The sequence below is a fragment of the Lemur catta genome, chromosome 2 (genome assembly GCF_020740605.2).
Source record: "Lemur catta isolate mLemCat1 chromosome 2, mLemCat1.pri, whole genome shotgun sequence".
NCBI classification, from domain to species: Eukaryota; Metazoa; Chordata; class Mammalia; order Primates; family Lemuridae; genus Lemur; species Lemur catta.
The window spans coordinates 132,113,947-132,402,304 of NC_059129.1; the positions used below are offsets into that span (position 1 = coordinate 132,113,947).

At 41.9% G+C, this 288,358-nt stretch overlaps 1 protein-coding gene, 1 non-coding gene and 1 pseudogene across 2 annotated transcripts; 2 read left to right on the forward strand and 1 right to left on the reverse strand.

Annotated features, from left to right (window-relative positions):
- Positions 1-23,480: 23,480 nt before the first annotated feature.
- Positions 23,481-190,264, forward strand: SASH1 (SAM and SH3 domain containing 1). Its single transcript, XM_045544547.1, has 20 exons — positions 23,481-24,244; positions 61,169-61,297; positions 95,198-95,248; positions 95,376-95,425; positions 119,285-119,325; positions 121,532-121,618; positions 123,976-124,088; positions 132,223-132,324; positions 154,701-154,833; positions 159,989-160,335; positions 165,677-165,751; positions 167,261-167,404; positions 170,849-170,984; positions 171,799-171,968; positions 172,694-172,903; positions 173,651-173,801; positions 178,319-178,432; positions 182,327-183,483; positions 184,764-184,895; positions 186,910-190,264. The coding sequence occupies exons 1-20, from the start codon at positions 24,101-24,103 to the stop codon at positions 187,171-187,173; spliced, it is 3,750 nt and encodes a 1,249-aa protein (XP_045400503.1). The 5' UTR covers positions 23,481-24,100; the 3' UTR covers positions 187,174-190,264.
- Positions 190,265-205,242: 14,978 nt separating this feature from the next.
- On the forward strand, positions 205,243-206,526 carry LOC123632155 (annotated as a pseudogene).
- A 5,864-nt stretch (positions 206,527-212,390) lies between these two features.
- On the reverse strand, positions 212,391-212,494 carry LOC123633639. Its single transcript, XR_006733667.1, has one exon. It is a non-coding gene; the product is annotated as a U6 spliceosomal RNA (small nuclear RNA).
- Between the last annotated feature and the right edge of the window lie 75,864 nt (positions 212,495-288,358).

Below are 288,358 nucleotides of genomic sequence, written 5' to 3' on the forward strand. Positions count from 1 at the left end.
ACTTTTGGTAATTGTTCCAGGGTCATTTTCTCATTGATATTTCTGAACTGAGGCTTATTTTCTGAAGTCCTTTCCTTCCCTCATCTACTGCTGCCTGGTTCCAGGGAAAAGTTAGATTCTGTTTGTCCCTGAGTTTACAATCAGAAGCTCACCAAAGCTTTTGCTCACTCCACGGAAACTTGGATATTGATCCCTCTTTCAATAAGAATCCAGCGGTAAACACTGGTGGACTCAAAGGGTTTTATAAGAGTTGAATGAGGGCACTATTTAATATGCATGGGTATGGGCAGGACTAGGACTAAAGAACAAATAAGGATAGTGATGCACCAGAGACTAGTGATGTCAGGAAGCCTTTATTATCTCTAGGCCTGATGGGAAAATTAGAGGAAACCCTTGTTTAATCAAGAACCAGAGCCCTGGAAGAGGGGTTACCTCTGCTGATCCCTGGCCTTAGAGGAATGTAGCAACTGCTAAAACTCTGGCAGGTGTGGGTCCAGGTAAGGATAGACATAAATACCCTACCTACCTTTCTTTCCTTCTACTCTCTTTTCCTCTGTCATTGACTCAACCCAGAGGAAGTCAGAGAACCAGGGAATCAGGATACCATCTATAGATGTCAGCCTCCAAGGGGACAGATGGCAGACAGGGCAGAGATGAATCTGAGGGGAAGATGGAAATGAACCAGAACAATTCCTAACTTGCCAGGGTCACCTGCCTCTGAGCCTCAAGGTTCCAGCCTCTAGCTGGATCCCAGGAGGACCTGCCTTGACCGTCAAGGAACCTCACCCCTTGCCACTTCCTCTGTTGCTGATGTTGCCCTCTGCTTCCAATACTTTGTGGTCTTTTCAAAACCTGTGATTATTTCAACCCCCACCAGGTTTCTCTGGGGAGTCTTAGATCTTGCTGAAGTAGGGGAGATGAACCTACCTGCTCACTAGTCTCTACAACCCTTCCTCCTTTGATTTATCAAGGTGGCCTTTTCCTTCCATTTTTACAGCCTCCTCTACCTGGAAACACAGATGTGTTCCCTCAGGACTGAGTCAAGGTCAGGGTTACTTTTTCAGCCCTGCTTTCCCCTGAGAAAGAAGCTGTAGAACACATCACCCAACAGCCCACTCAGAACCACCCGGTCTCAGAAACCAGCAGCACCCAAGGATTGGGAGAACTTCCATCCTGCCCACAGGACTTGGTTAGTGGCCTCTAGGGACTCACTTTGCGCTATGTGCTCAAGGGTCAGATGAGCAGGCCTTGGTATTTTTAAACATATGTGGTGACAGTGCCTCTTAGTCATTGTCGAGTGCCCCAGAGAACTGGCCCTGTGCCACACCCTCAGCACAACCTTCATAAGCACCGGCGAGGAAGCTGGGGCCATGCCCTAAAAGAGCTGACAGTATAAAGAGCTGCCAAATCCATTAAGTAACGACATCTTCCTGGAACAGGATATTTATGAAGCAGGTTCCACAGCTGCCCCAGTGCCTCATGCATCCCATTGTATTTACTGTCCTTCCACCTCGTGCCACACTCAGGCTTCAGAGGTGACTTATGATTTGTCCTGAGAATCCAGCCCTACCAGGATGACATGCCATCTCCCTCCTGGTGCATGTTGAATTAGGCAGCTGCTTGTGGAATTAAGTTATTAACATTTTTGCTCAGTCTCTTAGTCAACTTGACTTTATTTTGGTGGAAAGCAAATTACTTGGTCAGTAGAATTTTGTTTAATTGGTCACTTGGCTCAGGGTGTGATAACTTTTCCAGTAATAGTTACACAACAAATATATTTTATTTAATTTTCCCCTGAAATAACTGAGCTGACTCTGATTATTCAAGATATGCAAAGCACTAAAGAGGAGTCGTGATCCTAGAGTGAGTTCTATGATAATATAAGAATAGAAAACATGGAAGGGGGACAGCCCGAACACTCAAGAGATTTACCATGGAGATAAGCAAGGTGCTTAACTGATGACAACGTTGTCACTGTTTTTTACTTCTTTCTTTGCTATATCTGGATCTATCTTTTTCTCTGAGTTTCTTTCTTTCTTTTTTTTTTTTTTCCTAGTCTCACTCTGTCAACTGGGTTAGAGTGCAGTGGTGTCAGCCTAGCTCACAGCAACTTCAAACTCTTGGGCTCAAGTGATCCTCCTGCCTCAGCCTCCCCAGTAGCTGGGACTACAGGTGTACCACACCATGCCCAGCTAATTTTTTCTATTTTTAGTTGCCTGGCTTATTTCTTTCTATTTTTTAGTAGAGATGGGGTCTCACTCTTGCTCAGGCTGCTCTTGAACTCCTGACCTCGAGTGCTCCTCCTGCCTCGGCCTCCCAGAGTGCTAGGATTACAGGCGTGAGCCACCTCGCCCAGCCCTTCTCTGCATTTCTTAATCTCTATATCCCTCTATATTTCTCTCCCTTGTGTCTCACATGTGTGTCTCACATGTGTACATGTGTGTATATATGTGTATTGTGCCTTGTAAAAAATTTAATAATGGCATTTAGCACAATAAAAAAACCTTTTTAGAAAACTCAAAATATATGATAATGGCGACTGATGTGGCATTTCTAACAACTTGGTCTGTAGTGGACCTTGGGGAAAGAAGCTTTCAGGTATCATATCAGTTGTTCATCAAAAATTTGGGAGCTTTTTAAAGTATTTTCTGCTTTTCTATCCTGTGATCCAGTTTCTCATATCTGCAAAATAGAATTGTTCCTTTTCAGTTTGTAAGATTCTCTTTCTTTAAGTGGCCCCATCAGGAATGGTTTGGTGCTTGTAGTTTATGCTGCTTGGAAAAAAGAAAGTGTGGGATTTGGGTGAGAACTGAGGATTATTATAATCTAAGAAGAGTGATGGGCTATAAATGCAATAGCCTTTGAAATGGACTTTGCAAGGTCTTCTTGACTTTTCAGTGGCAAAGGCTAAGCAATGGTGTGCTGGTCTTATCCCCCGTGAGTAACAGATAGGCCTTTGCTTATAAATCCATGGAGCTGAAAGTCGTGCCGAGGGCTTGCCTGCACTAGCATATTTATTCTAGGATCAGAATCAGGACCTCAATTAATCTCAGTTACACTAGTGTTGCATATTTCCTGCCTCCGCCTGTATCCACCCACTAGTTCTGGCTCCTGAGCTAACCCTGCCCACTTGTCAGAGCAGATTGGCAAATGATCATTCCTTAGGACAGCTAGGGCTTGTACACCACCAGGAAGGAATGTGGTCAGAAGAAAGACAATTGTCCTCACACCATTTGTAGACGGGGGCTCATGTTACCTCCTCATGAAAAAGAAAGCAAGTTCCTCTATCCTTGTATTTTAATATTAAAAGGCATAGGGTGTGGACATCAATTGTTGTAAATATTGGACAAGTGACCTTTGCCTGCCTGCTGGGTGAGTCAGAGCTCTAAACCGATATGAGGATCCCGTTCCTTTCTTGGGCAAGGGAGAACAAGGATTGGCCAGCTTTGAGTAATTATTATCTCACCCTTCATTTAAGCAGTCAACCCAGGAGTACTTATTGAGGGCATACTATGCTCAAGGCAATATGCTATGGGAGATGGAGGGAAGTCTGTCAGAGAATTCAGAATCCAGGAGAGGATTAAAAATATAAACAAGCATAGCACCAGGAAGTACGTGGTAAGAACTTAGCCTCTAAAACCAGAAAAACCCAAGTTGAAACCTCTGCTCTACCTTTTTAACAAATGGTGCTGGAAAACTTGGACATCCATATGTGGAAAAAATGAACTTCAAGCCATACATCATACCTTTTGCAAAGGTTAACTCAAAATAGATCAGAGACCTAAATGTGAAATCTTTGTGATTTTGCTAGAAGAGATTCCTTAGTTAAAACAACACAATACAATGCATAAAAGAAAAATGGATAAATTGGACTTGATAAAAATTTAAAATTCTCCTTGAAAGACACTAGAAAATGAAAAAACAACCACAGACTGAGAGAAAATATTTGCAAAGTACCTATCTGATAAAGGACTTGTAGCCAGAATATATAGTTAGATATCTCAAAACCAATAATAAGAAAACAGGCCAAGGTGGGAGGATCGCTTGAGATCAGGAGTTCAGAACCAGCCTGAGGCTGAGTGAGACCCTATCTCTACCAAAAATAGAAAAAATTAGCTGGTTGTGGTGGTGTGAGCCTCTAGTCTCAGCTGCTTGGGAGGCTGAAGCAGGAGGATCACTTGAGCCCAAGAGTTTGAGGCTGCTGCCAGCTATGATGATGCCACAGCACTCTAGCCAGGGCAACAGAGACCCTGTCTCCAAAAAAAAAAAAAAAGAAAGAAAGAAAAGAAAAAGAAAGAACAGAAAAGAAAATAGCCCAATTTTTAAATGGGCAAAAGATTTAACAGAACATATGCAAAGATATTCAACATCCTTAGTCATTAGGGAAATGCAAATTAAAAAACATGAAAATAACTATTAGAATGATGTTTTTAAAACAAAGCCTTATAATACCAATTGCTGGCAAGGATGTAGAGCAAAGGGAACTCTCTGGAATGCAAAATGGTGCAGCCACTGCCGAAAAATATTTTGGCAGTTTCTTATAAAATTGAATATGCATATACACTTACTCTATGACACACCCACCCCACTCCTAGGTGTTTACCCAAGTGAAATGAAAACGTATGTTCATTAAAAACATGTCTATGAATGTTTATAGTGGCTTTGTTCATAACCAACAAAAACTGGAAAATATGCAAACATGCTTTGACTAGTCAATGGGGAAAGTGTGACACATTCATATAGTGGAACACTACTCAGCAATGAAAAGGGACGAACTCCTGATACACTCAGCAATCTGGATGAATGCCAAAGGTTTCCTGCTAAGTGAAAGAATACAGACTTAAAACACTACATACTATCAATGAATGCCAATAATGTCAACATTGTAGAGTTATCACAGAGATTATAATTAATCTGTATAAAGACTACAGAATAGTTTCCCACATAACTGAACACATAAATATTTATAATGATTATATATTTAAAATTGGTGGATGTTATGATATGTAAATTGTATCTCAATAAAGTTGTTTAAACACACACACACACACACACACACACACACACACAAAGGCTACGTACTCGGCCGCATGCAGTGGCTCACACCTGCAATCCTACCACTCTGGGAGGCCGAGGTGGGCGGTTTGCTTGAGTTCAGAAGTTTGAGACCAGAGACCAGCCTGAGCAAGAGTCATACCCCACACCTACTAAAAATAGAAAAAATTAGCCGGGCATCATGATGCACGCCTGTAGTCCCAGCTACTCAGAAGGCTGAGGTAGGAGGATTGCTTGAGCCAAGGAGTTTGAGGTTGCAGTGAGCTACAATGATGTCACTGCACTCTACCTGGAGTGACAAAGTGAGATGCTGTCTCAAAAAAAAAAAAAGGCTACATACTATATGATTCCATGTATATGACATTTTGGAAAAGGCAGAACATTAAGTACAAAAATTAGATCAGCGTTTTCTGGAGCTTGGGGGTGGGGGCGGTGGACTGCTAAATACCATGAAGGGAGATTTGAACGGTTCTATATCTTGGTTTTCGTGCTGGTTACAGGACCGTGAAACTCATAGCACTGTGCAGTAAAAAGCGTGAATTTTATAGTGTGTATATTATACCTCCATAAATCTGATTGAGAAGAAAAAGAAGTAATACTATATAGACAGCACTTAGTCATGAAAAACCATAAAGGTGATGTTAAAATACTGCTCTGGCACTTAAAACTGAGTGAATGACCATAGGCAAGTTTCTTAACCTTTATCATATCCATTCCCTCATCTTTAAAAATGAAAAAAAAAATAGTAGTTGCACTGCATAAAATTATGTTCTGAGAGTTAAATGACATAATGCAAGAAATAAAATTAACTAACGTTTATTGACCATTTACTCTATGCCAGGCTTTAGACGTGCCTTTATATTCATTATGTAAATCATTCTAACAGCCCTAGGAGATAAGTTCTATTATTAGCATGCTGAGAGTGGTGCCTGGCATGTAGTAAGAATTCCATAAGAGTTGACTGTGATTACTACTATTCATTGGGACTCTTTTATTTCCAGGCCACTGTGCTAAGCACTAAGAATAATAGGAAAAAGCAGAAATCCTTTGTAGTTCCTGCCCTCAGACAGCTCCCAGTCTAACAGAAGAGACAAGGAGGCCAATGGACAATTAAAAATGCAATGTGATGATTGCTCTGAGCGTGGGGTTTGCAGGATACTGCCCTGGGAACATAGGGAGGCTCTTGCTGGGTGGGGAGAGACTGTCAAGAAAATCTGCCCAGGGAAAGCGCGATCTGATTGTGTCTTGAAGGACAGGTAGAAACACCAACAGAGATCCAATTGGATGTTCAGGGATTGAGCAGGAAGACTCACCCAACAATACCAGCAAAAAAAAAAAAAAAAAAAAAAACAATACTTCTCACCCAACAACAAAACAGGTCATGGGAGTTAGTAGCAGAGAAAGGAGAAACCAACTGAGGCAAACCTCCAAGTTGGGCTCAGACACTGTAGAAGGGAAACTGCATTATCGAGGCTAGGGTGGGAGCTTGTGGAAGCCAACATGATCTCCCAATGCTGACATACTATCCTAATGTCCAGATCTTTGGAAAAGAGCTTTCATAACCTCCCATATTCCCATTCCAGTGTCTTGGTATTCGCCCCGAGAAATTCACTGAGCTCAAATCCTCTTGGCTGCAGTTTTCCTTCATGTTTATTTGTGAATACAAGTGGAGGATGGTTCGCAAATAACTTAGACCTATTATTTTCTCTGCTAGTTGAGGTATATTGCATATTTTTCCATGTCCTGTGATTGCTGGGCCATGGTATTTAAATACAACTAATGCTCTCCTGGGTACAAAATACCGCTGCAAAACTATTCGAAAGATTTCTGGCAAAGAAGGGAGAACAGAGGGTGGTGGTCGAGGGAGAACATTGAATGAAGTGGCTCTTTGTTCGTATAAATACACAAACCTGTGTCGAGACTCTTTACCCTTCCACTGCCCCACAACCCCTCAACAGGTGGCACGAGCTCAGTGACATTTGTAGAGCAGATGGCATGTCATTTTAATGCTGTTTGTAATTGACAAGGGCCTTGGCGGCTGTGGCACGTGCGGCCGCATGCCGGGTGTAGGGTGGGCAATGGAATTAGAAACTGCTACCTGCTCCTTCTGGCATGAGAAGTGGGAGCTGTGATTGTGTCAACTGGCTTGAGCACATTGTGTTAACTCCTCATCAAAGGACTTATTTTGCTGGTTTTATTTCCCTTAACTTGCTAATCCTTCCCTCCCCCTTGCGAGGCTTGGAATTTTGGACAACTTCAACAAGGAAACCTTGTTCCTCTGAAAATTACCTTTAGCATAAGCTCAGTGTTTTCCTAACCAGATTTTCATAGCAACTGAGATTGCATTAAATTTTATACCAGCAACAAGCTTTTGCTTCTCAGAAATGGTCCAAAGAGGAAGCAAAAAGAATTGGGAGGTAGCCCAAGGAATCCTGGGAGCCTACCAGGTATTCTAATCAGAGCATAAACAACATGGAGTCACAAGTCCTGTCCCTGGGCAGCCATAGTTTTTGTAATTCTCATTTTATAAGCCATATGGTGAGTAGCTGTGGCCCCACTTCCTGTATCGAGCTCATGCAACTCCAAGGCCACGGCTATATACTTCCTCACTCAGCATCCATGAGGATCTGGCACATGAATGAGAATACTTTTGTTTATATAAAACAAAATGAAAAAATAGTTACTTGATCAATTTAGGAATGGTCTTTTAAACTATATCAGGTTCCTTTCAGTCATTCAGTTTCTTGGAAGAAAACAAATCCCAATTATTAATCATATCCTATTAGATCAGACTTGAAAACAGTTTATATGGTAATGAGGAATTTACTGAGCCTGCTGAGTGTATTATTTTGTGCTTGAGCCTGGGAGTTATTTCTAAGACCTGCAGGGTCATTTCCCTCTAATCGGCAGCATACGTTTTCATTTTAGGCCCTCAAACAAAAGTTTGGAAATAGATGTCCTTTCTATTTTCTTTCTCTATGCTCCACCTCACGTCATTATTGACTGTGTCTTTAGCTCGAGAGGAGGGGAAGAAAGAGAGGATGGGTTTAGAATACCTTTTGCTCTCTGAAGCTCCAAGTCTACTAATGAAATATAGCGTGAATGACTTTTTTAAAAAGCAGTTAATGATCTGCAAGCATTCAAGGATTAAGTGAGCTACTATTTACCATCATTATTAAATAGAATTAAAATGAAATTTTTTTTTTTTTTTTTTGAGACAGAGTCTCACTTTGTTTCCCGGGCTAGAGTGAGTGCCGTGGCATCAGCCTAGCTCACAGCAACCTCAAACTCCTGGACTTAAGCGATCCTACTGCCTCAGCCTCCCGAGTAGCTGGGACTACAGGCATGCACCACCATGCCCAGCTAATTTTTTTTTCTATATATATTTTTTTAGCTGTCCAGGTAATTGATTTCTATTTTTAGTAGAGATGGGGTCTCGCTCAGACTGGTCTCGAACTCCTGACCTCGAGCGATCCACCCACCTCAGCCTCCCAGAGGGCTAGGATTACAGGCGTGAGCCACCTCGCCCGGCCAAAATGAAATTTTTAAAAACCACTATGATCATTTACTGAGCGCTCCCTTTATGCCAGAAGTACTGTAATATTTTCACATAATAATAATCATTTAAAAGGTAGCTAATGTGTTCTGTTGATCATTTATATGTGCCACTCATGGTGTTAAGTTCTTTGCAAACTATCTTATTTATTGCTCATATCAACACTATGTCATAGACAGTACCATTAACCCCTATTTTGTCACTGAAGAAAGCAAACCTTAGAGAGTAACTTGCTGGGAGTCGAACTTGGTCTATCTGAAGCCAAAGCCCATATCTGGTCAACCACTACCTTAAATTCTTTGACGAATCCTTGAAAGGACAGTATTTTTTTTTTTTATGATGGTAGTAACCTCATTAATTGGTCAGTTTTATATGAATTCAAACTTTTTCAATTTTAAGAGGTTTTCTTACCTTAGTTATAGGAGCTTTCTTGCCCTGTCAAAATCTCAAAACTAAGAATAGACTGTCACACCCCTGCACGTCCGCCTTCCTGAATCCCTGTGCTGTGGACCAGCAGATTCTTTCCCCAACAACCCTGAGGATACAGTAATCCTTTTGTTCATTGATTTCCTGGAGCACCAGTGTTTTCAAAGTAGAATCACAACACAGTCCAAACATTACTTCTGCCTAACTTGATTTAAAACGCGCTATTTTTTCCAAATGAGTTACTTAAAATATAATATACCTGGAGTCAGATCACAACATTTACTAGTTAATGTCAAGTTTGACTCTTTTCTAGGTTTTCCCAGTTGGCAGCAGCTTCCACGATCTTCCCTCTGTTTCTAGTATTTGTGATGAGAGGGGCCGGGAGGAAACCCACCAGAGTCCCGTGCAGGCAGCATGGGGCAGACTGGCCTCTCTATTTTTAATGCACAGAATATGAAGGGAGCCACTTTGAAGCTGATTTCAGTCTAGACAGGATATGATGATAATAGCACAAATAAAAGTTCATGTATTCCAGCCAGGGACAAATGAAGCGGGTACAAAGCATAGATATATGTCACGCTGTTATTGACTTCGAGCAGCACACAGCCTACTTCGGGGCAGGATGCCCAGATTAATTGGTTTACCCAGAATGCATCTGTGGTTAGGAGAAAGCTCTCAGGAAATGCTAGGCAGCGTGCGTTGGACTCTCAATTCTTCTTCTCCTAGGCACTGAAAGTCAGACATTTTATTTTACAGACCAAGAGAATGAGTGGCGTTTGATACCATTGGTTTATGAGATGTGTTGCTGGTTTTCCTTCGTAGATTCTAAATACTTCCGAGAGAAATCAGTCACCATATGTTGAAATGATCCAGGTAGTATTTACGATTGCTTTACTGAGGTTCCTGAGCTTGGGCACAGTTGGGGATTTATATTAATAGAATTATGAGAAGAGGTGCGCATCTTGGGTATATATGTGCATGAAAGATCAAAGTGAGGCTCTTTGTCACAGGAGCTCCTGAAATAGAGGAAACTCTGAGATTTCTGTGCTTAAAAATACTGCCATTTGTGCCTTGAGGAACACAGTGGTGATCAGACATGGCGCCTGGCTGACTTTGCGTTCTGTTCTGAGTCCGCTGGCAAGGGAAGGAATCCGGAGAAATAGCCAACAGCACAGAGCAACTTCAAAAATAATGTCTCTTACTGGAAAATCTAGAGATGAAGAGAAAAGGAGGTAGATTCTGTACCCAAGAAAAATCAAGGGTGAAATTGCTTGTGTTACTGACCAGAGGCTAAATACTTTTCTTGGATGAAGACAAGAAATTCCAATGGCCTCTACAGAACCCTTGCATGCATAAGCCAGTGATAAAATTTGGTCCAATAAAGAGCTCTTGTTCATCCGTGACACCATGTTTATCATCAAACCTGAAAAACCAGGAAAGTTAAATGCTATGGGTGGATCAAAAGACGTGGTTCCTAAATATTTGTTATTATTAAGGAGGTTTGAGGAAATATTGAGAAAACTTTTTTTTTTAATGGGACTCCCAACAGCTCCTGCTTGTTTTTGTTGGATGCAGGCTTCATTCAGGTTCCATCCGTGAATTATTTGCCATAGCGCATTCCTGTCTTGTTGGAAATGCTATGATATGTAAACCTTTCGTAGCACATTCCATTATTTAACAGTGAGGCATTCAGGAATTATTGTAAGTCATATAAAAGGTTATTCTTTCTGAAACTGTTTAGGAAAGAACTCTTTGTCTCTTCGCTTCAGGAATTCAGTCATGCCAATTCTAACAATTATTTACATAAAGAGAATCTAAAAGTCTAGGACTTAGACTGAGTGAGTACTGAGAATTCATGCCCAGTCATCATACCAGAGACCTTGTGATCTAAGGCACTAGTATCGGGGGCCTCAGTCTCTGCCACTCTCACTCACAGAGGCATTTATTTATTCATTCATTCATTCGTTCGTTCATCAGACTCACTCTCGAGGCATTTCTGTATCTGGCTGGCATTAAATTTGGCTCCATGAATGTTTGAATCTGGAAATGGAAAAAGAGCAGGCAGGTTTTGGAAGGTGATGAATAGGAAGCATTATAAAATATTTATTATATAGGCCAGGGCCTGTACATAGTAAATACTCAATAAATATTAGTTATTAACATTTAATTGTGTTCATTATTAAACAACATAGTAACAGTATAAAAAAAGTTTCAAAAATAATTTGATTCAAAATCCCACCACCCTAATGCATCAACAGTTTTCATTTTACATTCATTTATTTGTTTGTTCAAAAAGTATCTATTGAGCTCCTGCTATGTTGCAAACGCCAGCATAAAACATGTGCAGGTTCTCTTCCCTTTGCCCATATGCACTACTAATTTCCTATAGTTAAGTTTTTCATACAGAGGATATGTCCCCATGCTGTTATATCTTTTTATACAGGATTAACATTGTAATCCATAGATATCATTCCTTCAAGACTACCATATCATCATTTATTTGACCATTCTCTGTTATGAGATATGCAGCTTCTTTTCAAAATTTCAGTATTATTTATATACAATATAGTAATGAGTCTCTTAGCACAGAGCTTCTGATTTATTTCCAGTAATTTACTAGGAAAAATTCCCAAGAATCTAAATCCTGGGTCAGAGGATGTGAAACTTTTTGTGGCTTTTGATGTATCCTGCCAAATGTCTGAGTCTTGTACCAATTTACAATTATAATTTTCCTTCCATCAGTCACATTTCATTGGCACTTCCTGAAGATACCGCTTGATTTCTAGGTGGAGAATTGAGGAATACTCTAGTCTCATCAACAATGCGTACATTTCTTATATGGCTTACCTTCCAGCTTTGCCCACTCATTATATAATTAGCTTTCACTAAATAGGAAAAGCATTTCCTTGATTCCTAGTCTGTTAGCACCTCCTTATCAATTTACTCCTTAAACCAATTACTGCACCTGAATATCCACTCATGGATTACAGAATGCTAGAAATGGAATAAACCTCAAATGTTTCTTTTAACCCTCTTCAATTTGAAGTTAAGGAAACCAAGAGCCTGGGGGCTTGTGAATTACAGTAGTGTCCATGTTATCCAAGATTTCATTTTCCGGGGTTTTAGTTACCCACAGTCAACCTTGGCTCAAAAATATTAAATGGAAAATTCCAGAAATAAGCAATTCATAAGTTCTAAAGTGCACACCATTCTGAATAGCATGATGAAATATTGCACCATCCCACTCTGTCCTGCCCAGAACATGCATCCTCTGTCCCCTGGATCCACGCTACATACACTGCCCATATGTTAGTCACTTAGTGGCCAACTCGCTTATCAGATCTACCATCAGGGTAACACAGTGCTTCGGGTCAAGTAACCCTTATTTTACTTAATAGTGGCCCCAAAGCACAAGAGTAGTGATGCTTACATATTGTTAGAATTGTTCTATTTTACTATTATTTGTTGTTAATCTCTTAACTGTGCCTAATTTATAAATTAAACTTTATTGTGGGTAGGTATGTATAGAAAAAAAATATAGTATAGGGTTCTGTACTATTTGAGGTTTTAAGCATTCATTGGGGGTCTTGGAATGTATCATGATGGCATGATGTCAAGGGAGGTGAGGGTTACAGAAAGGGGCGAGGGATCTGCAGTGTCCAATGCTGCAGTAATGTCAGAGAAGGGAGAAGTATCAATGGAATACACATTTTTGGAGTCACTGGCAACCCTACTCAGGAGTCACTGCAACTTCAGGTTAAGCGGGAGGAGTGGAAACTGGGTTGCATCAGATTGAAGAATGGGAGAAAAATGGATTAAGCAAGATGATAGGGGGAATCACAGGTTTGAAGACAGATGTTTATGAATGTGAATGGTTTGAGCAAATTTATAAATTAAGCAGAAAAGAACTAGCAGAGGAGGAGAGATTGGAGGTTTAAGAGAAGGTACTATTAGAACAAGATCCAGGAGGAGATGATTGACGCATTTTCTTATCCAATGATAACAGCAAAATCGATCAGATTTAAGTATCCTAAATAAGGATTTCATTCTAGCCACATTTCCCTGACACTAAGCCTAGAGCATCTTCACTGGATTTCAGTTCAGTGAATATTTACTGAATGTCTATTTTGTATTAAGTACTGAAATATGAAAATAATTCACAAATCCTGATTTTAACAAGCTTAATCTAGTGGGAGAGACAGACACATAAACAGGTTCTATAGGCCCAGTGCGGTGGCTCACACCTGTAATCCTAGCACTCTGGGAGGCTGAAGTGGGAGGATTGTTTGAGGTCAGGAGTTTGAGGCCAGCTTGAGCAAGAGCGAGACCCTGTCTCTACTAAAAATAGAAAAATTAGCATGGGGTGCAGTGGCATGTACCTGTAGTCCCAGCTACTCAGGAGGCTGAGGCAGGAGGATCACTTGAGCCCAAGAGTTTGAGGCTGCAGTGAGCTATGATGATACCACTGCACTCAACTCCCCTGTCCTATTAACCACCTCCTTCCTTGTCAGCTTCTAGAAGTCCTCAGATTCCCCCCCACTCCAGCTCCATGGCCGTTGCTCATGCTGTCTTCCTCCAGTTCTTAGCTGCAAAAAGAAGAATCTACTTTAGTCTGTTCTTTTAAGGAGACTTATAATATTAAGACTTATAGATCACTCAGAATTGTTGGGAAGACTGCAGAAATAGACTCTGGGCTGAGCATTCAGGAATTACTACAGCTTTATACTATGACTAAACCCAGTTAACCTGAGTGTGAGGGTTTTTCAGGATTTGGAATTTTTAGTGCTCAAACTGTGATATAGTCCTGGACAAACCAGGATGGTTGGTCACACTAAGTCTGGAAGTCTCACCCAGAACTGGGCCACCAAGAACTAACTGATCTTTCTGCCACCATCAGGCAGCCCCCAGATAAGGAAGCCAGTGCTACGGAATCATGATGATTCCACTTTCATCCTCGCCAGCCGAGCTGTGCCCCTGCTTGCTGGAAGGAAGTCAGAATGGGTGTTAGGTGAGCAAACCCACAGTATGTACCCTGGTGCTATGGTAACCTCTTGCCTGGGTTAGTAGCATGACTTTTAAAAGTTGCCTTGTCCCAAATTTCATCCTCTTCTAGGCTAGGCTCCCGATTGCCATTAATTTTAAAATGAACCTAGATCAGACGGTTAACTCTTCCCCTTCTGTAACCCTCAGCGACTCCGTATTGCTCTTCTGGCAGTAGCTGGTGAGACGGGATCAGATTTTATCACATACTTGCATTACTACTCTGCTTTACTGATTGGAAGATAAAGAGGGTGGAGTTACAGCTAAGGATGACATCAGAAAGGCAAACAGTAAAATCTTCCCTCTGAGCATGGCACCCAGGGCCACCCATCCTTACTGCCTCCTACCTCCAATGTCCTATCCCACCCTCCACGCTGGACTTTATACTCAGTTTAACACCTCCAGGCTGTTCCTTTTGCCTAGAAAGTCTTTCTTTTTATTAACACTTCCTTACCTGGCTGGTGAATTTTGCGGTCTCCAAACACTTCACAGGGATCGCATCCTTTGTGAAATCTAGTTTCCCACCAGGTTGGCCATTGTCTCCTTTGAGCACCTCTTTATTGTGTACATATTCGTATTTCTTACTTTTCCATCTCCCTTACTAGGTTAGATGATCCTGAAAACCAGGCCTGTCTACTGCCGATATCTGACATGGTGTCAGACCTAACAGGCACTCAATCAATATTTGTGGCATGGATGAATGAATGATGAACACAGTCAAAATCTCTGTAATTTGTACTGGTAGGAGAAAGACTGGTCAAAATTATGGAATATTTTCAAAGAGTATAATTTGAGAATTATACATGAAATGTTTTGTGACACTTTTAACCAGCTTTAAAGGGTTATTTTCTTATGTGGGTTAAACATCCTCCCAGTTTTCTTCCTCAAGTTTCATCCTGTTAATTTAGTTAGTAAACTCCACCCTACCTCCTTCTCATAGCACAAATGTAAATCCTGCCCAGCCTGGAATGAATCATCATGAATTATGACTAGTGGGTCTAGATTAAAGTAGATTTATTTATGGATCTACCAGTGAATAATTGATTCATCCCTTTGCTCTCATTTATCTTTACGTTATTACAGAAAGAAATAAAATTTTCCTACAAATATTTTATTATTTTTGCTTGTTTTGGTTTTTAAAGACTAGCTCTTTTTTGGAGTATCTTTATCTATACTGCCGTTGAAGAATTCTTCAGCAAATGAAGATCTGTATTTTTCATCTTTTTTTTCTTTCATGTGTGTTCCATTTAGATCAGGAAATTGACATTTCAGCCCAGAAGACTTAGGCCAGATGTTAGTTCACTGGCTGAAAGATGGATTTCCTGCCCTAATAGGTGACCTCTGAAAGCAAAATAGGCTTTTTCTTAATGGATAGACTGTCCAGATGACCTCATTTCTAGAACAAGGGCTCTTTGTTAAATGTCTCTTTGCTACTGGAATCAACATCATCTGATTTTTGAGAACATTCATTAGATAAAGGGTAGCTAGCACCTAGTAATTTCATTTATAAGGCATAGGGAAAAATATGCCTAGATGATCCATTTGTTAAAAAAAAAAAAAAAAAACTTCTGTTCATTGAGCGGGAAATGGTGCAGAAAATCTAGTGCCCACTCAACCATATTAATATTTTTTTTAGATTTCAAACCTCATTCAGGCCAGCACTAACCATAGGAGCAGAGCATGTGATGTGCTTCCTTACACAGGGAACTGTTTCACTAAGCTTGACCAAGGCACTATTTAAAGGAGCAGCCATGACCCCAGGGTCCTGTCCCTCGAAGCTTCTATCTCCGTATGTGAGAAGCTCATTGAGACATTCCCATGGCGCCACCTCTTTTCATGAGTTCTTCACAGAGTTCATCTATTTATATCTTCAATTGTATATGGCAGCTCAGAGAAACTGAGATAACCGAACCTTTGTGTGTGTGTGTGTGTGTGTGTGTGTGTGCATGCACGCGCATGCATTGTGTGTGTCACAGGAAATGCAGTTTGAAGGCGAGTATCCAGGAGAGGGAAACAGCCTTCCACAACTAGGAGGAGGAGTCCATAAGACTTCCTATACATGGAAAGGAGGGGACGTAGATGTTGTGAGAAGGAAGACATGTTTGTGAGATTCTAAAACAATAGAATTTTACAGCTGAAGGAAAAGTTGAAATTTTTTTTTTTTTTTAGGAATAGGAATGGGGGTGTCTCTGTAATAGCTGGCAGATAAGTTTTACTAGCGTAGAAATTTTGCTCCTTATGATACAAAATGTTGGCTTCTCCATGAAAGGCAGAACAGAATGGAGCAGAGCCACATGCTGAGTTGACATCAGGGCTGGGCAGCGCATCTAAGGCTCATGGGTCTTCCTCAAGTAATTTATCTAGTAAGTCTGTGATTTTAGAAAAAAGAATAGTAAAAAGGATAGCACACTTTCCTTTGTAATGACTCAACACAGATTTTTCCCAGAATGTTACACTCAGCTCAATGCCTTTTAAAATAAATGTCATTAATCATGAATGTGAATAGATAAATAAATAATGTGGTGTTGTTCAGTCGAAGTATCCTGCAATATACTTTAACTCTGGTTAAGATTGTAATAATCTGTTTACTGGGGTTAATTATTTAAGTGAGAATTTTTTGTCCTATGCATATTACATTACGGCACCTCAAAGAAGCAGAGCAAGGATTTTTTTGTTTTTGTTTTTCTTAGAGATAGGATCTCGCTCTGTTACCCAGCGTAGAGAAAAGTGATGTCATCATGGTTCACTACAACCTCAAACTCCTGGGCTCAAGCAATCCTCTGGCCTCAGCCTCCTGAGTAGCTGGGACGATAGGCAGGAACCACCCACCATTCCTGGCTAATTTTTAAATTTTTTTCAGTGATAGAGTCTCACTATGTTGCCCAGGCTAGTCTCGAACTTCTGGCCTCAAGTGATCCTCCCACCTCGGCCTCTCAAAGTGCTGGGATTATAGGCATGAGCCACCGTGCCTGGCCAGAGTGACAGTTTTAACTGTAGCTTTTAAATTTAATGGAAAAAAACTATTTTCCATAATCATGTTTAACAATAGAGACAGCCAAGTAGGCATTCTTACAGGGTAAAGTTTATAAAAAAGACAAGATAGATGAATCAATTTGGTTGGTGGATACTTCGGATACTTCCCAGCTATGCTTTTCTGTCTTTTCTTGCATAACTTGGAAATAGTTAACATAATCTCTGGTCTCTTATTAACACATTTCTTTTTTTTTTTTTTTTTGCCTCTTACATTCTCCTAAGCTACAAAGATAAATCACAGGGAGTATGATTCTACAGATCGTGCCCTCTCCACCTTTTTTTCCTCCTCCTAAATGTGCAATCCCTCTCATATAATCTCACAGCTCTCCACGGGAGAGACTGCTCTCATCTTAATTCAGAAGTCACTATAGTGAGTTGAAGTCTATTGGTTCTTTGCCTTAAACAGTATGGGATTCAATTCACACAGCACACTTTTTAAATCCTCATGGGCACCTGTAGACACCCAGAACTGTGCTTCTTGTCTGTTAATGTGTGTTACTCAAAATTCTCGTAGTTCCAAGTGCAAGTGGCTTTAGAAATCATCTAGTGTGACCCTACTGTGTAAAATGAAATACCTGTCACAGTACTATTGTGTCTGATGTTGTAATTCCCAGGCAGAACTTGGTGTTTACGTAGCGTCAACACAAATGAAAACCCAACTGGCCAGTCTCCTTGCATCGCTTGTTAGAGTAGAAGAGACTTCAAAGTATTTGTAGCCCTGCATCCTCACTTCGCTCGTTTACCTTCTCTCGCTAGCCTGTTCTGGCTGCCTTCACATTATTTTAATTTCTCTTTAGTTTTTTCTTAGCTCTTCTCATCTCTTTCACCAAACACTCCCAGAAAAAGGGGCTTTGAAACAGGTAACGCTTTAGCATGGGCTTGGCTCACCTTTAAGGCATTTGTGAAAAAAATTTGTTTGGGATTGTGATGGGGGAAAAATATTTTTGCCTACCAGTGTTTCCTTGAAGTCAGTTCCCCCAGGCACTGTGGAATGCCCCGTGTAGGAGTGCCAGAGAGGGTTGCTGAGTGTAGGCAAAAATTAAATGAGCTTGTCTATTTTCATTGCTCAATTTCAGTGGCAGGCAGCATGATAAAAAATAATTTGGACTATTTATAATCTTTCAAACTAAATCTCTGCTATAAGCAGAAAATGTGTTGTAGTTGTCTTTTTAAAATAAGAAGTATTTAGGCTGGGTGTGGTGGCCTATAATCATAGCATTCTGGAAGGCTGAGGAGGGAGGATTGCTTGAGGCCAAGAATTCGAGACCAGCCTGAGCAAGAGCAAGACCCCATCTCTACAAAAAATTGAAAAAATTAGTGGCACATGCCTGTAGCCCCAGCTACTTGGGAGGCTGAGACAGGAAAATCACTTGAACCTAGGAGTTTGAGATTGCAGTGAGCTATGATGATGCTGCTGCACTCTTGCTGAGGCTCTGTCTCAATCAATCAATCAATGAATCAATAATAAATAAAATAACAAGTATTTAAATGAAGCTGTGTTCCTAAAACATTCTATTCTTATGGAGAATACATTTTAATTTCAATATATGTTTGCCTTTTTTTTTTTTTTGAGACAGAGTCTCACTCTGTTGCCCGGACTAGACTGCCGTGGCATCAGCCTAGCTCACAGCAACCTCAAACTCCTGGGCTCAAGCGATCCTCCTGCCTCACCCTCCCGAGTAGCTGGGACTACAGGCATGTGCCACCAAGCCTGGCTAATTTTTCTATACATATTTTTAGCTGTCCGTATAATTTCTTTCTATTTTTAGTAGAGACGGGGTCTCGCTCTTGCTCAGGCTGGTTTGTTTGCCCTTTAAAACCAAATATCCCCAGGCCGACCCAAAGGTAGTGAGTTATCTCACTTGATTGTTCACAGTCAGTTACATATCTAACTCCTTGTTCTACTCTTTCCCCTCTTCTCACTACCGCACTTGACTAGTCTTAACAAAAAAAAAAAAAAAAGAATATCTCTGAATATTTGGTTTTGGGATCTCAATTTATTTATCATTTATCTCATGACAACTTCTTTTACCAGTGAATTTTAAAAAACAACCTGGTATAGCTTTTTAATATACTGTATTCTATTTTAAAAAGTCATTATTTCCTCAGCATTGTGGTCCAGTTCCTTATTTTGACATACCCATAGTTTGCAGGGCTCTCAAATTTGAGCACTGTCATTATCCACTAGGGGACTTGTTAAAACACAGATTGCTGGACCCACCCCAGAGTATCTGACTCACTAGGCTTGGGGTAGGGCCCATAAATTTGCATTTCTATCCGGTTCCTTGGTGATGCTAAGGATTGTGTGGTGGGGTCCACACTCTGAGAGACTCTACTTTAAATAAAACATTGTAAGAGAAGATGGCAGTGGGGTCTCTGACAATGGTAATGGAGATAGAGAAGTGGGTGAATTTGACCCCAAGTTAGGAAGTTGGGTCAGCAGGGTGTATCAATGGTTTAGGTGAGGGTGATGGTTAGGTGAAGAAAGGGAAGGATGTGGTTGGTAGCTTGAATAAATGAATGAATGAACTGAAATGGGAAAGAGGGGGGGAGGGAGAGTTGGATCGTGGCAGGAAATCATGAGTTCCATTTTGAGAATTTTAAAGTTTCACTGAAATATTTTTAAAATTCAAGCACAATGTCTGGCAGAGAGTAGGTTTTCAATAAATGACAATATCTATTGTTATTGCTGCCATTACTATCTTTGCTGTGAAAACTGAACTATCCTAATCATCTCACCCTGCTAGAGGTCACCTCCCTCACCCCATCACTCAGCAACCACATTCCAGGGCTAGGAATTACTACTCTGTGTGAGCCAAGAGACATAGGAATGAACAATGAAATTTTGTATTTATAGATATAGCCTCACTCAATGAGTGGTAGGGCAGGCCAGAGCAAAGGGAGGGGAAAAGGAGAAAGGTTCTAATTCATAGAGGTGCCTGCATTATCACAGGTAACCTCACAACAGCTATATTAAATGGGAGAAGTTTTTGCATTTTATAGATGGGATAAATAACTTGCCCAATGTCTTATAGAAACGAGTAAAAATTAAAACCAAGCTTTGTTTTGACTTCATTATATCTGTGCTTTCTACTGTGAAACTGTACCTTTACTGTTGTTAAAAAGGTAAATTGAGGCACAATAAAATTTTTTTTAGAAAAGTTTATATGAGCAAAGAACAATTCATGAATCAGGCTGCTCCAAACCAGAAGTGGTTCAGGAGCTCCACTGCAGGAATGCAAGGGGGAGCCTTTTACAGGACGGACACAGAAGTAAAGCAAAGCAAACACTTGATTGGTTACAATTATACAGTTGCTTTATTTGTCTATCCCCTTGGAAAGGCCCCAGTTACATAAGTTTGTTGGCCACTTCTGATTCATTGAGCTTAAGTTCTATTTTTCTCCAATGTACACATTTACAAGAAATAGCTCATTAAGTTTTGCTGATGTTTGTGAATTAAGCAAGGCTGAAGTCACTTATGAGGCTTAACTGGTTTTGTCTGCTCAGGGATTCTTTAGTCCTGTTCTCCATTTTCATTTTCTTTAATACTGCCAAGCAATAAACTAGTTATCTTTCTTATATTGGCATGATGACCTAAATAGAGTGCACCTATACCCTAAATACCCTACAACTTCTAGACTAGTGGCTTTTAAACTTTTGTAATCCTGCTCCACTGTAAGAACAACATTTACAAAGCAAGCCAGTATAAATATGCATATGTATATGTGGTGTACCTCTACATGTATAACAATATGATGGAGACTAATTTTCAATAAATAATGCTTATTGAGATCACTACATTATCAGTATTCTCACTGAATGCATTCTGATAGTTTTGTGTTCATTTGTTACAATAAATGTGTATCAGGATCCACAGAATTGATTTCTCAACAACTTTTGGGTCTCTACTAGAAATTCGGCAAATCCTCTTCTAGATCCCCTTCCTTGGAATCGACTCACCAACATCATAGCAATTCCAACCAGCTGGACAAGAGCCCTGATGGACAGGGAAGAGGGAGAACAGGATTCCTGTGTACTCATCTTTAGTGGAGTAACTACACCTGCCTACCTTGCAGAGCTTGGTGGGAATCAAATGAAGTACAATATAGATGAAAGAACTCTAAAACTAATCAGCTTGTTCTTACTTTGATTCTGCCCCATGTAGTTATGTTCACCCAGACTCTTGCTTCAGGTTCTCTGGAGCCCATTTCTTCATCTACAAAATGAAAGATTGGACCCAGATCTTCTTCAAGGCCCTTTCCTACCCTCGGGGGATAGAATTCTATTATAAAATGTTCTTGGTAAATGTTACCCTATGGAACTCTGAAGTAGTGGTGATGATGATGATGATGATGACAACGATGATGATGACGGTGAAAGGGAAACTTTGTTTAAAAACCCTGAAGGAACTTTTAGAAGAAGAGTGAAGTTAACTAAAGGAGAAAAGACTCAATCTTGGGAGCTGTAAGAAGACTCCTTTTGAGTTAATGCACAGAAGTTGATGAGTAAAGAAGTTTGGCTCCATTTTTAAAAAAATCAACAAAATTATTCATGTTCCAAAAGTACAAAAGTGACTTTAGGCAATACATCAAACACAAATTTCATATTATATGCGTACTATATTATCTCATTTCTAAGTCCATTTATTAGGGAGCACCAGAAAAAAGAGCTTAGATATCTAGGGTAGATTGATTTCTAATAGTGTCAAAATGCTGGCTAAGGTTTTATTATATTGATATGTGTGTATGTGTTGTCACTAAATTGTATTTGTCTTTAGATGCCCCTGAAACATACTGTCACCTCTGGGGAAGTGGGTGGCCATTGGTGTGGCCTCACCTCATTTTGGATGAGGAAACTGCAGCACCAAAAGATCAAATGCTTTGCCCCAGGTCATCTGATGAGTCCAGAAGAAAAAGACTCCTGGTAGGTTTTGGAGAGGCAGCCCTTATTCCAACCCCACTGCCCTGCTGGCATGACTCCTGGCTCAGTCACTTACCAGACAGTATTTATGCAGAGGACAAGCTGCCCCTTGGAAGCAGCACAGCTCCGTGCATTTTCTTGAATTTAAAAAAGTATCACATGTCTAACAAATTGAAATTCTTAAATATACCGGTAAAATCAACTGCAAAAGCTATTTACCTTTTCTCATAATTTACTTTTTTTCTTATAGAAATGACAATTTTTTTATTAAAGCCCACTTGCTTTAATGGAATTTATTGGGATTCACAGCAGCATAGAGCACAAGGGAGCCTTGGAAACCCATCTGGCCTAACTCTGGCATCAGCCCAGGAAAACACCAGGCCTGCTATATTGACTCCGAGCCCAGTGCTCTTTCTACTTCAACACAACGCCTTGATGCTATCAAGGGAAGACTTTCTCATTCTTTTTGTTTCCTTTCAAAAATATTATCATTAGGAATTGTGCTTATAAACTTTTAAAAAGTCTTAACATTTTGAACTTTCCTATAAGGACTCTTTACCCTCTGCATTGATTGGTGCTCCTGGCAATTCATGCTTTAGCAAGGGGATTTCAAGGACATGCTCTGATCCTCTTTCTTTTATGTGGGCTCAGAAGGAAAAAACAAAACAAAGCAAAACAAACAAAAAAAACCCCCAAAAAACAACAAACAGGAGAAGCCTCAGAAACAAGCAAGGGCTCTCTCCATGGGGGCATCTCTTTCTCTTTTCTTTCTTAATTTTTTTTTTTTTTTTTTTTTTAACCACACAGCTCTTTAACTTAGGGGCAGATTCCTCCTCTTGGTTTCTTAACTGTTTTGCAAAGTGATCAATCACCAAATCAAATGTGACAAGTATTGTCATCTCTCAGGGAAAATTCTCTGAGTGGTTTTTAAAGATAGACTCACAAAAGGAAAATAATCTCTACAGGGCTATTTCCCTCAGAAAATAAACCCGTCATGCATCTTCCCCTTGGAAAAACACACACAGAGCCCCAAGTGTGTGTAGGCTGAGTGGCCACAACCATTAACATTTAGTTTTGAAAACAGCCCTTCCCTGTGTTTCCGAACGTAAAGGAACCATTAGAACCCAAAGCACACTTGCCCTCATCCGCTGAAAGCCCTGGCAATGCGTGGCACTGTGGGCACTCAGGAGCCAAAATGCCCCCACTCATAAAAATGATCCAAACAATGGCTCGTGCCCAAGCTTTCACACTTGTTTTTCAGCGGAGTCTTGGCCGACAGAGGCAGGGTTGTAATTCCTTATGTCGCTTGGCTTCACGAGGGGCGAGGTGTGCATTGTAACGACGCCGACTACTCCCGAACCCTTTCGGGGGGAGTAGCTTAAAGATTAACTTTGCTGAGTTTCTGTGCACAAAACGTTTCCGTGAATAGCGCGCCTGGGCCCCTGCGCGGGCCGGGGAGCGCAGCGCCGCTGCTCTTTCAACAGGCGGTTTGTTCTCCTGTCCGCGGCTCATTTCCATGCAAAGAGCCTGACATCAGAGCACCTTTTGTTGCTAAACGCTTTCTTTAGCCTCGAGGGGAGAGTCATGTGGAGCTGGAAGAGCTCATTCTGCAGAGAGGGGTCCCGGGGAGCTCCGTCCACGTTCCAGCGGCGCCGCGGTCCCCCTGCAGGGCCCTGCCCAGACTTGCTCGAGGAGAAGGGTGGCGTGCCTTAGTTAGTTTGTCCCCGTCACAGGAAGAAATGCCTTTGCGGCGGGTTTAGTTGCTTCTGGGCTGGGAGAAGTCCCCGCCGTACCACCCGGTGGTGCGGACTTTGCCTCCTGCCACCCCGTTGCCGAGCCGAGTTGGGATGGGAAAGTTTCTGGAGTTGTCAGTGGCGCTGCCCGCGGCCACCTAGGGCCGAGGTGCGGGCTCGTGCGAGGGGCCCCCGCCGGGTGGCCGGGGCATGCGGCTCGGGGGCGCGGCTCGGTGACGCGGCGGGCGGGGACCCGGCGCCGAGGGCCGGCCGCGCGCTGTGCGGGGCGAGGGCGCCTCGGGGACCGGGACGCACGGCCGGCGCGCGGGACGCGGCCATGGAGGACGCGGGAGCAGCTGGCCCGGGGCCCGAGCCCGAGCCCGAGCCGGAGCCCGAGCCGGAGCCGGAGCCGGAGCCCGAGCCGGGCGCTGGCACGTCCGAGGCGTTCTCCCGACTCTGGAGGGACGTGATGGGCATCCTGGTGAGTTACCTGGGGAGGGGACGCGCGGGACGCGTGGCCGCAGCCGCCCCTCTGGGACCGAGCTCTCCCTTGTCGCCCACCCCCTGGGCAGCCCCACTCCTCAGATTCGTCCTTCTCTTGCTCTAGTGCTTGGGGGGTTAAATACACAAGGTATTGGATTTCAATCCCTAATTAAAAAATAACCAGCCACAGATCACATCAAAGATATTTGTTAAACAATCGGGTACGATATTCAACAGTTTAATGTGGGACACCTGCTGAGATGTTGGCGTGGAAGAGGCAAAAAAAAGAGTCCTTCAGAGAAGTAGATGTAAATAAATAGTATTTGGTGGATGTTGGATTTGGGGAAAGGATGATGTTACTGATGTTTATCTCTTCACCATTTGTTGTGTGACCATGAGAGAAAAACAACCATTTCCTTACTCCGAACCGCCAAAACGTTTGCTCACTCTGTGTGCAGTGTTTCAGCTTGTAGAACTACAGGATATTTGTTTTATATGTTTGACGCTAAAAACAATAGGACTTATTTTGCTAAATCTGTGCTGTCATGTATTTTGAAATGTCCAGTGACCAAAACCACCCATGGATTTGGCAAAGTTTCTGGAAAACAATTCTTAAATCCGTGGAGGATGAAGTTTTAACCTGCTCAGGTTTTAATACCTCGAGGAATTAGTAGATTTACTTTGGTTGACCTGTAGTTAGGCAGGTAGACCGAATTGGATGGGTGGGGGTTATTACAGTCAGACATCTTAATCCACATATAAAAGGGCAACTTTAGTTTAAAGATTTGGAATTGCCAGATGTGTAGATTATTGGAAAAGGGTCTAGATTTACTTGTACTGAGATCTTTTGTTTGTCGAATGGAAGGAGATGCCATTTTTAGAAAGAAACTCTTCTTTGGGAATGATAAACACTGTATGGTTTTTAGCATAGTGATTAAGCTCTTGGGCTTTGAAGTAAGTTACGCTGGGTCAAGCCCCAGCTTTCCAACTGACTGCGTGATCTTGGCCAAGTTATTCAACCTCTCTCATGCTCAGTTTCATCACCTGAACAATGAGGAAAAGAAGACTTGCTTCTTGCATTTTCTGAGATTTAGCTGAACTGATATGTATCAAGTGCTTAGCACACTGTTCGGCATATAGTAGGTGCTCAGTAAATGTAGCTCTTTCTATTTTTTTCCCCTGCAGATAGTCTTGTGCCTCTTCTTTCCAGACATCTTAAAGTCTCAGTTACTCTGTTTTCAGGTATCCATTGGTATTATGATTATTACTGTACAGAGAACCAGGGAAAGTTGGCTAAAGATTTTTATCTGCTCTTCTTACTCACCAGTATTTAAAGAATGTATGTACATATATATACAATGTATATTTACATACTATATATTTTGGATATAAAAGGTTGTTTTTGCATTTTTGAACTATACAGATGAATGTGGTCCTTCATTGAAATTCCAGAAAACCCAATGAACATTTTAAAGTTGTGGTGACATTGTTTTTTAATTTCATCAAGCAGGAAACTCATCTTGCTTAGATCCAGCCCTGTAAATTTTAAGTCCCAGAGGAAATTGGTTTGATAACATCCCATTACATCCCTTACTAGGATGTGGGCTGCGGGATGTGGAGGGTCGGTGGGCTGGCTGAAATGGAAGTTGTTGGGCTCTGGGTTACTTTAGGGAAAAGGGTTAGCAGGTGGCACTTTCTGAAGATTTGCTTTCTCTTGCCTGGCAGATTCCAGCACTGTTGGGTCAGTTGTAGCAAAGTGTTCTTTGGCGAAGTTAAAAAATGGGGTGGAGCCCCAGAAGTTCAAACTTGTTATCCAAAGGGCAGATGCAGGGGCAAAGAAAATATGTACTTCTTACAGAGCTAATAGTTTATCGTGAGGCTGGAAAGAACATAAAAGCTTGTCCGAAACAGGTTATGTCCCTTGTGTTTTCCCATTCTTTGTATGGAGTAAACGTGGGCATCAGGATTATTCTTTAGTAAAATTCAGAGGAAAAAGACATGGCCTAACTCTCCTTTGTACAAGCCATGTAGGGAGACACAAGGTTAAAAGGGAAGATCTCTCTGCTATTAGAAACCCTTCATCCAAGTGTTTCTAAAAACTGCATCTTTGGGGAAATATATCAAGACACAAAACTGACAGTTGACTTTCTCTATTCTTACTGAAATAAAAGCCACCATTTCCTTCATTTTTGTATTTACAATATAGGATTTTGCAGTCATCTATCTGCCTAGAGTGGTGAAGTGACTTGACCAGTGGCACAACCTTGTTAGTGCCAATGTCAGACTTGACCCCAGGTCCCTGGCCAGTACCAGTCGGGAGCCTGATGCTGTGATCCTCCATAGTTAATTATCTCAGATCAACTTAGTAGAAGTGTAATTTCCAGTATTTTCGGTACAAAGCAATTTGAAAGATTCTTTTTCCCTATTCAACTTGAAGAGGAGAGTGGAGGTAATGGGGGAAATCTGTGTCTTAACAGATTTCAGGCACAGTACTTTACTTTTTTATATTGTAAGTGTAAAGATCAAACTTCACAGCCTAGTAGGTAACGACATTTTTTATGTGAATGAGCGCAGTTCCTCTTTTCTGACAGAGCTGAGCAAGTCCCCTCGTCCTGGGATTTTGTTGGTTATAACCCAGGGAAGGGTATTGCCCCAGAGTCATGGATCTCAGTAAATACAATATGGTTGTTTGAGTTCATTAGGACACATTTTGCATGTAGATTAATTCAGTCCATGCACAGTTAAGCACCAAATAGTTGCTTTCAGATAATTGTTAACAAAGTGCTCATTTAGAGAAGAAATAATAGTATAATTTACAGCATAAAAATGTTTGAGCTGTGCTAGAATAAATAAATGCTAATAAGTGAATATATAAATAGATATAGAATTAAGAGAAAATGAGCTTACAAAAGAAATGCTAGACTGTGAGACTGTGAGTGCCTGGAGGGCAGGATCAGTATCTTACTTTTCTATCTCCAGTGCCTGTGACTTACTGGGTTCTGAGAACATAGTTTCGTTAGTTGAAAAAGGAAAAAAGTATGTACTTCTTAAATGCAGGCGTCACACCAAAACACCGTTCTGTAAAGACTTACATACCCACTACAATGGGGTGCATTTATGAAGATGTTAACAAATTCTGCTCAGGCTGAAGCTACCATTTAGGCAGTTTGATCATGCAAATTAAAATCCTGGTGCTTCCACTGGAAACAGTAATGGTAAATTGCAAAATGTGTGTAAGCCCTGGGCAATTAAACCATGGCGTTCTTGTGAAATGTACTGTTCTGTTCATGAACTACAACCTGTGGTTGGCCTGGGTTTTCAAAGCATGTCACCTTTTCCTATGACATGCTTAGACTTCTGCTGAGAAGTGCAAAATGAGTCAGAATCCTGTGGGATTTTACTGTTTTACCTTTACTCGATGGTTGCAGACACACCATTCCTCTTTTTGGTGGAGAAGGGTAGTTGTTTTTAAGAGTAGGAATTGCTAAGGTTATTAGATGCCGGTGAGATATGGTAGATCATTTTTTCAGGACTGATTATCCATTTGGTAAATTGTGATAGTTCTTTAGCTTCTGCCTCCAGAATTCGGGGGCCTTTAAAGCAGATTTAGGTCTTTAAAACTACTTGTAAACTGGGAGGGGGGTTAGTAGTGCCTATTGTTTGTAGGATCCTGCAAGATGCACCTCCCCCAACCTGAAATTTCCTCTGTTCCCTGTTCTGTTCTTACAATTTACACCCATTTCCCAGCAGGCTTAGAAAATATGCATTGTATAGAGATATTCCGAACCTTCCTCTACTCTGAGTCCTGCACGAACTGAAGAAAACTATGTCGTAAGCTTCAGTCCACGGAACTGTCACATTTACTCCGGTTCTAAATACAAACAAAATCCAAAACAAACAAAAACCCAACCCCCCCTCCTTTCCTTTGTTGTTTTAGGCCAAATGTGGGGGAGGGGAGACGTTAGTGAGATTCCCGAGGGGCCTTTTAAAATGCTAACTCCTTTGAAAGCAGTTAATTTACATATTCTCTTGGGAGGTTTCTTGAGTTAAGCCTATCAGCTAATGACTTAATTAATTGTACATATTGGAATTTGAGAGTCAGCCCGTTTCAGATATTCTGACTTCATCTTAATTTTATGTTCCTTTTAGCCAGCAGAAAGCCTCGTAGATTTTGTAAGTGGAGAAGTTGCAGGGTGATGTAGTGGAAGAGACTGAAGTGCCCTTGGAAATGAGCCCTCAACCCCCTTATTCAGAGAGGAGGGCTCCAAGGGCTCTGGGTGTAATGACTTGGTCAAGGTAACCGAGTGGGGGCCAGAACTCAGGCATTCCGATGTTCACTTCTTTGCCAAAGACGAAGTTAATGGCTTTCATAATTCTGGCTGGGGTCACTGAATCTTTTCCTGCCAAAGGTGGCCCTTGTGCTAAAGTAGCTTCTTTCAGGGTCCCCTCCTCCCACCTTTCTGCCTCCATTTGCTGTCTCTACCTTCTCTTTGTTCTTTTGCTCAGCCATACTATAATAATAATCCTCTGCTTGGATTATTACTGATGTCCTTGTTTTTCACGGTTGACTCCAACTTCTCTGATGGTAGAATGCAAGCTCTATGGGGGCTGGGAGCAGCACTTGGAAGACGGAGTTCCGCTGCTGTGCTGGGCACTTGGAGTACCTTACCTCACTTGATCCTCAGTCAGTGTGGCCAGTGGGTATTATTGTCGCCATTTTACAGTTCAGATGTAAACGTGTGTCCTAAATCATGCAGATATAAATGGAGACGCTGAGAGTTGGAACATATATTTCCCTGAAATTGATTTCTAGTTGCAGTTTTATTTCATTTATTTTTAGTTAATTAATTATTTATTTTTTGAGGCAGGGTCCCACTCTTGTGGCTCAGACTGGAGTGCAGTGGCACCGTGATGATAGCTCAATGCACCCTCAAACTCCGGAGCTCAAGTGATGCTCCCACCCTGGCCTCCCGGTGTGCTAGGACTGCAGGTGTGAGCCGCTTCGCCCCACCTGTAGTTCATTCTTTCCCACATCCATTCAGGCCTTTATTTATTGGCTGTCAGCTTTTTTGTTTAAGCTGTTGAGCTAAGTGTTAATGATACACCCCTGACTTCTACAAAAGCGGAGTTTTGTAGGAAAAGCAGTGGCAGCCCTACCCTCCCTCCCGTACCTACATAGCCTTCCCACCGAGTGGTGGGCAGAGTGCCCTGAAGTCTGCAGGATCGTTGGCCCAGGAAGCGGGGGAGGCCACTGCCCAGACATACCTTTGGATTTGGGCCCTGGTGGGTGAGTAGGAGTTTCCAGACAGGCCTTCTCAGGAGAGAGGGGTGAAGAGGAAAGGGGAAGGAAGGTCCTTCCCCGCAGAGTGAAGTGGGACGAAGGTGGGAGAGGGCTCAGAGCACCGAGGTGGGTGCCAGGTATGTGTGCAAATGTGGCTGGACGTCATTCTGTGGGCACCTGTGAGAAGCCGTTGCAGAGGTTTTTTTTTTTTTTTTTTGAGACAGAGTGTCTCTTTATTGCCCTGGCCAGAGTTTGTGCCTTGGCGTCAGCCTAGCTCACAGCAACCTCAAACTCCTGGGCTTAAGCTATCCTACTGCCTCAGCCTCCCGAGTAGCTGGGACTACAGGCATGCGCCACCATGCCTGGCTAATTTTTTCTATATATATTTTAGTTGGCCAGATAATTTCTTTCTATTTTTAGTAGAGACGGGGTCTCACCCTTGCTCAGGCTGGTCTCGAACTCCCGACCTCGAGCGATCCACCTGCCTCAGCCTCCCAGAGTGCTAGGGTTACAGACGTGAGCCACCGTACCCAGCCTTGTTGCAGAGTTTTAAGGTGGCGTGGGACATGATTGCTTTTGTGTTTCGGAAAATGAACCCCCGTGGGGGATGAGTTGGTGATGAGCTTGGGAGAAAGAGACTACTTAAGTGATCCAGGCAGAGATGGCGAGAGCCTGGACCAAATGCTTGTGAACTCAATCATCACCTGTCACCTGGCTTCCTTAGGCCCTAGGTTTTACCTGGTGTCTAAGCAAGGATTGCTCCGTGCTAGCTTTCTTTTGATAATTCTTTTACATTAGAGAGCATGCTGAGTTAATGCAAGATGTTGTAGAGATGTTGTATGTCTTGTGATTTTTTTTTCTTTCTAAAGAAAAATGTCTCTAATCACATATACGTACACATATCTGTATACCAGTCTCACTATCCTAAAGTCAATTATGTGGTTCCTTAAAAGGAGGAATTATTATTTATAATAATATGCACACCACGCTATAGATGAATGATCTTTAAATCCATCTTTTAAAAGCTAATTCTAGAGTACAGTGAAATAGTGGGAAATATGCAGTTTCACAATTTGATTGTTTAACAAATCCATAGCTCAATTTTACCGTAAGAGGGAAACCTATGGGTTTATCTAAAGTATTGTCTTTAAGAGGGCCACGGTGCTTCCTGCTTTGGACTTGGCCGTTGTGATCCCGCTGTAATAGGTGATGTACTTACCCTTGGTTTACACACATTCTTGTCATACAATAAAAAGGAAATTGATCTCAAAAGAGTGAATTTAGATAGATAGAGGCTAAGACTCTTACAACTAACTATACCATTTAATACCAGTGAGTACAGACTAAGACTGTAAGATTTAACCAAACCTTCAGACAAATTTTGAGGCAAAATATACTTTCGTCACCATATGAAATTGTCACTTTTCAAATGGGATACTCATCCACTTATTCATTCACTGTTGGTAACGAGAGCCGAAAATGGTAGGTCTGTTCCTCATTAGCTTTGCTCCTAGCCAGATGTCTAGTGTTCCTTCTTTTGTTCTGTAAAGTGTTTCCCTAGGCAGCATTAATTCTTTATGAGGAGAAATGCCTCAGAGATGAACTATCTTGTATCTCTCTGGCATGTCAAGTCATGTAACATAGACATCTCCAGCCTGGAGCCTGGGTACCCAGGCATTGTGGTAACTCTGAGACTCAGATGACAAATGCTGGATAATGGGATAGTTTTTCCTCTCTGTGATCAGTATGTTGTTCTTCTTCTCTGAAAGCCTCTCCTATGTCTTTCAACTTTCCAAGATGACTGGTGAAAACAGGAATACGCTTGTATTTGTAATGTTTGTCCTTCAGACTAAGGTTCCATGTGTCCACTGGGATACATTGTAGTCCTCCTTGGATGTCTGTGATGCAGATTCCATTCATGATTGATTTTGATGCTTCACTCACCATTTATTAGTTTCATTTTGCAGCCAGTAGTTAGTGAGAAAGGTTCGGCGTCTGTGCCTGTCACTCTGTGCCTGGTTATGGCTTCATTCTTTCTTCTAACTGCAAATAATAAGAAAGAAATCAATGCATTATAAGAATCACATGATTTTTAACCAAAAATGCCATTGTTGAGCAGAGTAAAAAATCTTGGTATTTGTCTTGAAACCTAGCTACATTTAAAATTTACTTAGGCACCTTTGACTTTACTGACTTTAATAATTTGCCTAAGTTTTGCTATTAGGCAAGATCTTTTTTTTTTTCCCACTTAGAGCTAAAAAATGCTTATATGCTTTTTTTTGTTTGTTTTTTGAGACAGAGTCTCAGCTCTGTCACCCAGGCTAGAGTGCAGTGGCATCATCATAGCTCACTGCAACCTCAAACTCCTGGGCTCAAGCGATCCTCCAATGTCAGCTTACATGAGTGTGCCACCATGCCCAGCTAATTTTTCTATCTTTTGTAAAGATGGGGTCTTACTCTTGCCTCAGGCTGTTTGGAACTCCTGGCCTCAAGTGATCCTCCTGCCTTAGCCTCCTGGAGCGCTAGGATTACTAGAGTGAGCGGCCGGCCAGCCTTTCTTTATATACTGTTTTTGGTACTTTGAAAATGTAGTGTTTCAATATTATTTGTAGAAGAAAGAAATATTCTTAGTTCAAGAATATGTATACTTGCTATAAACTTTCATCCATTTTTCAGATGGATTAAAGACCTCACTTATAAAATAAACTATGAACAATTTTGTAGACTTCCTTGCTTGAAAATGATCTGGGTTAAAAAAAAAAAAGGTTTTGAAAGAGAGAAGAATAACAACTTTAATCTGGATTAAAATATTTAAAAACAAAAAAAATAATTAAACATCTCTTAGAAAACTGAAAGGTAGTATGTATAATAAAGCAGTTAAGAGCTAAGGAACTGTTTAAAATTGAGCTCAAATCCTGGCTTCAGCCCTTAATGGACATGTAACCTGGGTGAGTTATATAACTATTTTGTGTTTCAGTTTCCTCATCTGTAAAATGATGAGGTTGATAGCCACTCACATCATCGGGTTTCATGAGGATTATTAATAAAATCACTAGAACTGTTCGTAAATGTATGTTATTATCTATTAATAAAAGTTGAACCTCTTTAGTTAGAATATGAATTAATTTCCCTTCATTTTTATCTTTCAGTGGAGGGATGATGTTCTAATTCCACACATTCCATTTAGGATTGATTTTAGCTATTGATTTAATAGTTCAAATGCCCTTTTTAATATATAGTTTTAAAATAAATGCATAAATTGTATCAAGGTATTAACCTTCAGGTTACATCTTAAGAAATATGTGTTTAAAATATTCTTCTATACTCAAGTGAGAAAATGTACGAATGCTTTTGAATAACCAAGATTTTCTGGAGGCAAGAAAATATTTGTAACAAAAATGTATTTTCTGTTTAAATGGTATCAACATTGCTATTTTTAGTTTTTTTTTGTGTGTGTGTGTCTAAGTTGCACAATAATATGAGAGCTTTTGAATAGTTGACTTATTAGAAACATGTAAAACATTAAAAGCATCCACTTAATTAATGATTTCAGTTTTTTGAATGATGGACTCATGTGAATGTACTAAATCTGGTTTCATTATCCTGATTTTTTTTTCTTTAGAATATTTTCCCTGGGTTTCATTTGCTGAGCAGCTGTTTTTGTCAGGGTTCAAATGATTCATTCTGAATCTTTGAGTTTTAATTAGGAGTCTTCAGTCTCTAATCAGGAATTTATAAAGGCATCACTTGACACATTTCAGTGTGAATACGGCAGAAAGTGGGACTCACTGTGGTTTGAGAAAGAATTGCAGTGAATAAATTTGCTGCTTACATAAATTTTTATTTTGGGTTAACTTCATTATGAATCTAAGTCTGTAAAGACCATTTATTCTGGAAAGATAAAACATTTCATTTTTAAAGTATATTTTATTGTGAATTACAGTTTTATTAAAAACTTTCTAAGAATTCTAGCATTAAGACATAGTCTACTAGGGTATGCTCATTACTGCCTTCTGCAACTTGTGGACGTAACTTACCTAACATGTGGCGCCAGGGTGGGGGTTTAATGGAAGAGCCTCATAACACTGATGCATAGTAGCAATTTGCCTTGATTAGAATATTATGAAACTGAGACTTCATTATGAGCATTAAAGTAAATAGTTGTCAAGTGATTCATAAATGATACGTAAAGGATATTGTAAAATCTATGTGATGTAACTTTTGCATTAGCAAAGAACTGTGTACCTGTTTCAAAGGAACAAAATGTCAGATAGTAACCCCACGTTAGCATTCTATATTAAGAACTCTGGCTCGTCATGTCCCTAAGTGGCTACGTATTCTGAGTTGGCATCTTTAGAAGGCAAGATGTTTCTATAGAAGTGGAGGAGCTTCCATAGAAACCAGGAGGGGAGACAAATAGAACTAATACAGTCCTTAAACCTCAAGAGAATTTAGCAGGTCACATCCTTTAAGAAGTGCTGCTCTAGAGATTAGAATGATTGCACTTACATTTGTATAACTTCTTGGAATTCATAGGGTGCCTTTACTATATACACTGACTGGTTTTTATGCCCTCAGTGCTATCAGAAACTTCCTCTTGTTGGCACCCACTATCCTTTAGCCATGTAAATAATCTAGGCTTCTTCATTTTCTTTTAAACACATCCATATTTCATTGCTCATATTTCAATGCCCGTAATTCAACAACTGCGGTTTGATTTTGGCTTGTGCAAATTTTAGCCTTCCAAATTCATTTATTTTATCTGTAAAACAGGTAAAATAATGAGCTCATGTATCTGCAGAATGTTCCCCCAAAGTAGAACAGGCCCAGATGGATATGGGCTCTGGTATTCTTTGAGCGGAGTTTGAGGGTAAAGCCAGAAAGTGACCTGCAACCTGGGTTTTCCTAGTTTCTACCCAGGTTCCCTGGTTCCTGGGGACTTGGATGTCATAGCGTGGGTCAGTATGGCAAACACTCAAGGCTTTGCTGGCCCCCCACTTGCAAGGAGTTGGAGAAAAGCACAAACACCTAGTGCCTCATTGAAAGCAGGCTGCAGCAAGCTCTAGAACAGCACCACTTCAGTCCCATGGCTTCTAGTTTGTTCTTCTAGTGCGGAAAACATAAAGGCCCACTTTCACGACATTGGGAAAGAGAGTCTTCTGTTGTCACCAAAAAGATTTTCAAGCTGGGGAGCAGTTTGGTTTCATTAAGTTTGGCTTTTAAAGAAAGAATCAAGATTTTGAGGCACATAAACCTATTGTTGGTAGCAGACAAGTTTGAGTCTGTTCTGTTTCAAGTCCTTACATATAAAGAAGAAAATCCAGGGCAAGAGTTGCTCAATGGTACTGGGTTATCTATGGTTCCTGAGGACCAGCCAAGAACCAAGTGAGCAAGCCAAGGTGGGTCGGTTTGAATCCTAACTTGCTAGTCGGGTCAAGAGAAGTAAGCACTGAGTTATGCAATGCAGTTGGCAGGGAGGACTGATGAGGCTCTGAGTGTTGTTTTGGTAGAAAAATGACTTGCCAAAATGAATAGGGGGCGGGAGTAGTGACGTTTCCTCCTGTGGTCCAGGAGGGTCCATATCAAAACAAGCTTTATTAGTGCGGAGAAAAGCAGGCCAGTGCACAGTCAGTGCAACAGTCACTGTTGTTCAGCTAGGGGTACAACCAGACTCTTAAGTATCTTTTCAAACAGGGGGTGATGAACTTTATTGTTTTCCTTTAAATTTAAATCATTCTTCCTTAGATAGTTGGTTTTTTAGTTTCTGGTTTTCTAAAGCCATGCTTAAGCATCTATGGTCCTTGGACTTTTTATGTAAAAAAAAATGTATAAGTATGTATATACAGGCATACCTTGTATCGCGCTTTGCAGATACTGTATTTTTTTTTTTTTTTTTTTACAAATTTAAGCTTTGTGAAAACCCTGTGTCTAGCAAGTCTTTTGGCACCATTTTTTTGAATAGCACATGATCACTTTGAGTCTCTGTGATACGTTTTGGTAATTCTTGCATATTTCAAGCTTTTTCGTCATTATTCTGTTATGGTGATCTATGGTCTTTGATGTTACTACTGTAATTGTTTGGGGGCACCATGAACCGTGCCCATATAAGATGGCGAACTCGATAAATGGTGTGTGTATTCTGACTGCTCCACTGACCTTTCTCCAGGGCTCCTTGTTCCTTGAGACACAACAATGTTGAAATTAGGCCAATTAATAACTCTACAATGGCCATTAAGTGTTCAAATGAAAGGAAGAGCCGTACATCTCTCACTTTAAATCGAAAGCTAGACATGATTAAGCTTAGCCTAGTGAGGAAGGCGTGTTGAAAGCTGAGATAGGCCAAGAGCTAGGCCTCTTGTGCACAGTTAGCCAAGTTGTGAATGCAAAAGAAAAGTTCTTGAGGGAAATTAAAAGTGCTACTCCAGTGAACAAGGAATGATAATAAAGCAAAACAGCTTTATTGCTGTTATGAAGAAAGGTTGAGTGGCCTCCTTTTCCTGAAAGGAAGAGTCTGTTAGATGGCAAACTTCACTGTTGTCTTATTTTTCAAAATTGCCATGGCCACCCCAACCACGGTCAATCAGCAGCCATCCACATTGAGGCGAGACCCTCCACCAGCAAAAAATTACAAATTGCTGAAGGCTCAGAGAGATGGTTGTTAGCATTTTTAGCAATAAAGTATTTTAAAATTAAAGTTGCTGCATTTTATTTTTAGACGTAATGCTGTTGCACACTTAACAGACTACAGTATAGTGTAAACATAACTTATATACACTGGGAAACCAAGAAATTCACGTGACTTGCCTTATCATGATATTCGCTTTATTGCAGAGGTCTGGACCTGAACCTGCAATATCTCTCAAATGTACGTATATTCCTTTTTGGTACTATAGGGAATATGTGGAGAGTAGAGTTGAATTTTTTTTTTTTTACAAACTGAAAGAACTTAGAAATTCAGTTGTCAGCAGATTTTTTGGAGGACTTCCTTTACTGATTCTTACACAGTTCCGCATCCCACTCGTCCTTGATGCTTCAGAGTTCAGGGGACAGATCAAGGAACATCCTACAATTTATCACCCAGTCAACCATTGTAATTATTTTTTTCCCAAGAAGTTTGATTGGAGGTTATATTTTTGTGTGACAGCTGGAATATTCTTCTTTGAAACTTCACTGCTACAAAGACTTGCTTTTAAATCCTTTTTAACAAGATGCTATGGGACAGAAAGAAGGAATGACCTAGGAAGAATAATAAGAATAATACTAATGTTAGCCACTGGTATTTATTGAGCATGTACTGTGTGTCAAACACTGTACCATGCTCTTTCCATGTGTTATCTCATTTAACTGTTCCAGTGACCCTGTGAGGTGCTGTTGTGGGTTGAATTGGGTCCCTCCAAAAAGGATACGTGGAAGCCTTAACCCCTGGTATCTTAGAGTGCGACTTTATCTGGAAATAGGTTCTTTTCAGATGTAACCAAGTTTAGATGAGGTCATCAGGGTGGGCACCCATCCAATATAACTGATGTCCTTAATTGGACACAGACACAGACACGCACAGAGGGAAGCTGAGGTAAAGACATCCAAAGAGAACACCACGTGACAACAGAAATTAGACCGATGCATCCACAAGCCGAGGAATGCCTAAGATTGCTGGCAAAGCACCAGAGCTAGGAAGTGAGTGGCAAGGACTTCTAGCCTCTAGAACCATGAGCCAATAATTTCTGTTGTTTTAAGCCACCCAGTTGTTGGTACATTGCTGTGGCAGCCATAGGAAATTAGTACGGGTGGGGACTTTGTTATTACAGGGGAGCAGCTCTGAGCTGCGGGGAGAAGGAGAAACGTATAAAGAGAGGAGAGCTTTTTCCAGTTTTAGTACCTTGCACAGTGCAGCACCTTGACCAGTAGAAAAAGAAACACGAGGAGGGAGATAAGCAGTGCGCCTCAGCAAGACCCTGGCCGTAGCAGCATAGACACGTATTCAGCAAACGTTTGCTGGACGTGGGTGGGCCCCCAAGGCTGAGGAAGACAGGTGCCTCTCCCAAGGCACTTAGTGAGTGCCAAGAGAGACAAAGAGGGAAGCACAGTTTATTTTATTTTAATTTATTTTTATTTTTTTATCTTTTTTTTCCCCCTACTTTCCTTGAGGAATGCACAGGATTTCTTGTTCGGTTGTATGAGCTGAGCGATGAAGTGGACGGGGCAGTGGGAGAAATCGCACTGTGTCCCGCCTTCCCACCCAGACACGGCCTCAGACCAATGCCTGTGGCTGTCCCCTCTTTTCTTGCTCACCATTATTTCTACTATATATCTTTTTATGAAGGTGTTGTGGGGGTAGCAGTGGTAAGGAAATGTAGGCTGGAGAATTCTTTCCGCCTTCATCTGAAGTGGTGGAGTTGAATTAAAGTCTCCCAAAGAGGAAAACACCTCTTTGCCTTTCCTCTTTCCATCTCAGCCACTACCCAGACAGAGCTGGGAGAAGGTATGGAGAGAAAATCTTAGCTCAACATGGATAAAAGTCTCATTGGTGCTAGATTTCTGACTTCTAAGGCAAGGGGGCAGATACGCTGATGTGGGGCAGGGACTCCAGCCAGGGGTTTTGGGGGAGGCACAGCTGCAAAGGAATGTTGATGGTGATGTCCGGAAGTCCAGAGCTGCCCTGAACCACCCCTTGGGCTCACCCTTCAAATTCTCTGTCCGCAGTCCTTCAAATCCAGCATCAGTAGAATCATGGTATTTTGGGAGGATGGTGTTAGGGAAAGAGCCATCGAAGTTTCTGGATGAAGTTGTTAACCTTTGCTTGAGACCCCTCCTGGTACCATTTTACTCCCCTTTGAGGTCTTTGAGGCTATGTAGAATGTGCAGGCATCTTAACTATAATACAAGATTTGGGGAGTCAGAAATCACTCCTTACTGGATTACTGAGGGTTAGGAATGAAAGTAAGAGAGGATAGGGAGAAAATGGAAACCGTTTATAGTATATTTCATTCCCTATGGACTCTATACTGGACATTTTAATTAAAATCTAATGAGATATTCATTCTGAAAAGTTCAGATCCCAGAATAAATTAATTTTAATTCTCACCATTCATTCAGAGTAAATGCTTTTAAAGAAATGTCTTCATAAAGTAATATGAAAATGGATGGTTAGAAAAATAGACTTTCCTAGCTCGTCTGTAACGCATGCTGTTAGTAAAGGACTGCTCCCTGTGGGACGTTACTGCCGATTACTTTTTCCAGCTCTAGTTCAATGACTCAAGCCCAGATCTCCATCATTTCCCTTTGGGGACTATTACACAGCCCAGCAGACATCCTATTAAGGAACTTCTGATTTGCAGAGGAAAAGGAAAGTTTTAAAGTTGAGATTAAGAAGGAACGTGATTCATGGTCCCAAAGGGAAACGGCCCCAGAAATTTTAAGAGATGATCCACAGCTGCCACCCTTTCCTTTGGGGACACTCACATTCACCAAGTAGCTGCAGAAAGTCAACGGGGCGTGTGGATAGGTGCACACTGGCTTAAGAAAATGACAGAGGAATCGGTAACTTGGAGTCAAGCTCAGCCATGGATAAAAAGGGTGTAAACTTCTAGTTATTGTAATGTGGAAGTTGAAATGCCAAAGTTGCCTGCCCTGACCACACGTAGAGTTTATGATTCAGTATTCAAGAAGAACATAAAAGTAGCAATTGCTGTAGCTGGGTTAGGAAGTGACTCAAGACCAAAAGGAAGGTTTCCATAGATGCAAAGTCAAGGTGAGAGTACGTTCTGCCACAGGAGATGGCAAGAACACAGGGATAGAGTCAGCAACGTCCCCCAAAGTTCTAACAACAGGAAACATTGCAAAATAGTAAAAATGAAATACGAAGTCAAGGGATAGCAATATTACAAAATAAAGAACATTCCATGATTAGCAAAATTTTTTCTCTCAACTATTGTACTGCGTCCCGTTATGAGCAGAGCAGGCAAGTTCCTGGCTGTCAGGCTTCACTGTCATGATTCACAACTCTGGGCTGCTTTTTTTATGGTATGGTCTCTTGACATGGCAAAATCGGTATTTTGTCTTCTCTGCGCACTCTGTAGCGCATACTGTTTGAATCATTCATTTGACATTTGCTGTCTTCAGGAGGCCTGGCTACTATTTTCTGTTTTGGTGGATCAAACTCTTTTACTGTCTTTTTATTTTTTACTGAGACATATTGGGGGGCACAGAGCCTCCTACAAAGATGCCTTCGATTCTCCTGGTAGAGGATCTGAGGAGGGGCGGCTCTGTAGTACTCCTCATCCTCCCCTATCTCAGGACTGAATTTCTCCTTAGGAATTCAAATGAGGCAGCCTCCACGATCTATAAGCGCCTTTTACATCCAAAAGCGCTCATGTAAGGGGAGCTTTGACTGCAAGATCGATGTGGGTAGGAAGGTGGAGACCATTTGTGAGGAAGGGAGGTTTCAGAAAGGAAGACGCTGTGCTGAGCAAGTTAGTTGTAAGATACAGGCACGAGAAGGTGTTGGTTACTTGGAAGGAACGAAGCATAAAATGGAACAAGAAGAACCTCATTTAATGAAGTTTTGTCTGGACCTGGTGAGGCGAGGATGGTACATTTCTAGCATCTGACTTGGAACATCTGGACCCTGGGTACAAGCTCAGCAAGTGTTTGTGTTTGTGCTTGAGTTTTGTCATTTGTAAAATTAAGAGAAAATAGGATTCCACTGAGGACACCCTTCTCCAAGTAACATCTCTTCCTTTTTTCTCATTATTTTTGGGTTCTGGTAGATTCTGAAACTCTCGGGTAGCTCCCTTAATCCTAATTCTTCTGAATATTTAGCATGTCCTATATTGCCTTACTGTTTTGTGTGTGTGTGTGTGTGTGTGTGTGTGTGTGTGTCTCCACTTTTAGATTGTGATTTTCCTGGGAGAGAACATCCCCTGCAATGGGCAGAACTACGTGTCCTTTGTAGGGGATGACCATATTAGTAGAGTTCTTTTAAACTTAGACTTTCAGGCTGGGCATGGTGGCTCACGCCTATAATCCCAGCACTTTGGGAGGGGGGAGGATCGCTTGAGGCCAGGAGTTTGAGACCAACCTGGGCAACACTGTGAAACCCTGTCTGTACAAAAAATTTAAAAAATTAGCCAGGCACGCTGGCAATAGTTTTTGAGCTAACTTTTAAATCTTAACTGCCCAGATCAGTCTGCTCTGTTTTCTTGACGTTTACTAGGGCATTTGATCAATTGGAAAACCTCTCTCTATGGTGCATGAGCAAATGTCTTCTAAAATAAGATGTCTGTTCACGTTACTCTCATTGCCCTTCGCGCTGTATGGCGTCCTTGTAAGATGTGGTCATTCTGTGGGAGTCCCCGGGGCTCACTGCCCCCCATGGACGGACTGTTTCAGCTGTTGGAGGGAAGGAGGTCCTAACACCAGGTCCTGGGTGGTGGCCCTAGAATCCACTGCATGGATGGGGGCAGCAGACCCCCTCAGTCCAAAAGATTGTTCAGCGTTTCATGGTGGCCTGAGAAACAAACATGACGGAGATAAAAAATCTGGAATGATTGTTAAATTGCAAAAGGGAAGAGTTTTTTCCTATGCTGAATCAATATCTTGAGTTGATATAAACAGTAACACGCATACAGTTTCTGGTACTTAAAAGGATGGTCCCAAATAATATTTAAATGAAGCTTTGTGTTTAAAAAGCTCACTGGGGGGGATAATTGTGTCAGACTTAATTAAATGACTCAAAAATCTCTATAACCTCTGCATTACTGTTCCTAAAAATAAAATACAGATAGAGGCATCTTAGGGCTTTGTTAAAAGACAATTAATTCTCTAATTTTGGTAGTTAATAATTAATACCAAGTTATTGCTTTCTATCTAGCCCACACTGGTTTTCACTGCACTCCAGTGTGTACTTGAATTTTTATTCCGTTAATATTTCCCTTTCCTAAGAAGAGCCGTAAACCACCGCTAGCGGGGAATGTGGCGATGGCTGTGCCGGCCAGGTGCTGGCTTGCTCTCCAGCCTGGCAGCGTCCCTTCTCCTGGGTTCTGTGCCTGGTGAGATGGGTGGATGCCCTGAGGCTGGGCACTGTGGCCAGTGCCTGTAGTCCCAGCTACTCTGGAGGCTGAGGCAGGAGGATCTCACGAGCTCAGGAGTTCAAGGCTGCAGTGAGCTAAGATCGCGGCACTGTGCTCTGGCCTGGGTGACAGAATGAAACCCTGTCTCAAAAAAAAAAAAAAAAAAAAAGAAAGGAAAAGGAATCCACTGGCCCAGAGATTTCCAAGGGCAAGCACAAACATGGGATGGGATGGATGGGGTTGGTGTGAGCGAAGGGTGGTGGTTGGTATCCTTTTTACTCATTCTCTTTATTTTCCTTTTCTGATTTTTAGGGCAGTGTTCTGGGTGTGTATGTATGTTCTTATGTGTGGGCATGGAGCGAGCTGGGAGAGATTGTCTCACTTCAGAGAGAAAAACTCTCATGTAGCAAATATTTATTGTGCATCTGCCACGTGCCAGGCACCCTGCTAAGTGTTGGAGAGACACCAGGCAGGGCACATGGCCCTGACCGTGTAGAAGTTAACCTCTAGCCAGGTGGACATTCGCCCTAGCTGGACTGGTTCTGGGCTGGAGACCATTCTGCGCTTTGGCTGGAGAACTCGCCTCCAGAGTGCTGTTTGTCTTTTCGTTATTTACCGTAATTATTCTTCCTGAAGCTGAAAGCTTAGGTGAGAACGCCTCGGTCCTTTCAGCAGTCCCCAGTGGAGTCAGACTGGGCACATTCTTGACTTGTAAATTCTAGTCATCCGAGCCATCGATCAGCTTGGCATTTTATTTGCACCACTGCCAAAAAATTGTGTAGCCAGAGGCCCTGCTCCGGTCTGCAGGGAAACAGAACAAAATACACTGCTCCTGTTTACATCCTCCGGCCCCGAGCCACCCATTTCTCTGTAGCCGGCAGGATTTCCTCAGGAAGCTTTCCTGGGGGAGGGTGGGCCAGGGCCAACCAGGATGTGATGACACACCCCCCTGCCCTCTGGAGCTGGCTGAGGTCAAGGCCAGATCTGTATCTGGACCTACCTGCTCCAGTCCGCCAGCTTCAAGCCCAGTTCTCCCGCCCAGATTGGGGTGGGGTCATTGGTGGGCACAGACCAGGCTCCGGCCCCCTTGCGCTGGACTCCTTGTCGCATTTTGCACTCTTGTATGCGGTGCTGGGGCACAGCGCCGGGTAGGGGGCAGCCCTCAGAAGTCTCTGGAGTCTGGGCAGCAGCAGCCGTGTCAGCATTTCAGAGTCACAGCTTTTCCCACGGGGCCCATGGGTGGGGTCCCTCAAGGCTGCGGGGTCAACTGTGAGCCCAGCTCCAGGAAGACATGGTGGAGCGAGGATGTCGCAATTTGTCTGGCCTGACCAAGCCCCTGACCATATGTTTCCTCCTGTGCGCGGTTTAGTGAATTATGCAGCTGTACGGCCTATGCATCTCAGGAGGATCGTTAACTCACAGTGAGTTTTATTTAAAAACATAATAGGGGCGGAGTTGCTTTCTGTGGAAGGCCTTGGTAGATGGCTTTATAATTTTTTAAATAAACAGTTAAGTTTAGCTCAAGTTTGTTATATACCCAACTGAGGTAAACCCGTACTTGTGGGGGCTGAAGCCAGATTTTGGAGTAGACAGACCTGGATTTGAAGCCTGGATCTGCACGTGAGGCTGGGTGTGTCTGCAGCCTCCCGGGTGTCTGTGACCTCAGTGGTGTCGTAAAACCTACACCAAGTCTTGTGTGTTTTAAGTGAAATAACATACAAGAATATCTGACACAGTATAGGTACACAGACGCTCAATAGATGTTAACGTTGCCCCTAACACTCCTCTCATCCACCTAAGACCTCCCCTCCCCACCACAAACACACACACACACACACACACACACACCCTCATTCTATTTTCTACCTCACATAGGTACAGAAATCCTCCTGGGCTCTGAATCCACAAGTGCAGGAAGTCAACAGAAGCCATTCAGCTTGTTTTACAGACTTGATCAAATGCAACAAAGGCAAATAATCCATATGATTCCTGAAGCTGCATGCTGTCTCTTAGTTTGGAAGGTACGGATCCACGCAGTTGTTAAGCTGTTAGTAAATGCCTGCCTTGTGTGACATGGTGGTGGCATTGCAAAGAGTTACAAAGGGAGAAGACACATGCATTGGCCTGGCAGAGCTAATCCCTGTTGGGGAGAATGCCTGGATGTGTGCTAGGAAAGGGGCAAGGACTACTTTGGAAGCTGAGTTGGTTTACCTGAGTCTCTGGGACTTCTAAGACTGTTTTTATCTGTAGTCATATCTGCTTCACACATTGAAACTGCTTCTACCTGGGCAAAGATGATTTCGTTATGGTGTAGGAAAATTTTTGAAGATAGTGTAAGAAGTCGGTCAGAATAGTCTAATAAATCATAAGCAATGATAGCAATTATTAATGGTAAGAGCAATCATTTCTTGAGTTCTGGGTGTCAGAGGCTGTACTGAGTCTTCTATATGGATTATCTCATTTATTTGGTGAATAATACCCGAGGCAGGTACCTCTCTCTCCAAGGCACAAAGAGATTTAATGTTACTTATGGTCAGAGCCTGAGATCTTAATCACTTCACTATACTGGCTCTTCTCTTTCCTTGACGAAAAAACCGTAAACCAAACAAACAAAACTAAACCACACAAAAAAAGCCCCCACAAAAATGGGTAAATAATTTGTTAATAACAAATAGCATTTTTCTCTTTTGTAAATGGCCATAGGGATAAGAAAGGGTAGAAGGATAGATCAAGCTATCTCTCCAGTGCCACCTTGTAGACAAATTGTTCTGTGTTCTCTTAAGCCTATCTGTACATGTTTTAAAAACAAAATTGTGGAGTATGAACGCAGTTCAGTGCAGCTCTAAGGAACAAGTAGGTGACTAACCGTCATTGGAGATTTAAAGATGGCTGGCAAGGTTTGGAATCAGAAGGGTATTTACACAGAAGTCATCTGTGGAAAGTTCTGAAACCTTAGTCCCAGCATTCCAGTCCTTGAGTTATCCCTCTGGGAACACACTGGGTTGAAATGACTTGATCTCAGGCCTTTTCTCTTTTTGTCTTTTAACAGCATCATCTTGGTTTTATCCTGTTAAATTCTCTCTCTGCTTTGGAGTTATTTAGGGTCTCCTGTTTTTTCAAAAATATGTTTTGACCTAATAAGCTATTGAAATATGTGTTTTGTATAAGAAGTGAAATTTTATCTTGAAAAACAATTTGGCGACATGTATTTATTCCCTGGTGCCTCGTGCTCGGTGGCTTCCTCCTGGTGATTTTCTTGGATGTTGCTGTCAGAACACCAGCGTCATGGAACTGCAAGTTTCAGGAACAGAGAATCCCCTGCTTCCTCTGTGTTTTACCTGATGTCGCTGGGCTAATGTGGAGGAGAAAATGAAGTGAGGTTGAAATTAATTGACTGATCTCTTTTTAGGCGTTTTATGAGTTATTTCTATGGAGACGCAAGTTGTCTCTTCTGTATTTTAGGCAGAGAGTCATGTCAAGACCCACGGCCTCTCTTGTCTGTAGGGAGGTGGGTGCAGACCTGACCTCGGTCTGGGGCCAGAGCCACGATGCCCCTTGGGTTGAGGGTGCTCCGAAGGAAGGGGAAGCAGCAACAGGAAGAGGGAATCTTCTGTCCAGCTTCCCAGCACACTTGCTTGCTGAGATCCGGGAGGAAGGCAAAGTACCCGCTGTTCGCAGTTAAATTTAATGGCCTTTTGAGAATCTTTTTTTTCCTGCATTTGTGACCCAGGTTTGCTCTTGCAGGTCAAAGGTCTTATTCTGGGATATTCATTAACAGAACCATTTCCCCCCCAAGTAGTTATTCACAGAACTTTTTCTCAAAATGTAAAATGAAGATATTGTCCAAATTTATCAGTCTAGATCATTTATGATGTGGATATATAGAATGCCTGGAGATAGTCCTTATTCATTTTTACAGAATGGAATCGTGCAAATACTTCTTTTCTGATTATGAGAAATTGTTTAAATTGCAATCACATAAGGAAGCACACCACCTCCTTACCCTGAATCCAGAAACACGAACATGTAAAAACCTGTTTGCACTGCCATGCTCTCTCACTTTCAGACTTACAGACTAGAGCCAGTTCTTTATAAGGCTTGTCTATGGAATAAAATAATTTTCCTTTGGTAGTGGCTAATTTGCAATATTATGCCTACTGCATTCGACTTTCTCACATATATAAAACTAATAAACTACATAAACATAGAAGTGCTAAGTGTTAGAACCGACACCTCTTAGGGGTTCATTTTTAATAAGCTTATGTAATTAACACCTTGAACTATATTCCATTTGTTTCTTTTGAAACCATACAAAGAGAACAGGATGGTACACATACATAAGGCACCAGCATAGTTAATATTGGCTTTTTAAATTATAATGAAGTCATAGGTGCTTTAGAAGTTAAAACTTGCTAGTTACTTTTAAGTTTGAGAACCAAAGAGTAGGTATGTTAGTTGGAAGAAATTTGAAGCATAAAGCAATACATGAATAGTTTATATTCATCTCCCACAGGCCTGAGCATAGTGCCTGGCACAGTGCTTGTTGATTGATCATTTTTTTTTCCCACTTTTTTGTTCATTCATTCCTTCATTCATTCAGTGCCTTTATATTGAAAGCCTGCTAGGCTCTGTCCCAAGCACTGAACAAAACTTAGGAAAATCTTTGCCTTCCTGGGCTTGACACTTTAGTTGGGGGAGGGAGATAATAAAAAAGATAAACAAGTAATAATGCAAACTATTTTACGTGGTGAAAAGTGATATGAATAATTATAAGGTAGAGAATGGGGTTAGAGATTGTGCATAAAGGGGAGGGAGGTTGCAATTTGAGATAGGATGTCCCTTGAGAGTATCTAAGTAATATCTGCAGGGGGTGAGGTCAGGCAATGGTGGGGAGAACTTGTTCCCTTCTGAACAGGCAGAGGGGGGCAAGTTCAAAGCCTGGGTCTGGAGTGCCACTGCAGGGTGGCCAGTGTGGCCGGACAGCGAGCAAGGGGGGATGCCCAGTGTGATGAGACTTTTAGGCCACTCTTGGGACTGGTCGCCTTTATTCTGAAGGAAATGGGAATCTGAGTAAGGTTGTTGAGCTGAGGGACATGATCTAACTCAGGTTCTAACAGGGTCTCTCTAATGTCTGTGTTTCGAGGGTGCTGGAGGGTGCAAGGAGGGAGCCCACTGTGTGACTTCTCAGTATAAAATTCAAATCCAGTTGGGGAATTGCTGTGCTCTGTGGTTCTTATCCCAACAGAATCAGCACTTTTTTTTTTTTTTAAGCTAGGCGTCTTGATAGTACATTTAATTTTCCTTGTAGGGTTTGCCCTAGAGTGTGGCAAACAATTAAAAGAAAAATATTTGTCCTAGCCACATCCCACAGAAGAAAGTGAAATTGCCCTTTTTTATAGGGCAATTGAGAAGCATAAAAAGTTTGGGTAGGTGGCAGGCATGTTTTAACTAGTTCATTTCTTCTTATGAAATTGTTTCGTTGGAAATTCAAGAACATGAATGGGAAAGAGGGGAGTATGTCCAAGCAATCATTGACCAGTAAAACTGTTAATCAAGATTTGACTGTTGAGTTGATAAAAATGTTAATTCTTCTGTGAAATGAATTGTTCTTTCAAAAAAGTATACATTAGACATCTAAACATTAGATGTCAATGAAAAAGCCAGTGACAATATTAGTAAATTCTCAGCTCCTGTGGTACAAAGCAAATACTCTCAACTTCCAAGATGCTTTTATTTTTTAAAATAAATGTTATTGTGTTTATTTGAGGTTTACAACTTGATGTTATGGGATACATATAGATACCTACAGACACATTTCGGTAGTGCAATAGTTCCTATAGTGAAGCAGATTAACATATCTGTTGTCTTACATGATTCCTTTTTTTGGTGCGTGACAAGAGCAGCTAAAATCTGCTTATTTCACAACAATCTAATATAATACAATTTTATTAACTTCCAAGGTGTTTTTAATCTATGAGTAAGAACAGATCCATGTGCTTGGATGCTTTTTCAGAGCACTTTCACATTATATTCTTGGCAAAAGTAAAAGTCTTCTGTGATGAAAATTGAGATCATCTTGAGGGGAAGTGATGTAGTTAGGAAAGAACTTTTCTCTCTGAAGGAACTGAAATGAAAGAATGGCTATCATGTCATATATAATATTTTATATAGTTACACGTGTAGATGGTTGTATAGATGGACAGATACATACATATAGGTGTAGATAATACTCACGTACGTGTCTGCAACAAGAACAATAATTTTGTTGGGCTGGTATTCTCTAAATCTCATTTTTCCTATATGTTACAGATCAGGATGTGATATAAGAGAAAACCAACAGATTGCCCCTCCACCTGACACTCAAAAGCAGGCCCTCGACTCCCTAAGTGGAATCCTCGGTGCAGTAATTGCTGTAGTGAGACTGGCCCAGCGACCAGGGCGTGCTCAGAAGAGCAGATGCCAGAAGCTAAATCATGAAGCAGGCGTGGGGAGGGTTAGGCGTGGAATGAAGAGTTGTTTTGGGATTGCTTGGCATTTTTCCAGGGCAATGGGTAAATTGATTTCTGACTTCGGAAAGATACCACCCAAGTGGTATCTAAAGGGCTCTAAAATAGTTTACAGTAAATAGACACAAGCAGGTTTCCCTTCAGCCTCTGGACAGGCCTTATTGTAGTCACACATTACCACAAAGGGAATGAGCATGTTTTCTGTGATCACAGCATTGCTGTTGTATATTTGTTTTCTTACAACGTCGGATCCAGTGGTGGGAACTTGTGGCACTCCAAGTGTGTCTTCCTGTGGTCTCCCTGATGGGAACGGAATGTTGAGCATTCACCACATGAGTTCCGGGATATTCAGTGCTTTTCTATACAGTCTATATTTTTTCTTTTTCTTTTTTTTCAGACAGGGTCTTGCTTTGTTGTTTGGGCTAGAGTGCACTGGTGTCATCATAGCTCACTGCAACCTCAAACTCCTGGGCTCAAGCGATCCTCCTGCCTCAGCCTCCCAAGGAGCTGGGACTACAGGTGTGCACCACCATGCCTGGCTAATTTTTAATGTTTTTTGTAGAGAAAGGGTCTTGCTGTGTTACCCCGGGTGGTCTTGAATTCCTGGTCTCAAGTGATCCTCCCACCTCAGCCTCCCAAAGTGCTAGGATTATAGGTGTGAGCCACCACACCTGGCCCTTTATAGTCTATCTTTGTTTCAAAATTGTAATTGCTTTTTTCTGTCACGATATGAGAAGACTGCGAGACTTTTGTGACTTTAATTATGCCCATTGCACCAAGGAACTTTCCTTTCATTCTTTTTGGTATAAGAAACGTCTTTGGATTCCAACAAGGTCTATGACCTGTAACATGTTTAGAATTTTCAGCAATAAGTGGAAATAATTAGAAATCAATGTTTCCTGTACTTTGATTTGGGAGGCTTGGTTTCTTGTCTTCTGAGACAACTCACTGAAAACTCCATGGTCTTCAGTTACTATTTATTCATTTTTAAAATAAAGTTACCAAAGAGGATCATATTTAGAGCCCTTCCCTGTATTGAAGTTCTAGGTCTTTGTGTTTACAAAAAATTGGAATTCTGTGCCTCTCCTGTGACATAACCTGGTTCCATCAAATAATAGAGGAAATTTTTGCCTTCCTGTTTGGAGGAGTGATGATTTCCATTTCATGGGTGCTTATTGAGTGCTGGATGATCTGCTAAGAGGTTACAGGTATCATTTTATTTAATCCTATTACTACCAGTGGGGCAGCTGTTATGTTATTGCTATTTTACAGATGAAGAAAATGAGGTTGTGCAAGGTTAAGTACCTTACTCTGGGTCACCAGCTCATAAGTGGCAGAGCAGGGTTCAGATGCAAGACTTTCTGATCCCTTGGCGGGAGCTCTCACGATTCTTCCTCACACAGGCCAGACTGACTCTGGGAAGCGTCTCTCTCCGTGTTTGATTTCGGCCAGAGCCTCTTTTAGAGGAATAATATCCCAGTGAATTTTGACCCTGTCTGCACCGTTGAAAAGCCACAGCCTTTTCTATGACAGAAGGGAGAAGGGGTCTCCTGCCGGGGATCACAGAGGCAGATACCGTGGCAGTGGTTTTCTTAGGGTCACTATATTGGTGTCAGCAGTGTTAATAATTCACAGCTGGACAGAAATATAATAAGACAGAGCTTGCCAAGGTCTGGGTGAGCTTCCTGGATGAAATCCCCGTTTGTTAGGGGGGTTTCTCGCTGGTAAGGGCCAAGGAGCTATCAATTCACAGGTGCCAACGGAGTGTTTTAAGAAGTTTTTATGTGAATTGCAAAGTTAATGAAAGCAGACCACTGCCTTCAAAATCTCTGTGGTTTGGTTGTCACTGAAGTGTACGTCAGGGAGTTTAGTGCTCTATTTAAAGCAAGGAGCTTGGGCTCTATCTCCCTGCTTAAATATCCTTCTGTGGCCATTGAATTCATGAGGAATCCCCAAATCTGGGTTCCTTCCTATCTCCCCAGTCCCCTGTCCTGCCACACCTCTGTACTTTGGCTCTTTATCCACCAGGATAGCTTTTCTTCGTGGAACAGGTTAGGCTATCTCCTGACTCCAGGATTACATTTGTTGTCCCTGCTGCCTGAAGCCATACCTCCCACCCCTATCTCCCGGTTCTTCATTTGTTATTGTTTCTAAGGACATACTTTGTGTTTCAGGGTCTCACTTATTTGGCTATATTACTGTTAGTGGGGACAGGAACGGTGAGTAAGAGCTCATCAGTATATGTAAAAATGCTATTTTAATGGGCAGTCTGTCTATTCATAGTTGCTGAATGAATTTTAGGGCACTCTCAGGAAGGCAGAGATCAGCTCCAATGCCTTCCATCCATCCATCCATCCATCCATCTAACCATCCATTCATCCAACCTTCCATCCATCCATCCATCCATCCATCCATCCTTCCTTCCTTCCACCCATCCATCTAACCATCCATTCATCCAACCTTCCTTCCATCCATCCATCCAACCATCCATTCATCCAACCTTCCATCCATCCATCCATCCATCCATCCATCCATCCATCCATCCATCCTTCCTTCCTTCCTTCCATCCATCCATCCAACCATCCATTCATCCAACCTTCCATCCATCCATCCATCCATCCATCTAACCATCCATTCATCCAGCCTTCCATCCATCCATCCATCCATCCATCCATCCATCCATCCATCCTTCCTTCCTTCCATCCATCCATCTAACCATCCATTCATCCAACCTTCCTTCCATCCATCCATCCTTCCTTCCATCCATCCAACCTTCCTTCCATCCATCCATCCTTCCATCCATCCATCCATCCATCCATCTAACCATCCATTCATCCAACCTTCCTTCCATCCATCCTTTCATCCATCCATCCATCTAACCACCCATTCATCCAACCTTCCTTGCATCCATCCATCCTTCCATCCATCCATCCATACATCCATCCATCCATCCTCCTATCCATCCATCGATCTGTCCATCCATCTATCCATTTGTTTGATGGATATTTCTTAGGTAACTGCTAAGTGTCTGGAGTTGCGATGATGGTAGGTACTGAGGTTGCAGAAATGAATAAGACCCAGCACTGGCTTTCAAAGACTCTGTCTCCTGGTGACAACAAACACATAAACAAATAAGCTACCTTTTATAATAAAATTTTATAATGAGAAATTTTCATTGTGTACAAAGGTAGAGAGAATATGTTCAAGAGTTCCTCTATTTTGTCAGCCGCTGCAGTTTTCCATCACTGCTGATCTTGTTTCATCTCTGTCTGCACTCATTACCCCCCCATTCAGGTTTTTCAAGGAAATCCCAAGCGTCATGTCAAGTCATTTGTATGTGAGATGGGAAATGTGTGATTTACATCAATGCAGAAGGGCACATGCCATGCAAAGACCATTTTTTTAGATATTACCTGTCAGTTCTTAAAATGTGGAATTTTGGCAATGGTTACTAAGAAACTGTTTAATCAACTTTGTGAATGGTTACAGCTGGTGCCTACTGTCAGTCCATCTGGACTTCCGTGTCTCACTTAAAGGAAATCAGAGTTAAGTTCAGTCTGACTCCATGTATGGGTCACACCTTGTGGTTCTCTGCTCAAGCTATGGCAGAATTTAATTCTCATAAAACACAACACACTGCAATATTATACATCATCTAACCAAGTTGCTAGAAATTTTAGGATTGTTCTGAGATTAATATATTCATTTCCAAAATTCTAGTAATATCACTGTCAGATTTTGATTGGTCAAATGCTTGAAAATGCCCACATCCTCAGGTTTGTGTGCCAAAGGCAACTAGAGAAAACTCAAAGTGTGATTCATACTCATCAAAATCTGTGAATCTGTTCTAAAATTGTGACTTCATTCCCACCCAATTAGCTCTGCTATTCTTTCCAAATCTGATTCTATTAAGCTCAGGGCAGTTTAGAAATGGAAAATGAGTTCAGTCTAAAAATTGCCATCTGCTAAATCCAAATGTCCATATTTGTCTGACTCAATAAATAAATGATCAATGTACACATTCTTCTCTTTGCATTTTCAAGTTCTCAAGGTTCCTGTGCAACACTCTTTGGAGCCACTGATCACCAGTAGACTGGATTTTTCAGAGCTTTTAGTTCCGAAGAGATCTTATATTAAGTAAACAGCTTAATAAATCCCTTCAAATTCTCATGACTTAACCATATGACTGCATTAAAATAAGCTAATGACTAATTTTGCTCTGTCTAGTAATAATAAAAATTCATGTTTCTTGATTTTATATTGTATACTTAGCACCTAGCACAGCACCAGAAACATAGTAGATGTTCAGTAAATATTATTTGAATTAATGAAATAACCTATAAATTGTTGATAGAAGGCCACAAACACAAGCAAATTTTATAGCCTTCATCACTTTCTTCATCGCACCTGATAATCAACGTGATGTGCAGAGGTGTGAGGGATGTGGGGGAGGCCTTTTCTGTGACCATGGATTATAGCTATGGCCATAATCTCCATGGCCAGGAAACTGAGTTTGTTCAAATTCCTTCCCAGCTGGTAATTAGGGATTACTAGTTCATGCATAAAATTTTGGTAATAACGTTTTTGCTAAAAATCTCAAGGCTTTCAAATCCCAGGGTTAAGAAGGCTGCATTGGGCCTGATGGAAATACATGAGAGGAAAAGATGTTTTTCATTCCATCCTACCACAGATGACATTTCCCCAGGAGAGCAGAGAGTATAAGAAGAGAACAGTGCAGAGCACCCGGGAAGCGTCCGTGTTTAAGGGTGAGCTGAGGAGGAGGGCTTGAGAGTGACCAGGAGACCCGGAGGAAGTGAGGTTCTAAAATAGAGAAAGTGGGAGAACCCCCAGGGCTGCAGCCTGGGAGGTGATCTCCATCAGTGACTTTGAAACTTTTGCCACAGATTCACTGGAAGGAATATATTTGACATTGTGATCCAGTACAGTGATTCATATACACAACTTCAGGAGATGGGCTCCAACATTTTCCATTCTGTTCTGTGCTCCTCTATGCTGTGCCACATTGTGCAGTAGCATTTAATCAAATGTTGGTCTCAAATGTCTAAATCCATCTTAAGACCCTGTGGTGGCTTGTGCTTTGTTAACCCTTCCCAATGTGTTTGTGGGTTAGGGACAGCCACAAAAGATACCTTATGTGAGATATGGAGGCTGGCAGTGAATCAGCAGCAGCCATGTTTTTTAGACCCTGAAGGTTGGCAGAGGACGCCAGGCAGCTCACACATGGTGTCACTGATCTGCTAGCTCACCTTGTTGGCATGAGGCAGCACGGGGACCCACAGCACCCCCAGGACATGCCAGGTCTCCTCCTATTCCTAGTCCTTTTCCTAGGTGTGCAGGTCCATTGTGAAGAGCACAACCTTCTCTTGTGGATCACCGGTGGCACCACGGTTGGAGTTGTTGAGAAACAGAGGTGGATTCAAGTTGTCTTCATGGTTCCAGTGTCCTCGTGGGCTCTGTTTTGTCCTTGTTCTCATTCACATCTAACTTCCTAAATGCCTGCCTGTCTGACCTAGGGTGACTTCACGTCAGTACTAGAGGTGGAGGCAGCAGCCTGTATGGGCTGTTTGACCAGCTCCCATGTCACCTGTAGCAGTTGGGCTTCTCTGGTCCAACCTTGACCTGTTCAACTCCTACTGGGTCATGCTCTGCAGGGTGAATAGCACTGCAGTTGCTTATCCATTTGGGAATAGGAAGGAACTTCAAACTCTTTTTTTTTTTTTTTTTTTTTTTTTGAGACAGAGTCTCACTTTGTTGCCCGGGCTAGAGTGAGTGCCGTGGCGTCAGCCTAGCTCACAGCAACCTCAAACTCCTGGGCTTAAGCGATCCTACTGCCTCAGCCTCCCGAGTAGCTGGGACTACAGGCATGCGCCACCATGCCCGGCTAATTTTTTCTATATATATTTTTAGTTGTCCAGATAATTTATTTCTATTTTTAGTAGAGACGGGGTCTCGCTCTCGCTCAGGCTGGTCTCGAACTCCTGAGCCCAAACGATCCGCCCGCCTCGGCCTCCCAGAGTGCTAGGATTACAGGCGTGAGCCACCGCGCCCAGCCCAAACTCTTTATTTATACCTGTTTTTATCTCACTTAAAATGCCTATTTTTGCTTATATTTTAACATAATTATAGTTATAAATAAAATTGATATTATTGTTTATAGTTTAACACAGATAGATATAATGTATATTCATAAATAAACGTACATATACTGAGGAGGTTCTATGCCCCAATTGTTGTCCTGATATATTTTCCCCAGACGTTTGGAGACCACTGCTCTAGAAAAGGGAGCTGAGAGAGTTCTGGAAAGGGCGGTGTGGTCAATCCTGCCTTCTGGGAGGCCATTCATTCCCTAGGAGGGGATTTGTGTTAACTGGGACCCACTTATGTCCAGTGGTGACACCATGGCCATATTTGCCAAAGCAAGAATCAGACATTGCACTGGCAAATTCTGCGTGTTTTTGGAGAGAGGGGAGTGGAACGTATGAAATCAGCCCTGCTTCAGCCACCTGCCATGTGGGTGGGCCCCCAGGGCCCTCACTCGCCTTCAGCATGATCTAATGCGTCCCGTTAGTGTATGTTTTTAGTTGCTACATGTTAAAAACTTTTTCCTGAGACAAACTGGATTCCAGCTTAAACCATCTGTAGAAACACTGGGAGTTATAACTCAGAACAATATTTGAGATCAGTTACTCAATGAATTTCTCCAGAATGACACGGCAAGGTGGGATGATAGAGCCAGTGCCAACAGTGACGTTGCACATTGCATGGATTCAGTGAGGCTGAACAAGGTATGTAAAACACATTGTGAAGTCACTCAAGAAACTAGTTAGGCTTCATTGTATTGCAGTGATTTCATTTAGTGGATTTGGCTTGGAGGGAATATAGATGAAGATATATATATATATAATCTCCATCCATCCCTCTCCGGAAGAACAGGGGTAACAGAATTTATATTACACAAAATATATCATATATGTACTTCTTGTTGTGGATAGAAAAGGTAGAGAAACAGTAAATGAGTCAGGAGTCTGTTCTTTCTTCGCCTCAACTCTGGGGAGTTAGAACAACACATTTGAGTTTCCTCTTGGGGCTCTGCCTTTATAGATACATGAAATAGGAGGACCACAAGTTCATTTGCACAATTTGCATATAGTCTGCAGGAGACAGATTACGTTGTATCTCCTGGTATTTTCACAGAGTTTTTTTTTTTTTTTTTTTTCTTTTTTACCCCATTAAGTCTGTCAACATATATATTCTAAACCATAAATGACATCTGGGGAAAGAACAGGAAAAATAACAAAGGTAATGATACAGAAGCCTTCTGTTTTTATAGTCATTTTAGTTCTTGAATTTTCCAGAGACAGAAGTGCATTGGGATAAATATCAGGAATACTGTTAAGCAAATTGAGAGAACAATGCTCAGTTTCTTTTCTCCTTAATTGCAAAAACAGTCACCCCAGTCGGAACTGTTGGATACAATGCCCTTATCGCTATATTTGTATGTTGGTTGTTTGAAAGATGAGTGTTCGAGATCTGTGTGCTCTGTGGCTTTGGGGGAAGGTTACACAAGTTTGTCTTCCATTGAGCTGACACTGGTAGTGGGACCACAGATTAAGTCTGGACCAAGTGAAACGGACAGTTGAACAGACAGATGCCTGGTTCTATAATACCAAAAGGAAAGAGAACTTGAAACCACATGCATCTTTTTTCTTGTTTTTGTAGACAGGGATGCGAAAATTCTTATAGAAAGATAATACAAAATTTCACAATTTACTTAAAAAAATTCTTTTGAGGAAATAAAGTTTTCCCCTTTTGCTCAACTTGAACTAATGTTTAAGCCTAATGCCCGAGAACCGAAGGGGAAAAATAAGGAAGAAGTGAAACAGATGAGGCCAATAATAAACTGTAGGCCAGAACTTTTTGAACACTTTAAAAGAAAAGAAAACATTTCAAAAGGAATCTGTTTTAGTGTTTTAATAGTGATATTTATTATAATGAATCTAAAGTCTTCATTAGAGATGATGTAAAGTCTTGTTATGGTTAGAAGTTTACTTTGCAGCATCAATGCCTCTTGACCTTAGCATTGTGAGGTGTTGAGTCAGACACAGACTTAACATTCTTGAAAAGAAAGATGCACAAGTGCGATGCTATTGAAACATCAGCTGCATGATTTAGATTTCCTACAGACTCATGTTGCAAATATTTTTAGTAAAATTAAATATTTTCACTGAGTCTGTGAAAAATATCTCACTGAGGTCTGTAGCTACCTCAAATAAGAACAAGTTGGATAAAAAGGATGCAAAAGTTGTCAGATAGTCCTGAAAGAGGATGGACTTTTTTAAAACGGTCACTTTATTGAGGTGTAATTGACATGTACAAAGCTGTGCGTATTTAATGTCTACAGCTCAGAGTTGGGGGTAAGCATACCCTGGCCAAACCAGCACTGCCATAAACACATTCATCGCTTCCCAAAGTTTTCCTCCCACACCGATTATCATTATTATTATTTGTTTTTTAAGAGCCTGGGTTTTGAGTGGATAAAGAGAATCCTCAGCTAGTTTGTTGGTTCCACTTGATTGGGCTGTAAAAGATTCTCTTTGGGGGGAATGTCAGACAAGGCCTACTTCTAAAAAATACACATTCTTTTATACTTTTGCCTTTCTCAGCATTTGAGTCATGAAGACTGATGAAAGTGGTAATTATGGGGACTTACTGCACATCTGGAAAGCGATTTGGGAAAATGTAAAGGCAGCTATGCCACCCTGTTCTAAATTATTATCTGGAGTGAACAGCGGCTATTACAGCATATTACAGGGTGTGAAATGTTGGCTTTCTTTGGCCAGAGTTGAGTCAACAGCTGCTTTCTTCCTCATGAGCAACAGATATATCTTTCAGGTCTCCAAATAATTTGGGGGGAGTTTTAAGTGATTGGAAGTGGGATAGAGAATTTCACTAGTAAGAAAAAAAAAGTTTGATCAGTAGCTTGCAAACTTTATAACAGAAGAATTGGCTTTGAAGATGCTTGTGATATTGTGAAATTTGTATTTGGTCTTAACCTTGTTTACTGGCAAAACAAGTTGGAATCTCTAAAGTGACCTGTCTTTTTGTATGCTAAAGACTTGACTGATGGCTAGCCACCCCTAGGTAGCTTCAGGATGGGGGCTGGTCGCAGGAAAGACTCTGGCAGGATTACTGGTTGGGAGTTTCAGCTCTACCCCTCAACCTCCAGGGAGGGGGAGAGGGGCTGAAGGTTGAGCCAGTCACCAATGGCCTTTGATTTAATCAGTCATGCCTACATGATAAAGCTTCCCTAAAAACCCAAAGACTGGGTACTGAGCTGAATACTTGGAGGTTTCTGGAGGGTGGCAAGTCTCGAGAGGGCAGGGGAGATGTGAGCCGCTTCCCCCATACCTTGCCCTATGCATGTCTTCATCTGGTGTTCATCGGTATCCTTTGTAATAACCTTTATTATTAACCGGTAAATGTAAGTACAGTGTTTCCCTGAGTTCTGTGAGCTGCTTTAACAAATTAATCAGACCCAAGGAGGGGACTGCGGGAACCCCACTTTGTAGCTGGTAAAACAACCTGGAGCTTGCTATTGGTGTCGGAAGTGGAGGGCAATTTTGGGGGACGGCGCCCTCTCCCTGTGGGATCGGACGCAGTCTCCAGGGCGATAGAATTGAAGTAGAGAACCGCCAGCTGGTGTCCGCTGCAGAACTGATTGCTTGGTTGGTGTGGGGGGCGAAACCCACACACATCTGGTTGGTGTCAGAAGTGATCTGTGTTATAAGAGTATAGGAGAAACTGAGTTTGTTTTTTCCTGGATCATCAGAATGTTGTTAGGATATATGAGAAAAGAGAGAAAAAGGGGGAAAAGTAGTTTGAACAAAGCTATATAAATATTTGTCTTCTAATTTTTTTCTGCTGGCTTTGATTAGTCCAAGAAAACAGTCTGCTGTGATAGGTCTGACAGTTCCCAAACATGAAAGCTGGTTACTATTGACAGAAACCAGAACTCCACGTTGGACACCGCGGCGTGGGGCTCTGTGTGTAAGAGAGTGATTGGTTTCCATTCCAGAACAGCAAGCCCACGGGGAGGTGTGTGGCTGTAACCCTCTTAACAAGTTCACTTGGGTATTAGAAGACCAGGACGTTTGTTCTAGTTGGTCAAAGGCGGCAGGTGTCTTTCATTTCCTGGATGGATGAAGGCAGAAGTCTCTGGATGAGGATAACAGCAACTTTGAAGAGCCCAGGATCTCCCAGGGGCATGGGCCGTGGTGGGGATTGGGTCTATAACTCATGAAAAGTTGCTACCCTTTGCCCTCAAAGTCACACTGAGAAGGGTGCGCCTTTGAATTTTATTCCTAATATATGCTAGGGAGAGCTGTGAGAATGGGGATGGTGAGGACTTTGTTTCTTTGAAGTGTAAGCAAACATCCCTAGTTTAATGGGGTGGGTGCCCTGATGCTAAAGGTGGCCCAGTTCCCTTTGTCCTGGGGACTGCCCAGGTGCTTCCTTGCGTGGCCCAGGCAGCCGTGGAATCGAGCCCTTGCCTCCCTGGGGCTGGCGCTTTGCTCTCCTAGTCGTGGCTGTTAGTAGCTGGTGGTCAGAACAGATGAGCCCATGGGAGCTGCTCTTCTGCCCTCCTCCTCTCCTAGCTTCTTCTAGTAGTTTCCCTCAGTTCCCTGTGTGTGTGTGTGCTGATGGGGGTTGGGGGGCCCTGCCTTGCGCTGCTGGAGGAGGCTGCCTGTGGCTGTCTGGCTCTTCTCTGGCCCCCTCAGTCCACAGGCCTTCACTGGGCTGGAAATGGGGACCCCAGATGAGGGGACCGAGAGCCAGGCTGGTACGTTTCGGGTTTATTTTGCAGGGTGGGTGAAGGGCGTGGCGTGGAAGGCTCTCAGCGGAGGGAGACACGGTCAGATCTCTGCTTAGCAAGATCACTTTGGTGGCAGATTGGGCCAGGTGGGGAAGGAGACGGAAAACCAGTTGGGAGGTTGTGATTGTTTGTGCTGTGGCCCAGGGGGCATGTGTTGTTGAGTTGCAACGAGTCAGGGCAGTCCTCAGGATTATAATTTGATTTATCACTGCATATTGCAGGAACCCCACCTTCAGCTGTTCTGGCCTGGCTCCCTCTCCGCCCAAGAGAGATTCTTTCTGTTTTGAGGCAGTTGCCTTTCCTGGAGGCAGTAAAGCAAAGACGGGAGGCCGCTGTGCATGGCCTCAGAGGGTCGGCAGCAGATTTCCATCCTGACTGATGTCATTGCTGTCCTGGACATGTGACCATCCACATTTTGAGGAGGGAGGGCTCCCACCCTGGCTGCTGTGGGTCTGTGGGTCTAGCCAGTCATCTCAGACAGACAGACCGACTGTAGAGAGGTCTTTTGCTCAAACATGTTCAAATGTTCAAAGATCTTCCTGGCCTCGGAAGAGCCCTTGTTGTCCCTAGGTCTGTACGAGGAACTTTGAAGCAGTTTCCTCAAATGTAGCACATGTTACTGGTGGGAAAGGAAGGAGCGTTTCTAAAAAAATCATTTCTTTCGATTTCTGTTTCTCCTCTTCCTTAGTTCTGTAAAATCAGTGAATGCAGAAGTCGGGTAGGGCTGGTCCTCACTCTGCCTGACCGGGCGTTAGGTCTTGAGCAGAAAGGCTTTGGGAGAAACCTGACTCCCAAGCCCTGTCTGCACCTACACCCGCTCTGCAGGAGCGGGCCTGTGTTGCCGTGGGTGGTGCACCTGCATTAAATAGCCGCAGGGGCTGGCAAGCAGTCTGTAAAACGGAAAATATGCGTGCAACTTTGTGTTGTCTGAAAGTTGTATTTTCCTCGGTTGTCTTGGTCAAGTTATCTATTCGTGCCAAAGAGTAACATATTGGGAGGTAAAAAGGAGCCCAGGAGAGGGGATGTCTTTCTGCACGAATGAATTGGTGGAAGAAGTGGCACAGCTTACACAGGGACGCAGCATCCGTCTCCTCCATGTAGGTGCTCAGACGTGCATCTAGGACTCCCCTCAGCTAAAGGAAGGCTGCAGTATGAAACATGGGCTTCTAGTGCATGTTACACCACAATAAGTTTTGAGCACTTACTAGGTGCCAGGCAGAACATATGAGCAGGGTAAGGTCTCAGTGCTCCCCATGTGATGTGGGTGCTGTGACCATTCCAGTGTTCCTGAGCACTGAAGAAACAGGCCCCAGGCCAGTGAACCAGTACAAGGCAGCAGAGCTGGGTGTAAACTCGGAGAATGGGCTCCAGAGCAACGACTTGGGCACTTGTCTTGGTGAAGAGACAAGTGACATGTTTACTTATTTATTTAGGTGATTTGTAGCATGTACTCTTGCACCTGTACTTGGAATGATTAATAAATAAGTCTAATGAATAATATGAATATTAATGACTAGAATAATGAATAATGAATACAAATGAACATAAATGACAAAAAGATTTTCTACTTTTGTAAGAGCTTACAAGATGATGTTTGGTAAGCTATGTCTGAGATGTAACATTTCTCCCCATTGGTTTCTGAATTCTCAGGCTCCAGTTAGAATTTCTGGAGGTGATCCTGGCATCTGTCTCTTTCATGAGCTTCCCAGGAGGTGCTGGCGTGGCCAGGGGCTGCGCTGGCGTTAGGGGGCCTCTTACACTGTGCCCTTGCTGAAGGCACTTCCCTGGCATTTTCTGCTAGTCCCGCTAGGCAGGTAGAGAGGTGCAGGTTGAAGCCCATGACCTTGGCACCAGACAGTTCCAGGTTGGAGATCTGGCCTCTTTGCTTCTTCCTGGTCCTGGGATCCCTGGGCAGCCACTCAACTTCTTTGAGCTACTGTTTGCCCATTGATACAGTGAGGGAAAAAACAAGCCCCATCTCAGAGGGCTGTCCTGAGTATTAGGAGATCTCATATGGGAAACTTAGACTGGCACTTAATGCTCGCCGCTTAATAAACATGGGCCGTTATTTTCTATGGACGCTGCGTAGTGGGAGGTCCAGTGGCTGTGGGCTTTAACAAGGTGCGCTGCCCTGACCGCCTGTGTTCTTTTCCTGTTTCTTCCTGCTGCTCAGGACGGCTCACTGGGAAACATCGACGACCTGGCGCAGCAGTATGCAGATTATTACAACACCTGCTTCTCCGACGTGTGCGAGAGGATGGAGGAGCTGCGGAAACGGCGGGTTTCCCAGGACCTGGATGTGGTGAGTGGAGGCGCTGGGCACAGACCTCTGCTGAGCGGGCTGCTCGGGTTCGGGCTCCTCCTGGGTCCTCCTTGCAGGCCTGGCGGCCTGGGGCACCTGTCTGCAGGCTGCTGCTCTGTGCAGGTAGACATGCACATCCCCGGAGGACCAGTCCTTTTTTTGACTTAAAGGAAAAGGATGTTTTTATTATACTACATTTTTATCAGTTCTAAGCGCAAAGGGCGGCTAAGCCAGTTCTTTTTTCTCTTTCCTTCCCTTCTCCTTTTCTTTTTTTGAAAAACAATATAAAATTTAAAGAAGCAAGAAATCACCCATAATCTGTCACGTAGCGATAACCATGTGGGTATTTTAGTAGGTACCCTTTCAGTGTTTTTCTGGGCATTTTAAAATCTGCAGTACAATCCTGTGTGTGTGTGTGTGTGTGTGTGTGTGTATGTATATATATATATATATATATATATATATATATATACACACAAGTGATATATATATATATATACATATATATATATCACTTCTTGCTTTTTTGCTTAACATTTTATTATAGTTCTTCTTCCACACCTTTGTGAATTCTTTGTCATAACCATCTTTCATTGCTATATTCTCTCTCACTTAGGTGCATGAAATCATTTGGCTGTTTCGTAAAGACCTTTATGTGTGTAATTAGTGGAGCATTTGGACTTGCATGTGATAGTAAATAAATGGCTTAGGTGAGCTCTATTTAATTTCTGTGTGTGCTAGTAGTTCCATACTATATGTTGGCTATAACATATCTTACTGAAGCTTCTATATTTATCTGTTTAAATTTGCTACATATTGGATTCATTTTAGTTCCCTGCCATTCAGATTGTTTTGTTTCCCTGTCTTGACCTCTTCTCAGGAAGAGGGTGAGGGGCGAGGCAGAAGAAAAAACCCAACCCTCTTTATTCTCTCATCCAGACCACCTCCTTCCGGACCATCTCATGTACAGGGGGGCTACCTGGCTCTGTTTTGAATATCAAAGTTCCTCTGCCTTTGAAAAAAGTTTGAAAACTGCTGATTCAATTGAATCCTTATTCCCTCCCCAGCCCCCACTGAAAAAAATCTACTTAGACTGAGAACAAAAAAAAAAAAAACCAAAAAAACTCCCCAATAATTAAGCAACTAATTTAGAACTAATTATGAACAGATAGTTCTTTTATTAATCTTTCCTTTTATGTTATACAGAAGGATTCCTCTTATGTAAGGGACCCAACAAGCAGTTATTTGGGTACCACTGTTGTATATTCTGTTTCTACCACAAGACAATGCACTTTTATTTCTTTCCTTAGTTCAACCGAAGTAAAGATTCTTTGGGTCAGGAGTAATCTGCTATTATGACTGCGAAATATTAACTGTTTCTCTTGCTTTTTTCCCTACTGATTTAGTAGTCGACAGGGATGGGAGTTAGTTTTGTAAAGTTGGTTGAGGCTGAGAAGTGTCAGTTGGGGGCAGAGCACCATCGTCCTGGAGCCGACACCTTGGCCGATGTGGGCGTCATGGTTGTCAAGGGCTTCTTTCCTATAACTTTGTTCCCTAGCATGTGTGAATGGTGGGGTTATTTCCTTTTTATGAAAAATGTAACCTCGTGTCAAAAGACTTCCACGCTCTATTAAAATTCATTAGGTTCTCTTATTGGAACCTGGTTAATAGAAAAGTACTTTCATTTTGGCAAGATTACCACAGAACAACAACTTAAATTTTGCACCGAATTCTTGAATGTTGCAATTTTTACCTCGACTTTCAGTCTGGTGGTATACTTTGTGGCCTCCTTGGACATTTTACCATGCAAGGTAATGATTGCTGTGAGTTGGTAGATCTCTGATTCCACACTAAACTGCTCTTACAATTCTAGTTGGTTAGGAAAAGAAAGGAAGCCTGCCTGTTGATGGGATAAATAACCTCCTTCCCATTTATTTTTATTTTTTTGAGACAGAGTTGTACTCTCTCGCCTGGACTAGAGGGCAGTGGCGTTATCATAGCCCCCTGCAACCTCCAACTCCTGGGCTTCTGCCTCAGCCTCTTGAGTAGCTGGGACCACAGACACATGCCACCTCGCCTGGCTAAGTTTTCTGTTTTTTGTAGAGACAGGGTATCCCACTTGCTCAGGCTGGTCTTGAACTCCTGGCTTCAAGCTATCCTCCTGCCTCGGCCTCCCAAAGTGCTGGGATGACAGGTGTGAGCCACCACACCCGGCCCCTCCTTCCCATTTAGACAGATGGGGCTAATTTGGTGTGCTCTGTTCCAGAGCCGCAAAAGACGGTCCTGGGGGGTGGGGGGAATACACCACATGAGCTTAATTAGTTCCCATCAAAGGTGCAAGAATTTGGTGGTGAGTGAAATGGATGGGACCTAATTCAAGCCAGGATGGAAGCTTGACTGTCCATTCTTTGAATTGTAATTAGCGAGAAAAGTAAGACCCAGAATTGGCATATTTAAATTCTTTCTGTGAAATCCCAGGTAAGTTGCAGCGGTACAGGGGAATGCTAAAGCCGCTGAAGACCAGGTCAGATGCTAGGTGTTGCATGTGTCCTTCATACGGCTCAGACGTCTAGACGTTGGTGTTAAACTGGACTAGTTTTGAGGTTATCCATCGTTGAGGCGATGCCCAAAACACTACCCACCTGCTGAAAGTTCCCTGTCACGGTGCTTAGCTCATCACAGATTTTGACTCCTGGTGGGAACTCATTGTCTTGAAAAGCTGTAACTTTCAGTCCGTAATGTTTCCTTTTACTGCATCTGAATTTTACGTATATTTCTACACTTTCTATTCTGCCTTCAGACAAGTAGACAAACTGCCTCCCTGCTTTGCTGCCGGGTTGGAGCAGCTTTGGGTTTGAGGACCTGCAGGTGAACACTTCCTTTGTGTGTGTCAGCAGCCCTGCAAAGCTGAGTGCGAGATGGCTGGGAGAAGAAATAGTCCACCAGAGGCCATAAGAAGAGATACAGAGTAATACATTAGAAGCCCAAGACATTTTATAGGGGCAAAAGTACCATTATGTTGTTGTGTTTGCTGTAGAAAAAGTCATTTAGAACTGCGGTCCCCAACCCCTGGGCCACACAGCAGGAGGTGGAAAGGATGAGGGGGAGCAAGCAAAGCTTCACCTGTATTTACAGCCGCTCCCCATCACTCGCATCAGCCCCTGAGCTCTGCCACCTGTCAGATCAGCAGCAGCATTAGATTCTCACAGGAGCGGGAACCCTACAGTAAACTGCACATGTGAGGGATCTACTAGGTTGTGCACTCTCCTTATGAGAATCTAATGCCTGATGATCTGAGATGGAGCTGAGGTGGTGATGCTAGCACTGGGGAGCGGCTGCAAATACAGATGATCATTAGCAGAGAGGTTTGACTGCAAAATAAATGTAATGCACTTGAATCATCCTGAAACTGTCCCCCTCCCCTGTCCATGGAAAAATTATCATCCCTGGTGCCAAAAAGGTTGGGAATGGCTGTTAGACGACAGTGTTGAGGATGGAAAGTTTTGAGGGATGGATTGAATCGGTTTATGACTTTGTTTCATTCTAAATTCTCTGGGTGAATTTTGGGGATCGAGAAAATATTCTGTAGATAGGATAGATAATTTCGGTATTTGTGTTTGGCTTTAAAAAGTTAAAAAATGCATTGTTCTTAAGAGCTAATTAAGTCGTCAACTGGAGAACAAACAAAGCAAAAGACACCCCTCCCACAGAGATGCTTGATTTAACCCTGAAAAATAAAAGGTTTCGATAATTATGTTAATAATTAACTTTCTGGACTGGATGTCAGGCTGTTTCTCTAGGACCTAATCACCCGCATCCTGACTGGAATAAAGGATGTGATAAAGTGTCTTTGGGGCCAGTTAGTTTCGATGAAGACAACAGAAGTACAGATGGGTAAAATTTCAACAGTATAAACAGGAATTATGATTCACATTTATAACTATGGTGAGAGTTTGTATTTAGCACCAAATGGGCCCTAAAGGAATGGTGTGTTTGGACCACAGCCTTTGCCTCTGCTGGGGATTGGGACATTAGTGCTTGTGAACAGCAGGGAAGTTGCCCATATTTCTCCACATTTGGCACATCCCGGAGCACCGTGTGATTCTTTTTTGGCTGGGAGAAGCTGCAATCAGAAATGACAGTAGCTTTCCAAGTCCATAATGGGCCCAACTCTAGTGATGCTAAATCTGACATCTGTCAAAGTGACACTGTGGCCAGGAAAGGGTCTTGTGCAAGGTGGGCTTTTATTACTGGCAGTATCAACTTCCTTGGCATCCCTGAGGTTGAATCTGTTTGGGTGTTGGCAGCAAATAAGTTTGTGTGGTTGTTGGTGGGGCACAGAGCCGACGAGGTCCCCACCTCCAGTAGCACGCGTCTGAGCCAAGGCGTTATCGTGACTGCGTGTGTACAAGGAAAAGGGAGCCCAAGTGGAGACGGAGATGCACCAAGGTCTTTAAGGACTTGGAATGTCAATAAAAATATTGCATGACAGTGAAATGTGATATCAAAATGATTGTTGGTGGGGTAGGAATGATTCTGCATGAGGCAAGTAAACAGACTATTAAAATGCTGTGCAGGAATGCAGAAGAGGGGCCCTGACCCAGTTTAGGAAAGTCAAAATGTGGCCTTTACAGGCCATCGCAAGAAGTTTACTGTGGCTAGAAACTAAGATATATTATGTGGGGAAAAAAGAGACATGGTATTCTTTCACAGGTCCTTAGGTTATTAATGATATAAAAAGATACAATAGAATGTTGTTCTGATTCATCGCTATTCATGTGACAAAACAAAACTGATTGCCATTTCACAATCTTGACTGGGTGGATCAAGGTGAACTTGATCTTGCTTTGCTTGTGGCTTAATGCAAACATGTACATATAGTCCAGTCTGTGTGTGGGTTTTTGTTTCCTTTTATTGACTGTTCTTCTTTTGTTACTGCTACAGAGAGAAATGCATGTGGAAAACAGATTTCAAGAAAATGATCAGTTTTTCTGTAAAGGGCTGGATAAAAAAATTAAAAAATAAATAAAAAGAAAGAAGAAAAAATGATCAGGAAAGTGAGGTTGCCCCCAGCTCAGTTCATAAGGTGAGCAGCACTTTTTTGGAAATGTTGGTCTCCCCTCCCTGATAGAAGCAGAGAAGACATAGGTACACCCGGGATTCTTATTTTCACTTGCACAGGATAAGGATGAAAATTTTATTGCATATTGTCTTCAGTTATCCTGCTAAAGCCTGGTTGTTTCTCTAAACAGCATTTTGTTTTGTTTCCTTTTATCTTAACTTACATCATTCCCTAGCTTTGGGCTACTGCTGCTTTTCAGGTTGCAATCAGTATCTGTGGGCATTAGATGGTGAGTCTAAACTCCATTCTGCTGTGGGATTCACACACTTGATGTCAAAATACACTGAGGCCATTATATCTTAAGCCAGATGGTAACACAGTTCTCTGCTCTGACTCTTCTCAGACAAAGTCACATTTGTAATCAACTGCCCAGTCCCAATTTAGTCAGCATTTTTTGTGCATTGCACTGCGTGAATATGGACATAAACAGATCTCTTGGTGCCAGATTTGATCTTGGCATCCCATATCTCTGGCAATTAAGAAGGTTTTTATTAACCCTGCAATCAGTTCCGGTGTGTTTCTATCCTCTTAGACACTGCTACAGACTACTTGTGCAACCGTGGAAACCAGCAAACTGGCTGTGTTCGGTGTGATATAACAGTTTAAGAGTCAAGAAGTCTTTAGATTTTTCCAATGTGGATCAACAACTTCAACTTCATTTTCTCTTTTTGCTCCTGAGCATTTATAAATGACTGATTTTGGCTTGTTTGCTTTAATCAAATATACTATGCTTGGGGGATCAAAAACCAAACTAGCATACTGCTTAAAATATAATTACTTGCCAAAAAGCAAACAATCTGAGCTTTGTTGTTGTTTCTATTTAAATACAACATAGAGCATTCCTATGTGTTCAGCAAATGGACACTAACTGGGGAGAAAAGCTGAGGAACACAAGTAAAGACACTTTCTGATGCTTTGATGGCAGAATCCAGTGCTTGGCCAGGGCTTGGCAGGGAAAAGGAGCACCCCTGTTTTGGGAATCAGGACCTTTCAGAGGGTGGGTGAGGCCCAGGCCAGGTGCCTTTTTGGAGGCCTGGAATATTAAAACCAGGATGCCAAAATTGTGTGATCTCAATGTTTACACCTAACAATTAAACACTTTTAACATGGAGGATTACAGTGTAGTTTATTTGGGCTAATCACAAGCTAATTACAGGCTATTTAAAAATGTTAATTTGTAGCACACTAGAGGCAGTGAGGTCTTGAAGCAAGACAAAATGTAAAGGAGTGTAATGAATGCTTATATTTAGACCCTTAGAGTGGGTTTCTGCAGCTGTATGTATAATGTCATTTAGCAATGATGTCAAAGGTCTAAATTTGAGACCCTTGGTGAAGACTGGCCCATACCAAGTGGGCCACCTGTCCCCCAGGGCCCTGCTTGGCCTGAGGAGGGTTGGCATCTGGAATGAGATTAGGCAGATACCTGCAGGGCACAGCGTGGAAGTTGCTTGGGCAGGGCCCTGAGCCTTTGCTGGTGTTGCCACACACACCTGACTCTGGCATCCTGACCTACAGGTCCGTATTTTAGGCTGATCTCTCATCACAGCTCCAGTGCGCTGAGATGACTTACAGCAGAAAGTGAGCCCTGCATCACCAAGCGTTATCAATTAGAGCTTTCTCTGGCTCCCTCTTATTTGAACACCATTTCGGTAGTATGTTTGGATTTGGAGCTGCCTTTTCTTTCAGTTTGGAAGTTTCAAGGTTTTTATTTTAAGAACAAGAAAGCAAGATGGTAAAATGTTGAGCAGATTTGTTCAATGTGGTTGCTTTAGTTACTCTGGTGTTTCAACTATTCGGTGTCTGGAAGGACGCTAACTATCGTGGTAACTTTGGAAAATCTCAGTATCCCAGAGCACAGCTCTTGCCTCTTCTTTAATATTTTATTGAATTACCAAAAAAAAAAAAATCATGTTCTAGTTTTTTTTTTCCCCTCCCTTGATAAATCAATCTTTGTATTAGAAATGGAGGCTTAATTTAGCAACTCTAGAGTCCAGGTTCAGGAGTAAGCCAACTGTTCCTATCTGGCTATCCTGAGGCTTGTGCGTAAGTTATTTATTTATAAGGGGTAGTTGGAGAGACTTTCTGCAATTACTTAGAATATGAAGATGTTCTAAATTTGTGCTATAGCAGTGCCATCCATCTCATGGGCCCCAGCAGAAGCCGATGAAACTTAATCAAAAATAAATCAAGAACAAGTCTAAGCCAAATTGGAAGCACATCATGAATATTTGTGAACATCTGGATGTGTGTTGGGGGGGTGTATGTTATTTTTTTAATGTGTGCAACAGCAGAGACGTGGTTTCTTAACAAAGATGCCAAAAGGAAGACAGCTTTCCATCTGTGATTTCAAAGGGTATTTTTGTTTGTATGTGGATGTCCTTTCTCCTTAAGGTGTGGATTTCTCTTTTCCAAGATACTCCTTTGATCTCTTTCATCTTTCTGGATCTGTCTTGGTATTTTATCTGAATTCTTCATTGAAGCCAGTCACTTGACACACACAGATTAAACATTTCTTTCCAAAGGAGAATTTTAACTTAAGGAAAAATTTACTATTTAATACTTTTGATGAATCTTTTAAATGCTAGTGGTATTATTAATCATCAATATACCTTCACATTTCTAAACTTCAGGATACCTCATGTGCCTCAAAACCTAAAGCACTGCCAAGAGTTAGGGAGGACGGAACAAAGTATGAGGAGGTTGTAATAATAGTGGTGCTGATACTTGTCACAAAAGTGACATTTTTAAAGGTACATTAGAGTTGATGAGGCACCTACACCTATTACCTTATTTAGTTCCTTTAATGACCCAGTGAGGTGGCTATTAGTAATCTTGTGATTTAGGTTGGGCAGAGGCAACCCCAATGTTTCCAGAGGGAAGTGGTAGGACCTGGTGGAGAAGACTCAGGCTGCCAGCTTGGACCTTCCCTGAGTGGAGCCTGGGTTCCAGCAGTGACTGATGCAGGTGACATTGCTTTCTTCATCAGGTTGTTGTAAAGATTAAAAAAGATAATGTTTGTATAATACTCAGTATAGTTCCTGGGTACATGTTACAGCTGGATGAAGATTTATAATAAATATTATTACTTATAGTAGAAATACTAATTATTGATAAGACTAATCATAAAATTAGATTGTTCAACAACTTCTTAAAAGTTGAACAGCTAGTAAATATCAGAGATAGGATTTGAAACTAGAGGTCAATGCCAAATTCTCCTAATCCCCCAGGGCACTCAGTAACCTTGCATTTTTCTCTCTAGCAATTCTTCAGAGCGTCCTGGAAGAGTCAGTTCATGACACCTTGATTTCCAGATTAGTTTATGTGCTTGGGTAATATGATATAAAAGTGTAATATTATAAAGTATAATATAAAATACTAATATGAAGAGTATTTTTATTATATAAATTACAGCAATACACTCATGGTAAAAAAAATTTAATTTTCTGAAGTAGAAGTTTAACATCTCCTAATACATGCTCCCCAAAGATAACAAGTGTAAACAGCTGGGCTTCAGGTAGCCTTCCAGAATTCCACATTATTTTCTATTCATTTTTCCTTTCCCTCTTCATCTTTCTTCTCTCTTTGCATACACAGACGTATACACCCACCCACAAACGCACGTGCTTTAGCTAAGCAGGTTAGAAGCAGCAAACGCAGAGGGCTGACAGGCTGCTACAGACAGTCATCTGATAATGGTAAGACATGCTAGCAAATGAAGGCACAGAAAATTTAAAAAGTAAATACGAGAACTCTAAAAGCCCAAAGCCTAGACTATCAGGAATGGTGGCAAACAAGTTGGTACACTTTCCCGATTCTGTGAGCAATCTGAAAAAGCATCTGTTAAATGATATTTTCTACATTGTTTTAGAACGTAGCAGACAGTAGACTTTAGAAAAATTCCATTCAAGAAGTTAAAGACATCTTATTGGGGGCTTTTTCTTGAAAACTCAGTTTATTAACAGAAAACCTAATTTAGAGGGCCCTATCATATTGTAATTTTAGTGTATTATATAGTGACTCTTTTAGATCTGGCTAAATAATGGCATACAGTATTCTTCCTGAGAGTGAATGGCAGAGAATGGTAAAACAGCAAAATAAAAACATTTACTGGGTTTCCATGTGTTTTAGTAGCTTACTTGGTGTCATGGGGAATTATTAGTAATAGATATGTTTCAGGAAGATGATGTTACAATAGGACAAGACGGCCAAAAATAATGATTATATTAGTCATATTCATAGTGGCTGACACAGATCTACTTACAACAAATGCTAGCTCTCCATCAGTTCTCACAGGGATACGGGAAGCATTAGGACAATGGAAATGACATAAAGGTAGGTCATCCTTACTGGTGGGACAACTTAGCTGAACTGGCCCGGAAGAGCAGTTCCCCAGGTTAGGATCAGGACTCCACAACATAAAGGAAGTGCAGTGCTGGTTTCTGACTAATTGGGACAAGGGCATGCATAATTACCCAACTTGTCCTATGCCATGATCTGGACCAAGAGAAGTAAACAACTGAGGTTTAGATGCATTTAACAGAGCTAGACTTACAAGGGCAATTATAGATAGAAAGATAATGCCAATTGTAGTGATATCCAAGATTTTATATATATACATTTCTTTTTCCAGATAGATAATCATTTTTTAATTAAATGCTATAGCTGATTATATTGTTTATAAAACATTTATTGGATACTTACCAGGTGAAAACACATTCATATTCTCTCAGAACACTCCCATGGGACCTTTTACAATGAGGTTTTTAATTGAGCTATAATTAATATGCTATATAAGTCACGCTTTTAAGTGCACAGTTCAGTGGTTGTTAGTATCTTCACAGATTGTGGAAACTTTACCACTAATTCCAAAATTCCATCATACTTTGAATGCTATTTTTCACCTTTCTGTTGTGGGTGCACACTTAAATATGTTGTCTGTCATTGCATCTATCTGTATCTATGGCTAGAACAGTCCCACACATGTAGTAGATGCTCAATAAATATTTGTGGGATGAATGAATGATAATAGCTTTGCATTTTGGAGATATTTGGATTCCGATCTTCAAAAAGTGGGGCTTTCTTCTTACCCTCTTGGCATTTAAAATAGCATGCATCAGCAGAACTTTTTTAAGAAAGAAAGTTTTGGAAAATATAATTCTGGAAAAGGAGTGCCTGTATTACTGAATGAACCTGCTGGCTAAGAAAAATGTAAAATATGTTAAGAGGTTCAAGCTTCTAATTAGAAGATGAAAGGCTCCCAATTAAAGTATATTTGATAAAGAAAATACTCGTGCTTTACAGTTTCCTTATGTAAACATATTTTTTTTTTTTTTTTTGAGACAGAGTCTCACTCTGTTGCCCGGGCTAGAGTGAGTGCCGTGGTGTCAGCCTAGCTCACAGCAACTTCAAACTCCTGGGCTTAAGCGATCCTACTGCCTCAGCCTCCCGAGTAGCTGGGACTACAGGCATGTGCCATCATGCCCGGCTAATTTTTTGTATATATATTTTTAGTTGTCTAGATAATTTATTTCTACTTTTAGTAGAGACAGGGTCTCGCTCTTGCTCAGGCTGGTCTCGAACTCCTGACCTCGAGCGATCCACCCTCCTCGGCCTCCCAGAGTGCTAGGATTACAGGCGTGAGCCACCGCACCCGGCCTAAACCTATTTTTTAATATGGTTCTAAGGGCTGTTGTCGTAGAACGGATAGCCAGATGTAAAAATCCAGGATCCACTGAGGATAAACTATGTAAAAACTGGAGAACAATAAAAACATGCCTTTGGTGCTCCAGTCCTTTCCAAACTGACTTTCCAGCTTCATAGGGGGGTGGCTTGTGTCTTCTCCCCTGTTGGATTTTCTGTTCTATCTGGTAGTGAACTGTCCAAGGCAGCAGCAGCTTTAGTGTTTTTCTCTAACACAACTGAGCCTGTTGTATAGCTGCATGGAACTGCAGAATAACGACAGGAACAATAATAACGCAAGTGGGGACAGCTGAGTGGGACCCGTGACAGAACCAATGCAGCTCTTTATAGTATAGGAAGAGATTGTGGATTCTGCTCACAGGGCGGCTTGACCTAAGGTTTACAGACCTTCCTGTAGATGGGCAGGTGCTCGAATGAGGGGGTGTCCTCTTTCCACCTCTTGCCTCTGCTCCCAGCTTCCTTTTCCTCACCGTACTCCACACCCTGGACGTGGCACGATTCCACGCCCCCCTTCAGCCTAACTGCCCCTCCAGCTCTGCCATCCCACTTCTCACTTGCCCGTGTTCACCTCTGGGAGCCTGCGTGTGAGCGAGAGAGGATATTAGCAAATAATGGTGGCCAGGAGAAGTGGAGAATATCTTCAAGGGAGGGGGGATTAGGAAGGAAGGTGAGCAGAGATGTCCCTTCTTCCTTCCCACCTTGACTCCAGTGGGATTTGCTGGAAAGGCACAGAGGGAAACAGGAAGTTCTGTCCCGTCTCCACAGCCTGCTACTCCAGGCTGGGGCCAGCAGGGCTGAGGCTGAAGATGCCAAGGACCTTCCTGTCCACCTGCTCCTTTCCCCTCCCCTCGTTCTTCAGCACACCCTCCCCACCCTGGCCTTCATTCCCTCCTCCGTGCCTGGAGCCCACCCTCACTCCTGCACCCTCACGGCCCCCACTGCCCAGATGAAAAGGGCCACCAGCAATAACTGGAGGCTGAAGCTGGATGCCTTCGCTCACCCCCGGGGGGGTGGATTCTTCTTGGCATCCCCAGTCTAGCCCTGACCCCACTTTCCCATAGAAACTTGTTATGCGTGGCGCGTAAGTTCAACAGGCCTGTGTCCCAGCACATCATGAGACAAGCTGGACTTTGTGGCTTGACCTGGGAACATATCCACTTCTGCTAACTTTAAAGCTTCATTTGTTCCTTTAAAAAAAAAGAAAAAAATCAGAAACTGACAATGTGATCTTTGGTCCCCAGCTCATCTTGTGCTGGAAGTAGCCTCCATGGAAAGCTTGGGGGCATTTTCTGCTGGCAGAGATGTGCCCTGTACCCATGCCACACTGACTAGGGGACAGGGCAGGGCAGGGCAGGGCAGGGCATGGCTGTAGAACAGGCCAGACGGGCATTCTTCTCATTGCTGGGTGCCAGTCACCTGGCCTGACCCCAGGAGATGAAGATTTTGAACACAAGCCAGCATTTTAGTCAGATTTGAATTTATTCAGCAATCTGTTTGTTTTCATTTCTGCTTGTTTGTTTTGGCTGGCCACCGGAACCTCACAGAACACCTCTGACGGGCTTCGTTAGGAGGCCCAGCGTGAATATCGCTGATACGAGTGAAATCTGTTTCTGAACTGCAAGAGATAAAAAAAGAAGGTACAGATAAAAGCAGCTGGCATATGTGTAACGTTGTTTTAATCTGTTGGGGTATGTTAAATAGTGTTACTGTTTGCATGCAGATTCCTAAATGCCGGTGCTCAAACTCGGAGAGAACATTGTCCTGTCCCTCAGCACCCGGCAGAGAGGCAGCCAGCATGCACGTCACCTTCTAGGACAGCTTGTGGGGACTGTGCAGCGTGGATGCAAGAGGCCGGGCGTGGGAATCCAGGGAAGTGAGGAAGGGTCTGGCCCTCAGGGACTGGCTGGACACCATGCCGAGTCCAGGAACGTCAGTGACGGCAGAGAGCAGCGGGGAGATTCGGGGCCCTGAGGACAGGTCCTTCGCAGGTCTAGGACAGCATTGTCCACAGCAGGGGGGGATAGAGGAGGGCTGAACTTTTTTTTTTTTTTAGTTCAGTTTAGCTTTTTTCAAAATTATTTTTTAAAAAAAAATTATGATAAAATATACATAACATAAAATTTATCATCTCAACTGATTTTAAGTGTGCAGTTTAGTGGCAGTAAATACACTCACATTGCTGTGTAACCATCCCCACCATCCATCCATGGAACTCTTTTCCTCATGCAGTTTATGTGTTATCGAATAAATTCAAGAGATTCATTATAAAGAAAAGCAGTCCCTGGCCCTTTCTGCCACCTTTCCTCCTCTAGACCATCACTCACCTCTTGCACTTGCCATCCCATCCTGTGCTAATGTCACCTGCTTTGCAGGCCCTTCTTGGTTCCCCAGGTAAAGTGGCACTTGTCCCTCAGAATCCCCATTGCAATTTTATTGTACTTCTCGTACAATGTCTGCTCTTTTCTACCATATATTGTTGTTCTTGTACTTGTCTCATCTCTACCAAATTACAAGCACCCAGGTGGCTGGGTTTAAGTTACATCCCTGTGTCCTTCAGAACATTTGTCACAGTAACTTGTATTTTACAGATGCTTTACAAATATTAACTGGATTTCCAATTATAAAGAGTTGTAAGTAGATGGTAATATGTGACTAACAATATTGAATTTAGAAATTTTCAAAACCAGTTCCTGCTTAAATGAATTCTCACATTCAGTTTTTTTTTTTTTTTTTAAGTGCCATGGGGTCAGCCTAGCTCACAGCAACCTCAAACTCCTGTGCTCAAGTGATCCTCCTGCCTCAGTCTCCCGAGTAGCTGGGACTACAGGTGCTCGCCACCACGTCCAGCTAATTTTGTGTTTCCATTTTTAGTTGGCCGGCCAACTTTCTGTTTTTAGTAGAGATGGGGTCTCACTCTTGCCCAGGCTAGTCTCAAACTCCTGACCTCAAGCAATCCTCCTGCCTCAGCCTCCCAGAGTGCTAGGATTACAAGCATTAGCCACCATGCTCTGCGCAGTTTGTTTTCTTTAAAGTGTTTGAAATGCTATGAAACCTGCTATTGATATTACTAAAGTCAGAGAAGGGAGGCTGCTTTATGCCAGTTCCACCTTGGGGTATATAAGAAATTTTGCACGTAAGTAACATCAAGGTTGTTCTTAAAAATGACGTTCTGTATTTAAAGCCAGACAACAGGAGGACATTTTCCTCTTGTTTTAAGTAAAGTTGAACTGCTGGCGGCAGTCATGAAGCATGTATCAAATGACCAAGTCCGGTCACTTCTGGAGTCACTTTCACCGCAGACGGTAATGGAACACGCTGTCAGTGTGACAGGAATCGTACTTCTCACATCAAGGTGTTGCTGGTGGAAAACCTCCCAGTGTGTGTCGCTCAGAGGTGGTGAATGTGGCTGTGTTAGAGGAACAGCAAGTGTAGAGTGTTTTCTGCTTAGCCCTGGTGAACATTCATCACAACAAACGGTTGGAATGTTGAGGCGGATGTGTTTTGTTACAAGAAAAAGGCAGTGTTTGTGGAAAGCAGTGCTTCGTGGTGATACATTTAATGGTTTTATATCCAAATCACAAAAGCGATTACTAGTCATCTAGAACAGGTATTTCTTATCCCAGAAAGTTCTTAAAATTCTCCAAATTGGTCCTCTTGAGACAAGAGCCATACCTTCCTGTAAACCAAGGAGCCATAATCATCAGCATTACATTTTCTCTACAGGACAAGCTTAATTATAAGTTACACTTGAAGTGACATGCCAAAGTAAATGGAAACTTTATAAGCTAATAAACAACCACTTTGCATTAGAGATAAGTGTTCTGTCTAAGGTGGGCTAGTTATGAGGAGGGCCTCACTGTGAACTGACTACTGTACTGACAAGCTACCTGATGGTATAATACAAGAGCTTTGCCCACACATCTATGATACAGACATAAAAATGCCTTCTAGGTCTGTATTTTTATTTAAGCAATTTCATGAATTCTAGTTAAATATGTAATCCTGTGATTCAGTCAGTCAGTCAATATTGATTCAGCACTTACTAGGTACCCCCAGGGACCAAGAGAAATGCCATATAAAAAAATTAACCCCCTAAACAAACACACATCAAATTGTAGGAGACAAGATTTATGGAATCCAGCATTATGCAATTACATTCAGTCAACATGTATTGAGTTCTCTCCAGGCACAAGGCTGTATCCAAAGCTGTGTGGAATAAAAAAAAAAAAAAGATCCCTGCCATTTGGCCTTTTAGTTATTTTCTTTGCAAAATCTGGTAAATTAACATGAAGCATGAAATCCCCTTAAAATTCTCAGTTGTTTGAAAATTTATTCCCAAAGACCATAATGGGAATATTTGCCAAAGTCTTTATGCAGGCTTTGCTCTTGATAGATTTTTTTCACCAGTTTTTCAAATACTTAGTCTCCATTTTGATGTAATTCATGTTGTTACATAACTTTTTCATGGCCTGAAGCTGGACTGAGTGTTGCTTCTGACACATTATAACTTGTAGTCGAGATGTTAAAGAAGCTTGTATATATATGACTTACCAAATTTCATGATTTCTAAGATCTTTACTTTTTTTGCAGGTAAGAGGGATTGTTTTGGCTAGATTTTGATGTAAGGATTGAGAAACTTATGTTTCATTTATTAAACAATTTAAGGCCAGGCATGGTGGCTCACACCTGTTAATCTTAGCACTTGAGAGGCTGAGGCAGGAGGACCACTTGAGATGACAAGTTTGAGACCACCTGGGCAACATAGTGACACTCTGTCATTAGCCAGTCATGGTGGCATATGCCTGTAGTCCTAGTGGGGGGCTGAGCCAAGAGGGTGGCCCAGGAGTTTGAGGTTGCAGTGAGCTATGGTCGTGCCTCTGTATTCCAGCTTGGCTAGAGTGAGACCCTGTCTCAGGAAAAAAAAAAAAATATATTTAGCACCCAATTTGTACCTTCTTCTCTCCTGACAATAATAGCAGGTATCTATACAGGTGCTGGGATTTTGAGAGAAGGATTATTTAATACATTACGGTTATACCCAAAGCATCCATGAGTGAAAGAACAAAAAGATTTTAAAAGTGATGTAAATAAAATGATAAAGTATTTAGTGTTTGGTTTTTAAACTTAGAATTTGTACCATAATTATTTCAGTTTGCATTGCATTCCCGAAAGCTATAATACCACATCATAAAGAATATAGGGAAAGGATCATGGGAAAAATCATTACTGTTGGAAAAAAAGAAAAGTGGCATTTCTTAAAGAAATCAACTCAGTGTATCAGAACATTGCTAAGGTTTTAATGATGGGACTCTATAGGGAAATATTTACCATTGTGGAAACTTTGAACTTGGTGTGTACATTGATTTCTTACCAAATGCACAGTTCTTTACTATTCCTGTAGTAATTTGAGCTACTTTAGTATTTAGTTAGTTTGAGTCATGTTCAGGGTGTTCAAAGGAAATGAATGGAGCTCAGTTTCAATTAAATTAGGGAGACTAAGTAACTTGCAGAATAGGAAGTCTTGAATGCCAGTTTATTTATTTACTTATTTTTATTTTTTTTTTGAGACAGAGTCTCACTGTGTTGCCCAGGTTAGAGTGCCGTGGCATCAGCTTAGCTTACAGCAACCTCAAACTCCTGGGCTCAAGGGGATCCTCTTGCCTCAGCCTCCCAAGTAGCTGGACTATAAGCATGCGACACCACACACGCCAATTTTTACTATTTTAGTACAGCCTGGAGTCTCACTCTTGCTCAGGCTGGTCTCGAACTCCTGACCTCAAGTCATCCTCCTACCTCGGCTTCCCAGAGTGCTAGGATTATAGGCGTGAGCCACCACACCCGGCCATTGAATGCCAGTTTAATAGTTTGACATTGTTCTGTTGTTAAGAGGGGACACAGGAAAGTTTTTGTTGGAGAGAATGACAGGAGGATTATGTTCATGGGAAATCTTAATTCAGCAATGGTGTCTTCAGTTATTTGGAGGAGGAAGAGCAGCTAGAAGGCTGTTGCCACAGTCCAGGACAAAGCCTGAGCAAAGATACTGGGTGTAGACATGGAATGAGAAGGTGAACAGAAAAAACCTGTTGGAGGAATTTAGGTCTTGGTGGACTCTATGGAAGGGATCAGGATAAGTCTCTGGGAGGGGAGTGTGGCTGTTGACATGTGAGACCGAGGAGGAGGAGCTGGCTGTGCTGGAAGATGAGGAGCTCACTTTATAATGCGTTGTTGAGGTCCTGTCAGGACGTTCTTGCGGAGCAGGGGAGTTGGGAATGGTGGCTTCAGAGCAGCAGCTGGAGGGAGAGACCTGAGGCTCATTCCTCACTGTGTTCTTAGCACCTAACTTGATGCATGGCCTTGAATGATCAAAGCGAAGTGAACAGAGGCAGTGGGTATAGAAAATTCATGCAAGGACTTTGAACTTTGGCTTTAAAGGAATGGATGCAATGAATGAGTAGAGAATTAACCAGCCTGCTTCCTCCCTTCCCGCTCCTTTCCCTCACTCCCTTTCTATGGGGAGGGTTCAACGTATTTGTATGAATACACCAAAGGGAAGAGAAGAGGGATGATGAAAGATTTAAAAAAAAAGAGAGAGAAAGACTAAAAATATGGTGAATTGCTCTTCCTTTGTATGAAGTTTGAACAAGAACAGTTGTAGAAATGCACTTGTCCCTCCTTGGAGGATGGAAAGCACTAAAGCGTGGATGGCTTCTGAGATCCTCTTTTGCCAGGAGCACATCATTAATATTTGCAGCAGGCACCAGTCAACCCACAAGATTTGTTTGTCTACTTTTTTAGTATAGTGTTTACAAAAAGAGATATTTTTTTTATTATTATATAAGGAAATAAAACAAGCACCAAAATAAGTAGGTTGGAGAACCCAGGCATGCTGAATATTAGGTCATGGGACGCAGTCAGAAAGTGTATTATGGGAAGAATTTCTGGAGTATTCCTGTAGGTATATGATTATTCTGTTGGATGCAAATGGCTTTAGCAGAGAACTGAATGTCAGAGTCCCTTGGGCATCCAGTGGAGCGGTTCAGAGTGACCTCAGGAAGCCGGCAGCCTGGGGAGGAAATCCTGGCGTTGCCACTTGCTGGCCATGTGACTGTGAGCAGGGTACTTAAATCTCTCTGAGCCTCAGTTTCTTCCTCTATAAAACAGCGATAAACATAGTACCTACCTATGGAGGCTGCAGTGAGAACTAAGTCAAATAATTTTTTAAAAATTTATCCACCACATTCACCGAGCACCCGTGGTGTGCCAGGCTCTGTTCTAGGACCTGGGGCTGCGGCAGTGAGGAAGTGGGAGCACTGTTTGCTCTCGTGGGGCTTCCGTTCTTCTGAGCCTGGGGGGAGTGAATACACTTCTCAGGAGGGAATATTTGTAAAGCACCAAGCCCAATGCCTCGCTGTGCTTAATCACCGTGAGCCAGCACCATCGACGTCACAGAGAGCACAACATTTTCTTAATTTTATGATGACAAATGGGTAATGGCTTCCATTGACAAATGTATTTGGAATTTTGCATTGAATATTTTTAATTTGAGAGAGGAAACTAATGAGTGCTATGGGTGTGTGCATGCCAGCTGAACAATGTACATGTGCGCATTAGTTAGTGATCATCATTTGTATGCCCGGGAAATTCTGATTAGTACAGAGACTGCTGGGAACTGACTTCCACGCGTTTGTGCTGCTTCCTCTCCCTCCTATTGAGCCATAGGCTCCAGGGAAGAGGTTTCACTTTTCTGACATTTGCTTGGCACAGGCTTTTTTCTAAAAGGCCTTGTGTTAGTCACATGTCTGGGGGTTATAAAACAGTACCTAAAGAAGTATTAGTTTTGTTGGAAATAATACTACAGGATTACTTTCTTTAAAAATGAGAACAGTTTAAATCAAAGGAGGATCACTATTCAGGTTTGACTAAGTTACTTGGTATGATCAGCAGTGTTGTCTGAGCACAGATATATGAAAGATAGATACGAATGGGGTTGAGAACGTGCTGGCACCTGCCCCTGCAGACTTCAAGAATTTAAAAACTGATGACGATCACCCAAGAGCCAGCAGGACAGAGGTCGCTGCAGAGCCATCACGACGTGGTGTATTACAGAAGGGAAAGCCCACGCGGAAAGTAGGCGGCCTTTAGTGGCTCTGCTCTTTGGGGGAACTACTCTCAAACCTCTTAGCCAGAGGCAATCCATGAAACCTACCCACTCATTCATAGGATTCCCTCTGGCAAAAGTAAGCTCTTTTAAAGTGGGAATTAGGGACCTGTCCTCATTAATTAAAAATAAACCTTTTATTTTTCCCGAAGCCAGAAAAGCTTTGTGTAATTATAGTGTGGGAAGGTAAAGGTGATCCCACACTTAAAAACCTACACCCATCAAGGCACTTGGCTTTACTGCCCTGGCGAGTCTAGCCAGGGCCCCAGAGAAGCTGGCCTTTGTCTTTACAGGTTACGAGCATCCCAGACGCCTCCTCAGTGTGCCCTCAGATGGCATGGCAGTGTCGTGACTCACTCACCTATGTGGACATGACATCTGGACAGACAAGAAGCAATTTGTTTCCTCCTTCCCCCCTTGAATTACTTGTTTCAAAAGAATAGATGAAACAAAGCAAACTCTTTGAGGTTTCCCTGAAAGCTTGGCTTGGATTGTAACTCTGTGTGTGTGTGTGTGTGTGTGTGTGTGTGTCCTTGTGTCCTTTGTATCCTATTCAATAATCCCCATCAGTTGCGCGCTCCTTTTGAAATATTCTCAATGGAAGAGTAATGGGTTTAAAGCAGTCTACAAAAGAAAACACTCTTAACTTTTGCTCAACTGTTAGTTAGATTTTAAAAATAGCTCTTGAGTTTTGCAATGTGGCACGCCACGTGTGAGATCCCGGACGACATGTGTGCTGCGTGTCACAAACCCCTTCACAAGTGTTATTTAATTAACTGCATGATATGTGACAGGTGGTGGGCCCCTCAGCGGCTTGCAGGAAGAGGGAGCTGCTGCACACACACCACCCCCTCAGAACAGTGTCTTTGTGTCTTGGGTTGTGCTACCTCAAGAGAGAATGCACCTTCATTGGATTGCAGTTGAAAGAGATCACCCAAGATCCTAATGGGGATTCATTGAGATCCTTTACCATCCTCAGCAGCTTCTGGTTTTTGCCAGACAAGGCTGTTTATGGATAACAGGAACATAAACCTGCAGGAGAGACCAGCACTTGGATATGGACCCCTATTAGGGGAGGCCTCATTGTGGGGATTTACTTGAGAGGCCCAGTCCTCCAGCAGGAAGTTGAAGTCTGGGCAAGTACCAGGTGATGAGGGTCCTCAACCTGGGCAGTGGGGCAGGGGTGGCACTGGGAAACTGAGAGCAGCCCGCATTTGGATGTCTGTCGGACTTAGTCACCAGGCTGAACATGAATGGAGCAGAACCCCTGTCCTGGGAGAAGGTGAAGTTTATTTTGCAGTTGTCAGAATAAGGCCTTAGAAGGCACGAAACAGAACACTTGGGTACAACCTAGAGAGGAGGGGAGAAGGACAGAGACTCAGGAAGCCAAAGGAAGCCTGTTTCAGCACAGGAACACTGACCAGAAGGGCCAAGAGATGTTAGCATAACAACGAAGAGTCTGGACCCCGGAATCAAATCACACAGAAGCGATAGACTCCACCAACGTCAGGCATGTGGTCTCGGGCAAGTTACTTAATCTCTCCATGCCTGTTTCCTTGTTGGTAAAAATGGAAATAGTAAAAATTTCTGCCTTAAAAGTTTTTTTTTTCTTTCTTTTTTTTTGAGACAGGGTCCCTCTCTGTTGCCCGGGCTAGAGTGCAGTGGTGTCATCATAACTCACTGCAGCCTCAAACTCCTGGGCTCAAGCGATCCTCCTGTGTCAGCTTCACAAAGTGCTAGGATGGCAGGCGTGAGCCACGGAGCCTGGCCCCTTATAATGTTTTTGAGAAGATTAAATGTAAACAAGCAGTGAAGTGCCTAGCATGGTGTGTAGCACCAAGTAAGCCCGTGATAAACGTTGGCAATGTTGGGAGTGAAGTGAAGATGCTGCTGCTGCTGCTGTTGCTGATAATGATGACAGGGAAGGTGCCACAGAAGCACCTGAGACTCCAGGAGTGGCCCTCGCAGATGTACTCAGTTGACAGCTGGAGATTTAATGATTGCCAGAAGGTGGGGAAGTGGGAAGTGGGGTGCAATCTGAGAACAAGCCTTGGGGTCTTAGTGGGCACTCAGTAAATGCCTGGGGTTTATAAGGTAAATGGACCAGGTACCCACAAAGGATTTTGTCACTGTTCTTTCTGTAGTACTTTCTATGATACTTTGGTATACATAACTGAATCAGTCCATCAATTCAATTTATAAAGTGTATACCATTTGAATATAATTAAGAGGAAATTTTAAAGAAAGTAGTTGTTTGCTTTTATGTCTTCCCAAATCACTCCATTCAGCTTCCCCTCGGTTGCCTACTCAGGATAAACAAGGACAAATGGCAGTCTATGTGATCTCTAACAAAACCCTTGACACATGTGGTAGAAGATATATATAGCACTGAGCATGGTTTCTGTGCTTTCTTGAACATGTTTCTGTCATTGTTTTGCTTTACTGTTCAACATACTGTCTTTCTCATGCTTTGTGGATCAAATTATACAGTGCTAATACCCAGGGACTGAAAACATAGTAGAAATTGAAATGCAATTTATAAATGTTTATTGACTCCCTACTATGTATGAGGCACTAAGCTTTAGGTGCCGTGGTGTCTCCACTTCCAATCTCTTGTACTCTACTGCCTCGCATTAATTTATTCATTTAACCAATATTTATTAGATACTTAATCTGTACCAAGCGCTTTGCTAGATCTTGAGACATTAAAGGTGAGCAACCTACAGCGTGTGCCCGGGGGTACACTGAAGCCTGTGCAGGCAGAATAGTGTGGTTAAGTGTTAGAGTGGAAGCCCCTGACCCAGTCTCAGAGGATCAGAGAAGGCCCAGGAGGAAGTGGCATCCTTAATTCTCCTAAAGTTCTGTCAGTAACACACATTAACCTCCGGACCCCAAGACGTACCTTTTTTCCTTTCTCTTTTCTCCCCTCCCTGCCCCCATCACAACTTTTGAAGTCCTATTTAGTTTTGGTGCAAACAGTCCTTTCCCCAACAGTAACTCTTGCCTGGTAATTAGTCCCTCTCATCTCTTGCCCATTCAGCCATTCTCATTGCTCCTCCCAGCTCTGTGACATTTTTGGTGAAATTTGAGGGATTTATTTGTTGCTTTAAATTTGTTAATTTATGGCAAAGAATGAATCCTTTTCATTTCCAAAGATCATTTTCTCTTTTCATATAATAAGCATTTTCGTGAATTGTTGAGGGCATTCGTCTGGTGAATTAAAATTTGGAATCTTCAAAGCAAAGTCTTCGCAGCAACTTTCAAAAATGAATAGGTATAGCATTTAACATTTGCACCGGGACGCTAACGATTTCTCAGTCTAACTTGGGGTTTTGTGTCGAAGGTGAGCACTCTCCTTGGATTGTCTTTATGGTGCATATTATTGAATGAATGAAAATTCAAGGGTTAGTGTTTTGAATTTGCATACATTGTTTTAGGGTTGACAGGGAAAACGTGGGTGGTGTGGAAGTGATACTCTATCATTATAGGAATTATGTCTTTTTGTTTTTTTAAAACAGATCTGATTGTGCCCTTGTAAGACTCTACATTGTCTTGGTTCTCTAAATAACAATCCTATCTCTAGGTTCACCTCAGCCTTTTTAGATGGACTTGTAGTATTTGGGGACACAGTCTGTCCTCCTAGCCTGGTTCCCAGCCACATCAGTCATTGTGTTTGGACCCACTGCCTTTATCTGCACTGCTACAGGTGCCAGGAAGGGACGGACCATCGATCTCTTTTCTGCCATTGGAGATCAGGTCCCTAATAGGTTTCTTGTTTGTACTCTTTTGAGGTTCTTGTTTGTTTGCTTTTCCCAGGAAAAAATGTTATCTGCTGGGGGAAAACTGCCTTAATGTTTACATACATGCAGATTTTCTATGCATGTAATATGCATAATCTTCTATGAAATAACTTTTCTAATTAGCACCCTGGTGATATTTAGGTGATTGAGGCCAGTTAAGAGACAAGAAGAAAATACTTCAATTCTTCCTTTCCATGCTACAGGAAAGGTGAATTTAATAAGGCATTTTAAGAAAAAGAAAAGGTAAAGCAAAATTTCTGTGATGAAAATCCTAAATTATTGATGTTTCAGAATCCTTAATAGTACAATGCAATTAAAAAATAAAGGGTGTGCATTGAATAATGTATCCTTAAATTACAAGTGCTCTGCAAAGATCTATGTGTAGAGAAGAAATTTGTCATCATATGGGATTAAAAAAATTAACTAAGATTTTCTATGTCATGGATCATCTATGTCCCAGTTATGGTATGGAACCTTGGTAGAGTGTGTGTGTGTGTGTGTGTGTGTGTGTGTATGTAAATTTGAACCAAATCTGACTCTGAGTCTATAGAAGGAATAACATTAAAAAAACAGATTTTAAGTAGAAACATTTTTGTTTTGCTTTCTGATTGTAAAAGCAGTATATACACATTGTAGAATAATCACAAGATTCAGAAAAACCTAAAAAAGAAAATAATGATTATGCTCAAGCCCCCCACCTACGCTTCCAACTCAGATATAACCACAGGCTTTTGTCTGACATAGGTATCTGTTCAACACATATTGAGTAACTATTAAGTGTCAGACACTCTGCTGGATTCTGGGGATACATCAGTGAACTAAACATACAGAATGTTCTGCCTCATGGAGTTTACACTCCACTGTTTATATATGTACACCACATACCAAAATGCACAATGAGGTCAAACTGTATATATAGTGTTCTTGCTTATATTCTTTAACCTTCAGTAAGGAATACTTTCTCCTTATTAAATGTTGTTCAGTGTTGTTATTTTTAATCATTACATACCCTTTTGTCTTGTGAATATATCATAGTTTATTTATGTTCCCCAATTTGAGCTGTTTAGGCAGTTTTCAATTTTTTGTTATTATAAAAATGTGACCGTGAATATCATTAAGTGTATATATTTATCTTAATAGCTTATTATCTCCTCAGGACCAATTATTAGATATGAGCATAACGGGTTGAAAAGGAGGGACATTTTAAAGACTCTTGAAACGCTGTTAAGTTACCACCTGGAAATAGTCTATAGTTTGTAGCATATGTGTTCCCCTTTTCTTTTTTATATTTCCCAGTGTTTAATACTATTGGGGAAATAACAAATCATTACCAATTTGGTGAAAAGTAGTCTCATTGTCCTTTTAAAATTGTATTTCTCTAATTACCTATAAGAACACACATAGTTGTCTATCTTTATTTCTGTGGTTCATCTCTTAAAGTCATTTGCCCATTTTTCCATCTAAAGTAATGTTTTCTTATTTCTTTATCAGCACTCTTTATATATTCAGCCACTCAGTCCATTTTTTGGTATGTTGTAAATTTTCCTTCAGGTGGAGAATATGCATTTTTCCCCAACTTCTATACCAAGTAAGTCACGAGCAGGGAAATGAGGGAGTCCTCCTCTTGGTATGAAGAAAAAGTTGGATTTTAAATCAGAATCCCTCGCTAGGCCAGCAGCAAGGATTTAGTTGCTGTGATAGCAGTGCCCACAAGCATTAATGCCCAAGAAATATATTAGTTTTACAGACAGTGTTGCCTTTCGAATGCCAATATATACTTTCTGCCTGAGCTACCAGAACCGTACCGGGTACAAATAGGCGTGTGAGCACAGTATGGGTGAACTCTGTTCTGGTTAAATGCTACTTTGCCTTGTCCCTTCCCCCATTTTAGTAATCAGTGGTGCACGTGAATTTAATTGGTTTCCAAAAAATGAGTGCTATGTGTATGTACCTCACTGTGCCACTTTAGAGCTGTAGAAAGATAAAAGTTGTGCCTCATGGTTGGGGATGAATGAATGAGATCCTGACAAACAGCTGCTATTCTGAACAGTAGGATAAATTTATGTTTAAACCAGAGTGAACTATGCAACCAGGTAATAATTTTGAGCAATGAAGTAAGTTTGCTACAGTAACTGTTAGAGAAATAGATAAATCATGGTAATTTCAACATGGCACTTTTGCCATTCAATAAATGGGTATTTTAAATTTCATTTGCTTTTGAACTAAGTTCCATAATTTATAGAGTAAGTCATTCAAAGATTAATGCTCAGAAGGGAGGAAAATCACTATACAAGAACAGAAACATATCATTTATGTATATTACACCGGGGCTTTGTCTGCCTGTGTTTCTGTTCTAAACCTAATTTTGCAAGCATTTATAATGGAACAGGAAAAAGTTTGCCCTGGGCTAAAGTTTGGTATTTGTGACAACCTGAAATGCCAATTTTCATTTTATTTTTTTCTTTCTCAAATAGTATGACATCTATCCATGTGGTTTTTTTTTTTCATGTTTTATATCATTAGGCAACACTACTAATTCAAAAATTCATTTATTTTAAAAGTAGGTTTGTGGGTGATTTCAAAATATGCTGGATTGCCATTGATTCTGAAGCTTTTTAAAGACGGTTACACAGTGTTTAAAGATGGTTTGAAAATATGAATCAGAGCGAGAGAGAAGGCTGGTTAAATGCCATGATAGCACTTTGATTTTACAACAGCAAAGACAACAATAATAGTGACACTTCATGAGAAAATGTGAGCTGATCTGTTAGAGAAGTCATTAAAATTTGGCATCGTCAGTTTGATCAGGCTACACAATTTTGTAAAACCGATTTTCAGATACCCGATCTGCATACTGATCAGTTCAGATGTTATTTATATGATAACATAGAAGGCTTTGGTTTTTTATATTCTCAGTTATCTGTTTGTCTTACTTAACCTTGAACTCCTGAAGGTCATTGGCTATTCTTTATGCTCCTAGGACCCAAAATGTCAACTGAGGACAAAGAGGAAGGGAAATACTGGTTGAATAAATGAATACGTCAGTTTGTTCAGTTATAGGCTGTCACCAACTTCTGAAGGTCATCGGTTCCAGAATGTTTTGAGTCATTGAGTTAGTTCATTTTCCCATAAAATAAAATGTAAAGTCTAAATTTATCCTGCAAAACTTATTTAATTTCCAGTGAGTACATGCCGGACAAGCAGTGGGATTGCAGTCGTCACTGAGGTCTGACGAGGTTCTGAAAAAGGCCCCACCCCAGGCAACAGATGCTCCCGTGGTGAAGCTCAAATCCTCCACTGATACGGTTTCCACATGTGGTCAACAGTTTATTCTATTGTTGGACACTTGGCTCTACTTGCCCTTTCTCCTCATCCCTTTTTTAAAAAAAGATGTGGAGTCCGTCTTTGCCCTTGTAACTTTAAAATCGTTAGTCTTGATTATTCCTTTTAGAGCACTGCAGACCAGGCCAAACTTCAGGTGTGGCTCCAAATGTATGGACCCTTTTACCTGCAGACCCCTGAGTCCATCTAGAGGCAGCTCTGAGCAGCCTTGTCTGGGCCGGCAGTTCTCAGTGTGGCTCCCCAGCCGGCAGCATCAGCATCACCTGGGAACTTGGCAAAAATGCAAATTAGCAGGGCCCACCCCAGACCCACTGAATCTGAGACTCAGGGGGTGGGATCCAGCAATCTGGGTTGCAGAAGCCCTCCAGGGGACTGCAGTGCACCAAGTTTGAGAACCGCTGATACAGCTTATTGGGGTGTGGTCCCAGGCAGAGTGTTGTCTGATTCCCATGGGCAGCAAGCACAGTGGGTGACATGCACTTCAGCAGCCAACTTGGCCATCGCGGTCAAGGGACCTTAAAGCTATTGGAAGAGTTTGGTTCAAAATTCAGGCACATAGTCCAAGGTGCGGTGGTTACATGTGGTGGTGGGATACCGCCGATCCAGTGTGGCCAAGCTAGCTTCAGGATGAACGTTGCATTCACACGGCTGCATGTTAGAACTGTCAGTGTTTTGAAATATCTAATTGAAAAAATTTAACTGGATTTGAAATCTGTTACATTTTCATAAGAAATTTCACTATACTTGTTAATGAAATAAAGTACAGTTAGACCCTTGAAATAGAAATTGCCATAATTAAATGGTTGTAAAAATGGTTAAAATAATTTTTATCACTTAGTCATGTGAGTAAAATTTCTTGTTAGCAATGACCAACAAGAACATAGAGAGGTCATCACTAAAAGTCCTGATATGGGATGGCTTATTGTCCTCTCAAGCATATAGACAAAGTTATTTCAAACAAGTTATTTCCAAGGAAGTAAGTTCAAGGCTCTTGTTGAAAAAAAACAGAAATGATTTTACTTAGAGGTTTTATACTAACTCAATATTTAATATCTTCACCAATACTCTGATTTTATTTTCTTTATAGTCATTAGATATTATTTTAAAATATAATTTTTTTCCACCTCAAATCCTCCCAGTTTCTCCCAGTGTGCGGGGTGCTGTCATTGATGGGGACCTCCTTGAGCCAACGGCTGGGAGTCTCTGCACTGAGCAGCTCCCTGCCCTCTCTTCCCTGGACCTCCTTCTTGTTCACATTTCTTTGCTTATCCAAATAAACAGCCTCATTCCCTCCAATTGGTCAACCAAGTCCACAAACTTTTTGTGACGCCTATGGATTGTACCACAGCCTGCTTCAAGATGGTAGCTCACCTGCTGTCTCCAGGTTGATTTCTGTCCCTGCCCTGGAGACTCTCGCTGACTCCTTCAAATGGGTAGGGGAGTGTGGACTGCAGGGAGTCCCGTGTTAGGTCTCTCAGTTTTTGCTATGGGCTCTCAGACCTAAGTCCAGCTTTGCCCAGCATTAAAGCACTTACAAGGCAAAATGAGTTCTGCAGGAGGAACGCTTGTGATGTCATTCAGTATAGTACAGTATTCTCTCTGCCAGTATCCAAAGGAGAAATTTTCACTAGCAGAGTCATGTACCTGTGAATACCTTAAAACATAAAAGTGTGGTAACATCAATCCTGTAACTGACCATGTGGTCCATTTCTAGTGTAGGATCCCATGGCTCACATTTTATGAACTAACCTAATTCTTGGATCTGTTTTACTTTACAATTTTGGTCCCTCCACCTGCCAATTTTTATCATGTAGATTAGTTCTTTAACTTTTTCTTTTTTTAAACCCAGTCAAATTTAGCAATGGGTGGTTGAATACCAACTTTACTGACACTACTGTTAATAACTTCTGATAACCCACTACCATCGGACCAGCCGCTCTTTAACGTTTTACTTTATCGTGTAACATTGAACTTCAGTTTTATAAGCCTTCTTAAGTCATTTTTGGGAACATGGTGAGGTCTAAATAAATAGGTAACCAATTAATTGCAGAACTTAAGACAAATGCCGCAAAAGACTCACTTATTTTAGTATAGAGCATTAATGGTTAGGTGGAAATTGCCACTTTAGGTTTATTTCTTATCAAAGTTTCTATAAATTCACTGATCTATTAATTATGGATAGATTTTAAGGTTGCACTTAGTGGAATAGAATTCTTCACTGTGAAAAAAGTTTTTTTCCCTTGGAACTTTTCTTCTTTGATATGATGGGATGAGAGTACTTTTCCATTCACTTCCACTCAGAAAAAAATTTCTTATGCCGGGCCACGAACTTGTGGGAGCCAGAAAAATGATTAACATCTCTCCTGTTTTATCTATGAATGATATGGGTGGAAGGAGACATGAAAAGATGAAAAGGTAGAGATGGATGTCGAAACTGACAAACCACTCCTGATTTTTACCTCAAAGTGATTAAACATTACAACATTCTTTTTTAAGTTCTTACAGATCTAAGTCATAGATCTTAAATATTTGCTGAATGACTTTTACTTCCCAGTGTAACTCTGAAACCCAATGTTAATTAAATGTTCAAACATGAAAGTACATGCTCCAGACAGTGGAGCTGAAAACACAGATTAATGGAAGAAAGAGTCAGACTCATTGGCAAAGTGATCCAATTTAAGGAAACCAAACCAATAGGTGCCCAGGAGCGCTGTTCTTGCACAGAGAGCTGGTGCAAGGCTATAAGACAGTAACATCCTTGAGGGGTCGAACCCATATCTTGATCACAGCTGCATCTTTAGCACTTGAAATGGAGACCTGGCACATAGTAAGTGCTAAGTAAATAGGTTTTGATGGATTATGGGAGGGTACGATAAATTCCCATTACAAGGGCATTTACAGACTAGTCGAGGAAACCAGTAAGTGAGTAGAAGAGTTGGTACTCATAGGTACTCTTAACAAATAGTGATTGTTTTTACCATACTCAGCCACATCATTTAAGGCACAGCTGGGCAGGGAAGCTTTAACAGGAGCGGGGATTGAAGTTGGATCTAAAGGATACGAGGATGATGGACAGGAAGGAGAAGCACGTTTAGGTAGCATGAGCAAAAGTGACATTAGGCTCATTTGTGTGCTCCAGGGACAGTGGACACAGCAATTGTTCACCATGAAGAGGGTTTAGGATTGGTGAAGGAGCCCTTCTTTCAGACATGTGGACTTTATCATGTCAGTCTTGTGTTTCCATAAGAGATTTTGAAAGAGAAATGACACAGAGTGGTGTACTTCGCAGAGATGAGCACAGACATCCCTTGGGGACTTTGGAAAAATGCAGGTTTTGATCCAGGAGATCTGGGGAGGTGCCCGAGACTGCAGACATGACAAACTCCCGGGTGAGGCTGATGGCCCATGGACCACACTTTGAATAGCAAGGGCAAAGAGTACTGTTGGCAGAAGATGTACTTGACAGTAGTGATTGGAGGGCATGACACTGCTTCATCACAGCGTTTTAGATTAAAAAAAGGAACTTAAAGGTAATGAAGTATTCTATTTGCCTTTTGTTGCCATCAGAAAAACCAAAGCAGACAACACGGTCTCACTATAGTGGGGAGTAGGACTGGAATCCAGTCTCCTAGTGCCCAGAGAGGACGTCCCACTCCACCCTGCAGTGGTGGCCCAGGTACCTGTGAGGCAAAGGGCCTTGAGTGGAAGGGATTTACTGGATGGATGCAAGAAAGCTTGTGAATAGAACAGCAGTAGCTCTGGGCAGCTTATTTAATGAGGAGCAAGAAGACTCCCAAGACAATGTTGAGTTTTAAGTCTTGGTAAAATGAACAGACGTCCCATGATTGGCTGGAATAGAGAAGGCAGACAGGAGGAGATCTGGTTCCTAGGCAAAGGTGAGACTAGAATTTCAGATATGTTGAATTTTGGGTTACACTGGGATCTACATGCATGATTGCCTTCCACTGGTCCATGTGTAGGTTGGTGGGGCTCATCTAACGGACTCTGGGAAGGGTGGTTAGCCCAGGACAGGCTAGCCCAGGACTGAGAAGTTAAATAGCAGCCAGCAAGTCATGGAGTCAACACTTGAACTTCAGGACTTTGTGAATAGTTACGGTCTTTTTGATTCTTCCAATAAAAATAAAGGTGTGATGATAATTTTACTTTTCAAACTTGGAGAGAGGGGCCTGCTTTTTTAAAAGTTGAGAAATAACCTACTAGAATTTGGTAGCATGGACCCATTTGTTATAAGAAGGTGAACAAATAAAAGCCAAGACTAAGCAGTATGCAAGGTGTTTATTTAAGGTATATATTTAAGCAGAGTTTACCTACAGGTTTTTGTTTGTCTAATTTATCTGTTATGATAAGGCTCTCTCCTGAAGAAGAAGCATAGTGTACTTTGCCAACTGAAAGATAACGTAGCTCTGCAGTCTTCTTGTGAAGTGGTAGATGCCACGTGAGTTTTAAAATCTACCACCAGCAGAACTTTCCCCAGTAGTTTAGAGCTAGGTTACCTTCATTAATGGAGCGCATCAGTAGTAGCATGTGGCATTTTACTTTCTAAGCCTGTTGCCTGTTGCTAAGCATGCAGTGGTCTCTGGCTTTTCCACCTCCCCCTTCCTGTACCTGGTGTGGAGGAGAACTTGGCACCACGCCCAGCTGGTGGGCGCTGGTTGTTCTTCCTCTTTGCTTTTGGAATAAGAGAAAGGTTTACCCCTCCTGCTTTTCCAGCTGTGAAGTTCATTTGGCTTGGAACACTGGCGGCATTAAGGGAGTGAGGAGGTGTGGATTTCCACAAGAAGGTGGAAACAAAGTCAGAGTGGGGATGGGGGCATGATATTTTTTTTCTAGGACCTTATTCTGCCTTGGGTGGGTTTTTGAAGCTGGTGTCTCACACAATGGGTTGTAACACTTTAAAGCAAAATGTAGTCATTTAGGGTCAGAGCCTTAGTTTTGTATTGGACCCATGTTCTTTTAGTATGACAGTGGACATGTGTGTGAATACATGTGCAAGCAGGTGAAAGCACACACATGTACACGTTTTGGTTTTGGCAAACCTCTGATTTCATCTCAAAATATATTTTTTTTTTTTTCTGCTTTTAGTTAGACATAATAAACATTTGGGGAACGGTTGTTTCCACAAATTTTCCAACCAGACAAGAAATGGATTTGAGGTTTTCCCAGTAATTTTTTTGGTCGCCTGATTCTATTTTTTAAAAAAAAAAAACTATATAGTACTGTAGTTTAGCTTCTCAAACTATAGATATGAAATGATTTTAGCATGGTCCTCTATTAATAATAAAATGCATGTATAGTTTCCTATGACACTTATTTTTAAAAATTTTAACACCTCAAGAATGTATTTTAGGTTGGGTGTGGTGCCTCACACCTGTAATCCTAGCACTCTGGGAGGCCGAGGCAGGAGGATCGCTTGAGGTCAGGAGTTCAAGACCAGCCTGAGCAAGAGTGAGACTCCATCTCTACTAAAAAATAGAAAGAAATTAGCCAGGCAACTAAAAATAGAAAAAATTAGCCACACATGGTATCTCACACCTGTAGTCCCAGCTACTGGGGAGGCTGAGGATTGGCCTGAGCCCAGGAGTTCAAGGTTACAGTGTGCGGTGATGGCAGCTGTGAATAGCTGCAGCACTCCAGCCTGGGCAATGTAGCAAGACCCCTGCCTCTGCAAACAATTGTTTTTTAAGTAGCTAAAACACAATCAAATGCCTATTGAAAGTCACAAACTAACATGTTAAGCTGAAATGTTTAAAATGTTTTTTTATCATCAAACATCTAAAATAGTTGTTAACAAGCAACTACTTTGTATGTAGGAACAAATACATTTTGCATAATATGCCATAAACATTTATGATATGACATGAAAAATGGTACATTCAACAAATAAAATCTAGTAGAAAAATACAGATGAACATATACAATAGAAGAATAGAAGATAATTTCCTATCATAACTATTACTTAGTGAGGTAGACACTTAGAGCTTGAAGAAAAGGTGAGAATGGAGGAGGGGTGGGGAGTTGAATCATTTTTGTTGATGGTTATAGAAGCACATGGGCTGCAATTGGGTGGTAAAGGGGCAGTTTCAGAGAAAACTTCAGAGGAAATGACAGACCTCATCAGCATTCTGAAGTCTCTGTACCAACTCATGAATAGGGAAGATTTAGGTTTAAAAATTTACCTCCTGCTGTTTAAGTTTGTAAATTTCTCTATGAGATGCTAAAAGGTTAGATACTGAGGAATTGTGATAGGTCTGTAAGTATAGGAATGTCCAAAGGATATAGCCCCTTTGTTAACTGCACCTGAGTCTGACATGCTACCAACTGCCCTTGGAATAGAACGCAAGCATTTTCCATGTACTATTTTGTAAAAATGGTCTTTCAAGTTTGGTACGGAAACATAAATATGTCCCTTATGAACAACGGCAACAAATAAAAATCAGGAAGATGCTAATGAGAGAGAAGTTCTGTGGGGCTTTCACACCATTGTGATATCTTATAACAAATAAGAATTGGGAGTGGGGAATAGGTGTTGGGGGCTGTGTGTCGCCAGTCCCTTAAAACACTTTCTCTTTCAGGCTGCTTGGCCACAATCATCCCATTCTCAGATGTCCTCATCCTAGCACATTCATTTTTTTTTTTTAATTGTGCCAAAAATACACATAACATAAAATTCACCCTCCCCACAGTTTCCGAGTGTATCATACAACATTGTCAACCACGTGAACAGTGTTGTGCAGCAGGTCCCCAGAACACCCCTCCCAATCCTGCACGAAAGCACATTCCCTCTGATCAACTCTACATTTGTGCCAGATTCTTATTCCCTATTTAAATGTATAACTTTACCCTGAGTGATAATTATTGTAGTATTTGATTGCTACTTTTATACTTCAGTAAGTTTCTTAATATTGGTCTAGTTTTATGTTAATGATGAAGTAGCCAACTTTAATAAATCAAACAATAGATGCACACGAGAATGCATAATTTGCATAATTTATTTTCATCACAGGTAAATGGTTTATTCCCTTTTACTTTCAGAGGGGATACAGCCTTTTTTAACTATAAAATGGAGGTGTTATACCACATGGTTTTACCTCTAAAATTATTTGATGCCTCTGCCTCTCTTTTAAGATTTAATGATTTTGTTTCAGTGCACTCATAATGTCACACATTTATATTTCATTTATTGACTGGAGGCTGAGAGTTTTGATTTTAAATTTCCAGCTAGGCTGGTTCATTTGTTTTACAGGAGTATGCGATTTTTCAGGCTGCAAGATAACATCGAGTTAGCGTTCCAACTTCCAAAAGACGCTGACAACTAGTCCTGCATTGCGCAGCACTCTAAATGCGTTTAGAACTTTGAAATCAGACTGAAACTCTATTGTTACTGAAAAATAACTGAAATCAAATGGATTGCAGTAATTCAGTGTCCTAGTGATGGTCTAAGGATTAATATATCCAGAGAATTATTTCACCATTAACTGTCAGTGCCCTTCAGTTAGATTGTGCTGTTTTCTTAGGCAGTAAAATTGTCAGCCGTGTCTAGCAGTGAAGTTTGGAAAACAGTTCACTTTTAAGAGGCCAGATCTCTCATTTTAAAAGTACTTTAGTTTTTCCAGAAAAGCTGTGTATCTCCGCCATCTCCTCCCATTATATACTCCAGCGTCCCCCAAATCCTTCCTTCTCTTCTTACACATCTATTGGTCTTTCTGGTGTGTGCCACGTTTGGAAGTCTCATTAAACCGGCATCTGTTCTGTTTTAGGAGAAACCCGATGCCAGTCCCACGTCACTTCAGCTGCGGTCCCAGATCGAAGTAAGCACAATGACTTTAATCATCTATTTTTGCTTCTGCCTTTTTTTTTTTTTTAAGTGATATTCTGTACAAATGAGATGAAGCCTGCTGCTCTGCCCACACTGACAGTACGAATCTTCTCTCGTAGGAGTCGCTTGGCTTCTGCAGCGCCGTGTCAACACCAGAAGTGGAAAGAAAGTAAGTTTTCCTCCCTCTACCCAGGATCAGACTTTCCGAGAAGGTGTCTTTTAGGTCCATACTGAAGGGAATCCAACAGGCGCTCGTGTGCGTATGTACTATGGAGTTTGATGTCATTTTCCTTTAGATGTTGTGTGTGTACATGTATGTAGGTGGTTAGCAGTGTGTTTTGTAATCCAATTGGTGATGTCTAAGGGTTCTGCGAAGAGTTATTGATTTCACACTGCTTGTCGTGAGTGAACCCTAAATACATATCTGGTTGTGAACATAGAGAAAGGGAAGGGACAGGTAAGTTAGCCAAAAAGTTTTCAACTTTCACATTAATTTTGAATATAGGGTGAAAGTTATCAAGAAGCAAGGGACAAGAGTAAAATACTGTATGTTCCAGAATAAACCAATAATTAAAAAAACCCTCCCCTGTACCTCATTTGGTAAATGACCTTTTGTAAGTGACCTTAAAACAAGAATAAACGACGTATGTGCCAGAAGACGGCAAATGACTGACCTTTCCCGTTAAAGGTAATATTTTTGCTGCCCTGCCCAAACTTAAACTCTGTAATTTCTACTCTCATGGAAGATAATTTTATGTTTTATCTTGTGTTTCTAGTATTTCTTTTAGGCAATTTAAATAAAACAAAACCAAAAATAAAACAAATGTTTTTTTTTCCCCCATAACCTTTTCTTTTTCTACTTTATTCCATCATAATTATACCAGAATGTTCTGTTTATGATCTTCTGAGGTAAAGAAATTTAAAGAAAGTCCACACCTCTAAACAGACACTTCCTTTGGCACAGAGCCACGTATACTGTTTGTGCCAAGAGAGGCGTAGAAGTGGTTTAGGAATAAAGTATTTCTGGAATGAAAAGCACACGTTGGGAGAGCGTGTGTGTGCTTTAGAGCACAGCTCTGCCTAATCCGTCCACGTGTGTGTGCTGCTGGCACCGAGGCAGCTTCCGGAGGGAAGACGGCTTTGCCAGGAAGCTGCAGTTCTACGCAGGTTTGGTTCAGGACTGAGGAGCGTTGCGAATGATGTGCCAAAGAAAACCAAGGTGTTGCCCACTCGAGTTTAGAGGATCAATATGGATATAACATGAACTCTTCTGTTTTGGGGGCATCATGTCCTTTCTGGAACCTAGTAAGGTACTGCCTGACATGGACAAGAGATTTAAGTTTGACATTGGTTTTGAACTTGGAGGTACCATGGGGGCGTGGAAGCATTGAGCGAATGGGCTGTAGTTTCTCCTAACCTAGTTTACTACTTATGTAGCATGATTCAGGCCGAGAGCTCAGGTGTTCCACCAGAATCTCCGAATCCTTCAGGAAACAAGAAATGTTTGCCCTTCCTGCTAAGAGGAAGTGACTCACCAAATTTGTTCTAACCTTAGTTAGGCCGGGCAGTCCTTCCCCTCAGTTGTGGGGAGTCATTCTTTCCGTGTTTATATCCTTTACTGGGTAAAATGTGGCATGACTCTTGTGGCCAAGAGAGAGACTGACGGCCTCCTCTGAGGTTAACAAAAATGCTAAACACATGGACACACACACACACACCCTCTCCACTCTAACACTGCTATTTTGCTTCTGTACTTCTAAATAATTCAAACTTATGTGTTTCTAAACAATTTGAAAATTTTAAAACATTTTCCTTCATTTCTCTACTAATGGTTCTTGAAAACCATGGTACTCTTTTTTTTTTAACTTTAAAAAACTTTCTTTTGAAAATTTTTAAACTTAGAGAAAAGTTGCAAGAATTGGGCAGTGAACTTTTATATAACTTTTACTTAGACTCATCAGTTATTGACATTTGCCCTCTCTTACTCTCTCCTGCATACACACGCACACACACACACACACACGTACACATACGCAATACCACTAGTTATTATTATTTCTGACCCACTTGAGAGTGAGTTGCAGACAGCATGACCTTCACCCCTAAATGCTTCAGCATCTATTTCCTAAGGACAAGGACATTCTCTTACAGAAGCATAGTACAATCACCACATACAGGAAACTTAACAATGACTTTTTCTAAAACACGGTTCACATTCAAGTTTCTCTAATTGTCCCAATAATGTCTCTTACAGCACTTTTCCCCTCAATCTAGCACTTTAAAAAATTATTCATAGTGTTTATGTCTCTTTTGTCACATTTCATCTGAAATGGTTTCTTAGCCTTCCTTTGTCTTTTATGATATTGACATTTTAAGGGCGTAGGCTAGTTGTTTTGTGAAGTGTTTGTTGTTTGGAGGTTCTTTGTTTCTTTTTTTCCCCACAGTGACATCAGGAGGCACACGATATCTGTTTGTCCTATTATTGGTTAACTTTGATCATTTGGTTAAGGCGCCATCTGCCAGGTTTCCTCTGAGAAGTTACAGTTTCCCCCCATGATGGGTAAATATTCTGTGGGGAGATAATCTGAGACTATGTGAATACCCTGTTCCTCTTCAACCTCTCACTTATTGGTTTTAGATTCTTTTAAGGATTCTTGCTTGAATCAGTTATTACGGTCATGGTTGCAAAATGGCGACACTTATTTTTACATTGATGATTCTTTTGTATTAAATCTTCCAAGAGGTGTTTTGTGATTGTTTTTAAAGGTGAGGTACCACTCATCTTTAGGTCATATTGTAATTTTAGTAGGTCTGATGCAGTGTTGGTATTGACTCTTTATTCAGTATACTTGGAAATGCAAATAGAAAAATCCCACTATTCCTCACATCAAAATGCTTGCTTGTTGCTTTGCAGTTGAATGTTGAATCCCTGGAGGGCGAGCTGGCAAACCAGTTGGCTGTGTCTGGTTAGTGTCTGCAGAGTGTCTGCCAGCTGAAATTTTGTTCTGAGTCAGAGTGGTGTTCTATGGGCAGAAGTTTTCTTCTGCTTTTATACAAAAGGCAGGAGAACTCGGTAAACAGAAGTGGGCAAGTCCTGCAGCAGCCTGCCCTTAGAAGCAGAGGTGTCAAGGTGACAGGCAATGTGGGAAGTCGAGCCCTGGCCCCATGACAGCTGCCTTGAGGCCCACAATCTCCCCAGTTGTTGCAGGGCCCCCATACACGTGCCTTCCTCCTTCCTCCCCAGCAAAGACCTCTTCTGAGGGAGGTATCTGGCATTAATTACATTGCAAATGTCAGTTTCTAAAAAAATACATCACTTCTCCCAGTAGTATCCAGCATCTAACAGGGTTTAACGTCTTCAGTTATAGGAAGTTATCTCCGACCAGAGAGGTGGAGGAGATGGGTCTTTTGTGGGGAGACAAGTGGTGAGAATGGAACATACTTGGCACCACAGCACTTGGATGTTCCTGCCAAGTGGGTCTGCTGGTCTCTGGTTGTGCTTGGCCTGCACGATAGATAGATAAATACATAGGCGGGTAGATATTAACAGATAGATATTATAGGTAGATTGATAGAAGCCTCCCTGCCCCTGTCACCGGTTTGGCAGGGTCCCTACTCATCCTTATTTTCTTACACTCTGCCTGGTCCCTCCATATGCTCTCACTGAAAGTTTAATAACAGAGGCCAAGGGAGCTTTCATCTGAGCCTGTTCTATTTATATCCATCTACGTTGCTTATTGATGAGACAGTCTATTTTATTATACCAGCGTTGGATCCGTGTCAGCTGGCTAGAAAGGTGAACATTAGCTAAATTTCTTGTTACTCACTAGCTGCTTTCAAGAATATCTAGAGAGTAAGGCTGTTTTTTCTTTTTTAATTTGGCTGGGAAATTGCTTTGAAACTCCTATTTATGAGGAACGACTTAAGCTACAAGTAACAGAAAACCTGACAAATAGTGACATAAACAAATACGAGGTTCATTAGACACATCCTTGTGTCATGGGTAGAGCCAGGGCTGGCTCAAGGAGGCCTTCAGGAATCCTGACTGTCAGATTGTGCTTTTTTTCTTTTTCTTTTCCTTGTTTTGTTTCTTTTTCCCTCTCGTGACCTCCAAGTGGCTGCTGCATCTTCTAGGTGGGAAGCAGAGGCTGGGTGGGGGAAGAAGGCAATTGGGCAGAAGGCCAAGGCACATCCGTTTGCAAAGCTTTCCTAGAAACCCTCCCTACCCACCACATTCTGGTCTGTCCTCACGCGGCAACTGTTCACTGAGCATCTGCCCCTGTGGAGGGCACCCTCGGGGCTCTAGGAGATAGTAATGCACAGACTAGCACGAGCTGCATGCAGCTTACATTTGAAAGTATGTTGAGATAATAGAAAAAAATAGTATATATTTTAAATGGTCGTATGGAGAAAAATGAAGCAAAGCAAAGAAAGGGGACCCAGAATTGGGTAACTGGACCCCCATTGCTATAGGTAGTTTAGGGACATGAATGTTTTTAGCTTAGCACATTGCTCCCCTGAACAAAATAGGGTTCTTTTCTTAAGGAAAGAGGGAGAATAAGACATTGCATAGGAAATTAGTGGCAATTTTATGATACTTTAATCTTTTATTTGTATAGTATACACATAAAACAGTAACCTGAAAATTAACTAGATGTCTGACAAATAAGCTATGTGTCAAGATTATTTAGATTCATCCTGTTCAAAGAAGCCTGGGCCACCTGGTTATTTCTTGGTATGTTTATAGAGGTAGTGTTTGTGGGGTTGGTTCATATAGACTGAAAATTTAAAAAGAAACAGGTAATCCTAGGTAATGTTTACTGAGTTCTTGTTATGTGTCGGGAACTGATCTAAGCACTCAACATTGACTCATGTAGTACTTAAAACAACTATGACATTTCATCTATTATTCCCATTTACAAAAGCAGAACTGAAGAACAGAGACGTCAGTAAGTTGCCCAGGGCTACACAGCTACTGAGTGGCGGAGCTGGGATTTGATCCCAGTCAAGACCCCATTCTCCTAACCACTGAGCTATAGTCCCGAGGTCCTTATAATGTATTGCTTCTCCAAATGGAGAGGTGTAGGGGCAAATCGAGAGCCTTAGCATTAAATAAACAGCAGCAGCAGTTAAAACCTGCACTCCAGTGGTTCCCTTGGAAATAAGAGCAAGTTCCGCCCTTACCCAGATATAAAATGGGTTTCTGTTATTTATCTGTAGAGTCAGGAACGTCCAAAATAAATCCCAAAACTTCACCTTCGCCAATATTTATAACTTCTTTTCTACTAAGTCTTTCACCAGTGTTGAAAATTCACTGATTTAGTTTCCCTTCTTTTCATTACCTATGACTACACTTGAACTATTTTATGGTGAAAAAGGCCAAAAATATATATAGCATGATGGGAAAGGAGGATAAATAAAAAAGGAGAAAGCCAATAGGGCAGTGTTCTGCGGTTGAATAATGTGGATCGAATATAGTTTCTAAATGTTCTAGGAAAGCATTTACTCTGCGTGGACACAGCTTCCCTCTCTGGTTTGTTAAATCTGGCAAGCTGATTACTCCCTTGACTATGTCAGCAGGAGAAAAGTCTCCTCCTCACAGATCTCTGCCTTTACCCCCTTTCGTCTCTGACCGCAGAGAAGCAGCCCCTGCTCCGGTTCCTCTGACCCTCTTCCTTGCTCCGGTCGCCTGCTGCTCTCTGGCTTGCTTGCACCTCTGATCCTGCCTTCCTCGTCCTCCTCCCCCCTCGTGGTCTGCCCTCTGCCTATCTGGACAGGTGCCTATCCCTCACCACCTGCTCCCCAGGGGGTGTGAAGCTCCTGCACTTTCTCAGCCAGACCCTGCTTCCTTGTGGCGTGCTGAGGAGCCTCAGAAATTCGAGGTCTGTCCACTGGGGTGCTCTGTCCCCCACTATCTCACCTTTCCCCAACCCCTTACCCAGGCAAGCTCCATTCAACTTTAAAACCTCAGCTCTGGTCTTGGCCCCTCCCTGAAGTCTTCCCTAAGCCACAGAGTTGAGGTGAAGTGTCCTGCTCCTTGGGCTCTACAGCTCCTAGGTTCTCCTGCTACCGTTGTGGTGGAGTGTGTGTGTGTGTGTGTTGTCATCTCCCCCTCTGAGCTCCTTGATCTCTAGATCTTTCACTTCTCTACTGGCACCTAGAAGACGTTCGGTAACGTTGAGTAAATGAATTAAGGAGTGAGTGAGCACAGACATGCGTAGTTCTTCTCTCCCCTGTGAAAATCTTCCTGCCATTCTTCCAAACTATAATTCCGTTTCTTTCCTTCCCCAGTTGTGAACTTTTCCATTGAAGCCTGACTCCTGCCTTCATTCCCTGCTGAAATGTTCTTTCAGGGGTCAGCGGCCCTACAGTAGCTAAACTGGAGGCCTCTTCCCACGTGCAGTCCCTGCTCGGTCCTGCTGGCTTTTCTTCCGGTCACGCTTCTCTGGGTGCCCTTGGTGTCTGTGACTTTGCGGCTTGCAGTTTCTCCACCCTTTCCATCCCCCACCCCGTGCAGCTCTGCCCATCCCTCACTGTGGCTGCTCCCCAGGCTGTTTATCCAGCCAGCAAGCTCCCCCAGGCCACTGACCCATGCCCTTGGCTTTGAACTGTGTGCTCTAGCTGCCCACCTCAGATTTACCTCTCCACCTCTGAGGCCCTTCCCGTGTGCTGGCCTTCCTGTGCAGCCTCTTGCTGAACAAGGCCAGCTGCCCCAAACTGCACAGCCTCCTAACAACTCGTCACTCCCTCCTGACCCTCCTCTCCTCCTCTCTCTGACCACCCGCTCTGTGTCCCTCCTTCCCCCTTTCTGTCCTCGGGACCACCTTCCTGCCCTTCACCGAGGCTTTTTTACATCATGATCTTCTTTTTTTCTTCCTTGATCCAAATTTTCAATTGCCAAATCCTGTTGCTTCTAATGCTATAACTTCTTCATTTCTCTCTTAGTCCATTTTGTGTTGCTATAATGGAATACCTGAAACTGGGTAATTTATAAAGAATAGAGGTTTATTTAGATCTTACCTCTGTGAGCTGGGAAGTTCAAGGGCATGGCCCTGGCTTCTGGGGAGGGCTTTTGTGTTGCATCAGAACATGGCAGAGAAGCCAAAGGAGAAGCAAATACCTGCAAAGAGGGGAGACCAACTGGAGGAGGAGGCATGTTTTATAACAACCCACTCTCACAGGACATGATCCGTCATGAGGGTTCTGTCCCCATGACCCAAACACCTCCCTCTGGCCCCACCTCCCAACACTGCCACGCTGGGAATCAAATTTCAACATGAGTTTTGGTGGGGAGAAAAACAACTATACGCAAATCATAGCATCCTCTTTTTCATCTTCACTACTCCAAAGGAGACTCTTAGTGCTCTTTTCGTGAACTAAAGAGCATTTAAGAAATTACTTTCAGATTTGTTCCTTTAAAATGCAATTAAGCCACATCACATTGAAGGGATGCTCAGATCCCCCAATGGCATCTGTAAATAAGGACCTGTGTGTGGTTTCGCTGTGGTAATCAGAGCCCCCCAAACTCAGCCCCAGCCCATCTTTATTGTTGGGTCTTCCACATCTCCCACTCACATAACCCAAACTCCAGCCCACTGTCCACTCTTTTTCCCAAATGCGTGCTGGGCTGTCTGGATTTCATGCCTTGAAAACATTTCGTTTAATTCCTATTTTGAGGACTATTTCTCCTTGAAGGTGTTCTCAACCCCTTCATCGGCTATGTCCTTGTCCCTGTGTGGACTCCATGGATCTGATGTCTCTTAATGTACTATAACATGTATCATCATCATCATCATCATCATCATCATCATCATCATTGTCAACATCATCATAACTTTGCTTCTTGCATTATTTCTGTGTATTGGCTACTGTGCAAATCTCTTACTATATTTTATTATTTATTTCTTCATGAACTCATTCAGATATATATTATATTTGAGACTAATTAGCTTGTCTAAGTTCCCAGAGCTAGAGACAAACAGCTCAATCCAGTCTAAGTGTCATTATAGCCTGGGAATTAAGGTGCCCTGCCTCCTACCAGACTCTCTGAGTTCAAATCCAGGCTGTCTTTCTTACCAGCTCTGCAACTCTTGGGCAAGTTACTTGGCCTGTCTACCATTTCCATAACTGTAAAATGAGGAGGATAATTGTGGTACTTACCTCACTTGGTAAACTACCACGCACATAGCGAGTGCTCAATAATCTTGTCTGTTATCGTTGTCTATCCTGTTTGGCCCAGGTTCACGCCTTTGCCTGTCGCTTGAGCCACCTGCTAGTCTTTCTGATCCCACACAAGCCAGCATGGTCATGAGCTCCGAGGCTAAGTGTTCGTTCTCTTCCTCTTTCTGATTCTCTTCAGTGTTCAGAACGGCGGTTTGCACGGAGCAAGTGCTCATTCAGTACTTGCGTCAAATTCATTGAACGCCCCTCGTTCTTTGCAATAGGGTTAAAAAGGGATTGTGCCCAGGACTGGAATTAGAGAAGACCTACCTTGGTCTTATCTGTTACCTAATATGTGTCAGTCAGTGCCTCCTCAGACTGATAGCAGTGTGGTAAGAGGTGCTTCCTGCCTGTAAATATTAACATTAAAAAGACACCTGTAAACAGTGTCTAGCAGAGAGAATAGTGGCTTCCGCAGATTGCCAGATCTAAGGGTTGCTCTCCTCTCCCCACCTGATTCCAATCCACAATCTTGTTCAAGTCTCCCCAGATTTTACTCTTTTTTAGAATAGAAACAATAAGACTACATAATATTTCCAGACAAAAATCCGATATCAAGAAACATGTACAAGACATTTAGTTATTTAAAAAAAAATCATGGTGTGGAATATTCAGTCCTCCCTTGGCAGTAGACCAGCTTCAGTGGGAGGAGTGAGTGAGGTCTGTGAGCTGCTAGGAAATCCAGGTCAACCCATGTGCCCTGGAGCCGATGCTAATGCATCCTGTGTCCACATCCTGTTTTTAGCAGGGCTGTGGCAGGGGGAGGGGACCCCAGTGTCCTCCCACGGGGAGCGTGCACATGTGCCCTGTGTCTGTGTACAGGAGTGAGGAAGTTCTGGAGGCGTGCCCTTCAGAGGGGTTAATAAGGCGGTTCTGCTCGGTTCAGGTGAGTGTGACCTTGCTCTGTGCCCAGTGTCCGCCCAGGACAGGGAGGTGGGCCCACAGGGGCTGTTAGAGCAGCACCACAGAGAGAACCAGAGGCTACTTGGGCCTGAGAGCAAGGTCACTGGAGGGCAAGGTCACTGGAGGGCAAGGTCACTGGCCGGGAGGCCAGAGCTTTAAGTGCGCTGTTCGTCTATGAGCTGTCCTCTGTCCGGTCACTCCTTCAGGCTTCAGCTCCCTCATTTGCACAGTGACGAGTCTGAGTCAGTGGTCTCCAGGGCTCCTTCTACCTAGGGCCACCCTTCATTTTCTGCCCCAGCCTCAAGCTGTGCCTGCACCCATCAAGTTTGCTTGGACTCTGCATATGTTACTATGTTGTAGCTGGGGCAGGCTCAGGAGCTGGGCAATACCCGAGTCTGAGTTTAAGCTTCACTAGATAAGGGGTTACGAACAAGGTAACTTGGATGCTCCAAGCCTCAGATTTCTAATCAATAAAACGGGGACAATAACAGTTCTTTCTGCAGGCAGCCGTGTGAAATGCTCAGTGTGGTGCCTGGCACATGGGAGGTGCCCGCATTCTGCAGTTCCCTCCCCCACCCGCTGCCTGCAGAGGCCATAGCGGGACTGTGGTGTCCATTCTCAGGCTCATCAGATAGTGCCACATGCAGAGCGCGTCAGTGGTCACAGTCACTGGCCCTAAATTATGCCCTTTCCCACGTGAGCTTTAGTTTCGTTTTTGATGCCGCAGTAAGGGGAAGCCGGGAAACAACAGCCATTCTCATAGAGCCCTCGCGGCGGCAACATGCTGGAGTGTGTTTGTGCGGGCGTATCTGTGTCCGCACGTGTGTGGCTCCATCGCACAGCATATTTGAGGGGCTCAGCATTCCAGAATGCAGGGACTTGGGGTGGGAGCAGCTGGGCCAGAATCCTCCACCTCAGCTGTTCCCGACCGACAACTCTGTTGCCCTTCCCTCTGTCTGGCAAGTGAGCCTCCAGCCGACCCAGCCACAGCTGGAGTCCACATGCCTGCCCTGCATCCTCCCGGCGGCAGGCTGTGCGCACGCTTGCTGCAATTGCTGGGGCCAGGCGCTGCTGCCAGGAGTTGTTTAATGTACCGAGATGTCTGCTGTTTATTCTCTCTCCTGTGTTAAGAGGGAACAGAATGTTGGGCCGGGGGCGGGAAGGTATCAGTAAATGAACAGCATTCCTGTACTGGCTGGAAGGGGAGACCCAGACCTATAGTTTACCAAGTACTCCCTGTACATCTTATTCATTGTCCTACACATCTATAATGCAGATGGTATTTCACAGTTAAGGAAACCACAGTTTAGAAAGGTAAATGACTTTTCAAGGTCACAGACCTGTGGCAAGGCAGAGCTGGATTCCAGATTGGGTCTGTTGATCTGCTTAGGGCCAAGCTTCTCATCCTTCCCACTGCAAGTGCAACGAAAGACTGGTGCCCTCGGAGAGGCCAGAGACAGGCCAGGCAGGCAGCTCATGAAGTTTAACTTAATAAACAGTTACCCAGTGTCTGCCGGATGGACAAATGCACTGGGGCCCTAGAAAGATGAATAGGATAGCAAGAGTAGCTGCTCTCTCCCAGTCTGGAGATATGAAAAAAGAAGATTATAATGCAGGGCGAACACTGTCAGGACAGCAGAACTGTAGGAAAGGCAGGGACGGTGAACACCCCTGGGGGATGGGTGTGGTGCTGAGGACCCCACAGCATCATGCATTTGTGAGGGCTGGGTCCACAGCCCGGGTGAGGCTGCTCCTTCTGTGTCATATGGTGCAGGACCGGCAGTCGGGCAAAACGGACACATGCCAAGTGACAAAAGCAAGGACAGAGTGCAGCCTCCCACGGTGGGCTGATACCCATGCCAATTCTCACCACCTCCACGCAGGCCTCCCACTTCGAGGGTGCAGGGAGCTGCAGGAGTTGCTGGCATCCTTCCTCAGGAGCTCCGCACACCCCAGGCCCAGGATTCGGACACCCCAAGGAGAAGTCCCAGTGGGAATGTGAGCACCGCAGGCCCAGCCTGTGCCCCATGCTGCCCAGGGACCCGGGGGCACAGCAGCAAGGCCTCATGCCCACACCGACCTTGAAGCGTAGACAGAAAATGGCAACTTTGCAAGTAAAATAGCTCTAATGGCTCAGGCTAACCCCAAACTACGCAGAGAAAAGGATTCTGGGAGACGTAATGCAGCTGAGCTAAAGGGGCAGATTCCAGATGCATCACAGGTCCCATAGGAGTGCACCCCTGGGGGACGGCGGGGGGTGCTCTTAGGCAGAAATAGAAGGAAGTTCAGGTGGAAGAAAGGATGTGCCAAGCTGTGAGGGAACAGCACCCGGGGGAATGGAGTTGTAGGCCGGGGCAGGCTTGCGGAAGGCCTTCAGAGACAACTCAGGACTCGCCCAGTGCTTGGCTGTGTGAGTCAGAAGCACCAGTGTCAGCAGGAGGAGGTGGGCCGAGGGCCTCCCCTTAGCCAGGGAGCCCAGTGGTAGAGGGGCGAGACCCTGAGAGTCTGAAGCGGGCGAGACCCTGAGAGTCTGAAGCTTGTCACGGCCTTTCTTTATTCTGCTTCCACTTTCTAAATTCTTTCATCCGCTGGCTAGTTCCTTCGTCTAATCCTTAGGGAGCCTCTCTTTCATGCCAGGAATACGTGGTGGTCAAGACTAAACCTGGCCCCCAACCTCTTGTCTAAAAGCCTTGTTCAAATAAAATCTTACACAGGATAATGCTTGCAGTGTATTGGCCGCTTGTTTATTGTTTTCTCTGTATTCTTTTCTGAAAATCTCACTTGCAGTGTTGCTTATTTTATGTTGGAGGCATTGGCAAGGGAGCCTATAAGGAGGGAATGGAGAAGGAAGGTGGGCAGTGTGCTCCCCGGACTCCACTTGGTTAATAAGCCAGTGGTTCCAAGTGCATCCACACACCAGAGTCACCTGGAGAGCTTGTTGGAAAGACTGATCCTCAGCCCCTCTGCCCACTCCCACCCAATGGATTAGATTTTCCAGATGTGGAACCCTGGAGGTTTTTAGATTAGATTCTCCAGATGTGGAACCCTTGCCTAGAGACTTTTAGAAGTTTCCCAGGAGATCTGAAGCAGCCAGCTGGGTTTTCTGAATCGCTGCCAAAACCTCTGTCTTGTTCTGTCGGACTTAAGATCTTTGCTTCTACTGTGCATCTCGAGTGCAGGTAGAATTCGAGGGCTGCTCAGGTGAGGATGCTGGTAGAGGTCATTTTATCGTCATGGTGACACTGGCACAGGGTGCTGGTGTCCAAATCATTTCTAAGCAGGTGCTGGTGCCCTCACAGAACCAGAAAGTGGAAGGACGTGAGGCCATCAGGGCAAAGTGAGATCAGCAAGCAGAGTCCAGGGAGGGTGGCACCCACGACTCAGTGGGTCCAGGTGTGGAGGGCTCACGGATGGGACAAAGATGTGTTTGAATTTCAAAAGGAGATCTGAGAAGACAGGCAAACTGGAGTTCCCATTTTCATGCTATTTATAACAGAAAAAAATTCCATCAGCTGTGTCTGTGGAGGAATTAAAAGCGAGGGGGAAAAAGGCTCAAGTGGTCACGATGGAAAGGACCCAGATTCAGGGGCACCACCTTGTTCATGCTGCCCACTGGGAGAAGTAGGGCAGGCAGGCGGCTCCCACGGTGATGTTCGGGAGGGGTGGCTGGTCACTGTGCTTCAGGGAGGAAGGAAGGGCCCTCCGTGCTTGCAGCGCCTCCAGCTTTCGCCTTCAGGGGTGGCTCCACCAGCTCCCCTGCTGCCCCCCAGAGCAGCTGACGGAGGATGGGAGGATGGGGTCGGCAGCCCCTGGCCCCACGTCCCTCCTGGGGTCCCCTGTGCCCAGCCTGCACAGCGGCCAGCGTGCCCAGCAGGCTTCAGGGACAGTGAATGAGAGCCACTGTTTGTTCCCACTGAGAAAGTTCTGACCCGTTTCCGGAGCCATCCCCATGGAAACGTCAGGGGGAGATAATTGAATGGAGCCTCTTTTCCTCCCATCTGCCCCGCTCTTCCTCACCCAGAGGCTGAGGCTGGAAGGGTGGGCCTTCTGCTGCCTCGCTTTCCCTGTAGGTTCGTGTAAATTTGAGAAGAATACTAAAAGCCGGGGTCCCTCACTGTGCCAGTCTCTGCTGGGATCAATGACCCTGTCCTGTCCCAGTTGTGGTGGCAGTCCATTTTTGTACCAGGTCTTGAGCTGGGCCTGCCTGGTGCATACTGATAGCCAAAGGCTTCCAGAGGCTTCCCTGTCCTTCCCTGTCCAGCCAGCCAGCCTGCCTCAATCCTCAGCCACATTTCCTGCAGAAAAGCCTTTCTTGGACCACATATTTATTAATCTTACACATATGCAAGAAATTTTAAAACAGAAATAGAGGGAAGGAATAACTTTGCTCCATTTGCAAAACATGTAAACAGCCATTTTAAAATGTCAACAAAGGTGTTTTCTTTTTAGTAGACTACTTAAGCTCATATAAAATTACTCGTAATCTTTTTTCATTTTGTAAAAACTAGCATTTGTGTAAAAGTCATGTGCTGCAACCCTGTTTTGTTTTATTTTATTTTGCTTTTCACAATAATTGAGTAAATCTTAAGATAAATAAAAAAGACCTAAGTAAAATTTCAAATTCACAGTGAAGCCATGAAATGAAGCCATTAGTTTTTTATTGGTTATACCAAATCCAGAATGAAAAGCAGAAGTTCAAGGCCCTTTCTTTTTGTTACACCTTCATCTGTATGCCTTTTGAAAAATCATCAAAAGTCAGAATTCGACCTGGGGCTGCAAACTCCAGTGGCCAGGTTACAAACTTAAATTGCACTTTCTAGACCAGTAATTAGAGAAAATGCCCACTGTTTTGGCTCCGGACAGTATTGTGCCTGTTACCATGAATACAGTGATAAGCAAGACTGTTGAGGGCTCTTGACTCAACAGAGCCGGAGTTTCAGTGGGAAAAACATTGGGTTGGGTGTCTGAAGAGCTGAGTTTTAGCTGCAGCTCTGTGACTTACAATTATTAGTTAGTTGTGTGACCTTGGACAAGTCCTGAGTTCCATCACATCTATGATGGGGCTAGTTCTTCTCAGAGTCTCTGTGAGCCTAAAATATAATGAGATATATATAAATGTGTTTGGTAAACCAGACCAGTGCTTTATAGACATTAGTTGTTTCTATTCTTAACCTCTAAATGTTAGGATCATATTCAGTTGGGGGTAACTGATATTTCAGTATTGGCACATGTGGGAGCATATTGTTGTATAGCAAGGAATCCAGAGGTAGGTGTGCCAAGGCTTGTGCAGCTACTCAGGGAATTATTCCTTCTCCTACTTTACCATTGTGACTGCCTTTCTTGTGATAAAATGATAATGATGACGGCTTGGGCAATGTGCCCCTGTTTTAGGCAGGACGATGGGGAAGAGCCAAGGGCAAAAGATGTGTGTACTGAGTCAGTCTTTGCATCAGGAAAGCACCAGCTTTCTTAGAAACACCCCACTATAAAGCGCCAGTGTTTCTTCTCTGCCACATACTTACCCCTGGCCCCCACCACCTGCAAGGGTGTCTGGGAAAGTGAGTATTTTAACAGGGTACACTGCCACCCCAGAGAAAACCGGGGTTCTGTAAGTAAGAAAGCAGATGAGAATGGATGTTGACATGGGAGGCAACTGGCTCTATCGTTCTTAACTTGTACCAGGTCAGTAAAATCCACCTAAGTCATTCATTGGAAGCTCCTGGGAGGTATGGACCGTTGTGTGCAGTTCCCTCATCCAGCTGTGTAGAGCTCCATTACCTATCCCAGCCAAACAATAAGTCCTCATTGATTGTCTGTGAGACTGGATAGTTACGATTCCTTTTTCTGTGACCTTGGTTAAAAGAATGTTATGTGCCCTCTAGGCTATGTCATGAGGCTATGCTGAAGGTTAGCTACTAAATTGGAAGGAGTTGGGAAGGCATTGGTAACTTTGCAGTGCTGGCATATATGCTGTTACTGTCAGTGGTGTTATCAGCACAAAGCTGCCATCCATAGAGCAAATTTTATATCAACTTCTTAGGCAGTTCAAACCCAAGAGGTCACAAATGAAAAACAATATATATGGCCCTGACGGAAAAGAAAAGACCCGTTGAGAGGTTTTTGGAACCTCGTCCCAGATCTGATTCCCTACTCCGGGCCCACGTGCCCTTCTGTGCTTGTGTAGTCCTGGCCTTGGTGAGGCTGTGGCCTGGACACAACCAGGCCAGGGACCTCCGTGTGGAGAGACAGCATCTGGCTGCTTTTCAGACACAGAACTCTTCAGTTTCTGCCAGTGACCTGCATCATTCACCTTTGGTACAAGTTAGCAGTTGGTGAATGAAAGGACATAAATCTCTTTGAAAAGCACCTTTGTGAGGGATTTTCAGATTCAGCAGAAGGGAGCTCTGCTCTTGGCCTGGGGAGCTTGTTAGCTGCTCCGGAGGTGCCAGAGAACCAGCCCCTTACCTGTTGAGAAACGGAAGCACATTTGGAGAAGGACTGAGGGAGACATGACCTGTAGGTGAAGCTGATTGAAAGAAAAGGCCAGTAATAATAGCAAGCGTATTTTCTTTTCTTTTAATTTATTTTATTTAGTGCTTGGCATGTGCAGGCATGTTCTAAGTACAGTAAAGGTCGTAACTCATCGAAACCTCTGGAAACCATATCTTGTGTCTATTTTGCATAGCAGGGAACTGGGATTCAGAGGGACTAGGTAACTTGCCCAGAGTCACTGATCAGTAAGTGGTAGAGCTTGGCTTTGAACACCCACATTCTGAGCCATTGGCTATGCTGTGCCACTTCCTGGGTAGTGGCCTTGTGACAACAGACATCATTCACATTGAGGAAACCAGTCAGCTGCTCAAGATTTCTGCCAAACGCAAAACAAAAGGAGACAGGCTTGATTTGCAGCAGGAAAGATCATGTTTAGTTACCTAGAACTTCCATATATCTCCTACAATTAGCACGGGATTGAAGGGTAACGAATGTGATTGTCATTATAGCTGAAGTTGAGTACATACCTTGGCAGTATCTTTCTCCTTATTTTTCTGAACAAGATGCCCTTTTGAGACATGTTATATAGAAGGAATAGGCCACTCGGGGTGGGGAACCTGCAGCCTCGGGGCCGCATGTGGTCTTCTGGATCGTTGAGTGTGGCCTTTTGACTGAATCCAAATTTTATTAAAAAGATTTGTTCTGTGAAGTTTGGATTTGGCCGAGGGAGGGGCTGCACTTGGGGATCTGGAGGGCCACACGTGGCCTTGAGGCTGCAGCTCCCCCCACACCCCCCTGAAAGGTGGCAAACTTTTTCAAGTCTTCCAAGTGTAAGAATTTGCAGCTTATGGTGAAAGAGCCCCTTTGAATCAGAATTAAAGATTAGATGGTATTGTTTTGAGACAACATCCATACTTCATAAACCTGAAAATCCTGCCATTTCTTTTGGAGAGTTAATGTTACATAATTGATGGACCCAAGCCATTTCCCATGATATAAGTGTCCATACTGAAAAGCTGCCTCAATATCAGTAAAAAATTATTTAGTATACACCAAATAATGTGCTATATACTGTAAGCTAAATACTGCTTAAGGAAGACAATAGGATATAGGCAAATAGAAATATTATGCTGAAAATTAACTGGATAAAAAGTTTTCAACATCATGCTCAATCATTATGTACGTTTTTTAGGTAAGTCTACGAAAAGCACCAATTGCTTTTATAAAGCGATTGAAAAGTGCAAGAAAAATCACTGTGCCCATCCTACTCATTTGAGAAAAGTTAGCATTAAAAAAATTTAAGAGTAGGAACCCTAGTATTTTGGAAACTGTTGGAATCTAGAATGGGAGGCAACATAGTGGCAGTACTTGGAATGAGGACAGTGAATTCTGTGAAAACTAATTTGTGAAGATGGTTTGGGGCAGCTCTGACCAATAGTTACCAGAAGTAGCGTTTATTTGGGATTTACCAAGTGCGAGGCTGACATTTGCCGCCTCACATAATCCTCCTAACAACCTATTAAGGCAGGTACTGTTTTTTATCATCACTATTTCACAGAGAAAGACAATCAAGGCTTAGATGGGTGGCAGCACTGTCATTTACCCCCAGGTCTGCCTGACTTCTGAGCATGTGTGCTCTTAGCCAGTGCCGGGTCGGGCCATTGCCTTGGATTTGATACTGCAGACACCTGCCTTGATCATTTTATGAAGGTGACTTTGAAACAAAAAGCCAGAATGTACAGGCTGGGAATAGACTGTGAAATGAAAGAAAAAGCCTGTGTGGGGAGTGTTTTGACCAGCTTGACAAAATGTCACCAACGTTGTCATTGATACTAAATATTCATGGAGTTCTAACAATATGCCACATTTTGGCAACAGAATTACTTTCAGTCTCAGCCAGTGAATTCCCAAGCTAAATGATGTCAAGTGTATGAAACCCAGCGGCCATCGGCCACGAAGGGTGAGATCCAGGGTGTGGGATTTAAGGAGGTGCTCACTCCCTGCACCTGCCTGGCCCTGAGAGTCAGCACCTCCGAGGGCTTGGACCCTCAGTGTCTCTCTCGCCTCACCGGAGTCCTGGCCCTGCGGCCAGCGAGAGGGTGACCCTTGAATTTTTATGGCAGACAGTACATAGTCTGCAGTGAATTTTGTTTCATATTCATTTCCATTAAACAGAGGAGATAGGTTTGTGTGATAAAAGTATCTTCGATGCCCAAAGGATAAGAAATATTAAATTACAGAATTACTTATTTTACATGAAATAATTTGTCATGAAAGAAGCAAAATGTGAATGCACGTAGTTAGTCACACTTAAGTAGGACATAAAGAAAATCTTAACTGCTTGTGAGTCCTTCAGCCCTTTAACCTTCTCCCTCCTCCACCATCCGTGCACAATCCCATAGCACAGATGTGTCAGTCATTCTTCTACTCCTTGAAGAAAAGGCTTCTGCTGGCTTTGGGGCCTGCCTTGGCAGGGCCAGGATGATGCAGGAAAAGACCGAGACACAGCGCAAACCCTGATTCCAAGTTCAGCAGGAAATAAACTAATGGAGAAGTTTATTTCCTGAGACTCAAGATTAAGGAACTTAAAAAAAAAATCTCTTAAGTACAGGTTTTCCAGTAACATATAACATATGTTCCTTTCTTGGAAATTAGGTTATAACTGCCTTTGTTTTTTTTTTTTTTCTTTTGCTTTGGTTATAATGAAGCTTCTGGACAGCTCATCAAAGCCAAACCATGAAGTCTATTTTAGGAATTTCTTTATGCTTGGTTATTCACTGTACTTTTTTGTGGTGTGCAGACTCAGTATGTAAAAACGAGATAGAGTTGTCTTTGCCTGGAGGTACCTCAGGCTATTTGTGTATAAGTAGACATGAGAAGAAAAATGAGCTTGAGCCATAGTATTTGGCCTCCTTTCCTACTACACGGACAGGAGGAGCAGTCAACACAGCCAGCCCCTGAACAGCGTTCTGCAAGTACTTGGTTCTGATATCTCCGAAGACCATGTTAAGATTCGGTGTTGAAAACATTCTGTCTTCACAAGTTCTTGAGTATCATTTCACTATTTTACCCAGGTGCAGGGCTGGTAAATAATGGTGTCCTTTCTGTCTATCCCTTGAATCATAGAAAAGTGGCATCCTGTAGAGAGCATACGATATGAAATCCCGTTATGTAAATGAGAAAGAGTGTGGTGAACAGGACAAGATGCTGGACTCAGGAGTCAGAGAGGCGGCTGCCCACCCAGCTCGGCCCCTGCCCAGTATAACTTGACCTCAGGCAAGTCACCACCCCCCACGCTTGGTGATGGTCTTGTTCTCTGATGAGTGGCTCACAGAGCATCATGTTGAAGAGAAGTTCTACACAAGTATAAGGAATTCCATCTGGACCTGTGTTTGTTCCTCCTGCTGTTTGGTCTTACCAGGATCTCCACTGGAAAGCACTTGACTCTACTGGAAAAGAAAATATGGCAACCTAGAATTTACCCTGGGTAGAGTTGGAGGCAGCAATATAATTTTTGTAAATTGGAGTTTAATATGATTCTAGCCAGAAAAGGCAAAAGTGTACTCTCCTGGTGTTTCTTCTCTCTGACCACTCCTCCCCAAGCCTTAGCGGCTCTTTTTAATCCCTAAAAATTGGGTTTCCCCAGAGGGCAGTCTTCATAATGCTTCTCTTTATTGTTTCAGAGGTTTGACGATGCAAGCGACTTCCACATTCTTGTCTCCAGCTCTAGACACTGTCCAACTGTTTCTCTACCGTCTCTACAAGCGTGTCCAAAGTAGGCCTCGTGTTTCCTCCCCTGCCACTTCCCCACCCAGCCTTCCGAATTTGGGGAAGTGGGTGTTATGCCAGCTGGTCATTAGGTTTCAATTGTCACCTCTTGAGAGAGGCCGTCTCTGTCCATCCACCTCGAATTCTCCCCACTCCTTGACTCTGCAGTCGCCTTCCCCGCCCCTTCCAAGCTGCAGGGCCACAGGAATCTTATCTGTCTTGTTTCCTGCTAAGTTCTCAGAGGATGCCTGACTCATACTGGGAGGTGAATAAATATTTGCTGGGTGAAAGAATCAGTGAAAATGAATGAACAAAGCAATTTAACAAAGAATTTCTAAAAGACTGAGGTTGGAGAAAAGAAATTAGCTAAGCACTGGGGATGCTGTCCCTTAAATTGGTTTTTTGATCTAATTAATACATTCCATAATTTAGGAGTTTTCTTAAGTGAATTTTGTTTTCAGGGACAACTAAAAGAGTTTAGGCATCTGGAAGAAAAATTGTTTACACTTAAACACTGTTGGGATTTGATAGTAGTAGTTATTGATGAAAAGGTATTTCCTATGGTTTGACTCTGTCAAGACCAGCCTGGGCAACATATTGAGATCTCATCTGATCAAAATGCACCTGGGCATGGTGGCGAGCACCTGTAGTCCCAGCCACTTGAGAGGCTGAAGCAGGAGGATCGCTTGAGCCCAGGAGTGTGTGGCTGCAGTGAGGTATGATCGTGCCACTGCACTCCAGCCTGGTTGACAAAGCAAAACCCTGTCTCTTAAAAAATAAAAAAAAATAAAATAAAAAAAATGCAATACTTGATGATTATTAAATTTTTAAATAGATCTTCAGAATGCAAAAAAAAGTAAATTATTGCTTCTTGGTCATCGAAATCCATGCTGAAGTTCCCATCATTTTTACCCATTGACAATGAAAGTGGTGGATGCAAGAGGCCACAGCCCTGCTCCCAGCGGCTGCCCTTCTCAGGCCAGCGGCACTGGCTGGAAGAAGGATGCGCTACCAGGGGTGTCTTTGGAGCTGACTTCTGAGCATTAATTTCTTCCATCAGGAGATCAGTAAATGACCCCCTCCACCTGCTGCCTTCCAAATTTGGAATTGGGTTACATCATTGATTTTTTTTTTCTCCTGCTAGATGAATTCTATAATCAGTCTCAAGGAGAAAAGAGACGGCATTTTGCATCGCTGCTCTGCCAACTCCTGTCTGCATTCAAATTCATACGGTGTCATTTTCCTTCTTTGCAAATTTGATGAGTTGAGGAGGCTCATATTTATGAAACATTGGCTTGTTATTCTTTGGACAGTGTCTGGATGGTGAACTTGTGAAATTTTAAAAACAAAAATCGCACTCACCGCAAGATGAATAAAGAAACTACAGTGCCATCTGCTGGCAGTCTGAGGAAAGGCAAGTGATGACCAGGACAAGTCCAAACCAGAAGATAAAATCATTCAAAATATGTGATAGTTTGAAGAAAGTAGATAAAAGTAATGAAAGCACTGTAAATCATCATTTTAGAGAGGAAAATACTGTTATATTTTTTGAAAACTGCGTGGTAGTAAAAGCTTACCTTTTTCTGCAGGGTAAGGTCCGAAGTATTTTTATGATACTAAACATTCTCCTTTGGCAGAAAGAATGAAAATGGGGTTGGAAAAATAGAAATGAGCCTTTGAATTGAGACGATTTTATGTACATTTTTTTCCAGACTAGAGAGAGTAAGGCATATATTGCAAGAACAATGGGGCTGGAGTCTAGGTCACCTGGGTACAGTCCCGTGTTGGCCCCACGTAGCTGTGGAACCGCCGGCCGCTTCCTTAATTTCTGGAGACCACAGTTTCCCGTAAAATTGGGATTGGATTAAATGACTGGAAAAAATTCCTTACAACTCAATAAGGTTTATTACTCTAAACCAGCAAAGGACTAAAGGCAAGTAATCTTTCTTTAGACCATTTTCCCACAAAAATACTTCTTTTAGAAAAAGTAAAAGCTCACATACATATTTTTAATTCATTACATGGTTAACCAGTTTTATCCACAGCTAGGGATATTTGATATATTTGGATCTGAGCAATTAGGTTGAGACTTTCCTAGTCCTTAGAGTGAGTATAAAAATATTAATACATGTGGGGCTCCCTGTGCTTTTAGTAGCCCCTTATAGAAAGCCTGCTCGGCCATGCTGCCAGGTCACGGCCAGCGGGAGTGAGGGGGACTGATGCACAGTACCGTGACTTCAAGTTCAAAATCCAACAGTAAGATCTGGAAAAAAAAATGTTAAGAGTCCTAACTTAGCTTAAAGTTTATTGCTCTTTGAAGGATTTCCTGCCTTAAGCCCTGGCCCACTAGCCAACTGCTTGTTCTCTGTGGCCTTTTTGTTTTGCCCATCCTTCCCCAGTGGCCCTGTGTGTTTTCCAATTTGCTTTTGCTGCTGCTGCTCCTCCTCTTTCCCTTCTTCTTGTTCTTCTTTTCCCCCCTCTTCTTTTTTTTAATTTCTTTTAGAGTCCGCATCTCTCTCTGTTGTCCAGGCTGGAGTGCAGTGGCGCAGTCATAGCTCACTGTAACCTCAAACTCCTGGGCTCAAGCAGGTCCTCCTGCCTCTGCCTCCAGAGTAGCTGGGACTACAGGCTCGTACCACCATGCCTTGCTAGTTTTTTAAAAAAATCTTTTGCAAAGAACGGGTTTTATTATGTTGCCCAGGTTGGTCTTGAACTCCCAGGCTCAAGCAATTTTCCCACCTCCGCCTCCAAAGTGCTGGGATTATAGGCATGAGTCACCACTTCTGGCCACTTTTTTTTCTTTTTTTTTAAAGACAGAGCCTTGCTTTGTCGCCCCGGATGGAGTGCAGTAGCATCATCGTAGCTCACTGTAACCTCAAACTCCTGGGCTCAAGCGAGCCTCCTGCCTTAGCCTCCCGAGTAGCTTGGGATTACAGGCATGCGCCACGATGCCCAGCTAATTTTTCTATTTTTACTAGAGATAGGATGTTGCTCTTGCTCAGGCTGGTCTCAAACTCCTGACCTCAAGTGATCCTCCCGCCTCAGCCTCCCAGACTGCTAGGATTAGAGGCATGAGCCACCGTGCCGGGCCACCGATTTTTTGATGAGTTAGATGTTTCCTTATATTTTCTGTGTTCACAACACAGTAGTAAGTGGGAATTAACTAGAATTCAAATGTAGCTCTTGTTCTCTATAACTGTTTCTCCCCGCTTCTGTTCTCAGCTCCTACTCTCCCCTAGTTTACAATAGAAGTCTTTCAGATTTCTGTGCTGGCCAGAAACAGTTCTCTCCTCTCAGCCTTGCTCTCGAGGCTGGGGCCTTCCATTCTGCAGTGGCATCCAGCCGTCAGCCAGCACCAAGGCAGCTGCACCGAAGGGTGGTGGCTTATTAAAGATGGCTCCGGTCACCTTAAATTCTTGAGGTCCTTTCATCTGCAAGGTAGGCAGAAAATCACTATTAGGTGATTTGAATGTTCTGCTTCTCTTCCTCTAATTTTTTCAGTGTAACTCAGAACCGGCTTCCAACCTCTGTCTTCCCAAGGTCAGATGCGGAAGAGTGTTTCCATCTTCCATCACGGCAGTGAGGTCTGAGTGAGGATTCTGGTTTCAGTGCCCTGAGTGTCTGTGCTTCTGTTCTGATGTAGGTTCCTTCTGTCTGGTTTCCGGGTCAGCATGCCCAAGGCCACTGACCTTGCCCTCTGGGCTTTGGACTCACTTAATGAAAGATCATGCTCAAAGTTCTGCTCTTTCGTTTTTGAGACAACCAATTTTAACTTTCTTTGGTTTCCCTGCGTTCTTGCTTTAAATTGATATCTAAGTATTTTCTGGAGAAATGCTTAATTAACTGGTTCGGGGCTATGTATACTTTTCAGGTTATTCAGGTTCATCTATATCAACCTTCACAAACTGGCAGCAAGGGGGTAGGGTGCCAGGGAGTAGGGTGGGATGTGGGGCCAAATCTGGTGCCCAGACATGCATTGATTAACTTGAACACATTTCTAAAAACATGGAATTACTTGCCATCACTTAAAAATCTGGGGCTATCCTGCAAAAATGCAGATTTCTGGCTTTTCTTTGAACGTTGGGAGATTTAGCAAGACGAACGTTGCACTTGCCACTTGGCGGTAACCCCTGGAGGAATTGGAGTTCCTCTGGCTGCCTCTGTTCGGAGCACCCAGTCTCCCTCCCACTCCTCCCACCCCGCCCCTCGTTATTCTTACAACTGACCACTTCACTCAGCTGCTGGGCGAGGTGGCCTCTGCAGTACTGAGTTTACATTTTCATTATTATTTGTTTTCTCTTTTCCGCTTACACGAGAGACTTCCCAATGGCCATAACTTCACTGGTACTTAACAGTTCACAGAACTGAAAGGTACTTGCACAATCATCTAGTGAAGTCTATTCTCTTCGTTTAATATTATAGGTCTTACCCTAGAGTGAGTCCTTAATAAATGTTGACAAACGGCACACAAGGCCGTTTCTAAGAAGCCGGCAGACAGGTAGAAATGGCCCGTGGTAAGCATCCTACACCAATTTCCCCTGGCTCTGTTAAGCAATATCGATGCTGGGTCAGACTAGTTAGGAGGAGTTTCAGTTCTCCCATGAAAGCAAGGCTCCCTGGTAATCCAGCTTGTTCTCTTTTCTAGGAACCCTCTTCATAAATCAAATTCAGAAGACGGCTCTGTAGGTCAGTACCACTTTCCTTGGTTTAACTATTTAATTGCTCTTTTTTTAATGCTTTATAGGTAACATAAACATGTGAAAACACTAAAACCGCAAAGACCCCCTCTAGTCAGAAATAAACACTAAGATTGTCATGTATAACTTCCTTCTCTCTTTTTTCCTATTTGTGAGGTTTTAAAAAAAACATAATCGTGATTATATTCTACATACTGTTTTATAATTTTTAAAATTGAATATGTTATGAGCACTTTTCCACCTGATTGAGTACTCTTTACAGTAAAATTTAAGTCTGCATATTATTTTATCATCTTGGATGTGCTGTAATTTAATTAACAAGTCAGTTCTGTGCTGGACCTTTAGCTTCGAGTTTTTTCTCCATCATAGACAAATGATGCTGCCGTAAAAATCCTGTGGTCTCTGTCCTTGATAACGTCCTTAGGATACATCCTTCAATTTGGACTTTTTGGGTCAAAGCTTATGCACAATTAAAGCATTGCATATTTTGTGGATCCTTGATTATAAAATGCATGCTTGGTTTAGTCATGGCTTTTCTGTTTGGGTCAGAGAGTGGGTGGGCAGTAGTGATTAGGGCAACCTCAGGTTGCCTGGATTTGAATCACGACTCTACCAACCTCAGTAGTTAAGACCTTGAGCAAGTCACTTTTTTCCCCAAGCCTCAGTTTTCTCATCTACTAAATGGGAACAATAATACATCATATATGTGACTATTAAGTGAGATGTGCCATTAGGCAGCAAAGTGCCTAGATATGGTTAAGTGCTGAATAAATGTTAGCTATTATCATTTATTTTTTAGGCTGCATCTCCATTTCAGAAACATTAAAATCGGAAAAGGGAAGAAGGGACTATAGCTTATAGTCAAACAAATATATTACCAAATTGCCTGAGAGAAGGTTGAATTGATAATGATCAGTCTTCTTTAACCCTTTATGGCTGACATTTGCTTTAGTGTTAAGCCCGAAGGCGGCAGACACCATGAAACTTGTGTCAAGATAAGAATATATTGGACGTCTCAGGCTGAACGGCTCTGATTTCATTCCCACAGCTCTGAGGGTTGTCAGAACTTAAATAAAGGCATCCTGTTTTGACAAATGACGCCCTTTCTAGCCTGAGAGCGCCATGGACGTGGTTCCCACATGTCTGCTCCATGCGGCATTGCTTGGCACCACCCGTCTAGACTGTGGAAACCCATGACTTTTCTGGGTCCTGTTTCCAGTGGCCATGGAGCAACCAGACAGACACCAGATGGTGACAGAGCTGCTGTTTCCAGTGTGCCACATCAGCATGATGGCAGATATCACTGCTGCTTTTTCTTTTTAAAGAATAAAGGGCAGTTCTACCCATTCATTTTACTTCCCGTTTGCTTTTTAAAAGATATTACTTACCTTGGTGATTGAAATTCTACCAAATATTAGTACTGTCCGGCTATGGCAGTGATTGTATTATTGCTTGAAAGTCACCCACAGTAGTCAGGGAAGGGTGGGAGGTTAGTGAGAGACCAAGCTGGGAGATGTCACAGGCGGATTGCAATCGGTTTTTTCTCATCCTGTGCTCTGGGTAAGCTGTAGGTAGGTCACTGAGTAGCCTGAATGCCAGGGAGGGAGGAGTTGTGCCCCACTCGTGCCATAGCTAGACCCGCAAACTACATACCATCGAGCAATAGTGCAGGTCCCCCCCACAGACCATGGGGACCCGCTGTGCTGACCAGTGGGCACAGGACATACCAGTCATTCTGTTCTCATCATTAGATCTGGAATCACAGAAATAAACCAAGGGTAGGTCAACAATAGGAACAACAACAAAACATTAAGTTAAGTTCTTAAAATATCCTATTTGTGGTGTAGTTGAAGTAATTGTGGCTAAGACCAAAGGGGGAAAATATACCACAAGACAAGGCAGAATTAGGCATGCTAGTTAAACAAACATCAAAGTGAATACAAGAATGCATGTTTTGCCTGCCTTTTTGATGTTTCTTTATTTCTCATCTTAACCCCACTGCACCATTTCTTGCTACTAGGAAATTTGCATTTCTTTTTAAACAACTTTATAGGCATTCCCCAGTCTTTCACAAACTGAAAGAGAAAAACTGCCTTTTTGTTAAATCAAAGTATTCTTATTAGCTTTGAATTATAAGGAAGCGGCTACTTTTGTTATTAATGAATTTATTGCTTGTGCTTTTTTTTTTTTTTAAGGAAAAGGAGATTGGAAGAAGAAAAATAAGTATTTCTGGCAGAACTTCCGAAAGAACCAGAAAGGAATAATGAGGCAGACTTCAAAAGGTACTGCAGTGCAGCTGGCGGACAGTAGGTCCATTTAGCTCTGAAATGCTAAGAAGCCCGAGCCACTAATGTAAATGGGCGCTATAAGTTAGAATAACTGATTGCGTGTGCCCATAAAACGTTCAGCTTTCGGACATTCCTATCATTACTTTAAGACTTCATCCCAGTGGGTTTTTTTTTTTTTATTATTAGATTAAAGAAAACAAATGGGAAGAGTTAGCAGTCCTCTCTTTTCCATAGATCTGACCGCAAAGACCAAATCTTTAGTTTTCTCAGTTACACCAACTTCGGAAAGATCTTTACTTTCACCTTACTGAGATCTAACCTAAAAGGGTCTAGAAAGTTTTAGCCTTTGCTGCTTTTGGACCCTACTTGGAGCCTTTGCAACTTTGCAATGCAAGTCTTCTGAACTTTCAATGCTCTTCTGTGGCAGGGACGGTTCTGGGGTTGTTGCCCCTGGAAACTCTTAACGGCCTGACATCATGGGAATTCGCCCAGGCTGCTTTGTGAAGGGAGTTCTGCCCTACTCTTGGCTGTGTCTTTTTGTTGTTGTTTATATAGTAAGTAAATATGTCATCCCTTTGAGGCCCAGTTACGTAATTTATGTTTCCCCAGTATTTAGTGAGGAAACCGGAACAAATCCACTTCCAGATTCCAGTCCCGCTGAATACGGTTATCAATAGATGGAAATTTTTCCCTGCTCACCGGTGACACGACTTGTTTTCCTTTGCAAAAATCATAGTGTCCGCTGCGGTTCAGGGTGCGTCTCCAATTATCTGCACACGTGGACGTGAGAAAAAAAGGATGAGAGCGGCAGATTCGCCATAGCACACCTGGGTTGCGAGGCAGCGTTCCACATGGTTCTTTTTTTAAGTCGTTCTACTTTAAGGAAGTTATTCTTGAACATGCCCAGTTTTTCCCTCTGATATACACAGGATTATTTGTGATTCAAAACAAATCTTGGATTCCTAGGGAGTCTTATTTAGGAAGAAAGCTAAGGAGAAAGAGAGAGCTAGGGAGAGAAAGGGAGGGAGGGAGGGAGGGAGGGAGGAAGCCAGCAGTTACCAGCCCACGTGGGTTAGAAACCCAGCCAACTCCCCATCGCCCTCCCCGCAGTCAGAGACGACACAGATAGGAAAATGAATCAAGCCAGCAGGCCTCTCTCCTCCCCGGCACACACTATTACTCTTCCCGTACAAGTAGATGAGTGGTGAAGGCAACTTGAGTAGTATTTCCGGACTGATTGATTACAGAATGGAAATGAGATAGGAAAATACAGGGGAACATAAATTCCAAAGTAGGCCCTGCCTGAAATGGGTTCCTATAAGTCTGCACCCAGACTCTTTCACTCTGTCCTTCTACACCAAGGCATCCTTGTGACACCGGGAGTTGGTGAAAGATGAATGAGAGAGACGGGGCAGGGGCGGGACGAGGGACTGGAATGTGGGCTTGTTCCCTGTCTGCACCTTACGGCCCACTTCCACCGACATGGCCTTCCCCACTCACGGACCACTCACATGACTGTCACTCACACGACTGGCCCACGTGGCTCACATACAGCATAAGCAACAGCAGTCCGTTTGCTTTGCAGGGAAGACTTTAGAAGGAATCTAAGGGGGAATTCTCTTCTCCTCTGTGGTTCTGGCTGCCTTCAGTTTCGAGCTGGAAGTCAACTTCCCCTCACAGTTTGGAGACCTATTTATTACAATAATATTTTCAGATACAGACATATATAGTGCCCGTCTTCTCATGAACTCAACATGCTTCATATCTGTGATTTTATTTATTTGCACTTATCCTTTGTGGAGCAACAGCCATGTCGCTTAGTAAGGCTGAAGGGTTTTACGAGGCTGCGGGGTCGGACTCTGTGACCTTACCTTCCTCTGTTGTGACTGACAGTTTTCTCCCACTCCTCTGCAAAAATATTTCCTTCCCATTCGTATTTCTCATGGAGAGAACCCTCAGCCGAAGCAGCCGTGCAATGCTTGTCAGATCTGGTTGGATGTTTAAATGAGATCTCTGCCCTGCCTATAATGAGGACCTCCCTGTCACTTTTTTCAACTGCCCCCCCCCCCCAGCTCCCCGACTGCTCACTCCATCTCAAAAGCTCTATCGTTTAAGGGATTGTTTCCATCATAACGTCCACATGTTCTGGGAGCGGATTTCCCAATCAGAGGTGCTCATGGGCCTCCTGTAAACCAGTGCGGTTCTACTGCCCCGTTGCTCCACGAGTAACAGGCAGCACAGTGCCCCTGAGCAACGCCCGTCCCCAGCTGGAGATGACAGTCCGTCAGCGTGGGCCTTCTGTGTCATCGTCCCTGTTCTCATGCCTGCTACTCTCTCTCCTCAATCTCCAGGAGAAGATGTTGGTTATGTTGCCAGCGAAATAACGATGAGCGATGAGGAGCGGATCCAGCTGATGATGATGGTCAAAGAAAAGATGATCACCATCGAGGAAGCCCTCGCTAGGGTGAGCATGCAGGTGTCTCGCCTGTATCTGTGAGCACCAGGCCTCCTGACGTTTAAAAATATTGAGGGCATCAAAGGGTAGAGGAACATAGTATCTATTACTGACTGTGAACAATCAAGTGAGATAACTCACTACCTTCGGACCAGCCATAATATCCAACATATTATTTTGATGATATTTTAGTGGTTATCAGGTATCCATATTGTCAGATAAAATATTTATTAATTCTTTTTTTTTTTTTTTTTTTGAGACAGGGTCTCGCTCTGTCACCTGCACTAGAGTGTAGTAACGTCATTATAGCTCACTGCAGCCTCTGACTCCTGGGCTCAAGCGATCCTCCCACCTCAGCCTCGCAAGTGCTGGGACTACGGGCATGTGCCACCAGGCCCAGCTAACTTTTCTCTTTTTTTGTGGAGACAGGGTCTCACACTTGGCTCAGGCTGGTCTCAAACTCCTGGCCTCAAGCAATCCTCCTGCCTTGGCCTCCCAAAGTGCTAAGATTATAGGCGTGAACCATGGTGTCTGGCCAAATGTTTATTACATTCAGTTCACTTGATGCAAGCATTCCACCTTGTGAGGTGAAGCTTCCATATTTAACAACTACACGAATGAATGAATAGCAGACATTAGGAGAAAAATGACCTTCTGAGTACCATTGCAAAATTTACAGACCTTTTGAAAGGACTGATAAGAATGTAATCAATGGTACAAAATTAATTATTAAATAAAAGTCAAATAAAAAAACCTCAGTTCTCTAAGGTGTCTTCACAAACTGAACTTTGAATAATCTAAAGCTTTTGCTTCAAATATACCTTAAAATTTGGCTTACTTTTCTATCTAAGTAAATATTAATTGCAGTTTATTATGTCCCTTTTTTTTTTTCTCCCCTGAGTTAAATTAGGCACTAACAGAAGCCTAATAAACCTTTAGGGAACTGGAGTAGCAGTAATGATAGTGAGGCACAATTTGTTAAAAGATTGCCTGCTTTGTTGTTGACAACAGACTAATTAGCTCTTGGATTTTCACTTTGGTCAGTTGGGTCAGTGCTGTGCAGATAAGTCACAAATAAACAGGTTCAGAAATGAATGAAAACCTTCCAATCCTTAAGGATCCTTTGAACGAGCTATAACTTTATTATTGTCGTAGTCATTTTGTACTGCTGTCACAGAGCAGCACAGGCATTTTTTGGCTCAGAGTGCAGGAGGCTGGGAAGTCTGATGTTAAGTAGCAGTTTTGGTGTCTGGTGAGACCTTCTCCCTTCCCAGATGGCACCTGTGCACTGGACGCTCACCTGGCAGAAGGCAGAAGGGCCAACAGGCAAAGGGCGGCTGAACTTGCCCTTCTGTAATGGAATTAACACCACCCAATCAGCTCCCAGAAGTCCCACCTCCTAACACCACCACCACGACAATAAAATTTCAACATGAGCTTTGGAGGAAACCAATATTCACCTCATAGCAACCATTAATTGGAACCTTAAAGGTTTAAAACCTTTAAACGGTGGCAAGCACCCTCAGTTTAGTTTAGTGTACAGTAATCCCCTCTATCCACAAGGGATACGTTCTCACAGCCTCCGAGGATGCCTGAAAACTTGGATGGTATTGAACTCTGTATATATATTGTTTCCTATACATATATACCTATGATAAAGTTAAATTTATAAATTAGGACAGTAAGAGATTAACAACAATAACCAATAATAAAATTAGGACAATTATAATAATATCCTATAATAAAATTATGTGAATGTGTTCTCTGTCTCAAAATATCTTATTGTACTGCACTCATCTATTTTCTGACCACGGGTAACTGAAATTGTGGAAAGCAAAACTGCAGGTAAGAGGGTACTACTATAACTGACTCTGAACCTCAGTAGTTAAGAAAAAAAGTTTAATTTGTTGTTGAGACAACGTTGGGAAAAGAAAAAACCACCTATGTGGGCTGGAGGGTGGGACTGGGTTTACTAGGAGACCTGGAGGCCAGGACTGCTTTGAGATACCCACCTGCTGGCTCCTCTCCCTCTGTGGATTCAGAGACTTCCACACTGAGGTGGCAGCCGTGGCTGGGTGGTGTTGCTGAGCTTACTGCAGATGAGGTGGCTGGTGCTGGGCAGGCGATGGAACAGGTGACAGGTGACAACCTCCTGTCCATGCTGCTGATCCCCTGGCCTTCATCCTCGGCCTGGTCTGTTTAACCACACATTTGACCATCTGGCCCAGCTGCCGGCCAGGGCAAAAAGTCACCATACATTTTCTCTCCGATTCCATTCCTTGGGCATGCCATAGCATTTGAGAAGTCCAGCTGAATTCCTAGAAAGTGCACATGAGAAATGCAGACCTGTATTCACTTTTACCCTGGCGAGCAAGATGTTAGTTACCTCCTGGGAAGGGGGATGCTACTGCACTGCTTTTTAATAGTCACACCAAAGGAAGGTGTCTGCAGTCCTCTGACAGCACCTGTGTGGGAAGGGAGTTGCCTATGTTGGTGCCTAACCCAGTGTTCTTGGAGCAAGAGAAAAAAAGCAGCCATGCTCTCGCCCACTTTAGACAGCACATTTCTATAATTGCAAAAGAAACAAAGGAATATTTTCAAGTTGGGGGTAATGTGGAGGAAAAAGATTGCTCGAAGCTCCTTCTGAGCTCATAATTCAAGAACTAGCCATTGTTTACACGGAAAGGCAATCAGAAGGCAACGCGGCGAGAAGGTGGCACAGCTGCAGGCAGCTCTGTGCCGGGCTCCCGACAGCTTGGCTGCCTTCCCCTGGTCACAGATGCAGCCACGGTGCTCATCGAGGGATCAACAATATTGTCCATAAGGCAATCCGCAAATGCAGAAGCCTGAAGAAAAAATTGGTGACATTCTCCAAACTTTACTAGATTCCAGATACAAAGGTGGGCACTCTTTGACAAATGAGGATGCAGCAGAGATGCTTTCTGGACGGCCCTTCTTGGGGCAGCACACACCCTCAACTGCAGGTGTCTAACTGGGCTTCTTCTTAGCCAGAGACGGAACACTTCGAGAAAGATATTATTGAGAACAGAAAATAAAGTGCAGAGAGGATCTGCCTCCTTTAACTTATGAGCAGCTCAGGGTCTAGGTTTACTTTATCGCTGTATTAAAAACGTGTTAAGACTTAAACCTCTTGCAATTACCCATGGTCAGAAAATAGATGAGTACAGGACCATGTTAGGGCCTTGCTCTGGATTATGGGTTCAAGGGAATGTTGTGGCTGGTTTGAGCTTCTATCCAGACGACTCAGACTTTCTCTATATCAACAATGAGGCTGTTTTTCTTATCATTGGTGTGTTCACTAGAGTAGCACTTTTGATACCTTTGCATCCACGAGTTGGCTTTGCATTCAGAGGACTTGCTTTTGACCTGCCTCAGTTTCAACACGCCTTCCTCAGTGAGCTTAATCATCTCTGGCTTTTGATTTAAAGTGAGAGATGTGCGACTCTTCCTTCCACTTGAACAGTTCAAGGCCATTGTGGGGTTGTTAACTGGCCTAATTTCATATTGTTGTGTCTCAGGGAATAGAGAGGCCTGAGGAGAGGAAGAGAGACAGGAACTGCTGTGCAGCAGTCAGAACACACACATTTATCAATTAAGTTCCCCATCTTACATGGGTGTGGTTTGTGGTACCCCAAAACTACTACAATTGTAACATCAAGATTATTGATCACAGATCACTGTAAGAGATATAATAAGAATGCAAAAGTTTGCAATATTGTACAAATTACCAAAATGTGACACAAAGACTCAAAGTGAGCAATACGCCGTTGGAAAAATGGCACCAGTAGAATTGCTCAAGGCAGGGCTGCCACAAACCTTCAATTTGTAGAATTGCAACATCTGTGAAGCATAATAAAGCGAAGCACAATAAAATGAGGTGTGCCTGTACTCATTTTAAGAGCGTACATAGCTCTCAGCAAGTAAGTTCAGGGTATTCAAATCTTGTACTAGTTCTGCAAGATATGGAAAGCCTAGTGAGACACTTGGAATTTATAGGTTATTCATTTACCTGGGTAATTTTTGTGTGTGTTGGTGAGGATAGGAGGGTAGGGGGTAAACTCACATTTAAAGCCTTGAATAAAAGAGAATACCAGTAATTTTTTTGGTATGATGCTACTCAGCAATGATGGAGCCTTGTTATAGAAAAATATGTCCTTTGAAATTTTAACTGGATACACTGTCTATAGTAAACTATACTTAATAATTATATTTTCTTAAATGATAATTATTAATACTAAAGACTGCTCAAAGTAATGTGATCTAATCACTAAATACTACATATTGACTCATCTGAGCAGTGTGTATCTGGTTCCACAAGGCTACATCTGTGTGAAAGTCAAAAATAGAGTCCATAGGCGATTAACAACGAGCACCTAATGTTTGCAACTGCTGTTTGGCATCGTGAACTTTTCTTAATTCCAGAGGTTGTTCACATCAGTTTCCCTAAAGCAGAGCCTGAGGCAGGGATTCATCAGTGTCTTAGTCCCTTTAGTGTTGGCTATAAAGGAGTATCTGAGGCTGGATAATTTATAAAGAAGAGGTTTATTTGGCTCACGGTTGTGCAGGCTGAAAGATTGGACATCTAGAGAAAGCCACAGGCTGCTGCCATTCATCACGTGGGGAGAGAGGAAGGCTGAGTGAGAGGGGAGGTGCCCGGCTCTTGTTAACAACCAGCTCCTTCAGGAACCAATGGAGGAGAATTCACCTATCCCTCCAGGTCATTAGTCTATTCATGAGGGATCTGCCCCCACGACCCAAACACCTCTCATTAGGCCCCTATGCCAATGTTGGGACCAAATTTTAACATGAGGTTTGGGAGGATGAACATCCAACTTATAGCATAGTGCAGGTCATTTATTGAAAGAAGGCTTTTAAAAGAACTCTCTAAGTGAGGAAGGGAACCAGTTGAGGCAGAGGAAGAAGCTGGACAGGAATGTGATTGCAGGAGAAATCTAGCCTCAGCCTGAACCCATGAGGAGTGAGGAAGTCTAGAAGGTGAATTGCATTGCAGGGTTTGTCCCACCAGGGAAAAAGTGTCTGAAAGCTGACTGGGGAGAAGGAACAGCCTTCTAGACATCTCTGTGGGGACAGCTTCTATTAGCCATGTCCTCTAGAGCAGGGTGCAAGTGTGAGCTTATACTTACAGTGGGCGGATAGCTGGGGGATAGGTGAACAGCCTCGTAAAGCGAATTTGGGCATCTGTTATACCAGAACATAGGATTATGAACTGGGAACCTAGATGTATTATTGAGTCATTTCCTTGTAGCAGCATCAAATCACAGAGATTTGGACACATGGGCTCATGGAGAGTTCATAAAATGTTTTTAAAAATTAGTCCCATGGGGAGAAGTTTAAAAGGATTTGTCTCAGAGAAGAAGCAGAAAAGGACTTACGGCAGTCTTTAAGTGTCTGAAGGATTGTTAAACAGTACACCTTTAGGATGTACTGGAGAATGTTTTGATTGTTTTTTAATTCTCTACTGAGGACAGAATAGAAAGAAATGAATTAAAATAGCAGCTGGAGGGGATTTAGATTTGGTATAATGTAAATGTTCTTTACAATAAGCACTAGTAGAAATTGGAATGGTGTAAAATCTCTCTCCCCAAAGGTCTCCAAGATAGAATTAACCATTAATCTACTAAAGTTGGCCATCTCTCTAAGAATCATGTCATGGACTTCAACTGTGAGAAAACAATGAGACCAGGATATGAAGGAACATTTCTACTTAAAACAGACACACACACACTTTAAAATGTCCTTATAACTATGGAATTAATGTAAAACTACAAATGTCCTTATAACTATGGAATCAATGCAGAACTGCAAATTTACTTTAAAATATACAGATTCTCAAATCATAAATCACCATTTTATTCCTGAAATTATAATTAAATCAAAACTTCTTGAAGCAAAGTGGGGTATAAAAACGTACATACAGGCTGGGTGTGGTGGTTCATGCCTATAATCCTAGCACTCTGGGAGGCCAAGGTGGGAGGATCACTTGAGGTCAGGAGTTCAAGACCAGCTTGAGCAAGAGCAAGACCCCGTGTCTACTAAAAATAGAAAGAAATTATCCGGACAACTAAAAATATCTAGAAAAAATTAGCCAGGCATGGTGGCACAAGCCTGTAGTCCCAGCTACTCGGGAGGATGAGGCAGAAGGACTGCTTGAGCCCAGGAGTTTGAGGTTGCTGTGAACTAGACTGATGCCACGGCACTCCAGCCTGGGCAACAGAGTGAGATTCTGTCTCCAAAAAAAAAAAAAAAATGTAGTTACATAAGTACTAACCAAGTTGTTTTTCCCTTGTACAATGCACTTTAAAAAAATTTGGAGATGTTATTTTGTAACTTTAAATCACACAGCATGTTGTAATTAAGGTAATTAAAAAACAGTTAAGTGCTAATAGGTTGGATAGGGCACAGAATTACAATCTCTATCGGAAGAAGCACACATACTTTTAGCCCTCAAAGCAGGTGGTAGAGATGGAAATACAGTAAAAAAAAAATCATTGTCTATTTGTGATTGACTGACTAGTTAGGAATTTGTGTCTTTTTTTCATAAAAGATGAAGCTTATTTAGTGGCTCCTGGTAGTTGGGGCTAAGGTTGAATATAAAAATGGAGTAGAGACCTGAAGAAAACCTGATAATCCCATGATAATCTCATTTGCCATCGGGCAGATATTCCCGATCATACAGGGAGAATGTAGCATTTCAGAAACCAATATATCCAGATGGAAAGAGCATTCTAGTACATAACATACATTACTATAAACATTAAACAATATGTGTCCTTAATGCATTAGAAAGATTAAAATGATTAGTGCTCGGAATGGCAAAACGTTTGAACATGCGGAGTTAATGTGAACTTTGAGCTTTCTTTTTTCTGAAACCTCAATGGTGATAATAATAGTATTATAATAATAACTGTATTGCCTAGATACAGTGTGCTAGGAGTTTTGCTGCACTATCTTACTCAATTCTGGCAATAACCCTGGGAGGTTGATTTATTATCACGCCTGTTTTAAATAATTTGTCCCCAGGGCTCCCAGCCGCTATTTGGTTCTGCAACCTAGCTATTACCTGATGATCAGCACTGCCTACCTCCTCCCACTTACATATGCAGAAAAGAATTTCGCAGGTAGAAATGACACTTGGGAAAGTTGCTTTTTCCTGGAGGGATAATTGTCAGTGTAGTGGCTTTTCCATATCCACATAGCTCGAGTGCTTGAGGACTGTCCAGTCACCATCACATGGGCTGTCACGTCCAATTATTTCGGTTTTTAAATTACTTGGTACACGGAACATAATGGGATAACTCTCTCAAATTCATATATAGAAACTTTTTTGATAGGATTTTACTGCAATGACAACTTTTTAGTTGGATTGAGCAGCAGAGCTCAATTTCTGCGTGTTTTATAAAAACACGCCTGGACCTTCTAACACGTGCCATTCTCAAAGATCCTTCATCTCATTTTGTCAGATTAAACTTGCTCACTTTCTGTAGCATTTCACTTGCCTTTCTGTGTTTTTCAAATGCTAGAAACCTAGTTTCTAAACCTAAACTTTAAATATCTCTGATTATATCATAGTTATCTCGTTATTTTTCCTCCCCATCATCAAAGATACCATCGGACCAGCAACTTGAGGCAGTTTTGAATAAGAAAAGCAAGTGATTTTAAAAAATCAATTTCAGGCTTCTACCTCATTTTACTAAAGTGTCTGCAGTTGACCCTTTTGTCTCTTCCTGAAAAAAGGAACGTATGTTTTTTCACTTACACAATTGGGGTGGGCGCGCCATAATTCAGAGGCCAAACTATATACAGTTTCTGCTTTCAAACTTGTCATCAAGCTGAGAAAAGATGAGTGTGGATGCACGAGGCAAAAAGTCAAGGTTCTTTTTGGAACACAGGATACAAAGAAGCTGTTGTGTCTGTTGGTTTGATTTAGATGAAAACCCACAGGCAGGGTAATTATCTTCCTCTCTGTCTGGAAAACGTGTCTTTGTCTGACACTTAGTCACCAACAACAGTGCGAAGAAGGTGCCCAAAGTGATCTCTCTGCTGCTTGGTGCACGCTTGTGGCTATTATTCCTATTCAGTTTTCCATTTCTTCTCGCTGCAGCTCAAGGAGTATGAGGCCCAGCACCGGCACTCGGCTGCCCTGGGCCCTGCCGACTGGCCGGACGGTCCTTACCCGACATGCGATGGCTCGTCCAACTGCAATGTAAGTTTGTCATCCCTTTGAGCATCTTGACCACCTGTGCTAATAAGGGGCTGCCTTCGCAATGCCGGCCTTTGCATTTCTTTTCACAACTCCCAACTCCCACCAGGGTCTGAGAAGGGAAGGGGCGTCTCTGCATATAGATGGCTCGGTTTTCTTTACCCAACAGAGAGCCATCTACAGTCCAAATTGTGTTATCATGCTGGTTTTTTTTTTTATTGTAGTAAAATATACATAGCATAAAATTTTGCCATATTAACCATTGTAAAGTGTCCAATTCAGTATCATTAAGTACATTGACAATGCTGTGCAGCTGGCACTACAATCCACCTTTCTGAAACTTTTTGTCACCCCAAACAGGAACTCTATACCCACTAAACAATTAACTCCTCATTTTCCCCGTCACTCCACTCTCAGCTTTTGGTAACTGCCTTTCTACTGTCTGTCCCTGGGAATTTGACTACCCTAGGTACCTTATATATGTGGAATTGTATAATATTTGCCATTCTGTCTCTCATTTATTTCACCCAGCATAATGTTCTCAAGGTTCATCCACATTGCTGCGTGTATCAGAACTTTGTTCCTCTTTATGGATGCATAATATTCCACTGTGTGTATATACCACATTTTGTTTATTCATTCCTTTTTTGATGGGCACTTGGTTTGTTTCCACCTTTTGGCTGTTGTGAACAATGCTGCTATGAGCATGTGTTCAAGTATCTCTTTGAGTCCCTGCTTTCAATTCTTTTGGGTATATACCTAGGGTTAGAATTTTTTGATCATATGGTAATTTTATATCCTTTTGAAGAACCCCTGTACTGTTTTCCCAAGTATCTATAACATTTTACATTTCTGTCAACAATGCAGAAATTTTTGGTCATTTTCCGTTCTTTTGATAATAGTAGTCCTAACGGATGTGAAATGGTATCTGATGCCTTTGCTTTGCATTTCCTTACTGACTGATGATGTTAAGCATCTTTTCAGGTGCTTATTGGCCATTTGTATATCTTCTATGTAGAAATGTCTATTCAAGTTCTTTGCCCATTCTTGAGTTATGTTGTTTGTTTTGTTGTTGGATTGTAGATGTTCTTTATATATTCTGGATATTAATCTTTCATCAGATATATGATTTGTAAATATTTTTGCCCATGCTGTGGGTTGCCTTTTTCCTCTCCTCATAGTGTTTTTAATGTGCAAAAGTTTTTAATTTTGAAATAATTATCTATTTTTTATTTTGTTGCCTGTGCTTTTTGTGTTATGTCCAAGAAATCATTGCCAAATCCACTAGCATGAAGATGTTGCCCTATGTTTTCTTCTGAGGTTTTTGGAGTTTTAGCTCTTAAGTTTAGGTCTTTGACCCATTTTGAATTAATGTTTGTATATGATGTGTTGTATGGGTCCAACTTAGCTCTTTTGCATGTGGATATCCAATTTTCCCAACCATTTGTTGAAATGCTTCCCCCCCCCCCATTTTATGGTCTTGACACCCTTTTTGAAAGTTAATTGGTCATATATATGAGGGTTTATTTCTGGGCTCTCTATTTTATTCCATTGGTCTGTGTCTGTCATTTTGCTAGTACCATATCATTTTGACAAGTTTTGAAATCAGGAAGTATGAGGTCTCCAATTTTGTTCTTCTTTTTAAAGATTGTTTTGGCTATTTGGGGTCTCTTGAGATTCCATATGAATTTTAGGTTGGGCTTTTTCTATTTCTTCAAAGTATGCCATTGGGATTTTGATAGAGATTGCATTGGATCTGTAGATTTATTTGGATAATACTGTCATCTTAACAATATGAAGTCTTTCCAATCCGTGAACATGGGCTATCTTTCCATTTATTTATGTCTTTAATTTCTTTCAGCAATGTTTTGCAGTTTTCAATGCATATAAGTCTTGCCTCCTTTGTTAAGCTTATTCCTAAGTATTTTATTTTTTTGATGTTATTGTAAATGGAATTATTTTCATAATTTTCTTTTCAGATTATTTATTGCTAGTGTATTAGAATGCAACTTTCATGCATTCATTTTGTATCCTGTCACTTTGCTCAATTGGTTTATTTGCTCTAACAGTTTTTGTATCTGTGTAATCTTAGTGTTTTCTATATATAAGATCGTGTCATCTGCAAAAACAGATAATTTTACTTTTTCCTTTCCAGTTTGGATACCTTTTATTATTTATTCATACTTTTTTAGTGTCATTAAGACAGTGCTTCTTAAACTACAAGTTCCACAGGGATTGTGGGAATTAAAACACCAGAATTTCAAATAGAACTTTCAGGGCGCCGTCATCAAACTGTGTGGAGCAGGAATGGAAGGAGTTATCCCTTTTCCTGTATTATGTAGTCGTTTTGTTTTGTTTGTTAGGTTATCTCTTCCTCAAAATTTGGAAGCAAATCCATCTCCCTGTCTTCAGCCTCTTGTCCTCTCCTGTCCAGGTTGTATGCCACCAGTCCTCTTTCTAAAACATCCCTCTTTTCTTGAAATCACATGTTTTAAAAAGCCTGATGGTTTTCCATTTCTATAAGATAAACTCCAAACTTCTTGGCACACTCAAGGCCCTATGTGATCTGGCTTTAATCAGTTTCTCCAATCCCATCTTTCATTACCACACCCAATACCCTCTGTTTCATCCACACTGAACTCTGTATGCATTGCTTTGTACTTTCAAACTTTTGTGTTTTATCTCACGCGATTTCCTCTACCTAAAACATCTTTCTCCAGATTTTTTCTGGTGAAAATCTACTCATTTTCCAAGGCAAAGCCCAACTGTCACTTCCCTCGTAAAACTTTCGTTAACCTCCTTAAGCATATTTATTTATTGCTTCTTATTCTGTGCTTTTGTTAAGCTCGCTTTATATATCAAACATACACAGTTATCCTAGAATATCAGAATTAATTATACATATTTCAGCCTCCTTGGACATAGTGAGCTTCTTGGGCAAGAAAGGCTGTATTTTTTGCCTCTCCAATGTCTAGCTCATATAGGAATATTTCAAGAGCAAAGTTGTATTTGAATGTTTATTCTTCCTGGCTGCTTTTAGAGCATGTTTTATGTCTTGCAACTACAGATTCACAACGCAACAAATGGTGTTTTATCAGAAGTAAATATAACCCTCCTCTCCCGCTACCTTTTTGTCTCTGATTTCCTGAATCAAGCACCAGATTTCCATTGCATCTAAGAAACAAAGGATTATGAATTTGAAAACCCTTCCTGGCTTACTTTTGTGTGAAAGAGACTGAGACGTTACCATTTATAATAATAAATGTGTCATAGGCCAGCCAGCAATGTGTCCTGGGACTATGAGCTAATCAAAAGAACTGCGTCCATGCTTTTCAATGTGCCTTTTTGGGTCTCTTATCCCCAAGTCTTAAAGACTAACATAATATAAATGTAAACCATGGGCTTAAAGGATCATGAAGAATAAATACAGTAACTCCAGACCGATGTGAATCAAACCCAGTTTGGGGGAAAAAACAAAGACCCAGTTGTCCATAGTGAGTCCTTTAGTATCAAATTCATTGTATACTGTCCTGATTAACGGCATCTGAGTCAAGGGAGAGGTTAGAAGACTGTTCTTTCAGAGAAACAGGACTGTAGCAAACCCTCACACACTTAGACTTCAGGGAGAGAGGCATGTCTCATTTAGGAAAAAATTACTATAAGTTGAATATTACCAGGTATTTTGAACATCCTGCTAAGAAAGCATTATTGAGTAAGTATTGGTTTGTTGGACCCCTTTCAGAGGATCAGTCAGAACCATTACCTAGATATAAAAATGAAATGTATTCTTCTTTAATTGGACATTTCATTCTCTTGAGCGTTTCTTTGTTCTTTTGGGAGACCGTTATAGAGCCTTTGCTACGTCGCAGGCATTGTGCTAGATGTTTGGGTTACAAAGGTGAAAGAGAAAGAGAGGCCCTGTTCTGATGGAGTTTACGCTTTAATGCAAAAGTTAAAATCACACCCACATGTGTGCACACAAATTCGAGATGTCATGTACATATTTACATTCATAACTTCTTACCAAACTGTTTCTTCATAGAGAGCTGAAAAATAAATTCAGCTTGTCCTAGTTAGACCAAGGGCCAGAAATACCATATGCTGCTTCCACGTAGAGCACGATCTTCCAGAAGCTCTGCAGAGTGAATTCTCTTTTTGCTTAGAGGCTAGGTAACGATAGGTTATTCAGCAATGGAGAGAGTTTTCGGAAGCAGGATTGTTCACGTTGGGTATTTTGCTAGTTGACTTTCTGCAAACACCCATGCCCATCTCTGGTCATGCTGTTCAGGACTACAGCCAACCACTGTCATCACTGAAGTTTTCTCAAACCTGATTGTGATCCTAAGGTCGCGATGACTGTTGCCCCTCTTACCCTGACTTTAGCCTGTCCTGTGTTTTTATGGAGACTTGGCAAGAAATTCCAGCCAAAATATTCCTTCTCTTTATTCTAGATGTGTCCCTATAGCCGAGCAATTAATTTCAGATAATTCACCCACCAGGGGTTAGGCGCTTTGAGTATCTTTTGTCTTAGGTCCAGGGCTTTTCAGTTTTCTATCGATTCCTTTCTATACTGAGACGTAAATAGCTCCCTGGCTCTAGCTGGGAATGTCTAGGCCATGAGAGTTTCAGGGATCATAAGGCCTTTGTCACCAGACCTCAATGCCTATATTGATGCCTGTCGTGCTTTAGGATTTCATTTGCATTGAGTTCATAGGCTTCCCCACCCCCATAACTGACATTAGATAATTGCGTGTTGCCTCATAATAAATCCATATGCACGTTCCCAGTTTCCAAGAGTGTAAAGTACTAAAGATAGATACCCGGGGAAGTGAAAAATAGCTTTCTCTTTGCCAGAGAAGAATCTGTTCTGTGCTGTTTTTCATTAACAATAAACTTCTGCTGGGAGAGTTAAAAGTTTTAAAAGCGATTGTTGGTTAAGAACTTGACTTCTTGTCAAATATCTGAACATTTATTTTAATATTTTTCATTTTAATTGATTTTGGTAAATTTATTTTTTCATTTGCCTCCTACCAGGGGGAAGATTTTAAGAGCTCTCATTTTATGCTATCAACTTTGTGCTTTGAGGCTTGGTTTACCTTCTGGTTAAGAAAACATTTAAATAAATTATGCTATCTTACTGGGTTTTCTAGTTTTTTTACTCAAGCCATAAGTTTTAGTAAATTATGATGTTTCTGTTTTTACAGCTGGTGGGGGTAAGAGTTAGTGATCTGTACCTGGTGCTTGAATATTAGTGAAAATGCTTATAGTGAAAGATCTTTCCAAAAAATGGCAAATTGTAATTACTCTATTATGATGTTCTTCAAATTGTTTTGAAAATATTTAATGGGTAAAGAAAAGTTACAGCCACAACAATGACAACAAAGCACATGAGCTCTTAGAGTCCATTGCAAATAATATATCTTGGTCTCATTTATTTGCTTCGCTTCATACAAAATGTGTTCCAGAAAAAGTTGGAATTGTGTTTCTGTAGCTGGAGCTCCTTCCTGGGATGAAGCAACTCTGGTGAAATGTTTTTGTGAAGTGAGTTTTTTTTTTTTTGTAAAGCAAGTCATGGTTTCATAATTGATCACTTTTGCATTTGGGGAGATATAGAGTTGGGAAATATTTGTGCAAAGAATGTTATAATGTTATAACTGCGGTGTTATAATAATACTTTATATCCATGTGTGCATCACTTCATAGCCTTTCATTTCAACTACAAATATATCTTTGCCACTAACCTGGTCTGAGGCACAGGAGAGCCAGGTGGTTGAACTGCATCCAAAACTTTGGGCACAGAGAGACAGAACACCATGTGGTCACTTCTTTCACTTTTTACAAAATGCTATTTTCAGCGTTTCCTTGATTGAAGACTTTCAAGGTCTCAACTAAAATATCCCCATATTATGAGATCTTTCAATTGGCATCTGTTAAATCTTTTTGGGGCTTTCTAAAATTGTAAACCATAAATGTGTTCCTCTCTAAGCAGCCAGGTTTTACTCAGGTTTATCCAAGTCGTTTCACCTGCCTCAATGGTCTTGAAGCCAGAAGATTCAGGTTTAATGTTTTGGAAGGAGATGGAATCACAGCCTTAGCTGAAACTTGAACTTTCTAAAAGATAACTAGCAACTCTGGTGTGTGCCAAAAGCCAGAGCATCCCAAAAAGTTGCTTTTAAGTGGTTCTTGTGGTGAGTGGCTCAATTTATATTATCGTGGCAAAAAAAAAAAAAAAAGAAGCCTGAAGGTTAATCCCTTTTTACATTTCAAAGCTGTTAAAATATAAACCAGTATCATTAGCTTTCTCATTTGGAGAAATCTGACCCCAAAGAAGACTTTTTTTATGGCAGTATTTTTTATGATGAATTTATGAAATCTTCTCCCACCCATAAATATTTCTAGCAATTTAAAAAATATATATGATTTGCATATTTTTGCTGACGTGAATATTTATTGGATGCCTAAATTATGTGAAGATTGACATAGCCCACAGTTTTAGAGTCAGCCTTCCAGGCACCATGAAGGCATCTCCAAGAAAACGGTTGGCTTTGTTTCTACTGTCTTTCTCCTCTTCTATTATTATATTTTATGATAAGTAAATTTAAGAGAGCATAGATTCCAAGTATAAAAATAACTTTCATTTCTGAATAAGTTTTTTTGCTTTTTAGTGGTGTTTACTTTTTTTTCCATTGTATCTCTTTGCCTAAAGGGTTTTTTTTATAACTCTTAGTGTGTGGGTTTCAGCTTAAAAGGGTTCTAATTGGCAAGATCCTTTTTGATTTATGGCTGGAAAATGGTTCTGCTTGTTGAAGCTTTAATGGTTTTATTAGCTTGGCTGAAACACAAGACGATAGGAGGTGTGCTTCGGTTTATTTCTCACACAGAAGAAGAGTTTACTCACTTGACTTGTGATATGACCTGGAGAAAGAAGAGACAAAACCTAGCAATAATTTACCATAGGGCATTTATGTCCTATATCACTGGGATAGAAAACAGCATTTCTTTATAGCAGCGGTCCCCAACCTTTTTGGCACCAGGGACCAGCTTCATGAAAGATAATTTTTTCACACATTGGGGAGTGGAGAGGCAGAGCTCAGGCGGTGATGCGAGCAATGGGGAGCCGCTGTTAAATACAGAAGGTTTGCTCGCTGGCCCACCTCTCACTTTCTGCTGTACAGCCCTGTTCCTAACAGGCTGCGGTGTGGTACCAGTCCAGGGGTTGGGGACCGCAGTTTTATAGGATGCTCTTAGGATGCTCTGTTAACATTGTGTCAGATAATTAGTCCTTTTCTAAGTCTTTCTGTATGTAACTATGTTAAAAATAACTGTTATTGATTCTGGTCTTAAAATGCATACTTGAAGCCTTCAGATGATTATTCAGATTTTTATGGATAATTCCTATAAATTTCCATGTTATTTGGCTGGATAGGAGATTCCAGCAGAAAATATTACTCTCTATTTTAATAAAATCGTGATTCTGAAACTAAAATGATAATAAAATAGGGACTTATTAAAATTCTCATTAAAGGTAAAAGTAATGATTCTTTAGATCTGCAGTTTAGGGTGAGACTAAGGAAAAATCAATCCGTTGGAAAAATATACATAATGAGGTATTTGAGAAATATGAATTGTGTTCCAGCTGGTTATAAGCTGATCGAGAGCCCTTGCTTAGGTGACTTTTTGTCATTTATTACCTACTGCCTTCTATTCCCAGCTTTTCCCTGGGACAGGGGCCAAAGTTTGAGGCATGTTTGCTGAGTCCTTTAAAATCACCATGTTTAAACAAAGACAAGAAGGAAGATCTTGCCCATACTAGCCTCTGCAAATCAGGCTCTGGCCCGGCGTGGGCAGGAGAGGGGACTGGTTAAACTCAGACTTGACTCAGACCTTGGACTGGGATCCGAATCTCCCACCTATTAACTCTGCCTCTGTGGGCAAGTTGCTTCATCTCTTTGCACTTCAATTTCATCAACTGGAAAATAGACCAATCGTATCTATCCCTAAGGGTACTGTAAGGATTAAATAGCACAGAGTAAATAGCCCATGAGCGTTAGTTAGCTCCTGATACTTTATGTGAAGATCTTCTGCTCTTCCCCTCACCTGTCATTCTGAAAATACTTGAGTTCTCACAAAAGTGCTATTGTTGTACATGCCATTAACAGAGTAGTGATGGCTTACATTTTCGTATCAGCACGTAGGCTGGAATTGTCAGAATAACCTTAACATCAAAGTGCGTATTTACTTGGTTATGCTTTTAGCAAACACATTATCAATATTTTTTCTGTTTCAGAAGGTATTACTGTGTAAGTGGGTTTAGGGTTGGGTCTGGTGTGGTTTCCAGGAGCATATTTGGCCACAGGAGTGCTATTCCTGAAGAGTAAGCAGGTAATTGTACTGAAATTAACTAGGGCCTTATCTTGCTGCTGAGGGGCCTCATGGACTGTGTGGGTGTAGAGTCCATACCTGTCCCGTTGGAGGGCACTCTCCTGGCAGGCCCAGAAATAACTGAACATTTGGCTGTTTGCACCTCGGGAACTAACCAGGTATATCTTTACCTCCCACAGTTTGTACAGTTGCAGGGAGTTAAGGGTACAGCCTTCAGGCCTTCCTCAACGTACTAAGGACCACAGGAGTGAAAATAAATCATGACAAAATATCTACGTACTCCACATTCTGAGCATATCTATTTAAATAAATTTTATTTTAATTCGGGGTAGCTTTTGGATATAGTTTGGCCTGTCGTTTCTTTTACTAGGTTGAGCATTGTAAAATTGGAGATATTAGACAGCTTTTGACCTATAAAAATGTTAATTTCATTTGTCCAACCTAACACGTGGATACCAGATAGGATATACTACATTCCCCCTGCTAGCTGATTATATTGAAATACAGATATTTAGATATAAATAGCTGGTTTAGGGATTGGCATTTAGATTTGCAGTACCAGTTTCTTATGTTGCTCTTGGGAGCATGCTGGGGGAAGTTGGAGATAAGAGAGGATTTCCATCACTTGTTCAATATTATTGATTCATCCCATGTCAATTCCTCTTTAAATCATTTGCCCTAGTGCTGGGCCTTCTTTAATGGATGGGTTGGGAGATACCCATGTCCTACCGTGGTTTGTGAATAGGGTCCAGACCGAGGGCCACCTCCAGCCTAAGCCAGCTTATTGAAATCTTAGGCTGTCCATCACTCGCTTAGAGTCCGTTTGAATTTTGTCACCATTTACCTCTTATATCAAAACTCTTAGAACTTCATCAGACAATGACATGCATTTTGGAAGCAATATTTTAACATAACCAAATTCCAATAAAACAGAATGATTTCTTTAAAAATATCCCTTTCTTCTCTCCTCTGCCCTGTTCCTCTCCCTTTTTGTACCACCCCTCCCAGTGCTCCAATATTGATTGTACTATTACTAGTATAATGCTAGTAGCATTGCACAATTTGTTCCTAAAAGGTTGTAAATCACTTCTTGCCCTGCACATTTGACCCAGAGTGTAGGTGAAGGATGCCATCTTGAACATTCTTTTACTCAATTATTTTGCATATATTTATTGCATACCTACTATGTGCCTGTGCACATGGAGCTTGTATTTGAGAAGATGAGACAGACTGTTGGATGCCATGGTTGTGGACTTAATTGGGATATTCCTACCAAGTGTGATAGTTGCACACAGAAATTCCATGAAGCCCCAACAAGGAGGGCCTGGAAAGCCTTGCCTGAAGCTCACACCGAGTAAGGGTTCTGCAGGGGAAGGAGGAAAAATGCACATCAGCTAGCGGGAGCAGCAAAGTCTAGATGATGAGCTGGATAAATCTTAAAACTTGCATAATATGAGGAAATTGATTTAAGTATATGAAGCTTTTCTCCATATAAATATTTTGACTTCTAGGGTGTAGGTTCTATTCTTCATTCTTATTTATAAATTGGTTCCATAATAGGTTGTTTCCATATTTCTGCAACTTTTAAGTTTATATCATTCATCTTTTTCATCCTGTCTTTGAGGTCTCATTTAATTGAGTTCATGTTCTTATTAAATTATTTTATAGAATGAAGCAATTGTTAGGAATTTCTTCCTGTTCCTTGAGTTACATTTTCTCCTGATGGAGAGATGGGATCAAAAGATTGGATTTTTGTCTTTTTTAGGCTGGCTCTCTCTCTCTCTTTTTCCTCCTTGCTATAGTTTGTTTGAGTAGTTGCCATGCATCTTTTTTTTCCCACCTTGGTCATACTTGGGAGGCTCTGATCACATTTTCTATTTGTGTTGATATAAACAGGGTTACTTTTTGACCTGTTTGCCATGCTATCTCACAATAGATCCCTCCACCCCTGCCCAAGATACAGTTGAGGGCTTTATTTCGTGGTCCATTCATGTTTGTTGTTGCTATAGCCTGATGTAATGGCCAGGGAAGTGGTGGAATGTGTCTTCACTGGGATACCTGGACTCTGCCTTCTCTCTCCTAGATTGTGTCAAATGTGCTGTATCACAGTCCATGCACTTGGTTCATGGCTGGGATAATTGGTGGGGCATAGCTATTCTGCCTTTAATTCATTTCTCCAATTCCTGGTGAGTTCTAGAGGCTTTATTTCTATCAGGAACAGCCTCACTATTGACTTTCCATTTTCATACTCATTGCTCTCCTGTGGCCATTTCCACTGTTCTTAGGTCAGAAAAAGATAAAGAGGCCACGCAGTTTACGTCCTTCTAGAATTGGGGTTATGTGAAAGAATTCTCAGGATTCTACCAGTCTGGCCTTTGGAGAAGTGGGAGCCTTTTCCATTGGGCTTCAGAAATTTATTTCCTACCTTGTTCATGGAGTTTTTAAGTTCAATGCATTAAATTATGTAGCTTTCCTTGTTTGGTTGCTCTTGGTGCAATATTTTTGCTAGTTTTTAGTAGTATGTTTTTGAGGTTTTTTTTGGGGGGGGCGGTGCAAGCTGTTGCTCGTTTTGTTAGTTGTTGTGAGAATATTCTCAGCAGAGATTGTGACCTGTTATCTCTGCCAGTTAGATGCCACAAACAACTGTTCTAGCTCTAAATGATTCCTTTTCACAGGTAGGGAAGTCAGCCTAGATTACTTCAATTTGGAACTTGAAGTAAATTTGCTTATTATCTTTTGTGCAAAAATAAGAAGAATTATGTTAAGATGGTGGCTCTAGGTGGTGACATTGGGCCCACCTGCCTCCAGCTTCAACAGATGACCACTGATCTGGTGGCATAAGTTTGAGTTGTAAGAAGGGACTTGGTGTCCACACCTTCTATTGTCGTTTGGCTTCATCAGTTCTCTGTAATTGTACATGGTCACTTGCCTAGACAAGGTTGTTTAGCAGCCCTGTCTAAGAAGTCATCATGCCTGATCTATGAGTCAGTCAGTCTAAGATGCCATAAAAGTAATGTGACTTTGCAAACACCACCCAATCCCTTAGGAGACTTACCACTTCTGGGATGAACACTTCCATCAGCTCCAGAAACTAGAACCTCAAACGCATATGTAATTGCCCCACTTGGCAGGCAGTCATGTTCTGAATCATCCTTTTTCCATGGCATGGGGCTGTGTGAGAGTCAAATTCACTTGGGAATGAGTGGGTTTGGTGTTTCGCTTTAGTCTTCAGTGTGCCCAACACCATAGATTTGCTTTGGGTAACACTGCTCCACTTTCATCAGAGGGACCTGTAGAACTGTTGACTGCCTTCCCAGAACACTGTTGCCTTAACTCACAAACAGCAGGGTTCTCTGACCTATGGGCAGGGTGACATAATCCCAGGCAAATATCTTCCAAAGATTTAGAGTGATGTCCTCTTTCCTTCACTTAACAACCCCCCCCCCCCCACCACCACCACCAGTAGGAGAAAGCAAGGCATTTTCTCTGCCTCCTGGCAACTTGCAGAATTGGGAGGGGTGGGCTCATTTGCATTCTCAGTCGCCTTAGACTTGGCTGTACGGACTCTTCAGGTCTCATATTTTCTCCATTCTCCTTATGGGAAAAGTAGCACCATTATTTGGGTCTGATTAAAAATAATTCATGAGTTTAGGAAATAGAATAGTTTATTATGGAACATAACATCCATTTGTGGCTACTTTGGTTTTATAGTTAAATTTTTAAGCAGTATCTTAAGTGAATTAAGTGCTGACAAGTCTTTGCCCCTAGAGAATGGTAATATTACCTCAAATTTTCACATACTTTTTCCAAATAGAAGTATCATGTAATTATCTTCTCCTCTTCTCCGCCTCCTCCTCCTCCGCTTTCTCTTTCTTCAAGTCTGGCGACAACTAGTTAATTTTGAAACTGGCAGGGAGATTATGTCAGTGTTATACTGCACCTCTGGGAGAAGAATGGAATCTCCTCTTTTTTTCCATATGCTAACAGAAATCTCCTAATTTCAGAGGGCAATGATGTCACCAGCTAATGAGCAAAATATTTCTTACAAAACAGATGAGTCCTTCCCTGACTCCTTTGTGATAAAAGAGGAAAAAAAAAATATCCACAATGTGTTTCATGTTTTATGTAGTCACTTCTGGCAACTCATAAACACATTTTTAAGTAATTCTAACTTATTTAAACAGTGAGACTAATTTTTTTTGTAAACACAAAGAATAACACATTAATTTGATGACTGTGACAAGGAGGCCCCCACCATGGCCGGACACTGCTCGGTTCTCAGTGCTGGGAACATCTTGGACGTAGCTGGCCAGAGCCAATGTGCTGCCCCTAAGGTAGGGAGGGACCTTGAATGCTTCACTTTTTGGACCACGGAAGGAGATCAGGCATGTTGGGGAGATTATGAAATCAAGCTTGGAGAAGAGGAGGGCCAGGAAGCTGTTGTTGATTGGTGTCACATGCTGTTTATAAAGGCAGCGGCATCAGCTGAACTCTTGTCTAGATAGGCAGGCATCTAAGGGTGGGCCTCAGGGCCATCTAAACACTGGACTTCTAGGCTCACAGGCACATGGAAATGTCCCCACACCCACGGCAAGTGTCCTTCCCTTCACTGAAGTATGTCTCAATTTCCCCAAAGGTGAGTTCTTGCACATCCCAGTCCCTGTGTCTCTGTGTTTTTCTCATGCAATTATCATAGTTGACTTATATTAATCATATCTCTGACTTTCTCTTGGGGCTCTCCCCACCCTCAGACTTCCAGATTGTAAGTTTTGTGAGTCCAGGCAATGCCAGCTTCCTCATATTTGCATTCCTTGCCTTCCCTAACGCCTTGAGTAAGTGCATTCATTCATTCATTCATTCGTATCAGGAAATATAATATTCATTCAGCACAAACATAGATACTGTTTTCACTTACCTAAATGGAAAAGAATATTGTAATTCTCAGTGTTGGCAACTGCTTGTGAGATATTTTTATGTAATATGACTTTTCTTCAGAGCAAGTTGTTAATACATATCGAAAGTCTTAAAGATGTGCCCTTTCTTTTACGCATCAATTCTATAATCATGTAGTCTAAAAAAAAAGGAATGTGTTGGACATTTTATAAATTTTACCACAAAGTGTGTATCAGAGAATTGTTTATAATATTGAAAAGCTGGAAATAGGCAAATGTCCAACGATGATGGGGCATTATATAAGTAAATTATGGTATTCTTTTATGACTGAATACTATTGAATCATTAATATGTTATATTTTGTTTGTTGAACATTTGTGGACATAGGAATATTTCCAAAACATTGATTTTTAAAAACAGGTTCTAGAACAGTTTGGGCAGTGTACACTGAGGATTCCAGGGTCAGAGGCAACAGTGTGGCTCAGAGAGGGAGTGCGATTATGCGTGTGGTTTCTAATCAGAGCGTGTTCACTCCAGGGAGGCTTTGGGGACACTGATAATGACTGTGTGAGGGGGAGAAGCTGAAGATCAAAGGTCATTCTTTTTTGTAAGAAAACAGCAACATAAGGGTGTATAGTGTGTATGAGAGCGAGAAAAGTGGGAAGACATGAACTAAAATATTGCTAATTTTTCTGAGTGTGGGTGGATAGGTCAGAAAATTTGTGTGTTTTTGTATTTTTCATATTTTCTGTAAATTTATCATGTGTAATCAAATAAACAACAAATGTTACTAGAATACAGATGCCATGCTCATTGTCTGTATGACATTCAATGAGGGTCTTTGTAATCCAGTGATTACAATATACGTGTTCTCAGTCTGTGGATAAAATATTAATATGTTTAGGTTACGGTGCAACCAGGTAGTCTAAGAGAGATGGGGGCAAAGCCAGGAAGGCTTTCTGTAGGAGGCAACATAAGGACTGAATCTTGAAGGATGAGTAGGAGCTAGGGAGGTGGATGGAATGAGCCAGAGCTTTTCCCAGAAGAGGGACCAGCAGGTGGAGAGATGGGTGTTTGAGGTGCTGTGAAGAAGTGAGAACCAGGTACCCTGAGAGGTCCTTTCCACAGAGTATCTGAACAGTGGTCCATAACACACACCGAAACCAGAAATAAGAGTCAGAATCTGACCACACAAAGCCACATATTCCACGATGAGGCCTTTGGACCTTGTTCCGAGGAACTATGACTAATAATGAACAGTTCCCAAGCCCGGGAGTCAAATGCTGGAATCTGTTCTCACAAGTTTGCACACCTCCTGTGTGCTGGGTAAGTTCAAGTCCACTACCCAGAAAACGAGCAGCATTGCCCTTCTCTCATAAAATCTATCCCCCTAACCTCCACCCAGAAGCCTCCCGGGGTGCCCTGGCTCAGTGTAGCCTTGCAAATATTCCCCAGTTTATTCGGATACATGGCAAGGTCTGGGAGCTTCAGGGCTGAGGAGTTCCACACTGGTCACACACATATTTACGGAGGGCCTGCTACAGGTGCACACTGCATGGTGAACCAAGGGAGGGGACACCCAGCAGACAGGGCTGCACCGCCGTGGAGCTTCCTGTCTTCTGAAAGGCAATTCCACATTGGGTCCCCAGGGAGAACCCAACAGTGAGTGTCTCTGTAAATACCTGAGTCATCTTCTGAGATGCTGGCAGTGACCCAAGAAGTGGTGTACAGGATCACCCCTCCTTCTCGTTGCCTTAGGAGGCTCTCCAAGTAAAGTGCCATGAGGAGGACACCGTGTGCTGGAGGGAAGAATTGGGATGTGTCCTTCCTGCCACCCTCCTCATGGTGTCTGCATAGCCCATGCCCGGGCTTCATGCATGTCTCGCATTGATCTACCAGGCACTAGGCTTCACATTCAAGGTCTCCTTTCATCCTCTCAAGGGTGCTAGGAGGCTTCTCACTGTCTATTTTAGAAATGAGAGAGGTTAAGAAACATGCCCAAGGCCGCATGCTCTTCCCAAGTGGCACAACGGGATCTGAACCCACGCCTGCCCCATTCCAGAGTGTGCTCTGCACCTAAGTAGCCTGCTCAGCCCCTGCCTCCGATGCTGGCCTCATCGCTATCGTCCACGTGTAAAACTTTGCCTTTGTCCTTGCGATGTACACAGCACCTAAAAGAGCAGCTCCTAAGAATGAAAATAGGTGTTGTTTGGACTCCACTCAATAACAAATAGAAGACTGCGCAGGTGGGCAATAAGCACTTACTGAACTCCATTTGCTGATCATATGTACCCAGTTTTTAAAACAATGCTGTAAGGCAAATGTTATTATGCCAAATTTACACATAGGAATATTAAAACCCATAGAAGTAAAGTGATTTGCCAGGTGGTTTTGATTCCAGAGGCTTTGGGCTAATCCTCTTCCCTTTACCCCATTCTCACTGGGGCATTCTTATTTTCTTAGTTTTTATCCTGTAATGAGGGAATTCAACTGATGACTTCTAATGACAGCTTTAAGGAACTCAAAGCCCAACATTGCAGCGTGGTTGTCAGTCTTGGGTAAAGAAAGTCCTTGCACAGGTAAAGCACAGGAGAAAACCACAAAGTCCCAAATTCTCCACCTGCCATTGCTGTCTGTGAAATGGAGTCCTGCGTGTAGACGCTCGGCACAGTGCCTGGGAACGTGGGCGTCTGGGACGTGGGTATAGATGAGTATTGGAAGTGCAACATCCGAGACGCACCTGCCACAGGTTCTGTGGGCCCTCAGAGGGTGGCGGGGAAGGGATATTTTGTGGGAGAGTTGATCTGGGAAATGGGAACTCGGCAGTATAGGGAAGGTGTGGCGGACCCTCGCCGGGAGAAAGAAGAGGAAGCTCCACACAGGTTGGGAGCAGAAGCTTCTGGGCAGAAGACTGGGGGAGTCGGGGGTTGATGCAATTCTTGCTGAAGAGTGAGAGATACCAGAGGTCCCAGGGAAGAAGACCAGGACAGGAACCTGGGAACAGGGGACAGTGTGCTGGCCGTCTGTTGCAGAATCTAGGACGTCTGCTTTCCACTTGAGAGCTCTGTGTTCCGATTCCCCTTTTTTGTTTTTAGTTTAGGTAACCTCTGGCCCCTGCCCAGATGTAAAGTTGTCATTTTAAGGAGAGATAATGGTTTATGCTCACTGGTGAGTCCTGTGCAGCCAGGTATTTGAGTTCTGTGATGTCTTACAAAGAGACAGGCCCTGGCCTAATACATAAAGCTCACACAATGGGAGAGACACCTAGGAATGGGACTCAAACTGTGCAGTGGGAATAAATGACTTACCCAGCTGAACGAACTTAGCCCTGAACAGACAGACGTGACTTGCAGCCCACGTCATGGAGACTTTATATGGGTTTTTAGTCCTGTCTTGTTTAGACAATGTTCTGTTTAAGTAACAGCATGTGCCTGCTGCTCCCCAGAGACCCCTGAGAAAATTAAATGATCATCTTGTGACACACACTCACGTTTCCAGAATGCAGGAGAACTCGGCTGCTCTGAAATGAGCATTGAAACAATTTGGTAAGACAGTTTTAGACGCCTCAGGGAAGGGGAAATAGTCTACGTTTACTCGGGTGGTTAAAATTTAAAAAAGAAGTGGGTAGAGAGACAGAGAGAGAAAGTGAGAACTCCAGGAGAAAACCAAAATCATAAGTTTTAATTCAGTAATTTCAAAAATAGCCACTGGAAGGTGTCTATTTTCAATCGAGACTACTCCCTTAAGGGGGTGTTCAGAAGACTATCTGCAAACGGGATCTTTTTTTAAGTTCTGTCACTTTTAAGGGTTAGTCCTTGTCCTGGATTTGCTCAGATTCTCGCGTTCTTTTTTTCTTTCTCTGGAATTCCATAGACAGTAATTAAGGAACTGCAGGCCAGCAGGAGGTCAGGGAGCCTTCCTCAGTGAAAACAGGGATTGTTGGCCATGCACAACACTCCCTTTTTTCCTTGTGGTGAATAGGAGATTTGCTTAGAGCTGATGACTTATGCCTTTCTTGCAAGTTATGCAGTTAGCAAGCGACTGGGGAATCAGTCAGCAAGCAGAAAGGAGCTAATTGAATCCAGTGTCTTCCCCTCTTTCTCTTCGGATCCTCAGCTGTGACGGCAGAGCCTGCCCGATCATGTAACTCCAAAGGAACATGTTCGAGGAGTGCCTAATCCTAATTTTGAGATTGCAGAGTTGACGCAACAAGAGTGAAGACTCTCTCCGAGTGGGGAGGGGGTGGGGGGGTACAGACGTCTTCAAAATTGCCCCTCAGGCCTGCTAAATGCCGAAGCCGGTAAGTCACTGAATGTGTTTAACTGGAAAGGAAAAAAATGCATTTTCTATTGCTTCAAGAAAAAGCTTTTTGCTTGCTCCTGCCTCTGATGTTTGTTTCTCTTTTTTTTCCCTTAAATCCCTCTAGATTTGTCCTCCTTCTTCCCCTGTATACTTCCTTACCTGGTAACTCTGAGCATTCTTGCCTGGTGTGTTCACCCAGTGATAATGTATAGCGTTTGGAAAAGAGTAGTGGATGTTATTTTGAGAATTTGAGAGAATGAGCATACATGGGCTGGAGCTCAGTTGTGAACAGTGGAGGCTTTTCGTGGGGAGGGCTCGAATTCAGACGGCATTGCACATTGCTTTTCGTAAGCCGACAACTGATCGGCTTCCTTCTCTTAACTTTAGGATTAATGCCACGACAAGGCAGACCTAGACAGTGGAAGCATGTATGTCTGATCATGCAACAGGTTAAAAAGAGATCATTGTGTGAATTTTGCAAGCAAGTACATTTCCGATTTCAAAGTACTTTTCAGAAATGCCCGAATATCTCAGAATGCTATGTGGCACTGAGGGAGATGAGTTGATTGAGTCTGGGTGTTAATTGTGACAGTGTGTTGAGTGTTTGGAGCTTGCGAAGCAAGCTGAGTGAGAGTGTTTCTGCAAAGGGCACGGTTGGAATCCTGTGCTCAGCATGGTCCCCAGCAGTCCCCAGAAGGGTCTAGTTGCTTCTTCCAAGTTTGGTTTAACCTTTATTACAACACATTACTACTGTGCCTGCACAAGAGTGCCATGCGGCTTTTGGAAAGCATTTGTTCTGGGCATCATAGTTGCAAGAGCTGTTTGTTATAGGGTTGAGTAAAGTATCTGTTACCAACCAGCAGTGACAGGCTCACGTTCAGCAGTGAAGGGGACGCTTTTAGTGAGATCCGGCACATAAATCTTTATACTTACAGATGCTATTCCTTGTGTTCCTTTTTTCTGATCATCCCGAATGTAGCTGTGTTATAAAAAGTTCTCCATGCTGGCTCCGTGTCTTTCCTATTAGAACATTGCAGATGTGTCAAGGATGCACTTGTTCCAAAAGAAGCTGTTAAGGAAAGAGGCTCCACCCTTCCCGCCGAGTGCCAAACGCGCCCCATAGGTTCCTCATTCAGCGCCCTGGCAGCCGAATGGTGCGCTATCTCTTTAAAGCAGCTATAGTTTTGTGCCTTGGCTTGGTCAATTTGTTATGGTTTAAAACTGTGGAGCCAGCTGTCTGCAATCTGATGTAATGTTGCTATGGAAACCAGAAATGAAACACTTAAGCATTCACCACAGAATTACTACATATAGCATTAGCCAAAGTAATTAAAAGTTGAGCCATATGGGCTTTCTGCTGGAAAAATCTGCAAAAGAGAGGCTGGAAATCAAATGTTTCTATTTACAATATTGTAAATTCACTTTTCCACATCCTTTGGTGGGATACGTTGCCTTTTTCTTTTGAAAGTTTGGTGGGGGGCGGGCTGTGCTGTAGAGATGATTGCGTTCACCTTCTCGTTTAGAAGATGACCGTATAAAAGTTTATTTTAGTGCTCAGCCCCGGGGTGACACCATCTCATATTTGAATGTGTCTGAATATATGCTTTTATTTTTTTGCTTTAGTTTGTTTAAAACCTGTTCTGTAATAGTTCTGAGCCTATTTCTTAGAATTGATCATTTATTTTATGTATAATACAGATTTTCTTTATATTCTACAAAGTTTTTTCTGTGGAAAGATTTCTTTTAAAATAGATATATATAATGTTTTAATTTGAAAATTATATATTTTTTTATGTTTCATTTTAAAAAATTTTCTCAAACCCCTGCCTCTGGTGGTATATTTCCTGAACAAAAAGATACAATATGTTATTTTCAGCATTTGGGAAGTGGCACATGCTTATTAAAAAGAGAAATATGAAGAATCTAAGCTTTACTCCCAGTTTAGGAGAAATGCATGCCATTTACAGCATTTTTGTGTTAAAACAGCTGGAGTGAATTTTTTAAAGGCAAATATTACGCGACTCATTTTTTCCTCTGGACTCAGGAGGAAGTGAGAAGTCAGCACCTCTCCATCAATAAAAAGCATCCCTGGGATACATTGTTGAACTCTAGTAACTTCTAGGCTGACCAAAGAGGAAATTTTCTATTAAAAAAAAAATATATATATATATATATACACACACACACAGACATATTTCTTGAATGACTTGGGTTTTATCTTACCCTTTTCTTCACATAAATTGTGCTGGATCTGTCTCGTCTAGTTTCCAAAACTGTAATGCAAAAGTTGTTCTTGGTTGCCATGGTTTGTGATTTGTCAATGGCAAACACCTCCAAAACCTTCATTTTTCTAGAAAAATAAAAAATAATATTAGTTCAAGGTTCTAAAGAGCTCATGTTTCTCAAAAATACACACGGAACATGTGAAAACAGTTAAATAAGGACCTGAAATAAGTTATTTTTCACCACAGTGTATCTGGGCAGAGGAAACTAGCACTTTGGGAGGGGCATTGCCTTTACGTCTGTTGTCCTGGTTTAACTATTTCGATTTCTCCCTGAAAAGTTCACTCTAATGCGCCTTTCCTACATATGACTTGTGTCTGTGGACTAAGATTTTTGTATTGTCTCATTCTATATCCCATTTCTCTTTTTATTTCTCCCCACTCCTTACACCCCCACACCCAAAGATACCAACAACCAACAACTTAGGTGTGGGGGTGAAATACACATCAATGATTTTCATCCTATAATATAGCTTCCTGTGCCTTGATTACAAACAATCTGTGCTTATTTCATTTTCACTTGATTTTAACAGTTTTTAATGTAAGGGTTAAAGACATATTGTACAGAGACCTTCTGTCATATATGTTGATACTTCTTGTGTTAAAATTGCTTGGCTTATTTGAGCTACATCAAGAAGTCAGAATGTTTTTAAATGTTTGTATATAATTCCGTGCACTCTGGGTTGTCATTCTGATTCCAATTACCCAGAATGAGGGTTAACCAGGTTCTCATTCCTCTGGTTGACCACTCCGAATGTTTCATCACGCATCAACAATTCAATCAAGTAAAAATGATATTCAAACCAGACAATACCAGTATGTATTAGGAGCAATACTTATTATTTATTTTAATTTTTTACATTTTAAGTTTTAGTCCAAATGCCCTAAGCATAATTGCCAGCATTTGATGTAACCTCCCTCAGCCATTACCTTTGGGTCCAGTTTCTATTCTTTATTACCAGGCAACCAGTAGTTAACTTTAATTATCAAATCTGCATGCCACATTTTATCTAGGAATTTTAGAGAAATTGGACCTAGATATTGATTCACTTCACAGAAGATGGAGAAGTACCCCTGTCCTGATGCCTTGTTGATGATAGGTTTATAATAAATAATCATAAGTGGGTGAATGATTTGCTGATCCCCAGACAGGGAGCATGTATAATGGCTGTATGCTGTGAGCTCCAGCGAGGACAGAGGCCAGGAAATGAGTTGTTTTTATCCCTTACAGAGTGCCGTGGTGCTAAGAAAATATTGGTAGACTCACACGTGCACCGTTTCTATGCCTAATTCATACAATCTCTGCCTCTTCTTCTCTTGAGCTGTTCTCTGCTAACTCTTGCTTCTCTATTTGATTGTCTGTAAAATTGGGATTAATGCAGGCTTTTCTTGGGGGAAAAAGTCTCCACATTTGACTCGTGTTCAGAGATGTGGTTTGTTTTTGTTTTCTGTTTTAGTTTGAGGCATTTCTCTCTCTACTATTTTGTGAACCAAGTTTGAGGAAATGGAGAGAGGGTTGTTGTCAGGACGTGCAGGAGGAGCTGGACTTGGTCCCCAGCTGCACAGGGTGTGCCGAGGCCGTGAGCTCGCAGGCGTGCCCCGGCACCCGGCCCGTGCAGCACGCTCGTTTAGCCGGAGACCTCTTTTGCTTTTTCACATTTTGAACAGATACGACAGAGGAAGCTGCATATTGAATGTTGGAGCTGACTTGGAAATGAAACCCTCATTTTGTTCACAAGGAAAGGATTGTTTTTAGCCTGGGTCACTGCTGCAGAGAGAGAATTTTTTTCTCTCTCTCTCTGTAATGTTTGATACTTGAGGGAAAACAGCTGGGCTCAAACATACTGAATCCCTGCAAAATGAAACGGGATGCTAGGGAATATGGACTGTGCTGTATGGCTGAAAGGTCAGCTTTTTCCCTTGTCTGTCTTGGAGGAATGCGAGGTCTGTCCTCACGCTGGCCTTGTGAGCCCTCGGAAGGAGCCGGGAGAGGCGGAAGGCATGGCTGCTATGTGGCAGACGGTCCTGACCAATGGGCGAGAAGAAGGCTCTTTGCATGTCTTCCCCTTTCCTGCCCTGCTGTTTTTGATTTTCGGGGAAGGACTGGAAAAAGTCAACAGGATTTTGGTTTGGAGAAGTAGTTGATGACCACGTTACACAGCAAGTCCTGATGGGCCAAACCACAGCAGCGTAACTGGAATCGCAGGGCCGGCCTTGGAGAGAGAGTCCTGCCAGAGTTCTCCTAAAAGAGGACAGGGAAGTAGTTGAAACAAATGTCCCACATGCCACTCGAGGGCAAGGGCGTGTGTTTCCGTGCCTAGGACCTAATTCTACACTGAATGGTAGAACTTACGCTGGTATGTGGGGCTTTGTAAACCTGTTGGGCAAATTTGTTGGTGCCCCAAGTTCAGCAACAGAGCTGCCAAGGTTCAGACTGGCAGCGAGGCCAGCTGCATCTGGCTGCAAGGGCAAGGCTCTGGAGCAATTATCTGATTAACTTTTCCTTTGTTTCTTTGCCAGTCAAGAGAACAATCGGATGATGAGACCGAGGAGTCGGTGAAGTTTAAGAGGTTACACAAGCTGGTAAACTCCACTCGCAGAGTCAGAAAGAAACTAATTAGGGTGGAAGAAATGAAAAAGCCCAGCAATGAAGGTAAAAAAGAAAAAAAATAAAAGCAAACACCACTGTGGTTGGTCCAAAGGAAATCATTTGGGGTCTGTTTTTCAGTAGAAAAAAAAAATACGATTTCAAGTGGAAAATGGATCGAGTTCTGGTGAAGGCCAATAGGATTGTGTCTGCGTGTTACAGGGCCTGCTCAGTGTGGTACAGAATGAAGGATCCTGGTGTCAAAAGCATTTTGGGTGCTTAGTAATTTAAATGTAACAAAGACGGGAAATGGCTACTATATGACAATGAAATGTTCTCAAGGTGTGGTATAGCTTTAATTATGAGCTTATACCTTTTTATATAAACTTTATAACTTTTTGTAGCATAAGCCTCCACTCCCGAAAAGGACTCTAGTTCTTGCTCAGTGAATTTAGTCCAAATTTGATATACATACATCTCGAGCAAACATCTCATAGTCAAGGCACTTAATGTCCCTTCAGATCTCTCCGAGATGATTTGTTCTTCTTGTAAACAGTCTTAGGTCTCATTTCAAATGGGCCTTTAAGGACCTGCAATTCTAAAGGGACGTTTAAGAGCTATATGGCTGGGTTTAGCCAGATGAAACTATAATGTCAAAAGAGACATCAGCTTAGATTGATTGAAATGAATAGTGAACCTTTCAAGTATAGTTATGCTGGTTTAAATCTCAACCACACTCATCTCTCTTGTTAATAATGTGCATTTGCAGCATCTTATAAATCCTCCCCAAAAAGATAAAATAATTGAATAAGATTTTTCTGTTTGGAAAATGATAATACATGAATAGGAAAAAAATACTAGCGCATGCCTTTAAGAAAAAAATGCATGTTACTTGTTAAAATGTCACATCTACATTGTGAGGAATTTCAAAATTTTAACATGGAGGTTTTGAAATTATTTTTGTAGGGGCCTATTTGTTATGTATAAATAAAATTAAACCATGTAAGGAAATGAACTTCCTCTTATTTGCAAAGGGTTTGTTATTATTGCTGCTTTTTATTTTTATTTGTTTACTGTTATTTATTGGTTTAAATCTCCTAGAATACTATGGAAGGTAAGGGGGTTACTATGGGACAGTAGGAGCTAGGAGGGAAAAGATGGGGGGGAGGCGAGAGAGAGAAATGAGCTTCTCCTCCATCCCCCCTCCCCTCCACGGTCACCCAGGCATCATCATAGCTCATTGCAACTTTGAACTCATGGCCTCAAGCAGTTCTCCTGCCTTGGCCTCCCAAAGTGCTAGGAGATATCAGCTTTATGGCTAATTTGATAAACTTAGGGTTGTCTTTAATTCCAGGGTTTCATTTGGGTGTTCTTTTTCGTGGTAATAATGTTTACTTTGGATGCGGTGCTGATTTTACATTTGGCTGTTTTGATACCTGCCTGGCAGTCGTGGTTTCCACAGTACAGAATATACCCCTGATTTTCTCATACCGTGGCAGCTCTTACTGAAATCACACACAGAGTGTCAGTTGGTGCTGTCAGGGAGAACCATATGGAATTGTCAGCAGTCAACCTGAAGGCACAGTCCAAAACAAACCTCATGCCCACTTGCCAAAATCAAATCTCAAATGTAATGAATAGATTGCTGTGTCTTGTCCATAACTGAGATAGAGTGGGTGAAGTACCCAGTGCTGGGCCTGTCACCCATTGGGCCCTTCCCACATGATGGCCATGTGCACTAGAGTAACATGTTTAAAATGACATACATAGCTTAATTTGCATATTTTTGTCAGAATAAATCAATCCAATGATCTCTGAGAGGCATAGTTATAAATAAGAAAAAATGTACCAAAAGAGGTAACTCTAGGGTAAAAAGTAATAACTGTATGGACTTCTGGCTCTGAATTTTATTCCATCTGGGCATGAATTAGGTTTCACTGATGGATGATGGACTTAGCTTGAGTCCCAAGTTACAGTCTGGTGTCTGATATGTCAGCAGCTGAGGTGCCACTGGCCGGATTGTCCGTATCTCCTGGACAGGCCTCAGGTGTGTGTGTGTAGCTCAGGGCATCTGCTTTGACTGGCACTCCCTCCAGCCCCTACATAATAGAACTCTCTGAGGTTGCTCCCTGGCAAAAGAACTGGTACGCGGGTGGGGCTCCCTTGGTCCCTGTTCTTCCGGCAAAGCAGGAAGAATTCACACTCCCAATAATAACCCTTCCTCCCGGTGCCCTTGAACTCACAAAGAGTTGATCCTTTGACTTCCCGCATGCATGCCTGTGCCAATACTACATTGTCTGCATGGTAATTACCATTTATTCTGAGAGCATTCCATGAGCCAGGCACTCCCTAAACACTTTAGATTTTATACTCCCTTTTAACACCACCCTCAGAATAGCCACCAGAGGCAGGCAATTATACCACCCTCATTTCACAGATAAGGAAGCTGAGATGCAAAGAGGCTCAGTAGTTTATTCCCAGTCACCTAGCCAGCCAGGGAAGGCCCAGAGTGACGCCTGGGCAGCCCGGCTCCCCCCAGGAGCCTGTGTGTCCACTCTGCTCCCACCTCTTCTCTTCCCCGCGAGCTCTGGAGCCCTGGAGAAGCCAGGAGAGTCCTGGTTCTTCACTTGATCTCACTCTTGTAACTTGGGTTTTGAGTTTCTATCATGGCACAAATGGCCCTGGACAATTTTTAATACAGGCCACATTGGTTCCCTTTCTTTGCCCATTTCTGTGTCTCTGCCCCAAAAGAGACACTCTTCCATTGCTCTGGCTCAGCTGTACATGGTCATGAATCATCGGCTTTTATACGCAGCATTTCAGCTGATTGAGGACCTTTACATATCTCTTTACACGTAACGTTGTCCTCATGGTAGCCTTGCCAGGGATACCATGTAAGGGTAGGCGTGATTGCAGGTGACGCAACAGAGGCTCCAAAGAAGGAAGGAATTGCCCACGGTCATGGTGCTGCAGTCTAGCACATGAATCCACATTCTTGGCAGTAGCCCACATCCTACCTCTCTCCCCCTGCCAGAATCACCTTACTTTGGTGTTTGGGTCTCAGCTGACTAAAACGGATAAAAGTCTGTCATGTGAAGCAAGTCACACCAAAGGGGATGGATAGTTGTACTTTTAAGTCAGAGGGATGGGAGAGGTGATGCTCCAAATCCAAGGAATCCAGGTCCAGGCTGGGATGTCAGGCCGAGGGCCAGGCACAGACAGAGGACCTACAGTGCAGAAGCCCTGCTCTCGGCACAGGCCTTGCAGCTACTTGGGAAGCACTTGCCACTTTTCCCTTCTACTCCTTACTAGGGGCAGACTTTCCAGAACCGGAAAATAGAGCCACACACATCATGGGCAGGCATGCACCAGCTGCGTATAGACCCAGGTATGACACAGAAGCATTGGACTCTCTGATGACAACTTCAGACACAGAGGCCAGAAGATGTCCAAGCCACTGCTAAGTGGCAGATCTGCAGAATTTCCAGGGTAGACCCACCTGGCTTCCCTAAACCCCCTTAGGACTGTGGGTGGATAAGGGCCTTTGCACGTCTGAGTGCACACCTTGGCTGAATGTAAAGCCGTGACCACGTCCGACTTCTTTTATCGAGAAACCTGCTGTGGGGCTGCCTCTGCCTCCAGCCTGTGCCGTGGCTCAGCCACTTCCTCCTGGCAGTGGAGTTTGGGCCGTGTCTAGAAGAGGTGGCCATTTTTACTTGTAACAACATAAAGACCCTTGGTCTCCCCACCTGATTAGTATGGTGTCCTGAGGAAGGAATAGGAAACTTCCATGATATCTGTTCACAACCTCTGGGCAGACGAATTCCCCTCAGGACCCTGGACCCTGCTTTTAAACACTCCTGAGAGATCCCTGGACAGTTCTGCAGTGGACTTTGGACTGGACCTAGTTTTGAATGCATCTCCTTCCCCACTTCCCCTGCCGCCTACCATCTCCTAGACATGAATGTGAACTTGATCTTGGGCTGTGTTGAATAGTAGCCGGCCCCTTTTCTTTGTATTCGTAACTGCAATTCCCATCAGTTGGAACATAAGCTCTCTTTAGAATTTTAAAGGACTGCTCCAGTTCCAGCCGTCTCTCCCCTCTGAAATGAGCCTTCCTCCCCCTTGATCTCTGACATTTAACCACACTAACCGCACACTGGCACCCTCGTCCCTGCTGGCATATTTAGTGCCATCCTTCTGTCCCAAGGAACTGTTTCTTTTTTCCTCTTCACAACTCAGCCAGGGGAAAGCTGTGTGGCTCAAAAGTTTCCCTCTAATTAAAGGGCCACGGCCAGTGGGGATCGCTACACCCACAGTTTGACCTACTTCTTTGCTCACATCTGTTCACATAACACATCCAGAAAAGAACTCAGTTTTCCTGCCAGCACGTCCAAACCTTTCCACTGGGCTCCGGAGGGCTTGGCCGCCACCTGGGTCCAGTGAGGGTTTCACGAGCTGGAATCCTTGAGCCGAAGCAGGACGCTCGATGGAACTGCCTGCGTGTCAGGGGCCTTAAATGCCCTTGCAGCTTCCTAGCAGGGCCTGAGTGGAATATCCGGCCAGGATCACCCAGTTCCCTAACTTTCTGTGTTTGGCCTGTCAACACGAGATCATTGGTCAATCACGTCTGCAAGATACAACCTTTTATGTTGCTTCACCCCACCCAAGCTCCTTTGGAGATTTAATCACTTAAATGGCATATGTACCAATAAAAAAATCACTGTCAACCACATGGCATTCATCACTCTCCAACTATAAAAAGGCACGAGAGCCAACATAAAGGAGGGCCTTTGAGAAAGGGGAAAGATTCAGATTCCTAGCTTCTGAGGATTGCACTTAGACACTGGCGAGAAATTACCTTGAAATGCTGAGGCATATCGTGATCATGACTGGCTTAGATTTTGCAAATGGCATTTTCAATGGGTCTGTGGAGATGTTTGGTCTACAGAGATATTTAAAGAAGGAGAAGAAAACACATCTGAAACCTTTTAACATTAAGCTTATGTGAAACTATGCATTCGCACAGTTTATTTTCGTTTTTATGTGCATCTTTCGGTGGGAGCCGGGTTTATGAAGAGGGTGATGCTCTGCGGAGGGAGGTCATTGTGGTCTCTGTGTGGACTAGCTCGTTTTTGGCAGGGCGGGGAGTGTAAATAAGGTTGTAGGAGAGAATGCAAAGCTTGTGCTCACAGGGGACTCTGTGTTGGTTCCCCTCCAGGTGGGGAGGAGCACGTGTTTGAGAATCCGCCGGTCCTGGACGAAAGGGCTGCCCTTTACTCTGGAGTGCACAAGAAGCCATTTTTCTTCGACGGCTCCCCTGAGAAACCTCCGGAAGATGACTCGGACTCTCTCACCACGTCTCCGTCGTCCAGCAGCCTGGATACCTGGGGAGCCGGCCGGAAGCTGGTCAAAACCTTCAGCAAAGGAGAGAGCCGGGGCCTGATTAAGCCCCCCAAGAAGATGGGGACGTTCTTCTCCTACCCAGAAGAAGAAAAGGCCCAGAAAGTGTCCCGCTCCCTCACGGAGGGGGAGATGAAGAAGGGCCTCGGGTCCCTGAGCCACGGGGTAAGTACGGATGGCGTTTGCTTCTATGACAACAACCGTCGCAGGCACCACCTTCTGGTGTCCCTGGAGGAGGTTCAGAGTGTCCGGAAGCAAATCCGCTTGAAGAAAACGGATACTAATTATTCCTGTTCCAGAGCTTTTCTCTGCCAGCGTCCCTCCAGAAAAGGCGTCCCGAGCAGCACCTGTGACCTGCAGCTGCTCCGGCAGAAACCCAAAGGGGGAGGCAGCTGCGGCTTCCCCAGCAGAAGGGTGCGCGGGCGCTCCGCCGTCAGCGAGTTCAATATCACCTACGTGGTGGAGCGGAGTCTGTACAGCCACCTGAACCTGACCCAGCTAGTGCGGCCTGCCTCAGACAGGACCCTGAGCAAGGCCGAGAAACAGGACCTGAGGCGGTGCTTGCTGGAGGAGGAGGAGGAGGCAAAGAGGAAGTGGGCTGCCACAGTGGACCGCTGTACTAAAAGGGTTCTCTTGAGAATCCACCAGAAGTCTGTGAGTCACAAAGATGGCCCTAGGACGGCCTTGTCATTTCTGTGATGTGCAGTCAAGCATTATGGCCTTTCTTCGGGGGAGCCTGGCTTCTTCCTCCCTCCTCTCTTTCTACTCATAACCTCAGGGTCCATTCCACCGTCCCCTGGCATTTCGAATCCTGCTTTCACGTCGAGGTGGCCTTTCCTCCTTGTCCATTTACCCCCTTGCCAGTTGGTGCTGATCCAGAGGGGAGCTTCCAGGGCCCGGGGTGGGGTTTGGCCGCCTGCAGGAGCTGTCTTGGTTCCCAGCCATCACGTTACTTGACCTCAAAGAAGCTGATGCAAAACAGACGGGCATTTCGCCCTTGAAAGAGATGCTTACTCTTTCAGTTAATTAAAGCAATAGGAGCTCGATCACGGAAAGTCTGTCATCATCACAGTCACCAACTGTGTGATTCGAAAACATTGCAGAGTACACTTCTTGTATGAGTGGGGCAAGCGGAAAGTGTGCGAATCTACCCATAAAGAAAACATCAGAGCTCTTTTGTTTTACTTAAGTTTATTCAATGTTCTTATCCTTTTAAACAAATGAATTGGCATTTGGAGATGTCTCCCACTGCTCTGTGGGTTCTTCTGTAGAGAGCAAGGAATAAAGTACTTACTTTCACGTAGCAGAATGTTTTTCAGTTTTAAGACCACATGATCAGAGACCTAGTGAAATTTATTTTCAGGGCATGACTTATTTTGAATTCCAGAATATAGGTATTTTGCCTTCTGAAATTCCCACCTTTTAGCTTGTACAATGGCCTGTATAAAATGGTGCTGAGTGAAGAAGAGTGTGGAGTTCCTGGCCCTGCTGCCCTCTGGCACGTTGCTTAATCCACTTGGGACAGCCAGCTGTGGGCTCGTTTTAAAGATCTGAAAGGATAGGGTATGCTTCCGTCACAGAGTTCCGTCACTTTCATGAATAGGATGTTCTTCCCTAGACGATTACTGTTATTTAAATTCATTCAATCAAGTCCTGCTTTTGTGAAAATGAAGACTGACTTGTCAGTGCCAACCTTAAAGTGACCTTCTCTGATCCAAAAAGATTGTTAGGTCCTTCCTAACCCTTGGGTTTTCCAAATACTTCCACATGTGCTGACTTTCTTCCTAGATCTTATTTTCTATCTTTTCACATTTCTATAATTCTTACAACACTTTTAATACGATTAGTATGTACTAGAAACTTTTCCTCTGGCTCTGCATCATGGCAACAGTTTTTTGTTGGTTTTGTCTTTATTTTAAAGTAGCAGAATTCTCTTTCTCACTCATTCAGGCTCTGGTCTGCTGTGACCCACAGATCTTTTGTAAAATACCAGTCTTGGTATCATTTATTCTTTTACCTTCAGAAGCCTTCCGCCCAGTTCATCTGCCTTCGTGCGTTTTGACATTACCTTGGTAGAACAGATCCACTTCTCTGTTAATTGATGGCTCACCTCTGTGAGTTCAAATCATGAAATGCTGAGAATTTATCCATTTTGAGCACCTTGAGTGGCTCATGTGCCTCTGGTATTATTTATTGCCAGATTAGTAAGATAACTTCAGCAGGACTTTCTCTCTAGAAGTTATATTTCTGAGATTTGTGCTAATTAACATTGTGGGCCAGTGATTAATTCTTCACTGACATTGAGTGTGGACATTTACGCAACCTATTTCTAAGCACCAATCTCGCTGTCCCTCCCACCTCCACGCAAGCTGGTACTATGTAATCTCTGTCCCAAGTATCAGTCTGAGACTGAGTTATTTTTTAGGTACTGTGAGCTTGAGGCAGTACTGGACAGTTTTAATACTTGCTACAATAAGCAGTCAATGCTGAATCAGAAGTTTGCACATACCTTTTATTGTAAGTGCAATTATGTAATCAGGAAAATAAATTTTAATTTTCTATATTACCTCGAGAATGTAAGAGCAAATAAGTGTTTTTATAATAGAAAGAGAGCTCTTTTTTTCTTTAAAAAAAAGATTAATCTTACTTCTTTGCTAAGTTTATTTTAAAAAGTTCTTTTCTATTCTCCTTGTCATATATTTTCTTCATTTTATCCAAAAGTGTCCTTTAATCTTCAACCTTGATCTTTTGTCTTTCAAAAATGCCATATTTGCTTGATGACACCTCAGGGAAATGATAATGCTTTGTATCCACTGGAAGTGGTCACTTGTCATTGCTTTTTATTTGGTCATTCAATTTTTGTTTGGGAGAACAGACATGCATGACATTTTGGAATTTTGTCCATTTTCAAATTCAGTCCCCCTAAAACATGTTTCCAACTGCATGACCATTCCATTGACTAGTGCGCCTCATCCCAAGCATCTATCTAAAATGTTTTTATAATTATCTGTACAGGAGATGTATGCACTAAAAAAATCTTCATCTAGGTTTCATTTGTTTACATCATCAAAGTCAAAGACTGGTTTATTTACTTTTACTACTCTCTTTACAATCCACGTTCTCTTTTGAAGGAATGGTGCTTCAAGAACTACTTGATCTTATAGAAAAAATTGGAGATTAATTCAAGCAATATTCATTGTTATATTTTTTGTCAATCCTCCACTGATAAAAAAGAATCAGTTCCAGATAACTTAGCATTTCACTGGGAGAGATTTTAGTTGGTAGTTAAAATCAGTCTATTCTTTAAGCTTTTCATTTTAGGAATAAATGCATACACAGGCATATGAAAACATAAATGAGCTTCTAATTTACTGCAGTTATGGTTTCCACATAAATTTTTTGTCGGTTATTTCATATGCATCAGAAATAACGTGCTGGGCTCCAGCATTGCAGTGGATGCTGTAGTTTAAAGCAGGATGTATGTGCAAAAGCCATAAAGTGATCAGGCATCTGGGTGCCATACTGTGTCTGTGCAGCCCTGAGTCACAGCAAAGGAACTAGAATCAAATCACTGATTTTGCAAGAATGAGCAAACTTATTTGGCATTATAAGCTGGAACGGGAAAGTCAACGTTAAAAATTAGCCTTGAAGAATAGTCATAAGACGACTTGCTCCGGCAGGTGATTTGGTGAGTGTTTTGTGTAGAAAGGTCTTTCTCTTTTTATAGAGTAGATATAGGTCCAGTTAAGTCAGCTATAAAGGAAATCAGATTCCCATTGATATTTAACATACAATTAGGGTAATGACTGCTGGAAAACAAATCAGTATTAGGTTGTTTAATACAGCAGCAACAGCATTGGTGAAGAACAACCGATCTGTGATATCCTGATAGTGGTTATCCTGAGATGTCTTCGTCATCTCCTGCCTGGCCCTCCTTTTTGCTACAACTGCCATTTCTCACTTTGTGGCCCATTCCTGGGATGCCCTGGTTTTACAATTGGACCCCCAGACTGTAAGGCCCAGAACAAAGCTACAGCCGTTAATTTGCATATTGTAATGTTGACTAAGACTTCAATATAACAACTGTCAGGGCGAGCTACCAAATTCTCAGTGTAGCCTTAAAGAGAGGTAATGGGAGAGACCCCCATTCATGGAGTGTGTGCCCTGTGTGAGACAGTGCTGCGCTAGAAGTCTTCAAGTATATGATGTCAATAGTAGTTTACTCATGAAGAATTCAAAGCTCAGAGAGTTTCAGTACTTCACCTGTGATCACACAGCAAGTAAGTGCAGAACCAGGATTTGGGTCTATATCTGTGTGATTCCAACAACCTAGGCCTTTTCCTTCTACTCTCTTAATTCAGTTAATTAATATGTATCTAAAGTATATTTATTTTAAATAAGCAATGCTTATAGTATATGTTGTGATTTTCTGTTCATTTTTTCCATTTAATAGCTGGTGCTTAGGGTTCTCTATAAAACTGGTAATGTAGAATGGTAAACCCCAAACCTGCTGTTCAATTTTTATTACCAATTTTCAAAAAAGATAATTTGTTATAACAAAATTACAGTGCTTTGGGGGAGTAGGGTGGTCATTGAGTGGATTCACTAGAAAAACAACAGCAAATTTGAACCAAGTTCTGCAAATAAAAAAAAAAAAAATCACTGAAATTTAAGCAGTTCCATAAAGTTAGAAACAAACTAAAAGGACAGTGAAGTTTTCATTCTGTGTAACATCAGCATTTTTCCCATTGAAATTAAAGCGGTGGTCAAAGACAGTCATTGAATCAGCCTTTTTTCCTGGGCAAATGTGGTGTCTCCACTTCATCCACTGTGAGAAAAGGGGTCGTCATTAATTAAGTGGGGCAGTGAGATGGGAAAGTTATCAGCGTTTTTGGCTAGGATGGGGAAGCAACGAGTGAGTAATCCTCTTGGCTTGATTGGACTACTATAAACATAACCTTTTCTCCCCCCTTCTCAGCGATTTAAAACTAAACAAAACAAAATCTGTTAGAAAATCTTGCTGTTGGTGTCAGAGCTGTAGAATTTCAGATCCGGGTTTCCAAAACCGTGGAGCACATGGATCCTCTAATACAAATCCCTCCGTTTTTACTGCTGTATGTAGCTGATATTGAGGGGAAGTCTGTGCTAAGAGACAGGAATCTTACAGCACTAAACTTGTGTAAAGTTGTGGAGGTTTTCTGGGTTTTCTTTGGGGGGTGGTGGTGGTAAATGGTTGGTTTCTTCATGTTAAGGGGGTTAAGGGGATTGTGGACCTCTGGTGTAGGCAAAGTTCCAGTGGCCTCTGAAAGGGAAAAATTAGTGACACTTCCTTATGACATGAATCATGTGGTTTTTTTTTTTTTCTCATCATTTCTTGTTTTCAACTTTCATCCTTTACACATATTTGTGATTCAGAGCTGTCCTCCAAATGGGAAATGGGTTGGTGCACTGCCTGCTAACTTAAGCATAACTGAATTATTTCTGCCCTGCCCTCTCTTTTCCATAGAGAACCTGCAGTTTTGGAGGATTTGACTTGACAAATCGTTCTCTGCACATTGGCAGCAATAGTTCTGACCCAATGGTGAGTAAATGTCAGAGGAAAGCAAAAGATTTGGATTCAAACAGTGTGTTTGACGATAGTTTCCCATTTGCTATGTTTGAGAGTGGATACTGGGTAATGTTTTCCTTGGTAAACCTTAATCATATTTGGAAAGCAATCCTATTTCACCCATCTTAAAGACTCTCCTCTGTACCATGTGGAAGGAATGATGACCACTCTGGCCACCACCTCCCTCCTGAAAGTAACACAGTTCCTTTAAGGCTTTTGTTTCCAATTTTCTTCAAGTAACAAGTCCAGATGAGTTTGGCTTCTCTGGTCTGAGTCATTTGTGCACATGGTCTTTTTTTCACGCTATTTGCAAGCACATAACTATTACACACATAGTGCAACAGGCTGGAGCCCTGTGATTTGGAGACCTAGAGTCTGCATTAGCATTTCAAGACAATCAGTCTTACCGTGGGCCCAGTACTTGGCCCTGAAGGGCCTAGGCCTTTGTGATCCGTGGTGTTCTGGAAAGAACCCAGTCCCCCTGGGGCCAAAGCAAACCAGACCCTCAAGGCCAAGGTTGCTACCTTCTCAGACCTGCTTCTGGATCATAGTTTAGTGACAGACCACCACTGTGGTGCACAAGTTTTGTTCCCTGAAATTTGCTTTCTCAGGCCCCAAGGCTGGAGGTGAGTCTCGTACACAGTTTTGCTTATCCCTTATGTATTTTGTCTTGAAACTGTAAAATGAGGATTTCATGCTTTATATTTGTTACGATCATGGGTTGGCTAAAATACCCCTCTGTGATATAGATGAAGTGTTTGAGAATTTCTTGGAAGAGAATTAAGCTATTTTATTTGAATATCAAGTTTTATTGATTTTTAAACCAATAATTTTATGTAGTCCATCTTTTTAGAAAATGAAAGTATGATTTCTTTTCCTTTCCCAGGGGAAAGTTTTGGGTTTTTAAAAAATTTTTTCCTAATGCAAAATTGAATAAGAGGAGACCACAATCTAGCTTGTTAGGAGAAGGGAATTTACACTCTTAGGGGTTGACCACACGGAGCCGTGCAGTGACAGAAATCCAATCAGATGTTGTATTTCTAATGACTGAGCTCTCACCATGTGTTCTTCCCCCTTTCCTCGGGCGACTCAGTGGTATTTCCCCCTCTTCTGCCACACTCCTGGGGTTACATGAACATTGGTTCAAGTAAATCACTCTTTGATGAAATGCAGTCCCCCTGGGTGTTTAAAATGATGGAAGAAATAAAACTGGGCAAGAATGTACTAAGATTAAATATAATAAAAAATGACTGATATCCTACTTTGAACAAACAAACAAGAAGCCCCTTCCTTAGTCAATAGGTTTTAATTTTTAATCAAAGAGATGAGAAACAGCACTGAGTTAACATGAGAAAAACTTGAAGATCTTGGAGAATGCTACTATTTTGCTGAGAGCTAGAACATTAATGGTTTGAATAATAAAACCTGTTTCTGGGCTTCATTTTCTGTGACTAACGGGACTTGGAACATTCTGTTTTACAGGGTAAAGAAGGAGATTTTGTGTACAAAGAAGTAATCAAATCACCCACTGCCTCCCGCATCTCCCTGGGGAAAAAGGTGAAATCAGTGAAAGAGACAATGAGGAAAAGAATGTCTAAAAAATACAGCAGCTCTGTCTCTGAGCAGGTAAGAGCTACCTAGCAGAAAGCCCCTGGGTTCTTCCCGACAACAAGGAAAGCCGAGGGTGACTCGTCTGAGATTTTAAGTGGTGCTTTTAAATGGTGCTAAATATGTATATTCCCTGGCATTAACCTACTGCAGGACTACGCTTTGTTTATATGGATAAACATTCAATTCAACAAGGATTTGTTAAACACTGCTGGTTGTTCAGGCACGGTGCTTGGTGCTGGGAATATAAAATACAGTCTCTGCCTTGGCCTCCTATGGACAGACAAGAGGAAAGACGCTCATAAAGAAAGAATTATCCTTTTGTGCAGTAAGCACTAGAAATTTCAGCACAAAGGAGAGATTTTACTTTCTAAAATATCTCTTGCTACAAAATGGATGTCACCAGAGTCAAACCTAAAAAAGTTTTCTGGACAGCAGAGTTGCCGAATGTAGCATAAATTGTTCTAGAAGCACATAGCCGGTCTGAGAAGTAAATTTAGAAAGTACTTCCTGGCCACTGGACTTCAGTAGTAATCACGTTTCTGAGGGAGATGTTTTTACTTAACTGGCCCTATCTTAGCCATTAAGATATCACTGGCCGGGTGCAGTGGCTCACACCTGTAATCCTAGCACTCTGGGAGGCCGAGGCGGGTGGATCGCTCGAGGTCAGGAGTTCGAGACCAGCCTGAGCGAGACCCCATCTCTACTAAAAATAGAAAGAAATTATCTGCCAACTAAAATATATATATATATATAAAAAAATTAGCCGGGCATAGTGGCGCATGCCTGTAGTCCCAGCTACTTGGGAGGCTGAGGCAGTAGGATCGCTTAAGCCCAGGAGTCTGAGGTTGTTGTGAGCTAGGCTGACGCCACGGCACTCACTCTAGCCCGGGCAACAAAGTGACACTCTGTCTCAAAAAAAAAAAAAAGATACCACCGAATTGATTTTTCCTCCCCTTGTTCTGTAATTTCATTGCTAGAAATATGACCCGTTTCTGTCTTAATCGCATGGGTGGAGGGAATAAAGACACTTGGAGTGCGGGGCCTCGAGGTCATTTTGACCATTAGATTTTCAAAACACTCTCCTCTGGCACCTTTGCAGTAAGCTTTGTGGCCTGTTGAAGTCCCCATATATGAGCTGGCTGTCTGCTTGAAATATGTAGGGGATGCTGCTTTATCTACCAAACAAAACAGCCGGGAAAGCAAACATTGTTGCTCAGCTGCTGCCCTCTGGTGGCCAGAGTGAGCTCACACCAAGCACCGCCCTGTGTGAATTGCTGAACGCCGCCAGCCAGCCAGCCACTGCGCTTGGATTCAAACAAAACCTGGGGACAGCTTCAGTTTATTACAGTGTTTCTCATGGGGGAGGGGAGATGGGAGGCTATGATTTTAAATCCCCCACCCCCCCGCACGAACCACGGGGCAATGTCTAGTGTTATCTGTGATAGTCATACTGGGTTGGAGTGAGGGGCATGTTACTGGCATCTAGTGGGCCGGAGATGTGACTAAATGTCCCTGCATGCATGGGATGGCCCCACAGCAAAAAATTCCCTGCCCAAAATGCCAGTGGTGTCCCTGGCTTGCTAGACCTGCAGGGGAAGTCTGGCCTGCCTTCAGTGCGTCTTCACCATGATTTTTTTCCTTATTCTTTTCATTTTCTCGTCCCTGTGAGTGAAGACATGATGGTGATTCTGTGTTTCTGCCTAGCACTGCAGTAAACTGTGCACACACTCCTCTGTCGCTGACAGCCTGCCAGAGAAAGAAATGCCACTAATTCAAAGCACTTTATTAAGTTTGCTTTTACCCACAATTGAAGCAGCCACTAAAAGCCCTTATAAGCTTATGTTCCCAGCAATTTTCTGCTTTATGGATCATGAGCATAGAATTTTAATGTCATTTTGAGCATTTTTCTATAATTTTACTACCTTATAGCAATCTTGTATTGTTAGTGCTCTGTTTTTTGTTTTTTTTTTTTAAAGCAATCATTTCACATAAGGAAAAAAAAAAGAAACAATTGATCGTTATAATGCTTTCTGGAAAGAGAAAATTAATGTGAGATTTTGTGTGGTTTACAAAAAAAACTTTAGTAAATATATCCACCATTATGGTAGTGATTTTTGTTTTCTCCGTTCCTGCTATATGCCCAGAACCTGGACCAGTACCTGTTCTTGTAGGTAATCAATAAATAATGTGATGAATAAATTAGCTTTTTAAAGCATTTGAGAACATATATCAGAGATTATCTATTTAGTACTGCTCTTTTTCAAAATGTGTGCTTTTCCCAGAATCATTACAAAAGGTTTTAAATGGAAAGATCACTTATTTCATGATTCAGAAAGGAAAAATGGAATTTTTTTTTTAAGGAATTCATACTTTACAGGTTCAGTAACTTCTCAATAGTGGCAACTCTGTTTATAGTTGTTTTTGAGGCTGTTTGCTCACTTTCCTTAAATGTAAGGCTCAAATGTGTGTTGGATCAGAAGCTGTCACAGCCGTGGTCCTTAAATTTGTTTGCAGGGCAGAATCGCATTAAAGCCCTTCTGATGACTCAGCACCATGCAAATAACAGGTTTCCTTTAGACGGTTTTGTGCTCACGTGGCCATGCAGTATGCCAGGCACTTTTCTATCTTGGCAAGTAAACAATGCTCACTGCAAACTTTTTGAAGTGTGATATTGTCTATAGATATAACACCGCTAACCAAAAGCATGTTATACTTATATGTGCAAATGAGAAGCTGCTGAGTTGACAATACCACCCCAAAAAGTGAAAGTACCGCTGAGTCACTGCTGTCAGCATTCTGATCTGAAAGAGCCTTCATAGCTTTTTACTAACAACACTTAGATAAAAAGTGAAAGAGGCTAAAACCGTAGAATAATATATGGAAATTTTATTATAGACCGAAAATAGAATTTTTCCTGTGTATCTGGGGCTTAGGTTGGTATTACTTTAGTGGATTTAATTAATTTGTATAAATGGAAACATAAGAATCTGGCCAATTTTTTTTTCAAGGAGTATACTTTTTTAAGTGTGTTTCCCTTTAAAGTGGATTAAATACCATCTAATAGTCCTTCCAGATATTACATTAATAGTGGGTTGTGCTTAATCTACATTTGAAGTCCACCCTCGTTCCTGGACTGTTGAATATGCTAAGAGTCTCTAAGCCTTTAACCTAAATATTTTGTCTGTATGGTAGATAGATTTTTCTCGAGATTTTACAAATATCTATTTGAGCATGAAAAATAATTTTTGAGTGCTTAATAAATAGTAACATGGCTTAGAATTAAACATAGCTTTAACATTAAATAAGGATATAGGTTAAAAAGGAGGAGAATATTGGTTATAGAATCCAATATGGGTATAAATATTGATTTGATTGGTTTAGCTGAGGACTAAATTGCTGAGAATTACAAAATAACAGCTGTCCACTCTGATGAAACTTACTCTGTTGAACCCTTTTCAGGACTCTGGCCTGGATGGAATGCCCAGCTCTCCTCCCTCTTCACAGCCTGACTCTGAACACATGGAGAAACCCAAGCTCAAAGCCGGGGGTTCCGTAGAAAGTCTTCGGAGTTCTCTGAGTGGGCAGAGCTCCATGAGTAAGTCTCATTTATAACTGTAGATGCTTTTCTTTGAAGTTTAGATCAGACATTTACTGAGTGCCAGGTTTGGGCAATTCAAAGATATCTAAGACCATGTTCCAATCCTACGGTTGCTACTAGAGAGTCAGACCTGCAAACTCTCCAGACTTAGAATGGTAGTTGTTTAGTAGTGGACATACAGCAGTGGCACAAAGGGGGGGGGTGACTAATTTTCATCAGAGAAGACAGGGAGAGCATCTCAGAGGAAGGATCTGGGAGGATCTGGGAGGATAAGCCAAGGTGAGCACGAAGATAACCAACAAAATAAAGGGGTGGGGAAGGGAAATGTCGTTGATGACCAATGCTGCGCAGCTAGTTCAGGGCCGGTGGTGGTTGGTGTTGGCCAAATGATGTAGGGGAAGCGACCACATTTAAAGCCACCACTTTAAGTTCTTACCCTGGGGCAAGTGACGTGACCTCTCTGAATTTGTCTCCTCATCTGTGAAACGGGGTGGAAGTCAAGTGCGTTGCAGATGGGAGCCCGTGAATGGCAAGGGCAGTCTGGTGCCCAGTACCGCAGTGTCCTCTGTCAGGGAGGCTCCATGTCATGTGGGTAACTTGCTGTGAGTCCCCTGTCCAAGCAGGGGCTTGATGAGGGGTAACAACCAGAGAACTGGCGGCTGGGCCTGGCTCCGGTCCCGACACGGTTGCAGCCCACGGCCTCGGTTCTCTGGGCCCTCGTTGGCTGATCGGCAATGCCTTCCATACCTCCCAGCTTTGCCGTGTGGGCAGTCTGCGTTCACCCTGGTTCTTCCTCTTTTTTCCCATACAGGTGGCCAAACAGTAAGTACCACCGATTCCTCAACCAGCAACAGGGAAAGCGTCAAGTCGGAAGACGGTGACGATGAGGAGCCGCCCTACCGGGGCCCCTTCTGCGGGCGCGCCAGGGTGCACACCGACTTCACCCCCAGCCCCTACGACACAGACTCGCTCAAGCTCAAGGTATCTCCCTCCTGGCCTCAGAGCCATGAACTGGGCTATTACGGTGCAGACGGGACAATGTCTGTCTACCTTGATCCACTGGTCTCTGCAGTGAAAAACAAAACCACAAGGCAGCCAGTGGTTGAGGCAGGAGGGTCTTGTGTTAATCCCCCTGTCGTGACCGCCTCATCCACGGCCCTGTCCTCTGACCTCAGCTTCCCTCTAGAATTCCTGTTGCCTCTCCACCCTTTGGTTTCTGTGTTTTCTCCATCTAAAGAAAGATGACTGCGTTCTCTGTGTGAACAGAGGTATTTATGCAGGACGGATGGAGTTCCCCAGAATGCATACAGCGGTCACAGGACAGCTGATTTTAAATCCCCCCGTGCTGCTGGCACGGGGCTGGTGGGAAACACCTTCTCCAAGGAGTGGGAGCGCTCTGGATGGGGGAAGGTGTTCAGGGTGCTGGGTGGCAGCTTGGCTAAGCACCAGAGACGCCCCAGGCACGCCTGGTCCTGCAGGTAGGAGGGTGGAGGGGCCGTGACCTGGGGCCAGTCAGAAGTGCCCCGTCTGGCCCCTGCAGCCCTGCCAGTCATCTCCTACCTGAGTAGCTCGGGAGGGTGACTTGTGGAGCCCTAATTTTGGCCTTTGTAATGTTTTCACATCTGCGTGACTCATGCATCTGACTGATTCATGATTGGTGCTTAGAAACGTACCTAATGGAAAGATGTTTGCTCTCTGGGCCACAGAAAGGAGATATCATTGATATAATCAGCAAACCACCCATGGGGACCTGGATGGGCCTGCTGAACAACAAAGTTGGCACGTTCAAATTCATCTACGTGGACGTGCTGAACGAGGATGAAGAGAAGCCCAAGCGCCCCACCAGGAGGAGGAGAAAAGGAAGACCACCCCAGCCCAAATCTGTGGAGGACCTCCTCGATCGGATTAACCTGAAAGTCAGTCACTTGTGTTCTTGTCACACGTTGCCTTTGCCTCTCCCAAACTAAGCAAGTGAGGGCACTTTTAGAGTGAAGCAGGGGTTGATCTATGTTGCCCAGTAAGGGGGGGGTCCATTGCTCCTTATGATGAGTATCCATTCTTCTACAGAAATAGCATTATTCTAGCCCTGGCCTTGACCTCAGCTGTGGGTGACAGCCTAAGCCTCAGGTCACAATTCCTACTGGAAGGGCTGTAAGCAAAGCCCCTGATGCTCGGCCAGTGGCCAGCTCCAAAGGGGAGCTCCCACCTCTCTCCCACCATCACTCCCAGCATCTAGTAGGGTTGGGGTACGGTGGTGGATTTCTGTTTCCTCCTGGCAAAACGCTCTTGCTCCTCAGAGGTTCACGGGGCTTTCTAAGTTGGATTTTAATAGCTGTGTAAATGAAGGCAGAGTCTCCTCCCCTGTGGGCCATGTGGAGTTAAAGGAATTAGCTCTTATCAAGGGCACAGTTATAACGCAAGCTAGCAGAATCCATCACAGCCTGCGATGTGCATCTTCTTAACCCCTGATTAATAAAACGACCCTCCTGCCTGCTGAGCTGGGGGACTGGAAGGTACAACATATATCACAAATGATACTTGCTGATCTTTCAATTAGCATACAAGTGATGATGGGGGGAAGCATGGGGCTTGGAGGCACACTGGTGGTGTGTCCCACAGCTGGGCCAGTTAACCCACCGCTGTCTCCTTTCTCCCTCTCCCAGGAGCACATGCCCACTTTCCTGTTCAATGGATATGAAGATTTGGATACCTTCAAGCTGCTGGAGGAGGAGGACTTGGACGAGCTAAATATCAGGGACCCAGAACACAGAGCTGTTCTCTTGACAGCAGTGGAGCTGTTACAGGAATATGACAGTGAGTCCCACCCCACGCACAGGTGGTCCCTGTCAGATCAGCCAGGTGCTTCAGTCACCGGCAGGCCTGCCGGATGCTGCCGACGTGTGCTTAGGTCCCTGGAGTCACTCACTGGGTCCTGCTCTTTCTAAAGCCAAGGTCAATTTCATATTATGTCAAACAGCACAAAGACATAAATTCCCAGTGCACACATTCCTGTTAATGTGGGAGCACAGGAAAACCTTACTTCCCACTGATATCTTTCCTGGTGTGTTTCTAGGTAATAGTTGAGGATAATGCTGCCCCAGCTGTCCAAGAGAATTGAATTATGGTTTTGCTAAGAAATGAGTAGACTCCCCCTTGGCTACTACTGGGATGTGCAGCCTTCAGCAGGCCATTAGGATACCTGGGCACAAAAGTGACCGGCCAACTGGAAGTTTCTCCCCCAGCAAAGGGTTAATTAACTTCTCAATGCACACAAGGAGTTTTTTTCTCATCAAATAGATTGGTTATTGAATAAATGAAATTCATCAGCATCCGTTAAAGAAGAAGGAAATGGCTCCCTGAAGTGAATGTGTAGCGCAGAGAATTCTATATTGATGGGCTTGCAAATTCCCAACCTGAATGACAGCTTATTTTTACAGCCTGTGAACAGAATTATCAGCGAGCTCAGAGCTTCTATGGATTCGTTTTGAATACACTGTATCCTTTGCTCCATTAACCCAGTCTTATCTTGCTCTTTATTCTTCAATCTGACATCAGAAATATTCCTGAAATCATTCTTCACGAGGGGAGTATCCTTTCCAGTTATTGAATTCAAATGTATTTTCTTTCAAGGGTTCTGCTTCATGCATATCAGTAGCTAATAGCATCTCTATCGCTAAAAGACACACCAAAACCATGGTTAATGGTGGGAAAAAAATTACACATTACTGAATGTATCAGGCCCAAGAGACACAGAAGCAAGTGCGTCATTAGGTTAAATTCACTTCTGCTAAAGAGGCACTCCCTCTAAATTAACTGATAACATAGAGGAATACACACCATTAAATAGATGTCTAAGCCCAAGATAAACAGGCTGCCTTCAGGGAGAGATTTGGAGGGAATTGTGATTCATGGTTGATATCACTTTATAACCAGGTCTTTTTAGTATTTGAATCCCCCCAAGAGACACCTTGGGGGTCTATGGCCAGGTTGTGTGTAAAGAGCTTTACAGTGACTGTTACAGCCGACCAGCTCTATTAATATGAATTAATATTATATTAAATCATTTATTCTCCTGAACCATATCTGCTCTATAACACAGCTCATTTGCTCTTCCTCAGCCACTGAGAACAGCTGGTCTATGTACACTATCCATCACGTTTCCTTTCTCATTTGCAATGGAGGAGGAGCAAAGCTAAATCCTGATTGTAAGTGGGGACCTGTGCTTAGTCGGTTTCATGCCACATTGGCTCAGGCTCATTGTCCCTCCTAGGATCACCTCCTGATATTTGTAGCTGGGGGCACTGTGTAGGAGGGTATCTTTATCCATCAGGATGCTAAGTCAGAAGTCTAAGAAGGCCTCGTTGCTTCTTCATAAATCACATCTTGGATCTATGCTGCTCTACAGTTTAGGACTTCCCTGATAGGTAACGTAGTACTTACTTCCTTTTATTGGTTCTAAAACAAAGGCTTCCAGGGCTCAGGGGTACCAATGAGTGCCCAGAGTCTGGGTCCTGGCATATCCTAGGGTTAGAAGATTTCACATCCACTGCAGTTAACTTCATTGTGGTTAAGAAGTACTCCCTTAAGTATCTGATAATTCAGAGGAACACAATAAGTTTCTGACAAACTAAATTTCTGTGCACTAGAGAGATCCAGAGGTCTATTGAGATCTTGGAAGATACGTAGGGATCTTGAAAGTTTCCTAGCTCAGGCTTCCACTGAGAGCACAGTGTCCGGCCTCTCTCAGTGCATGGGAAACGCCCGTCTTCATACAGGTTCCATCTGGAGCAGACTCTTAACTGTCACATACGTCTTCCTTGCACTGAGTCCAAACCCACTGTCTTACATCTGCCAAATGGAAGGTCCTTTCAAAAAATTCTTTAAAAATTTTTAATTATAGTAAAAATACAGATAATTGAAAGTTTACTGTCTTAACCATTTTTTAAGTGTACAAGAATTTTAATTAGGCATTACTTCAAATACCCAGAAAAGTACAGAGAAAATTAAAACAAAGGCAAACATTATGTATTTTCTGAATTCAACTAAAGTTGTTAGTATTTTGCCATTTTTGCTTCAATTCTTATTTTTTTTTTTTAAGGAATATGTTACAAGCCTATTGAAAGTCCTGCTACTCGAAAATTCCATTCCCTTCCCTTCTTCTTTCCCCATGTAACTGCTCTAAAAAATGGTGCATGTCCTTGTACAACCACCACCTTTTGCGGTTTGAAGATCTCATGGGTGTCTTAGTGTATTCTCCGTGTGTGTGTGTGTGTGTGTGTGTGTACGCACACACATGTTGGGGGCAGGTGGGGACAGCATTAGCCCAAGCAGACGCCCTTCAGGTCATGCTCAAAGGAGATTTCCACCCCACAACCCAGCCCTTTGCTCTTAATCGGCTGCGAGGATTTTTAGGGTTCTAGCTCGTCTTGTTTCTTGTCTTTCTCACTTGGCATGAATGCAGATTAGTGGGGAAAGCTTATGGTATTGGTTCTGTACTGCATATAAGAGGCACCCCACTACTTTTTCTTGTTAACAAAGACGGTGACTCTAGCCCCTTGCCTTATGCCTCATGATTTTACAAATTGAACTCTTGGTTTCCAGGCAGTGAGTTGGATCCCTTCCCTCCCCATAATAACTTCAGGTATCCTGCAGTGTCTTCTGGTGAGGCTTGGCACCCCCAAGATGCAGACACAGCACGCATTTCCATGCAGCGCCAGGGAAGGTTTTCTGTGTTATTCCCGTCGGTCAGCACTCTGGAGTCTGTTTTGGCCACTGCCGTACCCTGAGCTGTTGTCACTAGGGACACACTACACCCAGGTTCCTCTTCCTGGGTTGTAATGGATAGCTCAAAGCCCTCATTTTATAAGTATCATTTTTCTAAATAACATGCTAGGCTGGAACAAAGGCCACTCCAAATCCCCAGGCTCTTCCACACAATGAGGACATCGCTCTAGAATGTTCCACAGGTTTGGTGGTAGTGGGGGCAGTGTTTGCTCTTGTGCTTCCAATTAGTTAATTTTTCATTAGTGGTTTTAAAAATAGCACGCTTAATTTGGGATTCTGATTTAAGTACTCACTCTGCAGCCATCTCTGCCATAATTCGTGTTCCAGAATGCTCTCCCTGTGAGAAACACAAACAGGAAGTGGCCAGTGGACCCGAGGAACAGCTGGCACATACGTGGATTGGCAGCCCTCTGCCTCCCCACAATTGTGTTTTGATGACCAGAGGAAAGGCATCACATTTCTGGTTTATTGATTCTTTTTTTCTCTGTGTGTGTGGTTGGAAGGGTGGGGGTGGGAGGTGAAGAGAAAGGAAAATCAAGCCATTCACCACAGCAACTAGCTATTTTATGTAGAAAAGGTTTTCTTGGTTTGTGTTTTATGTGACCAAGCACTTACTCTGCATAATAACGCGAAGATGTTCTGCGTGTAGCCTCCGTGTCCCATGTGAGGCTCCACGTACTGTCTGTATAGAATGAGGATGTTCAACTTTCAGTCCTCCTTAAGCGTATCTGTGACTCAGCTTCCAAGTTAGAGGGTTTCCTGAGCTTCCCCTGCCTCACCCTGATGTGTGGTAAATAGAAATGCTGGCCCAAGACAAGGGGGGAAGCAGGAAAGAGAGAAAACTTGTGACTCATCCCAAACCACAGAAACAAGCGAAGATTTGCCACTGGCCCCTCATCCGCTTAGGGGTTTGGCCCCCTCCTGCCAATCTCACTCCTGCTGAGATAATATAAGAACCAGCACGTGTCCCCAAGGGCTAAGAAGGTGCTTAAATGCTAATAAAATTTGAAATTTCACTTGACACTTTATTAGCTCCCAAATTTGGAAAGCTGGTGATGTAAATAAATGGCTTGAAGCACAAGTCTTACAGATCTCTGAAGAGCATATGCCCTAATCTCACCTTGCGAATGGAGCATTTGTTCACTCTTTGCTTCTCTTCAATGGTGCCGTCGGTGCCATGGCTCAGAAGGGACTATGACTGCTCTCCATTGCCAATAGGACACTTTGCATTTCCCCTCTCCTCATAGCGTTGAGGCCGGAGTCAGCCTCTGTTTGGGTAACTTAAATGGGATCAACATATTCCAACTGCATGCTGCCTCTCCAAATTTATCTCCATGTGATTGACACTTTTACTTGAAAGAAAAATGTTCTGATCTCAACAAGTTTATTTTGATCTTATTTACTTTAAAATAATCTGTTCTGTTCTAAAAGTTCAAGACTCCAAATTATATGGCTGTATCCTAGGATAAAATCTGAGGTCTGGTTGACTTTGAACCTTTGCCTTTCTCTCCACTGGTGATTCCATGCCCTGCGTTCTCCTTCTCTAGGCAACAGCGACCAGTCAGGATCCCAGGAGAAGCTGCTCGTGGACAGCCAGGGCCTGAGTGGATGCTCCCCCCGAGACTCCGGGTGCTACGAAAGCAGTGAGAACCTGGAAAATGGTAATGTCAGCAAAGGTCACCAGGACCCCGCTTTGACAATTACTGATTTCAAAAGGACAATTTTCTCCAAAAGAGCAATTCTATTACCATTATGAACTCGGTGATAATCTTTTCCTTCCTGACCTCTTCCCCATTCTAGCCTGTAGTTAGCCTCCCTGTCTGTTCCTGCCGGCTGCCGTGTGAGGTTAATAAATTCCATCTAAAATAGCTGCAGCTATAAAACCTAAATTGTGTGTCTCCTATGCCCTTTTCTTTACGCAATAAAAACCAACATTTGAGTGTTAGGAACTATTAGGTCCATAAGGAAAACCACTTACCAGGTAGGCCATCCATCAGGGTCACACCAGCAATGGTGTCTTCAGTGCCTCGGCTGCGTGACAGTCACTGCGGAAGAGGATGATTGGATGGCCACGTTTTGTGTGTTGCTTCCCTGTATTAAGCAGTCAATATGAAATTTCAGAAAACATACTTGTCTCTAACAGATGAGGACCCTTAAGTGCAGTAGGGTCAGGTGGGTTAAATGTTACCATGGGTGGCTCTGTAATTTGCTGTTGTGACCCCAAAATTCCCATTACAGCGAGATTAGAAGCAATTGCAAAGGGTTTATGCTGCCACAGTGACCTTAGTCTCTGTCGAACACTTGAAGACTATCATGGAATATGCCCAGATTTGATAGCTTTTAGCTGCCTTTGGTATCCTAGCTGGGAGCCCATGTGTTAAGGTATTTATTATTGGACACCTACCTAAGCAAATTTTTTAAAGTTCAGCTCTTGAAGTGGACGTCTGGTTGCCCCGCAGTCACCCATACCCAGGGCTAAGTCTGAGGTCTGCAGTGAATATCTGGTTGCAATTCATTAGTGCTTTGTGAAATCAGTTCAATGGGTCATGGATAGTAGTTTTATAAGACAAAACAGAATAGAAAAATATCAGAATGCATTCCATAAGGTAAGGGTTAGTGTTGTTAGTATTGTCACTTGTAATCTTTGTTTCAGTTTTATTTATGTGTGTGTGCATATACATACCTGTGTGTATTGGATGATGAATGTAAAATGTGTTTATTACTGGGGATCATGGCAAAAAATAGTTTGGGAGCCACTGTTGGCATGAAAACCAGGGCTAGGGTGAGGCAAGCAGATTTCCAGGGTGCAAACTCTAAGAGGTGCTCACTTCCAGGTACCAACCCTAGGCTCTCATGACTGTGAGCGTGAACACCTCCTTAGAGTGTGCCCTTGGGGCATCTTGTTGATCTCACCCTAATCCCAATTCTGATGGACATCTTGGGGACCTCAAAATTTGACCCATGAGCCCTGTCATTTGGGATGTTCTATCAATTTGGGAATATAGTAGCTTTCTCCAAACCCTAATATTCAGGTAGTCTCTGGTCAAGCTCGGATGCAAAACCCACTGTGTCACAGAGCATGCTCAGTGTCCATAAACATCAAAATCCTCATGTAGGTTCTGAAGATGTTTCTTTTCTGTTAATAACCATTCCATATCCAGCAATTTTCAGTAAATTAATCCCCTAACTGTTCTGGATTGGTGAGGATTTCACAGATATCACTGGCAGAATTTTTAATACCCCAAAGAATTCAGGTGCACCTGCTGAAGAACTAGATTAAAGAAACTGGTGGACCATACTTTGAACTCAAAGTCAATTCAGGGATCTTTCCGATGTAAGCGGAATGTGAAAATAGTACTTAATCCGTGCAGTTTATATTGGGAGTTATGGGGAAGGAAAGCCGTATTTCTATAATTTATGCTAAAGAGGTTTTAAGAATTTTCTATTTCAACTGATTTTTAAGCTTTAATGTGATATGTTTTCTGAAGAGGCATTTTCCTTTTCCATTTATCTGTGATGATTTTTCTATTAATGATAAATGGGCCATCATCAATATATTCAGTAGGAACTAACATTAAGCTAATGATCTCCATGTAACAACAAAATAATAACCTACAAATGCCCAGCATATTGCTGTTTATCAGTGCGGAACATACAGGTGAGACAGAGTTTGAGGTCTCACGTTATTATCCATAAGGGAGGACAAATGGCCATTTGACCATGTCTCTGCTTTGTCAAATGCAAAATATTTCACATGTTGATTTGTATCTTATCAGAAGGATGGAATCATTCATAAAAAATTTGATTGAGGAGACACTGTTCTTCAGGGTTTTTTCTTTTTGTTTTTGGACAGGGTCTTGCTCTGTCTCCCAGGCTAGAGTGCAATGGCCCAATCATATCACGGCTGGCTAATTTTTCTATTTTTTTGTAGAGACAGGGTCTTGCTATGTTGCCCAGACTGGTCTGGAACTCTTGGCCTCAAGCGATCCTCCCAGCTCGACCTCCCAAAATGCTGGGACTATAGGCGTGAGCCACCGTGCCTGGCTCAGACCACTGTTCTTATACATCAGTCTTAAGTGTCTGGAATTATGCTTGATACATTTAATATCATCAGTTTGAAATTAGAGTGAACTGAATAGAAAGCTGTGAAATCATGGAAGGAATCTTTCTCCCCCTGCTGATAACAGCCAAACCATCTGTAATGCTACAGCCCCAGGTCTTTCTTTCTGATCCCTCTCCTCATCCACACAGCATGCACATAGAGACTTTGTCAGAGAATTGGCCTTCATTTACCCCAAAATAGCCATTTCCTTCTTCCCATTGGCACTATTCAACCCTTTCTCTCCCTTCCCAATCAAATCAGCCCACAGCCTTGATTTCTTCTTGTTGCTTATTTATTGAAAGGGTAAGATTACTTAATGGGGGGATATCAAAACCCTAAATTAAATGTTTAGTTTAAAAATGTTTACTGAAACAAGAGATTAGGGAGAAAACCTTTTCTTACAAGACAGTGACTTTCCAGAGATTAGAGCCAGCATTTCTTTGTGCCTTCCAAACCAGAAGTGGGTTTAGGATTTTCCTCTTTTTCTCTGGGCCTAGAGTAGTAGGATCACTGGGTTCATGTTTTGTTATCTGGGGTTTTCCCCTTAGATATCTCAGCCTAGTGTCAAAGCACACAACAAACGTGCTACTAACCAAAAATGTAACAAGGGACAGTTAATATGTGTGTGTGTGTGTTTAAAGTATTGATGGGAGCAAAGCACATAGCACGGTGCCTGGCCCATGGATAGTATATTCTCGGTACAGCTTATCAAGCTTCAGAGGCAGCAGTTACTATCACTCAACAGTCATCAAATAAGTAGATCCTGTCTGGTGGACAGTTCAATTATCAGTGTGACAGTTTATTTTAACCAGGGCTGTTGCTTCACTGGGACCTAGAACTATATCAGTCTTTTACAGATTGCCTCTGGCAAAGTTCTCATATAAGTTTGTTTACTTGTTGGTTTCAAGGTTGGTTGGCTGTTTCTAGGTCAAATTTATCAGAGGGAGCAGCTTCCAGAAAGGTGTTATTTGAGTATTCACTGATCATCCTACAGGGGGCACCACTCACAGACCCCGTTCCAGAATTCAATCACTCCTCAACTTTCCAGTCATGACTGTAGGAAATTGTACTCACCAGACAGAAGTCCCATCAGCGTGGCTTCTCCATGGGCTATGGCCCATCAGCCTCCTCCCACGCCGACTGTAGCTAGAAATGGATCTTCAGCCTAGATTTATTTTACTGCCTGACACAGCATATTTCCTTTCCATGTAACCCAATTAATTTCAGTCTCCATGAGTCCTTTAATAAGGCTAAGAAGTCTTTCTAAAAATAAAAATGAACCATAATAACCTTATATCACCCGATGTCGTAAAATGGTGATTTTATGTCCTTAGTGTAATTCAACAATAGGATATGGGAGTTGGAATTTCAATTATGTTAGCACACCTTTGTGCATCAATGTGATTGATTCGCTTTTAAAATGTGATTGTAGAATATCCCTTGTGTCTCACAGGCAAGACTCGGAAAACTAGCCTCCTGTCTGCCAAGTCATCAGCCGAGTCCAGCTTGAAGTCTTTCCAGAGGAGCCAGCTGGGCACCTACCCGACACTGCCTTTGACCAAGTCCGCGGGCGGCGCACTGAAGCAGGGAGAGGAGGAGGCCAGGCTGGGCGGTGGCCTCCGCCCAGACACTTCCGAGGGCTGTGACCCGCCAGGTGTGACTGGTTTGACTAAAAACCGAAGAAGCCTCCCAGTTTCCATCTGTCGGAGCTGTGAGACCCTGGAGGGCCCCCAGACTGTGGAGACCTGGCCCCGTTCCCATTCCCTGGATGACCTTCAAGGAGAGCCTGGTGCTGAACAAGATGTGCCTACTGAGGTGACAGAACCCTCCCCTCAGATTGTCCCAGAAGTGCCGCAAAAGACAAGCGCCTCTGCCACGAAGGTCCAGCCTCCCACGCGAGATTCTGCTGTCGACAATGCACTGCTACTGACCCAAAGCAAGAGATTTTCTGAACCTCAGAAAACGACTACTAAGAAACCGGAGGGCTCAATGGCAGCCCCTGCCCGCGGCTCGGCGCCTCCTCAGTGTTTGCCCAGAAACTACGATGCTCAACCCCCCGGAGTTAAACACGCTTTCCCAAGGACACCTCTCGAGGGTCACAGACAAGGACACGATTTGGAAGGAACATGCCATCCCCCCAGCACCAAAGAAGGGGTAGAGGCTGAACAGAGGGTCCCTGAGGCCAGAACGCAGCCAAAAAATCCGTCACAGCCTCCACCTGTTCCTGCCAAAAAGAGCAGAGAACGCCTTGCGAACGGGCTGCACCCTGTGCCTGCGGGCCCCGCCGGGACCCTCCCCAGCCCCGACGCTCCCTGCCTGCCGGTGAAGAAGGGCGGCCTCGCCAGCCCCGCCAGCCCCAGTGACTGTCCCCCGGCGCTGGCTGCGAGGCCTCCCTCAGGGCAGGAGCCGGGCAGCCCGCCAAGCACAAGACCACCCCCCTGGCTCTCAGAGCTCCCGGAGAGCGCGACCCTTCAGGAGCACGGCGTGAAGCTGGGCCCGGCTCTGACCAGGAAGGTCTCCTGTGCCCGGGGAGTGGACCTGGAAATGCTCACCGAAAACAAGCTACACGCCGAAGGCATCGATCTCACTGAGGAGCCGTATTCTGATAAGGTATCAGAGGCGCTGGGCCCATGTCTCAGGCCTTTAGTTTTGTAAGGCGGGTGACCAGGTGAGATGACCCCCCCCCAGCTGGGCCCAGGCCAGCCCCCCCGGCACGGGCTGTTCTGGTGGCACAGAAGGAGCCGCAGCCAGCGCTGCTGTCCACCGCCAGGACACTCGGCGTCCTGATGAATGCAGAGCACAGTCTCCACGTCAAATGCAAATACGGCCTCCGAATTTTCTTTTCTTTTGCTTTTGCTTGGTTGTTTTAATTTGGGGCAGCTGTCCTTTGCAGGGAGAACGATCAGTACCAGGACTGGTTCCCGAAAGGGATGGTCTAGTGGGCAGGGGAAACCTGAGTTCAGGGGTCCGTGTCCAGACTTTAACCTCTCCCTACTTCATTTCCCTGTATGTAAACTGGGGTTAAAGATAAGCTCCATAACTACCTCTTAGAAGGATTACTAGGAGCAAATAAAATAAATGTGGACATACTTTGAAAATCGTAGAACCCTAGTCAGATGTAATAATTATATAATTATCTCTACAGGTAAGAGGGGGGGAAAAAGATTAGATTTATAATGAAAAATTATTTCTCATTTGGAGAAAATATAAGACCTACCAATACCAAGTGCCTTTGAAGACAAATCAATGATAATAGATGTGGCTGTGCTTTGCTTCTGGAAACATATGTTTTGTTATAACGCATTCCTGGAGTCCTTGTTACAAAATTCTCATGACCGTGAATGCCTTAGAATACAATCCTCTTCCTCCTCCTTCACCCTCCTTGATATTTCTTGAATAAACCCCTTTAAATAAAAAGTGGTGAGAATCCTACTCCACAGTAAATGCTGGCCTAGTAATGTGGTGGTATAACTCCTAACAGATTAAGCACAAACAGTAGAGTATCTGTAGAGTAGAAGCCTGTTATTTTCTCCTGCAGTTTAGAGGCTGTCTTCAATAACATCTAAGGAATCGTATTAACATTTTGCAAAATGGGTTGAGTGAATTAAAGGCATTGGCCCAAAAAATAATAAGATGATAGTGTTCTGCCTTAATTATGTTTCAAACCATTTTCCTAGAGCTCACTGTACTCGGGAGATACAGATGTAGAGAGTGTTCCCTCTAAAGCACCCATCCTGACAATAAAGAAAATACATTCACTGCAAATTAAAACTTTTGGTGATACTTTCCAGTAGTTCCATGTCTTATCCTACCTTATATTTGGTGTAACTTGGAGAACGAACAGAACATCCTTGCAACCTTTGATGCCACATTTCTGTTCTCCCTGGCAGCACGGTCGCTGCGGGATTCCTGAAGCCCTGGTACAGAGATACGCAGAGGACTTGGATCAGCCCGAGAGGGACGTCGCCACCAACATGGACCAGATCCGGGTGAAGCTGCTGCGGAAGCAGCACCGCATGGCGGTAAGCAGCCCGCATGGCCAACATCCCCATTTAGTTACAGTGCTCAATGATGAGCACCGCCGACAGCTGCCAAGTAGGCAGGGCTCACTATAGCTATAGCAAGGACACCTGGGGAGAAAGTAATACACGGTCAGCCTAGAACTTTTTGAAAATACAGTTTTGGAAAAGAAAAAAAGAAAAGAAAAGAAAATTATCCATATTCCCAGCACTGCAAATAACTTTTTAAAAATCTGTCTGAAGGACTCAAAAGTTCAGTTAGGAGGAGTAAGTTCAAGATATCTGTAATATATTGACTACAGTTAATAGCAATATATCATACACTTGGAAATTGCTAAGAAGTGTTAGCAACTTTGTAGTGTTCTGACTGGAAAAAAAATGATAAAGTAGATGAGATAATGCATGTGTTAAATAGCTTGATTTAGCCATTCCAGTGTGTGCGTATATCAAACCATCGTATTGTATACCATAAATACATACAATTTTTACTTGTCTATTAAAAATCTGTCTAGTCATTTCTGTGCACATGTACAACAGCAAATGTACAGTTTTGAAACCCGATTGTTTTTGGTTATCAGATCATGAATCTGTTTCTCTATTAATAAAAAATTATTTTATATTATCAATACAGTAGTCCCCCCTTACCCAGTACTACCCACAGGGTATATGTTCTGAAATCCCTGGTGGATTCCTTGGGCCCTCTTATCAGATAATGCTGGACCCTATATATACTATGCACATATTTCTTTTTCCTTCTTTCACAATTTCACGGATAAAAGATTTTGTTCTTACTGTAGATCTCAGCAACCTCAGCATACAATTGTTTTCTTTCCTTAAGTCAAGAACTTTTGCGTTTTCACTTAAAGGAAGCACTTTATGGCTTCTCTATGGCATTTCCAAATTTCTAGCATCACTACTATTATATTTTGGGGTCCTTATGAAATCAAACAAGGGTGTAGCGAACACAAGCCCTGCACTGCTGCGATAGTTGATCTGGTAACTGAGATGGCCACTAAGTAACCAAGGGGTGGGGAGTGTAGATGACGTGTATTTGCTGGACAAAGGGAAGATTCACATCCCAAGTGGGATGCAGCGGGACTGTATGACATTTCATCCCGCGGCACAGAATGGTGAACAATGTAAAATTTGTGAATTGTTTATTTCTGAAATTTTCCATTTAATACTTTCAGACCACAGAAAATGAACCCATCCAAGGGAGACTACTGTATTTCAAAGTATTCTAGTAGGTGAATGTAGTATCATGAAGCCAATCCCATAGTTTGGAAACATCTAGACCTTTTCCAGCCTGTTATTTTAAATAACATAGTAAAGATCATCCTTGTTAATAAATCTTCATAGACTTCCAAGGTTAATTCTGGAGGATATATTTTTTTTGAAGAGGGTTTGCTTCATCAAAACTGTACAAAGTCTCAAGAATTTTCACACTTGTTAGCAAATCACCTTTCGGAAAGGTAAAGTTATACCCAGTAGTCAAGGTTAAATGTCCAGTTCCCTGTCCTAGCAAGCACTTAATATGTTTACATTTTAAATTCTTTATAATTATATTCATTAAATATTTAATTTTCTGATTTTTAATATAGATTCAAAATGTAGTAGAAAATCTACTTAATAAAACTCCCACCGACTGAGTATCCTTTTTACTATCACACAGGTGACAGGTACATCTCTTCAAATCACCTTAGGGCTCTCGTGGAAGAGTATATCACAGTGAGACAATAATAGGATATATAAATGCTTAGTCTGGAGAGTTGGACATATTCGGGTTGGATCTAATTCCTCCAAACACCTCGTAGAACCTTGTAGAACACTTCTTTGAAGATTTGTTTCATCTTTTAGAATTCCGCTAGATTGGATCTTTGAAATCTCACTGCATTATCACTTTCTGATGATAACCCACCAATGCAGTATTTCAATACTATTCCTTTAGACATGTAAGAAGTAGCCCTCCAACGGCACATGTAGAGTTCCTGTAACATTGCTTTCTTCGTTTATCCAGATCCCAAGTGGTGGGCTCACAGAAATCTGTAGAAAGCCCGTCTCTCCTGGATGCATTGCGTCTGTGTCGGACTGGCTCATTTCCATCGGTCTGCCCATGTACACCAGCACCCTCTCCGCAGCAGGGGTCAGCACGCTGAGCCGAGTGCCTTCTCTGTCCCACACTTGCCTTCAGGAGGCCGGCATCACAGAGGAGAGACACATAAGAAAGCTCCTCTCCGCAGCCAGACTCTTCAAACTGCCGCCAGGCCCCGAGGCCATGTAGCCGGGCCCTCCCTGGACAAGAGCCACCCTTTCACTGTGCTTACGATGCTGATGCAATTCCTCCATCTCTGGACATGCAGACCAGATCCAGAAGAAAGGCCCAGCGTGTGGCCAAACGGAATGCGAAAACTTGGCACAGGACTGAGGACCCTCTCTTCCAGAAAAGCCCCCTCAAGGAAATTAGTGCGGCTCTCTTTGACCTTCAAAGAAAAGACAAGCACTTATTTTTATTTTCAGAACGCAGAAGATGCCAACTGGCTACAAATGCTGGGCCTCCAGTCTGTCTTTGTGCACTGGCAGAGGCTGGGAGGAGGGGGAGGACAGCCTGTTCCATTTATGATAGTGCCCTTGCCCTTCTGTCACCCTGAGGACGCCGAGGGCCAGACGGGCTTAGCCAGGCCAAAGGAACAGACTATTGTGTACTATTGACCATGCTCATTTGTTCAAAAGTTAGAACATCTGGCTGCACCAGGAAAAAAAAGGGTTCTATTCTCCTTTAGATAAACAAGAGACATTTTAATAATTGCTTTCTAGCAATCAGCTTTTATTTGCCTTAATATAAGCTTTGAAGCAGTTATCTATCTAGTGCCCACAACCCTGTAACCGTAGTTCCAAATCTTCAGCTTAGACTGCCATCTAACGTCTGGGATGTTTTCAGCAAAAGTGGGCTTTTCTAATATCTCATTCTAACATGGCTTATTTTGTAGAGGTGTTCGTCAGGCACACATTTCATCTTGGCTTTTGGTTTTTAAACTAACTACAAATCTAGTAAAAAGCTATCTGGAATTTGCAAAGTTATCGTGTGTGTGGGTGTGGGTGTGCGTGTGTGTGTTTATAGTACCTGCCTTTTGTTTTAATCAGTTTAGTATTGTTACCATGTTGGTCATTGCGCTGCAGTATTGACTTGGAACCTGACCATTTCCATTCCAAAATTCATTCATCAGCTAACAGACCACCTTTGCAAAAGGTTATCGTAAGGTTACATATTTCAGAAAGAAGTACTTAAAAAGGGAAGTAGTTTATAACATGTTTTTTAAAAGTTTTCTCAGTTTTATAATTAAGATGTTCTCCTTCTTAGATAATTCTTCTAATTCAAACAAAGGTTCATTATGGAGCCAGACAAACTACATTAGCCATGTGTTAAGTATGTGCATATTTCATTTGTTTTCCAACTGATTTCAGCATATTCTATCCTCTTTTAGTCTAGTGTCAGATTTTCTAGTAAACAGCAAATTTATACAACTGAACTATTAAGGTTTCCATTTCTTAAAAAATGAGTTTCCTTTACATTCGAATCATGAGCACTATTTTAAGCATCCAATGTGATCATTTATAACAGAAACACCTTGAGCGCAAGGTCTTGGTCAAAAGTTCTATAATATTTCATCTACTTATTAAAACAAATGATTTCCCTGGGGGCGGGGGGAAGTGAGTTCATTCATCACAAAGCCATTCTGAGCATGTGCTTTATCTCGATCCACATTTCAAAGGAAAAGGACATTCTCAGGTGATGTATTTTTTTTCATGCTTTGGTATGCATTTTTAAAAATAATGTTTGTTTCTTTAATAATATTCACCTTCTATAAGATGCCATGTGAAGATGTTGTGGACATGTAGAATAAAAAGGTAAAGCTGCCAAATTTCTATTGAACTCTTAAAAACAACAACTCATTGTTGTCCTCTTGGGTTGTGGCCTAGCCCATTTGTAAGGAGGCTTCAGGGTTCTCCTGTAATCAGAGCATTCAGCGAATTTCACGTGCAGTGGTGGGGACAGGTGCGGTAAAACGGGCTTCTCGTGCTGCTTTCGTAATACCTTGGCATGACATTCTGATGTTCTGATGAGATTCTGCTCATTGTTTAAGCTGAGCAAAAACACCACACAAAAGTCATGTAAAAGGTAACGAAGGAGAGAGAGAAATCGCATGTGAATTTCCAAGTTGTAGTTCATTCTCAGTGTAGGATTTTCATTTAGGTAAAGGTAACACCAGAAAAGGGAACTTTCTGGAGTTTTTGAGAATGCCAAACCATATTTTTATCACTATTCTTTGGAAATCAATGCCTTTGCAAAGCAAGTCAAATTCAGGGACCGTAAATACTTTTCAATGGGAATGTCTAATCTGAGAGGTCTGAGGTTGTTTTTACTTTATTTTGTTGTTTAAAAAAATTTATATATATATATATATATATATATATCTCTTTAGTCTTCTTTTGCTTTAAACTTTTAATTTGGTCTGAGAAAAGCCTGAATGTTTGTGTGTGACATTTGACTGAGGTGGGTTAGGGCCGCCTGTGGATGTTAGCAGACAGATGGTTGGCTTCAGCAATATCCAGTTTTAATCAGTTGTTTTTGGTACAGAATTTTGAGTAACAGTGAAAATTGTTGTCTTTGGAAAGCACAAAAGAAACTTGGAAAGGCAGTTCGGCTCAGGTAGCTACACATCACATTGTGTATAATTTGTACGTCAAAGTTGGCTGGACGGAAGTGTAGCCAGCTCCAACTACTATTTACATTCCCAGATAACCAAGAAGCAGATATCTTTTCATGGCCTTGCCTTAGTCAGAGGCCCTTTTCTCTGTCCTGACCCAAGGTGTGGGTGAAATTGGAAATTACTAGTCTAGTGGAAATCAGTTCCTGATACAGTAAAGTTTGCTTTCATAACTGCAGCAAAAGAGGTCACCTCACCAAGTCACTGCTGCATGTGTGTACTGTGTTATTTTCAGAAAAAATTTAATAGTCTGAGTCCAAGTTATCTTGATTTTAAATTGATAGAGAAAAGAAACTGTCAAGCAAGTTATATAACAACTAACAACATTGCACTTTCTGTATATGAAATCAATATTTAAATAACTTATTTTTCTCCATTGCTGTTCTTAAACATTGTAAGTAGCTGTAATATACCAGTACCAATATGTTCTTGCAATTGCTTCAGCCCAAGAAAGCTGTGTATTGTTTTAAAAATTGTAAAAATTATTGTGACGATTCATTAGCAAAAAGAAAGGTGGACAGAGGGTTTCCCTATGTATCAAAACTTGTCTATAATTATGTCATCTATGTACCTAGAAAAAAAAGTAAATAAATTCCTTCAGTTGAATATGCCTCTTTTGTTATTCCTTGAGTGGAAGACCAAAGATAAATGGAGTAGAAATTAAAGGGAATTTATAAAGTGTGGTCAAAGAATGAAATATATTGTGAAAATAGTTGTGTACAATTATTTCTGCCACATCACCAACACTCACTCTCCTGACATGTCCCCAGATTCTCTTTGCCAATTTATCGCATTTTTTCAGATATGCAAAATTGAGTCATATAATCACAGCATCTTAGAGCAGAGTAAGATTTTTGGAAGTCATCTTTAAGCTTATCGTTTTCAAATGAAGAATCTGAGTCCACACAGGCGGTTGACTTACTCAATATCATACAGTTAAATGGTAACACAACCCACATCTTCCATTGAGAGAGGGAAAGGGAAAAAATATATAGGTCTGGGTATTCTAGAAATTAATCAACCTGACAAAATGTGTTTTCAAAATTGTACCACAATTAATACAATGGTGCATTTTTTATTGGTGGAGGAGGATGTTTGTAATAAACAATATTGCGTAGGTAATATATGCACTTGAGACAATAACAAAAAATCACCCTCACTTCCCAGCCATCTCATTCTTCTCAATACAGGCAACTGTTATAACTATCACTGTGCTCTTTCCAGACTCTATTTATAAATATAATCACATACATATTTTTCCATACAGAAATGGTAGCATGTTCTTCATGCTTACTCAATTCTGCTTATAAATTAATATATCTTAGAGATCCTTCCATTCTCTCAAAGGCTGCGTAGTATTCCCATTATGCAGGTCATTATTTAACCTGTATTCTATGAAAAGTATAACCTTTTGCTGTTATAAAAAAACTTGCGAATATCCTTATACCTACATCACTTCAGATGGGAAATAGCTGTATTAAAGTTACATGTGTTTTAAATTTTGATATAGACTATTTTAAACCCACTTTTGGGTTTCATTAAAGGAAACTTCACTATAGTAGGCTTCATTTTTAAATCCCCACTCCTCCAATCCATTTTGTAAATGGGGGTATTTCATGTATTCTTACAGTGGGGACTCATCGGAACTGCTGCATTATTTTGAAGAACTAACCATACATCTCATCTAATTTATCCCAAGCTAATCCCTAAGATTAAATAGATCAATTCAAAGAAGAGATTTTTTTCTTATAACTTCCAAGAAACCTTGAGCAGTGTTTATTCTAACCTCTCTCTTCACATGTGGATATCTATGTTGCATTCATTTACAAGTTATAAAGAACATAAATTTGATTAAGGAAAGGAGAAAAGAGAAGGAGGTTGGTAGTCATTCTTTAACCACACAACTCATTTTGGAACTCTTAGAATGATAACTATTTTCACTCTCACCTGTGAGGACCCTCTCAGAGCAAACTGTACACGGTACTTCTCTGGACTTTGAGCGCGCATTCACGTACGTGTGTGTGTGTGTGTATGTGTGTGTGTGTGTGTGTGTGTGTGTGTGTGTGTGTGAGAGAGAGACAGAGACAGAGACAGAGAGAGGAAGGAAGAGAAGGGAGGGTGAATACTTATTCAGATGTAGGTCTCTACCACTCATCGGGGGACCAGGAGCAACCTTACTTGAAAGCATTCCAACCCCTAATACAGCACCCCCGTCCAAAGCTAATTCAGAGAGGAACACTGAAAAGGGAATTTAGATGTCACCTTCTGTACACTTAGCACCTGAAGATCCTAATCTAACTGGGTTTGTGTTTAATATGGTAGGATCCCAGGTTACTTGTGTAGGAGCCACAGTAGTTAAGGCTAATCAGATTGGAATTCACCAATATCCTCATTCATCCTCAACAGTCTCTTCCCAAAACTTGGGTAATAAATTCAGTTGGGGCCATAAAAGAGACGTGTACAAAAGGCTGTGGGAACCAGAGGGAAAACTGACTCAGTCTGGGGAGAAAAAAGGCCAGAAGAGGTAGTTGTATGGATTATAATGGTGTGCCGTATACTAAGAACATTAGATTCTGTTAAAAACACAAAAGTCTTGAAAAGTACAACAAAATAATTGAGAAATCTCATCTTCCGTGCTCCCAAACTCTTAATCCACCTGCCTCTCACCCTGGGTGATTCTCTTCCCCACTTAGTAGAATGACGGGAACCATCCACTGGGCCTCACTTGCAAACAGCCCCTGCAGCCTCATCTGGTCTTTCCTTTCTGCTCCTGCCATGACAAGGGAGATGTCCCTCTTTCTGAGCTCAGGATCCTGTCCTGGGACCCCCACACCAACATTTATTCCATCACTGCTCTGTAGCTTCCCCTTGGACATGTCTGCAGTGGGCTGATGCTGTTCTTTCCCAGCCAGTCTATATTCCTCTCTTTTGATAACTACACTCTGCATTTCCTTTGGGAGAACTGCACACTCCTCATTTTGAGTGGTTCTGGCACAAATTTCAATCATAGTGTCCGACATCCTCCTCTGAGCAGAGCACAACTCACACCAGGCCGTTCAGGCTCCCTTTCCTTGGAGCTGGGCTCGGTTTGGAACTGAATCGTGTCGGTGTGGTGCCGACAGAGGCCATGGAGCCCAACAATGAGGCACCATCTGTCTTTTGGCCTTTCTCATGCTTGTTCAGCCTGTCCTTTGATTCCTTATATCAAAGGTCATCAACCATTTTTGCTCATGTACCCCTAAAATAATATTCAAAAACTAAGGACTCCCTTGTACATTTTAAACTGCCATCTAAAAGTTCTTAATCATAAGTTTAAATAGCTGCAAAACTGTAAATTTCTGGCTTACTGTACATATTTGCATTTTAAAATAAAACCGCAAGATTACTTTAAAACATACATCCGGTGGAAAATAAATACCATAGTAATTAGATACCAAACATTGCCCATTTAAAACACACAAGAACAAGCAATTTAAAAATGTTATTCTTCTTCTCTTTTCTCCTTGAGACCCTATATCCCTTCTACTTCCTCCACAAATTTTATCCCTAATGCAATAGATTTTTATACGTAAGAGTTTTGAATCATCCGATCATATTTCCCTGTAATAAAAATGTTTATGAATTAAAATTTAATTTCTTTGCATTTGTTTCGATCATTTGGCTCTAGCTGTGAAAAGTTCTCCCAGATTGAGTTATCCATATCATTATTATTATCAAATAATTTATCAATTATAGCTATATTATAATTTTTAATAAATAATAATGAACTAGAGAAATTAAAGTATTTTTGGACATGTCTCCCACTGGATGGATGGTGGAAGGTAGGAAGCAGCATATGGTGTTATGATTATAGATGTCACAGCACCAGTTATATCAGATTTGCCTAATTGTGTGGCGCCCCAGACATTTTTAGAACCTGTTAAGATGCATGCATTGTTGTGTGTGTGACGTGAGAAAAGGATGTTTATGAGAGAAGAGATGGGAAAGGAGCTCCAGCAGGATAACCAGGCAGATCAATTTTAGAACTGTATTGATCTAGAAACAGATTCCCTTATTTCAGTCAATTTTAGGTCGATTTTAGGACTGTATTGATCAAGAAACAGATTCCCTTATTAAAGCTGTCTGAAGCAGTTTTGGAAAGAATCCCAGACTGAAGACCTTTTCGATAGCTACAAGGGATTCTTCCCAAACATCCCTTTCCTGCTCGTGAGCCAAAGTTGTGTATTGGTTTTGCCTATGAAGAAAGATCTGTCAACTAGTACAGTGTTAACCATTCTTTCTTTTCAAAATTTCTCTCTCAAGCCCACATTCCCCTTGTCTAGAACCGACCCCCGCCCCTTTGCTTTTCACAGCCAAATGTCTTGAAAGACTTTCCCATCCACTCTGTCTTCTTCCTTAGCCTCCTTATGTACCCCTGCCCACTGCTCCCTGGATGCAACCCAGGCCACCAATGGAAGCAATGTTTCCGGTCATTAAATCCCCGCCTTCCACCTCCTTCCCCTCTCGGCAGCATTGGACGGTGCTGGCCTTCGCTCCCACCTCCCCTTCCTGAGCTCCACAGCCCCCACCCTCTCTTGCCCACCCCTGTCTTGATAGCCGCTGCCTCTCTGCATCCTTGGTGGCCTCTCCTTCCTCTGCCCACCCTGTGAATGTTTGGGAACCTCAGACTTCCATGCCAGGGACTCTTCTCACCTTTGGGGATCTCCTCTCTGTGGTTTACTTTCCATCTCAAAGGGTCAGCTTTGAGTGAAAGAAGTAATCCCAGACATCTATCACCTGACAGCAAACATAGTACTGTTAACTAAGAGGATGCTGATTATAACAAGAACAAACCACCTGTTACGATGCTGTCCCAGCTGTTTGCTTGTTGGACCACCCCTGCCTCCTCAAGCACCATCTCAATTTTTGTCATTGTGCTGGGTTTGGTAGCTGGGCTCTGGAATAAAGCCAACGCAGCAAAATCAGGGGCTGTATTCGGCTGTGGAGGCAGCATATCGTTCTATAATATTTTTTTTTTTTTTTGAGACAGAGTCTAGCTGTTGCCCAGGCTAGAGTGCAGTGGCATCATCACAGCTCCTTGCAACCTCACACTCCTGGGCTCAAGCGATCATCCCGCCTCAGCCTCCCAAGTAGCAGGGACTACAGGCACCTGCCACCACGCCCAGACAAACCACTATATTGAATGCTTTATCAAGGCAACTTACCCACTTTATTCATTCAGTGAACACTAAGTGGTCATTTATTATTATCCCTGTTGTACCAGAGTTTAGACTCCATGAGAGCAGGGATTTTGTTTATTCCTGTGTTCCCAGCACCCAGAACAGTGCCTGTCACGTGGAAGTGCTGAAACAATACATATTGAATAACAGGGTTCACAGAAGTTAAGACACTTTTCCAGCCTGACACAGCCAGTAAGTAACAGGACCCAGATTTGAACACAAATCCATCCGACTCTAGAATCTGTGCTCATCCATGAACAGTATAATTATCTCCAGCAATGATTGTCCCCTGAATTCCCTGAACTTTGCACATTCAATTCTCTTCACAAATAGATATTTTAAACTTAACATGTTTCAAATGGGACATCAGGTCCCCCCCTCAAACCTCTGTCCCACTCGCCTCAGTTCCCATCTCAATCGATGGCAACTTCCAGTTACTCTGCTCGGAACCCTTAGTCACCCTGGTCTTCTTTTTTCTCTCACACTCCACGTTCAGTCTGTCAGGAAGTCCTGTTGCGCCTACTTTCAAAGTCTCTCCAGAATCTGACCCTTTCACACCTCCTCCGTCTCTGCCATGCATGCCCAAGCCACAGCCACCACCCTCACCTGGATTGTCCCTTGGGCTCCGGCTTTCCCTGCCCCCATCCCACCTTCCCTTGCGGTTCAGCATGTACAGTCACCTGGGTGGCCCTGCCATGGACCGAATGTTTGTGTCTCCCCCAAAAATCACATGTTGAAGCCCCACCCCCTGATATGGTGGTATTAGGAGGTGGGGCTTTTGGGAGGTGATTAGACTTGGAGGAGTCAGAAGCATGTGACCCCCAAAGTGGGATTAGTCCCCTTATAAGAGGAAGAGACACCAGAGCTTGCTCTCTCCCCCTCCACCACGTGGAGAGGAAGCCAGGAAGAGGGTTCTCACCAGGAACCGAATCTGCCAGCACCCTGATCTTGGACTTCTCAGCCTCCAGAACTGTGAGACAATAAATGTTTGCTGTGTAAGTCACCCAGTCCATGGTACTTTGTTATGTATGGCAGTTAAGACACAACCTATAAAAACACGAGGCAAATCATTCCATTCCTCTGCTCAAAACTTTCCAGTGGCCCCATTTCTTTCACGGTCAAGGATAACTCCTTGGCAATAGCCTAGCAGACTCTGTGGAACTGTCTCCTGTTACCTAGTGGCCTCGTGGCCACACCACGCCCTTCAGTCACTCTGCTTCAGCCCTACAGGCTTTCTCATCCATCCTCGAGTTTATCAGACGGCTCTCACCTCCCATCTTTGCTCAAAGGCCACCTCCTCGCAGTCAGCCTGGCCCGACTCCATGGTCTGCAACTGCCTCTCTTCAGCCTTCCCAGGGCACAGCTCTCCACCTGCGCTATTTCCCCCGTAGCGTTATCACCTTCTAATATACTAAGCAGTTTATTTCTTTATGTTTATTGCTTATTATCTGTCTCCCCTGCTTATTATCCGTCTCCCCTGCTGCAGTGTGAGATCCAGGAAAACACACGTTTGCTCTCCAATGAGCTGAACCCTCGCCACTTGGCGCATGGTATTTGTTGAATGAATGACCTTCCCAGGACCACAAGGCCTTGGATGCTAAATGCTAAAGCCGGAGAGGATCTTTTTTAACCCTCTCGTTTTGTAGGCGAGGCGACAGAGACCCAGAGAGGTGACAGGAGCAGCTGAGGTCCTACACGGCCGGCTAGTGGCAGGATAGAAAGGCAGCTCCTCGCTGCCCATCAAAGCCTTAACTGGAGCACGCGGGCTTCCGTGGCTTAGGAAGAAATCAGAGCAACCAGGACAAACCCAGAGCCGGTTTCAGCCGAGGAGCTCTCGCGGAGGGAGTCGCTAGGGCAGCGCGCGGCCACCGGAGGGCACTGCTCCCCGGGACCGAAGCCTGAAGCCGACGGCGGGCGGCGGCGGGCGGAGACGGGGAGGAGGAGCTTCCCGGGAGGAGGGTGTCCGCCCCGCGCGGCAGGAGCGCCCGCCGCGAAACGAAATGCGGGCGGGAGAGAGAGCAGAGCAGGGCCGCCACGACCCCCCACCCTCCACCCTCCGACTGATCAGCGAGACCTCAGCCCTGACACCAAATCGCCCAGTAAAACGCCCTGGGACAACCATGCTGGGCGACTGATAGACCTCGTTACTCCTTTAGTACCAGAGCCGGGGGCCCCTCTCCGCCGCCTGCACCTGGCGACGTTGTCCGTGCGTCCGCGTGCCGCCAGGTGCCCTCCTTCCTACTGTAGGAGCAAGGTGAGGGAAGGCAGCGTTTAGGTGACTCTAAACCGAAGTCCTAAACTTTAGACGTCAAGCAAAGAGAGGCAACACCAGAACGCCAGGCTTGTTTGTTTGCATGGCGTTTCATTGCTCCTGGCCCGGAATGGCCCGATAGTATAGTAAGAGCAGCTGCCACCGTTCAATCCAGAAGCGCAGTGAACTTACACGTACCTGAGCAGGGTCTGTGCGGTAGACACTGTGATCCCCATTTCACAGCCGAGGCAGTCGAAGTCACGGAGGTCATAGGTAGAAGAGATGAGATTTGTCCTTGGGTTATTTTACTGTGAAATAACCACTTTGGTGTAACCACTACTGAATAATCCCCTGGGTTCTCAGCCTGAGCTGCGTATTAAAATTACCTGGTGTATCAGGATTCAGTCGGAGACACAGAACCAGTGGGAGATACATATGGAGAGATTTAGCGCCCGGAATTGGCGTATGCAGGTGTGCGGTCTGGGTAGGCGAGTCCGAATTCGGGGCGGGGGGGGGGGCGGCCGTCAGGAAGGGCAGGCGGGAACTCGCCCACACGGGCCCAAGCTGCTGTCCACAGTGGACGTTCTTCACGCAGGAAGCCTCAGCTCTGCTTTTAAGGCCTTTTAACTGGTTCAATCAGGGCCACCCACATAGTCTCGGATAATCTCCCTTACTTAAAGTCAACTGATTATTCACAGGTTTAATCACGTCTACAAAATGCCTTCACAGCAACACCTAAGTTAGTGCTTCATTGAATGATTGAAGACAGTGGCCACGTGGACGCATCAAAAACACCGTTACACCTGGGAAGCTTTGGAAAGGGAGTCTGCTGGGTCCCATGAGGAACCAGTTGAAGCTGAAACTCTAGGGGCGGAACCTGGCATTCGTGAGTTTTTTCCCAAGAACGCCAGGGTTTTCTGATGCGTAGTGAGGGCTAAGAACTATGAGTGTCCTCAGTGGAGCCGTCCCTGGGCCTTGGAATTTGACTTGAGCCCCTAGCACTTGGCTGACTGTGGCAGGATCTCTGGCTCTGTGCCTACTCTGCGACCCCAGGAAGGTCCCTTCAGCTCAGCCTCATTGTCATCATCTGTGCAGAGAGGTTGAGGGGAAAGGCCCCATGTCCACCCACCTTTTTCCAGCAGCTGTCCCTTGCTGTCTGATGACAGAACTTCGGTATTGTATGGCCTCTTCATTCCCAGCCCGAGGGCATGAATCGTGATTGGCCCAAACCCTTCCTAGCAGCGTTGGTCTCTTCCCCGGAAGTCCCTTCACCAGTTCTCCTCGCAGCCTGCAGTGGGTACAGGACCGGGTTCTAGCCAACAAGGCACAGGTGAAGTCAGCTAAGGTCTTTGGGGTGACATTTCCCTCACCAACAGAGAGATTCCCCTGCCACCTGGCAGGCAGCAGTGAGGGTGGGAGCAGGATGGCAGCCGAGGGGGACCATGAGTTGAGGGACATAAGCCCGCCTGCCAGGGAGGGAAATGAGAAACTAGACAGAGCTTGGGTCCTCGATGGCACTGTGGGGCCAGGGCACCATTTCCCACCTGTGGTTATGACGTACTTGCTCAGAACACCTGCCCCGATTAGCAGGGGTCAGAGCAGGGAGAGGGACAGAATGATCTGCAGCCGTCTCATTACAGAGGTTTGGAGCGTGTGGGGTGGGGCCTGCTTAGGGATTTTGGAGGCAAAAGATTCTCAACCCAATGATTAGCTGAACATGGATTCCACCTGGTCTATGCCTCTACACAGAGAAAAACCTCTTATTTTAGGAACTAATAATTAATCCTGAAAGCAGCATTCAAGGCCCTCCACAATACAGCCATTCCCTATCCCAGTCAGATGTGCCCTGTCTCCTCAATGTCTCTGGAATCTTCTGTGGTGATTCCTATTTTCATCTTTGCACGAATTTCTTTCCCAGCCTAGAGTCCTCTCCCCATTCTTCTGTCTGAGCCCCACAGTCTGAAGTCAAGCCGCCTCCAGCAAGCCTCCCATACCTTCCGCCAACACCAACCTTCCCGACAGCCCACAGCTGGGCTCGTGGTGCCCTTGATCTCAGATTCACAGAAGAGCCTGAGGGCAGGGTCCAAATGCCAGCCCAAACCTGCAGAGCGTCTCATTTCTTCCTCTGTTTCTTCCTAAAAAATCAATTCCTGAAAAATCAATTAAAAATGTGTTTGAAAGTATCACAAATTAGCTGAAATTCTGTTCAAGGACATTTTGCTATCTTTCATACATGTGCCTCAGTTTCCTTAAATATGTTGTTCATCGAAAGGACCAATAATAGAAGTAAGAGAATACTAACAGCTTTGAGTTTGTTCCATTTCTGAAAATAACTAACCATTTTGATCTGCTTTCCCAACGTGAGGTGGTCTTTTTCTATCTAATTTAATTGTCTCAGTCCTCACGTGGCCAAATTATAAGGCATCTTTGTGTCTCTCCCTCCGGTGCCCCTGCAAGAAATTGCCTGAGAACCCCAGGATTTGCTCAACTCGAAGAGGCCTGTCTTGCTTCCAAACAACAGGCTGAGATAAAAGCCAGAGAGGTCTGTCCACTATTGGGCTCCCATTTTCCAGCATCGTAATTTCTTTTGCCACAGAGTCACTGTTGAAAACTGTGTCCCTGTGGTTCAGTGTGCCGTTGCTGTCATCACTCCAGATGAACTCAAAACCATAGTGATATTTTATTTTAAGGCAGGGCAAAGGACAATCCCAGTCTCTCCAGTTATGTCTGTCTAGGGTTTTAAATCCCCAAAGGGGATTTGCACTCAGCCTCACAGAATGCTCTCTTTGCCTGGATAATTTGTTGTTGTTATTTTTAAAGATGAGGTCTTACTCTGCCATCCAGGCTGGAGTACAGTGGCGTGATTACAGCTCACTGCAGCCTCAAACTCCTGGGCTCAAGTGATCCTCCTGTCTCAGCCTTCTGAGTAGCTGGGACTACAGGCACATTCCCCCCTGCCTGGCTAATTTTTTTTTCCTTTTTTTTTTTTTTGTAGAGATAGGGTCTTGCTATGTTGCCCAGCCTGGTCTTGAACTCCTGGCTGGGGTAGTTTTATTGGAGGTATTTAAAGCCTCAGTTAAATAATCTGCCAAACCAGCCCCCAAACAAAACTTCTGGTGGGACATTGAGCCCAGATTGGTATCCAAACTCACACTTCCCTGCAATGCCTTTCTGATCGGGTGCCCAGGGCTACTGTCTGAACCACCTCAGTCCAAGAAGTTCTGATCACATTACATTCTAGAAAGGGAAGAGTTAAGGGACTCTCACCCTTTCTTTCCCAGGTGGCAACTTGGTCCCTATTTAAGAATATATTTACCTACATTCTTCCAAATGACCACTTTGTATAACAAGGGATATAGCGAGACAATTTTTCTAGCCACAAACATCCCAGGGTAATTAGTGACTACAGGTGCCATTGAAGTTACTGCACAGGAGTGACTGGCATGTCCACCTAGACAGAGGACTGGCTGATGCTTTTTATTTGGTAGTTTCTTCAAGTCCTGCTTAGCCAGACTGGTCAGAATTCAGACTGTAAACTCGGAAGGGGATCAAGCTGCCTGGCAGGGAACTCTAGCCAGTGTGGGATAAGTCAGGGACTTTTCACTGCCCCTGGCCTCTCCCCTGGCTCTCTTTACTTCCATCATGGCCTCGATGCATCTATCCCACGCAGCTGTCTGGGAGGGCAGACCCGGGAAAGTCCCCCCTCGGGAGGACAAGGCGCCTTTCTAGAGGTCAAGTAGAGATAGGGCGGTCCCAGGATAGCTGAGAGCAGGCTGAAGGCTGACCCTTCTCTCCTCTTGACACATGGTAGGACAGGGCTTGGGGACTCCACACCAAGACCATCAGGGCATGTCAGACTAGGACTGCACTGTCCCCAGCCCCTTGAATAGCTCTTTTGAGGTTAATTTTTTGAGGTTAATTTCAACCACTTCCCCATTGGCTAAGGCCAATCCTCTCCCAGCTCTAATAAGCCTCCTCTGGTCTCCTATCTCTGTGCCAAGCTGAAAATCTGTTCAAGGGGTGGTTTGTGGAGCAGTGAGGAGTGGTAGTTTTAGAGGGAAGGAGAATAAAGAGGCAGACATTCAAAGTTGCCCCAGATCTCAGGACCTGAGACTTGGACCAAAAAAAAGTCCCCCTTTCTCCTGGTTTGAGTTTATCACCTCAGAATTGCTCACTACTGCTGCCTGGCCTAAGTGTCTGTTGGAGGCCTCCTTGGGACAGATGAAGGCTCCACCTTGTAGAGCTGCAGTTCCTGCAAAGCTCTGCAGTTGTTTGCAGACTGGATTCAGTGCCGTCGTGCTGCACACAGAGACAGTGTGTGCATTTCTTCCATCTTCCTAGGGGAGGTTTCCAAAAGTTTTCCAAGAGCCCTTTCAGCTGTGGTCTAAATTCAGGGCCTTGGCACCACCCGAGGGAGGAGATTCATTTACTTTGGCACTTGGGCACTTCCTATTTGGTCCCAAGCTCTGAATGTATGGAATCGGGCTTTGCTGGGAGGCACCCCATAGTAATTCTCCGTGCTGTCAAGACAGATGGGGACCGCGGCTGCCCAAGCCGTCTGAGACCTCCCATCCTTGCTCAGAAGCCCTTCCCTGCTGGCTGTGGGGTTTAAGGGGGTTGCCCATAAGAGAAAGTTTGATGAGGGGTTCATGCTGGTTGGATCGTGGAGGATGTTACAAATACTCAGATTTTTCTTGCAGATATTTTCCCCCTCCAAAATTAGAAAAAATGCATAGCGTTCATTTGGAGAAGCTATTCAAAAAGATCCATGAAGAGTGATTTTCACAATATTTTTCTTCAGGCACAGACAGGTGAGGCCAAATATACGCTTGATGCAGGACCGCTGATGTTGCTCTTCAACTCTCTAAAAATGTACAGATTGGACAATTAATTTCCTCTGTCAGTTTTGGCAAGTGAAGGAGAGGTGGACTTGCCAGCACCCACTACTTTTCAACAGCCACCCCCAGAAGTGTGTTAATTACTTGGGTGCCATGAAGGTCACCAATTGTGCTACTGTCCAGGTTATCAACTAGGGCTTCTCTCTCCTATTTTTCTACCCAGGGAAAACAATGAATCATCACGAAGAAGACACCTAAGAGGCTGTCCCTCCATCAATACTAGTAGAAAGGCTCCTGTGTTTCACTCAGAAAGGCTGAGGCTCAGCCCTGCAGTCTCACTCTCCCAGATTCCCCCAGGGAGTGGGGTGCTAAGCCACATCAGAGCTGGCCTCACTTCTAGCATTTTCGAAACCGCGCGGGCTGTGGCTGTGGTGGGTGGCGTCTGAGGTCTGAGCTTCTGTCTCAATTCCTCTCTCTCGTCACCGGGTACTGAATTGCTCACTTTTCTCAAAGGGATGGCAATCAGAATTCATCTTCAAATTTAGTTGCTTTATGGAACTTTATAAACTGTATTATATTATCCTTATTTTTGACTTCTTGGCATTTTTATTGACTTTGGCAGGGGATGAGGCTGAGCAAAAAGGTGTCTTGGAAGTGGGAGGTGGTGGAAATTGAGTGCTTTCTCAAGGAGTGATGACAAGTAATTCAGTCTCCACTCTTTCTCCCTGGCTTACTATTTGTTGCTTACTTTTCTGTATAGGATAAAATCCAAAAAAGGGAAAGTGGTCTAAAGTTTAGAGGTTTTTATTGGAATAGTTCAAGTAAAGCATTTTGCACATCATTTTTTTTAAGTGGAGTTCTTTTTTAATGGGTTGAACGGGCCTCCTGCTCCCACAGTGCTGAGGTAGGCTTCAGAGCCTGCATAGGCATCACACCAGACTACAATTATTTGCCTACTTATCTGCTCGCCTCCATAGACGGGACTCCTAAAGACCAAGGACTTGGCTGCTGCATCGTTATTCCCCCACCGTCCAGCACAGTGCCCAGTCTATGCCAGGACTCAACAGATATTTGTCAGATGAACAGTGCACACTAATAAAATATGCCAGTGCCCTTTTTTTTTTTTTCTTTTTTGGGAGGCTACTCCAAGGGAGAGTGGAATTGAACAAAAAAAGAATGTGCAGCCTCTGGACTTTAGTTCTGTGCTCCAGCCTGGCCTTGCCAGCCTTGGCTAGTCTGCCCTATCTTCTGGTTCTGCCTTCTGGGACATTGGTTTACAAACGACACAACACAGTTAAGGACCTCAGTCCTGTCCCTGTCCTCACTAGCCAAGTGGTCAGTGGGTCAGTTATCCCATCCAACACCACCCATGCAAATAAACAAGTATTTCCTCTTTACTGACTCACTTGGCTAAGGCTCGGGCAGAACCGCACGACCCTTCCACCACTAGTCATGAAGTACGTCATTGTGTTTGCATGTGAGCAAGCATTGTGAGGCAGGAACTTTCCTCTTCCTCATGTTTAAAACTCACGCGCTGGTGTTTTGTTTGCCTCCCCATGCAGGAGGCAGCAATTAAGGCAGGGGCAGGACAAGAGGAGCAGCAGGGGACTTTCAATGGGTCCCCCAGAGAGGCACCTAAAACTTCCAGAACAGTATTTTATGTGCATATACAGGGCATACAATGGCTGACAGTTGTGTTTGGGTGATTAGTTTCCCTGATGTAAACTTCAAAAATACCTGACTGGTATGTAGAGAGATCTAGGCCAACCTCAACGCCAACCCTGCAATTGGCTTTTGCACAGGGGTTTTTAACTCAGAGGGTCCACAAACTTTAATAGAAGAATTAGATTCTCCCCACTAAATTCTAAGTCCAATTTAGCATTTTCTTCCATTATGAATGCAAGCAACAATTGCCAGTATTAGCATCATCTGTGAGGTCACCAGTATAAAGCACAGCTATTTTCATAGCACTTTACAGGAGCTACAAGTACCCTGTGATGTCTTTTACACAAGTCACTACTTAGAAATTATGTAGCTATTGGGCCCACTGCTAGATCTTCTTTTTAGAGCATTAATAAAGAAGAACTCGTATTATTTTATGTACTAGAGTTCTCCGGAGAAACAAAAATAATAGGAATATATATACATATGTTATATGTATGTACATATGTGTGTATGTATGTTTACAAAATATACACATACATACACACACACCACGGGGTACTATTCAGCCTTAAAAAAAAAGAATGAAATAATGGCTTTTGCAGCAACCTGGATGGAACTGGAGGCCATTATTTTAAGTGAAGTATCTTAGAAATAGAAAAACAAATACCACATATTCTACTTATAAGCAATGGGTGTGCACAGTCATGCAGGTGGTATAACGGGCAATGGAGACTCAGAAGCAGGGAGGGGGTCTGAGGGATGAAAAATTACTATTGGGTACAATGTACACTATTCAGGTGACAGTACACTAAAAGCCCTGACATGACCACTATACAATTCATCCATGTAACAAAAAAGCATTTGTACCTCCTAAACATATTGAAATAATTTTTTTTAAAAAAAACATTAATTTCAGAAGAGATACACAGGCTTCACCAGTCAAAGGGGCTCATGGCATCAAAAAATGTTAAGAACTCCTGGGAGAATAACTCTGCCATGTAGCCACCCAGCCTTTGCTTGGCCATTTCCTTGGTGGGAGCAAATCCTTCTCAAAATTCTATTTTATCTTCTTTAAATACAATTAAGAGGCTGGGCACAGTGGCTCACACCTGTAATCCCAGCACTTTGGGAGGCTGAAGCAGGAAGATCACTTGATGCCAGGAGTTCAAGACCAGCCTGGGCGATATACCGAGACTGTCGTCTCCACAAAAAATAAAAAAATTAGCTGGGTGTGTGGCACGCACCTGTAGTCCCAGCTACTAGGGAGGCTGAGGCAGGAGAATCGCTTGAGCCCAGGAATTGGAGGTTACAGTGAGCTATGATCGTGCCACTGCACTCCAGCTGGGGTGACAGAGCAAAAGTTTGTCTCTTTAAAAGATACAATTAAGGGAAGAAGGATTGAGCATCTACCAATATATTGCCCTTCAGCTCTAAATTCACTTTCCAGCACTTACTCCACCTGGAGCTGAGTATTGTGAGCGGATCTCCTTTGCATGGTGTTAAGCCCCATCAGCAGGGGGCACTGGAGGGTCCCGTGCAGGAGGAAGAGGCTTCTCTTCCTAGTACATAGATAGCATCCTTCCTTTCTTCTCTTCTTGTTCCTCCTCTCGCATGGCTACCAGTGACAAAAGAGGTGGGAATCCACTGTGCTCCCCCCACTAAGCTTCAGTGGCACCCCACAATTCTTAGTGAGTTCCATATTGCTCTTTTCTGCCCACCAGCTGCAGCCCACTGGCACCAGCAGAAGGTTTCAGGAGGCTTCCAGCTGCCAGGCTACAAGAGGCGGTGGCTGTCTCCTACCAGCTCCACCCTGTGACTTGGATCAGTTCTGACCTGGGCCAATTCAGCAAACTAATCTATCATCCATTGGGCAACAACCACACTCTCCCCAGTGAGGCCTGACACACAGTTTGGGGGAGGAGGCCTTCTGTGATACTTTGCTGGGGTTGCCATAACAAAGTGCCACAAACTGGGTGGGTTAAACAACAGAAATTTATTGTCTTAGAGTTCTGGAGGCTTCATATCTAAGATGAAAGTATTGGCAGTCTTAGTTCCTTCTGAAGGCTAGGAGAGACTCTGTTTTATGCTTTTGGTGGTTTGCTGCCAATCTTTTACATAAAAGCCTGTGTGTCCTCTGCTACATGGAGCTTGCTGCCTTTCTAAAGATTCCTGTATCTCCAGCAGGCTGAGCTCAGCCCCGTAATGGTGGTCACAGTTTCCATGCAATGGAAATGTTGGCCTTGGCTCTCTTTTCCAATCTACTGGGAGAAGGAAGAGAATTCTCAGCAATCAGACTGTTGACATTCCAGAAAATGGAGACGACACTCGGAAGGGATGCACAGTTGTTGTGAAGGGCTCCAGAGGAACCCAGTGGAGGGACTTCAATCACATCAATGTAGAACTTGGTCTCTTTGGACAGAAAAAGAAAAAAAAAGAAGAGACTCTGTGTTGAAGAATGGTGGAGAAATAGAAAGGAACTGGCTACCGTTTGCGCTATCTGTGGTCACGTGCAGAACACAATCAAGGGTGTTCCATGGGGCTTCTGTTACAAAATGAGGTCTGTGTATGTTCACTTCCCCCATCAACGTAATTAATTAAGAGACTTGGTCTTTTGTTGAAATCCAAAGTTTCTTGGGTGAAAAATACATCCACAGGGCTCAGATGAGGCCAGAGGTTGGATGTTCAATATCTCAAGGCAGAAAGATGAGTTAATCCTTGAAAGAAACGACATTGAACATGTTTCAAATTCAGCTGCTTTGATTCAGCAAGCCACAACAGTTACAAACAAAGATATCAAAAAAAATTTTGGATAGTATCTATGTTTCTGAAACAGTTCAACAGCCTGATGAAGAAGATCTAAGAGTTGTCCAGCTACAGAAACAAGATGCCAGATGATTCCTAAGACATATTTGTGACATTTTAATGATGCAATAAAATAACTCTACTGATTTAGGGGAAAAATGTTAGCCTCATTTATTCATTCATTTGCTCATTTATTCAACAAATAGTCACTGTGTATATTTAATACTATATGGTAAGTTCTTTATGCTCTAGGACATAGAGACGGCTGAGGCCCATTCTCCAAGAGCTGAAAGTATAATGGTGGAAACTGACAAGGAGAAACATGTTAAATGCTGTGTCATGGCTTTTCTGAGGAGGTGGATCTTGAACTTGACTCTTGAACTTGGCTCTTGAACTCTAAGTCTTGGAAGACAGCAAACCATTTCTTCATTCCTGAGAATGAGGGAAGAACACTCTAGACAGAAGAAAGAACAGGAACAAAGGCATGAAGAGAATTGGGTGTGGTTTGTTAAAGAAACCATATCAGAAATAGTTGAAGGAGGTGAGAGTGTTAGATCTAGAAAAATGATCATGTTTCTCAACACATGGGACTCCCATGTCCTTACATTGCTTGTGGTCTGAAACCATATGCAGTTGCAGCAGACCAGTCATGTTCCTAGAATGTCAGCCAAGTGTGCACATGTGCAGACTGTGACCCCCACATTAGGACTGCCACTAGACTAGGAGCAAGAGTGACAACCCAGCAGCTATGAGATGCAGCCAACTTCTGAGATGTATAAACGTAAAACAATTATGTGTCTTAGGAATGGTAAAGTGGAATATTCATGGAATGAAAAACGGAGCTATAGGAGGGCCCACTTTTATAGAAACTCATGGCAGCATAATATTAAGAACATGTGCTTTGGAGTCAGTATGACCTGGGTTCGGATATGGGCTCTGTCACTTACAGTTATACAACATAGCACCAGTTACAGTCTCGATTTCCTCTTCTGTAAAATAGGGATGATTTTTACCTCTTAGAATGAAAGAAGACAAAATATGTAAAGTTCACATTTGCTATTAAAACCATAGCTGTGAGCAAGGAGGAGCATTAAGGGCTACAGTGTGGCTCTTTGCTGGGCCATCCTACACAGCATCACTCTCCCTGTACTCAATCTGCCAGGGGGTCAGCCCGGCTCAGTGCGGGAGGGGACTATGCAGGGCAAAGACACCAGGAAGTGGGGATCTCAGGGGACCATTGGAGGCTGACCACCATAGGAAGCTTCTGAAGCATGTGCCAGAAAAATGGGAGAACAGGCTGGGGAAAAAGAAAATATAAGAGCCAGGAAACAGAGAATCCAACTCAGCAAGGTAACAAACTCCCAGGATAGACGCTGCGTGGCAACCAGATAAGATTGTATGAGGAGGAGGGAGTATGCTGGGAGGGGAGTCTCCAGGAAAAATTAAAAATAATACAAAATAGACCATCGGATATTCTTAAGCATTTAAAAGTAGGTTGATATATAAACAACGTGATAGGGGAAAATGAAGCATTCAATATTTAGAAAACCATAAAGAGAAAAAAACAAGGCAATTGTAAGTTCAAGAAAACAAAACATTTTGCAAGAAAGAAAATATAATAATGGTAGATTACTTAGGCTTTGCAGTGAATATTATTTACACAAACACTAATCTCGATACCTTTATTGATTTAAGCTAAAAATGCGGTAAACTATTGGGAGGATGGCAGAAGACGAAGCAGGGGTGGGAAATATAGGAAAACTAGATCTTCATTTAGCACAACAGAAAATCAGTAGATAATGTCCAACTTTAAAAAACCTCACATTAGCATACCACTTAGAAATCTAGAAATAAATATCAAATGAAACAGCTAAAGAATTGAAAATGCTCTCCTCTGAGGGTGAGCTTAGGGGTGAGGCAGGGGAAACTCTTTCTGATTATAAACCATTTAATACCATTTCATTTCCTTTGTCATATAAAAAAGAAGACTAATGCAAACAATATGTACAAAGTAGGACGCCCAGGAACTAGCAGGTAGCATTTCTGAGTTCCGACATCATGCTTTAAAATGACAACATTTATGGCTGCAAATATATTTAGAGAATAACCCGCCACTGTGATTCAAATACAAATGTTTTTACCATACCGCATGTAGTCAATTATGGGAGCTGAGAAGGATTAGAAACATAAACAAATAAATGACCATTTAAATTATCCATTAAAAAATACATATAGTCAACCCTTTCAGAAATCACTGCTTCCGCCCCTGGGCTGCAGTTTGTTCCCTTTCTGCCCTTTTCTGTATTTCTTAGCCTTGTCCTCCAGGATCTTCTTCCATACCTCCTCCCTCCAGATTTCAACACCTATTCTTTGCTCCTGCTTCTCTCTCCAAGTTAGAAGAAATCTTTCTGTCTGCTTAAGTCCTGTAGCACTTCATTTAGGACATTTTAAACTTCACCTTGTATTCTTTGTGCCCATGTCTTGAGGTCAAGGTCTGTATTCCATTAGCACTTTTATCCCACTAATGTGCTTCTAACATGAGGTGCTCCAGCCACAAGGTAAGATTAATGTAGTGCAGAACTGAAATGAAAATGATCTGAGCATGTCTTTGCTGTTCCCCCACAGACGGACACTGGGACTGCATGTTTTCTTTGCTGTGTATTTTATACTCAGTTTTTCAATTGCTATAATACGTTCTCATAAGCAGCCAACTGCCCTTATCAAAGCTTAGGATGGTCCATAGTTATTGTGTAATGAAAAGAGTGGTTTTTAAAAAGTTGTTGCTTAGAGTTCTTATCAATATTATTGGGAAGCTGGAGGATCCTGGGGAACATTTGAAGGGAGATTTTGGTCACAAGCTGGTTTTCTTTAATGACAAATTGAGGCCAACGTTTCCTTTCTCCTACTGATGTGCTTCAAAAATGAGGCACTCAAATAACAAGAGGGCCTCTGCCCTGGACTATCACTGTGAGTCACCTTCACCCAAGTCTGGTGCAAATGTGCTTGATTAAAGGATGCACAGGTATCATGTTCTTAAATGGAAGACAAAATGTGCATAATATTCTAGGGTAGAACAAAAGAACTCAAGTAAATGCCTCCCTTGCTGTGCACTGGCCCCAGCTCCCCTTTCTTTTAGAGACCCCAGGGGCCCAGGCTCTGTCTCCTCTGCCTCATTTTGGGAAAGGCTGAGAAGCCAGGGCATAAAGGTCAGTCCTTTGAGGACACACCTGAGTGGGGTGTGAGGGGCAATTCACTAGAATGAAGGGTAAAAATATAGAACTTCAGTATGTATTTAATGTTTTTTTTTGAGATAGGTTCTCACTCTGTCACCCAGGCTAGAGTGCAGAGGTATCATCATAGTTCACAGCAATCTCAAACTCCTGGGCTCAAGTGATCCTCCTGCTTCAGCCTCCCTAGTAGCTGGGACTACTGGTGTGGGCCACCCCACCCAGCTAAATTTTTAATTTTTTGTAGAGATGAAGTCTCAGTATATTGCCCAGGCTGGGCTCAAACTCCTGGCTTCAAGTGATCCTCCAGCCTCGGCCTCCCAAAGTGCTAGCATTACAGGTGTGAGCCACTGTGCCCAGCCTTTAATCTTTATATTAAAAACAAATTAATCATTACTAATGTTACATACCTGGGTCAGCACTGACACCATCATCAGGCCAGTTGCCTCATGTCACTGGGAGCCCTGAGGAAAGAGTTCTACAACATCACAGCCAGTGGTCGGTGAAAATGCCTTTCATTCATTTATTCTTTGGAGAGTTTCCAAGGGATTGCTATTTCTGTGCCACCATGGAAGTGGTTTCCAAGATTATATTACCAAATTTCACTGAAATGATCCTCACAGAATAGACACAAATAATGCAAGCCCAGTGGACAACCAGCCAGAACGTGTGCAGTGAACAAGTGGTCCCAGGGTGATGTGTCCACCCTATAATGCTATGGTAATAAATCATGATCATCTAATTATATCTTACAAGACGTTGGCCAAAAATTCAAAATTATCAGGAAAAGGCTCAAACTAGGGATTCACATCCATTTTCTGAACCTTAACATAAGTGTGTATTATTTAATATTGGCTGTAGAAATCTTGGAAAAGCAAGACATTTTCAAACTAAGAATCTACAACATGAAAATAAACATCTATAGTTGGTATAATGAAGGGGATGATATTTATTTCTATATTTCTATATAGTATGGTTACAGAACTATTTCTTTTTAGACTGGGATATTATCTATTGAGTTTCTGTTGTGCTAGATGAATATTTAGTGTTCCTATGTTCCCTATCACGTTCCCTCTCTTGCCATCCTCCCAGCGGTTATAGATCACTTTTAGTTAAATCAATAAAGGTACAGGTATTGACATTAGTATGTTCCTATAAATAATATTCACTGCAAAACCTAAGTAATCCACCATTATCATGTCTTGTTTCTTGCAAAGTGCTTGGTTTTCCTGGAGTTGTCATTGTTTTACTTTCTATATACTGATATTTAGAAAAATGTTAATTTTTTTCTGCATCAGCTTATTCATATATCAACTGCCTTTTTTGATAGTGCTCAAGCATATCAGATGGTCTGTCATTTTATTGTTGTGTGTTTTTTCCCGGAGACCCCTCTCCCATGGCCTATTCTCCACACAGAATGTGGACTGTCTGCTTTCTAAGCCTGCTACATAGTGTGAGCTGTGTCATCCTCAGCTAACTGAGGGAACTGGATAGAAAAGTGGGTTGGAGCAAGATTGTCAGGAGGTTGGTTTGCCACAAGGAGTTTGGATTTCATTAAGTCGTTGGACAACTATAAGAAGTAACAAGATGAAATTTTCTTTTGAGAGCGTCATTGTACCAGAGTTGCCTGGGCTCAAGGAGACCATGTCTACCCTGAAGTTCAGGGCTTCCTGTGCTGCTTTTAGCTGCCTGAGGTCCTTCCTTGGAACTACCATAGATACACTTAGACTGTAAAAAAAAGGATGTGAAATAATGAAACAAACGCCAATCCCAAATCTAACTTTGAGGCACTCCTAACCAGCGGAAAACAATCTCTGATAAAAAGTTAAACATAAGGAATTTCCAACTTCAGAGGTATTCAAAGATCAGGCCAATGTAAATCTCTAAATTTCTTTATACGTTTAACACTTTCAAAAGCTCATGTCAGAACAGGCATTTAATTAAAATGTAAACTTTGAAGTTGGAAATAAAGCCAATCAGGACCATTCGAAAGATTACCAAGACAGCTTGAAATTCAAAGGGAAGAGCGAGCTGGAGAAGATTTGTCCTGATGGGCACATCGCAGGCAGAGCCAACAGAGCCACCCATCCCCATTTTTGGACACTCCCCAAGCTGCTTTTGTTGTATTCTCTGCTTTTTCCCATCTATATTATTAAAGCTATATTATTACAAATATCTTACTGTCTTAGAGTACTTTATAATTTTCCAATGCTTTTGCTAAAATCCTACTAAGCCTTTGACAGTATATAAGGTAGAGAGATAGTGTTAGTGGTGTAATGCCCATTTTTACGGGTAAGGAAGCTGGAACTAACGCAGGTTTACTGGCTTGCTGGGAGTGCCACAGCTGGTTGGCAGCCTCAGCAGCTTGGAAGAGGAGAGATTCTCCACTGTCAGCAGTGCTTTACCCTTTTCTCCCACAACTCCTTGTCTTTCTTTCCCATTTCACCTCAAATTCTTTTCTCTCCTCTTCTTCAACACGATACCTATACGATGACTTATGCTATTATACAGAAATATGTTATTTTTGATAGATACAAAGTCTGTTTTCTGGTGTTAGGTGATCATTTTAAATAAACAATATTATCATAATTATAAAATGGATATATTAAAATCACATTCATTATATTTTAACAGAATTTAAATATAAATTGAGATATAATTTTAATTTATATTTTAATAAATATGTAGAATTTAATAATTTCAAATGGAATAATTTTTTTTTTATTTCAGAAAAATATGGAACGCTTCACGAATTTGTGTGTCATCCTTGTGCAGGGGCCATGCTAATCTCTGTATCGTTCCAATTTTAGTATATGTGCTGCCAAAGCGAGCACTGGAATAATTTTAAATAATTAATAACTTTTGAAGTAAAATTATTTTTTTCATGAAACATTTTTCTCTTTTACTTGTATACGGTTCTCAGCTTTCTCTCCCCAACCCTACCCTGAGAGTCGTGGGGTATTGGTGAAAGGGATTCCCACTCCTGAAGCAAGGTCCAAATGGTCACCTAGCACCTCTCTCTCCCTGTTCCTGAAAGGTTCATGTGAGCCTCAATTTCAGAAAAACTGGTACTCATAATTCTGAATGTAAACAAGAATTTAGGAGGGTGAAAGTGGGGCATAGTTACCTACTTTCCCAAAGATTCTTTGGCTTACAAAAAGGGTTCCCCACGAGATTTGTGTAAGTATTAAGCTAAGTGTATTTTCAGTTCAGTTCAATTGTCATCAGTGCAACTCAAGAAAATCACTTGAGTTTCCAGGCTCTGGTCTACTCCGGCCAACCGCCGCAGGCTGTCACAGGCTGACCACACAGTGGTGCTGACGCCCTTCGGTGACACAGGGCGCAGCTCCACAGCGCCTCGGGACAGGGTGAAGGAAGCAGGAGCCCTCGAAGCAGCACATGATTCTAAGGAAATGAGGCAACGACTCTGAGTTCTGCCTGCCTTGGGAAAGAACGAGGATGAAAACAGCAGTAACTCAGCACCCCGTCATCTCCATCTTTCTTGGTTAATGTTCATTGAGTTCCAGCACATCATTCCTGCCAGCCCACAAATAAAGAATATCTGTACACGCGTGGAAAATTGTCCTGAGTGACTGCCGTTTGACTCCTGATTTGACAGAGACAATTCTCTGTAGGCGACTGTGCCATGCGGACCCAATCCTGACTCACAAACCTGTCTGCCTGGGGTCCGTCTGGCCCACACATATGTTTTGTTTGACTTCTAGGATCTTTTAAATGCTGTACAATAAGTATCAATGTTTTAGAATAAAAAGAGTCCTGATTTTCCATTTCTTTGAAAAGTAGGTATATCTAGCAACAGTGTCCCCAAACTCTTGCAGGCAGCTGTGGGGCTGGACTGGGCATGTGCTTCTTGGTGTCCCGCAGGCCCCACCAGGTCCTGCCAGCCTGGGGCACTTAGGTGCTGCCTAGACACTGCAGGGTTGGCATAAGTGACTCTGGTTCCAGCATCTTCCTTTAAGGACCTCGTGCCCTTCTCAGTCTAGGCTGTGTGTTTTGGTCTGGTTTTGGGTGTCCATGTGTGTGTTTTGGGGGAAGGAGTTCAGCCACTTCTCTGTGACTTCATCATCCTTTTTTTAAAGATAAATTTTATTGTGCATATTTAAGATATAGAACATGATGTTGTGAGATATACATAGACAGTGAAATGTTTACCGTAGCGAAGCAAATTAACATCTCTATCATCTCACATAGTTACCATTTTTTGTGTGATAAGAGCAGCTAAAAATTTACTTCCTTAACAAAAATCCCAAATACAATACAATTTTATTAACTATAGTGCTCCTGTTGTACAGCAGATCTCTAGACTTGTTCATCCTACACATCTGCTACTTTGTATCCTTTAACCTACATCTCCCCATTTCCTCCCCATCCCCTCATGCCAGTAACTATTATTTTATTTTCTATCTCTATGTCTGTATATTTCCCTTTTTTTAGATTGCACATATAAGTAAGATAATGCAATATTTTTCTTTCTGTGTCTGGCTTATTTCACTTAGTATATATAATATCCTCCAGATCCATCCATGCATGGCAAACTGCAAGATCTCCTTTTAAAAGGCTGAAATAATATTCCACTATATATATATATGTATATATACACACACACCACATTTTCTTTAGCCATTCATCTGTTGATAGACACTTAGATGGTTGCTTTCATAGCTTGCCTATTGTGTATAAAGCTGCAATGAACATGGGAGTGCAGATATCTTTACGAAGTAGTGATTTCATTTCCTTTGGATATATATCCAGAAGAGGGATTGCTGGGCCACATGGTAGTTCTATTTTTAATTTCTTTAGTAACCTCCATTCTGTTTTCCATGATGGCTGTGCTAACCTGCATTCCCATCAACTCTGTACGAGGGTCCCCATTTCTCCACATTGTTGCCAACATTTGTTGTCTCTTATCTTTTTGATAATAGCTATTCTAACAAGTATGAGTTGATGTCTCATAGTGGTTTTCATTTTCATTTTCCTGGTTATTAGTGATGCTGAGCATCTTGTCATATACCTGTTGGCCATTTTTATGTTTTCTTTGGAGAAGTATCTGTTCAGGTCCTTTGCCTAATTTTTACTTGGGCTACTTGTTTTTCTTCTGTTGAGTTGTAAGTGTTCTTTATAAATTTAGGCTATTAACCCCTTATCAGATATGTGGTTTGTAAATATTTTTTTTCTAGTCTATAGGTTGCCTTTTCATTTTGTTGATTGTTTCCTTTGTTGTGCAGAAGCTTTTTAGTTTGATGTAGTCCCATTTATTTATTTTTGCTTTGGTAGTCTGAGCTTCTGGTGTGAAAGTCATATTTAAAAAAACATTGCCAAGGTCAATGTCCAGGAGCTTGTCCCCTATGTTTTCATCTAGGAATTTTATGATTTCAGGTCTTACATCTAAGTCTTTTATCCACCTTGAGTCGATTTTTCTGTATGCTGTAAGATAAGGGTCCAATTTTATTCTTTTGGGTGTGGAAATCCAGTTTTCCCAGCACAATTTACTGAAGAGACTGTCCTTTCCCCATTGTGTCTTCTTGGTGCCCTTGTGGAAGATTAGTTCACCACATGTGTTCGGATTGATTTTGGGCTCTCTATTCTGTTCCACTGATTTATGTGTCTGTTTTTATGCCAGTACCATTAAGACTTGCTGATCTTTGAGTCCTCACTTTCTTTTGCCAATTTCCGCAGGTGCAGCAGACTCTTAAAAACCATGTATATTGTCCTTGGTTGTTATCCCCTAGTCCTCTGAACTAGCTCATATCGCTCCACCTGTTGTTCCTTGACTAAGCCAGGAAACTCTCCCCTCAGACTTGATAAGATCATCAAGTATAGGCACACCTCATTTTATTGCACTTTGAAGATATTGCAATTTTTACAAATTGAAGATTTGTGGCAACCCTACATCTAGCAAGTCTCTCGGCAGTCACCATTTTTCCAACAGCATGTGCTCACTTTGTGTCTCTGTATCATACTTTGATAATTCTCACAGTATTTTAAACATTTTAATTATTATTATATCTATTATGGTAACCTATGAGTAGTGATCTTTCATGTTACTATTATAATTGTTTTGGGGCACCACAAACCACACCTATATAGGATGGCAAACTTAATCAATAAATGCTGTGTGTGTTCTGACTGCTCCACCGACCAGCTGTTCCCATATCTCTCTGTCCTTCTCCTCAGGCCTCTCTATTCCCGGAAACAAAGCAATATTAAAATTAGGCCAATTAATAACTCTACAATAACCTCTAAGTGTTCAAGGAAGAGTTGCACTTCTCTCACTTTAAATCGAAAGTTAGAAATGATTAACCTTAGTGAGGAAGGCATATCAAAAGCTAAGACAGGCCGAAAGTTAGGCCTTTAACACCAGTTAGCCAAATCGTGAATGCAAAGGAAAAGTTCCTGAAGGCAATTAAAAGTGCTACGACAGTGAACACACAAATGATAAGAAAGTGAAATAGCCTTATTGCTGATATAGAGAAAGCTTGAGTGATCTGAATAGAAGATCAAGCCAGCCATAGGATTCCTTTAAGCCAAAGCCTAATCCAGAGCAAGGCCCTAACTCTCTTTAATTCTACAAAGGCTAAGAGAGGTGAGAAAGCTTCAGAAGAAAAGTTTGAAGCTAGCAGAGGTTGGTTCATGAGGTTTAAGGAAAGAAGCCATCTCCATAAAATAAAAGTGCAGAGTGAAACAGCCAGTGCTGATGGAGAAACTTCAGCAACTTATCCAGAAGATCTAGCTAAGACAATTTGTGATGGTGGCTGCGACAAATAACAGATTTTTAATGTAATGAAACAGTCTTCTCTTGGAAGAAGATGGCATTGAAGACTTTCATAGCTAGGGAGGAGAAGCTGATGCCTGGTTTCAAAGCTTCAAAGGATAGTTTGACTCTGTTGTTAGAGGCTAATGCAGCTGGTGACTTGATGTTGAAGCCAATGCTTATTGACTATTCCAAAAATCCTGGGGCCCACAAAAATTATGCTAAATCAACTCTGCCTATTCTCTATAAATGGAACAACAAAGCCTGGATGACAGCACATCTGTTTACAGCACGGTTTATTGAATATTTTAAGCCCACTGTTGAGACCTATTTGCTCAGAAAAATATTGCTGCTCACTGACGATGCAGCTGGTCACCCAATAGCTCTGATGGAGATGTATAAGGAGATTCATGTTGTTTTCATGCCTGCTAACACAGCATCCATTCTACAGCCCATGGATCATGGAGTAATTTCAACTTTCAAGTCTTATTATCTAAGAAATACAGGCCAGGCACTGTGGCTCATGGCTGTAATCCTAGCACTTTGGGAGGTGGAGGCAGGAGGATCACTTGAGGTCAGGATTTTAAGACCAGTCCAGGCAATAGTGAGACCTTTTCACTACAAAAAAATTTAAAAATTAGCCAGATGTGGTGGCACACACCTGTAGTCCCAGGTACTTGGGAGGCTGAGGTAGGAGGATTGCTTGAGCCCAGGAGTTTGAGGTTGCAGTGAGCTATGATGATGCCACTGAGCTCTGGCCTGGGCAACAGAGTGAGACCGTCTCTCAAAGGAAAAAAAAAAAAAAAGGAAATACATTTCATATGGCTATAGCTGACATAGATAGTGATTCCTCTGATGGATTTGGGTAAAGTAAGTTGAAAACTCTCTGGAAAGAATTTACCATTCTAGGGCCTGGCGCAGTGGCTAATGCCCAGAATCACAGCACCCTGGGAGGCCAAGGAGGGAAGATTTCTTGAGCTCACGAGTTTGAGACCAGCCTGAGCAAGAGCAAGACCCAGTCTCTACTGAAAATAGAAAAATTGGCCAGGGCTTGTGGTGCACCTGTAGTCCAGCTACTCAGGAAGCTAAGGCAGGAGGATCGCTTGAGCCCAGGAGTTTGAGGTTGCTGTGAGCTATGATAATACCACTGCACTCTAGCCAGCGCGACAGAGCAAGTCTGTCTCAAAAAAAAAAAAAAAAAGGGAAATTGAACCTTCCTCCTCACTCCCCCCTTAATATATAAAAAAAAAGAATCTGCCATTCTAGATGCCACTAAGAAGATTTGTGATTCATGGAAGGAGGTCGAAATGTCAGCATTCACAAGAGTTTGGAAGAAGTTGGTTCCAAACTTCATGGATGACTTTGAGGGGTTCAAGACTTCAGTGGAGGCAGTAACTGCAGATTTGATGGAAACAGCAAGAAAACTAGAATTAGAAGTGGAGCCCGAATTGCTGCAATCTCATGATAAAACTTGAATGGATGAAGAGTTGTTTCTTACAAGCTAAGCCAAAAAGTGGTTTCTTGAGATAAAATCTACTCCTGTTGAATATTCTGTGGACATTGTTGAAATGACAACAAAGGATTTAGAAGATCATATAAACTTCGTTAATAAAGCAGCAGCAGGGTTTGAGAGGTTTGACTCCACTTCAAAAGCTCTATTGCGAGTAAAATGCTATCAAACAGCATTGCATGCTACAGAGAAATCTTTCATGAAAGTAAGACTCCATCAAAGAGGCAATCCTCATTGTTGTTTTATTTTAAGAAATTGCCAGTCACCCCAGCCTAATCAGTCAGCAGCCATCAACATTGAGGTAAGATCTTTCACCAGCAAAAAGATTATGACTTGCTGAAGTCTCAGATGATTATTAGCATTTTTTAGCAATAAAGTACTTTTAAATTAATGTCCATACATTTTTTTAGACATAATGCTATTGTACACTTAGACTACAGGATAGTGTAAACATAACTTTTATATGCACTGGGAAAACAAAAAATTCATGTGACTCACTTTATTGTGATATTTGCCTTATTGTGGTGATCTGGAATTAAACTTGCAGTATCTCCAAGGTGTTCCTGTATAAAACTGGACCTTAACCAGTGGGGAAACTGATGTCCAACATGGTAAAGTTTTCCCAGGTCAACTGGAGCTGGAAAGTGTTGGGACTGGGACAAGCTGGGTGCTGGTCTGTCTCCAGCCCCCTCTCTGCTCCAGTCGACAGCTTCTTTCTCCTGCGGCTCTAGGGCCAACAAAGTGACGGGGGCTGGCTGTGCCTGTGGTGACCCTGCCTGGCTTCACACAGGAAAATGGATCAGAGTGGAACTAAATAACAGTGAAAATGAAAGTGGTGGGGGAGGAGGGAATGCGGCTCAGAGGGAGGAATAGGGGTGCACAAAGGGAAAGATAAGAAGAAGGTGGACGGGGAGCTCGTTCCTTGCACAGGTTGCCTCGCCACAGAGAAGGCACAAGCAGTCCATGCTGTGGATTCCGTCTTGGGACATGTGGCTACTCAGAAAATGCCATTTGCTAAATAAATTGACCACCTATTGTCATTTAGCCCTCCCAGATGTGTAATTTTTTAAAAAATAAGTAAAGAAATTCAATTTTTTCCTCCAAATAAACTGAGTATATTTTATATCACTTATTGTATCCTTCTCTGTAGTGGACCAGATTGCTAGTTTTTCACCTAACTTTTTCCTTTTCATGGACACACAGCTGGATTGCATTTCCCAGCCTCCCCTGCAGGTAGCTGTGGTCATGTGACTGAGTTCTAGCCAATGGAATGTGAGAGGAAGCCAGCTTTGGCCCACAGACCCTCTCACACTCGTTCCCCTTCCATAGTGACATCAGAAGTGTGGATTGAAGAGGGCAGAGCCACAGGTCAGAAAGGAGCCTGATTCCCTGAGTTACAGTTGGCCCTTTGTATCAGTGGGTTCCTCATCCTTGGATGCCACCAACCTCATTTCAAAAATATTTGAAACAAACAAAAATGACAATTAGCAATAAAATAATACAAATAAAAATGGACAGAACATAACAACTATTTACATAGTATTTGAATTGTATTGTGTATTATAAGTAATCCAGAGATGATTTAAAGGATGTACGTAGGTTATTTGAAATACTATGCCATTTTATATCAGAGACTTGAGCATTCGTGGATTTTGGCATCTGCAGGGTCCTGGAACCAACCCCCTCAATGATACTGAGGGGCGACTGTACTCATCTGTGATGTGTTTGACAAGTTTGCATCCCCAATCACCACTAAGGGGCAAATCATTCAGTTTTTCTGTGTTACACTTTTCCTCATCTGAAAATTGGGGATATTACATCTTGGGGCTGTTGGAAGTATTACATGAGTTAATATTTATAAAAACACTTATGTCAATGGAAAAGAACCCAAACGCTGGAAAGTAATTTAAAAGGGTTTATTCTGAGCTGAATATGTGTGACCATGGCCTGGAGAGCCATGTCCAACAACCCTTAAGCAAGTGGTCTTGCCATGGTTGGATTACAGTTTGGTTTTATACATTTCAGGGAGACAGCAATTACATGCAAAGTCATAAATCAATACATGAAAGGTGTACATTGGTTCAACCCTGAAAAGCAGGGCATCTCGAAGCAGGGGGTTACAGGTTATAGGTGGGTTTAAAGAGTCTTTGATTTGTGATTGGTTAAAGAAATGAAGCTTTGTTTGTCTAAAGGCTTGGAATGTTTTAAGTTAAGATAAGAGAAAAGGCACTGGACATATCCTGGACATATACCAGATCTGTTAAGGAAATTGATGGCCTACCTATAGGTATGATTTAAGTCTCATCTTGTACAACCTTAGGCCTGTTAATGAGTTACAAATGATATCTCCAAGAAGGGAGGGGGGCATGACGAAGCATGTCTGACCTCCCTTCTCATGGCCAGCCACTCAGCTTTAGGGTTTTCTGGGGTCCCTTTGGCCAAGAGGGGTCCACTCAATGAGCTGGGAGGCGGATTAATATTTTATTTTAGTTCACATTTATAATAGTGTTTTGCTTAGAGTAAGCACTACATAAAGATGTGTTAAATAAAATATTGAAGGCTCTATAAATATTATAATATATAACCCTTATGGTTGTTAGGGACTAAATGTTTGTGTCCCCCCAAAATTCACATTTTGACGTCCTAACCCTCAATGTGACCATGTTTGGAGATAGAGCCCATGAGAAGGTAATAAAAGTTAAATGAGGCCATAGGGTGGGTCTCTAATCTGACAGAGCTGGTGCCTTTCAGAGAAGAGGAAGAAACACCTGAGCTCGCTCTCTCTTCATGCATATGCACCCAGAAAGGCCAAGTGATGGTGTAGCAAGAAGGTGCCATCTGCAATCCAGGAAGAGAACCCTCACCAGGAACCAAACCTGCCAGCACCTTGATCTTGGACTTTCCAACTCCACAACTAGGAGAAAATAAATTTCTGTGTTTAAGCCACCCAGTCTGTGATGTTTTGTTATGGCAGCTCCAGCAGATAAATGCACTGGCTATTCTAAATATTTTAAGAAATTTCTTTGAATGGTAATGAGAATAACCTTGGCTTATAGGTTTTCTTTTTTCTGGATAGCACAGAAGTTAGGAGTCAAGCTTTAGCCATCAGGTGACTTGGCCTGGGTTCAGATCTTGGCTTTGCCACTCAGTAGGTGCAAGACATGAACAATTGACTTAACCTCACTAAGTCTCAATTTTCTTCTTAATAGGACCATAATATCTGCTTCACAGGGTTATTGGAGGATTAATGAGAGAACGTTTGCAAAAAGCTCAGTGGAGTGTCTGGCACGTGGTGAATCTTCATTAAATAATATTGCTCCTAGGCAGTAAGTGATAAGAGCCCATGTTTGGGAAGGGACGCCCAGAACAGTTGTAATTAATCTCTGAACTTCTTTCTGTCTTTTTTTTTCTTTCTGTGTGTGTGTATGTGTGTGTGTGTGTATGCCTGCCTACGAAACTCTTCCTTCAAGCAGAATCTTAGATAAATACCCAGTTTAACATAGATGGAAGCAGTGGGGAGGGCTGGGGAGGGGGGAGACCCTCTCCCCACCCACTGGCTTCCTCTCACATCCCCTCTCCAGGATGTCCCTGAGTCACCTCTGTGGAATTCTGGGGCTACGCGGCACAGTTTGATCATTTATAGGACTTGAAGTTCTCTAAACTGTTTTGTTCCAGCTCTAGTATTTTATGACCACAAGAACTGGCATCTGGCCATGGACTAGAAGTTGAAGTTGAAATTATACTAACACAACCTGTTCCCACTGCCTCTCACACTCACCAGGTAAGCCCCCCCTCTCGGGGAGCAACCCCTCCTCTTCCCACCTGCTTCCGCTGACATGATGCTGCTGTCCTGCTGTCTGGGGCCCCATCTAGGGGTCTGGGCTCCAGACTAGGAGTGGGACCACACCAGATTTCATCTGTACAGCCAGAGGCCATGTTTCTGACAGATAAGGCCCTGAGCCAACTGCAGGGCATGGTTGTGAAACTAAATTATCTACAGAAAAAAATGAGCTGTATTGATATTCCAATGTTTTCATCCATTAAGTTAAATGATAATGTAACTTTTCATTCAAAGTTAAATTGTCACTCAAATTTCCCTTCTCTAGCCCTGCTTGTTTGTGTGGGTGTAAATTATATTATACACAAAGCCTCAGTCGGCTCTGCCTGGGCAGCGGCAGCTTGATTTCCCTTGCGGAAGGTCAGAGGAGGTCACTTTGCTGCTCAAACCCTGAGGGGACTTCCACTCACACTGAGATGAAATTCAAAGCCTTTACCATGGTCTCTGCCCTCATCTCCCTCCTGGCCCTGGCTGCCCCATCACACTTGCCTACAGGGGTTCCTCCGGCACAAGAAGCATTTCTGCTCTCTGGCCTTTGCACGTGTTGTTCCTATGACTTTCCTCCCGGAGAGCCACACGGCTCCATTCTTCACCAGCTGCCTTCCCGAAGAGGCCTTCCCTGACCGCCCTACCTTAGGGAGCATCTCCAGTCCCTTTCTAAACTTGTGCGCTGCTTTACAGTCATAGCTCTTACCTCCCTGCTACGAGGAGCGTGGACAATCCTGGCTGTTGCCTGTCTCCCATTCCCCTCGCGGACAGGGAGCAGAAACTTGGTCTCCTGAGCCCATTACTGTATCCTCGGGTTCTGGAACAGCATGTTACAGTATCCTCGGGTTCTGGAACAGCATGTTACAGTATCCTTGGGTTCTGGAACAGCGCATTACAGTATCCTCGGGTTCTGGAACAGTGCTGGCTCACAGGAGCTCCATGAATGTAGAATGAATGACTAGGTGACTGCAGCTGTTACTTGTGCCTCTGCAAGGCATGCAGAGGAAGGCACTGGCTGTTGGCTGTTGGTACTGTGTCCAGGCATAAAAATGCCTGGATTTGGGTGTCAGGATGGCCGAGTGGTCTAAGGCACCAGACTCAAAAATGCCTGGACTCGTGGCCTTTTTAAAACCCATGCAGGGCCAACAAAAGTTCAATTAAGTGTGAATCACCCTAGCAGGAAGCTCATTGAGAGGCGAGATCTGCATTAATTGTTTTCACCTTGGAATCAGTGGTTATACCTGTGGTCCCCATCCTTGCCTGGGCCAGTAGGTCCCATTCTATTCCTATTTCTTAACCCCACATTTTCTTCTCATGGTGTAGTGGCTGTATACTGTGTTGACTTGGCCCAGCCAGAATTACATTTCTCAGAATCCCCTTCCCAGGATGGTCCTGAGTCAGAGTTAGCCAAAAAAAAGTTGGCCAAAGCACACTCTGTGAAAAACAGACGTCACGATGCCAGTTCCTAGCAGTTCATCTTCACCCTTCTGCTCTGAGTCCAGCCCCTCTTCCTGACTGCTGGTCCCACTACCCAGTGTGGACCCTGGCCCAGCAGCAGGTGTAGGAGGAACAGCTTGCCGTGGACGTCCTCTCCAGTGTCTGGACATGTTGCTCCCAGATTCCCTGCAACCTCTGCCTTGCCCGCCTGCCCCAGCGCTTCCGGAGGGCTGGATAGGGGACTCCCCTGAGCCTCCAACTCCCCCGTCAGACCTTGACCTCCAGCTCCTCTCACAGTTGTGTAAGGTCTAATTCCTGTGATAAAGTCCTACTCCACAATACTCATTGTCACTCCTCTTCCCTGATGGAAATTTCACTCAAACCCATGAAAAGTGTCCCGTATTTGGCCCGCCAATTAATGATTGTTCCTCCAACATAATCAACACAATTGAGACAGGGCAGGGACCCGCCTTAGGGGCCTGCCAGGCCCCCAAACCATGGAAATAAAGGAAAATCTTGAGTCCCCTCAAGGAAAGTTCCAGGCACCTGGCTAGCCTTGAAAAGTGAATGGGCAACTTGTTGAGAACGAGGGCCCTCCAAGCCAGCCAGGGTCAGGAGATGTTTTGGTTCCCTATGAAAACTGAAAGATGGCATCTCAACAGGAGTCCTTGAGTTGTTTGTCAGAAACTCCCATGGATAGAAAATGCAAATAATGGGAAACTGAAGATTTAACCCTAACTGCCAATCTTTGTTCTAAATTCCCCTCCCCCTCTTCTTGTGCTGAGTCAGTTTCTGGGTGGGGGTCGCAAGACCAGTTGAGTCAGTTCTGTGGTATGGGCCACTGGTCTGGGTGAGTCAGCCATTCCTCCAGAATGCTCGGCCTGGAAGATAGCTCAAAAACCAGCCTTAGGTTTCACAAGGATGATGTTATCTATGGGAACAAGGAAGAAAGCTAAGAATCTTGATGACCATCAGCTATGGGACACCTGAGTAGTAAGCAAATTGTAGACAAGCAAGCTAGGGAACAATGGCTGGTTACAAATGTATTTTAACTGTGCTTGTGCCTTGGCAGAGTTCAGGCTCCTACCACATTTCCCACCTTATGGCCCTTTATTAATTTTATAAAGTGCAGTTTCAGAGTCTCTAGAATGATACTAGAATGTAACATCCTTGTGAGAACTAAGAAAATAGGCATTCAGATCATTTCCTGTGTTCTGCGGTACAGATGAGAAATCCTACTTGAGAAAGACTAGATCTCAGACATAACTTTGTATTCTCATCCCTCTCTGGCCAGAGGATTCCCCCCAAATTCCCCAGTTCCTCCTATACCTTTTTAACCCTCATCTCGTGAGCCATTAACCCTAGGACTTTTTTACCTCCTCCACAAAGACTTCCTGAATCAATAGATGAGACCAATATCCCTCTGAATAGACACAGCCATCACATACACACCTACCTATTATAGGGGAGAAAATAACCTCTTCCTCTATCCTCTTAGGTTCTACAGCTGGGACCATGGAAATTAAACCGATGAAAGACAGATTAACAAGATAAAAACAGTTTATTCACACATGCAGCATGCACACTTGCAGGTGAAATTTAGTGATCAGTATTTTAAAGAAGTGGTTAGAACTCGGGGCTTATATAGCAACTCAACAAAGAATGATAAACTCATAGAAAAGTGACACATCAAGGAAAGAGAGTTTAGGCTTCAGGAGTAGAAGGGTAAATATATGGGAGGAAGATAAGGGATGTTTTAGTAAGCTTTGATATGTAGATTCCACCTCTGAGCTGATAGGAATTTGATTAGTAAGAGTTTTTCTGCCCTTCCTGGTACAGGGAGGGCACCTTGCTCATGGAAATTTTATATTCTGCTTTTAGGTAGAAAAGGGAAGGTCAGAGAGTTCTTCCTGCATCTGCTGTTTCTCAAGTGTCTTCAGCTCAAAATAATCCTATGCTAAAGTGGTATTTTTGAGGGGGTATATTCGATCCCCTATAATAGTAGTTCCCAACCTTTTTGATACCAGGGACTGTTTTCATGGAAGACAATTTTTCCACAGACCGGGGTGGGAGGGATGGTTTTGGGATGATTCAAGCACATTACATTTATTGTGCACTTTCTTTCTATTACTATTACATTGTAGTACATATGAAATAATTATACAACTCACCATAGGTTGGGGACCCCTGCCCTGCAATACATACAAGATGGATTAAATTCTACCTCTAATACTATTGCTACCTCTAATATTGACTCTTACTATTAACATTAATAATTTTAGCTGATACTTATTGAACACATTGTATATGACAGGCACTGTGCTAAGCATGTCATATAGTCTATTTCATTTCATTCTTTTTTTTTTTTTTTTTTTTGAGACAGAGTCTCACTCTGTTGCCCGGGCTAGAGTGCTGTGGTGTCAGCCTAGCTCACAGCAACCTCAGACTCCTGGGCTCAAGCGATCCTCCTGCCTCAGCCTCCCGAGTAGCTGGGACTACAGGCATGTGCCACCATGCCTGGCTAATTTTTCTATATATATTTTTAGCTGTCCGTATAATTTCTTTCTATTTTTAGTAGAGACAGGGTCTCGCTCTTGCTCAGCTGGTCTCGAACTCCTGACCTCAAACGATCCGCCCTCCTCGGCCTCCCAGAGTGCTAGGATTACAGGCATGAGCCACCACGCCCGGCCTCATTTCATTCTTTCAGCAACTTTACGATACTCCAAGGGGTTAAGTCTATCTGCCCACAGTCACACAACTCTCCGTGACTACAGATAACTTATAGTTCTCCACAGCCTGACCACCGCTGTTGGGCTAAGCTCAGCCAGGAGTTGGAGTGAAATTATCTTTACTGTGTTTGTATTTTGCTGTGCCAAGCACCCACTAAGGCTAGAAGACTTGCACTATTGATCTTAACTTGTTAGCCTTGAGACATGAAGAAGGTCTTTACACACAATGGGCACTTAAATCCATTTGAATGATGGCTTTGCCTCCTTTATAACCTGACTGCGGTTAGGACTAGAGTCCAGCACTCTGGGCCTGCTGGATAAATCCGTGGGAGTGATTGCTGATGGCTTGTTTTCTTTCACTTGCTGGAGTATTTATAGAAGAGCTTTCAGCAAGCTCCAAAATGTAATACTCTCCAGAGATACTTTTTAGACCTTGAAACTATATCCTGTGATGAAAAAAAATTCACTTGGATTTCAGATAAGGCTCAAATATTGATTTGTAAGTACCTCTCAGAGTACTGAGCTATATACTTAGTTGAATTTTGTGTTATTCCTATCCAATTCTACTAATATTTTTAAAAAGCTACGAACATAGTTAAATAAATTGTCTAAAGTAAAAATTTAACATCATTTTAGTGTCAAAAATAAGTTGTTGAATTACTTCAAACTCTTCTCAGAATCCAAGAGTCAAACAGGACATTTAGAAACCGTGTAGTCCAACACTGCTTTTTTAGAATAGGACAGAGGTACAGCGAGGGGACTAAATTTGTCTCATGTCACAAAGCTAGTCTTTGTCTCAGTCGTAAGTAAACAAATCAAAGTCAATGACCATATTAGATGTTTTTGGATGTGGTTGTCCTTTTTCTGAATTTATTGCTATTTTTGTATCTTCAATGCCTGGCACAGTACAAGCACAATCCAAGTGCTCAAGAAATGTTTACTGAGTTAGATAAGGTGTCAAAAACATGATTTATTTCCAGATAAAATATTTGCTTCTATCAGTTATTGATCCAAATAATTTTTAAAACTAAAAATGTACAAGCACAGTAAAATAAAAATTGCACCAGACAGAGTTAAAAAGTCAAGGAAGACTTCATTCAAGAGTATTACAATAGGGGAAAGAAATTGAACTCAATTCCAATAAAACAAAAGGTGGGAGAGTTTGTAAACACTGGAGTGAGCTAGTGGAAAAGTACTGAAAGGTATTCAGGGTGGGGGACATTGGTCAGAGTGATTAGGCTTCTGTGCTTGCTAATCTGTGCTTATCAGAGTTAGGTTCACCCTGCCTCCACCCACACTGAGCAGTAGAGACACTGTCTTTCTTGATGACTACAGTTCAAAGGCACAGCTTCCAAGTCCTTGAGAAAGACATTCCTGGGTTGTAAAACTGACAAGAGGCTGAGAGATTTACTTCTCAAAGGGGCAGAGAAAGAATTTACAATTGCAAGTCTTCTAAAGTAAATGCTCTAAGAAAAGGGAGGTCGTGGGTATAATGAGGAAGAAACCTGTGTAAAGTTGAGTCTAGCTGGGAGGACATTAAGGCTGTCTTGGTCAGTACTTCATGGTAAAGACGGACAATGAAACACATATATTTACTCTTACTCTCTCCTAAAACCCCAATAAAACGCTAGCAAAAAGATTTTTGCTGAGGTTTAAAACCACAAGGACAAATTTAACAGGAGTGGAAACAATAGTGGCAAATTTTAGAGACTAGGAAGCAGATAAAAGAGTAGAAACTGACCCTTGTTGGACTGAGAAGCTTCATTCCCAAACTATCTACATGGAAAACCACAAAGCACCCCATTTACATTGCAAAACACCCCAGCAAAATGTTTAGGAATTGGCCACATCAGGAGTCTCTGAATGTGTGGGTGAAAATAGGGCTAAAACTGGGTGACTACTTGAAGAGCAGAAAAGAAAAACTCAAATGGTTGGGAGATAAATTTGAGGAAACTTAATGGAATATAAAACAAAAGACAAAGAGATTTAAAAACAGGAGAGAAAATATAAGAAAATTAAAGAACTAATAATCCCTGAATTTGAGTATATAAAAAAGAAGCTCTAGAAATAGGACCAAGAATATAAAGAGAAGGAAATAAACAACCAAATAATTCAAGATGATTTGCCACTAGCTTCCAAATTGGAAGGACCACCAAGTCCAGCACCATAGATCAAAAGGCTCCCATGCTAAGGTGCATCGTTGTGAAATTTTGGGATGTTGGGGAAAAAAAGAAGCTCCCACAAGCTTCCAGGGAGGAATAAACAGGCTACAGATAAAGAATGAGGAACCAGAATGACAGCAACATTTAAAGGTGAAAAGGCAACGGAGCGATGCCTGAAAATTCTGAAGGAAAATTTTTTGAAGAAAATTAGTTTGTAAAAGAGAATTTCTACCTATCCAAGCTATCATGTGTAAATAAAGTTGGGCTAAAGAGAGTTTTGGATGAGCAAAGTCCCTGAAATTTTGCCACCCATTCAATTTTTCTCAAGAAGTTAATGTGCACCAGCAAAATAGGAGAATGAAACAAGACAGAGGAAGGCATGGGAAGTAGAAATAAAGAGATCCCTGTATGGGATCCCTGTATGGGGAGCAACACATCCCTCAGTGGACAGGGCAGGTGGTCCCCTGGTCACAGGGCAAGTTTAGACTGAGAAGGACTAAAGAATTTCCAGTAGTTTTCCTTATGAAGATTAACGTGATAGACTCCCTGAGAAGAGATTGAGATATCTGATGATGATTTGGGGTTTAAATTAAGAATAAGGTCATAGAAACCTAGAGACTGAATATACAGTTGGACAATGGCCAGACCGTGTATAAGAACAGAGCTCTGACCCACAACCTGCAGCAACCAGCCCTTGAAGCCAACCCATTATTGTCAGTAACCAGCCCAGGAAGCCAGCCAGCTATCTGTAAGTTAGACTTGTAGAAAGTCAGACTGCTCTCTCTAGCAAGTGGTCCAGGAAGGCAAACAATAGCCCCTATGGCAATCAGCCAACACAGCTGGGATTTGATTAATAACTGACAAACTCTCTAAGTTTTGTTCCTAGTTCCAACTTTGGACCAATCAGAGAAAGCCAAATATGCTCCTTTAACCCATCACATGGGATGTCCCACTTCTAGTGAGCCCGCTCCAGCTTTCCAATGCCAATGGCTTCCAATCAGGGCACATTTGAAAGAAATCTCTTTCTTCCACTCTTTCTGACTCCTCTGTCTGCTTTTGAGTTTCTGCCAAAACGCAAGTGATGGTGGCCAACTCCATTGCTATCAAAAGCTTTGAATAGATAGCCTTCGTTTGTTCTCATTGGTTGGTTTTTGTTTATTTCCACAAATCTAAGAAGCAAAAAGAAATTTTTTTAATGCATGGAAAAGGTAAAACAACAAAAACCTACTATGTGACTTAATTGTGAATAGCAAGCTCATAATCAATATAATGCAAGCATTAGGTACTAACCCATATTTTTACTTGTTTTCACTGAGTGGGTTAAAAAGTGCATCTAGTCCATTGCACTGCAGGAGATAGAAGCCTCTAAACTCTTGTTTTTGAAAACAAAAAACTGCATTATTGTGACATAATTTGTATATAATAAAATGCATCCATTCAAGTGTAGAGTTTAATAATTTTTTTTTTTTTTTTTTGAGACAGAGTCTCACTCTGTTGCCCGGGCTAGAGTGAGTGCTGTGGCGTCAGCCTAGCTCACAGCAACCTCAAACTCCTGGGCTTAAGCGATCCTTCTGCCTCAGCCTCTCGAGTAGCTGGGACTACAGGCATGCGCCACCATGCCCGGCTAATTTTTTTCTATGTATATTTTTAATTGTCCAGATAATTTATTTCTATTTTTAGTAGAGACGGGGTCTTGCTCAGGCTGGTCTCGAACTCCTGACCTTGAGCGATCCACCCGCCTCGGCCTCCCAGAGGGCTAGGATTACAGGCGTGAGCCACCGTGCCCAGCCAAGTTTAATAATTTTGATAAATGTATTCACCCATGTGGCCACGACTACAATCAAGAAAGTTGCAGCACCCCCAATAGTTCCTTTGGGCCCCATTGCAGTCAGACCCCCTCTATACAGTCACCCCTAGGCAAGCACTGATCTGCTCTCTCTATCGATTAGATTCCTCTATGAAGGGATTTCGTATAAATGAAAGTGCACAGAATCATTGGCCTTCCCATTTATTAATATATCCTCACCAGTAATGTCTGTGAGCAGCAGTTGCTTCATGTCAACTCCCGTCAGTCTTGTCAGTCTTCTGAATTGTAACTAATCTGGTGAGTGGACAGAGGTATCTGTTTATTTTAGGGACATAGAACAAGCTTTTGTTTTCAAGGTGTTCCCTGTCACATAGAATTCCAACTACTTCCTTTCCTGGAATGAGTGAAGAAGACCTGGCATGAGCAGACAATACATTTCAGGGTATTTTTTTCCAACTATGGAAGTCATTATATACATTAAGTTACTATGGTTGGGTTAAATGGGGATCTTGCTTAATAGAAGCTTCTGGGCTTGTTCAGATGTAAGATGAGAGATGATGAAAGACCTTCTGTGGTGAGGGTCCTGTGAATCTTTGGAGCCCAGACAATACTGCTCCCTATACCATGTAGTAACCACTTTCCTTTTATTGTCTACTTTTTTTCAAATCAGGTTTATTGAGATATAATTTACAAATGGTGATAGTCACCCTTTTTAGGTGTACAGTTCAATAAGGTTTGACAAATGTATGTAGTCCTATAACTGCCACCACAATCAAAATATAGACTATTTTAATCACCCTCAAAAAGTTCCCTTGTGGCCCTTTGTAGTCAATTCTCTCCCTCCACCTCCAGCTACTAGCAACCATTGATCTGATTTGCCTTTTCTGGGATGTCACATAAGTGGAAATTTACCATATGTAGCCTTTTTAGATAAGTTTCTTTCACTTTACAATATGCATTTGAGATTCATCCATGCTGTGTGTATCAGTAGTTTATTTCTTTTTATTGCTGAGTAGTACAGTATTCCACTGTATGAATGTACCACAATTTGTTTTTCCATTTATCTATTGATGAACATTTACATGACTTCTGTTTTTGGAAATTATGAATAAGGCTATCATAAAATTGCATGCATGAATAAAGTTGTATGCATGTCTTTCTATGAATATATACTCTCAGTTTTCTTAAGTAAATATCTAAGAATGAGATTGCTGGGTCAAATGGTATGTTGAACTTTCTAAAAAACTGCCACATTGTCTTCTAAGGTGGCTGTAAAATTTTGTATTCTCACCAGTAATGTATGAAATTCCATTTACTCTGCATCTGGTCTACACTGGCATTGTCAGTTTTTAAAATTTTAGCCATTCCAGTAAGTGTGTAATGATTTTCATTGTGGTCTTAATTTGCATTTCCCCAGTGACTAATGATGTTGGGTATATTTTTAAGTGCTTATTTTCTAACTATATCCCTTCAGTGAAACATCTGTTAAAATTTTTGCCAACTTTTTGTTTTTGTTTTCATTGAGTTGCAAGTGTTCTTTATATATTTGGGATACAAGTCATTTTACGAAGATGTGTTTTGCAAATATTTTCTCCCAGTTTGTTGCTTGTTTATAAATTTTCTTTAGGGCATCTTTTAAAGAACAGAAGTTTATAATTTTCCCATAGTACAATTTATCAATTATTCTTTTAGGGGTTGGGCTTCTTATGTGTTAAGAAACCTTTGCCTATGTCAATATCACAAAGATTTTTTCGTATGTTTTCCTTTAGAAGTTAGACAGCTTTGCATTTTATATTTAGTACTATGACCCAATTCAACCTATGTTTTGTACATGGTATGAAGTAAGAGTTAAGGTTATTTATTTGTTTATTTATGCATTCAGATGTCCAGATTTTCTAGCATAACTTTTTAAAAATGTCTTTCTCCATCAAATTACCTTGGCAATTTATCAAGCAAATTGATTACATATGTGCAGGGCTTTTTTTCTCTCTTGCAATATGTTTATTAGAATAACATTGGTCTCATAAAATGAATTGAAAAATAATTCTTTCTCTTCAACTTCTTGCAAGACTTTGGGTAGAATTGGTATTCTTTCTTTCTTAAATGTTTGCTAGAATTCCTCAGTAAAGCCACATGGCCAGGACTTTTCTTTGTGGGAAATTTTTTAACTACAATTCAATTTCCTTAATAGATGCAAGGGCTATTCAGGTTATCTATTTCTTCTTGTATGAACTTTAGTAGTTTTATATTTCAAGGGATTTGTCCATTTAACCTAGGTTGTCAAATTTATTAGTATAGTGTTTATTAGTATAAAGTAGTTCATAATATTCCATTACCCTTTCTCGTACTACTTTAGTTGCGCCTCACAAGTGTGGGAATGTTGTGTTTTCACTTTCATTTGGTTTAAAATACTTTGTAATTTATCTTTTGATGTCTTCTTTGAACCACGGGTTACTTAAAATTGTGTTATTTAATTTCCAAATATTTGAAGATTTTTCCAGATTAGTTCTGTTATGGATTTCTAATTTAATTCCATTTTGGTCAGAAAATATATACTTTGTAAGACTTGAACCCTTTTATATTTTTTGCAACTTGCTTTCTGTCCCCAGAATATGGTCTGTCTTAGTAAATGCTCTATGTGCACTTGAGAAGAAAGAGTACTCTGTTGTCATCCAGTAAAGTGTTCTATAGTAGTCAATCAGGTCAATTTGGTTGATAGAGTTGTTTAAACTTTCTAGACCCTTTCTGATTTTATATATACTTGTTTGGGAGCATATTCAGTAGAGGTGTTGAACTCTCCAATTATAATTGTAGATTTTCTATTTCTCCTTGCCATATTTTCAGTTCTGTTCCATGTATTTTGAAGATCTATTATTAGTTGCATAAACATTTAGGATTGTTATGTTCTTTTCTTTAATTAACCTCTATTGTTATAAAATAAACTTTTTGTCTCTGGTAATATTCTTTGCTGTAAAATCTACTTTGTTTGATATTAATATAAAAACTTAACTTTTTTCTTTTTTATTTATTTTTAGTGTTGGTATGATATATCTTGTTTTATCTTTTTTACTTCCAAGCTATTTGTGTTTTCATGTGTACAGCAAGTTTCTCGTAGGCATCATATAGATGGGTCTTTCCTTTTTTATCCAATTTGACAATCTCTGTCTTTTAACCAAATAATTTAAAGCATTTACATTTAATGTGATTGTCATTTTTTATAAAGTTTTCTGGAGCTCTCTCCAGGCACTGCCCCACACCCTTTAGTACTCTGTCCCACAAGTTCTAGCCAACTCAGCCTCTCTCAAATTTAATTTCTGTCTCCCCAAGTAAAGTGAGATTGCCACACTCTACATGGAATCTTTCCAAGATTCATGATCCAGAATGCAACTCCAAGAAGACACCTGGGTTCACCTTATTTGTCTCCATTCTCTCAGGGATCACAGTCCTGTGTTACTTGTTTTCTAATATCCCAAAACTGTTTCCTCATATATTTTGTCCAGTTTTCTGGTAGTTTATGGTGGGAGGGTAAATCAAGTCCCAGTTATTCAATCATGGCTACAGTGGACATCTCCCAAAAAATCTTTTTAAATTAATAAATAAGCCAAAAACTCTTGACCTAGATGCTGCCAAATACTGGCTATAAAATGATATAAATTCATATACATATATCAGCTTAATACAAAATGATATAAATGTGGTATTATAATATCTACTTCACTATGACTCCTCATTTACTACCCATATCCTAGCATTGGATTCTCTCTCAATGTAATGGGAGTTGGCCTCCTCTTATCCTTTGCACCTTTCTGTAGTGAAAGTCATGATGTAGATGTGTATATCCCCAGATATCCCACTCTCAGATCAAGTTTTTTCAATGTGACAGAAATGATTTTAACTATAAAAGTAAAGGGGCCAGATGTGGTGGTTCATGCCTGTAATCCCAGCACTTTGAGAGGGCGGAGGATCAATTGAGGCCAGGAGTTTGAGACCAGCCTAGGCAACATAGCAAGACCCAATCTATACAAAAGATTAAAAAAATTAGCCAGGTATGGTGATGAGCACCTGTAGTACCAGCTACTTCGGAGGCTGAGACTAGAGGATCCCTTGAACACAGGAGTTTGAGGTTACAGTGAGCTGTGACTGTGCCACTGCTCTCCAGCCTGGGTGACAAAGCAAGATCCTTGCTCTAAAAATAAAAAACAAATCATAAAAGTAAGAGTAAATTGTTAAAAATCACAGTCCAGGGCTTATAATGTCCCAGCCCTGAAGATAATAGTTATGCTTCAGCTGCTTTAGTTGGATGTAGCTGTCCTCCCATATTCACATTGTTTTGAGATTGGTGTTCTTTATTGCTAGTTTCTGAGAAGCCTATATACTCTTTCAATCTAGAAAGAGCCAGGAAAGATTTGTTTTTCACAGAGTGCAAATGATTTCTGCTTTATGCACTTCATTTGATACGTTTTTTCTTCCCAACATCATTTTCTTCTTCCTCATTATTGTTATTTTAATAGCATTTTTTAAAATTAAAAATTGTTTAATCCTTATGATTTAGAGACTATATTATATTATATACTTATAATTAATACAACAATTTTGTAAGGAAAGTAATTATTAACTCCTACTTTATAAAAATGAAATTGAACTACATAAATGTTATAAGATTTGCCCAAGATCAGGTAGATATTAATAGCAGAGCTAAGACTAAAGTCCAGATCTTCTGATTCCAAATCCCACAGGGTTTTCTCACCATGCCACAATATCTTTCTTCCAGTTCCTCTCTTAATTAGGGGTGAAATTATTTTTTCTCAACTAGCATGCCTTCAAAGTTCATGTTTGATGTAATTTATAAAAAATTTTTCAGAGGCTTTTAACAGTCCTGGAGTCACAGAATAGTAGCCCTTCCATGCACATGTTAGAAGAATCCCTTCCTGAAAAAGCTTCACAATGTAAATGTTTGTTGTCGACCCTTCTCCCTTGATGACAGGTAAGGTTCTTAAAAGCCATTTCTAAGTCCATTTGTTTGTGAATCCAAAGCATTACTTTTGAGTCAATTAAAGTATCCATGTCTGTGCGAAGCTGGGTTTCTCCAGAGAACCTAACTGGGCATTGGTGACATGAGTTCAGAATTTCTTATTTTCTTGGCTCTGTTCTTATGTCTCTCATCACTCTTTCTGCTTTGTACTTTTTGGACATGATGGAGTTAATAATGTTAATAAACTAATTCAAAAAACACAAAATCTGGCCTGCAGATGTGCATGTCTTTCATCTGCACAGTGCTTTTATAAAATGTGGATTAGCTGCCAAATTAAAAAACCAAGAGTGTTCACTTAAAAGTCAGAATTTTCACACAAATTTTTGCACCATCTTGAAAAATCAGAATATCTTGCAACTGTGGGTCCCCAATCCCTCCTGATGACAATGGTCTAGAGCTGAGATCTGGCTGCCTTCTCTTGATGAGCATGCACTCCACGGTCTACTGCAAGTTTTACCCCCTTTTGTCTTACGTGGGTCTCACTTCATTCATTTACTTTACCTGCCTGAGTTTATGATTCTGGCCACAGATTAATGAATTTAAGACTAAAAAGTCTGTGCACAATCATGGTGCCACCTGTTGGTGAAGAGTAGAAACGGTGGACTTTTGCTTTGAAATGGAGCTTTGTTTATATGTAGGAATAGGGTTGTGAGTTGAAAGTTTGTAAATAGAGAAGCACCTATTTTTATGAAGTATGAATTTGTAGCAGTATAATTATTCCTCATGTATCCTACATTTATGCACCTGTGATGAACTATAATTCATCTCCTGACCTTGGTAGCCCTTTCAGGAGATTTGTGTGTGTGTGTGTGTGTGTGTGTGTGTGTGTGTACATGCACAATGGAATACAAGAAGTAGAAAGAAGCTAGCAGCCTGCTTCCCTTGAAAACTCTTCTTGGAGATCTAGCATTGTATGAATTTGTTCATCTGGATTTTTGGAAGAGGTCCCACCTTTTCTGAAGCGCTAGTGAACGTCACATAGTTCTCATCACATAGCAGAAAGAGCATGACCTTTGGAACCAGAAAACCTTGGGAACAACCTTATTTCTGCCATATACTATTTGATTTGAAGCAAGTTACCAAATTTCTGTGGTCTTTGGTTTTCTCATCTAAGAATTAGGATAATAATAACTGTGCAATTTATCAAGGTAGTTGTGATATAATGTATGTCAGAGCCCCACATAAATCCCCCTATACTTAGTCATGGCATATTATTCTAGAAACAGATATGGTGAAAGATGTAAGTTATGTCACACACCACTTTGATTTATCTAATGCTTCAGGCTGGAAATTTGGAACACATTCTATTAATTCAAAAAAATTATTTTTTAAATTTAACAGAAGTCAATACATTTTAAAAAACAGCTCTCTTACAGAGTTTTAATACTAAAATGCAATTTGATAAAGTATGGTGAGATTATATACACAGCTCTGTCATTGTAACATCTCTCTGCACTGGACAGACCTTCTGTGTGGAATATAACTGGTCTTCAAATTCAATGGATAGTAGCAGTAAAGCTTCACCCTGTGCCTCTGCTCTTCTCTCACTATAGAGCCTTTTCTTGGACCCCTCAGCCACACATTGGGCTTCAGTGTCACATTCTTGCAGCTGATTCTTTTCGTGACCTCTCCCGAGAGCTATGTACCTCATTGATTATCTAAGAGATACTTTAATTTGGATTTCCCTTTATCATCTCATAATTTATGAATTCAAAACCCAACTCATTTTCTTTCCCAAATAGAGTATCTTCTAAAGTCTCCTCTTTATCTGTGGCATCAATATTCACTCAATTCCATATAACATAAAAATCAGTGATTCAGGTACCCAGGTATTCGGTGATTACCATGGGCACAGTTGCTAGGTTTGGAGTAACCCATGACCCATTCTTGTCTTTTATTCCTTGAATCTAGTCTTGATAGATCTTTTTAAATATCATTTACATCTCTCCTTCCTTTTCCATTTCACTTACACCAAGTTAGTCCAAGGCCTCTTTGCTATCACTTGAGTCATAATGGAAGACCTTTAGTTTACCAGACATCCTATCCAGCCTGAGCTTCCTGAAACTTAGCACTTTGTCAAAACCTTTCAGTGGTTTGCCATGGACTACTCCACTAAGTCTGAATGCTTCTGCCTGTCTTAAAGCTTTCCATAGTCCAACTTTGTGTCTCCATTTTGTTGCATTCCCTACCAGTCAAACCCTCCACTCCTCCAGCCTGACCTTGGTGTGCCCACCACACTCTCTTCAATATTTTCCCTACATGGATACTCTTCCTCTGTGTCCATTCAAGTCCAGTAAGACCTAAGAGGTCTAGTCATCTGCCATTTTCTTTCTAAGGTTTGTCTGACTATTCCTTCCTATACTTGTTTCCTCTTCCTGAACTTCTACAATGGTAGCAATTTATGCCATGCAGTTATCACACCTGTTTGCCTATGCTTCTTGCTCAGAATTCTTCATGAGTTGTATTCATCTTCAACTAAACTGCAAACTCCTTGAGAAGAGATATCATGTCATATCGAGCCTCTGTCTCATCAAGTTCCGTGTGTGACAAATATTGATTGAAGGAAAAATTGAATGTCTTGTTGATTTATTAAAAAGTGAAGTGAATATTAGATTTATTATATTTTGACAAGGCTTAATTTACATAATTTATTTACTTAATTTATATAATTTACTATTTATATCTCCTTCTTGGGAAGGTAACTTACATTCTTTAATAAGCTGAAGAGAAGAAATGCTGTAACCTACTTTTAAAGTAAAAATTGGGACTCAATGTGATGAGTACAGAATGTACTTTAAAATGCAAGGGGACAGAATATTTGAAACCAAGCCTATTCTAGAAAAATCTAAGCTATTTGGAAAAAAATATCATTAGATCCCCTGCGTTCATCGCATTTCTAATACTTAAGTACTGCTAGCCCCAAGAAAGGAGAACAGGATGATATTGGCTATAGAAGCTGACAATGGGATTGATGGCCCAAAGAAAGTGACAGGAACCTTCCGCCCACACAAGTACCATGTCATTTTTCCATGAACTGGGCCTGGAGTGATTAAGTATGTGTACTTGAGAATGCTTCCAAAGGTTTGAGCAATCCATCTGGCAAAGGCGTTTGACACTATGGGATTTGTTATTGTGGTGCTATGCCAGCACCAAGACTTATTTAATTGCCTTAGTCATCAGGCAGCAAGCAGTGCCACGAATCTTGGATCTTACTGAGTGGCGTCTGGCTTGTGTGCTTGAAAGACCAAACAAACAAAACCAAACAACCACAAAATTCTCCCACATTTGAGTCTAAGTTCTGGAGGTCCTGACCCCATCTCCCAACCAGAGCTGCAGTAAAACTTTCAGGGTCAACCACGTGCAAAAGAGGCATAATTGAGGTCAAAATGACAAGAGTTGAAGGCTTCCAAAAGGCTTGTGCACCCAGAACACAATTGCCCTATCACAAAATTAGAGTATTTTCTGTCTATTTGATGAATGTCTCCAAGAAGCCCATTTAAATACAAATATACTACCTGGACTAGTTCCTTATTAATCCCTTAGCTCTCTGCTCACATCCATAAGAACCGGATAGCTTCTTTGGGTTGGACACTGAGGGAATTGAAGCTGTTTTGATGAGTTCAAAAATGCAAACGCTATGACTATGGGACACTGTGGGCTAGGAACAGTAGATTCAGAAAGATGTGTCGTGAGAAACTAGCCATCATAATGGGGGCAAGAGAAGACGGCAGGGGAGAACGCTTCCTACTTCATGGTTTTGCCTAATCCGACCTGACATTCAAACCCTCGTACACCAGAGGCCATTAGACTAGAGCCCAGTGAGTATTCTGTCAAGCCCTTTCACATAGCCAGTCAACACATTAGAAACTTGCTCAAAACTTCCTCTCAACTCTAAAATCTCAGCCAAGAAAAAAAGAAGTTAAAAGTCAAGGCAGAGAAGATAAAAAACAGACATTCTGTTTCCAAAAAAAAATCAACTTCCTCCTTTCTTTTGAAAATCTCCCTTTCTGCAAAGTGTTCTGCTATTGTGGGAGATGTTGTCCTTCTGCCTTAATACCCCCTGGAGCCCTTCCTGCACTCTTTCCTGATATCTCTAGGATAAAATAATCCCAGGACAACCAAACTTCTTGTTGCCTATCGCAGAAGTAAAAAAGTATTTAGAAGTAACCGAGGACAGCTTAAGATGGAGACTGTTGTGGGGGGGCAGCCTCCCCCACGAGGGAGAACTGTCCGGAAACCCCAGTATGTGGGGCTCTGGTGGGAAAGTATGAGGTAGGGGACAGGACACACCATGAGCCCCAACAAGTGATTCTCTAGGAACACAGACCTCTGATTTAGGAAACATAGTTTCAATATCATTTGAGCATAATATTTTGGTTTACTCTAATGGGCACACAGTTGTTAGTTAAAACATCAGATATTGTAAAATTAATTATGATATAAAATAAACACCTCCACCCCTCGCACCCCTTTTAAACTGCCACTTTTCTATCTTACGAGAAAATTGACTTTTCTATTTTATTGACTCTGATGGGAAAAATATCACTGAATACAAATATAATTCTCATGCCTATGAGTTTGTTTAAAAGTGGAAATCAAGGCAAACTTCATTTATTAGCAAAATAAATGGAAGAATTATTTCTTCACAAAAATAAACTTTTGGATGCCCAGATTACATTAACAGGGAAGGAGAAGGAGAAAAAGAAGGAGAAGAAGACTATTTCCAGCTTGCCTCTTCTATAGCATTCTCTGGCTGGGGTGATGCACTGATCTTTCACATCCAATCCAGGTTGGACCACCTTAGCCCCTTCTGCCCAGCCCAGGAGACAGCAGATCGATTGCAGCTGATACACAATGCAGTCACTGGCTCGTCTGGGTGGAGCTTAGGAAAAACCTCAGTCTGGATCTCCAAGATTTTGTCATCAAAATGATCCCATAGAGCTGCCACTCTGACAATACCAAAAGGTCTTGAAAAGGACAGGGTTTGTGACACTGTAGAAACATATAAGTGCTTCCTTTGCAACTCACCCTTCTCCTTGGCAGGCACACAGCCTCAAGTTCAGTTCAGGACTTGCAACGACCAAGAGACAAAGTAGATTTGGCTCCATTGACCTGGAGTGGATTCCTGGCCGAAAACCCAGGGCACTGACTTGAGTGGTCAGGTTTCCAAAATACAAAAGGAAACAGCAAGGGGAAAGGAGAAAGAGAATGGGGTGTGTGTGTATGTGTGTGCATGCTCACACGTGTGTGTGAGCGTGCAATTTCAGAGGTGCATGTGAGTGGGGAAGGAGAGTGAAATAAAACAGGTTGGAAACCGAGCTTAGCCCCCACACTGAATCCCCCCAACCCCTGTGCCAGATGTTTCTTGTATGCCTCTCCACCCTTTCCTCACATGACCTTGCCCTGGGATGCTGACCTCTGTGGATCAGCAAGGAGTTTCTGTGGGCCCCCTGGCCATTCTGGAAGCTGGAAGAGAGTGAGTTTGTAGTTGGCAGGGGTCACCTGTGTCCTTCTGTGAAAGCCACAGCTTGTACCAGGGGGCATCTCCACGTGACTGTCTCTGTGTTCTGATAACTCCATTCCCATTTTGTCCTTCAGACCCAGGGGTGGCGATGACCATAATGGACCCTTGCTGCTGCCGGGTTGAGGATCCTGCACTACTCTTTGTTGGTCCCCCCAGACCCTGCCCACATCTCTGTAACTAAGCCCTTTATTAAATTCTTCCCAAATCAAATTGTTGGAGCACGCCATTGGTTTCCCATCAAGACTTGGACAGATATATTCCATGAATATAGATTTTTCAAAGCAAGTGATGGAGGTTGAACTTGGGAAAGGCGGATTAAAATCATGCTAACATTGGTCCCAATTCCAGGACTATGGATGGCATTGGAACAGGCTCATCCTTTATCTCTACAAGGGAACAAATGGAAAAAAAGCAGTGATGTAGGAATCAGAAGACTTAGGATCTAGTCTGAGATTTACCCCACACTGGCTACATGGCCTTGGTAAATTAACTTTTGTAGGACTCAGTTTTCTCATTTATATAATGGAAATAATCGGCTCAACATACTTCCCAGCACCATTAGGAGATTCAAGTATCAAAATGCTTTGAAAAAGGCTGCTCCATACTTATCTATTATAAAAATCAGTATGTTTTTCCAGGCCTGGCAGTAATATCACTTCTTTGACGATTTCCCCGAGTCTCCCAGAAAGAATTATTTCTCTTTCCTCTGTTTTCTCAAAATTTGAACTACTTTGCACAGAGACTTATATCAGCCAACAGAGCTTAGAAGGAGGAAATTAGTGGAAACCTGGGACTGAGAGTGGACATTTTGGAGACCATGAAACGCTGTCGAGGAAGCTGAGGAAGCAGCCCGTAGAGGGAGAGAGTGGAGGAGGCACGCAGGGAGAAGTCTACACTGGAGAATGGAAATTCTATTCCGGGGAGCTTTGCAGATGCAACAGAGAAGGGTTTTATTTTGCTACCAACCTTAGATTCTGTGGCACTTCTCAGAGTCCTAAATCTCCTCTGTAGTTGAGCTAGCTTCAGTGGGTTTCCATTTCTTGGCAATCTAGGGAGCTCTGATTGGAGCTGCTCTTAGTGACCTTTCCTGGTCCTGGCAGGGTTGCTGAGACAGGGAGTGAGGGAAGCGGCCAGATTTGTGCCAACTCGGCTACTGAGAGTCTGCTCTGGTCACTTTCCGTGTATCAGATATGGTTTATCGTTTGACGTATTTCTTGTATTCATGGACTTTCTTCTTGCTCATGAGATTTCCACAGCTTGCAATGAATCGTCTTTCTTTCATGTCTGCTGGGCAGATGTCCCCATCCTTTGCCATCAAGTGTCACAGTCATTTTGTTGTTGGCCACTTTATTCCTATGTCATTGTTCCTTTTCCCCGTAGGTTCTTGCATGCCATACAACTTCTGATACCTCATACGTTTCCCGGGAAACAGATAGAATAAGGAGAATAAATAAAAAATGAAACCTTTAAGCAAGAATTAATGCAGGCCAGCCCTAAGCTTGGGGGACCTCCAGTCTCAATCTTGTCTCCCAGATCTGAGTTAGGGCCTGTCCTTGCTGGGGGCTCTTGGTTGACAGTGGTTCCAATGGCCACTCCCTTATTGACTTTGGGGTCTGATGAAGGGGAACCTTAAACCAGGTCCCAGGGCAGTTGAGGAACCACATGAATTCCTCCAATGCTTAGAACCACCCAGCTCTTTCTCATTTCTTAGGATGGGAAAGTTTCCAGGGACAGTTCTAGCACCTGGAGATACTCAGCACAGAACCCTAATCTCATTTCAGCTTTCTGTAGCAGTGCTTTGAGAAGTGTTGGAGCAGAGAGGGGAAAGCAAGAACCTACAAGAGGAAGACGAGAAAAATGGGGCTTAGAAGCAGATGTGCTACATTATTGTTGCAAAAAGTGTTACTTTTTAGAAACCGTCTTGTTTATAAAGCAGTTTCCAAGGGGAAAAAATAAATCACATCTTTGAATTACAGTTTAAGTGCTTGCATTCTACCTTTAGGAACTTTATACCAATGGATTTCATTAAATAACTATCCATAATAATAGATCCATTTCATGTTTGATTAATTATTAAGGAAATGAAGTAACATCCAGTTAGAGAGTTCACTAATAGCCTTTATAAATATTGCAAGTTGCAAACTTTCTGGGAGATGTGGTCTTTTTAAATTTTTCTTTCTTTCTTTCTTTTTCTTTATAATGACTTTCACAATAAGATGATAGTACTTAAGAAATATTGACTGTATGACCAACAGCTTGACTTTACTTCCAAGGATCATAACTGATCATCAGAGGTTATGCAATGGCACTTGAGAGAGGGAAAAACCGAAGTAGGAAATCTAAACTCTTCAGCCAGATGTTCCGTGTGCTCCCACCAGACCCCTCTCACCATCTCGCTCCCCTGTCTGTGATCAGGATTCATTGCAGGCAGCTGTGTTGTCCTTCCGCACAGGAGCAAGCAACTATTCTCTGACCCTCGGAGTGATGCAGATCACCTCCAGTTACAAAGGGGTTTGCTCCTTGCTATAAAGTGAGAATCTGAACCTTGAAGTTTATTAAAAACTTTATTGCAAAAACAGTGAGTGATAAAATACAGGTCAATGTCACGGTTAAAAAAAAAAGAATATAGGCATCTTAAAAAAGAGGTAATGATAAACACATTTAACCTGTTAGTGCCTATTGAGCTGTAAATCAAGTCCTGAAATCTCAGAGCCCAGGGATAACCGTGGGAGCTCCGGCAAGGATGCCTGGAATTACATTCTGGCTATATCACAAATTAAGCATTGACTTAAAGCGATTATTTAGTGTCTCTAAGCCTGTTTCCTTATCTGCCAAAAAAAAAAAAAAATGAAAAAAAAGGAGAGTGATAGTATCATTTTGGGGGGTTATTATGGAAATTAAAACTGATATTTTGTAAAAATAAAATGCTTTCTGCAAAAAGTGGCACACAGGAAGCCAATGGTTTGCTGGTAGACATACTGCCGCACATATGGCCATATATTCCAGTTCATGTGAACCACCCTCAGCTCCCTAAGTTATGAAATCCAAATAATGCGATGTTCTACTTATGTGAACAGCTCATCTCCTCTCGGTCCTGAAGGCCACCTTACAGCAACCAAATCACAATCTGCCCTGGGCTTGGGCCAGTCGCCTTGGAAGGGGACAATGATTTGATCCACCCAGTGGGGGTGATTCAAGTTTTGTGCTTCTTGTTGCCAGTTTTTCTCTGCCTTTTGCCACACTGTAGTTCACTGCATTCCATCCAGGCCTCTCTCCTTTATTTTTCTCTGTCTTCCCCCTTTCTATCTAATCTATTTATTTCCCTCCAATTTCCTAATCGTGGCTTATAAGCATAAGAATAGTACTAAGGATGGCTGTTTTAGAGAAAAACTGGGTATTGACGTAAAAAAGACAATGCCATCATCTTATAAATTCTTCAAAAGGGCCAAGCTAAACTCCCTGGGTTATTGCAAAAGTCTCTATCTCTCTTTTTTTCCCCTATCCCCAAGGTTTCTCTTTTTCTTTGATTAATAACATTTTTTCATTAGACATCAATATGCAAGATAAAATAAAACACTTAAAACCTAATTCCTTAAAGAGCTATTGGGTTTATTCTCTGTTTCATCTATTTATTCTGCAGATTTCATTCTTTGATTCAATAGAAACATTGTGAGAACTAACAGACCAGGGGAATGTCAATGTGTCCTGCAGTCACTGAGCCTAGCCACCTTAAGGAACTCACAGTCTTGTCGGAAAGACAGACACTGACGATTCAGAATGACAAGTTCTTTAGTAGAAGTCAGTGCTGGAAACTAGTGAAGGGCTGGTGGATACCAGGTGCAGTGGTTATTAAAAAAGAAAAGTACTTTCAAAGTCTCCTTTGAGATAGGTTTATGCATTAGAAACCATATGTGAAATGTGGGAGCTGGATTAGAGAAATGTTAGATAGTTTTGCAGCTGCCTGGCTAACTAGACCCAAAGGATATTAATGAATAGTAAGGTTAACCTGAATGATTTCTAGTGGTGGGCCACAGGGCTCTGAGGCCTTGTCTTATTTAGCTTTTGTATTAATGTTTTAAATAAAGCCACAGAAGGCATGCTCATAAATGTATGCAGAGGATACGCACCTGCCAGAAACAACTGATTCAAAAGATGCTGGAATCAGGATTTAAAGTGATCTCAATATGTTGAGACATTGCATCAGAATAAATCAGCTCCAACTTAAAAGGGAGGAAGTCTTCATTTATGATTGCACCCTTGGGTCCTTCCAGTGAATATTATTATTTGGGCTAGGTATGTGAATTTCTTTTCCAGCAACCAAGGGATCCCAAACTAAAACAGCTGATAGCACTAACTTCTCAGGAGGCCTAATCACAGGGGAAGTGTGGAGCTACCAGGGAGAAATGAGGAGAGCCTATCGGGACCCTAGGCCCAGGTCTGCTCTCTCATAACACAGGCAAGTGAGGTGTGCTAACTAATTTCGAGTTGAAAGTGACATAAATAAAACTCAAAAACAGAAAAGAACATGCATTGGTTACCATACTTACAAATTCCAGAGCTAAACCTACTTCCGTCATAGCTGGAGCCAAGTGCTCAATGCAGCCGGAATCTGCCTCTCTCAATCTCTTGACCTTTGTCTCTTGTGTGTTACGTTCATTCTTAGGCAGGTTCTCACCACGTTACAGTATCATAACCCTCACCTATGACTTCCATTCTACTAGCTTAGCAGAGTGAGAACCCCATCAGAATGAAAACCCCTTTCCCACTGGTTCCAGTGGAGTTGTAGGCTGGGTTTGCGTTTACCTGGCTCAGGTCATAGCCCTGAACCAATCAGGGTGGGGTGGCCATATGTAGGTCACGTGCCCACTCCTGGTTTGGAGGGCATGGTGGCAGCAGATAAGATTATTTCTATCTAAGCCACATGAGATAGGTTCCTACATGAAAGAGGAATCCTCTGAATAAAAGCAGAGAGAATTGGATACTAGACAGGTGAGTACAACAGATGTCCACCTGGAGGTAACATTTCCATTGTACGACGCATGATAGCGATTGAGAAGACCCGATGGGAAATATTTAGAGGAGCTGGAGGTAAGGAAATGAAGGGGAGGTGCAAGAGCTTCTTTAAAACTTGTGAAGAATTTTCATGGAAAAGAGGGCACCGACTTGGTTCCTTATGTTCAGGGGACAGAAATGAGAGCATTGGATAGAAGATTCTGGAAGGCTGATTTTAGTTCAATATGTGAAAAAAACTTTATAATGACTCAAGTTGTCCAACAAGGGTCCCAGCACTGAACAAGCTCTCCACAAAGAGGAACTGGACAGGAACTCTTGCTGACGAAGAACCTTTCTAGGTGAGAAGCTGAATTAGATGACCTTGAGATATCTATTTTATCTTGAAGGTCCTCTCAACTCTTCGATCTTTAAGTGATATGGAAAACATCCAACGCACTACACAGATAGCCTCGCTGGGCTCTGGCTACTATGAACTACCAAGGCCCAAGGAAATTGGAGCCCTGTGACTGAGTTGCTTACGGGTCTCTGTGCACATGGGTGTGTCTTGACATTGGTATAAACGTCATCTTTACACAACCACTTCTTGTTGCTGCAAAGGCCCAGGTCGCTGCTGGGGAGTTGTTTGTGTATTCCTTGACTTCAGTTTAAGCATGAAGAAGTCTCAGAAATACACCCTATGACCTGACCTGTAGGCTTCTATTTACAAACACTCTGGTCACATTATGACTGAGGGAAGTTGGTTAAGAGGAAGAAAGATCAAGTTTATGCTCTGCTAAGAGCAGATCTGGCGAGCTTGGAAAAAGTCCATGAAGAATGTTTCTGTAACTCACTTTATAGTCTCTGAATGATGGCGATGATGATGATGATGATAATGACTGTAACTCCAATTTTTTGAGTATTCACTCCTATTGATAGCTAACATTTATTGCTATTACTAAAAATTGCTGATAGCAAGTACCAGAAACAATTCTAACTACTTTATAAGTATTATCTCATTTAAAACTCAGAAGCTCCCTATGAAGTAGGTACTATAATTACTGTCATATTACAGATGAGCAGATGAAGGCACAGAGTTTAATAACCTGCCCAAGGGCAGATAGTTGTAAGTAGCAATACTGGGATGTGCCAAAAATGTTTTCATATGTGTTGTCTTCTTTAAATTATACAATAACCCTATGAAGAAAGTATAAATAGTTCCATTTTATAAATGATGAAAATGGATATACTTGTCCAAGGTCACATCACCCAGCTAGCAAGTAGCAAATCAGAATTTGAGTCAATCTGCCTCTAAAACTTGAGTTTTACTGCCTCCCATATCCCCAAATTTAGAACATCCAATGCACCCCTCTCTGGAGTGGTCCTGGCCCCCGGTGTGAACTACTCTTCTCTTTGGGGCAGGTTCTCCCACACTGGCCCCTGCTGGTCTGGAGCACAGCTGGTGGCATCAAGTGCCCACTGAGCATGGTGACATTACCCTAGGGAGTGTGAGCAACATGCAGACACCTGAGTTCTGTAGATAATTCTCATTCTGTAGGTTGGAGAGAAGTCCAGAAATCTGCATTTTATGCAACACTCCTGGGTTCCAGAGAGTGGCAAGAAAATCCTCTGAGTTTCTTGCCTGCTCTGTCTCCAGGTTGAAGTTCCTTGGGGGATACCACAGTTCTGTGACTCTTGGTCTCTGGGTTTTCAGGGCCCTTCGCAAGAGTGGAGTTTCTTCACCTTTCTGCTGCCAGGGACCATTACAAGGAGCCAAGGGTCATTACCCAGGTGACATGTCCCATTTTTCTGGAGCATATGTGTATGTAGCAATTCATAAGGATTTTGAAGAGAGGAATGAAAGGTCAGCAACCATGACTTATCTTGGTAGAGTGTCTTATGCCTTATGGCAAATATCTTGCATTGCTAATCTTCAGAAGAAAATGAAGCATCTGGCTACACAGGGGCCTCTGTATCCTTATAATTAATCTTTCGGTGGCTCTGAAGTGCTGAACCATGTTATGTAGACCCAGAATTCAAGAAAAAAATAACCTCCATAAATTGTCCTGAATGATGTATATGACATCAGAACAAATGTACATATAGGATCTCTACTAAAGAATGTGTTCAGAATCTCCTTTTTTCTGTTCCTTACATGCCTTACTCCATGTTTTAATCTACATAAATATTATTGTGCTGAAGATGATGACTTTTCCCAGTGATCATCCTGGAAACAGTTCTCAAATGGTGATCATGACCTGGGTTCTGGGTGAGAGGGTCATCCCTGAACCAGTTCCAGGGGTAGCTGGTCCCGAGCCCTCTCATCACAGGAAATGGCCACGTCAGTGTGGAGAATTGGACCAAAGTCATGGCTAGGAAGGCACCAAGCCAGGGGGCAAGAATAGAACAGAAATAGTTAGAAATGAGCTTAACAATAAGGTCCCTGATAGATTTGCCAAAGACATATGACAGCTGCATTTTGTATTTGCATTTGTTTCTGTACCATAATTTTCATCCAAAGAGGAAAAACAAAGAAAACGTACAAGCTCTTTGCAGTGGCTTTTCTCTTGTGCATCTCCACTCAGATGGTATCATTCCGGCCCGGACTTCACTTCTTCTCCCAGCAAACAATTTTCTCAAAATGAAACTCAGTTCAGAACTTCAAAATGATGGAATAAACAAATGCACAAAAATTTGGAGACTCAAGACTCTTCAGTGTTGCTGTACAAAGTTGAACATCATCTGTTGTTGCTATCAACTTCCTTAATCTCGGCTGTTGTCCAGGCTTCAGAGGCATTACCCATTACATTACTTCTGAGGCCCGGCCAAGGACATCAGAGAGCATAGAATGCTCGTTATTTAGTTCCTAGTGTCTAAAAGAGTGTGTCCCAAAATCATGAAGGAAGAGAGCTCAAAAATCTGCCTGGTGATTGTTTATCTAGAATTCGCAACCAAGCTGAAAGAGCTTCATAGACCCAGCGATGTTATGGACAAGTTTGTCAAGTTAGCTGAGAGATGAACGATATTTTATTCATTTAATCTCATTGTAAATAACTTAGTACTTTGGTCAGTATACTTTGATACTTGTTTTTTTCAATATTTAATTCAAAGGGTCTAAAGCATTCTTTTTTTGCCTATAGAAGTGGGTTTAATGGTGAAATAGCACAATGGAAATAAACCTGCTAATCCATTATTCAAAAACATGTAAGCTATTTGAGTAACATCAACCTGAGACTTCTCATAAAGCTTCTTGCTTGCCTCTGTCCACCTCTGTGGGATACAATTCTACTACACGTGAGCAATTGCCACTCCCTTCATGCTACCCCCTCCAAAATTAATTTACTTGCCTTATCTACGGCGAGGGTCAACTGCAGAGTGCGACGAGGCTTGAGCAGCAAAGAGAAACAAGGCGCTCAAGGCTGCCTCCCGTGCGGTGCTCAGGACTTGCTTTGGCATTGGACAGAGTGGCTCAAAGGGTCCCAGTGGATTACAGAGTAACAGTGGATGTACTGTGGAGGAAAGGGAGAAATAAAAGCGAGAAGTGTCAAAATGTAGTTACACATGCTTGTTGCTCAGTGAATCCAAATGTGTTCAAGTGCTGACCGTATGCTTGTAACCATGCTCAAAAGTCAGCATGGTGACATTTCCCTGGGGAGTTTAAACGATGCAAGGACTCCTGAGTCCTCCAGATAATTCTGATTGCATAGGTCAGGGGAGAAGTCCAGAAATCTATATTTTCTACAACACCTATATGGCTCTGATGTAGACGGTCAGTGAGACATTCTTCAAAATGCTGTTTTAGGCCCCACTGGAGGTTAGTCTTAACCATGTTGGGTTTGGAATAGAAAAAATAATTTTATCATCCTATTTTTGTGTGTGTGACTTGGTAATTAAGCTTACTATTTAATAAATGATTATCTTATAGTACTATTTTCTTCTTTTGTTCTTTTTTGCGATCATGACAAAAAAATATTACCAGGTGAATCGGTTGTAAAAACCATGGAAAATAAGTACTTTTACAGAAATTAACAAATTTGAAAATGCATGGGAGAAAGATGGTGTTGTACAAAGACTTCGTGAAGGCAAAATGTGGCAGGGGTGGGGGGTATTTAGTGAACATTATGCCACGCCTGCGCACAGAGAGGGAGCTAGCGCGGGCAGCAGCATTAGCTGCTTAGGAGTGAATCGGCTCTGATTTATTCTGAGGCAAATCAGAAATCCCAACTCAAGAGCAACGGCAAAGAATGAGCTTCAACCAGTGGTTTGCTGCTGCTACAGCTGACTTTTATCGGCTCAGTCACAATTGTGGGTGCTCTCGCCCCAGGGTAAGCAAATAATTTTTGAATGTCTGTTTACAAAGAATTTTCCCATAGATTATGAAGTTGAAGCTTCAAACGGTTCTGTAAAATGAGTACCATTCCCCAATCATGTCAAAGAGTCTCAGTTGTAACAAGAAGTGTCTATTCAAGCTCAAGTATACTGACTACAAATTTAGTGTCTCTAGAAATAGCTGAATATTAATTATTTAGGCCAATTTTAAAAATTGGGATGACCCACAGTAAGAGTTATTCTTAAGAGATGGGTGCAATAACCTTCCGCTGGAATGAAAGTTTGCTTTGCAACAGAAATTGCTGATAATTTTGAAAATCAAGTTAACTGAGCCGTTTGGATAATGTTAAAAGGTATTTACCTAAACATGTTTTAAAACTTCATTTCCTGGAATGCAAGTGTTTAAATAACTACACCGTGGTAAACATATGAATGTAATTTTGCTAAAGAGTTTATTTTGTCCAGAAGCCATCAGATTGGTTAATCAGTAAAAGGATGATGTAGTCCTTGGGGAGAAAATATTTAACTATGACACTTGAAAAACCTTTTTAAACATTAATGTTAAGCCTTTAAAATATTTAGAGAGAAAAATTTCAGGGCTGTAACACTAGGGAAGTTGCATTACTTTCTTTATCTGTAGTAATTCCTATAATTCATCCAGCTCTGAAGTAAAACAATTAGTATGAAATAAATTCAGGGAATTTGATAAGTATAAAGTCCCTTTTAGGGGCAAAAGCATTTATTTTGACAACATTTTTATTTGCACTGCTTGTTCTCATAAAGGTTAATTTTCATATTTCTTGAAATTATGAGGTTCTGACTTTTCTCTTTTATGGAATACACCTGTCAAATAAGATAGTAAAAAAGACTTACTGAGCTGTCCTAAATTGTGTCAGGAACCTGAGATTACTGTAATTATTGAGTGAAAATAAAATAATGCTCTTGAAAGCTCCTGACACAGTAGAGCCTCAACAGTCAAGTATTCAATTCTTCATAGAGCTGGAAATTTATGGCAAAAAATTATTTATTTGGAAATTTTACTTTTGAAAATCTTAAACTTCACTTAGTTCCAAACTTTGAACAAACATATATTGTGTCCTTATGCATTTGAAAAGAACTTGTGATGACATGCTGTTTTCCAACAGCAATGTAGCTCATGTGCCAATGATTAACTGCAAGCATTGTTTATTTTGTCTTCATTAGTGAAAGCTGACAAGAGACCCAGCTTTCTTAGCCTCAGGAGGAATCAGCTTTGATTAACTTGCGATACTTACTTCAATTTCAGTCAAACAGTGGCATCGAAGACAACACATCAATCAACTGGTGTTTTCAAATTCACACGGAGGCGGTAGCTGGATTGCACAGGTACTCCATTGTTCAGTATAAAAATGTCAGGTAATTCTATTGTGTACAGACTTCTTAGCCCAGGTACTTCGCCCCATCCTTGAAGCCTAAGAAAAGAAGTCTATATTGAAAGGGACAATGATAACTGATGACTAGTTTACTGATTGTTTTAATGTCTTCAGCAAAAACCATATTAGTTTTCATTTGAGAAGTCTGTTTAAAACACAAATAAGCATGCTTGAATGTGTGTTGAGAAGAGAAATAATTCCTAATGAACAGATAAGGAATCCCAGCAACTTTTCTCTTTGTCTCTATGATTGACTTATAATCTGGATCAAAATCCTTGACTTTTGAGTTTTTCCAACTGTATCAAATGAATAATCATGACTAACATCTAAATAGCTTTAGGGTTTCTGCAGATTTCTTAATTTAAAAGATATTAACAGGGTATTGGGCAAGCAAAAATATTTATCCTTCTAATTTCCACCCTGTTAACAGCTACATATGTTAAACTTAAATAACTCTTTGTAGTAAATCCATCCATTCTGCTCCGCCCCCCACCCACTCATAATGGGAACAAACACAATGAAGAGGTTGAGGAAAAAAATTCTCAAGAACTTTGGCAATAAGAGACTTGAAAAGTTAGAGGTCATAGCTTGGTGCAAAAGGAAGCAAACTAACATAGATTCCAGCCTGGGTCTCCTCCTTTCTAGTTATGTCATTACAGAGGTGATCTTCTGAAACCCAGCTACCTTGTCTAAGATGGAAGTCATAATACTGATCCCACCCACAGGCTGTAATAAAGACCAACTGAAAAATGTGCATGAGCCCTTTGTAAACTGTTAAGAACTTTACACATATTGAGTATTACATGTTAAGTACACTGTGTGGTGTTGGCTCCACATTGGTTTTACTCAATTAAAAAAAATTGCATCTGGAGATTCTGATATGAAGAAGGGTGGAGTGCACAAGAGGCTGCATTTTACTGCCTCAAGAAGATTGATTCTTTTGCTTATCCCTAACAACAAAAAATAATAGTTTTTTCTTTTATTTGGAAATATATCATAATATCCTTTTCCAATTACACCTGGGATTCTGATGTGTTTCCCTCCCCCAAGTCCCCTTCCCCCTGGGCAATCTGCTCAAATGCAGTAAATGGTTCTTCAGATGAGTACTTGGTGACAGCTAAAGTGTTAGGGGCAGGGCTCCTAAAAGAAATGGCACTTAAACTGGGCACTTTGGAAGACAGAATGGTCTTCCAGAATAAGCCAACAGCATAAGCAAAACCAGGGAATGGCCAGAACAGAGAGTGCAGGGAAACACAGCTGTGAATATATCCTCAGGCCACTTTAAAATACAACCTAAAAGATAATTTAACATTAAACATTGTGCTTAAAAAAGTCCATTCAAGAAAGATTTTTGTTCTTCATGAATCCCAGCTATTTTATTTTACTCTTTTTCTTTCTGAGGAACATGATCTAATTAAATCTATTACTTTGAAGGCCAAGATAAAAGTCCAAATGACCACATATAAAGTCTTTTATAGGAATTCTATTCTTTCCTAACAGAAGGTAGCTTTAATTTGCCTGAATGTAATGGTAATTTTTCTTTTCAGTCCAGAGCTTTGGATAAAAAATAGTTATTCAACTCTTCTTTTGAAAAATGCCTCAGCCAAACTTTTAGAATCAAATGAAAATGACCTTTTTGGATACAAGCAGCAGAGTAATTCATGAAGGTGCCTAGCTCTGTTTTAGCAGTGAACCAATAAGCTGTACTTTGACAGAGTTTATTTTCAAGTAGGTAGAAAGCAAAGGACAATGAGATGCTTTCCTTTGCTATTTCAAGTAGAGCAAATTTGTCACTCCACCTGGCTTGATAGCATGAGATGGACAAAGCCTTCCTAGTGACATTTGGGTAATAAAGTATTATCACACATGCGGATAGCATCCTTCAAATCTCTGTGTTCAATATAAATGTTAAATGTGTTCTTCCTCTTCTCTGGAAGATTCTAGCAGTGCCTGGCAAGAGGACACTGCTGAGTTGAGTCCAGAAACAAGCTAATCAACTCTCCTAAGTCAAAACAATGCCTGAATGATAAGTCCCCAGGCAGGTTTCAGGAATGTAGAACATTTGGTGAGTTTGCATATTATACCAGGAGTCACTTGTTTGCTCTGCAGGTTAAACCAAAGCCAAGAACTTCCAGGGCAGCCAGAAACTCTTGGGTCCTGAAACGGCTCTTTGAGAAGTCCACTGCCCGTCATTCACAAATGCATGTCAGAATGCTACTGTGTGTGGTATACGGTACTGGGGGCTGGGGAAGACAAATGAGTTTAAACACAAAAATCCTTGTCCTAGAGGAGAGTTTAATTTGTCAGGGAGACAGGAATACACACAAATAGATATAACAAAAGAAAAAAAAAGCAATGACATAAGACACATTCATTCTATCTTTCAACGAATTTTATCCATCCTCATCAGCCAGACACTCTGCCTGCCTTGCTAAGGAGTTGAGACTTCATCTTGTGGGCACTGGAAGCCATTAAAATGTTTAAACAGGGACTAGGCTGTCAAGGCTGTGCTTTAAAAGAGCTGTCTGCTGTCAAGTAGCAAGATTAAAGTCAAAGCAACCAAACAGAAGTTGTTTCAGTAATCAAGGCAAGAGATGATAGGTCTGAACTAAGGCAGAGGAGTAGCAGTGGAGAGAAGTCGACATGTTTGAGGAAGTGCCATTGGAGAACTTGCCGTTGATTAGATGTGAGGAAGGGGCAGAGGAGGGGAAAAACCTACTGCAGGAACTTCACGGAAGCAGCGGTATGAGCCCATGTTTGCAGGAGATCTGGGCACAACATTGGGAAATACTAGTGTCCTGGTTCCAGTTAAGGCAAGATGTGGAGAGAACTTTCAGTGAGAAGTTTAGGATCTAGGGGAGTTTACTTACTATATATAGGCAATGTTTTCCACAATGGATCATCAATGGGTCAAGAAATCAATTTGGTGGGTTTTGAACGGCATTATTTTAAATGTCTTAAGCAGCTTTGTTGAGGTATCATGTACACATAACATCCACCCATTGTAAGTATGAGTCAGAGATTTTTAGTAAATTTAGTTATATAACCACTACCATAATCCAGTATTAGGACATTTCCAACACCCCCAAAATTTCTTCGTGCCCATTTGCAGTTCATCCCTACTTTCATTCTCATTCAGAGACAACCAGTGATCTACCTTCTATCTCCTTAAATTTGCCTTTTCTGGACTTTTTGTATAAATGGAATCATACAATATGTAGTCTTTTGTGTCCGGCTTGTTTCACTTAGCATGGTGTTTTTTTGATCATGTATCAATAGTTTGCTCCTTTTCCTTGCTGAATAGGCCATTGGGTGGATATACCACATTATGTTATCCAACCACCAATTGACAGACATTTGGATTGTTTCAGTTTGGGGCTAATCTAAATAATGCTGCTATGAGCATTTATGTATAAGTGTTTGCATAGAAATATGTTTTTATTTCTCTCAGATATATCCCTAGGAGTGAAATTGCTTTGTGTCATATGAAAAATTTACATTTAACATTTTAAGAACCTGCTAAATTATTTTTCAAAGTGGCTGTACCATTTTACGTTCCTACCATGAATGTATGATTGTTTTAGCTGCTCCACACCGTCCGGTTGGTATTGTTAGGCTATCTGATTATAGCTCTTCTAGTGGGTGTGTAGTGGTATCTCATTCTGGTTCTAATTTCCATCCTGACTAATGTGGTTGAGCACATTTTCATGTGCTTATTCACCATTCATATATCTTCAAATCTTTTGTGCATTTTGTAATTGGGTTATGCTGTTATTATTGAATTATCAGAGTCCTTGATCTATTCCTTTGTCAGATATATGATTAGCAAATATTATTGTCCAGTCTATGGCATGTCTTTTCATTTGATTAACAGTGTCTTTTGAAGCATAGAAATTTTTAATTTTGATGAAATCCAGCTTATCAATTTTTCTTGTATGAAGCTTTTGGTATTATATCTAAGAACTTTTTGCCCAACCCAAGGTCATAAAAATTTACTCATGTTTTCTTCAAGAATTTTTGTAGTTTTAGCTCATACATTTAGGTCTATAATTCATTTTGAGTTAAATGTTGTATATGGTATGAGGTAACAGTATAGCTTCATTTTTTTTGCATGTGGATATGCAATTGCCCCATAGCCAGGACTGGTTTATTTTTTTAAAAAAAGAGAATAGAAGATATCAGAATGTATTGCACATTGTTTTACAAAACTTGTACTTATTCCACGTGTTTTCTGAGTTGTGAAAAAGAAAAGGATTTGTTTTATTGGTTCGTCATTAAAAAATCTTTAAAGCTACTGCAGCATGGCTTTTAGAGTATATGGTGCCAAGATTTGGGAAGAAAGAAAAGGAGAAGGCAAGGAGCAATTGAGAGCAATGGTCATGCAAGAGGAAGCCCAGAGTTAGGTCTTATACGGAGAATGATGACCCAACAGAGAGCAATATGAGAGACATGAGCTGGTGAGGGTCCTGTAATGTTGGGGGATTCGGGCTCTAAGTAAAAGCTAGCCAGGAGTGGAAGAAATCTGTTACAACACAATGAAGGTAGGCCAGGTGCGGTGGTGCAAGCCTATAATCCCAACTACTCGGGAAGCTGAGGAGAGAGAATTACTAGAGCCCAGGAGTTTGAGACAAGCCTTAGCAACATAGCGAGACCCCATCTCAAAAAAAGAAAAAAAACCTACTGCATCATGAGAAAGTAGAATACCAGGCCTGTCCCTTTGTGCAGTCCTTTTTCCCCTACCCAAATAATCTATGTCAATATTTAATCCCTGTTAGTACCAGGACATTCTTCACAAAGTTAGGCTAAGCTAATAGCACTTTCATGTAGGTCTGTAACTACTCTAGTAATTTAAACTTTTTTCTAAAAGTAAATTTCAAGCATAGAGGGCAAAAAAGTCAGAAGTGCATGCAGATACACACATTTTTACAGCTCACAAATATATTTTTTTCTTTAAAAAAAAAACAAACATTTGACTTCTATAGCAAATAGAGAAGTCTGCCATTACCTTGCTTTTTAACCCTGAATGAATATAATTTCCTAGCCCTTGATCAACTTATCTGTAAATTAAGACATTTGGAACTTTCTAAGTTTCTTTTGCTACAGTAGAAACATGCCTATTTTGGGACATTCCCACAAGCATCTTCAGGGTCACTTACCTTCTCTAATACAAACCAACGTCCAAGAGCAACAGATAAATCCACCAACTGGACAGAGAAGTGTGATTAATGAGAGTAACGGCCATCCATAAACATTTATAAGAAATACACATCTTCTCTTATGCTAAACTTTTAAATTCTTAAGCATGTTAAATATATTGTATTTTCTTTTGCAACTAGTTTGTAACAGACATAAATTTTTGTCTTAGGCAACATGCACTTAGTCATTTATTTATTCAGTGAATGTTTCTGGGCCACATATTCCATGCAGAGCACTGCCCTGGGTCCTGCTATGGGCACAAACTCCTGAAAATGGTCCTATTTGATCTAATGAGAGAGAGAGGACAGGATCACATGCAAGCATAGTACTAGTCAGCGTGTGTGATCAATACGGCAGAGAAGCCACAGAGAATAGCTACTATCAAATGCAACGCGGGGAGTAATCACTTCCAAATGTGTTGAGGAAGACCCCAGATGGCAGGAATTGAGAAAATCCCTTCTCATCCCTATAAGCACCTGCTCCCAAGAATGATGTGGACCATCTGAAGGTTAGATCAACTTAGCAGAAGAACAGCAACATTATTTGTGTCACTGTGACCCCGTGAACCAAAACAGATTTAACTTTAGGTCCGTAATCCTTGACAGTGTTCCTCAGGCTGTTTCAGGGCGTTTTCTGTAAATGACCCCGATTTTGGCACTGCATCTACTGCCTAGTATTTTCTTTTTCAGCTGTTAGTTTAGACTCAGAGCTACATCATAGAAGTACAGGAACTACACATAGAGGTTTAAAAATATTTACCGTAAATTGAAATAAAGCTTAGGAAATAGAGGATATTTTAGTATGCCATTTTAAATATCACATTTCCTCTTTTTTAAGCTGGCATAAGCCATAACTTATGTGAATATCTTTAAAGCATAAGACATAGCTTTGTCCTAATTTATTTTTAGTCTGGAAAAAAGTGTTGTTTTTAAAATCCAATTTTGAAAGGAGGCACAGACAATTTATCACAAGCATATGTATGAACTTACATAAATGTTCACAGTATATAGTAGAAAATAGTGCATTGGAAATGGAGAGGCCATTGGAGTGAATGTCTAGTTCTGCTGGTAACTAATTGTGAAGCCTTAGATGAATCTCTTAATTGTACTAAACTTGAGCTATTTTTTCAGCCGCAAAATTAGGGGGTTGAAATAAATGACCTCTAAATCCCCTTCCAGTTCTAAAAATTTTTGTCTATACTTATAATTTATTCTGTATAGTGGCAAATACCCAAGTTTTATAGATTAATATTTACTCTCTATTGCAAATACTAAAAAAATTCTCCTTAAACGGGAGCAGATGGGCCTGGGAGGGCAGACTGCATAAATAGAAATGTGAAATAATATGTGTTTTTGCCTGGCAGAGCTGAAGACTGAAGTCCAGTGACTCTGTTTTGGCCTTTGTGTCAGCATCAGTATAAATCAAATGGCTGGATTAGCTCTGAACCCTTTGCAAATCAACCTACTTCATCTGCAAATGGAGAACTTCTGAGGAAGCAATTGCTTGCCATTTAGTCTGAGAACTGTAAATAGAATATGTTAGCTGCTCAATAATACAAAATAAATTTATCTCACAATAATAGAGTAGAAAATCCATGCAATTATAAAGCAAATTGAACAAAAGTGGCATTGAGTGGGAGACAAAGTTCTTTAACCAAGGACATTTTCCTGAGTGTCCTGAAATCATCCCACGGGCAGCTGTCTTCTCTGCCTACGTTCCAGTCTGGGCCTACTTGTAGGTTTCAAAAGAAGCAATGCAAATGTTTCATCAATGCTTTTAGCCCTCAATAGGCCTGTGCTAAACGATTTTTTTGCCACGAGCCCTAATTGAGAAAATGTGCCTGATTCAAAAGAGAGATTTCTAGGACACAGTGCCTAAGGATAACAGGCGTCCCCACAGCAACTGCCTCAGAATGTGGCACCAGAGTCTTGAGGACTGGTTTGCTTCAAGTGATGTCTGGAGCACCCAAGCTGGAAGATCCGTCAAGGGAAGCCGCCCAGGTAGATGCACTGCTCAAGTTATTGAGTATGTGCTGACCTAGAGGCTGTCAGGAAGGGCTGAGTCTTTGGGTTACTCTATGACAAGGGCTCATTCCCAGTTCTCTTCCTTATGAATAAGAGAAAATAGAATTTTAATAGTGTGTCTGTTAAGCCGTTTATACATAAAACCAGACATTCTCATAATTACATGTGAAGAGACTAAAGTACTTAGTTATTACCACTATTATCATAATGACGACTGAGACTGCTAAAAGAAAACCTAAAATCCAGGTGTGTTGTTTTAATAAGGCACTTCAATTTGAACCCTGTGTAGACATGATTAGTCAACTTGGGGCCTTTTTCTACCAGTTCAACTCATTAAAAACTCTCATTAACCTTACCACTTCCTGGAAGGCGGGCAGGTGAATAGGATGCACAGGGAATGGCTTTCAAAGAAATATCTTCCCATCAAAGACACCCCAGTGTTAGATATTAAAATGCCTTAAGATACCTTTCCAGTGTTCCAAAGGACCAGTGATGGCTTTGGAGGTCTGTTGCTTTCTTGCTGATTTGTTATAGATCTTGTTATAGAAACTGAAGCCCATTTTATTTTAATGATTGTAAAGTGAGGCTGGCGTGTAAATTCAGTTCTCAATCAACACAGATTGCCTCCAAAGGAATGCCATCACCATCGCCTGAATTTATGGAAATACAAATCATTGAGATTAAACAGATGTTACTATTTTGCCATATTTGCTTTAGTATTAAAGAAAAAGGGAAAGAGGGAAGAATGAGAGAAAGACAAAGAAAAAAAAACAGAAAGGGATTTCCTGTTTCAGTTTCAACATGTAAAACACTTGGCAGTCATCACTCCCATTTGTACAATAAGAAAAAAGCTGAAAAAACTGAAAATCAATGATCTTTCTTAGATCCATCAGAGAATTGAGGTTACAAGGTAAGCTACTACCACAGAACTGGAGAGTCGAGCAAATTAAGGAAATCACAGGCAAGATCAGTTTACCAGGAGCAGAAGCTGCTGAAGTCAGTAACCAACATGAATACTTAAATGGTCACTTTGACAAATTCCTGGAGGCTGAGTGTGGTCTAGCTTGAGAGTTAACAACTCCTGGGGTCCCGGTTTTAATGGAGCCCCCCACTTTTGTGGGTTTCACATCCAGCAGTCCCACCAGGTCCTTTGGTGAAGATCAGAGAAAAATCCCCTCCTGTTTCAGGAAGGAGAAGGGGAAAGTAACCCTTCTGAAATATGCCCCAAAGAAAAGTAACCATTTTGAAATACACCCAGAGTACTCTCCTAAGTACTTCTGGGAAACTATCAGAGTCTTATCTGACCTGGGGAAAGGACAATTAGAGAACTCCAGACCCCTCCAGCCTCCCTCCAGACTTCTTGTATCACATACGGAGAGGGAAAAAATGGCTAAGAAACACTTCTAAAGGTCAATGCTCAGGGATTGAGATTTAATGGTAAGATTACAGAATGCTTCCTCACTTTGACGTGTTAACAGCACATCAACAGGGCTCTAGTATAATAACAGGGGATTACAATTGAAAGAGCTGTAAGACACAGACTCTATTTGAGAAGAAGTTCATAGGAAATCCAAAGACAACATCAGGGAGAAATAAACAAGGGAACTAGAGGAAAGTGAAGCCTCTGACACCTACAGCTACAGCAAACATTAAACTCAGTCCAGCTTCTAGCCAGATTAACACAGAACCTCACACTAAAAGCCTAATGACTTCAGTTCTCATTACCCAATGCATCATATCTGGCTTTCAACAAAAAATTACAAGTCATGCTAGATAGCATGAAAAAACGGTCTGAAAAGAAAAGGTAAGCATCAGAGCCAGATGCAGATATGACATAGATTTTGGAATTATCAGATAAAGAATTTAAAATAAATATGACTAATATTTTAAGGGCTCTAATGGAAAAAGTAGACAACATGCAAGAACAGATATATGGGTGATATAAGCAGAGAGATGGAAACTTATTCTATGAGGTCAGCATTATTCTAATGCCAAAACCAGACCAAACATTACAAGAAAGGAAAACAACATAGATACAGAAATCCTCAATATAATGTTAGCAAACTGAATCCAATATAGACCCAAATGTCAAATGCAAAAGCTATAAAACGTCTAGAAGATAATATAGAAGAAAATCTAGATGACTTTGGATTTGGTGATGAATTTTTAGGTAAAATGTCAAAAGCACAATGGATGAAAGAAAAAATTGATAAGTTGGATCTTATTGAAATTAAAAACTTCTACACACTAAAAAGCGCCATCATGAGAATGAAAAAACAACCAACAGACTAGAAAAAAGTATTTGCAAAACATGTATTTGATAAAGGACTTGCATTTAAAATATATAAAAAATTCTTAAAACTCAATAATAAGAAAACAAACAGCCCAATTTAAAATGAGCAAAAAATCTGAATAGACATCTTACCAAAGAAGATATACAGATGGAAAATAAGCATATGAAAAGACCTTCGCCACCAATTTTTATCAAGGAATTGCAAATTAAAACAATGAGATATACCACTGCATGCTAAAATGGCTAAAATCCCAAACACTGACAACATCAAATGCTGACAAGGCTGTGGAGCAACAGGAACTTTCATTCATTGCCTGTGGGAATCTATAATGGCACAACCACTTGGAAGACAGTTTGGAAGTTTCTTACAAAGCCAAACATAGTCTTACCATATGATCTAGCAATCATACTCCTAGATATTTATACAGTTGAGTTGAAAACTACATCAATACAAAAAAATCTGTACATGTATGCTTATAGCAGCTTTATTCACAATCACCAAAAAGTGTAAGCAACCAAGATGTCTTTCAAAAGATAAATGGATAAACAAACTGTGGTACATCCAGCTGATGGAATATTATTCAGTAATAAAAAGAAATAAGCTATCAAGCCACAAAAAGGCATGGAGAAAACTTAAATGCATATTGCTAGGTAAAACCAGTCTAACAGAAGCCTTCAAACTATATGATTCCAACTATATGACATTCTGGAAAAGGTAAAACTATAAAGATAGTAAAAAGTGGTTGTCATGAGTTTGGGGAAAGGGCAGAAGGGATGAATAATTGGAACACACGGATTTTTAGGGCAATGAAACTATTCTGTATGATATTTTAATACATGACATTATTTGTCAAAACCCATACAACTGTACAACACAAAAAAGTAAACCTTCATGTAAACTATGGATTTTAGACAATATTGTATCCATATCAGTTCATTAATTGTAACAAGTGTACCACAGTAATGCAAAATGTTAATAATAGGGGAGACCATGATGTAGATGATGTTCTATGAAAACTATCTGTGCTATCTGCCCAAATTTTTCTATCAATCTAAAACCATTCTACTTTGTAAAGACCCTATCAAAAAAAGGAAGGAAGGAAGGAAAGAAGGAAGGAAAAAGGAAGGGAAGGGAGGGAGAAACAAAGCATTACAGATACAAAGTTCCCAAAGCCCATCCCTTCTAAGAGGTAACCATGGTCCTAAAACCGGTGTATTTCTCCATGTGTCATTTTACATTTGTACCACACACACACACACACACACACACACACACACACATGTGTGCGCACACCCCTTTATAAACAATATATAGTATTATTTGGGTGTTTTATAATTTTATATAAATGACATACTGAATAAATAATGAATAAATAAATGAATAAATAAATTGTGGAGTAGAAATACAAAGAAACACTCAGAAATAAAAAGGAATGAACTATTGATGCATGCAAATGAATGAGGTTTGTAAGTATTATGCTAGGTTTTTGTTTCTGGTTTCTTTCACCTAGCATAATACTTACAACGCTTATTCATTTGCATGCATCAATAGTTCATTCCTTTTTATTTCTGAGTATCTCTTTGTATTTCCACTTCGCAATTTATTTATTCATTCACCTGTTGATGCACACTTGGGTTCTGTCCAGTTATGAGCAAAGCTGCTGTGAACATCGTGTACAAGTCTTTGTATGGGCATATGCTTTCATTTCTCTTAGGTAAATAACAAGGAGTGGAATGGCAAGGTGGTAGAGCAGGTTTATGTTTTTAAGAAACTGACAGTCTTCCGATGGTGTTCCATAGTACATTCTCACAAACAGTGGATAATTCCAATTGCTTTGCTTCCTCGCTAACACTTGGTACCATCAGCCTTTTTAAGTATAACCATTTTATAGATGTGTCATGGTATCTTATTGTGGTTTTGGTTTACATTTTCTTAATGACCAGCAACATTGAGAATCTTTTCATGTGCTTATTTTCTAGCTGTATAGTTTCTCTGATGGAAGTGTCTTTTCCAATCTTTTGCCCATTTTTATTAGGGCTATTTGTCTTATTGAGTTGTGTGAGTTCTTTATACATTTTAGATACAAATTCTTTATCAGAAAATATCTGCTAATATTTTCTCCAAGTCTCTGGCTTGCCTTTTCACTTCCTTAAGTTTGGAAGACTAAGAGTTTCTGTTAATTTTTATGAAATCCAATTTATCTATTTTTTCTTTCATATTCCAATTATGAAAATTGTATCTAACTTCAGATTACTTAGATTTTCTCTTATGTTTTCTTCTAGAAATTTTATAGTGTTAGTTCTTTTAGGTCTATAATCCATTTTGAATTAAGTTTTATAGGTGGCGTAAGGTAAGGAACAAAGGTAATGTTTTTACATTTGAATATCAAATTGTTCCAGCACTGTTTTTTGAAACAATTATCCTTTCTCCCATTATATTCCCCTGGTCCCTTTGTCAAAACATCTATTGACAGTGAGGAGCAATAGACTTCCAGGATGGGGAAGTGAGAGGGGTAGCAGCCTTCCCAGCAAAACAATCATTTAACTGGAGAAAATTATAAATAACAATTTTTTTAAGTTTCTACAGATCATCCTAAGGGCATTCAGCAAGTGAAGAAATGGTTATTCAAGGAAATCTACTAAATCTTGTAGGAGCAGAGTCTGTGGCCTCTCATGACCTGCTCACTCCCTCCCCACCTCCAATCTCTGTCTCACAGAAACACTGCTCAGAATGTGATTTCCCTCTCCCTCCCATGTCCCAGAATAGGACCACAGCTTCGCCCTGGGAAGGCAGGTTGCTGGTGTTTCTCCTCTCCCCTGTGATGAAAAGCTCTGGTCTCATCATACGTGGCATGTGCTGCAGAAGCTCTCTTCTTATCGCATGTGGCCAAAAGGACTGAGGCTCCCTTCCTAGACCTTACCCATAAGGTAGAAATGTTATCCCAGGACCAGTGGACTGAGAGTACTGGGTGATATAGTTTGGATATATGTCCCCTCCAGATCCCATGTTAAAATTTGATCCCCAGTGTTGGAGGTGGGAGGTATTTGGGTCATGGGAGCGGATCCTTCATTAATGGGTTGGTGCCCTCCCTGTGGTAATGAGTGCACATTTTACTAGTTCACGTGAAAACTGATGGTTTAAAAGAGTGTGGGCAATCTCTTGCTCCTTCTCTCTCCGTGTGACATACCTGCTCCCTCTTCACCTTCTGCCTTGACTGGGAGCTCCCCGAAGCCCTCACAAGAAGCAGATGCTGGTGCAATGTTTTTTGCACAGCCTGCAGAACCATGAGCCAATTAAACTTCTTTTTGTTATAAATTACCCAGCCTCTGGTATTCCTTTATAGCAACACAAAATAGACTAACATGCAGGGGTTACATTTCCCATCTCCCTAGTCACTCCCAGGGTAGAGGTTCCACAGGAGAAGGCAAGCTGAGAAGGCCAGAAGTTACCATCCCCCCCAGCAGGGATGTCACTCCAGGATAAGGAGACCATTGTATGCACCCCAGGTCCTGCGCAGTGGTGCAGAGTTCCTGCCCTAGGAGAGAGGCAGGCCTTAAGGACAAAGCTCTGCAGCTCTGCCTGAGGAAGCTGACGCTATTTGGAAAAGAGTGTGGAGAATTCCATGGCTAAGGGTGTTGCCAAAACAATGGAGATCTTAGATCTTGGTGGACAGCAATTAAGAGGGCACTTAGATCCAGCAATTCCACTTCTGGGTATACAGCCAAAGAAACTGAAATCAGTATGTCAAAGAGATATCTGCACTTCCATGTTCATTGCAGCATTATTTATAAAAACCAAGATAGGGAATCAACCTAAGTGTCCATCAAGGGACAAATGGGGAAAAATGTGGTATATAGATACAAACGGAATATTATTAAGCCTTAAAAAAGAATGAAATTCTGTCACTTGTGAAAATATGGATGAATCTAGAGGACATTGTGTTAAGTGAAATAAGCCAGGCACAGAAATACAAATATCATATGATCTCACTTATATGTGGAATCTAAAATAGTCAAACTCATAGACATAGACAGTGGAATGGCAGTTTGTAGAAATGCAGTGAGAGGGTGGTCATCGGGGAAAGGGGAAATGTTGGCCAAAGGGTACGAAGTTTCAGTTAGACAGGAAGAATAAATTCTGGTTATCTATTGCACAGCAAGTGTGAATACTTAATAATAATGTACTGTATATTTCAAAATTTCTAAAGGAGTGGATTTTAAATGTTCTTACCACAAAGAACTATGGTAAGTATATGAGGTGAAAGACATATTAGCCTGATTGTGTCATTCTACAATGTATACACTCATCAAAACATCACATTGGTACTACGTAATGTAGACAATTATTCTTTGTCAATTAAAAAACTTTTTTAAAAAGAGGGTGCTTAAGGATTACTGATACGAGTAGCCACAAACAAAATGGCAACATAAGCAGAAGTTTAATCGGAAAAAACAGGCAAAGAGACAGCTAAGAAGGGCGCTGATGGGACAATAGTCAGCTGTAGGAGTCAGGAAGGCAGTGCATTCATTCCAGGCTTAACTCACTCAGACGCAATCAGAGAAAGGCATGGGGCAGACCTGAGAACATTTCCCAAGCAACTTACAGATGCGTCAACAAAAGGTAAAGCCTCAAGGACACCAGAGGTTTAAGCACAGTGCCTGACCAAACCCTGACAGATGATAAATTACTCTGACCCAAAGGCAACTCAGGAAGTCAGGCTTAAAAATAAACCATCACTGGCAATCTGGAAGACTGTGCATGCCAAGCTGCACACTCGGGAGAGATCAGAGAAAGAAAATCCAAGCTACTCATTCCTGGTTGAATGGGGGCCACACACACACATCCAATGGCAAAGGGTGAAAATTCAACTGATTAAGGGAGCTTAAGTACAACCTTTGACCCATAAGTGGCTTATACTGATCCAGGGGCAACTCACAGATAGTCAGACCAAAATATAAAACAAGAAAAAAAAATCAGAAAAGAGACATCAAAGGCTGCACATTTTAGAAGAAATAGACTACACATAATTGGGTTACACAAGTCACTGAACAAATAAACAACCAAAACACCAATGTCATCAAATTGGAGAGAAGTGGAAAATCACTACTGGGAGTTTCTACACTATGTTATTAAATTTGTAAAATATTCAGTTTTCAACTAAAAAATTATAAGATATGGAAAGAAGCAGGAAATTGTGGCTCATTTATAGAAAAAACAAAAACAGTCAATAGAAACTACTTTTGATGAGGCTCAGTTGTCAAACTTAGAAGGTAAAGATATCAAAACAGCTATAGTAACTATGTTCAAAGAACTGAAGGAAACTATATCTAAAAAATTAAAGGAAGTATTAAAATTTCTCACCATATAGAGAATATAAATAAAGAGATATACATTATTTAAACAGAACCAAGTAGGAATTCTGGAGTTAAAAAATACCGTAACAAATGAAAAGTTCACTAGAGAGACACAACAGTGGATTTAAACTAGCAGAAGAAAGATTCAGTGAACTTGAAGATAGATTAGTAGAGATTATTCAATATGAAGAATATAGGGCAAAAAAGAACAAAGAAAAATGAACAGTGCCTCAGAGAAATATGAGAAACCATTAAGTGTACAAATGTATGTGTAATGAGAATAGAAGAAGTAGGGAGAGAAAGAAAATCAGAGAAAAAAAATATCTAAAGAAATAATTTAATAAATTGAATTTAATAATAGTTTAATGAATAATGGCTGATGAACCCAAAAGCACAGACAAATAAAGCAAAAATAAGCAAATATCGATCAAACTATAAAGCTTCTACACAAGCAAAGGAAACAATCAAGGGAATGAAGAGATAACCTATGGAATGAGAGAAAATATTTGCAAACTATATATCTAATAAGGGGTTAATATTTAAACTACATAAGGAACACAAATAACTCAATAGTAAGAAAACAAACAATTTAAAAGAGGCAACAGATCTGAATAAACATGTCTCAAAGGAAGACAGGTGGCCAGCCGGTGTATAAAAAAATGCTCGAAATCGCTAATCATCAGAGAAATGCAAATTAAAACCCCAATGAGATCTCACCTCACACCTGTTAGAATGGCTATTATCAAAAAGATGAAAGATAGTAAATGTTGGAGAGGATGTGGAGAAAAGGAAACCCTTGCACACTGTTGATAGGAATGCCAATTAGCACAGCCACTATGGAAAACACTAAGGAGGTTTCTTTAAAAATTAAGAATAGAACTACAATGTTATCCAGCAATCTCACTGCAACTCTTGACTTCATTGTCTGTGTTGGGCAAGAGGACCCCAGTTTGGTTTGCTAATGCAATCACGGGTTGGTTGTGGCTTCCTTCAATTCTGTGGGCCCGGGGGGGTTCCCCGCTTCTCTTCTGAGTTCTGGTGTATTTAGGGTGATATTCTTGTCTTTAAATAGTTTCTAGCTGTATTTTTGTTCAGAGAATGATGTCATGAGATCTTCTATTCTGCCATCTTGCTTACATCACTCTGCCAAAATTAAAAGCCTTTTTATATGCTACCAAAGAGTCCCTCTGGCTTTCATATTTAGTCTTTAATTGCTGATTAATTTATTTTCAGTCTTTCATTGTCTTTCTCCAAAGCATTGATTGCCCCTAGAAACAGCCTTCCTGTTTCATATTCCTTATACTCTTTCCTCCATCTCTCAAATGCCTCATACACTGCACCTGCCGGGACATTACCTTCCATCATTATAATCTCTCAGTTAATCACAGTAACATTTTTAACAATTGCATGCTACCACATGCCAAGATCTACCAGTAATTACCAGCCACGATGGGATTGTCACTGCCAGCTGCCTGTAGGTGACTCAGCTCCAAAACCTCGTTTTAGAGTTTATCTCATACCACTTCTGGCACTAATTGTTGCTGGACAGGTTCCTCAAAAAGCAGACTCTGATAAGACATTTGTTGGCAACAAGCATGCTAGAGCATGCTCTCTGGAGTAAAGGAAATAGGATTTTAGCAAAGAGAAAAGTTAGACTGTGATGCAATCAATAAAGATCTCAGCCTATCCTATGAGGCATTCTGGAGCTATGATGGCCCTGCAGAGTTGTTCCAAAATGGGGCAAGGTAGACGAGCCTTTATCCCTTTGCACTGACTTGTCATTGGATGGAAGCTGTTCCAGGGAAAGGGGCCTGACTTTAGACAATGGTACTCTTTTCAGCTGAGGGCAAGTCCCAGAGATGGGATCCCCTGACAGCAGTCTATTGACAGCATTCTTAGAAGCCGGGAGAATGAGTGCATCATTTTTGGAGGTGGGGATTTGTACAGCACACCGTGGTATCCACCATGTCTATTTTGCCAGAACCCATGCTCTTCCTATTTTCTTGCTCTCCCTTCCACATACGGCTTCTACCTCATGATCCAAGATGGTCTTTGAAAAGCATGGAGGTGACCCCTTAAGACCTCAGCAGGAGAGGCAGACAAGCTGATACAGGTGCAGGTGACGTTGTCACTTTAGTGATGGGAATATGAGGAAGTTCAATTCCAATGTCATTTATTTATTTAGGAGGAATATGAGGCAAGAATTTGATTGGCTGAGAATTGGGGAAGGAAATCTGAGGAGGGAAGTATTATGAAATGTGTATCTGAGAAAGTGGAAAAGCAGCTTTCTAGAGAATCGTAGCTGATTTCTGGGCATCATTGTGAGACCTTTGGGATTTGTGGTCATGAATTTTTAAAAGAAAAATATGTTAATCCACATTTGCAAACAGTAGAAATTCCTCCTGGCTACACAATAAATGAATTTATTGGAAGGATCAGACAGCAAGAACTGATTGGTCTCCACACCACTATTTTCACTGAAGAAATGAATGCCAACAGTGCCCACTGGCCTTGTAGGAGTCACAGAAGATTCAGAGTTCGGGAGAGAGCATCTGCTTGGCAGAGAATAGCTGCTGTGTGTGGGGAAAAAAGCTCTGGCAAGAAAGGGGTTCCTATTTCCAAGTAAGTCTGCACCCATGGGTGATTCTCCTAAAGGAGGGAGTTAATACTGCTCATTGGCGACAGGCAGGGAGGGATGTGGAAAGCTAAACCCAACGATTAACCATAGCAAGCTCCCGGCAGTATGCATTTATCAACTGGTCAGGCCTATGCCTAGCTCACTTGTCCTGATTTAGCATGTCAGAAAAGAAAAGAAGTAAGGACACCAAACACAGGAGCAAATAACCAGTAACACAACTTTTCAGTTTAGGGACATTTCTCATCAGTGCTTATAGAGAGCTTTCTGGAAGGAATTTGACAATATATGTCAAAAGCCATTTAAAAGTACACACCTTTTGACCTAACTGCCTAAAAATAGACAAAAGGGCAAATTTTTTCTGTATTTTTACAGTTTGGCTTGGAGTGGTCATATTTATTTTTAACTGTTTGAGGATTTTTTAAAAAGTCATTAACAAAGTTATTTCTGTTATGCCCCACAGTAAGAACATCACCTTTAGCACTGAGCTGTGGTAATAGGCCAACTATGTTTTGTGTTAATTCATTTTTATTTTTAAACAGGGTAGAATTTGCTTTGGGAGGTATTTTCCTGTTAGTGGATCTGTTCATAAGGGTCACACTGTGTGATCTTAGTTTGCCATTCTATCCATACCTTGTAAATGGCATGTTCTGGGCTGATGAGAATGTGGATACACTGGGCAGAACATTCAGGGGAGGCTTTTTATCCATGAAGAAAAATACAATGACTAGTAGTTGGTGACAAACATGATTAGGGTGTATTACACTTTTTTTTTTTAATTCTATCATTTTCCTGCATCTACTATGTGTCCTTACTTGATCTGGTCCAGGGAAGGTGGAAGACACAAAGATAAAACAGATACAATCTCTGATCTAAGAACTTTGCAATTTAGTGGAGAGGACTGTTCTTTTTATCAGGCTTTTGGCTGCTGGGCTGCTTTCTTCCATTTTTCAGTTTTGCCTATGGATGTGATGCTTAGCACTGCAGCAGCCACGTTGTGATAATGAGGCTGCAGCTATGAGAACAAAAATCCACACAGTAATAATGGTGGAGCAGAAACAAAGAAAGACTTGGTTCCCTGATGACATTATTAGGCTGCTGCGTGAACACTGAGGCTACCGACTTCTTAAGAAAACAACAAATGTCATCATGATTAAAAATAGGTCTTCAGTTTCTTACAGCTGAAAGTGTTCGTTGCTGTTACACATGAAATACCAGGAAGCTAGGATTTTGTAATCTGAGGCTATAATTTAAAATTTTACATGATGTTTAACTTTTCCCAATAGTAACTTGCAAAGTTTTAAATCCTTTCCCCCAACTCACACAGTATCACTTTTGCTGTAGAAAGCCTCTTTCTCATTTGGGTACATTTTCTCCAAAAAGATACTGAGCCTGGTGCTTTTCCTATGATGAGTACAGTAGCCCCCTTATCTCTAGGGAACATGTTCCAAGACCCCCAGTGGATACCTGAAACCACAGATAGAACTGAGCCCTGTATATACTATGTTTTTCTCTATACATACATCCCTATGATAAAGGTTAATTTATAAATTAGGCACAGTAAGAGATTAACAACAATAAATTAGTAATAAAATAGAACAATTATAACAACATATTGTAATAAAAGTTACATGAATGTGTTCTCTCTCTCTCTCTTTCTCTCAAAATCCTATTGTATTGTATTCACCTATTGTTGGACCACAGTTAACTGAAATGGAAACCGCAAATGAAGAAAGACTACAGTAAATTAGACATTTTGGTAAGGGGAAAATAAATCTCGCCAAAAGGCAAAGTTGGAGATTTTTCTCTCTGCTTGAGATAGATATATTTTCAGCACCATCTTTAGAATAAATTAATTAAAAGACTATGCTATGTTTCCAAGTCTTGTTCCTAAATAATTCCTTCAATTAGAGGCTATTTTTGTCTTCCGTAAAGTTTTCTAGTCTATTTTTTAAACTTGAATGAAGAACCTTTTACATTTTTTCTGGAGTTTCAGGCTATTCTGCTTCTATAGCTGCCAACTGAGAGGGCAGAAGAGCATTAGATCAAGATTGAAATTACTAATTTCACTTCCCCTTTTTGATTCTCAAAGTAACAAGCTGTATACAATGAGGTAGGTGGCAGAGCAGGTGCATGGTAGTGTATTCCTTGGTTGTGCTCATGTTTACCTGTGTCACCTGGCAGGCTGGAGCCTGCGTAATTTTCCAGTAATGATCCAATTTGGCCCACGTGAACTTTGTTGCCTGTCCACGTTCATAGCGGCTTCTGCTTGGGAAGGCTTCGCATTTTCTTCATGACTAGAGAGCACAGTGAGTGCTATTACTGTAACATCTGCAGGAAAATAAAGTAAAGGGCCTGCTAATATGCTTAATGGCCTTAATAGCATTGAAACCTAATGTGCTTAATGCTGATTTCATTCATAGTTGCCCTTGGCATTACAGATGCCAAAACCATGCATTATGCGGGGGCAGAAATGGCCCAGATGTCACTGGTTAAGTGTGAAGTAGGAAAGTGAGAGAGAAATATTACAGCAGCATCATAAAATCTTAACTCAAATCCATCTTTGTAGGAAAGAATTACATTATATGAGGAAAGAGGCAGCCAACTAGGATATTCTTGCCGGCTTAGAGGAATTTAGTTCACTTGTTGAAGAGAAGAAATCTGTTAAGTCTATGCTGAGTGAATTATCTTGCAAGCAAGAGCAATAATGGGGTAGAAAAAGAAACCCCTGGGAAATGGGGGATTTTGAATGGGGGAGATCACCCTTTCCTTTCGCAGCTTTCTTCCCAGTTCTCTGGTTACAGAGTTTTCACCTCGCATTACGGGCTGTGTTCCAGAACTTCCCAGCCCTCCCCCTATCACATTCCTTAGGGCATTATTTATTGTAGGCAATTAGATTAATTAATTCAGATCACTATGTCATGCATTAACCCTACACAAAGATATTTTAGAGGAGACTCTCTGGAGAAAAGCCTTAAGAGTCATCAGCATTTGGGAATGTTAGTGCCATTACAGGCTATTGCAGGTCCTCGGATCATTCAGGCAGAAGTTAGCCAACACCAGCTAGACGTAGGATGGCGCTGGAGAGACAGCACTGACCTTCTGAACCGAGAAGATAAAACGTACAGCAACACTGGCCCTCTTTTGTGCATTGCACTGCCTTAGCTTTCAAGGAACCGCAGGGGCGGAGGGTCATCTTTCTGTCTCACTCAGGGGCTCAAACACCGCCAGGGACCCAGACAGGAGATGGCGCTAACAAAGAATACCAGGAAGTCCTCAGAATTAGAACCAAACTGTGGGTACTGAAATCCTTTTCATACTGACAGCAGACACCGTGTGGACACGAGATGGTCAAAGCTTGGGTCTAAAGATGTCAACTTGCCCCCCAGGCAGTAGCAGCCAAGGTGGCCAGGACTCCCCATTGTGGCCCTACAGAGCTTTGCGGCGTTCTGCCTCTTTTAGTATGAGTGAGGGGTGACCTTTCCCATCAACTCATGCAGGGAGTTGCGATCTTTACTGCAGAGGAGAACTTTAAAAAAAAAAAAAAAAATCTCTGTTTTGGATAAATAAGAGCAATGTGACCATTGGGATTTGTGAAATATTCAGGTTTAAGTCAAGGCATGTAAGTCATGATGGTTCATGTCTCTAAATTTTCATCACAATTTTAATTTAGCCATAACATCTAATTATTTGTGTTTACTAAGAGCTGCTCACCCCAAGGTCTTAAATGAAGCATTCTGTATTGGTTCAAATTTTGAGGGACCCTAAGACTTTACTTGGTGACAGGCAGTTCAGAAATTTTAAAAACTAAGAATAAAGAAAATGATGACAAATAGTCTTCTTAATGCTTCTGGATAATGTGAAGAGAGTTCAGCCATCAAAGCTCCCTAGAGCCCAGATCTTTCATTTATTGCTCCACCTTCCTGAGTAATTGATGTTACAGCTGATATCTGTTCTCATCATATTTGAGCCTTACCCCTGGAATGAGTTTATAGGTGAACTCTCCCAGATGAAAATAAAATTTCATTTACTGACTTTATCTTCTAAATGGTTTACTGATACATTTTTGTTCATCCCTCAATTTTAAAGACCTATTTAAAAGGAGAGATAAATATAAGTTATAGCATGGGTAATATTTTTTTTTATTAGCAGCTACTAAGAGGAGCTTCATTTTGTTGATGTTTAGGAAAAAAAGTCACCCCTCAAATTGTAAGTTGGTAATACTGTTCCTTTTCTTGAAATAAAGGAACACTCAAATTTGGCTCAATGGTCCCTATTTGCATAGATCAAAAATTTAGAGAAGGTTTCTCCGTGACCAAAAATATGTAATTTAGTGAAAGGTGGAAGAGCCCTGTTAAGAGCAGTAATTCTTTCTTTAGGTATCAAACATAAGTATACTGCTTAAAAATGCCGTAATTAAACACATGTGCTGAGTATTTCAGTGTGTGGTTATATTTCATTTTCTTAATTGCCATGTGAAATAGGCATTGGTAGGTCCATTTTACCAAAAAGAAAAAAAGACTCAAAGTGTTTATGGTTAAGTGACATTCTCAAGGACACAGAGTCCTGAATGGTAGGGCTGGGATTCCAGTTTAAGGTCATTATTTTCCTGCTACACTACATTATTGTCTGACCATAGGAACAGCTACAGAAAAATCAACGAAGACAACTATCTCCTTGTCATGAGTATTTTATCAAATTAAGGGCAGAAAAATTACCAGTAGCTCCTACTCAAAGACAATCTGCTTTGCCTGGCTCATCCTTCATCTCTATACTTCTATGTGCTCCCCTTTTACTGAAAAAGACGTGTCTGTGGCTTACTGCTTGTGTGGGAAGACAATATCCTTGCCTGAAGAAATTACACCAAAATATTAGTGATGGTTGTGTTTGGGATAGGGTGAATTTATTTCTTCTTTCTACAATTCTACACTTTTGTAATAAAAATGCACCCTTTAAAAAGAAATATACATTTCTAAATTTATCTTTTTAAAAGTGTATTTAAATTGACAAAAAAATTATATACATTTATGGTATACAACATGATGTTTTGATATATGTATACATTGTGGAATGGCTAAATCAAGCTATTTAACATATTGATTACCTCACTTATGATTTTTTGATAGTGAGAACATTAACAATCTACTCTCCTAGCAAGTTTTGAGTATACAATACAGTGTTATTAACTATAGTCAACATGTTATACAATAGATCTCTTGAAATTATTCTTCCTAACTGAAACTTTGTATCCTTTGAGCAACATTTCCTCAGCAACCCCTCTAATTTTTTAAATTAAAAATTTATCTTTAACAAGGAAAAATAAAGGATTAAATAAACTCTTGCCATGTAAAAATATTTGGGGAACACCCTCTGTCTATAAAAGCCCAACTTGTAAACATCCCAGAATGCCAACGATCAAGAATGAGTTTAGCTATCATCACTTTCTTGATTTAATTTTCTTCACAGCCTTTCAGTGTACTTCCACATGTCTTATGGGGACATGTGACCAGTGCTAGGTCCTCATTCTCTAGAAATCAGGGCTCTTCTTGCTTAATCTTGCTGGCTTTAACCTTCCTACTCTTCCCAGTCCTTTATCTGCCTCCAATGTTTCCCCAGGATAGCAATAGTTTGACTTTGTTTTTTCCTGCTTTCAAGTATTAGGTCAGATTATTCTCAGAAGCTCCAGAGTACAGTTTCTATAAACACCCACACACACGCTTTTTTTTTTTTTTTTGGTCCTATTAAAAAAGTAACATTTTGGATTAAAAGCAATTGATCTAATAGAGATAGAAATTAGAATGATGGTTACCCGAGGTTGGCCAGGGTGGTGCAAGTAGAGGATAAAGTGAGATGGTTGATGGGTATAAAAATGTAGTTACATAGTTAGATAGAATGAAAAATATTCGATAGCACAACAGCGTGACTATCATCAACAATGAGTTAGGGTATACTTTAAAATAACTAAAAGAGTGGAATTAGAATGTTCCTAACACAAAGAAATGTTAAATGTCTGAGGTGATGAATACCCCAATGACCCTAATTTGATTAATTCACATTGTCTGCCTGTATCAAAACATCACATATACCCTACCCTACAAAGATATACAACTATTATGTATGCATAATAATTAAAAATTAAAAAAAAAGAAAAGTAACATTTTGGAAACCTTAGGGAAAATAATAGATAAACCAAAGGATAAAAACACATTTAATTTCATCACCCAGAGATGCCTTCATGTATTTCCTTCCATTACTTTGCCTGTTGGTGTGTGCGATTGTGTGTGCATGTGATCATAACAAACTGGACAGAATTTTAAGTTACAAAAAACTCAGTTTAAAGTAGAATGGTTCAGTCTACATGTAAAAGTAAAAATTTAAAGTATAGTTTTATCATACCATGATTGTTTTAAAGATGACCTTTCTACAGCCTACAGTAACTCTCCAATATCAAGCACAAAATATCAAACACTAATTTTGCCTCTCAGCTTCAATTACCTGTCCTAAAGGACTGTACTTTTCTTTCTTTGAACTCATGCTAATGCCTAAAATAAGAGCTTCATCCCCTCCACCAATATATTCACCATCTCTAGGACAGACTGCAAGAGGGAGCTTCTTAACTCTTCCCACCCCTTCACCAGCTCCTCTCTTTGGGAAAAGGAGTGTCCTTCTTAACCAGAGAGTTGGGAGAGTGTGAGCTGAGCCAATGCAGAAGTGAAACCCAGCATCAGAGAGCAGGCCCACGTCTCTACCTCCTTCGAGTTTCACCGTCCCTTGCGGTGAGCTCAGCAGAAAAGGAATCTCCGGACCGAGGCTGTCCAGCTGCACTGCCTATGGCTGCGAGGCGAAGCCAGACTCAGCTGACAGAGGAGTTGGAAGCCACACTCTCCCTCCGAACTCTGCAGCACCCTGTGGCCTCCCATCTGTCTCCTGTCTGCATATCAAATTGGTCAGAGCCCAGAGAGGGGCAAGAGCATTATTAGTCAGCATCCCACATCTCACTGCAGAATACGCTCTATATTTTATAATAAGCACATACGTGCTGTGTATGAGTATGTGGTGTGTAAGTATACATTATTTCTCAGAATTTGAATTACAAGTAGATTTTTATAAGTTGCACACTTCCTTTAGGGCTCCGTAATTAAGCTTCCTAGAATAGCACAGAAAATAAATTTGCAGTTATGTCAAAGCTAACCTATAACTTTAGTATGAAATTTAGCAAAATATATGTTGGGTAAAGAGCCATTCAGATATACTCTAAAACCACCAACCCATGCTCACATAGATGAGAGCAACAGGGTAAGTTTAATTTACTTGGAGTTAGTTCAGTTGTTTTTAAGTTTAGGGGTTGGCTAAGGCTCCTTCATTCCCTCCAAACACCATGAGATGCTCCCCATAAGCAGCTGTCCAGAAACTTGCCATCCCATTCTGAGTCTCGAATGAACTCTGTTCTTTTCAAAGAAAGAGGGGTCTTACCTAAGACTGAACTATGGCCACTCCTGGAATTCAGACACTTCTGGTCATATCTGGTGAATAGGTAGGTTGAGATCATGAAAGTCTATTTGCAGAGACTAAGGAGCTTCCTAGGAGGTAATTTATCCTAAGGGAAGAAGCAGCCAGACACAGTCAGCTTGATACTGCCCCCAAGCCTTCATTGTTCATGGGGGTAGTAACTTGGAGCACAGTGTTGTGGAAGTCTCACAGATCTGCCACCAGCACCCAGACCTACAGCTGGGTGCTAGGAAGAGAAAGGGCTATACGTCATAACCAGAGGATTTTTTTTTTGACTCAGATTGGGCTATATTAGCCTTCCTTAGGTATTATACATTCCTAAAAGGATGTGACGTGAGAGAAATAGGGTAGAATACATTGGCTACCAGATAGTGTTGGTGCCTTGAAGCTTCCCATGTGTTACTGGCAGCAACTGCAGCCTTGATCCTGGGCAGATGTCTATGCACGCAGCAGCTCTGCCCGGAGGAAGACAGCCAGGCCTGGAGGGCGTGGTGGCTCTGCAGAGGCAGGGCTCTCTGGAGGCAGCATCGGGTGATGTCCTGAAGAGTCAAGTCCAGTGCCAACAGACCAGTGTGTTCCCAGGACTCCAGGGTAGGGGGATGGGATGCTTACTAATCATACTCTCAGTCTGGACCTCTGGGTCCAAACTGCCAGAGATTTAGACAGGACGGAGAGCTAAGAAGAGCAGACAGAAATACTCAGAAATGAATTAAAAATATGGGTGCCAATAGACCTTCTTTTTGCTACCCAGTGTGGACAGATGGGAGATGATCTGAAAGCTGACCAGACATGGTTTTAGGCACGTGTGAAACTCATATGGGGCATCCTGAGCAGTAGCTGGGGACCCACATTAGTAGGTGGGCACTCTTTTCACTAAAACAAGAATTACATCAAAGCTGTACAAATTGAAATCTGTACTGGCCCGGAAAAAGTGGCGATGGGGGAGAAGGAGAAAAAGTGTCAAGGATTAAATTATGTTTGCCATCAGAGCCTGGTGGTATAGGGGCCCATTTATGTAAGTTAAAGTGTTTTGTTCAACCGTAAGTGTGCAGGTTGGGCAGAGGTGGGGCAGGAGGTTGATATTCATCACAGCCGAAGATCTTTTCCAATGGTGGAAACTAATATCTGTTCTGAGGGTGTCCTATTTGCATAGCATACCCTGACTGCATCCCACAGTGCATCTTAGATGGGACTGGGGTAAGTGTGCTTGGAATAGACTAAGAATGGGAACTGCAGTGTTAAAAGGAATTGTGGTTTGCTCGTTTGGTTTATCTTCCAGAAATAAAAATAATGTATAAAGGTCCAGCTGTCCCTTAGCACTAATTGCATTAAGCTTAGGCATTACCCAATGATATATAAATAAAAATGTCTCATTACTTTTACGGAAAGTAATTTAAAGCCCCATAAATTCAGTTATATTTATCTATGATTCTTGCTGCAGTTAAGACCCCTGCTGTAGCTCCTTCATTTCAGGGGAGCCTGGAGCTCCTTTGCAAATAAAAATGTTAACTTAATGGTTTCAAAAAAATGCTGTAACTTGGATATGCTATAAAAAATAAATCTCATTAATAAAAATTCTTCCTAACATTTTACTTAGAGCTTGAGGATGCAGTATTTAATTTAATAGTATCAATGTCATGTTTTTATAAGTGGTGTTATTTAGCTTAAATACTTTACCTTCTTAATTATCAGAGAGACAGTATGAGATCTCGGGTATTAATAGATATTGTGAAATCTGATTGGGATATCTATGACTCTCAAAGAGTCATTCTTGGGGGCGTTGAGAGAGCTGGAAGGACAACATAGACAGACCCATATTTTTTAACAGCTTTATTAAGATATAATTGATATGCAAAAACCCTGTATAGTTAATGTATACCTGTCCATCACCAGAATCAAGGTAAAAACATATCAATCACTTCCAAGTTTGTTTATGCCCCTTTGTGTGTATGTGTGTGTGTGTGTGTGTGTGTGTGTGTGTAGTGGGGGTTGTTTGTTTATTTGCTTTTGGTTGTTGTTGTTTTGTGGTAAGAACACAGACAAACCCATCTTTAAGTTCCAAGCTCCAGTCAACTGGGGACCGGTACACACAAACTAGTAGTCACAAAATATCTAAAATGCTAAGGATAATTTCTCATATTCATTCATATTTTCTTTGTTTATCTCCCTCTCCTTCTAACACCTTTTTTTTCCAAGCTCAACTTTGGTTCTTTCCCTTATTTCTCTTTTCCTAATGTTATTTATTTTTTCTTTTCCATTCTTTCATCTTCCTTTGGCTACTGTAAATAGGCCACTTGAAGATGTGAGGAAATTATGTGCTTTAAAGATGTTATGACCAAACTTTCAGGAAGCTGTTTCACAACACCATCAAAGGCCTCATGAATATTCAGTCTTTGAAGTGCAGTTCTGCCTTTAGAAATTTATCTTAAGGAAGTAATCATAGATGATAACAAATAATAGTATTTATTGAGTTCATATCATGGACAAGGCACTGGCTTTACATAGATCAATTTATTTAATCTTTACAACAACCTATGATGTATTATCCCCGTTTTGCACATGAGGAAACTGAAGAACAGAGAGATTAAGTAACTTGCTCAAGAGCACACAGCTGGGATTCGAACAAAGGAAGTCTAGTCCAAAGCCAATGCTCTTAACCAGGGCAATCCTCAAAGTGTGCAAGCTCTGGGTTAATATTTTTCATGGGACCCCTATTTATGCAAACAATTTTATTAAAAATGTGTCACAAAAGTCATAGGCCTGTATAAGAAATAGTGATTTATCACTGAAGATTTAGAATAATGGATTGAGAGGAAATGACTACAAGTTTATTTATCGTCCAGTCAGTCCAATCAGAAGAAGATTCTTCGTAGCGTCCAGGTATCATCTCTTCCTGTGCAGATCCAGGAACCATCTTGCCAACCTTTATCATCAAATGCTCCATTCCAAGCTAATTTCCTATCTTCCCCCATGAGAACACAGGAGCAATGCTGTTATTACTCACAATGCCATGGCTTTCAGATTGAAACAACATAGATCTTGTCTCTGCAGGTCCCTAGTAAAATTTGCATCGTTCCTCACGGCACCGCGTGGTCCTTCTTCTGCCCATGAAAACTGGCATCCAGTGAGTCTCTCCGAGGCTGTGATTGGACTTTGTGGGGTGACCAACCTGGGTGCCCACAGCAGGGGATGAACAGGGTAAAGGAGTCCTGCCAACACCCCCAGGGCAGACCAGCAGTGGCTCTGTGGCTAGAACACACCTGGGAGGAACTGACGCAGGCGCCCACCAATGCGTTCAATTCCCAGGGTGGGTGATAGATCTGCAGTGACCATCAGAAGCCCAGAGCCCTGAACTTGTCCTGTGTCCCAAATAAGCAAACCCATTCTCAAAATAGGTTATAAAACTGCTCATTAGTTATACTACAAACACATACAACAATCTGTGAATTTTTAAAAGGAAATTTGAGCTGGATGCAGTGGTGCGAGCCTATAGGTCCAGCTACTCGGGAGGCTGAGGCAGAAGGGTTGTGGAGCCCAGGAGTTTGAGGCTGTAGGCCACTATGATCGCACCTGTGAACAGCCACTGCACTCCAGCCTGGGCAACATATCAAGATCCCATCTCTAAATTTAAAAAATATGAAATTTGAATACCTCTTGCTTACTTTGTTTAATGTGGTAAAATTGCCAGGTTAATGTGAAGCTGCCAGAGACTCTCCGAGAAAACACTTCCATTGTTATTGCTCTTGATGCTGCAGTTTCTTTAGTAGATGATGGCATGTGTTATTTGTATACTTGTGTATTTATTTTAAAAAATAATTATTTGTGCACTTACTATGTGTTATTACTATTTTAATTGTTTCACAAATATTAATTCATTTAATTTTCATAACAACCCTGTTTAATAGGCACCAGTATTATTCCTATTTGTTTATTGATGAAAAGTGAGGCACAGTGGAGTTAAGTAACTTGCTCAAGATCACACAACCAGTAAGAGGCAGAGTTGGGATCCAGACCCTGACAGCACGTGCACTTAACCACTACACTAAGCTGTGTCTATGGGATATAATCAATGTGTCCTCCCAAGGTGACCTACCCAAGTCTTTGCCAAACCAGAAGCTGTCTTTTTGCTCCATAGGTATGTGTCAAAGAGAAATGTTGATGTCCATGAATTCCTAAACCCTTTTATATTTATACATTTTAAATCAGAGGCTGTTTATTTCAATGGTCTTAAAATTTACTGAGTAATGCTACTTCAAGTAAAATAGCCAGGTTGGGGAATATCAGTAGAGACTGCTAAATAAAATATAACTGGCAACGTCTTTCAGAGAATGTCCCCATGTGTTTTGTCATTGCACAGGCTTCCTCCTTCCGTGGCAATACAGAAAGGATTTTCCTTTCCACCCTATTGATTGAGTTCTTTGATAATGTGATAAAGAACAAGAAAGATCAGGATTTTTCAATTACTTTTTTATAGAGGATAAAGGTTTTTTTAAAAAACTATTAACAACTGGCTATAGGTCTTTTCCCATCTATCAATATTCCTCTGAACTTCTAGATTATGTAGAGGTGGATGCATTATCTAAATATTCATTATTGAGCGCCTGATGTTATAAGTTTGTAAAAGATGTCACAAGCTGAAAAATTCTAACAATCAATAGTCTCCAGCCATGTTTCAAAATCGTTGGTTATCTGAATATTGATGATGATTTTATGTTATAAACATTCTATGTACAATGTAAATTAACTCAAAAGAAAAATTGCAGTACTGGGCGCAGTGGCTCACACCTGTAATCCTAGCACTTTGAGAGGCTGAGGCAGGAAAATTGCTTGAGGCCAGGAGTTCAAGATCAGCCTGAACAAGAGTGAGACCCTGTCTGTAAAAAAAATAGGAAAAAACTTAGCTGGGTGTGACGGTGTGTGCCTGTAGTCCCAGCTATTCAGGAGGCTGAGGCAGGAGGATTGTTTGAGCCCAGGAGTTTGAGGTTGCAGTGAGCTATGATGACACCACTGTACTCTAGCCTGGGCAACAGAGTGAGACTCTGTCTCAAAAAAAAAGAAGAAAAGGAAAATTGCAAATCTTGTCTTCTATGTAAGATTTCATAAAGTCATTGAAAAGAATGCTAAAGAACTGTTCCACTCACAAAGCCACTGGCAAATAAAAATCTGGCAGAGTTAGACACTTGACAACTGAAGAAAAGAAATTTACAAGGATGATGATACTTGGAAAAGAGTGATTTTAATAAAAAAGGATTAAGAAAAGACCTTGTAAAATATGAGAGAATCCTAGAATATACTTACCAAGAAAAATGACCCTCTTTCTAGTTTGCAGTGGAAGTCAAATGTGAAGAATGTCAAACTGCATTATCAGATAACTTTGTTGGAAAAAGTATACCCCCCAAAAAGCAATCAGTACTTAATTCCTCTTTTATCCTAAGATTTATCACAATAGATGCAATTATAGCTTAACATTTTTTAACGCAATATAAAACTAATTTTTATAATTCTAGTCTCACTTCTCATGATAAGATCTTAATCAAACTTTCTTTTTTATTTTCTATTTACTATTAAGTACGGGTTCCCATTTTGTGCAGATTCACCACTAAGTGGATCTTTCCTGGTACTGATTATTCTTGGATAATGAGGACTTTCTGTACTTTATGCTGACAGAGCAAAGGCTAAATGACGTTAGAAAGGTTAGATGCATGCTCATCTCAACTTCATTTAGAGAACAACAGAAGTTCAAAGGCAATGAGTTGAAACTCTTTTCACCTTGCTTCCCATCCAATGTTTATCTCCTCAGGGCTGGCTTTGATGAAGGCCTCTTGCAGCCCTACAGAAATAGGGGTCCTAGATTTAATAGAGACTCAGTAAAGACTTGGTTCTCCAGAATAGCCCTGGTTGAAGTTAGGTCCTCAGTTAGAAAGATCCTTTCCTTAGGGAATTCTTCTGCATTGCCATACAGAGAGAAGTATTAATTCAGCAAATGCTTGCAAAAACCCCTCTTTTTCTTTGTCCCAGAAACATGCCTAAGTTCTTACATACTATATTACTGAAAATGTGGGTAAAGTGGTCCCCTGACATGAATCAGTTATTTTATTTACTTATAGATATGTGATGATGTTATTTTCTTGCAAATGACTTGATAACGAGTAATTATTTTATAAAATGTCTCTCAAAAATGATTTATTATGAACACATTCAGCCACCAAGAACTCTACCTCTCCTTCAAAAACTGAACCTCCTTGTAGATTTTATAATATTTTTTTCTGTATAAACTCTATAATGATCTTAGTTGATGAGGGAGTGTAAGGAAAATGACGAATGCTAAAAATGAATCCTCAATTATGATAATTTCTTACTTGGAGAAATCCTGTTGAAACTGAGAAAATATCTCCTAAAAAGAGCAAAAATTATATTTAGATACTCAACATACTAACTTGAAAGTGGAAGTTTTTCACATGAACATGAGTAACTTTCTTCCTAGTCAATTTTTTTCCTCTTGGCTGCTATAAAATGTGACTAATAAGTCAACAACGCCTTTCCTAAAAGGTTATAACCAAAAATATAACCTTTGTTTCTACTGAGCATGAACTGTTTGAGTTTCCTGAAGACAAGTCATGCCACCTTTACATCTATTCAAAAAAGCCAAAGTTCCATTCTCCACGCAGTCAGAAACTCTTTATTCCATGTCAAAGAAAAGATATATTGAGGGCCTCTGGCAATGGTACTTAAACTAGCATCATTTAAAAGGGATCCTTAATCAAAGATTTAGAACAAACAAAAAGAAGACAAGCCCATTAAGAGGTAGAGCTATACCAAAATCATTACTCGTCCCTATTAGACTATCAGTAATACTAGCATTAAAGCATCTTAGGTTATTATCTCCTCTCAATGATTTAGGTGTTTGTTTGCCAACATGCCAATTTTCTTGTTCTGTTGCTAGTTTGTTTTACTTTTGGATTCCGTTTCTTTTGTTGTTGTTGTTTTCTTGACTTGAGTTTAACAAAAATTTCTTTTTTAAATTTATTTCTTTTTTTAATTTTTATTTTTTATATTTTTTTATTTCAGCATATTACAGGGTACAAATGTTTAGGCTACGCATATTGCCTTTGCCCCACCAAAGTAAAAGCTTCAAGTGTGTCCATCCCCCAGACACCACACCCATTAGGTGTATATATACCCACCCCCTCCTCCCCCTCCCACCTGCCCAACACCTGATGAATGTTATTACTATATGTGCACTTAAGAGTTGGTCAGTTAATACCAATTTGATGGTGAGTGCATGTGGTGCTTGTTTTTCCACTCTTGGTATACTTTACTTAGTAGAGTGGGCTCCAGCTCTATCCAGAGAATCTAGCACCTCTTGTATTATCCTGTATTCCCTCCTTTCTAAATGCATGGCTCATTAGAACATCCATTAGAAGGAGGATATAACAATAGGAAGTAAAACTTGGATTTGTCAATTCCAATAGTTGTTTATAACTCTCATTCAAAGAACTCAATTTAAGGTGTTCTTATGAACTTCAATTATTTGTGCAATTCCTAATGAATTTCCTTTTTGTATGATGATGTGTACTCCTCTGCACCAAGTGTTGAAATGAATATGAAATACTATCATTAAATTTATTTTTTGAAAAATCAAATCAAATCTAACTTTGCTAGAAAGCTTAATAGCAATCATTCTTGGGACTTGACTCTCTATTTGCTACTATCTTTCCCCATTGCCAGCCAGGGTCCTTTGAGGGCTTCTGTGGTTTTATAAAAAGCAGATCATTTGGGAAGCTCCATGGTTCTGTGCCCCATCCTGGCCACCCTTGATACTGCAATTGTCTAAGGCTTCCAAGGTCTTGAAAGCTGCTCCACAGTTTTGGTGCCACCCCTGGGCACGGGACTCCGTGCTCTGGGACCAGCTGCCAGAGGTAGCTCTTCTCACCTGCTCTTCTGAGGTTCTATACCATCCCTCAGTTGCTAAAAATAAAAATCTAACTGTTGTTCTCTTCTTGTCTCCATTAATCATTCACTCTTGCCACTTACGTTCTCCCTTGCTCCTAAACTGGGTACCTGTCTCTCCTTCCTCTGTCAAAATCTCTCCATTATTTTGTTTTCACAAATAAGAGCCAGAAAGAAAGTCTGTCCTCAGGCAATTTCCGCTTGATTTTGAAACATAAGCTGCCCTGAGAAGAAAATCCCAAAGTCTATCTCTCTTCCTGGAAAAGGATAAAATAAATAAATATACAGGAAGAGTCAAATACACTAGATCTTAATAATTATCATTTATGATGTGGTTTATAATTAGATAAACAATGAGAAACATAAAAATGCAAAAACAAATTGCACTGAGTAAGATCATGGATGAAGGATACAAAATGGAGGTAGGAAAAAAGTTGTTGTTGGCTATCAGGAAAAACTAAGTTGTTTTGATTTCACCGGACCTCAGATTGCTGACAAAGATTGTTTGTGTTAATATGATTGCTGGATGTTCATTTCCAGTTGAAAGGAGAATCTCCAGCTTTGATATTTAATTTTTGGCCTGAAAAAAATCAATTCCAGCAATACTCAATGTTCCTTCAAGGATGGGCATATAAAACAAACGTCCTTTGAAATTGCCGAGTGCAGGTTCTTGGACCCTATCCGGGATCACCACTCCCTGCAATACTGGTGACTCTTCATGGTGGTGGGAGTCCATACGCTCAGGAGCAACACATGACCTAGTCAAAGCCAAGTGTTCTTTCAGTCATTGCCCAGTTGAAAATTTCCGTGCCACCCAGGAACAGGGTGGCAGTTGATGCCCTGTGCACTCACTGGACCTGCCGGTGGCCCAGCCTCTTGGGCCTGGCTGCCCCAGCCCTGAGCCCTTTCCCAGGGTTTCCCTGAAGCTTGGTGCCTGGAGAACTGGACTCTTGTCAACAATTCTCACCGCATGCTTTCTGGGAAGGAGTTAGGTGTAGGGACTCAGGGTGCCAGGGGTGGCAGCAGTGTCCTGCCCTGCTTTGCTGGGCAAAAGTTTTTCTGGTGACATCAGGTTGGAGCTGATGGGACTTGTTTGGAAGTTGAGTTGTTGGGGCAGCTATTCTTGTCCCCATACAGGTGACTAGGGCAAAGCCAGCTCAGCATATAGCCCAGTCCATGAGCTCCCTGCTGTGGCTGAAAATCTGGGCTCTGGGGCAGCAGACTCATGCCCTGCCCAGCTATAAACGTGTTTGTCCAACTCACCTCCATGGTGGGGACTCCTGGGGGCCTGATTCCTAGCAGTCATGTTTCTGGATAGAAAACTTCTCTTGGTGGGGCAGGGTAGGGGAAGAGAAGTCCCTGGCGGTGAATATCAAGGAATCTCTATGTGTGTAGGGGGTAGGGGTACCAGCCTTGTGTGCTGTGAGAACAGGGAGCTGTGACACTGGCACTATGTAGAGGGCCTCAGCACGTTAGGTGCACTGTGCTATGCCTGGTGAAACCTAGCTCCCCGCGTCTCTGCACCCCCATGAGCAGCCTTCCAGGCTGGGCACCTGCTCTATCCCACCTCCCCTCTGCTTAAAAAAAACCCCATCTCAGCACTTCTGCCCCCTTCTCCAGCCCTATCAGACCCCCTCTTTCTGGCTGTCCTCATTTCAAGGGTCTTCCCTGTGCCTGGCCCTGGCAGCGGCAGTGAGGGCCAGGTGAATTGCTTACCTGATTGGCCCCAGTGGCCCCAGGTTGACTTTCAATGGCTCTCTGGTTATTGCCACAAGCGTCACTCTGTCATGGTCTTCCCATGGGTAAGTCTTTGTATCCCAGAAAACATCAAAACAAATTGCCCATAGAATTCTTTGTATTATTATTATTATTATTTCAGCATATTGTGGGGGTACAAAAGTTTAGGTTACGTATATTGCCCTTGCCCCCTCCAACTCAGAGCTTCAAACATGTCCACCCGCTAGACAGTGCCCATAGAATTCTTATCTTTAAATCCTCAGTCCAGTCTGTCTAATGCACCGAGGGCTACCTACTAGGCAAAGCTCTGCTGCAGCCCCTGGCCAGGAGACACGACAGCTCAGTTTTCCACCTTTCTCCTGCCTCTGAGAGCTCACCTCTGCTCTGCGCCCCATTTTATGCTCAGTTTTATCTTGGTATTTCGAATTTGTGTTATTTCTTGGTGTAAACCTGCCTAATAACTCTGGACAAAGCATTTGAAACCGAGCAGGCCCTCTCTAGGGAGACCTTGCGAAGCATGAGAGGGCGCTGTTGGTTCCACTGGGGCGGTGTCCGGCGGGACCGCCCTGCGCAGACCGAAATGATGACCACCTTGGTGATGGCAGACACGCTGAGAAGCACTACAGTGGCCAGTTTTTCTTTCTTTTGTAAAGACTGATCTCAACTTTCCCTTAAGCCTCTATTTCTGATGGTTGAAGAGACTTAATTTTGCCATTTAAGAAGACTTTGATTCAGATTTAAAACTTAACCCAGTCTCTCCAGGGGCAAATATTGGGCTCTCAGCACCTATCTCTTTTCCTTCCTTTTTCCTGGTAACCTCTGGGTGCTGGGGGAGGGTTCCTGAAGATTGAGCATTTAAGTAAGGATCCTTTGGCCTGGACTGCTTGGCAGTCCTTGCTGTCCCCACTGACTTTTAGTTGATGGGCAGCTCAACCCTCTAGGTCATTAGGCACGGGACTCTGTCCTCGCTGTGTCTGCCCCCACATGGCCTAGTGGCACCTCCCAGGCCGTTGTCAGCACTCTGGAGGCCCAGTGGTCACCTGCTCTGCTGTGCTGGCCCCAGCCTGGCTCCCACATGCTGCAGTTCCTCTGTGCCCACCTCTCAGCCTTGCTTCAGGGTCCCCTTGACTTCCCCTGGAGCCCTTCCTGGCAGATCTCCTGCCCAGAAGCGTGCACTGCCAGGGCATAGGAGAACGTCTGGACTTCCTAGGCTCCACCAGTGGGTTCTGGGTAGAAGGGGTGGGCCCAAGGGCAGATGCTCCTTGAGTTGTTAAATCCATGATCCACTACTCCTCTTTTTCTGACCCATCAGTGGGTCAGAAATCCCTTCACTGCTCTAAGGGATTTACCTATTTTAACTCTTTTAATCTTCACAGCAACCTTAGAGAGTAGGTACTGTTAACACTCCTGGGTTATGCATGAAGAAACAGGCCCAGAGAATAGGTAATTTGCCTAAGGTCACCCAACAAATAAGTAACAGGGGCAGGATTCTGAGTTCAGAACCTGATACCAGGGTCTGTGCTCTGAGCCACTTGCAGGGAGAAAGTTCTTAAGTTTTGGGATGGGGCTGTTAAAATGTGATTACTGAAGAAGAAGTTTCTCTTCTAAATAAATTATTTAGATGTTAAAAATTATTCTGACATGAACATTCTTGACACTCAATATTTTGGGGAATCTAGGTCAGATCTTTTACTCTATTAACCTAGTTATTCATTAAAAAGCAGCTTCTGCTGTCATTATTACCAATAATTAAGAATGGCAATAACTTTATGGACCCACTACTTATAAACCACATAGATATAATGGTATAAGAAATAAATATAATTTCTTCCAAATTAGATGTGCTGACCTCTGGTGTCTTCTCTTATAATTTTTATTGGATCTCAGCAAATATTGGAATAGTTTTTAGTGCTTTAAATATTATTTTTAAAGAAAAATCTTTTCCTTGAACATTTGTGGGTTTTCCTCTTCTCTCTCTTTTCTTTTCTTAACAAAGCAAATATTTATTTCAGACACAGAGAAATTAGTCATTCTGCTTTCGATATTCCCTTATTTTTACATCTCTAATTTAATCTTGTACTAATTCCAAGAAAATGTGCAATTTGGGGTTCTTCTGAAACACGTCTCATTCCTAAAGCTTTGGAAACACTCCACAATGTTCCTTTCCTCAAGGCTTTTTTTCATTTTTTAAAACTCCCTTTCTGTTTTTGACCCAAAGTTTGCCCCTCTCCCAAATCTCTATATTTTTAAAACCTTTCTTTGTCTTATTTTCTAACAACTGGGTGAGTGTTATTTCCACCATTTTTCTGTGTCTTTTTTCCCAGATTGTTTTGGTGATTCCATTTCTGGGCTCCAACCATATAGTTGCCAGATTTTTACTGCTATTGGCCATAAAATTCTGCCCAGTCACTGGGCCGTGAAAAAGTAGATGCAAAATTTCTCCTACTGTCTGCTGCCAGCCCTGTGGCTC

Bases quoted from the DNA above. Each gene is read 5' to 3' on its own strand.
- SASH1 (XM_045544547.1), top strand. From the start codon at position 24,101: ATGGAGGACGCGGGAGCAGCTGGCCCGGGGCCCGAGCCCGAGCCCGAG. The intron at 95,249-95,375 runs GTAAGCACAATG...CTTCTCTCGTAG, and splicing joins AGCTGCGGTCCCAGATCGAA to GAGTCGCTTGGCTTCTGCAG. The intron at 119,326-121,531 runs GTCAGTACCACT...TTTTTTTTTAAG, and splicing joins TTCAGAAGACGGCTCTGTAG to GAAAAGGAGATTGGAAGAAG.